The 288,358-nt window shown below is 39.3% G+C and overlaps 9 protein-coding genes, 1 long non-coding RNA gene and 1 pseudogene across 18 annotated transcripts; 6 read left to right on the top strand and 5 right to left on the bottom strand.

Moving 5' to 3' along the window:
* The first annotated feature begins 5,954 nt into the window (after positions 1-5,954).
* Positions 5,955-8,731, top strand: LOC148351015 (uncharacterized). Of its 2 annotated transcripts, none has more exons than XM_088356275.1 (3): positions 5,955-6,043; positions 6,187-6,259; positions 7,163-8,731. In XM_088356275.1, exons 2-3 carry the CDS (start codon positions 6,200-6,202, stop codon positions 8,045-8,047), a joined length of 945 nt encoding a protein of 314 aa, XP_088212401.1. In that variant the 5' UTR covers positions 5,955-6,043; positions 6,187-6,199; the 3' UTR covers positions 8,048-8,731. The 2 variants fall into 2 exon arrangements, with proteins under 2 accessions (XP_088212401.1, XP_088212402.1); XM_088356276.1 differs by having other exon boundaries at positions 5,995-6,043; positions 6,170-6,259.
* Positions 8,732-10,360: 1,629 nt separating this feature from the next.
* On the bottom strand, positions 10,361-32,465 carry spp1 (secreted phosphoprotein 1). 2 transcript variants are annotated; one of them, XM_088356129.1, is made up of 10 exons: positions 32,396-32,465; positions 27,914-28,009; positions 26,862-27,051; positions 23,319-23,404; positions 21,448-21,521; positions 20,973-21,104; positions 20,815-20,871; positions 18,406-18,555; positions 15,425-15,757; positions 10,361-11,808 (listed from the first exon to the last, which is right to left on the bottom strand). In XM_088356129.1, exons 5-10 carry the CDS (start codon positions 21,499-21,501, stop codon positions 11,533-11,535), a joined length of 1,002 nt encoding a protein of 333 aa, XP_088212255.1. In that variant the 5' UTR covers positions 21,502-21,521; positions 23,319-23,404; positions 26,862-27,051; positions 27,914-28,009; positions 32,396-32,465; the 3' UTR covers positions 10,361-11,532. The 2 variants fall into 2 exon arrangements, with proteins under 2 accessions (XP_088212255.1, XP_088212254.1); XM_088356128.1 differs by lacking the exon at positions 23,319-23,404 and having other exon boundaries at positions 32,396-32,464.
* Positions 32,466-62,473: 30,008 nt separating this feature from the next.
* On the top strand, positions 62,474-101,663 carry sh3bp2 (SH3-domain binding protein 2). Of its 4 annotated transcripts, none has more exons than XM_088319728.1 (13): positions 62,474-62,593; positions 82,799-82,938; positions 86,138-86,240; positions 87,172-87,289; positions 87,368-87,435; positions 87,508-87,593; positions 87,667-87,744; positions 96,629-97,331; positions 98,699-98,819; positions 99,203-99,258; positions 99,460-99,535; positions 99,629-99,688; positions 99,772-101,663. In XM_088319728.1, the coding sequence occupies exons 2-13, from the start codon at positions 82,803-82,805 to the stop codon at positions 99,895-99,897; spliced, it is 1,731 nt and encodes a 576-aa protein (XP_088175854.1). In that variant the 5' UTR covers positions 62,474-62,593; positions 82,799-82,802; the 3' UTR covers positions 99,898-101,663. The 4 variants fall into 4 exon arrangements, with proteins under 4 accessions (XP_088175854.1, XP_088175852.1, XP_088175851.1 ...); XM_088319726.1 differs by lacking the exon at positions 62,474-62,593 and adding an exon at positions 67,705-68,004 and having other exon boundaries at positions 98,702-98,819; XM_088319725.1 differs by lacking the exon at positions 62,474-62,593 and adding an exon at positions 67,706-68,004.
* A 138-nt stretch (positions 101,664-101,801) lies between these two features.
* On the bottom strand, positions 101,802-102,706 carry LOC148351012 (uncharacterized). Its single transcript, XR_015847077.1, has 3 exons — positions 102,536-102,706; positions 102,329-102,440; positions 101,802-102,242 (listed from the first exon to the last, which is right to left on the bottom strand). It is a non-coding gene; the product is annotated as an uncharacterized LOC148351012 (long non-coding RNA).
* A 5,056-nt stretch (positions 102,707-107,762) lies between these two features.
* vldlr (very low density lipoprotein receptor) lies at positions 107,763-139,026 on the top strand. 2 transcript variants are annotated; one of them, XM_088319723.1, is made up of 20 exons: positions 107,763-108,100; positions 115,562-115,681; positions 118,042-118,164; positions 119,767-119,889; positions 120,844-121,052; positions 121,730-121,892; positions 122,688-122,810; positions 123,869-123,991; positions 124,406-124,525; positions 124,720-124,845; positions 125,347-125,518; positions 126,088-126,309; positions 126,425-126,543; positions 126,849-126,988; positions 127,180-127,321; positions 127,898-128,047; positions 130,184-130,225; positions 132,920-132,997; positions 133,977-134,146; positions 138,233-139,026. In XM_088319723.1, exons 1-20 carry the CDS (start codon positions 108,025-108,027, stop codon positions 138,266-138,268), a joined length of 2,577 nt encoding a protein of 858 aa, XP_088175849.1. In that variant the 5' UTR covers positions 107,763-108,024; the 3' UTR covers positions 138,269-139,026. The 2 variants fall into 2 exon arrangements, with proteins under 2 accessions (XP_088175849.1, XP_088175850.1); XM_088319724.1 differs by lacking the exon at positions 130,184-130,225 and having other exon boundaries at positions 107,764-108,100.
* Positions 139,027-143,730: 4,704 nt separating this feature from the next.
* On the top strand, positions 143,731-169,266 carry kcnv2a (potassium channel, subfamily V, member 2a). 2 transcript variants are annotated; one of them, XM_088356202.1, is made up of 9 exons: positions 143,731-143,966; positions 149,162-149,287; positions 150,772-150,950; positions 151,042-151,213; positions 158,784-158,984; positions 160,891-161,145; positions 163,383-163,534; positions 163,583-163,708; positions 166,786-169,266. In XM_088356202.1, exons 1-9 carry the CDS (start codon positions 143,823-143,825, stop codon positions 167,390-167,392), a joined length of 1,962 nt encoding a protein of 653 aa, XP_088212328.1. In that variant the 5' UTR covers positions 143,731-143,822; the 3' UTR covers positions 167,393-169,266. The 2 variants fall into 2 exon arrangements, with proteins under 2 accessions (XP_088212328.1, XP_088212329.1); XM_088356203.1 differs by having other exon boundaries at positions 163,383-163,499; positions 166,786-167,269.
* A 1,479-nt stretch (positions 169,267-170,745) lies between these two features.
* On the bottom strand, positions 170,746-186,469 carry pum3 (pumilio RNA-binding family member 3). Its single transcript, XM_088356204.1, has 18 exons — positions 186,311-186,469; positions 185,930-185,997; positions 185,665-185,850; positions 185,401-185,596; positions 185,245-185,320; positions 184,511-184,604; positions 184,349-184,415; positions 180,951-181,125; positions 180,176-180,279; positions 180,021-180,099; positions 179,851-179,949; positions 178,401-178,454; positions 178,225-178,305; positions 175,927-176,069; positions 175,628-175,850; positions 174,294-174,381; positions 173,101-173,191; positions 170,746-171,205 (listed from the first exon to the last, which is right to left on the bottom strand). Exons 2-18 carry the CDS (start codon positions 185,994-185,996, stop codon positions 171,082-171,084), a joined length of 1,947 nt encoding a protein of 648 aa, XP_088212330.1. The 5' UTR covers position 185,997; positions 186,311-186,469; the 3' UTR covers positions 170,746-171,081.
* Positions 186,470-186,671: 202 nt separating this feature from the next.
* On the top strand, positions 186,672-224,235 carry LOC148351008 (cilia- and flagella-associated protein 44-like). The gene is made up of 34 exons (XM_088356265.1): positions 186,672-186,851; positions 189,962-190,097; positions 190,316-190,478; positions 192,814-192,916; positions 192,989-193,205; positions 193,325-193,439; positions 194,906-195,070; positions 195,149-195,304; positions 195,386-195,433; positions 195,508-195,607; positions 201,167-201,261; positions 201,325-201,504; positions 201,574-201,684; positions 201,794-201,946; positions 202,072-202,254; positions 202,378-202,520; positions 203,376-203,655; positions 203,741-203,796; positions 203,922-204,084; positions 204,173-204,303; positions 204,469-204,674; positions 204,756-204,900; positions 204,968-205,145; positions 205,409-205,647; positions 212,261-212,477; positions 212,565-212,768; positions 214,207-214,399; positions 214,470-214,574; positions 214,714-214,844; positions 216,241-216,357; positions 217,528-217,729; positions 219,986-220,146; positions 220,251-220,385; positions 223,334-224,235. Exons 2-34 carry the CDS (start codon positions 189,976-189,978, stop codon positions 223,595-223,597), a joined length of 5,181 nt encoding a protein of 1,726 aa, XP_088212391.1. The 5' UTR covers positions 186,672-186,851; positions 189,962-189,975; the 3' UTR covers positions 223,598-224,235.
* Positions 224,236-227,603: 3,368 nt separating this feature from the next.
* On the top strand, positions 227,604-274,542 carry LOC148351007 (cilia- and flagella-associated protein 44-like). Of its 2 annotated transcripts, XM_088355589.1 has the most exons (34): positions 227,604-227,791; positions 229,189-229,331; positions 229,618-229,780; positions 231,009-231,111; positions 231,185-231,401; positions 232,680-232,794; positions 235,087-235,251; positions 236,301-236,456; positions 236,525-236,572; positions 238,645-238,744; positions 240,414-240,508; positions 240,587-240,790; positions 242,050-242,160; positions 242,244-242,396; positions 244,499-244,687; positions 246,536-246,678; positions 248,878-249,157; positions 252,778-252,833; positions 255,571-255,733; positions 257,184-257,314; positions 257,400-257,596; positions 258,071-258,212; positions 261,079-261,256; positions 261,325-261,566; positions 261,633-261,840; positions 263,665-263,868; positions 265,903-266,098; positions 266,172-266,285; positions 268,219-268,349; positions 270,258-270,374; positions 270,444-270,645; positions 271,292-271,452; positions 271,524-271,658; positions 272,565-274,542. In XM_088355589.1, the coding sequence occupies exons 1-34, from the start codon at positions 227,768-227,770 to the stop codon at positions 272,847-272,849; spliced, it is 5,271 nt and encodes a 1,756-aa protein (XP_088211715.1). In that variant the 5' UTR covers positions 227,604-227,767; the 3' UTR covers positions 272,850-274,542. The 2 variants fall into 2 exon arrangements, with proteins under 2 accessions (XP_088211715.1, XP_088211714.1); XM_088355588.1 differs by having other exon boundaries at positions 270,258-270,645.
* Positions 274,543-277,539: 2,997 nt separating this feature from the next.
* Positions 277,540-278,685, bottom strand: brcc3 (BRCA1/BRCA2-containing complex, subunit 3). The gene has a single exon (XM_088355590.1). It carries the CDS (start codon positions 278,558-278,560, stop codon positions 277,778-277,780), a length of 783 nt encoding a protein of 260 aa, XP_088211716.1. The 5' UTR covers positions 278,561-278,685; the 3' UTR covers positions 277,540-277,777.
* Positions 278,686-279,236: 551 nt separating this feature from the next.
* Positions 279,237-279,322, bottom strand: LOC148351005 (U2 spliceosomal RNA; annotated as a pseudogene).
* Positions 279,323-288,358: the final 9,036 nt, after the last annotated feature.

The raw sequence follows: 288,358 nt of genomic DNA, 5'->3' as shown, positions 1-288,358 counted from the left end.
TTACCCCCTCTCTCAGGACTTTTTATCTTTGTTTCTCCCGCTCTCTCCCTCTCTCTCTTTCTTTGTTCCGCCCTCTCTCCTTTTCCCTCCCTCTTTCTCTTATTTCTTTATCTCTCTTTTTCTTTCTCTTTAATCTACTAGTCCGGCCCCCGACAAAATGTTTGTTCTATCGTGTGGCCCCCGAGTTAAAATGAGTTTGACACCCCTGCTCTAGATCTTTCCTCAGGCAAGTCCGTAAAACATTTTTAACCACAAAACAACAGGACACTCAGAAAATCATCCCCCTAATAAGCACCTACTCAGCATTTAGCCAAACTGCTGATAGGAAAATTAAACAAAATATAACCTAGGCACTACAGAACACAGGCATAATCCAATATTACAAAATCATCTCAGCCTTTAAAAGAAACAAAAACCTCAACGATTACTTAGTAAAAAGTAAATTACCAGAAATCAACATAACACGAACACGGGGCCCCACATTCTACAAACAAGCCACCACAGTTAGGAACACCGCCACCAACACCCTAGTCCTAGCCCTAGCCCTAGCCCTAGCCCTAGCCCTAGCCCTAGCCCTAGCCCTAGCCCTAGTCCTAGCCCTAACCTGCACCCTAACCCTAACCTAAACCCTTAAGCTTACTATTTTATTATTATTATTATTTTTTTTTTTTTATTATGATTGTCCTTTGTAAGATGCGATGTATAAAAGATACAGGAGAAGGAAACTGCCTCTTATTTAAAAAATGGGGAATATTTGTGTATACGGGAAACAAAAACCCCACAAGCAATCACCAAGATTTCAATTTTCTGCTGTTTTCACAGTTGCTACCGACTCATAAGAGACATTTTTAATGGGAAGTGTGACGTTTGTCGCCAAGGTGACTTTTAAGACAAGAGGAAGTGGTTTTATGTCTGTGTTGACATAAGGATTACAAAAGTGTAATGAGGATGACAGTAGTTCTTGTAAATACACTCATTTACATTGTGTTTTGCATGTACTATAAAGTCTTGTGCTGCTTATTAATATACAAAAACATTATTGATTAAAACACAATGTTCATAATAGCCGTGAATGCCATATTAAGGTAATTTATTTTAAACTGTTGCATCCTAAAGGATTTTATACATTTGACTATAAAGGATTTTGTACGATCAAATACAAATTACATTTAAATGCAAAAGATATTCACTGGCTGAGCTGTGGGGTGAGGTCAATGCAACCTTGTGAAGAATGATGTTTACAGAAACAACGGGAACTGGGACAAGGGCTGATATAATAATCAGCACTTCCCTGCGCAAGAGGGGCCTATAGTGACGCAGGAACGCTCAGGGTCCAGACATCGAGACGGTCTTCTCCATGATGGTGGGGCCACGTCGTTTTTTTTTCCCGGCACGCCCATGGAAGGAGCCCGCACACCCGCTTGTGGAAAAAACGTGGGCCGGGAGAACTTCAGAAGATCGAGAGAGAATAGAGAGAAGGCTTGACGGAGACTCAAGCGACACTAATTCGGCTAATTCGGCTAATTAGATGGAGTTCTCCTTTATATTCTTAGTTTCAAACGAGTCCATTGTAGATTTTTCTTTTTTGGGGGGGGTCGCTGTCCTGTTGGAAGGTGAACCCTTGCCCCATTCTCAGCTCTCCTGCTGACTCCAACAGATTATTTTGCCAGAATTGCCCTGTATTTGGCTCTATCTTTTAGGTTCAAAAGGATATCAGAGACTTTTGGGTTACAAACTTATTTATTAAAGAGAATCTAACACAGAAGACGAGGCAAAGACCCCCTTAGATTATTTCCAAAGTCTGAAACGTGAGCGCCTTTTGAATACAGTTTCATCGACTCTGATTGGAGGATAGAATAAACCACATGCATGTAAAATAATTATGATTGGACGACTTCTTTGGTTGGCAGCAAGGCGGTGCAGTGGTTAGCGCATGTGCGGCACAGTTCATGTCTTGGGAACTTCCTGCGTGGGTTCAAATCCAGCTCCAGACTTCCTGTTCTCCCCGTGCTTGCGTGGGTTTCCTCCGGGCACTCCGGTTTCCTCCCACATTCCAAAAACATGCATTTCAGGTGAATTGGCCGGTCCGAATTGTCCCTAGGTGTGAATGAGCGAGTGAGTTGTCTGTCCCCGTGTACCCTGCGATTGGCTGGCAACCAGTTCAGGGTGTCCCCTGCCCACTGCTCGATGATTGCTGGGATGGGCTCCAGCACCCCCGCAACCCTACTGAGGATAAGCGGTGTAGCTAATGAGATGAGATGAGACTTCTTTGGTTACATGGTGTGATATACACTGCTGGCCACTAAAGGGCACTCTAACCTAAAAATAAACATGGAAATAATTTAGTACACTCTTTCACTAGAGGGCAAGCTAACATAACAATATACTTGAAGGCTGTACCTTTACAAAACAAATTCCTTTGAATGATTCATTTGATACATTACAGTTCATTGTTAAAAAATAGATGGCCGTCTTGAGAAAATTGCCAGTGGCCTTCAAGTTGTAGACAGGTTAGCAAAAGGAGTTCTGTGCACCTGTTTGATAACAGATAGGAGTCTACCAGTGAGTTTCCGAATTGTATCTTTTGATAAAAGACAAATTCTTTTGGCTTGGGAAACTTATTGCATACCTGTCAACCTGTACGTTTTTGCCGTACAAAGTACGTTTTAGTGCATTTTAAGACGTGTACGAGGTACAAGAAAATCTGTACGGAAAAACGCAGATTTGTCAATTATGGGTATCAGCCCGTATACACCGACTATTACAAAAAGGCATATCAATCAAGTCCTCTATAGTAGCCACTATCTCGGTATCGTTTTTTTTTTGTTGCAAACGAAGCGAGCGGTTTGATACTACTGTGCGCATGCGTCTGCCGCCTGGGGATTTCCCATCATGCATCATTCCATGGTAGTTGTGTAGTAAAAGGAAGTCCGTCTCTTTTTAGAGAACCGGCTTTTTCGGCTCAACTCATTAAAGAGAGCTGGCTCTTAATCGGCTCACTTGCTTTGATGCATTTTATTACAAAATATTATGTTGTATAAAGAAGTTAAGAAAAAAAGGAAGTATAAAAGGAGAAAATGAAAAAAGACAGGTTTGTGGCTATCCCTTTAATCAGTATATTACCAACAATAATTTAATGCAGAAAATGAATTAATAATTTGAATAAGAAAATTCTATTTAATTATATTTGCATGTATTTTTTCCTTTTACAGTGAACGTCCAAGCTACTTAATTTTTGAACTTTTTTTAATAATAAACCTGATTCATGTCGAGCAACTCAGTATCTCACAACAAAATGTTAATTAACAATATATATGATATAACGAAACACATGTACAATATAACATGTTAAACTACATGAATAAACACGTTTGAAAAAAAAATATGGTGTAACATTATTTTGTATTTTGTAAGGGTAAATACGATTGTTTGTAAGGGCATGGAGCCCTGGAGCTTGACAGGTATGTTATTGTCTTGACCTTGAAGGTGCTTGCTCCTGAAAACAACTTGAAAACGTAACTGGTTCTGAGTACACTATAGAAATATATAAACCTATAAAGATATAAAAGTATAAACTATATATTGGGTGCAAAATATAGAATATAGTATAGAAGGCACACTTAGACCATAATTTCCCCCACACTATCCATTTTCCTATCAACTATTATGATCTTTCCACTCCCTGCTGAAGAAAAGCAACACCAGTGCATGATGCTTCCACCACCATGTTTGACAGTGAGGATGGTGTTTTCTGCTTGTTGTGCAATATTACTCTTACGCCAAACTTAACTCTTTGCATTCAGCCCAAAAAAGTTACATTTTTGTCTTATTTGATCACAGCACCTTATTCTACCTGTTATTTGTCTCTCCCATATGGCTTCCTTTAAACGCCAAATGGGATTTTTTACGGCATTGTTTCAGAAAGGGCTTTCTTCATAACACTCTTCCATAAAGAGCAGATATATGCAGAGAATGGCTAATAGTTGTCCTATGCACAGATTGTTCCTCCTAAACTGTGTATGCCCGCAGGTCATCCAACAAGATCATGGGCCTCTTGTTTGCTTCACTAAGTAGTTTTCCCTTTGTTTCGGACGAAAATTTAGAGGGATGGTTGGGACTTGGTAGGTTTTCAGTGGTTTTATGCTCTTCCCATTTTGATATTCTTGTCGCACGGTGGAGATATGTACATATTTCAAAGTCTTCTTGTATCCCATTTCTGTTTTGATCTTTTCCACAACTTTACCCCGGACCTGCCTTTTGTGTTCTTTGGTCTTCATAATCGATTCTGGTATCCAGTCTGTCCGTTAGTCATTTAGGTCGACAACGGAATTCAAGTCATCAGGGAACTCTTGGGGTCAGTTGACTGTGCTGAGAGAACAGAGGGCCAATGTTTTTGGTGCACCTCCTTTTCAGTTTTTTCGTTGTGAATGAATGAAAAATGCTGAAATAATTGAATTTCACTTCACGATTGCGTCTTAGAAAATCTTTTCTGTTTTTCGCTTAAAATTTGAAGCCTGAAATATGACAGTGCCTGTACTTTTGCGAGTCACTGTACGTGTTTGATGTCTATCCGCAATTTTTAAAAGCGTCTCATCCTCTTGATGAGGTAACAGGAAGACCGCGATTTCAGTCGCGACTTGAGTATTGGAGTAACACGCTTGTGTCACACAGACGTAACACATACACATTTATCAAAGTCGGACTGCCGTGTAAAATTCCACAGGCTGCCACTCAGTCTGCCTAAATGATGAATCAATTCTTGGTTGCACTAAACGACACTTTTTCATAGAGAGCCGCCGGGCTCACGGCGTCGCCATGACAAACTTCACAAGTATCAGATGCGGACTGCCAAAAGTCATAAAGACCCACTGGCTTCCGCTGCCAAACGCCTACTGACAGTTATTTTCTGGATTCGTTCCTCTTGGAATAGCTGAAAGAAGAAGTTGTCGGTTACTTGGTCTATATTTACTACGTTTCTGCAAAGAAAAGAATGGTTTATTTTATTCTTTCTATAAATGGCCAAGTACCGAGACCTGGTGTCAGTATCGGTGCTTCTTTATCACTAATCACTAAAAGAAGTTGTTGGTTACCTGGCCTATGTTTACATTGTTTCTGCAAAGAAAAGATTGGTTTCTTTCTTTCTTTCTTTCTTTCTTTCTTTCTTTTGCTCGTTCGCTCGTTCGCTCGTTCGTTTTTTCGTCCTTTCTTTCGTACTTACTTACTTACTTACTTACTTACTTACTTACTTACTTACTTACTTACTTACTTTATTTATTTAATTTTATTTCTTTTTTTCTTTTAATTTCTTTCTTTTGTTCTTCCTTTCATTTTTTTTAATTTCTTCTTTCTTTGTTTTTTTCTTTGTTTTTGTTTCTCCCTTTCTTTCTTTCTTTCTTTCAATTTGAACAGCTTTTTTCAGAATACTTATCAGCATTGATAAATTGTAAACTAATCTTATATAAAAGTACTTTAGTCTTTTTATTAAAACAAAATTATTGGGATGAGGAAGCAATTACTGTTTATAAAGAATCAAATTGATTCCACTTGAGATTTTCAGAGTATCTGCCTCAGAGGAAAAGGTTTGGACACCTCTAATTACTTCCTGTGCAATCCCCTCTCAAGGTTTCTTCATGTTCCTAATGCTCGGGTTATTTTTAGTTTTTCCTTGCCCTAGTGTAGGTTTCAGATCAGGGGATGTTGTCATGGTGATCTGATTCTGTGATTAAGAGCTTGAAAAATACATGTGACTTGATTCTGTCGTGCACCTCTCTGAATGTTTGCTAGAAGTATTAAAAGGTATTTTAGCTTCTACATTGTTGGGAAAATCTTCTGATGCAATTGTTGCAACTTGTCTATGCTTTGTTGCTCATGCCAGACTTCTCTTTCTCAATCCTCTTCTCAAAGCCTACAAGAGCCCTGCCCATCTTTTTGCACAGCATACTTAAGCATCACATCCTCATACATGAAACTCCCACATCTTCTTTGGCCCAGCACAGAATTTAGGAGACATCTACGTGACTATTCTGGTATCTGACACAAAAAGGTAAATTACGGTTTTATTAAGTATTTCAAACATTTCTCTCCAAATTGTAAGATTTGCCATTTTTATGTTATTAGGTAATTTTTCACTTGGCACTTGTGTTTACTAAAATGTATTCTCTTTTCTAAGTTTGTTTCTGTTTGCAGGAATTAACTAAAGATGGCTTTTGCTGAATTTTCTCTCATCATTTTACTTCTTGCTCCGGTTTCCTCCAAACCAGTAAGGCCCTCTTCTGAATTCTGCATAAAGTCCATTTTAAATGGATGAAGGAAACTTTTTGAAATAATCATCCTTTCAAGTAAATGTTATTATTCTACTGGATACATTTGTTCATTTTAAACATCATATTTATCACTTTAAGATATTCAGAACTTGCTTTTAAGTCAATTAAAGGGACAGTGTGTATTACTTGACCACTATGTCACTGAATGGTGTAGTGCAACTCAAAACAAGTGGTAAAAAGTACAAAGAAAAATAAAAACATTGAAGACCTTAAGTGACCAAAACGTGCCGTTTGACTGTACTTATAATTTTTTCCCTAGCCTTTTTGAGGTATTTGGGTAGCGGTAAGATTGCAGACAATTATGTCAGTTCCCCATTTATTAAGACACAGGTTATGTGAAATAAAGGCTAATTTTGCAACCTACAGGTAATCTAAAAAATGCACATACAGTATATACTGTATGTTCAGATATTTTTATTTTTTTTCAAAAAATTGCATTTTTTCATGACAAGAACACGCAAAATAATACTCACCGTCCCTTAAGAAAGAGAAATAGTATTGATCCTGATTTTACTTTCAGTAAAACAGAAAAACTACTTAAAATGAGAAAAATCATCTACTATAGGCCAGACAGCTGTATTATTTTTCACTATTTTTTTGAATTTTACTGCAATAACATAGTTTAAAAAAATAACCAAAGAATAACCAAAGTAAAATGTAAAAAAAATATTTACTTAAAAGAGAAATATATGCTGCCTATGGGGCAAATGGTTTTTGCAGGGTTGTATTAGAGTAGTGGTAATTTTATTCATTTTTAATTTTTTTTATTAGTATTGTACCACTCACATCACTTTTTAAAAAAAAACATTTCATTCTCTCATTTGACGTTCCTTTTTAAGGTCATTGAAAACTGGCATCCAAATGCTAACATCACTGAAAACCAGCAACACAAATCAAAGGCAACAGAGAGCTTGAGTCTGTCTTCTGAGTCATCTCTGTCACAAGATTCTTGGGAGTACAGAGATGACCCTAAAAGCTCTGTGGAGTTTGTGAAACTGTCGTCCGAGGAGCCGATGTCGAAATCCACCGAGGAATCATCTGAAAAGTCCTTTGGGGAGAAACCTCAAACATTATCCGAGGGGTCCACAATGCTTTCCTCTGAGGACTCTTCCCGAGAATCCTCTGAGGAATCGTTCCAGGTATCATCTGAGGAATCTTCCCGAGAATCCTCTGAGGAGTCGTTTGAGGAATCCTCTCATGAATCTTCAGAGGAATCACCGGATAAATCTTCAGATGAATCTTCAGAGGAATCATCGGATAAATCTTCAGATGAATCTTCAGAGGAATCATCGGATAAATCTTCAGATGAATCTTCAGAAGAATCATCGGATAAATCTTCAGATGAATCTTCAGACGAATCATCGGATAAATCTTCAGATGAGTCTTCAGAGGAATCATCGGATAAATCTTCAGATGAATCTTCTAAGGAGTCTTCAGATGAAACAACCGGGCAGTTTTCTGAGGAATCATCTGAGAAGACATCTGAAGAGTCATCACAAGAATCCTCTCAGGTGTCTTCGGAGGAATCATCCAACGAGTCATCTCAGGAATCCTCCAAGGAAGGTCCTGTGACAAATCCCACCACGACAAGCACAGACGACGGAAAGACCCCGACACCTAAACCTGCCACCACTATCTCCCACCAACCAGACACGACCACATCTGCAGAAGACGCCAGCACCTCCACAGAAGGTCGCATAACGGAAAGAAGAGGCGACAACTAAAACAACGCCAAAAGAAGAAATATCCTGCAAAAATGTAATTATTGTGGATAAAAGTTCAAATCCAGTAAATTGGAACAATCCTTTTTATTTGTATTTATTTAAACACGTGATATTTGTTAGGGCAGCACGGCGGCGCAGTGGTTAGCGCTTGTGCGGCACAGTTCATGTCATGGGAACCTGTCGTGGGTTCAAATCCATCTCCAGACTTCCTGTGCGGAGTTTGTATGTTCTCCCCGTGCTTGCGTGGGTTTCCTCCGGGCACTCCGGTTTCCTCCCACGTTCCAAAAAACATGCATTTCAGGTGAATTGGCTGGTCCAAATTGTCCCTAGGTGTGAATGAGCGAATGAGTTGTCTGTCCCTGTGTGCCCTGCGATTGGCTGGCAACCAGTTCAGGGTGTCCCCTGCCCACTGCCCGGAGATGGCTGGGGTGGGCTCCCGATTGATAAGCGGTACAGATAATGGATGGATGGATAAATTGACAGTAGGGAAGTTATTGTAAAAAAAACAAACCTTTATAAAGTACACATACATGCCAATTTTTAAACATCAAAGGTGCTGTCCGGAATTTCAAAATGTCCTTCTTGCTGACGCCATCTTCAGGCTTCATTGGAGCCTCTGTCAAGCTACTTGTGTGGCACGTACAAGTACGTGCATTTCTCGAATAAAACATTCTTTTTCATCTTTTTTCGGGGATTTGATTGGTGTTTAGACTGTATTTAAAACAGTCCTTTTCTTAGGGGCCTGTCACACAGACATTTGCGGCTGAATCACGGCCAGAAATTTCTGCCTTTGAGGCGGACGCTATTGGACGCATTGACATCGCCATTCAGACGAGATACAGCGGTGCTTAACACGAGGTCGGAAATTCGCGCGCGGGTGGCAGCGCGAAACTGTTTGGCGCTGCTCATTTCTTCAAAGCGCGGGTACACAGCCTTTCACGAGCGTATTAAGGCTGAACCACGGCCAGAAATTTCTGGCCGTGAAGCAGATGCTGTTGGGCGCTGTTGGACGTTTAGAGACCGCCATATAGACGAGATAGAGCAGTGCTTTACTCGCGGTCGGAAATTTTCACGTGGTTGGCCGCGCTCAAAACTTTTGAGCTGCTCAAAAGTTTGAGCACGTGTTAAACCGCGTGCCGCACACGTGGTCAACACGAGGAAATGACGCGGAAATGACGCGGAACGACGTGCTCTGGCCGCGGCCAGGGCGTGCTTACACATGGGTAGGACGGGAAATTTCAGCGGGTAATCGTGGGTGGAGCATGGTAATAGCATGTTCTGCGCCTGTATCGCGGTGTTATTACGTGAAATTAGCGTGTTACGCGTGTGACAGTCAAACGCCTTTCTCCGCGTATAAACAGCGCGAATGCCGAGCACACGTCAGTTGTGCTCGTGACGTCAAGGGGGTGAACATGGATCCCCGTCAGCGTAGTTTCTCTTCATTTCGAATAAATCTTTCGGTGCATTCGCAATGGTCGCAGCAAAGCTTTAATGCCAGGACCTTAGCTTGGCCTTTTGGCTGAGAGTAAGAGTCCCGACTCCTAAGCTTTGTAGCATATTATGAACTGATCGATAATGGATAATGAATAACGAAGATAGATCAATAACCCTTAAACCCCACCACCCCCCCGTCAGCGTAGTGACCTCGTCTTAATCCATTTTTATTTCTTGACATTTCTTTTCAATATAATAAAATAAAAATGATGCCATAGCTTGAAATCTTGATCTTCACGGGACTGTGTCTTGTGCGGTTATGTTTTCTACAGCCCGGTGCCGTGATTTGCATCCCCTCGCTACTACAACCACTATTACCTCGTTTAATCTCACTTTTAGGGAATGTAATGGCGAACATATAACCAAAACCACTTCGTCTTGCATTTGTTGGAATTGTAATACAACTTAAACCATTCCGTCTTTGTTTTTGTTGTGAACGTAATCGAACGGTAAATCCTCCCCCCCCCGCGTGAACGCGCATTCTGCTGCGCTTCCAACGAAAGCGATCGTATTCTATATAAAACGCTTATTAAAACTATAAAGCGAGCTAATTATAACAATTGGGAGATCCTAGTCTATATAACGCGTAACTACCCAATAAATCAACACCTTGTGGTGAAATGTTGTACCATGTTCTTTTAAATATTAAAAAAAAGCATTAGAAACTTTTCCTACAGTATGCTCATAATAAGACATTTATTTAATCTTCATAATTTGCTGCAAATTAAAAAAACAATATACAGGGTGGATTTAAGTAAAATAATTTTATTTATATTTTAGAAATGGTACAAAATAATACATTACGATAAACATGTGGGATCTGCGTGTAGTGTAAAGCAATAAGTAAGGATTTTTGTAAAATAGTAAGAAACAAGCTAAAAACAATACCAGCCAAAATTGTGTTTGAATTTGGATTACATGATGTTGTCTAGAATGCCCAAGCTAGCGTTGTACTTGAGCAAAGATTCAAATAATCTCTTTTTCGTGGGAGATCTTTTTCCCTCCTCACGGATGTTCACAATACCTTAGTGTGGCAAAAAGTACGTTTTGGACAGTGTAGGATCATAATTTTGAATTCAGCATATCTGCTGGCATTAAAAAAAAAAAGAAAAGAAATTACCTATGTGTTCACAAATTGTCTTTAAACTTGATAATAGCGTATTTTTCGGACTAAAATGTGGACCAGATTGTAAGGCACACACCCCAAAAACAGTATTTTATGATTTTTTTTAAGAGCTAGGGTTCCACAACGATAGAAAGTACCGTATTTGTCCATTGATTGATCAGAATATGTCAATGATCACAATTGCATTACATGTAGCGTGAATCAAATCCAGGTTGCGGCAAGGAGCACTCTGGATCTTATTCAACAAAACCAATTGGGATCTAGACAACACAAGTCTTTACGAAGTGCACACAATTCTGAACCGATTGACAAGAAAGGTATCGTGGGAAGTAATTTGGTAGTCCTGAAAGATATGAATAGACGCATGGTCGCTTGTATTCGAAATGTCCTTTACAATGCTGAGAAAAAGTGAAACCAAGTTTAATACCGATTTTTAATCACTTTCTCTTTTCTCATTTCTCTTACATATCTGGTACCTTGACTAAAATGTGATAATGTGATAAGACCTTTTTATGTGTGATCTGTATCCCTGCTGGATCAACCACACATGTCCCTAGCAGCCAGTTGGTTAGGATACGATGCTCTGTACCAATTTGACCCGGTTTGATTCCTGTAGCTATCATTGTTATGTAATTGTAGTCAGCGATAACATCAATTGTCTAAATCAATAATAGCATAAAATAATAGCACATTTCTTATGTTGTCCGCATATAAGGTGCGAGTTCAAATTTGTGTCCAATCTGGGGTTTTTGGTTGTGCCTTATAGTCCGAACAATATTTTATTTGCTTTCTCTGATGGTCACGGAAAACTCCTCTACGATGGACAGCTTGCAGCAGGGCGCCTTACGCCAACCTATGAGCCAATTTATTTGGCGGTGATGACCACCGGCATGTCGGTGACCAATTCGCTTTCGTTCTCTTGCTCGTCCGAGTCGCTTTCGTCGGAATCGCTTTCATCGGAATCGCTATCGGCGGCTCCGGGCGTGGCCGTGGCCTCCTCGCTGCTCTGTTTGTTCTCGGACTCGTCCTCCTCCACGTCAGCAGAGCTTCCGCTGTCGCTGGTGCCTTCGTTCTCCTCTTCCGCCGGGAGAACTTCTTGGTTCTCCTCAGTGCCCACATCCACTGGGTGCTCCTGGTAGGGCTGAAGAAAGCAATTGCGTCATAAATAAAGTAGTACTTATTTATACGTTAAAAGTTCACGAGCAGTCCCAGAGACCGCTCCAGACCCTTTCACTGCTCACTACTAGCATTAGCTCTCCCAGTTTCCGCCAGCAAACTACTACAGGCAAAAAACAGATATAATAAAAATTTTGCTGTGTATCTTTTGTGTGAACCTTCATTTAAAGTTTAATGTATTTTAATTACAGGACTTAATGGTGGAATTTGAAAAACTGAAACATATGTTTAACAATCCCCCTAAAAACTTTTTTTTTTAAAACAACCACTAAAAACTGAAAGCTATTTTACAAGACAGACATCCCTGGTGTTGTCATGATTACTGATGCGAGGCACCTGAGCCTGCTCCTTTGGCGCCAACTGCCTAGGGCGCTGATTGGCTACCTGTCACTTTTTATACCCCATTCTTCCTGTCACCGGTTGTCAGTCTGTCTGCGAACCGCAGCTTACGCTAGGCAAGCTTTTCGATCCTGACTCTCCCCTGTTCTGATTCCCGTCTTTTTCCCAGCTCCGACCTCTTTTTTGATCTCGACTACAATTTTGCTTCCCCGTCTCGGCTACTGTATTTTTTTGCTCTCGACACCGCCATCGCTCGCCACGGAAATACCACTTCTGCGTCTGAGCAACCGCTCCCCGCAACCATCGATCTATGGATCGTGTGTACTATCCTTTCCCTTCTTCCAAATAAAACTAAGAGAAACACACGCAAGTGGTCCTGTCTCCGTTCTGGTCTTGACAAATATACCATAACCATAAAAAATAAATAAGATTTTGTATTCAATTTTGCTTGATTCTTAAAGCAAGTGTTACAACAAAACAAAAAGACACGTCTGTGTTGCACTCTGGGACTATTCTCCACAGTATGGTTGCCTTGGCGCTGTCATCTAGAAATAAAGGGCTCACAGCTTATGTAAAGCAGCCCTCGTTTGTGTATTCTTTCAGAGCAGTACTAAATATGTGCTAGTCTTTGTAATCGCTATCTTGAAAGGCCACATGATACGAAAACGCGTGATGTTAACACAGTACAGACATGAAAAAACACATAGCTGAAAACTTGAGTTTCGCTCCCAAATTTTAGAATGTGGCTTTTATACAGGTGTGCTGTCTAGTCGGCAGTTAACAATACATATATTAATAGTTATTATAAACGTGGTATGTGTATCATTCAAAGTTTCTGTGTGGCCCCCAGAATACAAGTCTGAACACCTCTGACTTAGAGACCTAAGGACACATTTTTGAGAGCAACCAGATGAACCAGGAATCCATTTAGAAGGCAGATTCTTAAATGTCAAGGCACCACTTTGAAACTCTGTAATTACCATTTCTCTAAATTATGCCCCAAAGTATTACAACTACCGTTCTTTTTCTTCCTTTGAAAGTTTGCACCAATGTTATTACTGGTTTTGCAGTGTTGGCTGACTTTTGGGTTTGCAGTCTGTGGGCGAGAACTTTGGTGGTCCCTAGTTAAATGTTTAAATGGATGTTAAATCGCTACGTTCACAGTAACCAAAGCAACTAACTACAAGGGGGAAAGAAATCAAAAAACATTGACACATTTTTGTTCAGTTTTGAAATTTAGTCTACATCTTTGACTGGTTGCCAGTCAAGCAAAATACTAAGCTATGTATATAATGAAGTGCATATATCGACACTATGTGGTGCTACATCTCCTGCCTTTGGGAAATCAGCTGAATTTTCCAAGGTTTGTGTAAAAAGTGCTGTTGTTTATATGGTATTTGTTAAAGCAAGGAGGTACACACTGCCCCTTTAGGTCACACATTGAAAATCCGCATGTGTACAGGCAGAAGTAATAACATACAGTAGGTGTTAATTTGATACCTGTTTGTGGCACAAATTATATAGAGACACTCTTCAACAAGATTTTTTTGTCACCACATACATAAAGTTGGGTCGAGACGGGTACTGAGGTCTTATAATTGTCGCCACAGGGTTACCGAAATAGAACTACCTATAAATTTAATTGATAACAACATAGTGAACATTGTTTACGAGATTATACAGGGCACTTCAGGAACAAACACGTAATTAAGAAATAAACAAGAAGTAGATAACACTTTTTAGGAAAAATGGGCAAAAATATTTTCAATATAGTGCTTGGAGAGTGGCCTGATTTGTAAGTGTAATGTAACATTAGTGTAATGAAAAATTGTGTAATAACATTCACACTAATGTTACCATACTAAAGTTTGGGGTCCCTAAGAAATTTCCTTATTTTTGAGAGAAACTCGTATTTTTTTCAATTAAAACAACATTAAATTAATCAGAGATACATTGTGAATGAGGTTAATGACTAAGCTGCATATGTCTGTATTTAATGCAATATCTGTCATGATTACCGATGCAATTTACCTGTGCCCGCTCATTTGACGCCAACCGCCGCGGGTTCTGATTGGCTCCCTATCAGTATTTGAACCCAGTCCTGTCAGTCCCCTGTTGTCAGTCCGTCTGCGTACCACTGTTTTTCAAGGCAAGCCTTTTTCGACCCCTGACTTTCACCTGTCCCGTTTTTGCTCCCTTTTGTCTCCGGCTACGACCCGTTTTGATCCCGACCACGTCTGCTCCCCCGTCTCAACTTACGTCCCCTGTTTTGACCACGTTTTTTCCTTTTTCCTTCAATAAAACTTGTGGTAAAAGTCACGCAAGTGGGACCTGTTTCCGTTCTGGTCCTGACAATATCTACATAGCTGCATAGAGGCTTGTTTCCAGCAACCGGCACTCCAGTGTTCTAATAGTACATTGTGTTTGCAAATTGCGTTAGAGGGTTAATGGATGATTAGAAAACATTTGTGCAATTATGTTAGCATAGTCTAAAACAGTAAAGCCGGTTAGAGAAGTTAAAAAAAATGACCTTATTTTTAGCTAGTCTAGTATCTGAAGCATCACATGTGTGTGTGATCAAACATTACAGTGTATTTCTATTCTAATAAATAAAGATATTCCATGTGAGAAATTGACAATAAACTGATGATCTCCTTCAACTTGGTGTACTACTCCCTTCAGAGAACTGCACAAAAAGGCTCTAATCAGAGTAGAAAGACAAGTCAACGAACCTCTGCCCCGCAAGACGTGGGTTTTGACTGTGTCCGGTTTCCCGCCTGCGTTTCCTATCCGGTATCGTTCCCGTCTATTTTTTATCCGGTTTATTATTCTCTCCAGTTTTCATTCCCGTCTAGTTTGTCCTGTTTAATTTCGATATCCTGTTTCAATATCAATCCTGTCCCGTCCTGTCCTGTCCGGGATCGACCCCATCTGTCCAATACCTGCTCGGGCAATTGGTATCGATTTCGTCAGCCTCTGGCTTCCTGTCATTCCATGCCAGACTGCTGCCTAATGTGCATGACTCCCCATTTCCCGTAAAATACAAGGCTTGTGTGAGAAACGTCACACATTTGGGTTCTCCTCCTGTTCCGGTTCTTGACAAAGTGTGACTTTTTCATGGAAATCACAAAACTGTTTGGATGAACCCAAACTTTTTAACCGACTTTTTTTGATTAATCACTGAATGTCCCGAAAAAATGGCTTGAAAAATTTACATTGATTCATCACATAACCCAACTGACCTCGCTCTTGTACTCCTCTGGTGACTTCTCCACCTCGTTGTTGTAGGGCATGTCGTAAGCGGATTTTTTCCCTGATTCGACATATTCGTAGGATTTGTACGATGAGGGGGCCTTGTTGTAGGATTTCTCCTCCCCGTAGACGTAGCTTTTGTATTCGCTGGGGTAGCGTCCAATGCTGTCACCGCGGCCAGAGTCGGTGTCGGTGATGATGGTAGGGAAGATAGGCTCCTCGGTCACGATCACAGGGGACACTGTTGTCTCGGGGACAACGGTAGAAGGCTCGCCCGACTCTGAGCTCTCTTCCTCGTCTTCTTCATCTTCCTCTTCACTATCCTGGAAGGAATTTATGGAAATTAAATGGTGAAAAGAAGCTTTTAGTGCGGGATTTCAAACTCAATTGAGTTGGGGGCCACTGAGGGTATGGTTCAGGTGAGGTTGGGCCAAATGGGGTTTTCCACAAAAACAGGGCTGATAAAAACATTCCGCTGCTCTTAAACCGACCGTGTTTTACATCTGTCCACTAGATGGCGCTGTAATGTGTAGTGCAACCAAAAATGAGTCCAAGGAAGATTGCAAACTACGAAGACTTAAAGTGAGCAAAAAGTATCATTCTTCTGCGAAATTATACCCAACCTTTCTCAAAAAAAGACGAATAAGGGATTTTTTTCCTTAAGAAATAAAAAATAGGGAGGAAGAAAGAAAAATGGGCAAAAAGGGAAAATGGGAATAAAGTGAAAAGATGGCGGAAAGAAAGAAAAAGAAAGGCATTAAAGAGAAAAAAAAACAGAAATAAATGCAATTTTTTCTTTCTTTTTTTTCATTTTCAATTTCCTTTTATTCTTGAGTTTTACTTTTTGTTTTCTTTCTTTTTTTTATTTTTATCATCTTTCTTTTTCGTCTTTTTTATTTTCATTTTTAATTATTTTTTTCTATTCTTTTTTTCTTTTCTTATATCTCTTCTTTTTAAGCTCAATAAGGGGGGGTTTGGTCACTTTGAGTCTGTGTATTTTGTCTTCTTTCGTTGTGCATTTAGCACTCGTTATCGAGGGCACTACAGAATACAGCGACATATAGTGGGCAAATACTACACACTGTCCCTTTAACTTTAATATAACGGCAGGGGTCTCAAACTATCATCCTGGGGGTCGCAATTGGCCCCTGGGTCCGCGAATTTGAGACTCCTGTTTTAATGGAAAGATCCAAACCTAAATGCATACCTGTCAACCTCCACGGCTCCATGGCCGTACAAATTGTCGTATTTTCCCGTACAAAATAATTGTACATCATATATATTTATTTTTTCTGGGAAATGATGAGAAATCCCCAGGCGGCAGACGCATGCGCAAATTAGCATCAAACCGCTCGCTACGTTTGCAACAAAAAAAAAACGATACAGAGATAGAGGCTTCCGCGGAAAACTCATTAGACTCGATTGATTTGCCGTTTCGTGGTAGTCGGTGTTTACCAGATGGTACCCATAATTGAAAAATGTGCGTTTTTCCATACAGATTTTCTTGTACGTCGTACACGTCTTAAAATGCATTATAAAGGTAATTTGTACGGCAAAAACGTACAGGTTGACAGGTATGGAAATGATGCCACCAAGTTTATCGCTACCCTACAGAAGTGTTGGGACCAACACGTTCCTTCATGTAACAATTATTTGTTTAGGTAAAAAGTACTTTAACACGTTTTTAATAACATATTGTAAGTTAACAGTTGTTACGACATGTGCATTACTGCTCTATTCCTCTTCTCATTAAATGCGGGTCGCTGAAATCTCCTGTCCCACTCACTTTAACACATTCAACTCTCGATCAAGGCAACAGCATAATAGGGAGGGTGAGCAACTGAGCATGTTTATATTTACCTTCAAAGTACAACTGCATAAGCCTAAGGGTGCTGTCTCAAGCACAGTGTCCGAGGATCTGTATTTCTTTTCATGGAGATATTCACCTTACCTTATATACTCAAATCTTATCTGAATTTATAACTATGGAATGAAATACTAAAACCAGGGGTCAGCTTATAAGCAGTAGCAAAATGGTAGGCAGCAAGTAAGGAGGGGGTGTGGCATATACAGTAACAACAGAACAACAGGAAATCAATGGGGCAACCGTGAGAACATCATTTATGTTAAAAGTTGCGGAGTTTTGGTATTTTCATTTGTAAAATTATTTTTGCAACAGACCACCCGTGAGAAGAAAAGAAAACATATTGGACCGTACCCAGGCATGGAGAAGGAGATCTTGGACTGCTCTGCTCAGACACAAGAATGGGCACAAAAAAAATAGCGGAAGAATGGTGTATTTTGGTCACTTTGAGTTGCCGTAGTTTGTATTCTTCCTCGTGCTTCTTAGCACTCCTTGTCTGTTCCAGTATACAGTAAGGCAACATCTAGTGGTCAAATATTACCCAGGGTCTATTTAAATCTCAACATGATAACCTTAAAAGACACATTGCATATTATAGTGTCTTCTGGTGGTAGAAACAAATTAATTGGTTGAAAACAACCGTATTGATTTCAATAATAAGCAAAAATCCATAAGCTATCAAAAAAATGTTTTTTGAAAATACATGTAGGTTGAGAAATTTGCATTGATTTCTCCACCATCTTGTTGCTATAGGGACCTAATTAACCAAAAACCTTGAAAAGACAGGGCAAAAAAAAGGTCATTTCGAGTCCTCTTGCTTTTTAGCTCTCGTTTTTGATTGCACTAACCAATACAGTGACATCTAGTGGTCAAATATACAAATTGTATGTTTAAAAGAGCAAAAAGATCTACCAAGAGAACAAAAAAGTTTCACTTGGAAAGGTATTTCTATATTTAATTTTTTTGATGTCCCCTTTCGGCCACTTCTATAAAAAAAACCTCAGAGGGGGCCACTTCTCGATCCTAAATAATCTCAACCCCGACTCTAAGGTTAGAGAGTATTTTCTAACCTTGTATTCTGTGAGTTAATTTGTTTCAACTACTTACGCTTTCCTCAGATTCCTCCTCCTCATCATCGTCATCATCATCATCGCTGTCTTTTTTTGTTTCATCTTGGTTGTCCACGGTAGGAGATTCTGTGGGGGCAGGGTCTGGAGTTTCAAAGTTGATTAAAGATGGCGTCTCGACTGCTGCCTGCTACAAAAAATAGAAATGTTCAATCGAATATATTGGTTTGGATTCAGACTGAATTGTACATTAACGTTCAAAAGTTTGGGGATACCTAGACAATTTTGTGTTTCCGGTAAAAAAAGTCACAAATGAGTTGTGCAATATCTGAGTTATTTTACTCATAGTTATCTCTTCTTTTTCTTGGCCAAGTCAGGTATGGCTTCTTCTTTACCCCTCTTCCTTGAAGGCCAGGATCTCGGTTTTGCCTCTTCACAGTAGATGTTGAAGGATTTTATACATTTTAAAATAAAGAATTTTATAATACGTTATATTTAAGTTAGATTTATTGAGTGCAATGAAGATTTTCACTGAGTGGGCTTCAGGTCGCGCCGTTCCAAGTGTTTTGGCTGGGGAATTTTGTTAACAGGGCGCTGACGCAGGACGTCAGGCATTGTTTTGATAAACGCTTGGTGTTGTTTTGAGTTTCTTCAGACATCGAGGAGACGAGGTGGAGCCCACGTGGGTAGTCTCTGGCCCGCCCCATGGGAGGAGCCGACAGGCCAGCTTGGGAGAAAGGCGTGGGCAGAGGAAGACCTGGAGAACTTTAGAAGATCGAACGAGAGGGACTATCGAGACTGGAGGCTCGACACGAATTCGGCTAATTTGGCTAATTCGATGGAGTTCACTTGGTTAAAATTATTTAAGAAAATAAATCTGCCGCCTTGTGGAAATGCCTGTATCTTGTCCGTCTTTTCACAAAAAGAAACGAGCATGCATTGTTAGGTGAATGAAGGTTATGTTTGGTTAATGGAGTCAAATAACTAATTCGGACAATTTGGTAAACGATACATTTTAATATAATTTAATTCCTAACAATGTTGATACCGGTGGTTTGCGGCCAGGTTTTGACATAGCTGCTAATTGAGGACCTGTAGGCTGTCCATTTCTCAAACTACAGAGTAATGTACTTGCCCTATTACTTGGTTGTGCAGCAAGGCCTCCCACTTTTCTTTCTACTCTGTTTGTGCTGTTTTTTGAAGGGAGTAGTACACACCGTTGTAGGACATCTTCAGTTTCTTGGCAATTCCTCGCATGGAATGGGCTATATTTGATACACAAATTTCATAAGAAACTTCTTTTTTTATGGCAATTCTGAAAGTTGAATCACATACGAGCGAACTCCGAACAAGACCCGACCTGAATTTCGCCCAAGCCATAGAATGTCAATCTTTACATTCTGGTCTGGAATGGCTTTTTAAAATAAATACATGTTTATATCAAAATGATTGGTGGACAGAAAAAATGCAATTATTGAAAAAAAAAAACCAACGAATTCTTAAAATTAAAAAATATTTCTCTCTATACTTTGGCTCCAGTTTTAGGAGGGCCCTCAATGTAATTCAAATTAAATCACATGGGTTACAGAATTTATGCAACTCTAAGAGTATTTGATTTCCCCCCAGGTCCACCTAGAAATGGTTTTCTTTGTTCCTTTCTATTTCCTTTAAATAATTAAATCTTCTTAGTATTTGTGTTCTCGTTTCATAAGATTTTGCTGCGTTTGCTCTTAGGGGTTTTGGTGGTTTGTTATTCGTCATATATTTTGAACACAGGGTATGATTTGTTCTTATAAATCAACTCTCCTCCCGAGTCCTCACAAATAAAATGGGAAATTTTACGTGTGCTTCGGACTCGGTTCTGCTAATCAAGTTCATTGGTCTGGCTGAACAGAACTGTACTTAACCACATTTTTTAGTGGAAGTACAATGTTGGCAACAAGATTCACTTGATATAAATGGAAATTATTTCAATGCAACACAAACTTTTTCTTCTTTTTTCTCTACTTTTTTTTAATTCCTTCCAGGTCGTGCTGGGTTTTTCAGGCCCGTTCTTACTTTCTGGCTCCAGATACCCAACTAGCTCAAATGAAGGTCAGTTTTATAGCTTCTCCAAACAGCTAAAATATTTTCAGTTGTGCTAACATATTGTAATTGCACAATGGTTTTCGAATCATTCATTAATCTTCTAGAGCTATTCGCAAAAACAATGTAGTATTAGAATACTGGCTGCTGGAAATGGGCCTCTATGCACCTATGTAGACTTTGCATTAAAAACAGGAATTTGCAGCTAAATTAGTCATTTACCACTTTACCACAAGGCATAGGGCGTATTTTTGATTAGCTTCATGTCATCTTCATTGAAAAAAACAGTGCCATTTCTTGAAAAATAAGGACATTTCTAAATCACCCCAAACGTTTGAATGGTATTCTGATATTCATAACTTACCTCATCAAAGGTTTCATCTGAACTGGCAACAATGGGTGCTAAGAATTTTTGAAATAGCTGCAAGGACAACAGTAGTTTAACATTGTCAGATGGAATAATCCATATTTGTATTTACAGTATTTTGATTTAATTTAGTTTGAAATTCTGTTATATTGTACCCTGAAAGGTGACACGCGGTAGCGAGTCAGCTCTGCCATCTTTTTCCTGAAAAGTGAAGGTCCGGGTCGTCTCATCTGCGGACGCATCACTTCTTCAGAGCTGTCTGCCGAACTGTCGCGAATTTTCTTACCCTGAAAGTAATAAATAGAAATCAATAGAAAAAAAGAAAGAAAGAAAGAAAGAAAGAAAGAATGAAAGAAAGATAGAAAGAAAGATAGAAAGACAGAAAGAAAGAAACTAATATTCTATAATACCTCAATTATTGTGTAGTCATTACTAATGATACCAAAAACTGATATCACTATTCTACTGTATATAAATCCATAATATTCCCTGAAAGAGCATGACTTTAATTTGAAATGCTGCTTAGTAGAAAATTTAGATCTCTTAAATTGCCCCCCAAAAGCAACGTCCTTGATTCAAATCAATAATTTGTTTGGAAAAAAAAATGACAAGAAAGAGAAAATGACTCACCGGTCGGCAGAGGACGGCGGCAAAGAGCAGAACAAAAACAAAAACCGCTTTCATGTTGTCCGTCTGTTTGCTGTCTAGAAGAACAAAAGAGAAAAGAACAGTTCTCAATCTTCAATTGAAATGACGCAATACACTTTTATTCACCACCGTCTTTAATTCTCTAGCTAGCGAATTGAAATCTCAGGTAACAACCAACCACAGAAAAGTTTCATATACAAGGAAAGTAGTAATTGTTTGCTATCTGAGTGTTGTCATTCGTAGTCAATAGCAAGTGGCAAAATGGCTACTCAGTGTGTTCAAAATGTTCCTGCTTAACTCATAAGACAAACGAAAACCATGTTATTGTTAAAATACATTGTAATTATTCATAACAACATATTTCAACTGCCAGGGACAGGGGTGTCAAACTCATCTTAGCTCAGGGGCCACATAGTAAAAATGATCTACATTTTTATTTAGTTTTGATTTGTTTAGCTCTTAATCTTGTACTGTAGTACACTTAACTTTTTATTTCACATGTTTATGTTTCATACTGCAGTTGTCTTATTTCGATTTTTATATTTTAGTGTTTCCTCATTGTGGGCACTGGCTAAAAGTCTTGAGGCCAGATGCCGCCTACCCTATCAGTGTGTAAAAGCCTCCTTCAGATTCCCTTCCTCACATGGTTAGTCTGTGCCTTGCCATAGTCATATTTTATCTCTATTGTATTTTAACAGCATGGCAGATGAGTAGTTAGCGCATCTGCTGCATTGTTCTAAGGTCTTGGGTTCAAAATCCAGCTACCAGCCTTCCTGTGCGGAGTTTGCCTGTTCTCCCAGTTCTTGCATGGGTTTCCTCCGGGCACGGCCGTTCCCTCCCACATTCCAAAAGCATGCATGTCAGGTTAATTGGCCAGTTCGAATTGTCCCTAGGTGTGAATGAGCGAGTAAGTTGTCTCTGTGTGCCCTGCGACTTGGCAACCAGTTCAGGGTGTCTCCTGCCCACTGCCCAAAGTGTCATGGTTGCCATGGCGCCCAATTGGTCCCCGCCGTGCGCCGCCAGGTTCTGTCATGGTTGCCACGGCGCCCAATTGGCCCCGCCCACTGACGCCAGCTGAAACGCGTTAACAGATTGCTGCCGGACTACTTAAACGCGGTCATGGGATTTGCCTGGTGTCAGAGCGCCTGCGAAACTCCTTCTAGACTCTGTGTGATATGCCAAGTCCTGTGAATCTCCGTTTTTGCCTGTGTTTTGATTTTGTTTTATTTTTAGCCCGATCTGTTTGATTTCAATCTACTGCCGCGACCATCGATTCCTAGATCGAGTGTGCGCGCATTCCTCTTCTCCCAAATAAATTGTGAGTAACGTTACGCGATTGGGTTCTTATCCTGTTCCTAACCTGGTACGTAACACAAAGATAGCTGAGATGGGCTCCAGCATGCCCTCGGCCCTACTGAAGATAAGCGGCGCAGAAAATGGATGTGTGTGTTTGTGTGTGTTTAACTTTCACTTTTAAAAAACTAAAGATGTTTTCAGGACGGGACTTTTGGTGTCTTTGATAAATGTTTTAAACCACTTTTTGGGGATATACCTCTCACTCAAATGCCAATATCTGTTTTTGCAGAGTTGGATGGATGGATGGATGGATTTTAACCATTGTGTGTGTCTGTGTATGAGGGGTTTCAAGTTGTTGGGTGTTGGTGGGGATTCTATTGTCTTGTACGCTGAATGCTTTTATACAGCACTTTGAGTGCCAATTTATTGCCTGAGAAGTTCTTTGATTTGACACAATGGTGTGCACTACTCCCCTCAGAAGGCAGGACAGAATATAAAGAGAAGTGGCAAAATAATAAGTACATTAGAGTCTTAAGTTTAAGAAAGAAATGCCTTACAGGCCCTCAACTAGCAGCTTGGTTAAATAGCAGCCACAGGACACCAGTTTCACATCTACAGTGAAGAGGCGACTCAGAGATGCTGGCTTTCATGGCGGAGTGGCAGAGAAAAAAACAGTTTAATATAGGCAAAAGAACACAGACATTTGACAACTCCAGTGATTAAAAAAAAGCATAGAAAACACAAAATTGTCAGGGTGACCCCCAATGTTCCCTCTAATTTTCCACGGGTCTGTGCATTCACACAAAGTCGGTGAGCAACACTTGAAACAACAGTGAGCAACCATAATCCCAAGTGTGGCAAGATAATTAATTATCAAACATGTCCAAAACTTGACATCAAGTTACATTTTGCTGTGTATCCGGCAATGCAAAATTATTTTTCTCTTTTGAATGAATTGACTCATGTACTATTGCAAAGGTTGTACGGCCTACAAACGTCGTTTGTTCTTACAATTCTTTCACAAAATATCCATTTGTTTTTATTTCCTGACATATTTTAATATTGCCCTGCGACTGTCTGGCAACCAGTTCAGGGTGTCCCCTGCCCACTGCCCGGGGATGGCTGGGATGGGCTCCAGCCCCCCCGCGACCCTAATGAGGATAAGCGGTACGGCTAATGAGATGAGATATTTTATTATTAACATTTTTGGGGGCTTATTTAGTCGGTTGTAAGATACAGAACTGTACTTAACCACATTTTTTAGTGGAAGTACAATGTTGGCAACAAGATTCACTTGATATAAATGGAAATTATTTCAATGCAACACAAACTTTTTCTTCTTTTTTCTGTGTTTTTTTTCTACTTTTTTTTAATTCCTTCCAGCAAAAATCTCATTGTGTTTATTTTTTCCGAGCTCTTACTTTTTTTTGTTTGTTCTCTATTTACTTTTTTCCTGCATTTCTTTCTTTTCTATTTTCTGGCTTTTTCCTAAATTTGTCCTTCTTTTTTTCTCTTCCTTTTGTTTCTTTTTTCTCAGCTTTTCACTACTTTTTCATTTTGGTATTTTTTTCTTTTTTGTTCTATTCCCCCATTCCTTTAAGTCGTTTTCTGCATAATTTTACATAATTTTTGGTCATGTTGGGATTAAAGAAGCAAAAACAACCTGAAGAGCCGTTTAGGACCCGAAAGAGTCGCTTCCTTTTAGTGAGCCGAGCCGAAGAAGCCGGTTCTTGACAAACTCTACCGACTTTACTTTTCAACTTCGTTCGACATTGACTTCAAAATACCGCATTTAGGACACAACGTCAGGGGAACCCGTGTATTTTTACCTTCATGCACTGTAACTTTGACTTAAGTCGCTTCTTAATTAGTAATTTGAGCCCTCATTTTTGTGCGCTGACTAGATTTTCTTGTGCGCTGAGAATGTGCGAGCAGTGCGCAATTGCGCGCGCGCGCAGCTTAGAGGAAACACTGGTGACCCCAAACCTTTAAACGGTAGTGTGTATTTCCTTTAAACTGGACTTCGTGCAGTGTACAATTACGATATTTTCAACCACATACAACTGCCCATTTAACCCAACAGCCGTTCTTTGCATAAAACTTCAACATGTTCATTATTTTCATCTTACAAGGGGAAGAACAAAAAATGTTGGACACTGGTTGTGTAATTTTACTTTTTGGGCAGCAGTGTTCAAAAGGCACCAGCATTTCAAATCAGATTGCATTTGCCACAAGTTCCAAAAATACGCAACAAATGCAATACACACTCACAGGCAGACATGCAGCGCAAAAACTAACATCTCATTTTAAAACCGTGCCTAGTAATCTATTGCCGCTCAGCTGCCTCCCATTTCATTTTTTTTTCAAGATTTTTGAGCAAGAACTGGATGAGGGTTAACTTCACTTTTACTTCTACATCAATGTTAAACAATCTTAATCTTTTGGGAAGTATTGGTAAGGAGTTAATCTGTTGGTAAAATTCAATGGGTCCTATTTCAGGGGTGGACAAACTATAGTCAGAATCTATCTATCTATCTATTGAATAAAGAACCACTAATATGAAAACATTGGGTTTTGGGCTGCCAACTTTGTCCCTTTGTATGTCTAAAACAACAACATAAATACTACTAATTACAACAGAACTATTAAATATAGTTCTTAGAAACACACTATAGATAAAAATGTAATATAACTACAGAAAATACTACGAAAATACTACGACAGTTACACAGAAATACTACAACAAAAATATTCAAACAATACAACTATGGAAATACTACAAAAAAATAATTTATTCTGAAAACAAAAAAATACTATGATAAACATGTTAAATATTACTACTCATGTGTGACCCCTTAAGGTTTCTTAATTTCCTCATGATGAAGGTTTTTTTTTTTAGATTTTCCTTGCCCTCATGTAGTTTTAGATCAGGGGGTGGTGTAACAATGGTCTGTCGTCTGTGCAGCCCTTTTTAACTTCTTGTGTTTAAGGGCTACACAAATAAACATGACTTGACCTGAGCATTAACACAAAAATGCTACTACACGAGTAATACTATAGTAATACCTCAAAAATACTTTGAAAACTCTATTTAGATACTACTAAAGAAAACTAAAAAAAAAATCCTACGGCAGAAATACTACAAAAATACATAAATACTACTACAGAAATACTACCGAAAAATCTCACTGCAAAAGTACTATGGAAATGTTACTCCAGGAATACAACAGAAATATTATGAAAATACAACTACAGTAACAATAAAAAACTAAATAAGAAATGTTGAGCTTAAAACAGGGACTTAATGTATTACTTTACTTTCATGATGAAAAGAAAAAAAAAATACTAGCACAGTAATAATATAATACAAAAATACCACAACAGAAATACTTCTACAGTATTACTCCAAAAACACTTCAGAAATACCACCAAAATATAACAGAAATAATCCAAAAATCCTACTACATAAATAATAAAATACTATTATAAAAATACTGTAAAAATCATAACTATAGTAATACTGTACTACAAAACTAAATATCAAATTTAGAGGTTAAAACAGGGACATACAGTAATATATTATTTTGCTTAATTTTTGAAAATAAAATCAATTCTACAGAAAAAAAAAATACTGCAGTCATACTATAATATAGGAAAACCCACATTTGTACAGTAATACTCAAAACATACTACACAATTACTACTCCAAAAATTCTACAGAAATACTACAAAAATCCTATTACAGAAATACTACCAAAAAAATACACCAAAAATAAAACAACCACAGGAAAACTATCAATAAAAATGTTAGAATAAGTCCTTAAAAAAGGGAACACATGCATTATTTTGCTTTTATAATTAGTTTTTAAGACTAATATTATAAGACTAGTTTATCTAAAAACAAATGTATACAATATAATATGTTCTATGTAATTAACTAACAGGATACACTATTCCCAATAATTTGCCTGGCTATAAAATAATAACACTTCATTTAATATGTTATCCACCTTAATTGCAGTATTTTCTCGCAACTCTAAAAAGCACAACATAACAGATGAGTATTACCTTGATCAAATAACACTTCACAATGTACTAACCTTGTTGGTAGTATTAGAAGAAGACGGGTGTCGGGATGTTTCCTGGATGCTGCGTGCCACCCTGTGATGCTCCTGCAGCCTCCTGACTGCCCTTTAAATGTGCAGAAATCCGTAGGCAGCCAATCAGAGTAGAGAAAGTTGTGAGGTTAACCACTCGGGGTCCACCTCTTGTCTGTCTCCCCAACTCTTCCTTTGCGGTGTGGGGATTAACACGTTCACACACAGAGAAAATGAAATTCACCTAAGGCAACATTCTGGCATGATGTTGATTTAAGAAAAATAAAAGAGCTATGAAAATGATTCAACTTCCTTGCAGACGGAAAAACATCTGACAATATGCCTTTAAAAAAGACTGATTCATCCGAAACTGTCATCCAAAGAGAATAACCAGGCTGTTTGTGTTGCCATTTTCCTGTGTGTGGGCTGGCAAAACTACTTATGTCATAAAAGGAAAAACAGCAAATGGCATTAAGTAAAAGATACGTGCTTAGGTAGAGGTTAAGGATTAGGGCAGGGTGCCCCCTAAGGGGATCTGGGGTGCCCACAGAACTGTTTTAAAAAAACGCTCACGAGTGCCGATTCATTATGATCTTTTTGTAAAATTATTTTTTTCGTGGATGACTGAGTCTATTTAACCCTACTTCCAATGATTAACCCCGTAATAACATAGTAACGACATAGTAATAACATGATAAATTGTTATCTTAGAAATACATTTCAAACTTGGCGCCCTTTGCGTTAATTAGTTACAAAAAGTATCTCTCAGAGGGAAAAAAATTCCCTTGGGAAAGAATTAACAAAAATATTATCATGAGAAAAAAGCTTGCACTATTGGGTGAATAACTTGCTAATTAAAAGCACTATTATTTTTTTTTTTTTTTACTGCGATGAATAGTTATGGTTTCCGATTGGCTGGCAACCAGTTTTCTTGTAATCCTGGTTTCGCAGCCCAGAACTCGGAAACCAGGATTACAAGAAAACTGACCTAAGTATTAATTCACTAAGAAAAAGACTTGTGTTAAGCTGAGGTTGGGGGGTAGATAAAAAGGTACCATTCAGGACGGAACAGCCAAAATTATGTCTCTTGATGACCCGATGAAAGGTTCTCACCACAGCAGCACCCAGCCACACCCCAAGCCACACACTACCTGCAGAAATCCAAAGAGATAGAGAGAGAGAGAACACATAGAAAACGAATTCTTAAATGTATTTTCATTGATCTTTTTGTAACTAAACCAAAAAATGATCGGCAAGGTAACACATTTTGCATTTTCCAGCTTTTGTTCTCCAATTGCTTGCTGTGGTAGTATACAAATAAAGAGGCTGCACAAAGGGCATTCAAAATGATGACATTGGTGACAAGACTCCAAAATGACTTAAAATATGTATGCGTGTCGTTATTAATGACAACCTTCCATGATGATTATGAAGGTGGGCGGGCGACTGATGTTATTCTTATGTCTGGCCTGGAAGTCCTGTCGTACTTCTTGTTTCCGTAAAGACACGTTGGGCAACTAGTCATTAATCAGTTTATTTTCAACTCAGGGGAATTTCATGAAATGGAATGGTACAGTTATATTCCTTGGTGGATATGGTACTGTTATCACATATGCAGAGATATACCCAAATGCAGGGAACAAAGGCAGGTGTTCACATCAAAGAAAGATATTCATTAGCACACACAAAAACAAACAATGTCTTAAAACAAGTAGCAAAGTGTCCCAGCATAAACAAATATCAAACCTGACATGGTAACACAAGACATGATAAAAGTGGCATTGAAAGGGCAATGACTCAACGTGGTGTGCTGTACAAGCAGTTATTATAATGTCTTAGGGTAATAAAAGACAGGATTGTGGAGACTGGACTCAGGTGAGTCCAGTTTCAACCCCAGTTGTTGTTTTCTGGGGAAGGTGGTGTACCTGATCTTGACATTACCTTTCCCTCTAAGGAAGGCAGAATGCCAGGCGGAACAAAGTAAATCAAAAGCAAAAGATCAAAGGCTGCAGCAGACTATCCTTCGCTGGAACAGGGGAGGGCTGAAGATCCATGTTCGTCCCTAAATCATGGCTCAAAGAGGCCAATTGACTGTCCCGTCGCCAGGACATAAACTTTTTCTCCACCAGGACAGGGACCAGAAACGTCTGAGGGATTCTTCCCTCGCCACCAGAACAGGGATGTGGAAGCTTCCAGTGGTCGGGTTATCGTGTTGCATTGGCGAAAGTGGACCCAAATGCAGGGATGCCAAAACAGAGGTAAGTGTGATCAACAAAGGATGACATTTATTTACAAACACCAGGAACAACAAACAAAAACACACCAAGTCTTAAAACAAGTAGCAAAATGTTCAAGCATAAACAAAAAAAGAACCTGACAAGGTAACAGAATACAGGATTAAAGTGGCATGGTAATAGTAATGACCCGACCTCATGTGTTGTCCATACAGTCATTATAAAGGGTATGGGTAATCATCGTCCAGTGTGGGGAGATTGGGCAGACGGGTACAGTTCCAAACTTGGTTGGCGTCCTCTGGAGGAAGGTGGCATATCATATTCTGACAATTATCAAAATTGGGAATGTCACCACTAACAACATGCCTTTGACGCCATAAGTATGATAAGTTGATAAGGATTGCTTTTAAAAAGAGCTACACAATTCATTGATACACTAGAAGTATTATTTGTTAAGCTTTTACCTTTAAGGTAAACCTTTATAACACCTTTTTATGAAACCCATTTACAGCCACTACGCAGCTGGCTCGACTAAACGGTGCATTCAGCATTTGTTGTCTGGTTAGGAGAGCTGTTAGCTTTGGAAGGTTCAAAATATGAAACGAGCCGTTTCTTTTGAAATGCAAGTGGAATAAGAAAGCTTGATGCGGTTGAGAAAATGGTTGGATCGCTTATTTTTCATCCACACTTTACTATGGAGGAGGACCTCTTGAAGTCCATCTTCCAAAATTAAGTTAAACTTAACTTTATTTATCTTTATAGAGTACATTATTTTATGAGATGTTTATTTTTTAGTAAAAAAACAATACAGGTAACTTATACAAGCCTTAAACATACTTATATAAACCTTAAACATACAAAATATGGCACTGAAGCAACTTATGAACAAATTCAACTTACGAACGATCGTCCGGAACCGTTTGTTAGGAGGGCAGCGTCTGTATTCTTTATACAATTCACAGCAACTGGTACACTGAGCACAAATGATTCAAAAAATGTATCATTACATTTCACGTACTGTAGTTGAAGATGAGCTACGCTCTCTCCTGTCCCCACACGCACACTGTGATTTAATAAGCCTGATTTAAACAATACAAAGAGACACATGTTCAAAGTTGGTGTTTAACCTCTAGCTGAAAAATACAAGAGGCATTTAATGATAATTTAACTACTCAATATTGAGCAACATAACCATTTTGAAACTCTTTCCTCGGGTTGAATTTAAGGTCATTTGGGTTATGGCGTGTTTAACTGCAGTAGTGAAGACAAATATACTTACTCTCCTCCAACAGCAGCACTAGACATCAGGACTTATTCTCTAAAACTGCTGTGAACATTGACAAACGTCACATCACACAGAGTGACTCACTTAAAAATTTAGGTGTCACATTTGACCCCGATCTGTCCTTTAAAACACATGTGAAGAAAATTATGAGAACCGCTTTCTTCCATCTTCGTAACATTGCTAAAATTCGTCCTATACTGTCTCAGTCGGATGCGGAGATTAAAATTCACGCGTTTGTTACCTCCCGTCTCGATTACTGTAATGCACTACTCTCCGGTCTTCCGATGACCAGACTCAAGAGTCTTCAGCTGGTACAAAATGCCGCAGCGAGGCTTTTAACTAGGACAAAAAAGTCCGATCACATCACCCCAATTTTGGCTAACCTGCATTGGCTCCCTGTTAGCCTAAGATGTGATTTCAAGGTTCTATTATTATTATACAAAATCATACATGTGTAACGGGTGTAGTAATAACTTTTGTTTTATTGAAATTCCTGCTGAAATATGTGTATAGTTTTTGGTAAATGTCCTGCAATGATGAGTCCAACAGTGCCATCTGCTGGTATGGGGTGGGGTTTGGTTTTGGCTTCTGACATGTGACCGGGAGGCGGGGTTTGTTGGCAGTCTTACCAGAGAGAACTGCAATGGTAAGACACATCTTTTGGTGCTCCACAAAAGAAGTTAATTTTAAACATTATAACACCAGCTGACAAATCTCTCAACATGCACAGTAATGTGATTAATATTGTCAAGCTGTTTAGGTTTATTTTCGTTTTGTTTCTGTTTTACTAAATTATGAATTCCCCTTGTAGAGATCAAAGAGATCAAAGCCAGCAGAAAAGCTAATGTTGTGACTCATCCATTTGCAGGTAACTTGTACCCGTTTTTATACTCATTATTGTTTTTATTTCTATTTTCTCATATACATTAAAAAAGGATGATGTTGGTTAAAATTCAGACGAAAGAAAAATATGTTGAATCCATTGTAAACGTTAAAAATCCACTATACGATCTCTTGTTAAAAGTATCTTGTTAAAATGTAAAGATGTAAAAATGTATTGTGATATTCTAAAATGTATTTTCTGTAAAGTGAAAAGAAAGCTCTTTGATATGCTTTGTTGGCAGTCTTACCAGAGAGAACTGCAATGAGATCAAAGAGATCAAAGCCAGCAGAAAAGCTAATGTTGTGACTCATCCATTTGCAGAAACTGTAATAATAAAAACCTCATCAGCCAGTCCAGCGTGAATGTGGATCTTTGGTGGGACACGTACACTGCGGTTACACATGGACTTTCCCCCTCATATCTTTCAGATCTGATTTCCCCCTATGTTCCGGTGTTGTGCCCAAATCTGCACAGGAGTCGGATTTGGGCACAACACCGGTCTTCTGGTGATCCCAAGAGCCAAGAGGTGTTCCGCAGGTTCGAGAGCGTGCTCTTCCCCCTGAGATCCGATCTGCAACCTCAGTGGAAATGTTTAAATCTAAGCTTAAAACTCACTTCTACTCTATAGCATATGAATAACCTCAACTGCTTATGTGTAATAACCTGTAAAGCCCTTTGAGACTCTTTGTGATTAAGGACTATTGAAATAAAAATGACTTGACTTGACTTGACTCTTTGCACCGCTGGAACTCAACCAAACCTTCACTTTGAACACCTTTAGCAAAGCGCAGCGCACATTTTAGCCATATGAAAAAAAGTCATTACAGGCGGACGTAGGCAGAAATTATTTGAGCTCCATTTCCACATATGAGCAAATTGCATATAATGCAAAACTGTAAGTTCTTCACGATAACAAAGATCAAGGCGAAAAGCGCGGTCACCATTTTCTCTGGGTAAAAGGTGAATGTTAGCATATTAGCATGTGGGCTCGCTAAGCGGATTGTATTGCACTTGGCAGGAAAACGCTCATTATTTCACACGCTCAACCTTAATAGCAGACATTATAACGAAACTCACTGCTTCAATTATAATACACAACATCCTGAAAAATATTATAACAAGTTTAAAATCTTACCTTATGATAACACGTGGACAGCGTTCAACCGCAGAGCTCCAAATCGCGTGCATTTCAGAATTTGCGGTTTTCCGTTCACCCGAAAGGTCACGCCCATAGATGAGTAACGGCATTGTTACGGCGGGAAAATTCATTAATTGGATAAACCCGCTTGTGTTGTTACGTAACGTAGTTTTTTTATAACGGTTATTCCGAACACAAAAGAATGAAACTGGTGTAAGTGGAAAAAATTCAAAAAGAGAAAGCAACCTCAGTCACAATCCTGTTCGGACTGGATCTTGCGGGATTTTGCAGGTCGCTTGGTAACATCCAGACTCAAGTTCTCTTCCTACAGCGAAGTTTGAACCATAGAGAGACTGCGACATCAAGTGAATACATTGATTGATTGATTTATTGATTGATTAGTTTGTTGACTGACTGACTGACTGACTGACTGACTGACTGGTTGGTTGGTTGGTTGGTTGGTTGGGTAGTTAGGTGGTTGGTTGGATGGTTGGTTGGTTGGTTGGTTGGTTGGTTGGTTGGTTGGTTGGTTGGTTGGTTGGTTGGTTGGGTAGTTAGGTGGTTGGTTGGATGGTTGGTTGGGTGGTTTGTTGGGTGGTTGGTTGGTTGGTTGGTTGGTTGGTTGATCAATTAATTGATGGGTGGGTTGGTGGATGGATGGATGGATCGATGGATGGATGGATGGATGGATTGATTGATTGTCATTTTTTTTCCACAGGTCATCTTATGCATTGTTACAAAAGTTACAAAACAACAGCTTTGGTAAATAATTGACAGAGCAGAAGGAAAAAAAGTGCAGGCAGGAAAAAGCCGGAGCTTATCGTCCTATCCCCATTAAGAACTAAAACACTTGTCGCGTTATTCATGTTATTTTGGGTATCAGAAATCACACCTAATCACCACACAAGAGAAATAATCATTTATGTAAAATATAGATCAGCATAATCATGTATTTCATAATATGTCGATTTCATGCTCGCCTTTAAGTTCGTCTTGAGATCTCATTCTACTTTTTGATTATTTCTTCTCACTTGTTTTATTCACATTTTTCCCCCCACGTTAAAAGGTATTTAAGTAAATAGTTATTATAATATTTACCTAATGATTGAAATAAATAAAAAGTTCATATAAGAAGGAAGTGCATACACTCGTGACTATATAAAGTGACATCCAAAGAGCAAGTCAAAGGCCAGAATTGGAACAACTCATTGTTCTAATAGGCAGTGCAACCCTCTAAGATAATTACACGGTAAACTGTAAATTCAATTTTTTTATAAATGCAACCAATTGTTTACCCAAAAAAGAAAAAAGAGGGATTTATTTATATAGATAAACTTGACAATAAACATTACCTTTATTTGTTTGCATTTTAAGTCGGTTATGCTATTTTGAAAACTTTTAAAAAAATGAAAAAGATCAGTGCCAAGTGTAAAGTTACAAATTCTGTCCAGCTCCTTTAGGCTTTAAAATTAAAAATTAAAAATGATCATGAGCGAGAGCCAGGGTTTAATTTTTAAACAATTTTGAAGGACGATGTGACTCGAAAATTTTTAATGAAAAAAATGTGCTTTGGTTTAAGAAAGGTTAAGAATCTCAGTAGTATACAGCACTCTCAATAATTATCTAATACAATAAGAAACTTGGGTTACATGAAAAACAAAGCAAAGCAGATGGCTCTTCAAGTCTTAAAGGGTCAACAATTAGAGAAGGACGGCAGTGTGATTATAACATATACATATTTTTTAAGCACTGTGCAATGTTTTATGTGAATACAAATGCACGTGTTCCAGAACTTCACTTACAGCAGAAGTCTCAAATTCTTCTGCACTTGATGGCTCTGGAATTATACCCCATATACAGTCATCAGAATACTCCGCTCTGAGCTGTGTTTGGTTTGGCAAGCGCTTCAGACAAGTCTTGCATTTGTCCCGAAGGTTGTTATTACTCTGAAGAACCTTGTCGTCTCACGACAGGCACAGTCGAATGCTTGACTTATAAGACTTACCCTAAATACCGGACTACAGAGCGCACCTGTTTTTAAAGCTGAATGCTTGTGTTTAAGAACTAAACTCAATTTTTTTTTGTACAAGCCGCACCAGATCTTAAGCCACAGGCTTAAACAGACATACAAAGGAACTATTTTTTAGCCATTTCTTACATTTTAAGCCAGGTGCACACCTTGCACCAACCGCTAGTGAATTTTGGCGTTGACAAAGCCATGACCAAGCACACCTCACATCTGCTCTGTTCATCACGTGTTTTCAGATCATGTCACCCTTCAAGACAGCTTATGCAAAGACAAGCACATATTTACTACGGCGCCTAAAGGAAACGCATTTGATCTTCGCCTGAATTATGAGCCCTATATTTCTCGACAACACCGCCAGGGCATCCATAGTGTGGAGAATAGTGCCAGATTGTAACACAAACATGTCTTTTTGTGTTGTTGTCTTTGGTAGTTGCCGTGGTAATGGACCAAACTGCATTTGATTGTTCTTATTCCGCAAAGGTTAAAAGAGACTTCCACGACCTGACGTTCAGAAAGGTTTGCTGTTAAATTCGGATGTATAAATTGAGGACTTGATTAGTGGGTGAGAAAGGTGAAATATCGTGAGTATGTTGTAAATATTGAATAAAGTACTGTCAACCCTCTGGTTTAGCTTGTGTATTAAAAAAAACATGGAATCATTTCTCTCGAAGTGCGTCATAAATGTTTCCAGAAGTCACCGCGGCATTTTGTATTTATAGCGCACAAGAGCAGCTCGCCCTTTTCCTCGGTGTCTGCACGAAAAAAATAATAAGCTGCACCGTATTTAAAAATGCAGTTTTTAAATGGAGCAAAAACGATTTGCAGTAAAACTACCAAGTATTTTTCTCACAAAATCAACACTTAGTACTTTAACACGGAAAAAAATGTTTCAGTCCCAAGGACTATGGGAAATTAGCGTTAATAATGATCGGGGCCTTATGCACTGGCTGGTTACTTCCCACTGCACCCTTAGAGCAGCATTTCATAACCTTTATTGAGACAGGGCACACTATCCTTAATTAAAAAATATCAATTATAACTTTCTGTCAGAAATGTTTACAATTATTTCTGGCACCAGTTTCATGGTTATTTTTTTGTTTGTTTTTTAGTGGCTTAAATCCTCATGTTGCCCAAGTTGTTCTTTTTTTAATCATCTATAGTCACATGCATTAATTTCTTTCGAAGGATGTCATAAACATTTCCAAACGTCACTGCGTAGGTTTTTCATTTAGAGCACATACGTTGTGGAAAAGAGCAGCTCGCCGTTTTCCTTGATGCCTCCATGAAAAAAAAAAAAAGAATTAGCCCCATTGTATTTAAAGCCACGGGGTTTAAAATGTAGCAAAAAAAAGTAGAGGCTTGTAGTCTGGCATTTACAGTGTATGAAATGAAAATCAGAGAAAATTAGTCAGAAAATTGAAAACACGTTTATGCAGACGATAAAATCTCCATTTGCATACATTCTGGATTGTTTCTAGCATGACTGTTTGATTGGCAACATTCAGTTTTCTTCACTAGGGCGTGTTCTTCATAGTTGCGGCTTCTGTGAGTCCTCGCTCCCAAAAGTAATATTGGGTAAAAAAATTGAGATTTGTTTTTGCAGTGTTTATGACTCAAGCCATGTTTCCTACTCATCTGTGTAAAGAGTATATAGACTGAGGTTCATTTTTAAATTCTTTTGGTCTTGCAAACCAAAGAGTTTGCGATTGTTGACGTAAGGTATGCGGAATTAATTTTTTGGCAGAATATTGTATTTCCCGCAAGTGCCATGCATGTGAAGTCAAGACTATTTTTGTTTAAGGGTGTGGCTGCATGCAGAGTTATTTGTGTCTGTGGTCGTGTTTTGGTCACACTAAAACCAGATTTGCATGCACTCAGGGTAGAGAAAGAGCAATGAGAACTGGAAATAAACGCAAATAAATAGTTTACACAAATCATGTTAAAATTACGTTCACCTGTTTTTTTAGAGCTTGAACTTAAAATCCCCTGATAAACGTTTTTTTTTTTTCAAACCCATTTTGTGTGTTCTTTTTTTTTTAATAATTGAGTTATAGTTTCCAACCACTCAAAATGTTATTATTGTCATCATTTTTATTATTATTATTATCATTACGCAGGCTACCCGACCAGCCTCGAGTAGCCATAAAATTACTCTAATAGTGGTAAATCTGTATAAGTTTGAGTCAGCCTTCACCAACCATTGACAAGATTTTGACTGACACCCACAAAATTATTTCTGTCATTACTAACATATAAAAGTACAAAATTTCCCTTTTGCCATAAAGTCTCCTTATGTCTTATGCCGTCATAAACAGCTGCTATCAGATATAAACTATGGGATGACATCCATATTCATACTCTCACTCTTAAAGGTATATTTGACCACTAAATGTTGCTATATTGTGTAGTGCACCCGAAAACAAGTGCTACAAAGCACGTGGAAGAATACAATCATAACAGCAAGATGGCCGTCAATCATGTCAGCTCCCTCTAGGTCAGGGGTGCCAAACGGGCGGCCCGCGAGCCGGATCCGGCCCGCGAGACAAATGACAAATGTGAGAAAAATGTCCTGCAGGTTGAAATATGTCTACTTGATGTTGCTAAAGCCAGGTGCCTCTCACGAACGCTGTAATGTACTTGTAATTCTTTATCTCTTTCTCTCTCTCTCACTTTTCTCCCACTGTCTTTCTCCCTTTTCCTCTCACTGTCTATCTCTCTTTTTCCCTTTCTTTGTTCTTCTTTGTCTCTTTCTTTTGCGCTCCCTTCCTTTTTTCCTCTTCTCTCTCTTTTCCATTTCTCTCATTCTCTTGTTTTCCCCTCCTCTCTTTCTCTCCTTCTATTTTCTCTCCTTCTCTCTTTCTTTCTATTTTTCTTTGGATTTATTTAAAGTTTTTTCTTTCTTACCCCCTCACTCAATATTTTTCTTTCTCTCTTTTTTTCACGCTTTTTCGCTCTCTCAATCTCACTCACTCTTTTCTCTATCTCTCTCTCTTTCTCCCTTTCTCTTTCTTTGTCCTACCTTCTCTATTCTTCTCTCCCTCTTTGTCTTATTTATTTTTCTCTTTTTTTCTTTCTCTCAAATCTACTAGTCCAGCCCCGAGAGAATGTTTGCTAAATCATGTGGCCCCCGAGTTAAAATGAGTTTGACACCCCTGCTCTAGGAGAACCTCATATTTTGTCAAATGAATGCTAATTTCTTTACCAGAAAGTATTTTAAAATACATGTTTGTTTGATAGTTCATATTTGTCTGCCCATGATTTAAATTAATATTGTTATTCTTAACCACTAGGGGGCAAATAATACACGTTTTGATAAACATAAAAATGTAAATAACATGGAAAATGTATTTTGCTCTTATTGCATTAATCAGTGAGGTTTTTCTTTCCTGACCCACCACCTCAAATCCCAACCTCCCCCATCCCAATTGATTTGAGCTTTTTTTAAGAAGGCTGAGTTGATGAGGATGGTGTCAGGTATCACACTAATACATCTAATGTTCACCTCTGCTGGTTTCCTGACTACTTGAGTCAGTTGGGATTAAAAAATACACGGGAATGGCCAAAGTGCTTGTACACAAAAAAATTAAGCAACAATGTAAGGATAACGGTTCTTGGATCAAATACACCGTGTCACAAACCAGGAACAGAAACGGGACCTAGTAGCGTTCATTTTACTCAGTTTTTATTTAAGAAAGAGAGCAGTGCTTGCACCCACGATCAGATAATCGTCAGTCACGGGTAGCAGATGGCAGGAACGCGGAAGTGGCACTTCCGTGTCGAGCGAGCGTAGTCGTTGACAGCGAGAAATTCAGGTCGATGGCCAGGACGGAGGAGCAAAACAGAAACGGGTCCAGAAACGAGGTCGGCAACAGGTATCAGGCAGGAAACAGGACGAAACAAGTCGATGGCTGGAACGGAGGAGCAAAAGCAGAAATGGGTCCAGCAAAAAGGTGGGCAACAGGTATCAGGCAGGAAAACAGGGCAGGATAGTGTCGGAGAGTGCAAAAGCTTGCCTAGCTGAGAGCATAGCTTCGCAGACGGTCTGGCGGGTTCCTTTCGGAAGACGGGAGTTTAAAAAGAGTCCAACAGCCAATCAGGTCCCAACGGGGCAGTCGCAGGTGCCCCGAATAGGCAAACATGAGACACCGATCTCCTAAGAAGATATAAAAATGAAATGTGGTGTTTTACTAATTTAAAGGTGGTGACAATAAATTCAAAATATTCTACTTGCTGACACCATCTTCTGGCTGAAATCATCATTCATCAGCTTCTTGGTTATGCATGCAAGTATGTGAAATTCTTAGAGGCGCTAGGATAAACTCTCCCTTTTTTTATCTTTTTGGGATCTGGTTTGGTATTTGAATTGTATTTGAAAGAGTCCTTTTCTCACTTGCACCATATTCATCCTGGAACAAACAAAAACCATGACCACACGCTTGATATCACTCCACAACTAAACACAACCTGACTATCTACAACCTACATTATCCTGCAAACTAGGACTTTTACTTAAGGAAATACAGTCAGTTTTTAATTTGGTTTCAAATCTTATACTTGTCATTTGATCTGGTTGGATAAATACAGATGTTTTGTATATTTTACAACATCTGACACAAGATCATTGCGGTGTGTATGTGTTGCTGGTTCATTGTGGTCCCATTGTGGTGCAGGAAAGCATTAAACTGGAAAGTCACTGTGGAAAGGGAGGGGGGTGGGGGTTCTTTGTGGTCCCATATGTTTTAAACAAAAACTGGTAAGGCAGATGGCAGATTTATAAAAAATTGGAGATCAAAAATAGAGAAAAGTTTATAAAGAATGGAATAATTTTGAAATAATACGATCTTCAATGCTCCACGTTTAAATGTCATTTAATTGTGTTTATATATTATGCTACGACAACACTTTTTTTCTAAATTAGAGAACACACTGATGAAAATTAGAGAACAACAATGACTTTGACATAGGGAAAAAAATTATTGGGTGACTTGAATGAGCTTGTAGTTTTATAAAGATTTAATATTCTTGATATCAGAAATTTGGAACAATCAACTTGTCTTGCCATTATTGATAGGGTCTTCCCTTGCGCTTTATCTGGACAACGTGCTGTCGGAGGCTTACAGTCACTTTAGAACTGCCCACCATCTTGCTAAGTCAGTGAAACTGGCTGTTGGAATGCAAGCAAAATAGGGGTTGACAGATAATCGAGGAAATTAGCACGATGTGCCAGATTAGCACTATTAATTGGGAGGCACCTGAAAGTCTTCTCTAATTTCAATCAGTGCTTTTTTAGCTAAATACAGGTTTTCTGTTTGAATGCCTTATCCATTTTGTGAAAAGGTGTAGTAGCAGCATGGTATAGACAAAACAAAATGTCCTTAAAATGTTTCAAAATTTGTAGTTTTAGTTTTTCTCAAAACGAGTGTATATGAGAAACAAAAAAAGAATGTATTCCCAAGGTTGTTGTTTTTGTTTTATTCATCAATCAGTTTGATTAGACTCAGTGTACACCAACCTGTGGAAGCAGTGAAGCCTTCATATTTCTTGTCTTGAGCAAACTTGACTTCTTGCAAAAGAACACTTAGAATAAACGTTCCATATCAATTCTGTCTCTGTACTTCAAACCACTTAACACTCAACACTCTGGGTACTGTCCAAGTCGATCTTTTTTTTTTCTAGGGATGGCGTATTGCAAAAAAATTTTTATAAATAAAAGGACCAAAATTCAGCAGACTTTCACCTTCTGTGCTCATGTTTGCCCCATTGATCTCCCGTTGGTTTGTTGTTTCTGTATAAGCCATGCCTGCCCTCACACGCTGCCTATCGTTCACTAGTAATAGCACAAAACCAAATCTGCGCATATTAGCTGACTCCCTGATTTCACTACTTTATTTCATTGTTGTAAAGTTAAGCTTAAATTTGATTATATACAGTGGAGAGAATATCTCCATAAGGAAAAATTCTGCCCCCTTGCACTCAGTTGAGACAGCACAAGTAAATATAAACATGGCCACCCTTGAGAAATGTTGCTGGTGGTTCGAAGGGTTGTGTGTGTCAATGTGAGTAATGCAGGAGTAGATGACAGGGTCGACTCCTGGCAAACTTGTGATTGCCTAAAATGCTAGCCGACGTTGGGGCTTCTGCTTTAAAGAATCAATTTATTTTATAAAATAATTAATATAAAAATAATAACACCTAAAATAAAGTACTGTATTTTACGCACTATAGGGCGCACCGGGTTATAGGGCGCACCCCCAAAAAATAGTTTTTGGTCCTATATCTTCCATAGATAAGGCGCACCGGATTATAAGGCGCTACAATGGGAACGTCGACAAAACAGTCAGATGATTCAGTCAAACTGATTACCCCCTTAACATTCCCAAAGCTAGCAAAGAAGCAAATACGTGTCGTAGACACGTGCGGATGCGGTGTCCGTATGATGTCACTCAAATGCATCATTTCAAATATAATTCGGAAGGTTAAAGTCTTGGGATTCAAGAAATGCCAACCATTCCTTAGTTTCTATTTTCTTTTTCGCTTGCAACTTTACTGTGCATATGACAATAAACACTTGGAATTGAGTTTAATTCACTCAACTCATCACAGCAACATCAAGATCGTTCTAAAACAAGATACCGGGAAAATATAAAGCCGCATAGCTTACCTAAGTTCTCACGTTCAATAATGATACGCAATCATGGTCTTCTTACAACCGTGAGTGTAGTAAATCCAGGAGAGTAAAATGTTTACAAATACAGACTAATGAAACATGTTTCTTTATGGCGTAGTTTAGCAAGCTTGCTATTCAGTCATCTATTTCGGCCAATTGCAGGGTTTGTTTTGGCCCTCTAGCCTATCCGAGGCTCCGAATAACTTCAGCCAATAGCAATCGATTTAACGGATGATTGACACATCTTTTTCGGCCAATTGCAGGGTTTGTTTTGGCCCTCTAGCCAATCCGAGGCTCCGAATAACTTCAGCCAATAGCGATTGATTTAACGGATGATTGACACATCTTTTTCGGCCAATTGCAGGGTTTGTTTTGGCCCTCTAGCCAATCCGAGGCTCCGAATAACTTCAGCCAATAGCGATCGATTTGACTGATGATTGACACATCTTTTTCGGCCAATTGCAGGGTTTGTTTCGGCCCTCTAGCCTATCCGAGGCTCCGAATAACTTTAGCCAATAGCGATCGATTCAAATGATGATTGACACATTGGTTAGCCAATGAAACGCCGGTATATAAATCCTAGCATACACCGCGGACTACTCCACGTTCGGGGGAAAATCGAGTCGGCGGCTGTGGCGTAAGTTGCGAGACCTTGCGATTTAATGTTGAGCCATATATAAGGCGCACTGTATTATAAGGCGCATGGTCAGCTTTTGAAAAAAATTAAGACTTTTAGGTGCGCTTTATAGTGCGGAAAATACGGGAATAGTATTTTTTTGTCATGACTATCGATGGGAATCACCTGTTCCCGCTCCTTTGGCGCCAACTGCCTCGGACTCTGATTGGCTCCCTGTCCCTATTTTAACCCACTCCTATCCGTCCCCTTTTGTCAGTCCGTCTGCAAACTTCAGTTAACACTAGGCAAGCCTTTTTCGACCCTTACTCCCACCTGTTTTTTGCTCCCGTCTGTCCCCCGGCTTCAACCCGTTTTTGATCCTGACTACGTCTACTCTCCCGTCCAAGCTTTCGGCCTCTTTTTGTCCCTGACCACGTCTACTCGCCTTTCCTGGTTTACGACTGGCTTCCGACCCCGTTTTTCTCTCCTGTTTTTCTCTTGTTTCTCTCTTCTCTAGTGACCCGTTTTGACGTTCATGACACCGCCATAGCTCACCACAGAAGATCCACTTCCGCGTTTGGAGCGACCTGCTTCCCGCGTGCAGCAATCACCTGATCGTGGGCGCAACCCTATCTCTTTCTCCCAATAAAACTTGTGAGAAACGCAACGCAAGTGGGTCCTGTCTCCGTTCTGGTCCTGACATTTTTGAACCAACACTCTCAGTGTGTTTTTAGTTTGGTCTTACCTTTTTTATAGAATGTAAATTGGTCAATGTGTAGATCAACCTGGCACTTTAGGAAATTCCATACTTTCCTGAATGCACTATGTAGTTTATTGTAAGTCCGGATCAAATTATTTTTATTGATTCGTCGTTAAGTGTCTTTTGATATGGAAATTCGAGTTAACGGTTAAACTAAGCATACAATCAGAAGGATTACAAAAAAATTATATTTTGAAAATATAATACTTTGTTGTTAAACATTGCAAAGGACATTGTGTATTATTTAGCACCTCCTAATGCAAAAAAAAGGAACAGGCCATCAATATGTGTTTGAATGATAAGTGCTTTTTTTAATTTGTAGGTCAAGAAACTTGTATTGTGGTCAATGACAGGAATCAGGTTTGCTTCTTTTCTCAGCTTTCTCATTCCGTTTATGAACAAGTGAAAACATTTGAAACCATGGGGCAGTACATTTTCCAGTCTCTGGTTATTTCAAAGTGTCATGGCGGTTTAACAGTTGTTTCCCAGAACAGGTCAACTTGGTTCAGTGCATTCAGCAATCTTAGCTTGGTTGTATATGTGCAATCAAGCGCTATCTTCAACAACAAAAAAATCAAATTTTACCCCATTTGCAGAAAAATGTAATGTCAAAAGTGTCAACTTTTAGTTTGAGGATATTTTAACTTGTTTTTCTTATTAAAGAAAATTGTTAAAGAGCAGCAAGGCTTTTGACTAAGACAAGAAAGTTTGATCACATTACCCCGATTTTAGCTAACCTGCATTGGCTCCCTGTTAGCTTAGGAAGTGATTTTAAGGTTTAATCAGATTTAATTTCCACCTATTTTCCTGCTCAGAGCCTTTGCTCGGGAAATGCTTGTCTGCTAGTGATCCCGAAAGCCAAGAACAGAGCCGCAGGTTCAATTCAGGTGCTGTGAAATGCTCTGCCCTCTGAGATTCGACCTGCAACCTCAGGCTTAAACACACATGCAGCCTCGAGGACTCTGCAGAGTGTGTAGAACTGGTCCACTGTTTCACGGCCCGGACAAAGACCACACTGCTCCTCTTGAATCAGAGACCCTCCTTTCCAGTGCCCCTGAATAGATCTTACCAGGGAGGCTGAGAAGTGTGATTTCCGTGTAGTTGAAACACACTCTTCGGTCCCCCTTCTTGAAAAGGGGAATCACAACTCCAGATTGCCAGTCCAGAGGTACTGTCCCCAATGTCAATGGGATATTGCAGAGGTATGTCAAACAAAACACGCCCACAACATTCAGAGCCTTAATGAACTCTGGGCGGATCTCATCAACCCCTGGGGCCTTGCCACCGAGGAGCTTTTTGACCACCTCATTGACTTCAACCCCAGAGATATGAGAGCCCACCACCTGGCTTTGTTTCCTCAGAAGAAGACATGTTGGTGGTATTGAAGAGGACTTTGATGCATTCTGCCCACCGATTCACAACGTCCCGGATTGAGGTCAGCAGCACCCCATCTCCACTATACACAGTGTTTATGGAACAACGCTTTACCCCCTAAGATGCTGTGGGTGGACCAGAATTTCCTCAAAGCCGTTCGGAAGTTGTCTTCCATCCCCGACATTTTGCCCCGGCAACTGCCAGCTGTTTCCAGAGACCCACGAGGCAGTAGCGCCCGATAAGATTATTCAGCTTGACGTCATCCCCTCCAGTGACCACCAACGGGTCTGAGGGTTGCTGTCACGGCAGGCGACGACTACTTTATGCCCAGCTTCGATCAGCTGCCTCGACGATGGAGGCATGAAACATGGTCCACTCGGACTCAATGTCCCCTGCCTCCCTCGAGACATGGGCAAAGTTCTGAGAGAGGTGTGAATTGAAACTCTTTCTAACAGAAGATTCTGCTAGCCGTTCTGAGAGCAGGTTTAAATTTCTTATCTGAAGGCTTCTCTGTCTGTCCCTGTCCTCATTGCACGTTTAAAATCTATTGTTTTTTTCTCTCCTTATTTTGAATGTCTAGTAAAGTTTATAATCTGGTAGCAGATCTATTTTTTTATCTGATTTTATTACCTTTTTACACTAGTTGGTTTGCACTTTTATTGCGCTTAATGATAAAAAGTATTCGTCTTGATTTTATATTACCTACTTACACACTTCTAGAAGTATGTTTCTCTTTCCTGCACAAGAGGTGTTATGTAAGCTCCTACGGTTTTAAACACAGCCTTCCTTTGCATACACGACCATGTGATTACATGTTTATGCACATGTGTTCCAATTCTAAACTCGAACATTTTAGGAAAAGTAGCAACTGCAGAACTAACACTCATGTGGCTCTCGTTGGAGCAGCCGGCTGTAATTACAGACCTTTAGTGAAGGCCTACACTCCCTACTAAGGGTCAAGGAATCGAAGTTATATGGTCACTTCCTGTGTGCCTCAAGTCCACCGGGTCTATGACTTGCAACAACTTTTGCAAATAAGCTAAAAAGTTTTAGAATAGAACAAAAACCTTCGATTTATGGTACTGGCAGGTTAATGTGGCTTTGGTAAGATGTAGGTAACCAAGCATTTCCTCAAAGTACTGATTTAACAGCAGGAAGTGGCCTGGGACTTCTCAAAAATGGTATGATGACTAACATGTGTTTAGACAACTGATCTACTAGAAAAATAGAGCTGATTCTGCTATTTCGAGAAATCAGTTTCAGGATATGTCAGACATATTTCTGGCGTGCGGAGTCACAATGTGGTTTTCTGTGAGCATGGTCGCAGATCGAAAAACTACACAGAAAGCCATCAGCAGTGTTGGGAAGAACGTGTTAATGAAATTAATTTTCTCAATAATGAGTATTGTAGTGCATTATTAATAAAATGGTGAGTTACTCTGCTACTTTAAAAAGCAATCATGAATTTCAATGTCTTCGACTGTAATGCTTCCTCCTTCAACATTAGAGTAACATATATACTTTCCAATCCGCCAGCAACACAACGCATAATTTGGACCTTTCTGTGCGGAGTTTGTATGTTCTCCCTGTGCTTGCGTGGGTTTCCTCCGGGCACTCCGGTTTCCTCCCACATTCCAAAGACATGCATTTCAGGTGAATTGGCCGGTCCAAATTGTCCCTAGGTTTGAATGAGCGAATGAGTTGTCTGTCCCTGTGTGCCCTGCGATTGGCTGGCAACCAGTTCAGGGTGTCCCCTGCCCACTGCCCGATGATTGCTGGGATGGGCTCCAGCCCCCCGCGACCCTACTGAGGATAAGCGGTACGGCTAATGAGATGAGATGAGAATTTCTCCCCACTGATATTTTGTTCTTCTCCCTACCGTATGTACTTACAGTACATTTAAACCGTATTTACAACTGTAAAATAAAATAGTGAAATTATGAGGTGAGTTTATATAGGCATTTTGGGTTGTGTGTCACCAGTAGTGAATGGGGAGGGAGCGCAACTTATACAGGAACAACGAATCAATGGGAAATCGAAGGGGCAAGTGTTTGTAAATGTAGTTTTGCAATACACCATGCCCGGAGAAATAAAGACATATTGGATATTACCCAGAATTGGAAAAAATATTTGAGCGTTTAAAGACAAGATGGATATGGAGTGTCTCGGCTGCGTTAGTTCGTAAGCTCTCAATTTTGCACAAGCCGCAGGTTGGTGTTAACGTTTTCTCCTATTTCTTTTATTATCTGGCTATTTTTAAACTGTTTTAAGTGGTCTGCTTCAATGTGAATATATATGGTAATTTGCAAGAGTAACTTTGTTTGTATTGTTAAATTATATTGCACTATTTTTCATTCACATAACACCGATTTTGGCTAACCTGCATTGGCTCCCAGTTAGCCATTGATGTGATTTCAAGGTTCTCTTAGTATTAAACAAAATCATACATGGACTTGCTCCCTCTTATCTTTCAGATCTGATTTGCCCCTATGTCCCGGTCCGAAGCCTACGATCTGAGAGTGCCGGTCTTCTGGTGATCCCAAGAGCAAAGAAGTGTTCTGCTGGTTCGAGAGCGTTCTCCATCCGGGCACCGGTGCTGTGGAATGCTCTTCCCCCTGAGATCCGATCTGCAACCTCAGTGGAAATGTTTAAATCTAAACTTAAAACTCACTTCTACTCCATTTTACCTGCCAAAATCTGACTCTTCTGCTAATATGGACCCTGTTTCAGATATAGACTTGTGACCTCTAGGGTAACCTTCTGTGACATAAATATGTCAGCACGGAGATTTTGGGGTTATTTGACTTTTTATTCAGGCGTTATGGGGGTGAGGGGGGGGGGGGTGTCTGGCAGCCATTTTACCTGCCAAAATCTGACTTCCCTGCTAATATGGACCCTGTTTGAGATATAGACTTGTGACTTCTAGGGTAACCTTCTGTGACATAAATATGTCAGCACAATGATTTTGAAGAGCTTCAGAACGTTTCTCATAATATTAATGTGATTATTAATAATAATAGTAGTTATAAAACGAACTAGATTTGTCGAACACCTATTCAGTAACACATCACAAAGTCGAGGTGTTCCTCTATAGTTGGATTCCAAAGCCAAAAAAAACATAATAGGTCTTAAGTGTGTCTTACTTTGCAAACAGTATAGGCAGGGAAGTCCGATTTTAAATGAAAAAAAATAACGAATAACGATTTGTTTACACCGCGGGATCCAATGCAACCAGGGATTCATTCACAATAAAATACATTACATATAGCTATTATAGTACATCAAATAAAGGCTATTTGTGTACAATTAATTGTGATCATGGATATCATAACTTACATTGATTCGTCTCCGGTGTTGGTGACTTTTTCTTCCAAGTTAACAAACGCATTTTGTAGAATACGATTGCGCTTTATTGTTTTAATAAACGCGTTATATAGACTATGATCGCTTAATTGTTTTAATTAGCTCTCTTTATTGTTTTAATAAACTTATTGTATAGAATATGATCGCTTTTGTTGGAAGAGCAGCAGAATGCGCGTTCACGCGAGTGGGCGGAGGATTTTGAAGGGGAGTCGGATTTAGGCACTACGTGCCTTTTAATGTATCTGCCTTTTCAGGCTCGTCCTTGAATTCATGTTCATATTTGGTCTCGTAATGACGTTTAACACTTGACGTGCGAGGTACATCGCTCCTGAGGCATAATGCACAAACAGCACGGTCATTTTTTGCACAAAGCCCAATTCGTCTGTCCACGCTGGCTGGAAAGAACGAGATTTTTCCCCTTGAGGAGCCGTCAGGATTTGGTTGTCATGATTCATTCATTTATCGCGCGCCAGTGTTTCTGTGGGAGGGTTAAAATAGATCTCTCCTCCTATGCGAGGCACCGCGCAGACACATTCTCACCGTAAAGCCGCTCAACAATGAAAGCGCCCAATAAAAATAACTAAATTTCAGGTAAAAATACGCATTAAAAAAAAAAAAAACATTATTACTTTGCTGTGTGCTCTCGTGCCACTGGTTAACCCCTCGCGTGCCACTGCTGGCATGCGTGCCATGGGTTGCCGACCCCTGTCTTATACTAACCTGTCACATGTGTAATAATACCCCTAACACAAAATGATGGTTCAGTGTACTTGGTTGAATAAAATACTGTACTTATGAAAGTTTTAGAACCACTGACATTAAAAAAAAAATCTATTTTAGTTTTATGAAACTTTTTTTCCACCCGTTTTTTTCTCTAAAGCCGCATTGAATCATTTTGTTTGAGAAATGGAAATACAAAAATGGAAATTTATGAAATTAATATTTTCTTGATTTTCTTGTTGTTTTCATTTTTTGCAAGGGACTTTTACTGGAACTCTATGTTTTGTGAACTTTTGTTATATGAGTGGGTATTTCAGCTGTCTCATCTGAGGTTTGGCTCACGCTTTAGGGATGTTCCCTTTAAACGTACTTAAACGTCCTCTGAAACACATCTCCCACCGTCCTGTTTTTGTTTTTTCTTCCATTACACCGCATGACATAATTGCACTAGTTGGCCCACGTGTGTCTGGAATCATTTAGAAGGGTGTAAATCTTTGGGAATTAAATGGGGATTCAAATTGAATAAGCCCGGAATTTGTGAATCCTTGTTTTTTCACGGTTTCCTAAACGTTCACAAACTGTGTCATAAAAACATATATTTACTAGTCTTAAAGAGGCACCTCACTCTAAATTTATGTCTCAGCTGTACATTGAAAACATGTATAGCATATTTCTTTGCATGTCTGTGCAGGAATTTAAGATATATTTAACTTTTGATAGCATGTTTTGGATTTATAAACAGGTCATCAGAATGAGGAAATTTCCTGGAGGTACGACTTGTTTTTTGAGGCAAAACTTGTTGTTGAATTTAGTCTTGAATAGTATGTTACGCTTCATATTATGCTCAGGCATCGGTTTTAATATTTAATGTGTACGTATATAGTTCTTTGTCAAATACAATACTATACATTAAACAAAAGAACAAGCCCTATTTACAGGCTTACACATTTGTAAAAGTACTGCTTTAAAAAAAAAAAAAAAAATGAACGATTCTATTTATATGTTTATTTATGTATTCATTTAACTTATTTATATATTTTTATTTTTTTATTTTTGAAGGATTTTTTTTTTTTAAATCATGTATTGTTTTGTTTTTGATGGAATCATTTTATGTACAGTATTTTTTTGTTTTGTTTTGTTTATTCATTCATGTAATTATATAAATAAAAATAAAATATAGATGAAAAAATATATGAAAGGTCTTTAACCGGATAAAAAGCCTTAAGTATGTCACAAACGCGAGGGACATAATGTCATCGCCACAAATGTAGTTTTTCAAAAAATATATGAAAGCCACAATTGTTGTAAAGCGTATTTTGTACAATGTGATACTGGAAATTCCAGATCATAAGTGTTTTTCCCCTGTGATTTTAGATCTGGTATCATCCCTCAAGATCAGGAAACTTTGCACAGACAACAACGGTTTACCAAATGAGAAGGTGCTGTATTCAAGCCGGATTAGGAAACTTCTCCTGGGCTTCTCGTTTTACTGCTATCCATGGACCTGTACTATCTGTTTTGTGTGGGGGATTAAATCCTTTTCCCAAAAAAACAACGTGACGAGGGTTGGGCTGCCCAAGATACTCCACGGGAAGTGGTGCCCTGACAACCGCTGTGGTAAGGGATTTGTTATTCTTGAATCAAAATGATAATATGCTTTATTTTGAAGGCACTTCATCACAGTAATGTTGGCTAGCAATTTTATGTATCCCTAATTCTTGCTCTGAGTCACTCGTGTTTTAAATGATTGTTTGGCTTATTAATCAAACACGTACAAACACTGATCCGGAAACAAAATAAGTAAGAAAATGGAATATCAATGCAGATGTGAGAACAGCACAGTTTATTTTTAGTTGAGTCGGTTGTAAGTTGTATTTTTCTTCTGTCCCCATTTGATTCAGGGTAGCGAGTAGGTAGGTGAAAAAGGATGAGCAGTTCCTTCATAAGTTTTATTAGAGAATATTCTGGGTATAAAGAAGTTACAGACAATTTTTGTAGTAATCCACAAAAGGCTAGACTGAGGTGTTTTACTATCATTCTTATCCAAAAATAAAAGTCCCAAAGCTGATCGTAAATCTATTACAAAGTTAAATAACAAACATTAAAGTGATCCGATAGTAGAATTGAGCCTTGTTATACGGACAATAGCCTCATCATTCTTGGGGAAATCTTGCTCAAGATGCTTAACCTTTGCCTCAGGAAAGAGAGACGGGCTTTGTTTTATGTGATCTTCAATGCTGGCTTCTTAAACTGACCACATTGCTTCATGACCTGAAATTGATGTTTCCTGTCTCTCATTGTGCATTTAGCTCAAAGATGTAAGGTGATAGCCCTAACAACGGCGCTTAAGGCCACTTCTGACTACCAAGAGAAACACAACTTAAGTTACCCAATTATGACTAAATAAATGAAAAGTTGTAAATGAAGTAATTATACAATGATGACTAAATATGGGCAGTGACATAGTTTCAATATTAAAAGTCCAACGGTATATTTAGCGGCTAGTTGCTATCCGGCTATCCTACTATAAATAATTTGTATTAGTTCAACAATCATTTGTATTAGTTCGAAAATTAATCTTGATGTTTATCAATTTTGTTGGTATTCATTGGGAGTGTCATGATACAAAATCTGGCCAAAGACATTTGCGGAGGCCAAAACTCCCACTATGAATATTTTCACAAAAATTGGTTCTGTAAAAAAAATTCATCAATGCTTCACCCCTATTCCTGGGACATGAATGAAAAATCACACAAATATTTTGAATTATACAGGTCTCGATCTGTAAAAGCAACGTTTAATCGCATTTAATGTGAGATAACAGTTTCTGAATCAAAACATTTATTGCAATGATTAATAAATTGAAATAATTAAAAACAATACAATCTATTTAGAAACCAGGACTAACAATAACTGTAATAAGAAACATTATAATTGGATATTCGTTCATTTGTATTATTGGTTTCCCTGTTTTGTATTACTGTACCTCTGAAGATGGCCACGAAGGGTATTGATGTGAGATGTAGTCCCAAAAGGAAGAAGAAGAAAAAAGCTGCTGACGCAACTCATCCAGGTGTTTAGTAAAAAGTTGCCTAAAGCGAGGCTGAAAGGGAGTCATTTTTAAGGGGAAACAGGTACAAAGAACCAATAATGAAAGCGAAAAAAACAAACATTGTAGTATTGCATTAAGCACTCGTCTAAGATATGCAAAGTACACTTAGTCTTAATTCGTCGTTGTTGTCGTCAAAATGTCATGTATTTTGTGATTAATGTGTTCTTGATTTTTGCTGTGCATTGTGTCATGTTCTTATACAGAACTTTGAGTTGCAATTTGTTGCCTTAAAATTGCTATACAAATCCCTTTTGGTTTACTTATTTATTGAAAGTAAATTTCAAACTGTTGGTCCCCTCCACGCTAATTTCCAAGCAGTACTTTGGCGTCCTCTAGCGGGTATAATGGACATCGCGATTAATTTATAAACGTCCCAGTCAAAAGCAAGTACGGTCAATGTTTTGGATTCAATTTATATCTCTAATTATTGTCATTGGCTATTTGGATCATCATTCTCATCATCATTTTCGTATGTTTCTTCAGACCTTTGTTAATTTTGAAGCAAGATTTGCCCTAGTAAAACCTGATTTTGTTTTAGGAAAATCTGAATGCATGAAACAAAATCTTAAAATAAACGAATTGGATCAACACCCCAACAGTATACGTTTTTTTGTCATGTCAGGTTGAAAGCAGGATTAAGCACACGACACGCAATTACACTACTTTTCATTGCACTATTGTTACGATGCACTTTTTTTCCCATTCGTTATGATTTTAACTTGGGCCAGGCTCCAGTCACTAAGTTGTAAACATGATTACGTATTCATTCTGACGGTCTTTTATCTTTTTTTTTGCTCCTTAAAGTATATTTTAGTGTTTACCCTGGAGTCCAGCATCTAATTTTGTTGCCTACAATGCGGTTCACGACGCTGTAACAATGCCAAAAAAATATTTTATTCTATTTTATAACTCAACATATATACTGTCACACTAAACTGTGGAAATTTGTAGGCCTGCCACACTGAGATAAAAGAATGTGAATCACTCAACTTCTTGCGCCTTAGCTCTGAAAAGACCAAAATGTTAGTTTTTGGTTCATCAAAATACAGTGACTTCTTCTCAAAAACGGCTCCGAACATTATCAAATGTAAAATTACCCAGAGTGACCCGGTAAAAATTTAGGTGTCATATTTGACCCTTATCTGTCCTTTCAAACACACATTAGGAATATTACTAGAACAGCTTTTTTTCAATCTTCGCAACATTGCTAAAAATTGCCCTATGCTGTCTCAGTCGGATGCGGAGATTTTAATTCATGCTTTTGTTACCTCCCGTCTCGATTACTGTAATGCACTACTCTCCAGTCTCCCGAAGTCCAAAATCAAGAGACTTCAGCTGGTACAAAATGCTGCAGCAAGGCTTTTAACTAAGACAAGAAAGTTTGATCACATAACCCCGATTTTAGCTAACCTGCATTGGCTCCCTGTTAGCTTATGATGTAATGTTAAGGTTCTGTTGGTAGTGTACAAAATCATGCGAGGACTTGCTCCCTCATATCTTTCAGATGTAATTTCCCCCTATATTCCGGCCCGGAGCTTTTGCTCTGAAAATGCTGGTCCACTAGTGATCCCAAGAGCCAAGAAGAGATCCGCAGGTTCAAGAGCGCTCTCAATTCGGGGTGCTGTGGAATGCTCTTCCCCCTGAGATTCGATCTGCAACCTCGGCGGAAATGTTTAAATCTAAGCTTAAAACACACTTCTATTCTATAGCACATGAATAACCTATATTTTATGTTGACAATTTCTGTGTATTATTTGCCCTCATGTAGGTTTCAGATCAGGGGATGGTGTCATAATAGTATGTGGTTTGCAATAATACTCTTTGTGATTGAGGGCTATACAAATAAACATGACTTGACTTGACTGTTCAATGGAGGACCAATTCAGGAAAAATGTATGAATAAATAATCAAATACATAAATAAATGTAACCCATTTAATTCCTGTCAACTCATACGTTTTCCGCAGTATTTTTTAAGTTTTTTGATCATTTCAAAATGCGTACACCGAGTAACAACTTTTGTAAGGGAAAATAAATTGCAAGTGGAGAAATACCTAAAAACTGATTAGTAAATAATTATTTGTAGTGTTTATTTAAAAATATGATCAACTTATTTACACCAATTGTCTTTGTTTTTATTTTATGCTAGGGTTCTCAAACGTGTGGCCTGCGGGATGGTATTGTGAAATATTGTAAAATAAGAAAAAAATAAATACATTTTGAAAGTGAGTGGTAGAGTAGTAAAAAAAATGCATCCACAGAAGACAACAACGAATCAATAAAATCGATTAAAATCGATTATTAAAAGCGTTAACGACTAATTACCTCATCGATCCTTCGTGTTGCACAATAATGAGCCACTGAGCTCAATGCAAATAAGTGCTTTGCAATTTATAGCAAAGGTAAAAGTTGTAGTAACACTTTAGATAGATAGATAGATAGATAGATAGATAGATAGATAGATAGATAGATAGATAGATAGATAGATAGATAGATAGATAGATAGATAGATAGATAGATAGATAGATAGATAGATAGATAGATAGATAGATAGATAGATAGATAGATAGATAGATAGATAGATAGATAGATAGATAGATAGATAGATAGATAGATAGATAGATAGATAGATAGATAGATAGATAGATAGATAGATAGATAGATAGATAGATAGATAGATAGATAGATAGATAGATAGATAGATAGATAGATAGATAGATAGATAGATAGATAGATAGATAGATAGATAGATACTTTATTCATCCCCGAAGGGAAATTCACTTTTCCAGCAGCATCCCTAAGCTGAGAACAATCGAAAATAACTGAGAACAATCGAAAATAACACGGGAGCTGCTGGAGTGGCTGCCATTCGTGACGGCGCCGGAGAAACGATTCAATTTGAATCATGTACAAAATAAACAAACAATTTAATGATGTACAAGAAACGATTCAATCTGAATCATGTACAAACAAACAAACAATTGAATCATGTACAACAAACAAACAAAATATTTATGTTTCAATAAGTGGAGTGTTAATAAAATGGGGGGAAAATCATTTCTGATACTAACGAAGATAGAACAATAACCCTTAAAAATCACACCACAGCAGTATCATCAGGAATGATTCAATACCGCTGATATTTTTGCAATCCAGAGATGAAATAATAGCTTGCTCTGTAGTCTGGTAGAGGGCGCTTTAAGACCTTTTTTGTATCACTATCATCCTTTTTTCAATCACTTTTATGAAACATTGTTTCATTAATAAACAAAATTGCCATGAAACATTCTAACACTACAAATTTAACAATCTTCAAGGGAACAGCAAGTGCTGCAGAAATACAGATAACAATATGAAAATGATTTATTCAAAAAACAACTAAAAGGTAAAAATTATAATAATATGTCATGTTTATCCCAACAGAAGAGTTGGATTCTTAAGAATATTCTATATCTTTTGCAGATCGTGGATGTTTACCATATTCAAACATTTAACCCCAAAAAACAAATAAGTCCTCAATATTTTGAAAAGTGGGTTTATATTCTTCCCTGTGACCCTAGTGAGAATAAGCGGCACAGAAAATGGATGGATGGACGGATGGACGAATGGATGATTTACGTTTGTGATGTGTTTGGCGGAAAAAAAATGTTGCGACACATAAAATGTATTTATTACTCCATGATCTTTGGATAAGGTAGTAGGAAAGGGTATCTTAGATATTTGCAGGTGGATAGAATATATTTGTTTTTTCTATCCGTCCAAAACTTCAGTATTTGAATATAGGAAGAAATTAAAAATGTGTTTTTAAAAAATCGGATTCATTGATTAATAGAAAGAATAATCCACTTCTAATAAAATAATCTTTGGTTTTAGTCCTTAGACACGGCACCTGTTTACTCATAGCAAGACAACAAAGATGATTTGTGCGAACAATTTTATTTTCTCTACCAAATAAACAACCATTCTTTCAGCATCTTTCTTACTTCCTCCTTCCCTTGCAGTAAATTTAGAGGTACATATACTATGGACATTCACTTTCTCTTCCATCATAATTGCACACCTATAAGTACAAAATTGTAAATTAGACTCAGTTAGACAATACTGAAGCTTTCTGTTCTTACGGTAAAACATTTCAGAAATGCCCATAAGATGTCACTGCTTAGAGCTTTTTCATACATTCCAAAAATGTCATATAAAACTAACAAATTTACGAAACAATTCAGAAAACCGAAAGAAAAAAAAGAAAAGCCCTGATCTCATCTTTGTCCCGTCCCCTTGACTGTCTAAGCACTTTTCTCTATAATTCATCTTTTGGGATAAACAAGTACCAACACCAGGATGTATCAGTGCAAGCATTTTTTAAAGATATTGATACTCTTAATGGCTGCCATTTCAATACAACATATTGAAGGAGTGGTAAATTACTATACATTCAATGTAATCTTAAAATAACAGTGTGTATTCTTTTGCATTTTCTAGTGGTAAAAACTGTATTCAATCAACAAACAATAACATTGATTTAAATAATAAACGGTAGCACGGCGGAGCATTGGTTAGTGCGTGTGCAGCACAGTTCTGAGGTCATGGGTTCAAATCCAGCTACCAGCCTTCCTGTGTGGAGTTTGCATGTTCTCCCCCTGCTTGCGTGGGTTTCCTCTGGGCACTCCATAGGTGTGAATGAGCAAGAGAATTGTCTGTCTCTATGTACCCTGCGACTGGCTGGCAACCAGTTCAAGGTGTCCCCTACCCACTGCCCGAGGATAGCTCCAGCACCCCCCGCGACCCTACTGAGGGTAAGCGGTACAGATAATGGATGGATGGAATTATAAATAATAAACAAAAATACAGTGATACCTCTACTTACAAATGTCTCTACATACAAGAGTTTCAGGTTATTAAGTACCTGAACGGGAAATTATTGGCTCTAGTTGCAAAGGCGTTTCAGGATACAAAGTCAAAAATACAGTATACTACGCGCTGCCATTCGGCGCTGCTGGAGTTTATCTGGCAACCGGTGCGTATGCGTGAATCCTAGCATACTCTTTATGTAAAAAGAAAGAAAAAGAAAGAAAAAGTGAGAACAGGTCAGGCTATTGCACATTATGATAATGTCTCTTATGTGCCTCTCGTTTTATGTTTATCGAACGGTAAACTAATCTAAACATGTATTTGTTTTGTTTTCCTGGAACGGATTAGTGCATTTACATTCAAAAGGCGTCTTTACTTACAAATGATTCAGGTAGAAAAACTACTCCCAGAATAATTTAAATCTGTAAGAAGAGGTACCACTAGACATACCGTATTTTCCGCACTTTAAGGCGCACCTAAAAGTCTTAATTTTTTTCAAAAGCTGACCATGCGCCTTATAATACAGTGCGCCTTATATATGGCTCAATATTAGATCGCAAGGTCTCGCAACTTACGCCACAGCCGCCGACTCGATTTTCCCCCGAACGCGGAGTAGTCCGCGGTGTATGCTGGGATTTATATACCAGCGTTTTTGAATCGATCGCTATTGGCTAAAGTTATTCGGAGCCTCGGACAGGCTAGAGGGCCGAAACAAACCCTGCAATTGGCCGAAAAAGATGTGTCAATCATCAGTCAAATCGATCGCTATTGGCTGAAGTTATTCGGAGCCTCAGATTGGCTAGAGGGCCGAAACAAACCCTGCACTTGGCCGAAAAAGATGTATCAATCATCCGTTAAATCGATCGCTATTGGCTGAAGTTATTCGGAGCCTCGGATTGGCTAGAGGGCCAAAACAAACCCTGCAATTGGCCGAAAAAGATGACTGAATAGCAAGCTTGCTAAACTACGCCATAAAGAAACATGTTTCATTAGTCTGTATTTGTAAATATATTTGACTCTCCTGGATTTACTTCACTCACGGTTGTAAGAAGACCACGATTGCGTATAATTATTGAACGTGAGAACTTAGGTGAGTTATGCGGCTTTATATTTTCCCGGTATCTTGTTTTAGAACGATCTTGATGTTGCTGTGATGAGTTGAGTGAATTAAACTCAATTCCAAGTGTTTATTGTCATATGCACAGTAAAGTTGCGAGCGGAAATAGAAACTAAGGAATGGTTGGCATTTCTTGAATTCCAAAACTTTAACCTTCCGAATTATATTTGAAATGACGCATTTAAGTGACATGGTACGGACACCGCATCCGCACGTGTCTACGACACGTATTTGCTTCTTTGCAAGCTTTGGGAATGTTAAGGGGGTAATCAGTTGGACTGAACCATCTGACTGTTTTGTCGACGTTCCCATTGTAGCGCCTTATAATCCGGTGCGCCTTATGTATGGAAGATATAGGACCAAAAACTATTTTTTGGGGGTGCGCCCTATAACCCGGTGCGCCCTATAGTGCGGAAAATACGGTAAATCATATAAGCATGTATTTTTATAAATACTCGTAGGTCGAAAATGATTTGTATTTTTTTTTAAATAACATGAGCCTCACTCCGAGGGGCCGACACAAATGTCAGCCATTTTGCTGCTGCTACAGGTTCTCATAAACAAAACGTTAGCTAGGCCAAAACGTTTTTTTAAATGGTGTGGTTTGGGCACTTTGAGTCTCCGTGGTTTGAATACTTCCTTGTGTTTTTAGCTCTTGTTTTCGGCTACACTACATAATACCACAGCATTAAGTGATCAAATAATACTCGATGTCCCTTTAAAGAAAGATATGATGTTGGTAAAAGAAAATATGTGTTTGTGCAAAAGATGTGGGTTCGGGGTTTTTAGTAAATATTGTATGAATAACCCCATTAGGAAAAAAAAATACTTCCTCCAAATATTTCAATCAGTCCAACATTAGGTTATTTCATTTCTTAGCATGTTTTTCTACCCTGGTCACAAATGAGCTGTATTGTTCACATTTAGCTCATTAACCGCAAACCTCTTTGGGCACCTTTACGAGCCTGTGGTTCAAACCACAGTGTCTAAATCTTAATCTTCATGTAATTGGGCAAAATAATTGCCTAAAATAAAAACTCATTCATCTGAACTTTGAATTATGTTAAAGCGGCTGTGGAATTACTTCAAGCTTCTCGGCATGCCTAGGTTTTTGATTTGAACTCATAGCTAGAGATGAGCCAAATGCAGCTTTGAAGCCTGTGTCAAGTAAATCTACCTACCACCCTATCTACCTCCCTACCTGCCTATCTACCTCCCTACCTCCCTATCTACCTCCCTACCTACCTCCCTACCTCCCTACTTCCCTACCTACCTCCCTACTTCCCTACCTACCTCCCTACTTCCCTACCTACCTCCCTACCTCCCTACCTACCCTGGTCATATCCCTCAAGAGGGGTGACCAACAGCAAGACAAACACATGAAAAAACAAAGAAAATAAAAAAGGGAAAAAGGAGCAAAAAAACACATACAAAGATTTTTGGACTGTGGCCAACCCAATTGGCCAAACACCCAAACAAGTTAGGCACCTCGGCACCCAAGTCGGTCATGCTTTCGTCCCTCCAGATGAAACGGGTTACAAGAAAGTGGCCGTGTCACTCGGGTCAGGGTGACACAACACACTCATCTGTTCAACAGCAGGGCCCGACAGCTTTCACTGGTTTACGCCTTCCGCATTATACAGGTGCCCTGCCCATCCCTTAGAACGCGTCTAAACATCCAAATATCCTTTAACAACACCTCTCCACTCATTCCTATCACCAAATAATCAAATCAAATTGATTTGAAAAGCGCTTTTCAGGCAATACATTTCCACTCAAAAATCTGTATAATACAAAGACACACACAATGGTTAAAATACAATAAAAACAAAATAAATAGTTATAGAAATAAAATATGATTATGGAAAGACACAGACTCATCATGTGAGGTAAGAGACCCGAGGGTAGCTTATTCATGGTGATAAAGTTAGCAGTAGATGGCCAACCGGTGTAATAATGAATGGTGACATGATCCGAAAAGACGTGACGCAAACAACTTGGGGAGAGTGGGAAAACTGCGCTGCTGAAAACAGCGTCAAGTGTGGGGGGCCACGGTTGGCTTTCTGCAGGCAAAGTAATGCACCACTTTTGACAGTCGGTAATGGTAACAGCTTTGTAATGGCGAAAAAAATATTATTCCGATTTTCCGGTTACTGAAAACAATAACGTTGTTACGGAACGTAACATTCATTCTTGGCTGCATGTTTTTGGAATTATAAACTAAGGGGGTTTATTTATTCAATGGTTATGCCATTTCCAAGCAAAAATGATCGGATCAGTATCGATCGATACTACCATATATTTTGGATCGAATATATATACCAACATTTCCAGTGTCACCCGCGGCCCACCCCTAGAAGTAATTGTCTTTATGTGGTTATGCTTTTGCAACAGCCATCTTGGTCCATATGGCATCTTCATTCCATTAGAGCCTCAGAGGCTGATTAGTGTGACACGTGTTGATTGCAGCCAGGTGTGGCTGTGGGACTCCGCCCACCAATTAAAGAAGGCAGCAAAAAAAGACGGACACGCGATTATGATTCATACCATTTAACTTGTAAGCAGTGTTCCCTCTAAACTGCGCGCGTGCTCAATTGCGCACTGCTCGCACATTCTCAGCGCACAAGAAAATCTAGCCAGTGCACAAAAATGAGGGCTCAAAATTACTAATTAAGAAGCGACTTAAGTCAAAGTTACAGTGCATGAAGGTAAAAATACACGGGTTTCCCTGACGTTGAGTCCTAAATGCGGTATTTTGAAGTCAATGTCGAACGAAGTTGAAAAGTAAAGTCAGTAGAGTTTGTCGAGAACCGGCTTCTTCGGCTCGGCTCACTAAAAGGAAACGGCTCTTTCGGGTCCTAAACGGCTTTTCAGGTGGTTTTTGCTTCTTTAATCCCAACATGACCAAATATTATGTAAAATTACGCCCAGAATGACTTAAAGGAATGGGGGAATAGAACAAATAAGAAAAAAAATACCAAAATGAAAAAGTAGTGAAAAGCTGAGAAAAAAAAAACAAAAGGAAAAAGAAGGAAAAATTTAGAAAAAAGCCAGAAAAAATAAAAGAAAGAAATGTAGGGAAAAAAGTGTATAGAGAACAAAAAGAAAAAAGTAACAGCTCGGAAAAAATATTCACAATGAGATTTTTTAAAGGAATTTAAAAAAAAAAGTTGAAAAAAAACAGAAAAAAGAAAAAAAAATTGTGTTGCATTCAAATTATTTCCAATTATATAAAGTGAATCTTGTTGCCAACATTGTACTTCCACTCAAAAATGTGGTTAAGTACAGTTCTGTATCTTACAACAGACTAAATAAGCCCTCAAAAATGTTAAGTTTATGTGACAAAATATATCAGGAAACAAAAAGAAATGGATATCTTGTGAAAGAATTGTAAGAACAAACGACGTTTGTAGGCCGTACAACCTTTGCAATAGTACATGAGTCAATTCATTCAAAGGAGAAAAATAATTTTGCATTGCAGGAAACTCAGCAAAATGTAACTTGATGTCAAGTTTTGGACATGTTTGATAATTAATTATCTTGCCACACTTGGGATTATGGTTGCTCACTGTGTGAATGCTCAGACCCGTGGAAAATTAGAGGGAACATTGCTTGTAACCTGCTTGTACTTTATTAAAGGACATTAAACAATTTTTACTTCAAGGCTTTCAGTTTGGTTGGAGATGAATTTTGTTTTAATTTTATCAAATGCCAGTTATCATCCTTTTCACTTTTGTATTTAAGGCAATCACAGGAAGTGACAACATGCTAATCTTGTGAAAAATTATTTTTTTAAGGATAATGTCACAGTCACCTTTCATAGGATCAAAACTATAGAAAAATGCCATATGTTTGACATTTTTATTTCAACTGCCGATTCATGAAAGATCTATAATAAAAAATAAAATATATAAATGAACAGTTCAGTTTAACCTTTGATGTTGTGCAGATCTTTTATTAAGTTTTCTCTACCTTGCTGTAGCAAGAATGATTAAATAGTATAAACAATTTTTATTGTTACTGATAAGTTTCAACTTCAGTAGCCAGTCAAAACAGGAAGAGAAGACATCAATAGATTTTGAACTTGCAAGGAGGACAGGGAGAGAAGCCTTCAGATATAAAAGTCCATCCCGTTCTAAAAGCCCTCCCCTGAGCACTTTCTTCTTAAGAATTATCCTTGGTTACAAAAGCAGATCAGTGCTCGATGAACAGCAACACGTTTGGCCGAGAGCGATAATGACGTAACAGTCAAAACAACAAAACAAAATTGTGCAATAGTTAAAATAACAAACTAGCATCCTATGAAATTTTCGTTGCAGGTATCCCATGTAAAAAAAATAAAGTTAAAAATAAACAAAACGTGAATATATGATCAAAACCATGACAGAAAGGAACAGTGTGTATTATTTAGTGCCTCTAAGTGGTATAAACTTAATTCATAAGCTGACATAATTGTACGCCATCTTGCTGCCACAGGTACCATCCCCAAAAAATCCAAAACCTCGCCAAAGTCTGGCCCAAAAAATTTGAAAAAAAGGGTGCGGAATAGCGAATTTACATTCAAAAGGCGTCTCTACTTACAAATGAGTCAGGTTAAAATACTACTCCCACAACAAATTAAATTCGTAAGTAGAGGTACCACTGTACATGAACTGTCATATGTTAGATAAGCATGCATTTTTTAGAAATACTCTTGGGGCGAAAAAATAAAATCATTTATTCTAAATAACATGTGCCTCACCTAGAAGGAGCCGATACAATTGTCAGCCATTTTGCTGCCACAGGTTCCCATAAACAAAAAAGCTGCTGGGCAAAAAAGTAAAAGAGAATGGTGCGGTTTGGGCGCTTTGACTCTGTGTGGTTTCGTATACTTCCTTGTGACATAATTGTCCGCCATCTTGATGCTCCTGGTACCCCCCTAAAAATGAAAAACCTAGCCAAAGTTTGGCCCCCAAAAAAAAGAAAAAAAAAGAGTGCGGTTTGGTCACTTGAAGTCTTCTGTATTGTATTCTTCCTTGTGCTTTTTAGCACTTGTTTTTAGTTGCACTACACAATCGAGCCACATCAAGTGGCCAAATAATTCACACTGGCCCTTTGAGAGAATTATCAAAACAGTGACTTGAGCAGGCAACTTCCTGTTAATATTTTCTCTTCGAAAGAATACACTTTGCAAAGTAGGACTTTATCCAACTGTTAAAAAATATATTGTTTTTACCCTAAGCTATTTTAATGAGCTGTTGAAATTCCATGTCTGGGGTTATTCGACATGCAGCTCCAGTGTGAGTGTTTACAACATAGTAATTACTGGCCAGACGTCGAGGGAGTTTTCTTTAAAGAGAAATCAAGTTCAGACTTTACTGTCAAACAGTTTTGGTACGGACGTGTGCATTCACTTGAATGATGATTATTTCCGTAGGTGTAATTGTTTAACCATATGCATGAAAACGGTAGCTTTTTGTTCTGGTGGCAGGAGGGAGTCTGCACAGTAGCAGCCCTGAAAAGTCGAGTCAGGAAATGATCTGCACTATAGCTCTGCGGGATTGCAATGACACAAGTAGAGGAGCTACTCAACTGACGCGACACTAGATGGGTGAGATTCTTTCAACATGTTTTGTATTGCTACAAGATTGTCAAAAGATACTTTTTGAAGATATTTTTTTCACCATTTTTTTTCCTTTTCGGAGAGTCATGTAGGCCTGTTTTCATTCTTTGAATTGAATAGAATAGAATAGTCTTTACTGTCACTGATGTCAACCGGGTAAATTATTGTGTGCAATGAAATTAGACATAGCACTCTAGGGTAAACATATTTTAAGAGAAAAATAAATGACTGTCAAAATAAATAGGCAAACATATTTACAACATAGTGTTTAGGGCAGGCGTGTCAAACTCAGTTTGGCTCGGGGCAAAATCCAGACTTTATTTTCTCAGGTGGGCTGTATCAGTAAAATAAATGTCAACGCTGTTTTTAGCACTATACCTACATTTGTAGCATGCCTTACAAATTATAATCACAGATGATAAGGGTTTTTTTTCCAAGCACAACACATGTATTTACAAACAATTAAAACAATTATTTTTGGCATTGAATGTGTAAACAATTTGTCAATGTTAACAGTTGATTAAACAAAGCCTTACTTCCAACCCAAATCATCACAGACATAAGAAACTCAACTGGAATCTATGGAGAGAAAATGCTGATTTTAAATAAGTCAAGGCAAGTCAAGTCATGTTTATTTGTATAGCCCCTATTCACAGAGTCTCGAAGGGCTGCACAGACCACAGATTATTACAAACCACAGACTACTATTACACCATCCCCTGATCTAAAACCTACATGAGGGCAAAGAAAAACTTAAAAACCTCAACATGAGGAAAAATAATAAAAAAGAAATACAAATTAAGATTTTTAGCAGTGAATGTGCAATAATCTCAGGTCAAACTGCTTGGTTGCTTGTATTGTAGCTAAGAATACACGGCAGAATATAGTTTTTAAAATGAAACCAGACTAGACGTTAGCTCTTTCACACCATTGCTGCCCTCAAGCTACAGAAGGAAGCGTTTGATTTGATTTGAATTAATTTTACTAAAAAATAAAAAATAAAAAGCTTGCATTTTTTTAACTTAAATTATGGCGGGCCGGATTAATTCATCCAACAGACCAGACATGGCCCAAGGACTGTCTGTTTGACATGGCTATCTTAGAGAGACTGGCCCAAGCTATGATTAAAAGTAGTGCAATAAGATTACCAGGGGGAAGGTATATATTTTCAGTATTGTGCGCTTGTCTAGGGTGATGATGACCCTTCTTTTAGGCTGTCTGTCCTTGTTTTATGGGATTTGTAGCATCTACCTGAGGACAACAGTTCAAAGAGGTAGTGGCTGGGGGGAGATCCTAATTAATAGTATCATGTATAATGTATAAACATATCTTTTAGCTTAAATAATCTCAAATATATTTAATTTCTGTCAAAACGTGTATTATAAGGATTTTTTTTTCTCCAAAATGGTTAGAAAATCACATTTATTTATGTTTGTTTTATGTAAAAGGTGGGGACAAATGCCAGATAGCAGCAGCATTCCTTAGAAAGTCAAAAAATGTAAACTAACAAATTTAATGAATAATTAAACATGCTTAAAATATACATGTCTAACACACTATAAAATAAAATATGTAAATATAATCACAAATATAAAAAAAAGTAAATACAAGTATTGTAGATAAGGGTCTGGGAGATAGCCTTCAGATCAGGGCAAAAAATAATAATTATGTAATTTCTGGACTATAAAGTGCACTGGATTATGAAACGCACTTTTCAAAACCGTATTTAGCGAGATATTTTTCAATAATTGCGATATAAGAGAAGGATTGCATCACAGGAATGAAGATACGGTAAATAAAAAGTCATTAAAATACTGAAGTAAATATGATTACAATGTATTTGTTAGGAAATGTTTTGTGCCAGTTCAGAATTCTAGAAATGTTTACCCTGTCAAATGTAGAGTTGTCATTTTCAAACTTAAAGGATTGCAGCCGCTTTTACCATAGTTAAAGCAGCTTTTAAACCACGCATGTCATATGTACAGCCTGCGGGCCAGGTCCGACCCGTTGGAGGATTTAATCTGGCCTGCCAGAAATTTCTGATTGTGTCATAAAAACGAAGTGAGTGTCTAGGTCATTCATATCAAAGGTTATGATTTTTTTCAAATAAATGCAAACTAAATGCTCTCTATCTGGCCGCTAGAAGGCATTGTTGAGTTTTTTAGAGTGCTGAGTTGGTTCAGGTCTAAAACTGCATTCACTCAACTGTTAAAATCAAACAGTTTACACAATGCCTTGTCATCCGTGAGTGTAATATGTACGGTACGTCTTCCAAAGTAGGCTGAATGATAAACCATAGTTCTTAAAAACAAAGCTAGAAATTTGGAGTTGACATTATTTTACCGATCCGGCCTCTCTGAGTACAGAGGGTCTGGATCCGTCCCCAGAGCCACACTACGTTTGACATCCCTGTTTTAAATAATAACTCAATAGCTTAATAAGCCTCAAATTGGTCACTCCTTTGGTAAACTGTATAGGTTTAACATTGACAACACTCCTCAAATTACCTTCAATAATGTTGCTGTTAAATGTTGCCATTTTTATTTCTACAATTTTCATTTACTATGCTAATGTTGTTGTCTGTTGCTAATTGACAAATATAAAAAGGTTAAATGCAGCTTTGCATACATTTTGGATTTGATATGTTAGTCTTTCGCCACTGAAAAAGGAAAAAAAAAACACCCCACCGACCAACTTTTCACATTACCAAAATGTGCCACACACATACACACGTAACGGAAAACTCGCGAAAAAAATATGTTTTCACAAGCTAAGATGGTACAGATGTGTGACTACGCAAGGCGACCAAGATGGCCGCATCAGGTGTCATCGAGAGGTTGTCTGAGACGGACCACCCAGAATCATAAGCACAATAATAGACACTGGGTGGTGCTAGCTCAAACAAAGCAAAATTAAAGGAAGTTTCTTTATCTTTTAATAATTGTTTAACAATTAACGGAGGTCAACATTTCACTTGCAGCGGCTTTCCGAAAAGTTAACCTATGTTAACCAGTGAGCACTTGCCCCCACCCTTTCCAAAATAAATATTTCTGTGCATGCTACTGTATTTGTTTCGCATTTTTTATTTTCAATGATTTTGCAACTTAAATCACATCACAAAATGAACAAATAACCCAAAAAGAAAAAAATGAATGACAGGTTAAAGCCAAAAGCTTATAAGAGACCCGTCCCCAAAATAACTTTCGATGCTTCGTCTATCAAAACGTTTTCTTTGAACAATTTCTTATTTTTTCTAACAAACAACAAAAAATCCTAGACATATGTGCACTTTCGGGATTTATTCATAGCACTGATTACCCAAAGAAACATGTTTTATAATTAAGGACCAGAACGTAAACAGGACCCAATTGCGTTACGTTTCTCACAAGTTTTATTGAAGGAAAGAGGAAGGGCTGCGCCCACGATCCGGTTTAGCTGGACGCGGGAAGCAAGTCGCTCTCGTACTCGGATTGTGATCCGAACACGGAAGTGGATCTGCCGTAGCGAGCGATGGCGGTGTCAGGGACGGAAAAACGAGTCGGTAGCCAGGACTGGGAGAGTAAGGCGTGGTCTGGGTCGGAAACGAAGCGTAAGCCAGAACCGGAGCGTAGACGTAGTCAGGGACAAAAAGAGGTCGTAAGCCAGGACAGTAGAGCAGACGTGGTCAGGATCAAAACTGGTCATGGCCAGAGACAGACGGGAACAAAAACGGGACAGGTGGGAGTCAGGGTTGAAAAAGGCTTGCCTAGTATACACTGTGGTTTGCAGACGGACAACAGGGAACTGACAGGACTCAGTTCAAATAGTGACAGGGAGCCAATCAGAACCCGTGTTGTCAAAATGAGCAGGCACAGGTGATTTCCATCATTAATCATGACATTATGGCACATTGTATGCAGAATTTCTTGCAATTTAATGCAATAAATTTTGTCAAATTCAAGAAAACTATTAACTTTGAAAGCATTGTTGCATTATTGTGCAAAATACTGTTTATCTTTTACGGGATTAATAAGTGGTTTAAAAACTGAATTGTCTTTTTTTTTAGTTTGAACATTTGCGGGATTAGATAAGACACTCCAGGATAAACACGTAATGAAGATGTTAAAAAATAATAATGTCAGAATAAATGGGCAAAAATACTCACAAGGTGTTGTTTGGAGACTGGCCCAAGTTGTTATAATAGTGCAATGAAAAAGTAATGCATTTTACCAATAATGAATAGTAGTGCAGTGTTATTTAGCAGCAACAAAAGTTGCCAAAAGGGGCAATAAATATGGTATGAATACTTATTATTCTACACAATAGGCAAGATATATATTTTTCACAGTCTTGTGCGCTTGTTTAGGATGTTGATGGCCTAGGGGGAAACACTCTCTCCAAGCCCTGTAGCCTTTGTTAGTGAGCTGTATCACCTACCAGAGGGCAACAGGTCAAAGTACTGTTGTGGTGGCCGAAATTAGAAGACTCCTTTGTAATCTTGTTTGCTCTGTTGAAGTATTGCAGTGTACTCCAGACTGGGTAGAGAGCAACCAATGTTGATAGCATTGATGAGCATAAACATGATTTATTGCATCATCAAGGATTAACTCAGTGACTGGAACATCAGAACTCAGCACTGCATTGAGAAGAATGATTTCAGACCATCTTCCAGCAATGGAGTGTTGTTGCCCACAGACAGACAAAGGACCATGGTATGGCTACACTGGATCTATCTCATGCTACAAGATCTTGCAAGATTATAGTTCAATTGAATTTTTTGGTCCTGCGAAGCATGACATTCTCTTTTTGTTGTTTTATTTTTTGACTGAGACAGGGCAACATTCAAAATACACTGAGATTACAAAACTAAGAACACATGTGCTTTAGTAGTTGGGTGACAAGGAAAAGGGATATTGTCTTTTTAAATTGGGCCGCAATGGACAGGAAGTCCCCCGTGTTTCACAGGTTCCTTTGTTTCTGGTCAAAGTACGTGTTTGTCGAGAGTTGTGGGTGTTTTCTGTGAACCAATCACATTGTGATTAACCCTAGGCAGGAAGGAAACCACTTCAGGCAGGCGGCCAATCATAAGTAAGGTTCTGCAGGAAACGGCAGACTGACTTTGAAAACTTCAAACCCACACCGATGTATTAGGGAAAGACAACTTTGTGACCTTTGCTTCTTTCATACTGATCATACTTCTCAGCATACGCGTTTTAATCTTGAAATAACCGTCAACCTGGACTCTTTTCTTAAAATGGATTCCACCTACGCAACTCTTGCTTATTAAGCTAGAGAGTTAATCAATATGCTGCACTGGGATACACTACCAACAACATGTACGTTCCATCTGTGAGGAAGGCAACAGTGTGGAGTTCCAAGGACAGAATTGAGATGTGTTTACATGAACAAAGGGATGTTATGTGAGTATAAAGTTCTTCCATTGCTGGATATTAAGATTTTTTAATTTATTTTTAACAGGAGTTTTGCGGGGAGACAGAGTTTTAATTTTATGAACACATAGCAAGCTATGAGTTCAAAAGTTTGGGGTCGCTTAGGAAAGAAAAGCGCTGGTTTTTGTTTTTTTCAATGAAGATAACGTTAAACTAATCAGAAATGCACCCATAATATTGTTAACGTGGTAAATGAATACTTTAATAGAGCTCCATTTCCAGCAACCCCTACTCTAGTGTTCTAATAGTACAATGTGGTTGCTGATTGCATCAGAAGGCTAATGAATGATTGGAAAACCTTTGTACAATGATTTTGGCACAGCTGAAAATAGTTTAGTTGAGAGACGTTATAAAACTGACCTTACTTTGAGCAAGTCACGTATCTAGAGCATTACATTTGTGGGTCTGATTAATCTTTCACAAAAAGAGAACTTTTGCGTGAGCCTCAACAGTCTATTCTTGTTTTATGAATGAAATGCTATTGCAAAGAAACTGAAGATCTCCTACAAAAGTATGTAGTACTCCCTTCAGAGAACAGCACAAACAGGCTCTAACCAGATCAAAAGTTAAAATGGTAGGCCTCACTGCTCAACTAAGCAAGAGGACAGGCATGTTTAAATCATTAGTTTGAGAAATAAACGCCTTACAGGTCTTCAATTTGCAGCTTGGTTAACTAGTACACACAAAACACCAATCTACAGTGAAAACAAAACATTGGAAAACTCGTTTGAGAAGTAAAACACCTTAGTGAGTTTTAGTGGACCGTTCTACATTAAATCTCTAAAAGCCATTGAGGTCAGATGTTACTAATAACTGTTTGAGATAGAACTTCTTGCGAAGGCAGTTGCTATGCTTACTGTTTCTGCTCGGAAACAAGGCATTTCCAGGAAGCCTTTTCATTTAGACCCTTTGTCATGGTTGGGAGGATGGGCGGGAAATCTCGTCTTCCTGCCTGGTGCTCCTGTGATAGTATTTCCTTTTGGTGTCACAGTTGGTCCCCTGTATATTTAGGCCTAAATATATCCATTCATCTATCCGTTATCTGCACCATTTTTCCTCACTAGGGTCGCGGGGGTGGCTAGAACCCAACCGAGCTATCCCCAGCCTTGGACACCATGACTTGCCAGCCACTCACAGGGCACACAAGGACAGACAACCATTCACATGCGCATTCATACCTAGGGACAATTTGGAGTCAGTAAATAAACCTGCCATGCATGTTTTTAAATTGTGAGAGGAAACCAGGGTGCCAGGAGGAAACCCACTGAGCACGGGGAGAACACGCAAACTCCACACAAAAACGCTGGTACCAGAATTTGAACCCATGACCTCAGAACTGTGCCGCACTAACCACTCATCCGCCCTGCCGTGCATAAAGTATATATATTTTTTAAAAACTTGACATTACAGTTGAAGTTAGAACCACATTACTTACACAAAGTAGACATTACGCATGCGTTTGTTTTCAATTATAAGACAAGTAGCTGCAAATCTGAGTGGGATACTGTAGTTACTTTTGTGTACCGTAAATGCTGGACTAAGAGCTGATACTTTTTTTGCTACATATTAAACACTGCAGCTTTAAATACGGTGCAGCTTTTTTTTCATTGTGGCAGCGCCGAACAAAGGAGCGAGCTACTCTATTCCGCAACGCATGCGCTCTAAATACAAAACATCATGGTGACGTCTGGAAATATTTATGACGCCTCTCTAGAGGAGAAATTAGTTGATATTTTTGCAAACAATACTCATTTATTACATCTCAGGGGCAAAACGGGAGGTTTAGCAGGACTTTATTGAATATTTACATCGTACTAACGATATTTAAACTTTTTCACCCACAAATCAAGTCCTGAATTTATACATCTGAATTAAAAAGCAGTGGAAGATATCTATTAAAAACGCCTCATTATTCCTTCCGTATCTTCTGTGTCAATGTCAGGTCGCTGATGTTTCCTTTTATTTTTAAACACTTAAACTATGCACACGGCCATGCATTTTTTGGGGTGACACAATATATTTCAGTGTACATTATTTGGACATGAACTTAAATTTTGTTAACTCAGCCATTTATGAATATTTTTTTACTTCCAACCCTTTAAAAATTGTCATTGCATCAGACCTATCCATACATATATAGTTTTCCATTTATTCGCTCGTCTTGGGATCAAGAGGTCGCAGGTTCGATTCCCGGCTCCTCCGTTTTATATGTCAAAGTTTTCTTGGGCACGACACTGAATCCCTAATGCCCCCGATATCAAGTAGTTGCCTTGCATGGCTGACCATGCTATCGATCGGTGAGTGTGTAAAAGGGAAAAATGTGAAGCACATTGCAAAGTGCTTTGGGAGGTCTTCATTGACTTAAAAAGCACTATATAAATGCAGTCAATTTACATTTACATCTATGCAATAAGACATTACATGTCCTAAAAGTGACTACAAGTATTGAGAAAACGGAACTGTGTATACATATACACAAAATTTCTAGATTAATAATATATATGGCCTACTTATATCTTGGAATCAGTCAAAAAGTGGTGACATTTTAATTCTTTTGACAATAGCAGTTTCCCCCCAAACCTCGCTCAATGCATGTCAGTGTACATTATTTGGACGTGAACTTGAAGTTTGAGATCTCAGTTATCTATGAATATTTGTTTACTTCCAACCACTCAAAATGTTTGGTGGCATGAGACCTATCTATACAAATATGTTTTTTCATGTATTTATTCAACCCCTCGCACCTCAGAGCAGTACATATCCTAAAAGTGTCACGACTAGAACATAAGGAGGACCCAGATGTGTAACGTTACTCACAAGTTTATTGAAATATAGAGGAAAGGCAGCGCAAGCGATCCGGTGCTCGCTGGACGCGGGAAGCAAGCCGCTCACGGGATCGGAGCGTGTTCCGAATGCAGAAGTGGATCTTCCGGAGCGGGAGATCGTAGCGAGTTAGACTGAAAAACAGGTCGTTAGCCGGGACGGGAGATCAAAACTTGGTCGGGGTCCAAAAACGGGTCGTAGCAGGAGACAAACAGGGAAATCAGGAACGGACAAGTGGAAAATCGGTGACAAAACGGGACCGACGGGAGTCAGAGTCAAAAATGCTTGCCTTGTGAAAACAAAGGTTCACTGACGGACTGACAACAGGCGAGTGAAAGGACTGAGCTTAGATAGGACGGGGAACCAATCAGGTAACCAGCAGCAGCTGGCGCCAAACGAGCGGGCGCAGGTGAGTGTAATGAGAAATTATGAGAAAAAGTGACTAGAAAGAAAACTAACTGTATATACGTACAGCATACATAACATTTCTTGATGAATATTTCATATAATATAGTTGAAGATTTTTATTAGTCAAAAAGTGGTGACAATTTATTTTCAATACATTTTTTAAATAACAGCAGTTTCACTAAAAAACCCACACAATTTTTTGAACGTGAACTTTCTATATCTATATATATTTTTTTAACTTTCAATCACTCAATATATTCGATGGCATCAGACCTATTTATTAATATGTAGATTTTAAGTTTATTATTTATTGATCTACTAAACTTGATGACAGACATCGTTGCAGTCAAACTTGGACAACCCACTTAATTGTCCCACAGGCTCTTTGTAGCCTCATCTTTTGACTTGTACATTCCAGTTAAAATGAGAAGTCCTAATTATGCACAAAGTTGCTGTGCGGTGATCTTGGTCCAGCGCATTATTGTTTTCTCCCCTTGTAAATTTCTAGTCTTTACTCCGGGCACTCCGGTTTCCTCACACATTCCAAAAACATGCATGTCAGGTTAATTGGCAGATTTGAAATGTCCCTTGGTGTAAATGAGCGAGTGAGTTGTCTGTCTCTGTGTGCCCTGCAACTGGCTTGCAACCAGTTTAGGGTGTCCCCTGCCCACTGCCCAAAGATGGCTGGAAAGGTCTCCAGCACCCCGGTGACCCTACTTAGGATAAGCAGTGCAGATAATGGATGGATTGATGGAGGGATGGACTTTGTGGTCGATAATTATCTCGGTAAAAAAATCGATTGAGTGTGGTGACGGGGCTACTGATACGCGCAATGGCGTACAAAGATGGCCTGGGGTCCGGCAGTGTCGGAGGCAAAAAAGTGGCCAGCCACTTTGTGTGATGGAGACCACGTGTTTTATTTTATTTTATTTTTCATTTTTGGATCGCCAAATGTTTTGTCGCATCCTCTTCAACAGCATGCTGCGCATTCTCGTCACCCAGATCCTCCTCCTAGTCTTTTTCCACGACATCGTCACCCAGTTCATTGCCATCAGAAGCCATTTGTCCCCCTGCTGCCAAGCAACCAGGTTCAAAATCCTCATCGAGATAGTCCGAGGTGTCAGGGAAAAATAAATATTTACATTCAGATTTTCCCCCATAAACAAATGCAGTGTTTCATTGGCTGAGCATTTCCTTTCCATCCGGCCCAAGTCAGTGTTGGTAGGTAATGGTCAGTGTTGGCCCCCCTATATACATTTTGCCAAAAAGGTCACGGTCCAATCAGAATCAAAGAGCTGACCAATAATAGTTGAGAGTCCAACACATTTTTATTTGAATTGTTTACCTTTCCCACGGGAATCATACAGATGTTTTTCTCCCTTCAATCAATCAGTTAATTATCTTTGAAGCAGCGCAGGGTGAACACACCTACAACTGCTTTGGCTGTGCCAAGAACCTGAGATGCAATTCAAGTTCACGACACTTGATTTTGCAATAACAAGGTAGAAAGCACGACAATTCTTTCTCATTGCTTTTCAGAAGTTTTTGCAAAGCAATACAAAATAATTACCATGTGCGTGATGCACCACGGTGTGCAACACCAGCGTCATGGGGTTGTAGTCTGTAGTTTGCAGGCAAAATTATTATCATTCTCATTATTATTAATATAATCATTATTGTATTGGGATTTTGGCACCACATAAAAACATACCAAAATCCCGGGAAATGAATTAATATACATCAGGTTTAGCCATGCGATTGGCTGGCAACCAGTTCAGGGTGTCCCCTGCCCACTGCCTGATGATTGCTGGGATGGGCTCCAGCACCCCCGCGACCCTACTGAGGATAAGCGGTTTAGCTAATGAGATGAGATGAGACATCAGGTTTATGATAAATCAAAGGTTACGAATTATAATGGATATCTATACGTCCAAGTAATGTGCATAGCATGCTTTTTGTTTAGTATGTGGTTGTCTCCTAAAAGCAATTGCATAAATCACAGCACAATGCCATTTCGAAGATTCTTATGTTCTGACAAACTGTGGAAAATTCGAGCTACCGAGGTTTTACTTTTCAATGCTCTCTCTTTGATTGAAAATACAAAAAGAATGAAAATGCACATAATATGTACCTACATGCCACGGGGGTTAATAATTTAAAAGACTTTTTGCTTTTTCTTCTATTTTTTATTAAACATGTCTACCTATATATATATGATCTTCTCTGTTAAGTGTCATATATTTTATCAAAAGGAGCTAAAGTTTCCTTTAACTTCTTCAAACCTTAATGCTATTTTTTTTCGGATTTAGTATTTTTCGTATTGTCTTATAAAGTGAGTCTGTGACTTTTATTTGAAGTAAAATAACTCCCGGGTAGGTTTCCTCAATGTTCTCTTGTTGATTAATCATAGACAGAAAATACAGCTACAGCAGGTGCCTGGCATTGGCAACGTCAACAGAACATCTTTAATACTGCAAATCATTGTTTGACACGATGCCTCTCTCAGCATTGCCTTGTCACATAAAACGATTTAGCCTGCGAGGAATGAGTTTGACACAATGTGAGTTACAATTAAGTTACCATGATGTGCCAATGGGTCTACTGCTTGATGGTTACATTTTCTCAAGCCAGACTGAGAAGGGGCAGGAAATCCAACCCTCCAGTTGATAAACAAAAGGAGAATCCGGTAGATGATGATGGTGCCGGAGGACAAATCCGACACATCTTTTTCTTGCTGCTGCTCCACCCTGATGATTGACTGGCTTTTAATCTTTTATCTGTATTCCAGTTTAGCCTCCATTCCTACCATTCCCAAAGGGTTGACTCATGGTTTCACTTCTGTCGAAAAACTTTTAATCAATTCAGTGTTCGTGCATACACTTACTATGCTCTGAGTGCATTTTAAAGGTGACTTCTCGTTTTGGATCCAAGTTGGATATGCTCATTAGATTTATTTCAGTAATCACACCGTGTTTGAGCGCTGCTCTCTGTAACAATAATGTGTTATTCTTTTGTGGCTGTTGTAAATAAAGTGCATTTGCTCAGACAAGCATTCAAATGCATAGCAAATCAGCCAAACAAAATAATTGATTTGTTCACTCCTTAAAAACAACCTATATGTATTTGCAGAGTGATAGAGCCACCTAGTGGTACATTATTCTTATAAAAGGAATGACATTTATCATTTACTGTACACCAGTTTAAAATACCAGAACTAATAATAATTACATTACAAATGGTAATTTTTTAAAATCATTATTACAAAATTAACAAAAAAGTAATAATGGAGTTTTAAACCCCAAAAATGCAAGCATTAGTGTTTGAATTTTTGGTGCGTTTTTCAGATTTTTTTTTCTGCTGTTGCAATGTTCTTAAAGAAACACTGCATATTATTTACCATTTCTTATTGGTTAACAATATTGTTTTGTATAATAAGGAAAATAACATAGAATATCATATGAACGTGTATTTTGTTTAATACTCATAGGTCAAGTCAAGCCACATTTATTTGTATAGCCCTTAATCACAAATGTCTCAAAAGACTGCACAGGGAACAGTTACACCATTCCCTGATCTTAAACCAACATGGATGTCAGAACCCGAACAGACGGTGGACCCAGATGCGTAACGTTTTCACGCAAGCTTTATTTTACGAGAACGGGGCAGTCATGCGCGGGAACACAAACGACAGCGCTTCGGAGATCGCTGGGCAGAAGAGATCAAAACCGTACAGGACAGACGGGATCGATACCAGATACTGGATACAACAGCAAGATATGGGACAGGACGGGACAGACAGGATCGATACCGCATACTGGATACACGAGCAAGATACCAGACAGGGCGGGACAGACGGGATTGATACCGGATACTGGAGACTAGAGCAAGATACCGGACAGGACGAGACAGGCGGGATCAATACCGAATACTGGAGACTGGAGCAAGATACTGGACAGGATGAGACCGGCGGGATCGATACCGGATACTGGAATGGAGAGAGTCAAAATGCAAGTCTTGCAAGTGCAGAGGTTCATTGACGGACAGACAGGGAGTGAATGAAAGTACCGAGTTTAAATAGGAGGGAAGCAAATCAGGCAACAAGCAGCTGGCGCCAAACGGCCCAAATGAGGGCAATGGGCAACCGTGACAATGCAATCAAGGAAAAACTCAAAAACTTTAACATAAGGAAAATAGGAAAATAAAAAACCTTGAGTGGTAATCCCCCTGACAGAATGACCAGGATGCAATTGATTTTGCATTGGGTAACAATAGACAAAACATAGTGAACATCAATAAGAAGAACATAGGTAGGATGTAAAACTTTGTCCAGGAAGTGCTTAACTGCATTAACTCCTCAAGCCTGTAAGGCTCATTAGAGGGCGCTGACATGTTTTTTGCCCTCATGCTGCTAAGGGTAGCCCAAAAAACAAAAACCTAGTGAAAGGCTAGGCAAAAAATTGAAACGAAAAAATTGTGTGGTTTGGTCATTTTGAGTCTAGCTCGTTTTGTATCCTTCCTTGTGCTTTGTAACACTCATTTTCGGTTGCACTACACAATACAGCGACATCTAGTAGTCAAACATTACAAAGTGTCTCTTTAACACATTTGTACTTCATTTCATAGCAATTAAATTACTGTTAAAAAGCTTATGCAATAAAAACAGTAGTAACATAGTGAACAACAACGCAATTACAGTCAAACAGAATAGTGAAAGTAGTATTGTTTGCATTTTGGATGACTTTTAATTATTTTTTTCTTTTTACTGAGCTTAGAGAAAGAGGAATGTTATTGCGTATTATTTAGCAGCTTCTAACGGTAAAAAAGTAATAAAAATCAATATTGCTTTAAATAAAGGATCTACAGAGCAGAAGTCAATGGAAGGAGACCAAGAGGAAGGCCGCAATTGACGTGGATGAATGGTGTTATGAGTGCACTGCAGAAAAGAGGTCGAAATATAATGGAAGCTAGAGCTCTTTTTAGTGATAGAAAGGAGTGAAAAGGTGTTGTGAAAGGATAGTGGGATTGTGGACGCGTTCTTAAGGATGGGCTGGGCACCCGTATGATGCGGCAGGGGTAAACCAGTGAAAGCTGTCGGGCCCTGCTGTTGAACAAAAGAGTGTGTTGTGTCACCCTGACCCGAGTGACATGGCCGCTTTCTGGTGTCCCGTTTCATCTGGAGGGACGAAAGCATGAACAACATAGGTGCCGAGGTGCCTAACTTGTTTGGGTGTTTGGGCAATTGGGTTGGCCATGGTCCAAAAAATGTTGTGTGTTTTTTTGCTATTTATTTCCCTTTTATTTTCTTTGTTATTGTATGTGTTTGTCTTGCTGTCGGTCACCCCTCTTGAGGGATATGACCATGGTAGATAGATAGCTTTAAATAATAAACTAAAACCCATGAACTGTCATTTAATCAGGCTTTTTTAAATACGTGCATTTATTTTGCATAACACGAGCCTCACCTAGACAGGCTGATATGATGATATGATGATCCGCCATCTTGCTGCTACAGACATGGTTGGGTAGTTGGAACCCTTAACGACTTTGATCGTAAAGGCACCATTTCCTGTGGTGTGTCTTGGGGAAGTAGAACCCGGTGGCGACCATCCCTCTACAGGCCAACATATGTTTCCACCCAGTCTGGAACAGGGGACCTTTCGCGTGTTAGGTGAATCTGCTAACCACTGCACTACGGAAACATACAAAAAAAATAAAGAAAAAAGAAAACCTCATGAAATGCTCGGCCAAAAATATGAAGAAAAATACTTAAAAATACTTTGGTCATAGTTTGCATTCCCTCTCATGTCCTTTAATAACACTTTTGTACTTTTTTATTTTTAACCTATTATTATTATTATCTCATCTCTCATCTCATTAGCTGCACCGCCTATCCTCAGTAGGGTGCTGGAGCCCATCCCAGTAATCATCGGGCAGTGGGCAGGGTACACTCTGAACTGGTTGCCAGCCAATCGCAGGGCACACAGGGACAGACAACTTGTTCGCTCATTCACACCTAGGGACAATTTGGACCAGTCAATCCACCTGAAATGCATGTCTTTTGAATGTGGGAGGAAACCGGAGTGCCCGGAGGAAACCCACGCAAGCACGGGGAGAACATACAAACTCTGCACAGGAAGCCCGGTAGCTGGATTTGAACCCACACAGGAGGTTCCCAAGACCTTAGAACTGTGCCTGCATATGCGATAACCACTGCGCCGCTGTGCTGCCTTATCATTATTATTACTATTATTATTATCACTTTTACTATTATTTTTTTACTATTATGAATATTATTGGTATGGTATTGCAATACTTTTATTGTACAATACTTCTCTATCTAATACAATAGCACGTAAAACATTACAAACAGTTGCGAAACAAAAAAAATTACCATATTTATATCAAAATATTAAATAACAATGCAACAAGATAAAAATAGTGTTCAATGTTTTGTTTCGGTTTTTGATGGATTTTACTGAATTGTTTTACAAAGCTGGTAGCAATAGCGATGTTTTTCCCACACACCGTAGCAGCATAATTGAGGACAATCATATCAGCCCCCTCAAGGTGAGCCTGATGTTATATCAAATTAATATAATTTCTTTTACCTACCAGTATTGCAGTGTTTGTACGTTGTTATGTATTTTGTTTTTAATTTTTCAATACAATATTATTTTTTTCTTACCACCAGTAGTCCCTAAATAATACACAATGTCCCTTTTATATTGAATATGTCACGGTTGCCATGGTGCCCAATTGGCCCCGCCCATGTGGCGCCAGCTGCGGCTCATTGACAGATTGGATTCCCTTCTACTTAAGCTCAGTGCTCTCACTCACCCTTTGTCAACAAACCTCTGCACCTACAAGACATGGGTTTTTACATGGGTTTCCTGCCTGTGTTTCCTGTCCGATATCGTTCCCGTCTACTTTGTCCTGTTTAATATCTATCTAAAGTTTTGTTCCCGGCTATTGTTTGTTAACGATCTCCAGTGTCTGGTATCAATCATGTCTGTCCCGCCCTGTCCGGTATCGACCCCATCTGTCCGATATCTGCTCGTGCAATTGGTACCATTCTCATCGGCCTCAGGCTTCCTGTCATTCCACGCCAGACTGCTGCCTTACGTCTTCTGCCTAACGATCGCCGAATCACTGGCGTTTTGGGTTAACGTTCATGACTGCCCCTTGACCCGTAAAATAAAGCTTGTATGAGAAACGTCACGAATCTGGGTCCTCCTTCTTTTCCGGTTCTTGACAGTGCAGACTGACCACCGGAGAGTGACAGGACTGGGCTTAAAAAAGGACAGGAAACCAATCAGGTAGCCCGCAGCGGCTTGCGCCAAATGAGCGGGCAGAGGTGAAATTAATGAGTAATCATAAGAGAATAGTTATAAATTGTTAAGTAGTACATAGAAACAGACCACTGTTATTTGAAAAACAAATACTTTTTTAATACTATATAACTGAAAACATGTCATTTCAACTAATTCTTTAGCTCTGGGGAAACAACGAAAACTCTCTTAAGGTACCTTTGGTTCAGTGCCATAATATCACACCAGTTAAGAATGCAGTACAGAATGCAGCGCATCTAGTCAAATGTTTACGCAGTCCTGTAATGTGGCGGTTAGAGGAAGTAAATGCATTCATTTTTAGGCTGAACAACCACCCTTCATCTCTTGGGGGCTGCTGATAAACTAGAAGGAAAACTTATTTAGGGATCAAGGGCCGAGCACGGCGTGTTTATTTCGACCGTCTCGCCAGACTCTCACACCAAACCTCAGCTGAAAGAATCAGTGCATAGATATTTCCTGTTTCAACTGTTTGCAAGTCAGGATGTTATCTTGAATGTGTGAGGGAGGGTATGCATGAGAACAGTTCTGCAGAAAGAGCAAAAAAGTTGGACTCCCTCAAGAGAGGAAGGCAAAAGCAGTCGAGTGGACTTCATTTGGATCCATGGAATGCTTCTTCCATTAGCGACACACCGAAAAGCATTTAAATAAAGCTTGTCCGGAGGTAAGCGGCAAACTCAATTCAAGTTAATGTTTGATGCTCCATCTAAGTGTTAAGCTAAACTTTAGAACAAATAGTATTGACAGTGGAATGTGGTGTTTGTCATTTTTTAGGGTACGAGGCTCATTTGCTTAAACAGAAATCAACAGACAGATAAGACTAAAATTAAATTAAGATCTCCACCTTTTGCATCATCACCAGCGGCATTGGATGATTGTTACATGCAGTCACTTGGAAACTGACTTGTTTGTAAATGTTTTATTTTGAAATAAGGTGATTTTTTTTTTTTTGCATGTTAAATTACTTCTACTAAATGAGAAGAAAAAATTATGATAATGCTGTATGTATGGAACTATTGATAATATACTTTTAGTTTATGTATGTATGTATGTATGTATGTATGTATGTATGTATGTATGTATGTATAAATCCATTATCCATCCATCCGTTATCTGTGCCGCTTATCCTCAGTAGGGTCGTGGGGGTACTGGAGCCCATCCCAGCTATCTTCGGGCAGTGGACAGGGGACACCCCTAAGTGGTTGCCAACTAGTTGCAGGGCACACAGGGACAGATAATTCGCTTGTTCATTCACACCTAGGGACCATTTGGACTGGTCAATTAACCTGACATGCATGTTTTTGGAATGTGGGAGGAAACCGGAGTGCCCGGAGGAAACCCACAAACTCTACACAGGAGGTTCGATCCCATGACCTCAGAATTGTGCCACACAAACGCTAACCACTGCGCCGGCGTGCATGTGTATAAATATATATATATATATATATATATATATATATATATGTATATATATATATATATATATATATATATATATATATATATATATATATATATATATATATATATATATATATATAAACGGGGGGAACAAGCGTGGGGCCCAGATGCGTAACGTTTCACACAATGCCTTATTAAAGAATCGGAGAAGTTACGGCGAGAGGAAAAGGACAGCAATCTGGTGCTGAATGGGCATGAGGAGCGGGAAGCCCTCGCGAACGAAACATGGTCTGGCAGCCAGGAGACGAAGCGTGGTCAGAGATCGAAAAATGTTGGGTAGCTGGGACAAGCAGGAGGCCAGGGATTGGGGATCAATACAGGAAACAGAATTGGGCAGGATATGGGTAGCTGAGTCGTTAGCATGTTAGCATTAGAATAATTTTTCAGCATGAAGAATTTAGCATTTAGCCTTTAGCATTTCTTTTTAGCTTGTATCCATTAACATAACTCATTAACATGAGGCTATTAGCATAATTTGTAAATATACAGTCGTTAAAATATTGCCATTACCAAAATTTCTAAGCATTAAGAGGTTAGCATTTAGCCGTTAGCATCACTTTTTAGCATGAACCATTAGCATAACTCATCAACATGTACCGATTAGCATAGTTTGTAAATATGAAGTTGTTGAAATGTAGCCATTATCCAAAAATGTTAGCATGAAAAAGTTAGCATTTAGCCGTTAGCATCATTTTTTAGCATGCAGCCATTAGCACAACTCATCAACATGTACTATTAACATAATTTGTAAATATGAAGTTGTTAATATATTGCTATTACCAAACTTTTTTAGCATGAAGAAGTTAGCATTTAGCCGTTAGCATCATTTTTTTGTATTTATCCATTAGCATAACTCATTAACATGAGGTCATTAGCATAATTTTTATATATAAAGTCGTAAAATATAGCCATTACCAACATTTTTTAGCATGAAGCAGTTAGCATTCAGCCGTTAGCATCACTTTTTAGCATGTATACTTTAGCATAACTCATTAAGATGTAGCCATTAGCATAATTTGCAAATATGAAGTCATTAAATAATTGCCATTACCACAATTTTTTAGCATGAAGAAGTTAGCATTTAGCCGTTAGCATCACTTTTTAGCATTTATCGATTAGCATTACTCATTAACATGTACCCATTAGCATAATTTGTAAATATGAAGTCGTTAAAATATAGCCATTATCCAAACATTTTAGCATGAAGCAGTTAGCATTTAGGCGTTAGCATCACTTTATAGCATGAACCCATTAGCATAACTCATTAAAATGTACCCATTAGCATAATTTGTAAATATGAAGTCGTTTACAAATAGTCATTAGCAACATTTTTCAGCATGAATCAATTAGCATTGAATCATTAGCATCACTTTTTAGGTTGTATCCATTAGCATAACTCATTAACATGTAACCGTTAGCATAATTTGTAAATATGAAGTTGTTAGCATGTAGACGTTAGCAAAAAAATTAGCACAAAGCAGTTCGCATTTTGACGTTCATCAAATTTTAGCCTTTATCCATTACCATAATTCATTAACATGTAGCCATTAGAATAATTTGTAAACATGAAATTGTTGGCAACTAGCCATTATCATAATTTTTAAGACAGTAGCAGTTAGCATGTGGCCGTTGGCATTATTTGTTAGCATGGAGCGGTTAGCATGTAGCAGTTAGTATGAAGCAAGAACAATTAGACATTATCATAATTATTCAGCATATAGCTGTAAGCATGAATTGTCAATATTTAACTGTTAGCAAGTAGCTGTTTTGATTAGATTTTTGATTTGTATGCAAGAAGCAGTTAGCATTGACTAATCAGTGTTTACAGCTAGCATGAGTAAGCATAGCATCAGACATTCCCAGCAAATATTTGGGCTGGCTATGCCAGCCCAACCCATTGCTGACAGTGTTTACAGCTAGCATGAGTAAGCATAGCATCAACCTCTCATCGCTAATAATTGGGCTGGCGTAGCCAGCCGAACACTTTGCTAGCTGCGCACATAGCTGTTAGCATCCTCTCACTAGCATCCACTCTTTGGAATTCACCATTTACCCATGGTTAAAGGAAATGTGGGTTGGGCCCCCTCAAGCCCCCTCTGGACAGTCCCGGGTTACTATGACTACCCTCTGGAAAAGCCCTCGTTACCATGACTATCCATAGAAATGAATGGGCCCATGTATTCCGGCTGGGGAAATCTCAAACCCCATTCATGTCTATGTGGGAAAAAATCGTCTTTGATTGGCTCCTGTGGTGTCATGGTGATCGCCATCCCTTACCAAAATCATAACACACGATTTCCGGGCCGGAATTTTTGGTATATAAATCGTTGGGGTACTCCAAAAGCTCTGGGAGTAGAAGCGAGCCAAAGTTTTACGGAAGAAGATATAATAATTTTTATAATAAGATCCTGGAAGAGATTAATAGTTGTGTGGCCATGCCACTGACAACACATTACAACTGTGCTTTCAGCTCAGTTAGTAATTAGTGTTGTGAGGGGCTAGGCCATCACAACTAATAAAATAATATTTTTCCATCTATCTGTCCATTTTTTTGTCAAATCAGGAATTCCTGTTGGCATGAAGTTAAGCTAGTTACTTTATTTAATTTACCTATAGGCCTTTGCAGAACGATGCACCTACTGACTTAAAAGTGTGATAAGCCTTAAGATTTTGTAAGATTCTAGTCATTGTTATTCATCCTCAATTTTGCATTTCTTGTCATGTAGAAGCATGTCATCCCTGGAGGTGTGTTGGCCAGTACCAATGCGAGCCATCGGAGCCCAAAACCTCCTCACAATGCCTGGCGGAGTTTCTATGGCAGGATACCTCCACAAGAAGGGCTTCAACCAGTTTAGTATGATGGGATGTGAGTAAATAGAGGCAATACCCAACTTGACACCTAGATGGAGTCAATACTGCTATTGACCACCGTCACACTCACAGATACAATATAACAACTGGTATCAGCACTGACACAGACAGCCAGTGGTGGGTGTTCCAAACAGTAATTTAGTAACAGTTATCAGTTACTATATTGAAAATTTTACTTCATTCCCAACCACACTCCCCCCCTCCTGTCCCCGATAACTGACAAAATTTCTTTGCAAGCTACTCCGTATATACTTGCAAACATGCCAATGCCTAAAATGTTTAAAAATAGCCTCCAAATCAAAGAAATGGAGGAAAACATGTACACCAAACTGCTAAAAAGTCCAAGATGGCGGCGCGTCCAAACGCAGTGGCTTCACGGACTCCAGTTCGTCTTTTGTTTTTCAATGTCCCTTTATCCCTCATATTTTCCCTTCGACTCCCTTTGCAAATACAATAACATCCAAAACATCCCGAGGGATATACAGAGACCACCGGATCTCCCTGGGTGATCTGCCTGCCGACAACGATGGAGCAAAAGAAAAAGGCTGCCAGTCGGGTCTGAGCTAAGAAGGCGACCACACGGACCAGCGCTCCCAAGCATGTTCCTAACCAACGCCAGATCCATCGTCCACAAAATGAGTGAATTTGAGGTGTGGATCGCCACCAACAGCGTCCGGAATTGGAGTATTTATCACGGAGTCTTGGCTTTCCCGACGCCGCATTACAACTAGCAGGACGCACGCTTCACTGGCATGAACGAAACAAAGACTCCGGTAAAAACGGGTTGGAGACTATGCGCTACAATAACAGCCGAATCATTGACACACACTGCTCACTCGATATAGTTTCTAGCAGTATCGTGTAGACCCTTCTATCTACCGAGAGAGCTAACTGTGGTCATTGTGCTTGCTGTTAGGTTCCACCAGATGCTAACGTTTCACCGAATGCTAACGTTAGCATAGCGCTAAATCTCCTGCCCGCTGCTATCAATAAACAGCAGCTTGCACACCCCAACGGAGCTTTTATCGTCGCCGGCGACTTTAATCGGGCATGTTTATGGACTGTACTTCCCAAATCCATTCATTACGTGGACTGAGCAATTAGGGAATAAAACACTGGACCGTGTGTACAATAAGATCAAACATCCAGTTGGATCCCCCATCTCTGTTTGTCCCTCACCACCTTCATTGTTCATTTCGTTGTCACAATATATCCCATGTTGTAACAATGACAATAAAGGCATATTCTATTCTATTCTATTCTATTCTAAATTAATGAAGCCTTCATTATTCTTGATTAATGCCTTCTTGAGAGTTTTCAAATGAACACTCCATATTAATTTTTTCTCTGGGCTTTAAACCACTCAAAGATCACCTTCTCCATTTCTGGGTGCTGTCCAACCTGTTTTTTTTTCTCAAGCCATGGTGTAATGCAATATTTAACCCATATTCATTTTGCCTCTCCTGTATAAGCCACGCCCCCCTCCACACGCCCAGCATTCCATTCGCCACTGGTGAAACACAACAAATATGGGCATATAAATCGATCGCCTAATTTGAGTGTTTATTTTACAAATGTAAATTTAGTTTAGATGCAAGTATATACGGTGGAAAAACTTTTGTAGCTCGAGTAGATAGTATGTGGGAATATCACATTTTTTTATTGCATATTTTATTTGTGTAGTTACTTTTTTCTAGGTGCAACTGTAATATTGGTGACTTGAATAATTAACAAATTCAGAGTTACTTAACAGGAAGGAGCAGTTACATTTATTTTACATACCATTCAGTGACATTTAGTTCCATTTATAAGTGACATCGGGCCCTTTGAAGAATGCCATTACGCTGATGTGGCCCTCGGTAAATGTGAGTTTAACACCCCTGCACTACACAATACAGTGACATCTAGTGGTTAAATATAACAGTGTCACTTTAAGCAAATAGACTGATCAAAAACTAAAAAAAAAACATTCTGTACTCTTTGACATAAATACATTATGTATCAAACTAGAGGTCACTTGATTATCAGGCGGGCCAGTTATCAGCACCAATATTTGGAAATTTGACCAATATCGGAATCGGCATTTTTATTCAATCGACCGGCCGATCAAATATATTTAAAACTGGATTTGACAATGACAGAGCTATGCTTTAAAGCCAAGCCATTCTCTCACCCTCTTCTCCACTCAGCTCCTCCTCCCTCTTGTCCCCTCCTCCTTTTTACCCACCCCGCACCTTCTGATTGGAGAAGTGACCGGGGGCAGAGACACTAAAACAAAAGCTTTCCAGACTCCACACACCTCAGAGCGGAATCAAGCTGCTGGTAATATTGAGAGTTAAAAAGTCCGTGCCTTGGTAGAAAAGACTGTTATGATTAAGAGATTGCATAAAAAGTGTGGTTTACTTGTTTTAGAAAGGCACGTTTAGCAGGAGACTGATATATTAGCTCTTATCATAACATTACTTCATCAATCAAGCGTGTGTGTGTGTGTGTGTGTGTGTGTGTGCGTGCGTGCGTGCGTGCGTGCGTGCGTGTGTGTGTGTGTGTGTGTGTGTGTGTGTGTGTGTGTGTGTGTGTGTGTGTGTGTGTGTGTGTGTGTGTGTGTGTGTGTGCGTGCGATATGTGATTGATAGTGAGTATACAAAGCACACTAAAGTGAAAAACTGAGTGATGAGTGATAACATTAGTTCGTAAATCTGGCTCTCAAACAGAAGTGCCCACACTTTTCAATTCGCCAGCTCCATTAAATTTCCTTGCATTTTTTTTTAAAGTTAATCAAATTCACGATTGTTGTATTGACATTTTTGTGAAAAAAAGATATCAGGGAGCTATTTACGTTTTCATGTACCTTTATACGAGTTGCTGCTAAAGCTAATTGTATTTCCTGCACTGTTAATTTTTTGTTTCAGTGAAAGATTAGTCATGTTAGTTTACTGTGAAATGTTTCAGAGAGCTATTAAAAGTTGTATTTGAATTCATAACAAATATTTTTTGTTTCTTTTTGCATTATCATACATTTTTTATTTAAAAGCTTTTACAGCAAATGAATATTGGCTCCAAATATATAGGTTACCTGCCTGCTATTATTACTAATAATCTGTGTCGGCCCTTAAAAACCTATATTGGCCAATCCCTATATCACACATCAGCGTGAAAGAGAAGTAGTAAGTAAAATTTGTTTTCTTTTCTTTCAGGGCCACTAAGATACATCATCGTCCACAAGGGCTGCGTGTACTACTTTAAATGTAGTACGTCTCCGGCACCACAGGGAGCATTCTCTCTAAACGGTTACAATAGGTCAGCAGCAGAGTTCTGTTGTTTGTTATTGCCATTAAAAAAGGACCCTATTTATTTGTGTATAATGCACTTTTTTAATTTAAAATAAAACTACTAATAGTCTGGATGCACAGTATAGAAAAAGGTATACTACCATATTTGTGCAATGTTTGATCAGTGAAATAATACATTGGATGCAACGGGAATCGAATATGGGTCACAGCGGTGAAAGCACTGAATCCTAAAGGCTACACCACCATTGGTGTAGATCATATATGAAAAGGCATACGATTTTTGTCTCATTACAAGCACAAGGGCCCGGCATTGCCAGGCCACTAGAAAATTGAATTTAGCGGCTTGGAGTGGTCGGGAGCCACAGTACTAAATTTGGCCGCCAGGGGGTGTTAATGACCATACAAAAGTGGATGTTTATTGATTTTATTGGTATTTATTGGGGGTAACTTGACATTAAATGTAGCCTATGAAAATCTACAAAACTACAACAGTGTACATTTTCACTATAATCACTTAAGCTCTTTCCAGTATATGTGTCACATACAAACACACTTACGGGATTTATAAATAATAGTTAAGATTAGACTATTTTTATTCACGGTACTAGAGACGAATGTTGAAAATTGATCCTGAAACATATAAATAAACGCAAAAAAGCACAACGAGGAAAACAACTCTTTAGTGTATTTGATGATGAATCGGACTTTGAAAGACACTAAATAAGTACATTGTAAATTTTATGTTGGTTTTGTTTTCTTAGTTTAGATTGTCAAGAATTTTAATCATGGCAGTCCTTACAATGCTTAGTTTGAGCTGAGAAAAAGCGAAACAAAACTTTCTACGATTTGTAATCAAAAATTAGGGGTGCACGTTATACACAAGTGTGCGTTATACAGGAATAAATACGGTAATTAATACTACACAACCCCTCCCACAGAGTGATGAGAGCAGCAGAGGAGACAACATCTAATCATGTATTTCCGTTCAAGATGATTCACTTCAGTAAAAAACACAGGACATGGTTTTTCTCTGCAGCAAGTGAAGATGAAAGGAGGGTAGGAACGGCAGGAATTAATGAACAATTGTGGGCAGGTCAAACCCTACAACATAATGCGATATTTTTTATAAAACAGAAATGGATGCGAGCATTGAGGCAGGAGATCGATAATTATAACAACAGGAAAGAGTCCCAGATTCCAAGGTAAATCAGTTACAGTAAACGAATTCTGTTTCTGCATGTGATCAATTGATAACAGTGCCTTTGTTGCCATAGTGACTCCGATTCAGATGCCGACAGTTTCTATGGGACGGTGGAGAGGCCTTTGGATATCAAACATCCAATCAATAATGCAGACGCTGGTATGGCTTGCAGAAGAAAATCTTTTTGCATCAAATTTGCCACTGAGCTAGCCAATCCTCTTTCTCCATCTAGATTATAGTGAGGATGATGATGATGAGCAAGACTATCTGAAGCCAGACGGGGACAGTTCGCCAACATGTACAAGTGAAGGTAAGACCAAATTGGCCGTTAGGGCTTTGAACACCTTTCTAATATTGCAACTTTGCAGACATTGCTGTGTTCATACAGATTTCATTACAATTGAAAGGGTGAACTGTAATAAAAGAATGCAGATAATTCGTAGATAACATGCACAGTATATTTTTATTCAAAATAATAACATTAAAGCAGCTTGATCTTGTCACGGTTGCCCATTGCCCTCACTTGGCCCTGCCCGTTCGGCGCCAGCTGACGCTCGTTGACTGATTGGCTTCCCTCCTATTTAAACTCAGTGCTCTCATTCACTCCTTGTCAGTTCGTCAACGAACCTCTGCACTTGCAAGACTTGTGTTTTGACTCTGCCCGGTTTCCTGTTGTGTATCCAGTATCCGATATCAATCCCGTCTGTCTCCTCCTGTCCGGTATCTTGCTCCAGTCTCCAGTATCCGATGTCAATCTCGTCTGTCTCCTCCTGCTCGGTATCTTGCTCCAGTCTCCTGTATCCGATATCGATCCCGCCTGTCTCGTCCTGTCCGGTATCTTGCTCCAGTCTCCAGTATCGATCCCGTCGGTCGCGTTCTGTCCGGTATCTTGCTCCAGTCTTCGATATCCGGTATCGATACCGTACCTTGCCCCAGTATCCGGTATCGACCCCGTCCGTCCCGTCCGGTATCTACCCCTGTGGCCTGTATTGATCCCATCTGTTCTGTCCGGCCTCGATCTCTTCTGCCTCTGACTTCTCTGTCTCACTTCTTCTGCCCAGCGATCATCACATCCCTGGTGTTTGTGTTCACGTGTATCACTGCCCCATTCCCATGAAATAAAGCTTGTGTGAAAACGTTACACGTGTGGGTCCTCCGTCGTTGTGGGTTCTCACAGATCCAGACTTTTGGTACAATAGATTCAGATTCAGATCTACTTTATTGTCATTCTACTACACGTGTATACAGAACAAAATGTCGATACATCTGACCCGCACAGTTTCCTTGAATGTACAGATATAAGTAAAAGTTGTATTGTATTATGGCTACGTATAGTATTTTACCATAGTGCCGATAGTGCAAGAGGAGTAGCTAAACAGATGTGCAAAATGGGCAGTCAGGTTAACAAGTCAGGTAAACAGTAACATTAACACTGTAACAATAACGCTGTAAGTACAATAGTGCAGAGAGCAAATGTGCAAGGAGTGGCAAGCTATAAAGAACTGCCAGTAGTGCAAAAAGTCAGATTAGCAGCCGTTTAGATTTAGGTTAACTATATGTTAGATTGACCATTTAACAGTCTAATGGCCAGGGGGACTAGACTACTGCGGAACCTGGTGGTCCTGCACCGCACACTGCAGTACCTCTTCCCAGAGGCTAGCAGAGTGAACAGTCCATGATGGGGGTGAGAGGGGTCCCCGATAATGTTCTTAGCATGGGATAGGCGGCGCTTCTCAACACCGATGATACTAAACTATCTGCAGTCCTGATTAAAGAGTGTTTCATCCATTCTAGCAATGATGTGCAGTGTGAGGCTCAAGCAATTTTTTTAACAAAAAAGTACTGTGTTTTTCAAACTTTTTTTACAAAAAGATTCTGTGGTTTCAAATTATAATTTAAAAGAAAAAGATTTCCTCTTTATTGCACTACTGTATTGATTAAAGACACAATTCACTTGACCCTTAGATAATGTTTTTTCGCCATCATGTAGATCAGGGGTGGCCAACCCGGTCCTCAAGAGCCGCATGTCCTGCATGTTTTTGGAGTTTCTTTGTTCAAATACAGGTGATCCCAATCACCTGGGTCATTATCAAGCTCCCGCACTGCTTGCAAACAATCTTAAAATTTGCATCACCTGAGAAACCTCCAAAACATGCAGGACATGCGGCTCTTGAGGACCGGGTTGGCCACCCCTGATGTAGATGACAAAAATGTGGTATGAAAAGAACATTCCAAACAACAAATAAAAATACTTTACTTTCTCAAAGTTTATTTTACAAAAAACGTCTTTACTGTCAAATTATAATTTTAAAAATTATCTTGCTACTATAATGCACTAATAATTGGTTACGTGAAATATGGTTGGTTGGCTGACTTGGGTACTTGTGCAGATAAAGAAGCTTTCCATGGAATCCTGATTCAAGCAAAAATCTCAACTTGGCCCCCAAAAGTGAATTATGCATCTATGACATTAATGTCACAATATATTCTCATTATTTTTCTCCCATTTTTGTTTGGCAGTCTGTATTAAAACATAGTTAAATATTAAATCAATGTATCCACTTTACTTCAGACAGGTATGAAAATCGGTTGCTGGAGGATATATTTTCTGGTTCAATGTACAACCCAAAACAATATTGATAAGTTTATCATATTGGCTGACTTTAGTCCCAAGTCACATGCAGGTTCAAATTTGCTCGGCTTAGTTACAGTGGTGATTTATTCTCTACAGCTAACTTGTTCCTGAACAGGCCAACAACTAGGCTAAGATATATTTTTTTTTAAACCCTCAGAACATTTTCTCCTTGGATCTACACAATTCACATAAGTCACGGTGAATTTCTCCAACAGAGGATTTTCACGCTTGCTCAGAGGATGTTTTGTCGCCATTATGTGGACTATATGTAAAAATACTTAGGCCTTCCTTAAACATGTGAAGAAGTCCAACTCTGTCGGTGAAAATAAACTTCTTCCTCTACATTTTGGTGCTTTGGTGGATCGACAACATCTTGATGACAGAAAGGCTTTTAAAGAAACTGGAAATTGCGCATGCATAATGAAAGTTCGTCAAGCTTTTATACGCAGCTTAGACAGCAAAGTTATTGACACACAGGCAGACACAGGCAGAAAAGTAGTATAACCATGAAAAGTAAACCGTGTTACAGTTTACTTTATACCTAAGACTAACACTTGGTGCATCGAAGAACACTCAAGTTGATGATTTTTTTAAGGGCCTAAACTCACCTACAGGCAGACAAAGACAAAGGATGGTGACTGTTTAGCCAATCAGAATGTAGAACACAATGCATGATGAAAATCAGCGAAGAAGCTTAACCGTGAACAGTAATCCCCAAGGGATTGCTGTATATCTAGAACAAACACTTGGCGCATAGCATAACACTAAAGTTGATTTTTTTTTTTTTTTTTTTTTTTTAACTTTTTATTTCTCACACCAACTTTGACAGAGGTTTGATTCCACCATCTTACATCAACACAAAATATATACACTTGACACACTCATAAATAACAGAAGGAACAATAAAGAAGAAAAAATACTACTAATAGAAAAGAAGAATAAATGTTCATACAATACATCCATACCAAAAGAAATATATAAAAACATAATAAATAAAAATATACACCCAAAAAAAATAATAATAATAATAATAATAAATAGGGGGAGGTGTTTAGACATCAAGTAAAATTTGTGTGATAGGCTTCCATCTTTTCTCGAATTGGTCAAGTTTCAGTTGAAGTCTTGCAGTGATTTTTTCCATAATGTACATTTGCTTTAATTTGTCTCTCCATTGTTTTATGTCAGGAGGTTGTGGTTTCAGCCAGGACACTGTGATCATTTTCTTTGCTACCAGAAGCATTACCCTTAGTATATATTTCTGTTGACCAGATAGTAATTCTTCTGGCAAAATTCCTATTATGTAAGCCTTTGGGTCCAACCGCAACTCCCAGCCAGTAATTAATTTTATTTCTCTCTGGATACTTCTCCAAAAATTTAATATTACAGGGCAATTCCAGAAAATATGCGTAAAGTCTCCGACCCCCCCACAGTTACGCCAACATAGATTTGAGGTATTTTTATATTTTGAAGTGATAGAGGGTGTATAGAAGAATCGCATTTTTACTTTCCATTCAAACTCCCTCCATGTCGGGCTGTTGGTTATTTTGTGTCCCTCTTTCAATGTTTTTTCCCATTCGTTGTCTTTTATCGCTACATTAGTTTCTTGTTCCCATTTTTCCTTAACTGCCATGTCCTCATTACTGAGATCCATTCTCAGGGCTTTATATAGTTTTGATATAACCCCCTTTATTGATTGTCCTTTTGTATATGATATTAATAATTCCTCTACCTTAGTTGGCTCCTTACATATTTTCCCCCATTCCTCGTGTTTCTGGAGGTAATGCCTTAGTTGCAAATATTTGTAAAAATCATTTCTGGGTAGGTCAAATTCTTGTTGGAGTTGTTCGAATGATTTCATTGCCTGTGCTTCCAATACTTGGGTAATCAACATCAGTCCTTTTTGGGCCCATTTTTGAAACCCTACCTCCATAGCCCCAGGTTTAAAGTCTGGGTTTTTTGCTATTTTGGTAGCCCTATTCACAGATCTTGATATTTTTAATTTTTTTTGTATTGTTGACCAAGTTTTAATAGTTCCTTTAATCCATTAATTCTGGATTTTTAGTTTCTTCCACCTCGTGACTGATATGTATGGTAACGATTCCACAGGCATATTTGGACATGATCGCTGCTCTATGTCCACCCATATCGTATCTTTGTCTGTAGTAATCCACAAGATGCGTGCTTTAATTTGAGCCGACCAATAGTAATATTTAATATTGGGTAGGTCTAGGCCCCCTTTTTCTTTAGGAGCTAACAGGGTTTTGTATTTTATTCTAGGTTTCTTGTTTTGCCAAAGGAATTTTGTTATCAATTTATTTAACATTTTAAATGTGGATGCCGGAATCAGAATTGGAAGGGATTGAAACAGAAATAATAGTCTTGGTAATATGTTCATTCTAATTGTTTCTATCCTTCCGATAAGACTTAAGGGCAAAATTTCCCATTTTTCCAAATCTTTCCTTATTTCTTTTATCAACATTCCATAATTTGCATCAAACAGCTGCGTGGAATGTGGTGTAATGGTCACCCCCAAATATTTAAACCCTTTATTTGTCCATTTAAAATCAAATCTTTCAATCACCTCTGTTGGACATTTTCCTGATATCATCATTGCTATTGATTTGCTCTCATTTGAATACCCAGCTACTTCTCCATATATTTTAAGGCTCTCCAACAGTGGTGGTATTGATAACGAAGGTTCCTTCAGCATTACCAACAGGTCGTCTGCAAACAATGATATTTTATGTTCTGTTCCTCCTTCATCAAATATCCCCCTTATTTGCTCATTTTGTCTAATTGATTCTGCGAGTGGTTCTATGCTTATTGCAAACAAGAGTGGGCTTAAACAATCCCCTTGCCGGACTCCTCTTTTGATATCAAAGAAATCTGAACAGTGACCATTTACTCTAAGACGAGATTTAGGGTTTTTATAGATTATTTTCACCCATTCAACAAATATTTGAGGGAAGCCAAAAGCTATAAGTGATTGATGTAAGAAGCTCCATTTCACCCCATCGAAAGCTTTTTGTGCATCCAAGCTCAGTAACATCGAGGGTTGGGTCTTAGATTTTGTGCTCGTAATTATGTTTAGTATCCTCCTAATATTGTTTGCACCCTGCCTTCCCGGAATAAACCCTGTTTGATCATTTCTAATTAATTTCGCTATAAATTTCTGCATTCTTTTTGCCAGTATGCTTGTAAGAATTTTTAGGTCATTACAAAGTAAACTAACTGGTCTATAGCTTTCACACAATATTGGGTCTTTTCCTTCTTTGTGCAAGACTGTTATGATGGCTTCCGACCATGATTTGGGGGGATCTCCTTTTGTTAGAGCATAGTTAAATACTTTATGCAGTACTGGTGTTAATTCTTCCTTGAAGCTTTTGTAGAACACCCCCGGGAATCCATCCGTTCCTGGTGATTTATTTATTTTTAAGTTATTTATTGTATCTTGTATTTCCTGTTTTGTAATGGGGCGAATAATTTCTAATGTATCCCCCCCTGTTAGTGTTGGTAAATGTAGTTTTCCTAAAAAGTTTTGTGCAGTGTAGTTATCTAAGTCATTTTCTGAGTCCTTGTATAATTCTTTATAATAATCTGCAAATGCTTCTGCTATACCTTTGGGTTTTACTAAACATTGTTTAGAGATAGGATGTTTTATTTGTGATATAATTCTATCTGTTTGGGCCTTTTTAAGTTGGAAGGCTAGCAGTCGACTGGCTCTATTGCCCATTTCATAGTATCTCTGGTTCACAAAGCGCAGAGCCCCTTCTGCTTTATTTGTCAAAAGTTCATCTAATTTGCTTCTGGTTGTTTTTAATACCTGTAATCTGGATTCATTTGGTGTTTTTTTATGTTTTTCTTCTAGTTCCTTAATCTTATCCTCCAATTCCTTCTGATTCTTTAAGCGTATTCGTTTCAGTCGGGACGATATTTCAATTAATTTCCCCCTTATTACAGCTTTCCCTCCTTCCCATAGTATTGATGGAGAAACCTCATTGTTGTCATTGATTTGGAAATATTCTTTTATACACCGTTTTATTTCCTGTACTACGTTTTTATCTGAGAGGAGAGATACATTCATCCTCCAATACCTAAAATGGGGTTCATTGTCTAAATTTAGTTTCAAAGTAATTGGAGAATGGTCACTTATAGTAATATTCTCTATACCACACTCTACTACTGTATGCATATGTTGTCTTGAAATGTAAAAGTAATCAATTCTCGAATAGCTGCCATGCGGGTTTGAATAGAAAGTATAATCTTTAGTTTGGGGATTCTTCTCTCTCCATGGATCTATCAATCCCAATTCTTTAGTTATGTTATTCAACATCCTCGACCTCTTTGTATTTGTTCCATGTACTGAAGGATACTTGTCCACTTTGCAATTCTGTACAGTGTTAAAGTCACCTCCTATAAGTAACATTCCCTTCGCACAGTTGGTTATTACTTTAGCTAATACTTGAAAAAATGTCCCCTTTTCCTCAATTGGTGCATAAACATTCATTATTGATATTTCCCAACCGGCCACTGACCCTATAATCATTATATATCGCCCCAGATTGTCCTTCACTTCTTTTTCGACTTTAAACGCCACCCCTTTTCCAAGTAAAATTGCTACTCCCCTCCTTTTACCATAGGATGCGTAGAACACCTGGTTCACCCATTCTCTTTTTAGCTTCTTATGTTCAATCTCTGTCAAATGTGTCTCTTGTAATAAGGCTATTGAGCTCTGCAATGTCTTGAGTTGATTCAATATCTTCTTTCTCTTGATGGGGTGGTTTAGCCCATGTACATTATATGAAACAATATTTAGATTGCTCATGATTTGTATTGAGTCTCACTGATTTTTGAAGCATACAAAAACACTACATTACTTACTAACACCTCCATTGAAAAAACAAACCAAATTACTAACAAACATATTGACAAGCACACATAATTCCCCACCGAAAAGAAAAAAAACACACCCAAAAAACAAAAACCCATGTCTTCCAAGAGTCCAATCGGAGAGTTGTGGCTACCCTCCTGGAAATATGCACTCAGTGCGTGAACAACTTTTGTACCGTCGTCCATAGTTATAACTAACTGAATATTTTAGCGTAGCTCTATGCCAATATATATATATATATATATATATATATATATATATATATATATATATATATATATATATATATATATATATATATATATATATATATATATATATATATATATATATATATATATATATATACACATATATTGTTTTAATTTAAAGATAACAATTTTACTTGGTATTTTACTTACTTCTAACTTGTTGAATTTATAATAGAAAGGGCAGATATGGTCCTTACTCTTTCACCCCAAATCCGAATTTGGCTTCGTTTTGCTCCATGAGAGCTTGTAAGTCACCTTCTATGATGGGGGTGTTGCTTTGTCTTCCTCTCAATTCCGGTCACTGTGGTCCAAATGTTCTTTGACACCATCTTTTGCAGTGTCTTCGTGTTGTCCTCTTCCACTTCGATCCCCATTTCTTTTAGCAATGTTGCTGCCTCCATCAGTGTAGAGAATGTTCTTATTCCTGAGTCCAAAAACATCTTCAGCTGGGCGGGATATGGGGATTGTGCCTTTACGTTCTTTTCCTTTAACTTTTTGATAACGTCCCTTACTTGTTTCCTCTTTTTTTGAATTTCTGTGGTGTAATCTTGGTTGAAGTAAACGGTCTTGCCTTCGTACGTTGTCTTCCGCTTCCATGCTTCTTTCATTACGGATTCTTTCACGATGTAGTCGGTGAAACGTACGATAATTGCCCGTGGCAGTGCTTTACCTTGAGACTTGTTCACCAGTGAGCGGTGTGCCCTCTCAATGCGCAAATCCATATGTCCTGTTGTCGGAATGTTCGATTTAATAAAGTTTGTTATAAAGTCGATTGTGTCGTTCCTCTCGGCACCCTCCGGAATGCCATGTATTCTAATGTTGTTCCGTCGTGATCTCGACTCCAAGTCCTCACACTTTGATGCTAGTTTGGCGGTTTGTTGGAGCAAGGAGACTGTTAATTGTTCTAGTCTTGACGTTCGCTCTTCCGTGTTAGCATGTAGCTCCTCCATGCTTTCCACCCTCCGCTCCAGCAACACAGTGCGCTCCAGAAGCTCTTCGATGCTTTTTTCCAGTCTTGCCATAGAAATCTTGTTCTCACCGGCTGCTTCAGTGTGTTCTTGCCGTAATTTACGGATTTCATGGAGGATGGCCGAGTCACGTCCCTCGTCGACCGATGACATTCCTTCTGCTCCCTCGATCTTTTTCTCCTTAGCGCCCTTTTCCTCAACAAGTTTCCCCTTCTTGACCATGTTTTGTTGAAGAATTTCTCTTTAATATCAGTCACAATTTGTACCCTTTCTGTCTTTCTCCAAGTAAGTATTACATTACTCTTTAGTGATTTTTGTCAGAGCTACTTTCCTTGCTGCCGTCTACCTCATTGCGCCACCGGAAGTCTGATTTGATTGTTAGACTTAAAGTTGATTTTTCAAAGGCAAAAACAGATTAAAATACAGGTATATGGGTTTTACTTCCACAGGTCGACCCGCTGGACCTCCTCCTTCTTACCCACCTCCCCCTGTTCCAGGGATGCCCCATCTTGCATCTTGTTTAGACAACCATAAAGGCTTACCACCTCCTGTCCCATCACACAACAGGAGCCAAAACGATGTGAACCGCAAAAAAAATATATCCTTGATAGGCCCACCCATTCTGAAGGATCTAAACAAAGGTCCGCCTCCTCCCTCTTTTAACACCCGCCCATCTATCCCGCCACCCCTTCCTCCTCCCAACCCACGGAGGCTTCAGAAAAGTAGGGCGCAGTCTGTGGTTGCGCCAGGGACGGACAGAAGAACTGGGAGGCCTTCATCGGCCGTCTTGGTACAAACCCCTGCCACTCTGCCCATCTGTGACCAGCTTCAAACCAGGATGATGGTCAGTGATTCAGCCTGCAGAAGCAACCACCAAACTCACTCCAGCAACTTCCATGGCAGGCCGCCAATCCGACCCGTGAAGAAATCTTCACGATTTGAAGCCCCAACCCCAAAACCCCGAATGGCAAACCCTCTGTTGCTGACTGAAACCCCTGCTAACCACCCGTCGCTACCCTGTAATCCACCCAGATCTCCTCATCTTCAAAGCGGACTGCAGAACAAGAGTTCAACGGAACCAAAGCCACCACCACCACCAGTCAAGCCTCCACTGCCTTTAACGAAAACCAGACAGCCAGGCCAGCCCCTCCAGTAAGTTTGATGAGCGGTAATGTTTAACCCTAAAACTTCTATCAAGCCATGTATTTAAAGGTATTCCTGAACAGATTTTTTTTGCCACACAACGTGGTGGGTTCCTCCCCAAAATTATGAAAATGTATTGCAAAATATTCCACGCACTGTTTCTTGTAGAGCTGGGACGTCATTGAAGTAAGGCAGCACTTTCAAAATGGCAAATCCCATTACGCAACATGTGAGGCGAGTTCCAAAAAAGACAGCGATTGTAGTAGAGAGCAATGGCATGCCGCTAATTTCTGCTTGGGGGAGGTTGATTGTGGCTTTTGGTTTGTGTTTTTTGCCATGTGTGTCGAGATAGGTAAAATTTTGTCCGTCTGACTCCTCGTTAGCGTCGGGACTCCTGATGGCTTTCCTGTTTTGTTTGCTCTTGGTTCTCGTCTGCCCACCGTGAGTTCTCAGACCGGCTAGCCTGGATCTGCCATGTCCCATGGTTTTTCCCGGTCTGCTTTGTGTTTATTACCGTAGCTGTCGCCGCTGACGCTTTTCGTCATCCATTTCCTGTTAGCCTGGCTGCTCACTGCATGTTTTTTGGTTGGCCTCTTTTCGCCTGAGGCCACGGCCGCCTTTCGTTAATTGTCCTGGTTAGCCCCCGTTAGCTCTCCGTGTGTTATCTTTGCCCCTTTTTGTCTGCTCGCTCATTGTTGTGCCATTACTGCATCCACCTGCGACACAACACCTAGGCATTTTCTGCAAAAACTACCAAGCTTCCTGAACCTCTTCAACTAATTAACACGTGAAACAATATAGCGACTGACTTGCTAGGGTGCAGGTGTGCCTCCGATGACATCACAGCTCTGGATGACGAAGATTAGACATGCTGTCTTCGAAATGCATTATTTCAGAAAGTAATTGGAACATACAGATTTTATATGTATAGATTTTATGCATTAACCACGTACTATTTCCTCATATTTCTCATGTTTAAAAATTTGGGAATAAATTTAAGCAACAAAACAGCCTCATTGATTCACCACTAATTGGTATCCACTATCTTGCTGCGAAGGATACCCCAAAAACCAAAAACATTGTGAAAGGCTTGGCAGACATATGAGAAGAAAATTTTGCAGTTTGGTCTTTTATATACCATATTTTTCTTCATTGTATTCTTCTTTGTGCTTTGAAGCACTCATTCATAGTTAAATTACACAAAACAGCAACATCTAGTGGTCAAATCATACCTGGGTGCGGTTAAATTGAAATAGTAGTAATAATAAAGATTATTAGTATTTGTTATTTCCTTTTAAATAGAATGCTGTCCTTTTTGAAACATCGTGTAATCTAGTAGAAGCTTTCCTGTTATCTTTAACGTGTTTTCCCACCAGAAGAGCAGCCCCAGAAGGTCAAAGTTTCCGTTCGTCAGGGGACAAGACTGCAAAGGAGCTCCAAAAGAATCAAGACTCGACCAAGTGTACTGAAGATGTTTTAGACGGGGATTACGATAACGTAAGAACCATTGCAATCAAGTTACATCATCAGTCTAAAAGGACTACGGACTCCTCAGTACTTTTAGTGAAGGTTTGATGGATGATAGTTAAATTATAATTAGAATTTGAATTATTTTTTTATTGTCAACATAGTGAACTTTGTTTGAGATTAGACATGGCATTTCAGGGTAAACACGACTTAAAAGAGAAAAGAATAAAGAAGAGAAAAGATAAATAGAATGTCAGGATAAATAGGCAAAAATATTTACTAGGCAGTGCTTGGAGACTGGCCTAAGTTGTAAGTGCATCAGAACCAATAGTGCAATATTTTACTGTCAACATGAACAAAACATTCCATCAAATAGAACTCACTTGCTCATGCTTTTTTTCTTTTCTTTGCAGATGCATCTACCAGAATCTGTTTTTATTGACTCAACAGAAACCAGCTTTGTCGAAAAGTATGACCATGACATTTATATTTAGAATACTTGTGCTGTTATGGTTAAACTTGTAATATTAAGAACGATTTGTAGAGGTGTATTTTCCCACTAGTGGCTGAATATACTTTTCTGATACATCCTTTACATTGATGTAAACTTAATGAAAAGGTAATGGCATGGACATATACTTCTTAAACATCTTCACATCTGCTATTTTAGATTATTTAACGACAGTTCTGGCTTACCGCAAGATGGACTTTATGGCATTAGAAACTCTGGAACAAAAACCTCAAAGGTAAAGTGAGAAATAGATAACACTAGTACAATTAGCGTGTTTGTCATCAGAACATTTTTCTAAGAGTGGATCCTAATAAATCAATTTATTCAGGTGCTGGTGGTATGGGATGTTAGAGTGGGCAAAGCCAGAAACTACCGCTTGTTTGAAGAGGTATACAAAATTAACCAAGTCAACATTTCGGATTTAACAATGAAACATTAAACTTTGAATGTAATCTGATCTTTGCAACTCAGGGTGACCAAGTGTTTCTGGACCGAAACGTGACCTTCCCGACTCTGTCATCCCTCATCGAACACTACTACAGTCATCCCCTCCCTCACCAAGGCTCCTTTTACCTACGAAAACCTTACTCTAAATAAGCACGGGAAGATTCGTTCATTTTCCAAACCGCTTAGCCTCACTAAGATCCCGGGAGTGCTGAAGCCCATCCCAGCTGACTTCGGGCATAGGGCAGGGACAATCTGGACTGATCTCCAGCCAATCACAGGACACAGAGGCATAAAAACATTCATCCACACAGCCATTCCTAGGGACACTTGTGAATTGCCAATTAATCTGCCATGTTTTTTTATATGTGGCAGGGGAGTTCCCAGAGAAAACTGACAAAGGCACAGGGAAAACATACAAACTATGCACAGGGAGGCCAGCAGTGTTGGGCGTGTTACCAGAAAAAAAAGTGATTAGTTACACTTACTGGTCACTTCATTTAATAGGTAGTTGTGTTAATTGTAATCCATGATCTTGTCATGACAAGAACGGAAACAGGACCCAATTGCATTACGTTTCTCACAAGTTTCATTAAAGGAAAGAGGAAGGGCTGCGCCCACGATCCGGTGTTCACTAGGCGCGGGAAGCAAGTCGCTCTCGTACTCAGATTGTGATCCAAACACGGAAGTGGATCTTCTGTAGCGAGCGATGGCGGTGTCTAGGACGGAAAAACAGGTCGATAGCCGGGACAGGAGAGCAGACGTGGTCAGGATCAAAACGGGTCGTAGCTGGAGACAGACAGGAGCAAAAATGGGCCAGGTGGGAGTCAGGGTCGGAAAAGGCTTGCCTAGTATACACTGAGGTTCGCAGACAGACTGACAACAGGGGACTGATAGGACTAGGTTCAAATAGTGACAGGGAGCTAATCAGAACATGCGGCGGTTGCCGCCAAATGAGCGGGCACAGCTGAGTCACATCAGTATTCATGACAGATCTGCTTTTAAAAAGTAGTGGCGTGAAGTAAGTTATGTTGTAACAGCTGTTGAGTTACTATATTGTATCGATGACGCGTTACAGTACTCGATACTAACACGTTCCTTTGTAACGCATTACTCCCAACACTGGAGGCCAGTTGCTGGAATATAACCCAGGACCTCTTAAGTGTAAGGCAGACGAGATAACAAGTCTTGGGTAGAAACCTGCATTAACTTCAGAATCAAATCATATAAAGTCACAGTGTTAAAAGTCACTTGTCCAACTTGAGGTCAGCTGAGCGTGAATCATTGTTGAATTGTGAAGAATATTTAGGGCAAGCACTTTAAAATGATATTTTCAAACTATTTTATGACTGACGTGTTTTTGTTTGGTTTTGCTCATTTAATATTCTGTCAGATAAAGAAAAACAAAATGAAAAAGAAAATTTGAAGCCGACTCTAAAGAGCGACAGTAAATATAATATCGGGCAAGTGAGAGATTGTGTCTTATTTTCATATTTAGTTTTTTAGTGAGTACTCCTGCAGAAAACTATATTGTTAAAGGAACAGTGCATATTATTTGACCAAAATTTGTCTCTGTATTGTGTAGTGCAATTAAAAAGGAGTGCAAAAAAAGCACATGGAAGGGTACAACCTACCGTGACTCAAAGTCACCATAAAGTTATTGTTCTTATTTGTTTCTTGCCAAGGCTTTACCAAGGTTTGGGGGTTTTGGGGTATCACAAGATGTAGGACAATTATGTAAGCTTTGTTTTAAACTTAGTAACCAGGCAATGACTGGCTTCAAATGTCATAAAATATCCTGTTCTATTTTTTTCTATATCCGATATTTATATTTTTTGGTGTCCATGATGTATGTTAAAATGTGAAACAGTACATGTAAATATGACGGTAATTTTCTAATACAAATGAAATGAGACTTTTATGGTTATGTTTTTTGTTGTTGTTGTTGTCTTTTTTCAAAACAAGTTGCAAATACAAGGAACATTTCATAGACTTAAAGAGACATTGTATATTAACTAGCGCCTCCTAGTGGTAAAAAAAACCGTTATTCATTTAAAAAACAATTTTGATTTTAATAACAGACAAAAACACATGAAGAATTATATAAATGTGCATTATTTATAAAAATATAAACAGTATTGTTAACTTGAAAAAAATGTAGGGAGCTGACATGACTGCAAAATATCAAAAAAAGCTGTGCAAAAATACAAATAGTGTGGTTTGGTCACTTTGAGTTTCTGTAGTTTTTAATCTTCTTTGTGCATTGTAGCACTCATTTTCACATCTAGTAGTTAAATATTACTCACTGTCTCTTCAAGCTTTCCATATTCTTAATATAAACAAAATGTCCATCCATCCATTATCTGCACCGCTGATCTTCAGTAGGAACGCAGGGGTGCTGCAGCCCATCCCAGCTATCTTCGGGCAGTGGGCAGGGGACAACCTTCCAGTCCGTCGCAGGGCACACAGGGACAGACAACTTACTCGCTCATTCACACCTAGGGACAGTTTGGACCAGCCAATTAACCTGACATGCATGTTTTTGGAATGTGGGAGGTAACCGGAGTGCCTGGAGGAAACTCACGCAAGCACTGGGAGAACATGCAAAATCTGCACAGGAAGGCTTGTAGCTGGATTTGTTCCCATGACCTCAGAACCATGCCGCACACGCGCTAAACACTCAGCCGCCGTGCCGCCTAAACAAAAATGTTAAAAGCACACATAGAAATCGACTCATACATGGTGAGGTGAAAATAGTGTAGTTGTAGTTATTGAATAAAGTCAAACCCACCACATTGTTCTATAACCATGAAGGCTTGCACCAATGATAGTCTTCCCAGGTGTGGACTTTAATAGAACACAAAATTGTCAAACTTAAGTTGAATGAAGCAAATGTCTTCCGCTGACAAAAAAAATTCCAAAAGAATTGTGACCTCTAATAATTTGTGATTTTAAATATCCATCCATCCATTTTCTGTACCGCTTATCCTCAGTAGGGTCGCGGGGGGTGCTGGAGCCCATCCCAGCTATCTTCAGGCAGTGGGCAGGGGACACCCTGAACTGGTTGCCAGCCAGTCGCAGGGCACGCAGGGACAGACAATTTGCTCACTCAGTCACACCTAGGGACAATTTGGAACGGCCAATTAACCTGACATGCATGTTTTTTGGAATGTGGGAGGAAACCGGAGTGCCTAGACGCAAACACGGGGAGAACATGCAAACCCTACACAGGAGGTTTGATCTCACGACCTCAGAAATTTCCTGCACACGTGCTAACCACTGCGCCGCCGTGCTGCCCTGATTTTAAATAGTTTACCATAAATATTAACTGAAACTATTTTTATGGTTTTTTAATTTAGTAAACCAAAATATATTCATATAAAGTCTTGGAGATCATTTTAAAAGCAAAGAAGGGAAATTAATCAAAAATGATTTTAGCCTATTTATTGAACTGGTTGTAGGTTGGTTGTGGATGTGCCACCAAACTAGTGTGTAGAGAAAATTGCTTTAAATTATATTTATTCATTTACTTAGAATTCGGTGGTCAACGCGTCAGCCCATGGGTTGGGCTGACGACTTACCATCAGAGATAGTATAGAATAGCCTCTTTTGTCTCTGTTGTATCAAGAAGGAAGCAATTCTAGCAACATATTGTACTTTTAGCTTTAAACTATCGATCTTTTAGTTTTTTATATTTATAATGTTTGATCAGTCTAAAAGAAAAATATATAGACACACAAATAAACAATGCAACAATGTTTGATTCTAACTCACTATGATTTATTTACATGGAAAGAAAAATCAAAAGAAAGAACAAAGGACATTGTTAGCACTGAAACTCACAGTGTTAGCAAGGGGAGGAGGTAGAAATAATGTAGCAGGAATGAAACTACTGCTAATAAACCGGTTTTAAGGTTATCCCCGCGACCCTACTAAGGACAAGCGGCACAGATAATGGATGGATGACATCGATACATTTATTTAGTGTTTAACTTTTGGGTTCCCTATTTAAAAATTGCTGAATTGTAACAATATATGAGAATATTATCAATAGAATTGGCATGTAATGTATTACTGTGCTGAGTGTCTGCGGATGCAGAGTGAGGCACGCAATTCTCTTGCCTCAAGGCTGAGGGCAATAGTAAGACCAATGTTTCTGATTTGGCGCCCGCCTCAGCCGCAAACAATAGCATTATTGATAATGCTAGTAAACTAACAGCAAGTCAAGCCATGTAGTTTGTTTTTCTCTCATACTAGAGAATTACTTATTTATCGATGCTTCTATCTAAAAGGACAATAAAACGTTTTTTAAATATGCTCCAGTTGATATATTGCTTGTTTGCTCTGTCAATCAAATGATGAATAAGATGTAGGTTCATTTATTTGTGAATCTGCCTCACTAGAATCGAAACTCACATATGTCACTGGTTATATGTAACCATTGGGATTTTGGTGGTCATCCTGTGTATAACATATTCTATTTTATTATTTAGATTTTATTTTACCTTTTTGTCATAAGGGTTCACCAATGAGGGTATGAGTAATGAATGTGCCAAAAAACATCCTGTATGTTTGTTCTTCATCCTTACTTGGTGCACTGCGATGCAGTGGAGAGAAATAAAAGATCGGAATTATTGATTGATAATACATAAAATTAACCCTCCCATTTGGTTCATACATCTTTGGAGCGTTTCTGTCCTTTCCAGTGTTGTCACTGTTTTTAAAGAAATGCCCACAAATGCTGTGTTGTCTATGTTAAAACTCTCATGTACAAATATGCAAATACCTAAACAGTAACAACTAGAAACAAGATGAACCCTTTCGGGCAGGAAATGTTTGATATGATTCCTCAAAGAGCCTTTTTAAATTATGCAACAGTAAAATAATGAATAATACAATTCCATGCCGTGTTCAGTCATCTACATTGTTCCATACCCACAAATGGTCTATTTCTTTAAACACGAAGGCAGTACATTCCGTGAGAAATAAACATTACATTTGCAAGGTTGAACAATGTTGACAGCCAGCAAATGCCGATAGGATTGTTCAGTGGCTCGTGTTTTTTTTTTTTCTTTCACACCGAACGAACTCAATAATCTAGGGCAAAATCAGCTTTAGGGGCTATCTGCTGCTATCAGACATCATGAAGGATGAGGTTCAGTTCCCTGATAGTAACGAATCGAAGAACTGAAAAATATCAAGAAATTACGTGAATAATTTATTTGGATATGATTTGAGCTTATACATTATATAATTGAGGATGCGTTTTTATCTCCTCAACTGTGAGGTTAATATGGCAACCACTTTTTGCATCGCGTTTGCCACGTGTGATTTATAATAAAATGGCTGTGCGATTTACTGTGGAATTATAATCATATACAGTAAATTGCCCCTTCCTGAAGAAATTAGTATGGCTCTTTACACCAATTAGCCATTTTGTATATTTAATAAGCACCATGCACTCAATGCCCAGAATAAGTAGTGAGTCGCGATAATGAAGATCTAGTTGTGCGTGGGCCTCCTCTAGTGGCGAGAACATATTTTGTTTTCCAAGTGTTCCATTTTCATTAGTTTACACTACACGTTTTACAGCAAAACTTTTACTTATACTTTGGTATTATTGGACAGGGGTGAGCTGTCAGGGCCTACAAGGCCTTCTCCGATGGCCTAAATAATACCTGAATCATGTGAGGTTTGTTATATTTTGTAGATTTATTAAATAACTACAAATTGTCTGGTAGTTTCCTTTCATTGTGTCTTCCTGGTTTTGCTATTTCCAGATGCATGCTTTCATGTTTGAGCATGTAACCAGTCACATTTAAGCCATTAATTGTTGCCATTTTGACTTCCCAATTGTCAATTTTAAAGCCATTGCTAAGAGACACGGAAAACATTGTACTGATACTGTATTTCTTCTTACCAGCCTTAAAGAAAGAAAATATCTAAAGTGTTCTGCCGCTAGTGGTAGAAACATGGTATTGTGAATTTCCCTTCTATCTCAATGTATTAAAAGTGTTATTTCTGAGCCAGATGTACTTATGAAAAGAGCCATACATACCTGACTCGCGAGCAATACATTCCCAACCCTATAGCTACAGAATGCAGCGACATCTAGTGGTGAAATAATACACACTGTTCATTAAATAAATTACATCAATTAATTTTGTCAAATGTATAGCTATCTTTAAACACGTCCAACCAAGAAATGTTGGTCTGTTTAAGGGTACCAGGACTTGGTTGAAAAAGAAAAAAAAAATCACTATGACACTAAAGGAGGTAAAGAACTACAAGTCAATAGCATATCTGTCAAATTATGTTTTCCCCATATTCTATACACTTAGGATCATTTTAAATTGTGTAAGCCGAACGACAATTTAGTATGGGGAACAAAGTACTATGTATAATAAGTGACACTAAATTTACTGCAAGTGGGGAAAGAACTAAGAAAGATGCTGACAGAATAGTTTGTGTGGTTTACTTGGTAAATTAACTTGTTTACACAAATTACATTTGTTTGAATTCTACATTGTCCGTCTTGCTGTGAGTAAATAGGTACCGCGTTGTGTTTGTTAGGTTTATTATCGCTTACTAAGGCGAACTGCAAACTTCAATAAAGAGAGCAATTGGCTGAGGTTGACAGGTATGCGATGCCTGTCCAAAAAAACTGTGAAAAATATAAAGAGCTCCATGTTTTTGTGTCTAGTTTCCTAAAAATGCAATTTGAGATTAAACAAAATGCACACTTTTAATTGACTCTGAACGTCAACAAAGCAAATGTGGTTGTCTTATTTATTTTAAAGAGTGTAATATTTTACTATTAGATGGCTCTGATGTGCAAAGCGGAAAAAAACAGTGCCACCGATCTCAGTGTAGCACAGGGGTCTCCAACCTTTTTCAAGCGTCAAGCTACTTTTTGAACCCACTTGATACGTATCTTGTACTGTTTACTATGTGGTCCCAAGTTATTAACCTGTTAGTTATTGCAAAAAGAAATAAGAAAGAGAGATGAAAAAGACAGACAGGCAGACAAAGTGAAATAATAGAGAAGGAGAGAAAATGTAAGAAAGACAAAGGTAGAAAGAAAGAGAAACAAAGGTATAAAGAAAGAGAAAAGAGAGCAAGAGAGAGACGCATAGAGTGAGAGAAAGGACGTCAGCAAGGATTGGCTCGCACTCTTTTTCTTTCACTCCGTCTTTCTCTTTTTTTCTTTCTTTCCATCTCCCTGACTTTTTCATTTTCCCTTCTTTCTATATTTCTCTATCTCTCTCTGTCTTTTTTTATCTTTCTTATTTCTAAGCAGGTAGGTGCCTTGCATGGCTGCATGGCCACTATTGGTGTGTGAGTGAGTGTGTGAATGGGTAAGTGTGAAGCACATTATAAAGCGCTTTGAGAGGTCTTCATTGACTTGAAAAGCGCTATATAAATGCAGATCATTTACCATTTACTTGCAACAGAGAGAGTAAGTGAGAGAAAGGATGTTAAAAAGCAAGAGAAAGAAATATAAAGAGAAATGGAAGAAGAGAGATAAGTAGGAAGTAAGCATTAATTTAACCCAGTCAACCACAGCAAAAATCATTTTACTGTACTAGAAAATCACAATGACCTAACACTGGTTAGCTATTTCTAGAACAGGTCCGCAGGCACCACAGCTATCCTCAGGGGGCACTCGGGTGCCCGCGGGCACCAGTTTGGAGACCCAATTTTCCAGACAAAAAAAGGTAGGGATTTCACTATGTAAACATTGGCACCAGTGTTCTTGTATTTTTGCCTGGTTTTCAAATCAAGGTATTGGTTTGTTTTCCTCTTTCTGAATGAAAGTTTTTTGTGCCACTAAGAGACACTACATATTACACACTGTCCCTTAAGAAAATGCTAGGCAATTGAAATCGGATCACAAAGAGTTAACAAACCGTCGAGAAGGAGGGGAGGAAAATCCACCTTGCTCGTGACGTTAGCGAAAAAATCACCTGGGATGTTCCTGAACGTCTCATTTATGGATTCAACGCAGAATCGTGTCAAGTCGTCCACGGGCGAACAGTGAGGCGCGTGACCGCGCTGTCAATTTCGCGGCGCGCGTGCTCGCCCCTCTACGTTTGCGTCCCCGCGTACGTGAGTGGGCGCGTGTATGTTCGAGAGCGCGCACGTAGACGTGCGTATATGTGGTGGGCGCTCAAAACGCCACAGACCCCTCAAAGGAGCAAGGCACCACGGAGCTGAGCTAAAGGAAACCCCGCGAGCGAGCGCTCGGCTAGCAACCCACCGCACGTTCCACGGCGAGACATGTTCGCTCCAAGCCCCGGGATCCTTCTCCTTCTGTCGCTGCTGATATCGCTCCAACGCCACGACACCGTCCTCGGTAAGTCTCGACCCCTGCCCGGAGACGACGCTTTCCGGTAATGTTAGCTTAATGCCGCCGAGCTTCAACACCTGTCCTAGCGCTGCTCCCTCATTGAGCGACGCTGTTCGTACGCAGTCTTGACCCATTTCCTTGATTTTACCAGATTTACATCAAGCATTCGCTCTGTTTATTTCAGACTCCTCTTGAAAAGGGGGGCTTATTATCCGTGTCGTTTTGTTCCATCTTCCGATCAACAAAAACATAGGATAACCTAAATAAAAATGCTTTTGATTTTGATGAGAATCGGACCTGGATCTGACGCTATTGGCGATAGTTTAATCCATATTCGAAGTGTACAGTACCGAAGTGGTTTGTTAACAGTATGGACAATCTTCTCTGAAGAGTGACAGCTGAGGTGACCTGCTGCACGTGGTTCCAATCTAGCTCTGATTAATATGGCCCCAACCGGTCAATTCAGAAGTGTCAAACTCTTTATCTCAAAGTCCAGACTAGTAAAATGGCATAAAAAGCGTGCCTTAGTTGGAGGGGTGGGGGGGTCTTTTTGGAGGCTCACATTCAAAGTTTAATTCATGGATGTAAGATTTGATTATATCACGATTGAGTCCCTCCCCCCCTTTCAATAAAATAATCACTTTAGTGTTTATCGACTGTCCTTTTGTTAAAAAAGTAATACGGTTCTAGTACCGTATTTAATTCTGAAAGGCATGCGCACTGTATATTGAATATTGGAAGTTTTCTGTTGGCTTTCATATCTACCGTATTTTCCGCACTATAAGGCGCACCGGGTTATCGGGCGCACCCCTAAAAAATGTTTTTTGGTCCTATATTTTCCATACATAAGGCGCACCGGATTATAAGGCGCTACAATGTGAACGTCGACAAAACAGTCAGATAGTTCAGTCAAACTTATTACCCCCTTAACATTCCGAAAGCTTGCAAAGAAGCAAATGCGTGTCTCAGACATGTACAGAAACTGTGTCTGTACGATGTCACCAATCACTCAAATGCATCGTTCTAAATATCATTCGGAAGGTTAAAGTCTTGGGATTCAAGAAATGCCCAACATTTCTTAGTTTCCATTTTATTTTTTGCTGGCAACTGTGGACAGCAAAGTAAGAATTTTATTGTCCAGGGAAACGGGGTTCTTTACTGTGCATATGACAATAAACACTTTGAATTGAATTTGGTTTAAAAATAGATCATCACAGAAACATCAAGATCGTTCTAAACCAAGATACCGGGAACATATAAAGCCGCATAGCTCACCTAAGTTCTCTTGCAGCCATCACGTTCAATAATGATGCGTAACCATGGTCTTCCTACAACCGTGAGTGTAGTAAATCCAGGAGAGTAAAATATTTACAAACACAGAATAGTAAAAAATGTTTTCTCTATGCCGCGGTGCAACCCAACGTGTGATTCACATTCATCTCTTTCGGCCAATTGCAGGCTTTGTTTCGCCCCTTTAGCCTGTGCGAGCCTGTAAATGATAAAAAGGATCCGCCCCCTTTACCTCCGAATAACTTTAGCCAATAGTGACTGCTTCAAATGATGATTGGCACATTGGTTGGGAAATGAAACGCCGGTATATAAATCCCAGCATACACCGCGGACTACTTCGCCTTCGGGGGAAAATCTAGTCGGCGGCTGCTTGCCTTAGTTGCAAGACTGTGCGACTTAATATTGATCCTTATATAAGGCGCATGGTCAGCTTTTGAAAAAAATAAAGGCTTTTAGGATACCAATACAATCTAGATGGCAGACAATGATATCAGTTCCCTCTAGGTGAGCTAGAAAGCGCTTAATAATGCACACTATCCCTTTGAAATTTCATATGAAGGCGGACTGCAATTGGTCCACGGGCTGCCAGTTTGAGACCCGTGGTTTACATAAAGTAATGCAGATAAAAACCCTGACCGCCCCAAAAAAAACGACTTATGACTGGTGGACGAAAAAGTGAAGTGGTGGTGTTTTAGATGATACATGGTCGGCTGTATCCAAGGCCATTATATTTTGTAGTGATGTTTGATACCACATTTTTCGAATACCCAAATATATAAATACAAATACCAATGGGATTCTCCATTCTGACTGGTATTCCTAAAGGAGTTATTTGAAATCCCTACACTTCACATTGAATTGGTGTAAAGAGTAACTGTTATGCTGTATTTGTTCACCAGCTGTATTGACACTGGTTGTGTAGTGCTACAAAACACAATTCAGAATACTCACTACAGACTCAAAGTGAGCAGACCACACCATTTTAAAGTCTTATCTCCTAGCAAGACTTTTGGTTTAGAACTATGTGCCAATATACTGCTAATGTTATTAATGTGATGGTTTAGTGGACTCTCAAAATAAGGAAAGACATCAAGGATTTTGAACTTGCAAGGAGCACCGGGGTGGCACCCATATCTCCATAAGTGATTCCAACCTGTTTTAAAGTTCCTCCCCAGAGCACTTTATCTTTAAGTCTCTTAGGTTACAGAAGTAGATCCGCACTAAATGATGTAAAAAATCAAACAACAGCATCATGACTGGTCGATGTTGACAATGATGTAAACAGTTCTTAACGGTCTACAACAAACAGTGTGCAATAATGAACTAAATAACAAACTGGTATCTTGTGAATTCTCCTTTGCAGGTATCCAATATTACAAACCGTATAAACATTTTATAAAGAGGCTACCAGTAGCAACAAAATGGCAGATACTCATGTCAGATGCCTGATATGTTAACCAATACAAATTTCTCGACCAATAAGTATTTTAAAGTGGTTGTTCATTTGATCATCTATCTATTTATTAAGATCAATATATATTGTACAGCTAAAAGGCAATAAATACAGAATGTCCCTTTAATGGCAATTCAATATTTCTATAATTTCAGGTTCCTGATTTTTCTCTTTAATGGCCATGAATAACGTAGCCAATACTGGTATCTGCTACATCCCAAGTACCTTTTCATGAATACGGTTATCGATGATATTGATGATCTATCTGGACATATCTATTGTATGTAGTTAGTTTTTATTTTTGTATAGGTTGACACACACACAAGGGCCATTTCTTCCATTCTGTGCTGAAGCCTGGCTGTCCTAAACTTGCATTACTTTACCAAACCAGGCCCAGTTGCCTCGTAAATGTTAATTAATGCAAGAATGAACTGTCACTATAGGTGACCATATGTCCTATAAAGAGCAAACTTGACAGCACAAAAGCAAACCTTATTTCATTTCTGGTGTCTTGCAATACATGTTGAGTGTACTTGAAGTCATGGTTCTTGCATGCTGTTTTTTTTCTTTTCCCCCCTTTTTCTGTATTTGATATATATTCATTCAGTGAATAATTTTATATTATCTGCATTAGGACTGGTGGTATACTTCTTGTTTCTTCCTACAATTTAACTTGTAAACAAGGCTTGACATTAACAATTTTTTTTTTAAATATTACTGTGTTCATTTATTCCAGAAGGTGCCAATATTAAAGAGCTACAAAAAAATCATCTTTCGATGTATCTTAAACATAAAAAAGGGAGTGAGCTTTACTTGGACCCTGGTTCACGGTCCAAAGTGGTAATAAAGTAAAACTGAAATGTTGATCTTAACGATGAAGGAAAGGGAAGTCTCTGTACAATATTTGTGATTCACTTGCCTTCCTTCTGTTTATTTTTATTTGAGTCATGTTTTCATTTTGACGAGCATTATGTATACTTAGCAATTTGCACCATGTTATTTTAAAGGGTCATTTTGGAGGATTGACCGAAAATGAGGTAAAAAAAAAAGTGGTGTTGCTGATCTATTGAAGCATTTTTCATGTTTATTCATTGACCTTAGATGAGAAACATTTTAAGGGCAACGATTTAAAATGAAAGCATGGATGGAGCTTGTCCTTAAAGACTATTAATAATTCAAAATTTAATGTGCAAGCTTAATTGACTACGCTCACATTTTCATCATTAAGATAGTGATGCATCTTTGCAGATTTTTGCCAAGCGTGGGGAGGTATTCACTAGGCTGTTCTCCAGCCAACAACCATTCACACCAAAGGATAATTTAAAGCATTGCTGTTTAAACCTTTTCCTCCAAGGCCATCAGACAAATAAATTAAAGGTACCAAACGCTTTTACGTTTTTCACCCGAGTTAGTTTACATCAATGAAAAGAAAAACCCCAACCCATTGTGTAGTGAATGCTTAACAAATACGGCAGTCAGTCTTCACACAATTCTCTCATCTTCCAGATGAGAATATTCCTTCAGTGCAGCAAATCAGCAGTAAATTAGCGATTTATAGCAAGAAAACTCGTGCAATACTGACAACACATTCTTTTTATAATGTGAAAGTTTGATCACGATATCTTTACAAGCACCTCAGCCAAACCAATGGACTGTATGGTGTTATTGCTTCCGCATTTACGACAGGTGAACGCTCATCTACGGTTGCTGTTGTAAAATGGTACGTTCCTATCAAAGACTTTTCAAATATACCGTAATTTCCGCTGTATAAGGCGCACCTTCAATGAATGATATATTTTAAAACTTTGTCCATACACAAGGCGCTACAGTAGAGGCTGTAGTTACGCTATGCAACCATTAGATGGTGCCGTGCTAAAGGGAATGTCAACAAAACAGATAGGTCAGTCAAACTTAATAATAGATAACAAACAAGCTTTTCACAACTCCATTCACTCCCAAAATGAATAAACAGCTGTTTTATTATTTTCTCTGAGGTAAAGCATTTTCGTTAACATCTTTGAACAACAGCAAGGCATAACATTTTACTTTCCTCCATTTAGTCAACACGCAAAAAAACGTCTGATACTGTTATGGTTAATTAAACGTTAGTGCAATCGCAATATAGTGACACTCGTAATGTGTAAAAACAATAACAAGTGCAAAACTATAACAATAAAGCAATAACATTATAACTGTAAAATGTAAAACGTAAACACACAAGAAAAACATAAAGCTCACTCTAGCAGCTCCTCATCTACGAATCCCTCGAATTCTTCTTCTGCACTGTTCGAATTGACCATCTCAGTGAATGGGCCATCCAACACGTCCGGCTCCGTCTCATCAAGGTCGTCATTAATCGAGTCTGTGTCGCTGTTGTTGTCTGGCAGTTCGGGGACAATTCAACAACCCACTGTTTAAGTGTGTCCTCTAACTGTGGCCATCTTGCTTTTTTGCCACGGAAACTTTGTTTAGTCTTCTCTACTTGGCGCAGCTCATCCTCATGCTTCCTCCACTTCCGCACCATCGATTCATTAATGTTAAACTCTCTTGCTGCTGCTTTATTTCCGTGTTCTACTGCGTGACTGATCATCTTGAGTTTAAACTTTGCGTTGAAAGCGTGTCCCTTAATAGGAGCCATTTCAGGGTCTTTATACAAACGCACAAATAAAAGAATCGTTGTTTAATATTTCCCAGTATGCACAGCGCACTTCTTCTTCTACGCAAAAAATGGAGTCGGTGGCTGCTTACCGTAAGTTGCGAGACCTGTCGCGGCTCAATATTGATCCATTTATAAGGCGCATAGTCAGCTTTAAAAAAAAAAATAAATAAATAAATAAAAACAGATTTTAGGTGCGCCTTATAGTGCGGAAAATAGGGTACTCACTCTGAGCAAAAAATCAGTCAAGTCGTGTGACTTGAATTGTTTATTTGTTCCTCGTTCTTTAAATGTAACGAGTTGCTAAAGTTAGGAGCGGGCGTCTTTGTTCTGGTGGACAGTTGTACACTCGGCTCCTTGACTCGAGCACCTACATCGGTCTTTTAAAGTCGTGCACACACGTCTTGCAAACTTTGCCTCACCTTTAATGGCTAGTGCCATTAAAACCTGCTTCTGTTTGGCTGGCGCTGTTGAACCTTGATACTTGAGGATTCTTGATGGCAAAAAACTCCATTCAAATAACAAACTGGAACTATATGCACAGATCAGACTATTGCAAACTATGGACTGTTCTTACACCATTCCCTGATATTGTCAACATAAAATATAGGTTATTCGTATGCCATAGAAGTCTGTTTTAAGCTTAGATTTAAACATTTCCACTGAGGTTGCAGATCGAATCTCAGGGGGAAGAGCATTCCACAGCACCAGGGCCTGGATGGAGAACGCTCTCGAACCTGCGTATCTCTTCTTGGCTCTAGGGATCACTAGTAGACCAGCATTTTATTTATTTAGGCTTATTGAATACTTCCAATTGGAGCAAAACACTTTTATATTCTTTAGTCCCACATTTAGATAAAAATATTTAAGTGTCAATTGTGAAAAACGGTTTTAAACAAGCACATGTTCAATCTAAAATAAGAATCTCCAAGCAAGGCTCCTGGCAAATTAGATCAACGGCAGCAGTGTGTGCCCTGATTAAAATGGATGTATCCTCCCTCCACAGTCCATATGATGGCATGCTTGGCTACTGTAAATTTGCACAGGCAGCGTGGGGGTGTGCTTGCCTTCTAAGTGGAGGAGGGGAATACACTGCAACAGTTTGCGTTACTGGGGGAAACTGCGTGACTGCATTTATATAAAGCACAGTGACAACCTATTTTTAGGAGAACAAGTGCAACCTTGACTTTGTTGGCCTGGAAAGGGTTGGGCGCCACCAGGCTGTACTTGCCCAAGTCACACCACAGGAAATGGTGTAACTACAACCCTAGTAGTACTAAGGAATCCAACTAACCATATTCATCATATGTTGCCTTTTTATTTTGGGTTTTCTTTAAATAGTTTCGATCCAATAAGTCACTGTAGTTCACAAATCCCGCCAGGGTTGTCGGGGCACAATTTACTGTCGTGTGTTTTGGGCAAGTACAGCCTGGCTGCACCCATTCCTCTAGTTCAGGGTTGGAAACCTATTTGACTCAGACATGAGTGCAAGTTTTTTAAAAAAAAAAAAATTATTAGATCCACACCACATGGCACCAAGCCCACTCTATAGGCAAAAAGCTCATTCTTCAGCACATTTTATTGAAGGTGAAGTGTGATGATTAAATAAAATGTATGGGTCTGTTAGTGTCACATAGTAACTGTAAACTGTAGTTGGGACTCTGCCCTATATATTCTGGACCAAACCATGAAATTACTGGGTTTCCTCGCATCTATCGAAATTGGAATGATATAGAGAAGGTGACATGTCTGTATTTTGTCTCTGAGCCAGATGTACTCATGAAAAGAGCCATATCTGTCTTGCGAGCCCATACATCCCTGACCCTTACTCTTGTTCTTGCCATTTATCATTAGGTCAACATTTTCTGTTAGGAGTATTACAATATGAGCTATGGATAATGTTTTGTTCTAGTCTGCATAATTCGGTCTATATCTGGCCCATTTTTCATGTAAATCATTTGCTGATTAAACTAGGGATGGAGGATACTTTGCAAAGCCATACAACAACTCCAAGGGCAAACTAACACCTTTTCTATCCTTGGTAAAGGCCTTGATCTTTGTTCTCCAGGAACCAAAACAGAATGTGAGGCAAACCAGTTTCAGTGTGAAAATGGTCGCTGTATCCAATCTGTTTGGAAGTGTGACGGCGATGAGGACTGCAGTGATGGCAGTGACGAACTCTCATGCGGTATGAAACAGTTGTCGTTTTCAGTTAATCTTGAACATTTTAATAAGTGGTGTTTTAACATGAAAAACACTGATCAAAATAAAGTACTCAAGTGCTCATTCTGACCACTTTGTAATTTAAATACATTTTCCTTCAGAGGTCACACTGCAGAAGGTATTTAATCCCCTAATAGTTGACCTGATCTATGGAGGCATCTGAGCAGTCCTAATGTTGTCCTTTACCTCAATCAATAATCAATACGTATACATACAGGATTTTTTTCTTTCATAACCCACAGCCTGAGCTTCACCTCCCCTTTTGTATGTAGGCCATGTGAGCCTCAGAGTGAATTGGCTGTGGAAGGTAGCAAGCCTACCATAACGTGCTTTGTAGGTACTCACACATGTTTATCAACAATTCAATTTTTTTTTTTTTTCGCTTTTATCATAGGACATTAGTGGTGGGGATACAAGTCTCTTAAGTGATCAATTTACAGACTCATGGATATTATGGTTGAGTAAAGGGGTAATCGATTTTTGTTTTTGTTTCTAACAAGGGGAGGGCGATGTGCCTTTAAAAGTATCTTGTACGTTTAGAAAAGGTAGATTTTTCACCTGTTTTGACATTGTATTCAGTCATCCGTTTTGTTTTTTCAAATAGCTGGTGCCTTTTCACTACTCTGAGCACTAGTATCACAATTTCAATATTTAAATTATTTGGTTCAGATTGTAGGATTGTACATTTTCAAAACTGCATTTTTTTTTTGCACTGCCCTAAATCCCATCCACTATGATTAAGGTTAGATGGCAGATTTAGATTCCTTATCAAGTCATGTTTATTTGTATAGCCCTTAATCACAAAGACTATTGCAAAGTACAGATTATTATGACACATCCCCCGATCTAAAACCTACATGGTGCAAATAATACACAGATATTGTCAACATAAAATATAGGTTATTCATATGCTATAGAATAGGAGTCTGTTTTAAGCTTTGATTTAAACATTTCCACTGAGGTTGCAGATCGAATCTCGGGGGGGGAAGAGCATTCCACAGCACCGGGGCCTGAATTGAGAACGCTCTTGAACCTGCGGATCTCTTCTTGGCTTTTGGGATCACTAGTAGACCAGCGTTTTCAGAGCGAAGGCTCCAGACCGTAACATATAAGGGAAATTAAATCTGAAAGATACGAGGGAGCAAGTCCATGCATTATTTTGTATACTACCCAAAGAACCTTAAAATCCCATTTTAAGCTAACAGGGAGCCAATGCAGGTTAGCTAAAATCATGGTAATGTGATCATCATGTCGTCGTTAAAAGCCTCGCTGCAGCATTATGTACCAGCTAAAGGCTCTTGATTTTGAACTTCGCGAGACCGGAGAGTGTGCATTACATTAATCGAGATGGGAGGTAACAAACACGTGAATTATAATCTCCGCATCCGACTGAGACAGCATAGGCGAATTTAGTAATGTTGCAAAGATGGAAGAAAGACATTTTAGTAATATTCTTCAAGTGTGTTTGAAGGGACAGATCGGGGTCAAATATGACGCCTTAATTTTTTTCATTCTTGGTGATATTAAATTTGTCATTGTTCAGAGCAGTTTTTGCATTTAGATGGACCAATGACCAATATTTCTGTCTTTTCAGAGTTGAGGCGCAAGAAGTTTAGTGACATCCATTATTTTATCTCGGTGAGGCAGGTCTCCAAATTTCCACAGTTTAGTGTGGCAGATTCCTCCATTGGAGGATATAGTTGAGTGTCATCTGCATAGCAATGGAAACTATTATACTTGCGAATAATATCACCTAATGAAAGCATGTAAATGCTGAAAAGGGGCCCCCAGTACTGAACCCTGCGGAACACCACAGCACAAAAAAATAAAAATAAATAAATAAATAAAAAAGTCAATTTGCGCCTGCACAAAACAAGGACTGTAAAAATAAGGTTTAAAAACAGTCAGCAAATTAATATGAGATGGGAAAAAACCTTAATACAACAATGTACATCAGATATTCTGGTAAGAAAGTTCAGAAGTATTAGTGAAAAATACTGTAGAATCTTTTATCGCTTGTTATTCAATTGATTGACTCATTTTTAAACTTCTCCCATTCCAGATCAACTATTTTAAGTCTGTATATAGCCACATAGTTGTATACTGAACATTCAGTCCCTGTGAGAATTGATTAAATATGATTTAGCCATTTTTTTGTTTTTTTTTCACTTTTTTGGTAAACATTACATTTATTAAAAAAAAAAAAACATAAAATTGGCGATAATTCTATTTGGTATAGCAGCGAGTATGTACAAAAACTAGTTTACAAACCTAGATCGTCATATTTCCATTTAATATAACTTTATCTGTGTCTCTCCTGAACAGTCAAAAAGGGTTGTGCTGACACAGACCTGGTGTGTCGTAATGGCCAGTGTGTTCCAAAAAGATGGCAATGCGATGGGGAGGCAGACTGTGAGGACGGCTCAGATGAAAGCGTAGATGTTTGCCGTAAGTAGAGATCTCCCGGTTTTCGGTTGGATGTTGTCACGTTGCTCTAAATTATTACTCTCCATCAATGTTCCCTCTAATTTTCCACGGGTCTGAGCCTTCACACAAAGTCGGTGAGCAACGCTTGAAACAACAGTGAGCAACACAATCCCAAGTGTGGCAAATAAGTCATTATCAAACATGTCCAAAACTTGACATCACTGTACATGGTTTTCCGGCAATGCAAACATTTTTTTCACTTTTGAATGATTTGACTAATGTACGATTGCAAAAGTTGTACAGCCTACAAACGTCATTTGTTTTTACAACAATTCTTTCACAAGATTTCCATTTTTTTTTTCCTGATATCTTTTGTCGCATAATACTAACATTTTTGGGGGCTTATTTAGTCGGTTACACGATACACAACTGTATTTAATCACATTTTTTAGTGGAAGTACAATGTTGGCAACAAGATTAACTTGGTATAATTGGAAATTATTTGAATGCAACACAAACTTTTTCTCCTTTTTCCCAGTTTTTTTCAAAAAAAATGTTTACCCTTTTGAAAAAATATTTTTTTTTCCTGGCTGTTACTTTTTTCTTTGTTCTATGTTTACTTTTTTCCCTTTATTTCTTTTCCTTTTTTTCTGGCTTCTGAATTTTTCCTTTTTTCTTTTTGTTTCTTTTTTTTCTCAGCTTTTCACTACTTTTTCATTTTGGTATTTTTTTCTTTTTTGTTCTATTCCCCCTTCAAGTCATTTTGTGCATAATTGTACATAATATTTGGTCATATAGGGATAAAAGAAGCAAAAACAACCTGAAGAGTCGTTTAGGACCTGAAAGAGCCGGTTCCTTTTAGCGAGCCGAGCCTAAGAAGCCGGTTCTCGAAAACTCTAAAAACTCACACACGCAGCTTGGAGGGAACATTGCGCTGGAATGATTTTCTTGTGCGCTGAGAATGTGCAGGCAGTGCGCGGTTGCGCACGCGCGCAGTTTAGAGGGAACACTGCTCTCCATACTTCATAACTGTACTTGTAATTAAACACTCTAGTAGCCATTACTTCTCTTTTCTGTGATTTCGCCTCTTGACAAATATTTTAGAAGGCAACTAACTACTGTACAGATTTCTAAAGGTTTTGAACTTTTATTTATTTATTTATTTATTTATTTTTTCCCCCCCTCCATGTGCACCAGATTAGGTTACAAACATACTCACTACAGTGTACATGGACTGAGCCGCACGTGCAACAGTTTCTATCACTGTTTGTCCAGCTGTTTTTATTCTTGGTAATGGAAAATGCTGCACTCGCATGTTTGTCTTAACTGACTTTTACTTGTTGTTAGTGGCCATTTCTTAAATCATTAGCATTCTGTACATTTTACATTTTAATATTGGAATGTAAGTTAAACAGAAGGAATTGTTGACCTTTAAATTCTTGTTTTCCTACCATTACCATTTTCTCTGAGCATGTGCTAAAAACTTTTTTTTTTTTAATTTAGATCTATTCAAAACGTATTTAATAAAAAAAAAACTTCCATATGGCTGTAATTTCTGTATAACATTACACTGCTGCAGTATTACATGTTGACATGTGGCCTGTGTTTCAAATACTTGTGCAGACATGCGGACTTGCCGTTTGAATGAGTTTAGTTGTGGGGCTGGTTCTACTCAGTGTATCCCCAACTTCTGGAAGTGTGATGGCGAAAAAGATTGTAACAATGGAGAAGATGAGGTCAACTGTGGTAAGTTGTCACACAGTAAATTAACGTAAGCAATTTTGTACTGCATTTTTAAGACCACGTCCCTCCGGAGAATAAGTTGCACTAGCCCAAATAAAATACCTAATTAAGAGGGTAAAACCATATATGTCGCATTAGAGTACAAGGTGCCTTTTTGAGGGAAATTTATTCGACTAAACCTATGTCATCTTGAAAGGTAAGTTAAAATAAAAGTAAATATTTTCAGCTTGCTCCAAAGTGATTTCTATACGACGTGCAAATTTTCTGTTTTTTACTGCTCTACTACATTTAACCCGAAAATGAGATCCAAAGTCGTTTTAGTTATGTTTACGCAAGTGATGCATGTTGTGACAGGGGAGGGGGCATTTTCGTCACAACACTGGCAATATTGAAATTATCAACACTTGCGGTTTGGTGGGAAAATAACGTGTGAAATGATATACCTGATAAGTGTGGCAATAATTTCTCAAAGTCTTGCCCCTGACCAAACTAGGAATAAAGCTGCGACTTGTAGTCCGGAAAGTATGGTACACTGTTTTGAGGACCTTTGCGTTAGCTTATGTGGTGCCCTTTCAGTTCCACACAATTCACACGCGTCGGTGAACTTAAACTTTGAGCACTTCTGTGAAAACTAGCACTTGCAACCTGAATGTGGAGTCTGCAAACTTTTTTAGGTCTAACTAAAACATTAAATGTACACTGTTTTTAATTTGTTGTGCATCCGTGGCAGAGAAGGAGCAAAAAAAATTGGCTTCACGTTTGGTAAATAAGGGACTAGTTGATGTAGGGCCTTAATACTCAATGATGCAGTTTAAAACCGCAGGACCTGTATGCATCAGTTTCTGTTGTGAACATTTAAAGTTGTGACTGAGAAGTGGTTGTGAAAACATCAACAAATATTCTAAACTACATTCAAATTACTTTGTACAATTTTTGTTTTATATCTGTACCTTTCAGGTAATGTAACCTGCACTCCAAATGAATTTACCTGTGCAAGTGAGCGCTGTATATCCCGAAACTTTGTCTGCAATGGCAAGGATGACTGTGGTGACGGTTCAGACGAGGTGGAGTGTATGCCTTCTACCTGTGGCCCAAATAAATTCCAGTGTGGAAATTTATCTTGCATCCCAAATAGCTGGGTGTGTGACGAGGATGTTGACTGCCAGGTAAGGGAGTCGCAATAAAGACCATCTCAAACATGCACATGAGGTGCGACAAGATTTTTGACCATGTGAAACCGTGCCATTTAACAAGTTTAAGTGTTCTCAATGGTCACTTATGTTTTAATTGAAACACAGCATCGCAAAGGCCTGCAGTTGGTGTTTACATTGTATGATTTCTGCCTAGTGCTCTGAATGTCAAAGAAAAGAAATTAAAGTGTGGGTTAACGATAAGAGTAAATGACTTTTGGCCAATGTATGATAAAACTCCACGGAGTAGAAAAATTGGATGTAGCACGGGATTAATTACTGTACTTAGATCTTTTCCCCCCTCCAGTTTTGACAATGACAAACATATGATTTTGTGTTTATTTAAGAAAAGATATAATTTATTTAAACATGAGAACAAAAGCATATACATTACATTGATTGAAATATTTACGACAACGTCTTCACTTGGTAACTTGGCTAGTGCGGAACAGAATCTTTGTCATTATTGAAGTTGTGGTCATACTCCTTATAGAAGCACACTATGGACAGTACAATTAAAAATAATTTAACGGGAAGTCAACAAGTTATGGTCAGTATACGTCATAGACGCAATAGCCAGTTTTCACCCTAAACTGGTTTTCAGTAACAATTCACAGAAAATTACCCACTGTTAAACCTTTGTTCTTCTTCAGGATCAATCTGACGAGTCACCAACACGCTGCGGCCATCACCCAACCCCACCAGCCAAATGTTTAACGAATGAGATGCAATGCCTTTCAGGAGAGTGTATTCACAAAACGTGGCGATGTGACGGCGACCATGACTGCAAAGATGGGAGTGATGAAGCTAACTGTCGTATGTACATACTTATAGACTTGCTTTTTTCCGAATATATTGTATCCATGCAAACTGTTCAGATCCTCCACATTTTTACTGATGTAATCTTAATGTAGGAAAACCCAGATTTATTTTACTGCTCACATGTGGTGCGTGTCAATCTTAATTTTTTGGGGATATCAGTCAAATAATTCTCCGGCAGTAAAAGCACTTTTAGTGTCTAATGCAGGTAAGCCCGGGCCGGGGGCCCCAATTTTAACTCATGATCAAATTTGTACAGGCCCGTGGCCTCTGTCATTAAATTAATGTTGACTGCTGTATAAAATAAATTTGTTCCCACAAAATTCACCATTTCACCAGGTGATTGCAACAGCCCTTTCGCCACCATGCCCAGGCTTTCTGTGAGAAAAAAAGGAAGTTGCCTGAGGGCTGCCTCTACTGAAATCCAACAAAACTAGGTCTGCCTAATTTGCTAAGAGACTGTCTTCAAATAATATAACACAAAGAGGAACTGCAAGATTAAAAATGTTAACTGGAAACCAATGCTGTGAAAACATAAATTAACTTGTTGCTGTTTAAACTGCACAGCTGCGAGTTTTCACAAGACTCCGCAAGTCAAGCAAAATGCTATGAGGTCTGGACAGTGTTGGTCAAGCACTGCAAACCTTTCATGGCGGGTGAATTACTGTTCAAAGATTGTCAAGCTTAATAGTCATACCTCGAACATTTTTAGGTTACGTAATCGTCCCGCTTTCTAAAGTTTGGACACCCATGGTCTAATGTTATTTGGAAATTGTTGTACGGTTTTGACAGCTGTGCGCACCTGTGGAGCCGAACAGTTCATGTGTGATGATGGAAACTGTATCCTGGGCAACAGACAATGTAATGGCATAAGGGAGTGCGCTGATGGATCAGATGAGGCTAACTGCAAAAACCGTGAGTTCTGATCACTTCAGTAATGGCTTTACTTTTTTTCTCTGTTTGACTGTTACACAAATAAGAAGCATGTTTAACTTTCGACTTCCTTTTACACTGAAACCTGTTTGAAAACTTGGCAGACGTGTCATCATAAACTATTTAATTTTGTCAAATGAGAATTGAACACTTTTCACAAAGCGTCAAGAGAACCTAATGTAGTCGTTCTGATTGTGTCGAATTTCTATACAGACGCTGCCCAACCTATGTACCATCCGGACAATTGTTCATAACTTGAATTTGTTCGTAAGTTGCTTCAGTGCTATATTTTGTATGTTTAAGGTTTATTAAAGTAAAGTATAAGTAACCTGTATTGTTTTTGTACTAAAAATAAACATTTCATTAAACGGTATTCTCTATAAAGATAACTAAAGTTTAGTTTAACTTACTTTTGGAAGATGCGCTTTAAAGAGGTCTTCCTCTGTGGTAAAAAGCGTTCAGACCATTTTCTGAACTGCATCAAGCTTTCTTATTCCACTTTAATTTCAGATGAAACTGCTTGCCACTTTACACCAACCATTTTGAATGGATGTGCGCAATGTTGACCAATTAAAATGTCAAAGTTCTTGGTGCGCTGGAGATGGTATAGACAGTATAGAATGTTTACACACGAACTAGGAAGAGGAAGCACATTTTTCTTCCGGGTGGATGCTGGGTGACCTCTCACAGCGCCATGTGTTGGAAAGAAGCACTACAGTAATGTCCTCTGAAAAAGGTGCACACAATTCCAAATCTAACTTGCAGCTATGTCCGGATATTTTTTGACATCCCAGAAAAAATGTTGGTATCTGCCATTTTACGTGAGTTCAATGGTCAAGTAGGGGAGCGTCTTATCATTTTGGAATTTGTTTAAACTCAATTTTAAGTCCTCTATTGCCTAGTTAATGTTGTCTTCTTCTGGCAGCCGTAATTTCAACCAAATATTACCTTTTCAATATTTTCCAAAATCCTTTTAGATTATAATGATTGGTATCAATATTTGTATAGCACCTATTGTATCAGTTCCTCCCTCTTAACAGAGACTCTGTGCCATGGACCTGAGCGGTTCAAATGCCGCAGTGGAGATTGTATTGAGATGAGCAAAGTGTGCAACAAGAACAGGGACTGTCCAGACTGGAGTGATGAACCCATCAAAGAATGCGGTAGGTATTTCAAAACCAACCTGTAAGAAAATACATGTAGAAGTACTGCAACATTGATCATCTTATCTGCGCAACTAATGCAATTGATCAAATGGGTAATCCATTTTTGGTAAATGTTATGCAGTTGAAGCAATGGAAGTCACATTTGTAAATGGAACAGTGTTTCCTTTTACAAAATTTCACAATGTGTAGCCCGGAAGAAGTGTGATTTTAATGTGCTTACCAACTTGGGAATATTGGTCATAATGCGTTCTTCACAATCGTCAGTCTTTTACTTTTTGGTAGTGTTGTTTGAATCTTTTTTTAGTTTATAGCCAATCGAAGTTTTGCAAGATAATCCAGTTAAAAATACTTTGCCAAAAGAACAGTATTCTTTCTGTAATGCCTTAATTGCTAAACTATCACATTCTGCAGATGTCAACGAGTGCTTACTGAATAATGGGGGCTGTTCACATTTCTGCAAAGACATGGCAATTGGCTTTGAATGTGACTGCACACCTGGGCTCCAACTTATCGATCACAAGACTTGTGGAGGTTTGACTGTTTTAATCACCAACAGTGCTTGTTTAATCTAAAAACTGAATATTTTTTTAAAATGTAAAATTGTGTTCTGAGGAATTGAGTGTTTTGAAATGAAGGGTAATTCTATGAACACTAGCAGCTTGTTTAAAAAAATGTACCTTTTGCAGCCTTGAATATGCATGTTTTTTGTCATTATTTTTTTTCAGACATCAATGAATGCCTGAACCCAGGCATCTGCAGTCAGATTTGCATTAACTTGAAAGGGGGATATAAATGTGAATGTCACAATGGTTATCAAATGGATCCAAATACATCAGTGTGCAAAGCTGTAGGTGAGTGCAGCCTGATGTAAACAAATCTACCCTTGTCTTGTCAAAGGCCGTACCAATTATCTGATGTATAGAAATGGAGAACCCCGGACTAATCAACAGCACTATTATAATTTGCGTGTTGCTTAATTATTCAATCTAATGCAATATTTTTGTACTTTAATGCATAGTTTCATATAAAACCTTACTAGTTCATTATTTTGCATTGGATTATACAGTCATTTTTGTGAGTTATACATCTACATCTATCCTTAAACATGACACAAGCACTTCCACCTGTTCCCAACAGCGTATTTTACAAATCTTTAATGTGCTAAACCTTTTTAACCCTCCAAACTAATTGTACATCTAATACAATGTTTCCCAAAAATGATCAAAGGTATTCCAAACGTGACATATTTTAGACCTTTTAAGCAATGCATTATCCTTGCCTTTCGTTCTACTGTTGAGGCCAGGGTGATGCATTACAGGCGGATGTAGCAACAAGTCCTTCTTTATTCTCAGGTAAAGAGCCCAGTCTGATTTTCACAAATCGCCATGATGTCCGCCGCCTGGGTCTGGAGAGGAAGGAGTACACACAGATTGTGGAGCAACAGAGAAACACTGTGGCTTTGGATGCAGATTTTGATCAGCAAATTATATTTTGGGCTGACCTGGGACAGAAGGCCATATTAAGGTTTGAAACCTTGTTTTTTATTTTTAAGTATAGTTGTGCAAGTACTCCTTGCATCGTGATTTGCAACAAACACTGATGCACGTAGGTTTAATTCATACCTTTATCCCTTGCAATGAATGATATTTAAAAAAACAATTTCTGTGTCTACTTTTTAAATAAAGGTCTTAAGTTTACAACTTTTTTTCCTTCACTATAAAGTTTCACTTCTCTATGCACACCTCGTTTTTGTGTAAATGCTGTAATGTGACACATTGCCTACAGCTGAATTTGTTTGACCTAAATTAAGTTTTGCGCATTTCTAAGAGGATTAAGCAGTTGTAAATTGTGCTAACATGACCATAAGCACCCTCCTCATTATTCTGTATGCAAGATTCATTTTATCCGTTGGATCTGCATGGTCAGCAAAAATGGGTTTAAAGTAGTGTGACAGTTGTATTATTTTTAAAGAGTAGAACTGTTGTATAACTGTAACATAATGCTTTGCGAAGAACATGTTGATTTAACAAAATACTTTTTGTGAAATGATCATTTTTTTGTATTGGTCTTCCTTGTGTATGCAATTTTTACAGTACTCTGCTGGACAATCGAGATGTGAGCATGCACAACAAAGTGATTGAAAATGTAAAGTCGCCTGTCGGAATTGCTGTGGACTGGATATACGACAACCTGTACTGGTCTGATCTTGGAACCAAAACCATTTCTGTTTCAAACTTCAATGGGACAAAGCAAAAAATTATTTTTAGTCAAGGCCTGAAAGAACCAGCTTCCATTGCTGTGGATCCTCTTTCTGGGTAGGAGAACTTTGTACAATAAACTTTTTGATACCTTCAATCTTTCTAAGAGATTTTCCAACTTTGGCTCTGTTTTTTTTTTTTTTTTTTTTTTTTTGCACATGAACAATTGTAGTTTTCTGTACTGGTCTGACTGGGGTGTGCCGGCCAAGATTGAAAAGTCTGGTATGAATGGAGTCAATAGGCAGATTCTGGTGGCAACTGACATCCAGTGGCCAAATGGAATAACACTTGGTAAGAATAAAGATGTGCAGACACAGGTCCTTGGCAGTATTATTTAAGACTGCAATTGGCAATTGGCCAATGTTTTAGCCTTTCAGTGTTTACGACTCATCCATAACTGTTGATGACTAGTGGAAAAGTTTTACTTTTATTTCTAACATTTAGATTTTTGACTGCATCTCTCGTTAGCTTTTTGGTCCTGTTGTAATTTGTATTTAACCACATATTGGTTGTTCACATTAAGTTACTTGTTAAAATTATCTACATTTCACCAGACTTGATCACTTTCTAATATTCTGTGTATTCTGTATTTTTAGATCTAATAAAAGGCAGGTTGTACTGGGTTGATTCAAAGCTCCATACACTCTGCAGTGTTGACGTGAATGGTGACAATAGGAAGAAAGTGCTACAGTCTCGAGACCATCTAGCTCATCCATTTGCTCTCACTGTTTTTGAGGTAAGAGACAAAGCACATTAACTTTATTCCTGTGTCTCATTGTTGGAGTTGTCAAATATTTTAAAGTATGAAATGTGTGCTATAATTTAAGATTAAAATATTGGCAAAAGGGATAAGAATATATGTCAAGGAATCAGGTGGCACGCTTTGTGCCCTCCAATGACGAGCCATATTTATTTTTTGCATGCAAGGATCGTGTCTTCTGGACTGATGGTGAGAAGAAAGCCATATATGGTGCAAACAAATTCACTGGGTCGAATGTTGTGACACTAGCAAACAACTTGAATGATCCACAGGACATCATTGTGTATCATGAACTCATTCAGCTTTCTGGTAGGTGTAGTTCAAAAATATTTTCTATTCTTTATTCAATTACTGCTATGATGGAGGATGAGTTATAATATCAGGTCAAATGTGTGTTTGAGTTTAACTTGACCAGGAGTCTCCAGTGTGGAACCCAGACACCAGGTTTTCCCCTGCCCTAAAAGCCCTTGAGTAGCATGCGGACTGTTTCTGAAAATAAGTCACCACTGATGGGCTATAGTGATTTTATTGGTAATTTGATTTCTAACTGGCATGAAAAGGTATTGACTATAATTAGTTTCTTTAAAAACAATGTATTAGTGGTTGACTGGGCTTATTTCAACCCTACTTCTAACAATTACAAGGTGGTGATAACATTGTAACAGTAAGTTGCTGTTTAGAAATTATTTTTTACTGGTAGCTATTCAGTAACAAAGAAGCTTGTTTTGAAAAGGTTGGTGACCCCCTAAACTATTCTGTCGAATTTCTAAAAGCTTTTTTTTGTTTCTGGTCAACCTATTGTTTTGAGGTATAAAGATTTTTAATTGAGTGACTAAACTGCAAAATTTGCACATGAACTCCGCTGAAACCTACACTTGCTTACAGGAACTAATTGGTGTGCAGAGAACGGTTTGAATGGAGGCTGCAGCTACATGTGTCTGCCTGCACCACAGATCAACAAACACTCCCCAAAATTCACTTGTTTGTGTCCTGAAGGACAGGAATTGGCTGCGGATGGTTTACGCTGCAGGTCTGGTAAGTTGAAACTAATAAGAGCAGTCAGTAAAACATTGGGCATACTTTAATCATCAACTGTTTTTTCGTGAATTTGTTATAGTTGATTGTAAAGTGCTCTCTATGCACTTTTTTTATCTATATAAAACTCAAGATGGGGTTGGATTGTCAAGTAATGTGTGAATAATTCTGTATCTTGTTTATATCTAGACTACCTTCACTTATTTGTGACTGACTTTTCTATTGTTCCATCTTTTTTTTCTTACCATAGAAAGACTGTGAGAAAGGGATGCGGGAAAGGAATTTGGTGCATATAACTCCTAATTAGGCTCTGCTGCAGACCACGCAACAGGAGCAAACAAAGCATTAGAACATCTCCCAGACAACTCTGAGCTGCCATGCTCCTCAAAAGCGAAATGCCTTGTTAGCCAAGGTTGCCTTGAAACTGAATTGTGAATTGTGTGTATAATTGCGTTAACACGCCCTTCAGCAACTTTAGTGTGCTCGATTAATGGCGTGGGACAAGGATGCTTTTCACAGTCTCCAGTTGGGTTTTAGCCAAAAGCCTTTATACGCTGCTAAATCTTAAGCAAATGGATTTGTCTCATTCGTTCAGCAATTGCAGCTGCATGAAATGGAACTGTTGGGTCATTGTATTTATTTTTTTATTTTATTATTATTTTTTTTAAAACTTTGTCTCAAATGGTGGGTGGTAAACTGCCCCATACATTTTGATAATGAACCAAATATGTGGGGCTTAAACGAGTTAACATTGTTTTTTTAGTCACGAGATGAGTTTTAAAAAACCTTTTAAAATCCCATGTGTTTTGGCTACAAATTTAGAAAGGTTGTCACACTTAACAGCAGTAAAACATTTAGTTTTGTGTGTGTGCATGTATATAAGTAGGAAATTGCTCTATTTAAATTGTTTGAATAAACCCTTAAATAAAATTATATTTTAAACGTCAGCACTAACGATTCAACACCTGGCTGCAATTCATATTTCCACCACAGAGTGGCGGTTGTGCTAGAATCGTTTGTTATAAACAGGGTTGGGCAGGGTTACTTTAACTTAACTACTTTCAATTACTTTTGGATTACTCCAATACCAAATATGCTAATAAAAGACAAAATAAATATGAATAAAATGATGACTCACAACTTGTGGTAAGCTTTCTCTCCTGGCTTTGATCTCTCTGATGTCCGGCAAAATTAACATAAATGCGACAGAAACGAAGAAAATAAATCCAAACCGCTTGCCAACATTTTTGCCGTTCCATGTATTCCGTTACTCCCCAAGCCTGCACAAAATGTAGTCATTTTATTCATATTTAGTTTATTTTGTCTTTTATTAGCACATTTGGTATTGGAGTAATCCAAAAGTAATTGAAACTAATCCAGTTAAAGTATCACTACTCAACCCTGGTTATAAACCGCGCTCAGCCAGCTTTTGGAAGTTTTGAAAGGAACTATAAATAATGCAGTGCACTCCCTGAAAGTGAATGGTTGGGAAAGAAGCGGGGAGAGTGACCATAAAATGCTAAACATCCATTCAGATCACTTTTTTTTCCGACAAAATGACAATGCAGTCTCCGCACCCATTCAAGTTGTTTTACTATCAGATTGCCAGCAAATTGTTGTTTTGGACCTGGAACAGGCAATGGTACAAATGATTAGAACTAAAGTCTCAAGACTGATTCACGTACAGGAGATGTCCTCGTGATACACATCACAGCAGGATGTGTCATCTGACCTGGAAGTGCATTGCCATCAAATAGTAGTTATGCAAGCCCTGGGAAGTATTTCTGCTTTTTCTTGTGCTCGTTGTTATACTTCTATAGAACAATCTTTTGGAAAGATTTGATATATTTTTCACCAGAAGAATATTCATTTTGACTCTATTCGCATTGGTCAATTTATTTTTTGTGGGCCTACTAATATTTAATTTAAAACTTGATGTGGCCTACCTCTCATAAGTGTGAGAAATGTTACCATTCAGATTCCAAAAAACAGCTGGCTTGTGATTGTTGGCTCGCCTAACAGTGACCATAAATTTTCTCCCTGAACCTCCATTTAAGTTTTATTAGCCTCTTTAATTCATCCCCGCCTCCACAAAAATTGAATCTTTATTGTCTGTGTCAGACGCTTCTACCAAAGGTCCCTCAACGGAGAATGCGAAACCTTTGCTGCCCTCCCCAGGTAATAGCAAATACTTTCTTCACTTCCTGACGCTGGGCTGCTCGCAACTCTCCTTTATGCTTGCTTTAAAAGCGCTTTGTCTTTGGCTGCAAAACTCCAATTTGTGCAACCTGTCTGCATGTCGCTCTAGATGCTATGCCTGTGCCATGCTGGATCATAGCCTCTTGCTTGATGAATATTGAAGCGAGTGGCGTTTCTTGTATCTGCAATGCTTGCAACATTCTGGATTGATTGCTTTGTTTGTCACATGTTAATATTTGTCTCGAAGGGACGCTATAATATTTTAGTGGTACTAAACATTGATTTAAATACTGGGCAAAAATATGTGAACTCGTATAGCAATTATATTTTTTATTTACAAAAAAAAAAAATCATAGGTCGGGAAATTGTTTTTCTTTTACGTAAGTGGAATCCCTACGTAAGTGGCACGTTGCTTGCTCCTGCACTGGCTTTTGTACGCATTAGATAATGGTGTTATTTAATGGTTAAATATTACACACTAGGGCTTTAAAGATGTTTTTGTTTTTAAATGTGACTACCTAATTGATGAAGTGCAGAGCGCTTGTGAATTTGAACTGGTTCACACTGGTTCTATCCTTATCGCTCTCTGCACTGAGGTGCATAGGATTATACTCCTAAATTGGAGCCTTTTTGTTTTTCATATGTAGTACAAGGCACAATAAATCAACTACAACAAGAGGTACTAATTTAAGAACCGTTGCGTGTTTTGCACACTTGTGTGTGTGGGGCGGGGGGGTCATTTTAGTGCAACGATATGATCACTCAAAAATATTGCTGACCTAAAGTGCGAACCATTGCATACCACGGGAATCAAATCCAGGTCGGTGAGAGGACCAAAACCAAGCCATGTAATGGTACAGGTGATATAAAGCAGATTTAATCTATATTCACCGTTTTTACTCACTGTGCTAGAAAAAATGTTGGAGGATAGAGAAAATTAAAAGCGAAAGATATAACTCAAAATGTATCTAAATCACTCAGGGATGACCTTTTTATTTTTTCCTTTCAGACACATTGAATAAAAATAGTGTAAAAATGTGTCTGCCTTTTTCTATGTCGTCTGTATCACTGGTGCGCTAGTGGTAATTTTTGGGCACTTTTGCAGCCGCAACTTGCATTTAGTTCTGTTGCATGCAATGTTTTTCAAATGATTCTTATAGTAGTGTATTGTAAAACCTCTCATAGTAACGCACACTAACAAATTACAATTGTATCCACCAATATTTGGACGTGTATATAAGGTGCACTAAATTATAAGGCATGCTTTTACATTTCTGGCCACATTTGGGTTATTGGGGCTTTATAGTCCGGAAAATACGCTGAGAATTTGCAAGTCTACACTGCTGAATTGATGCTCTGTATTCCCCTTTGTGTATACTAAGTTGGCTTGCTGTAATGACTATTTAGCACACGGCAAACAGGAAAGGCCCGTGAGTTAAAAGCAACTTTGGGCAAAAGTCTTTTCATTTTGTTTTTTTACAAGGCTGGTAAAAACCCTTAAAACAGCTGAAGCATCTTTTAAGAGTAACACCAGTTTTGATGAAAGAAGGCATTTTCAGATTGGGAGGTTCTTAGAGTTAAATAAATGACAACTTCGTTAGTGGCAACAGTTCAGTGCCATAGCAAAAATGGTTAAAATATTGAAAAACAGTTTGTGTTACTAAGTTAATGTTTTTTTTTTTTTTTTTTTTTTTTTTTTTATGTCTGCACATTCCGTTATTAGTAATGTGATATTTTATTTGTATTTAATTTTAAATTTGTTTTTGTTCCTACACAATTTAGCAATTGTTAAAACATGGTGCAGAGTTCATGAAACTGACAATAGGTTTTGTTTTTTTTTTTTTTTACATGATTTCCTGCAAAATGTTGTACCTTGTTGAATCATTTAGAATAATTATCATTAAAAATCATTTTTTACGTAAAATATCAGTAAGATAAAATAAATTAATTTAGTTAAAATTTCGGAAGTGGGTTATCAAGGTTGCCCTCTGTTACTCAGTCCCCTTGAAGTTGCTTTGCCTCAAAAAGGTTGGAGACCCCTGATCTATACAGTACGTTGCCACTTTTCTCTACCAGTTGCAAAACTCAAATGTGTAATTTGTCATTCTGATCAAAACATATTGTGATAGTCAATTTTAATAGGACGGTAAAAGTTTAGTTGGCACCAGCTTGTTAAGTTTGTGACTGGTTGAAAGCTGAGAACAAAAAACCTCACAAATACCTTTTTGGGGTTGATCAAAGATTAGTTTTTAGCTTTAGGTGTCTAGAAGCAAACAATTAATGCATGAAAAGTACTTCTAACATGAGGGGGAAGAGCGATTTGTTCTCGTGGCAGAGCCTTTGGGGTTTCACCACAAAGGAATGGTTTAGTCCTCTGAAGATGAGGGCTAGTACTGTATTTGGTGTGGCGCCCCCCTGCTAAGGTAAAGTAAGAACTTTGGAATTGGGGTGTTTCAGACTTCCTGCTCTGCGCTTCCATCAATTTGTCTCTGCTTAATCGACCATCAATCCTATGCATATAAATCTTAACAGCTGCCATTTTTTTTAAATGACTGTATGATTGTGTCAAACAAGATGACAGTTTACTGTCCAACACTGCAATAATCATGTTGTTGTAATGTATTGAAAGGAACTATTTTTTTTTTTTTTTTTTTTTTGTTCTGTTTTTTGCAGAAGCCAATGTGAACACCTCAATTCAGGTCAACACCACAGCCAGAGGTTCTGTTGCAGCTTGGGCCGTATTACCAGTTTGTAAGTGACAATCATCAAGTGCACTTTTAGTTTTTTGATATTACCAAGTCATATTACGTATACTGTTAAAGGGTTTAAACTTTAGTAGACTGTCAAAAAAGGGAGAAGACATGGAGTTTGGATTTGCTTCTCTGACGGCTTCTCCCGGTTCTCTTTGCAAGTTCAACCTGTTTTGTAGCTCACCTAGCACTTATTACAAATCCTAGGTACCAAAAGAAGATGCGCTCAAGTGTATGGAAATTAAACGGCAACGTAATTGGCCAATGGCAACAACGATGCGAAAAAAATCATGAATACGCTGGCATCACGAAATCATCTTTGCAGTAGTCAAATTATAAACAAATGAAACGTATCGACTGCTTATTAGTAAATGATTTAAATCCACATTGTAGAGCTTCACAAAATAACCAAAAAAATCTGATTTTAAAATTGAAATATTTTTCAAATTAAAAACATGTGTAGGACTTCTGGAAGATTTTTGCAACTCAAAGTTCTTTATGACAATATTAAATGAACATAAAGAAAGAAAATATTGTTTCCCCACCCAACAACCTGAAATGCCAAACACAGAAACAATGAAGAATAAATCAATAAAATAAAAACTGATCAAATAATGATTGCATGGCACAGACCATGTAAGGACCTGTGGTAGGCTCATCCACACTGATGGGATATCAGCAGACCGCCAAAAGATTCTCGGCTAGCTAACCACACCAGACTACATCAGAGTGGGTCTCTGCTTTAAAATATCAATGATCCCCGTGGAAAGATGGGTCAGTTATTCCTGACCCAGATTTGCCTGAACTGCTTGGCAAAATGAAATGTTCTGTACTCTCAAATGTATATATTGCAGTTTTATTGGATTCTGGCTTCCAAAAGATTGTTGTGTAGTCATTTTGTAAATGATTGGCAGATTGTTCTAGGTCTTTTTGTCTTACTGACTTCCACAAAATCTGAAGAGAAAAAAATTCGCACACAGTACTGCTTGCCATGGCTGCGGCCGGTGGATATCTGATGTGGAGGAACTGGACCTTGAAGACCCAGAAAAGCATGAACTTTGACAACCCGGTATACCTCAAGACAACCGAGGAGGACCTCAACATTGACATCACACGGCACGGCGCCAGTGTGGGGCACACGTACCCGGCGGTAAATAATTTCCATGTGACAATTTATCACACTGACCTGAAATTTCTGTATTTTTGGGACTAAGGCTCACCTAAAAACCCCAACTTGGCAAAAAATTGATCAGATATTTTAAAGTGCGCCTTATAATCTGGTCCCCCTTTTTATAAAGCGGAAAATACGGTGGCTAAAATTCAAAATGCATAGTTACAATTAAATGATGCTGTATATAACTGTTTTGCCTTTGAGAAACGGTGGTCGAGTGCCCTTTTGTGGTTTACATGTCAATTGTACAAACATGATTATTACATTTCAACTAATGATGTATGGGGTTCTTATTCTAACGAGAATGCAATTTCTTTTTGTCTTAAATAATTAAAAGTGCTTAAAATGTGATAGCTTTCTATCCAATAGTTAGCATTTAATTGTTCACCGTTCTGCCTTAAGTAAAAATGTGTTTTTGAAGCGCCCTCTTTTGGTCAACATGTTAATTGTTCCAAAAAGCAAATAAATGCAGCAAAAACGCCAACTTTTGAGGGCTCGTTACAAATCCTTATTTGCATGTCGTTCACTAGCTGTCTAGCTTGTGAAAAGGGGGATACTTTGGCGTGAGGACAGCACGTTAACCATTAATAAATTAGTGTTGAAACCAGATGTTATATCTGTTTTGTTAAACCCTAGCTTTCACTGTCGTTTTTATTCCATGCTGTGTTAAACAAACGAAAGAATCTGGTGGGTCGCCAGGGCTTAATTGGTCCTGCCAGTCTCATAAAGTTGTATTAAAAAAATATCATTAAATTAAAATCACTTTTGGGTATCTTTATTACAGTATATAAATGCTAGGGTATGTATTTATACCATCTCTTGTAGCCAGAAGGAATCTTGGTCACCCCTCTCCCATGTTGACACTCAGTTGTAGTTTTGTACCGCCCTGCCTGCACTGTAATTAGACGGCTGGAAAAAAAACTAGTACATTGATGAGCGTTGCGTTTTTCCCAAAGTTTAACATTTCTTCAACCCTTGGTGACCAGAAAAAAAGGTTTAGCGCCGAGCGTTCCGCACAGAAAACGTGCCCATCTCCCCGTCGCACTGTTGGCGTTTTTAACGGAGCGTAGAAATGCGGCACTGCCATTGAAAGAATTTAGAAATTTGTGCTCAGAACAGGAAAATGCTATGTCTGACACGGGGCCCCAACTGTGTGACATATTGCGTGTTATAGTATAATCTCTTGTAAACCACTGATGGACTGGCATTCTGTCATATGCAGCAATTTCAAAAGCGGCAATACTGATAAGTATTGCATATAAAACTCATTGGAGATTTGGTCTGTTTACTTGCTGATGCAATACACTAAAATAGTGCAGCATTGGATCAATTTAAGATGTTCTCAGTCTAAGATAACAAGCAGATTTGTTGTTTTTGTTTTTATGAACTAGTATCTCTTTTACCATGGTTTGTGGGTGTGAATAGATTGCTGTGTCATTGCCTTTCATAACTAGGGTTTTTAGGATTGTAGATTGCTTGAATTTAAAATGTAAAACTTTTTTCTTCCGGGCAACATGCCTCCAAATCCCCCTAGTGTCTACCCACCAGTGTCTCATAAAATATTATGGGAAATACTGCCATGTGCATTATAGTCCAGTGCGCTTTTATATATGAAATATCACAAGACTATTTAGGGGATGCGTCTTATAGTGCGGTAATATACTGTAGAAGTTGTTTGCTTCAGATAAACTTTGATGCAATCATTTCTTAGCAGTGGATGCAGACTGCTTGTTAATGATCAGCACTCTCTCCTGTAATCTTGAGCGCATTGTTGGCCAACACTAATCCCCATGTGCGCAGATTAACCTTGGAGCAATCAATGCTCCAAGGCACTACGCCTCTAACCTTGGCTGTTATCCTCACAGCTGTTACCACAAGAGTCAGCAAGTTCTTTGAGCGACAGGAAATGGCTTTCCCAAAAGGATAGTGTGTATAGGCGCCACCTAGTGGTAAAAAATACAACTTTAAAAAATGTATTAAAATTACCAACAATTTATTAACATGTAAACATTCTTATTTTAAATATTCGTAGGTAGAGAAATTTGCACATATTTGACATTAGATGTAGCTCTCCTTGATGATTGGCCACCATGCTGCTAAGGCTACCACCAAATATGGAAACATTTTCCATTTTTTCTAGCCTTTTTCTTCCACTTTTTCTCATTTTCCCTTCTACTTTTCAGTTATTTTTCCCCCTTTTCTATCCCCCCCAATTCTTTTTCTTTACCTCCAGTCGTTCTACTTTTCTTTTTCCCCCCTTTCTCGTTAGTTTCATCTGTTTTACTTCTATTAAAGTTTTTCCCTGTTTTCTTCTGTTCTTGTTGTTTTGTCTCGTTTTTCTGCCTTCATCTTCCTACTGATTATTGATTACTGCTCCAGCGAAGGTCGGGGGGGTCCTGTCCCTGTGCGTTGAGCCGACCAGATGAACCAGGTTTTTCCAATGCTGGCGGTCTTGTGCCAGCTGTTCTGCATCCTCTACAGCAACTCCGTGTTGTTGGAGGTCGCCCGCAACGACATCGAGTGCGGGGTTTCCCTCATGGTTGTGTCCAGCCTGCGGCCTTTGGGTCAAACTGGAGAATGGCTCGTGTCTGGTGGTAGACGAAAGACATGGCCAAACCAGCGGGTGTGGCATCGCGCGACCAAGGAAGATGCTCTGGGCTGGCACATGCGGGCTCTGAGCTCTTTATTGGAGACTCGCTGGGGCCACCTGATGTTCTTGATGGTTCTGAGAGCCCTGCTATCAAAACCTTCGATTCTTGTGGCTAGGGTGTCGTTCAGGGGCCATGTTTCTGAGCCATAAAGCGGGATAGAGAATACGGCGAGGTTGTAAATGCGGAGCTTCGTCTTGTTCTGGTGCTGCCAGAGAGACTGCAGAGCAGATGCTGCCAGGGCTCTTCTGGGGAGAATCTCTGGTTTTAGGTCCCAATTGTCTGTCACCATGGACAAAGCTCTTGACAGGCTCTATAATGTCGCTACCAATTTGGATGGGAGATGGATCTGGTCCATCACAGACATACATGAACTTGGTTTTCGTCCAACTCACTTGCAGGCCAAGCCGCGCTGCCTCTTTGCCGTAAATGCCCAGAGCGTAGCTCAGCTGGCTGTAGGAAGTGCTGAGCATGATGGTGTCGTCAGCATACTCCAGGTCAGTCAGGTGGTAGTTGCTGAAAGACACTCCGGGGATGCGCTCACTAACCCTGAACATCAGCTGGTCGATGATGGAATTAAAAAGGTCGGGAGCAGCCACGCAACCTTGACGAACGCCGCTGGAGATGGTAAACCAGTCGGAGTCAATGCCGTTGATACGGACACAGCTCTGTGTTGCTGTAGAGCAGCTTGAACAGGGCTATGATCTTGGGTGGCGCTTCGAGAGCTTGGAGGAATCCGATATACAGATGGCGATCTTTACGGAATTCACGGTTCTTCTCTATCAGCAAACGGATGGCAGAGATGTGGTCCGTTGTGGAGCGGTTGGGCATAAAGCCAGCCTGCAGGGGACGGCGGCAGCTTCTGATTGCTGGAAGGGCACGGCTGAGCAAGATCCTGGTAAAGACCTTGCCCGGGATGGAGAGTAAGGTTATACTTCTCTGGTTTCCACGGACAAGCCTGTCACCCTTGCATTTCCAGAAGCTCCCGACGGTATCGCTCTCCAGGGTCTTCCTACTGCCTTCCTCTATTTCCATGTTTTTCTTTTTTTTTTTTTTTTTTTTTTTTTTTTTTTTAATTTCTCCTTTTCTGTTGCCCTGTTTCTTTTTTTCTTATTTTTTCCCTGGTTTCTTTTGGCTGCTTTTCCTCTTTTAATCTAATTTGGTCCCTTTTTTTTCCTTGTTTTTTTTCTATTTTCCTGGGCAAAAAAAGGCACATTGATTTTCCGTAGTTTGTATTCTTTGAGTCAAATATCACCAGTTTTCGGTTGCATGACTCAATACATCAACATTTAATGGTCAAATATTACGCACAGTCTCTTAAAGTGTTATAATGCTCGTACTTTATTTTTTTTTCCTTATGATTTTTAGGTGATGCAAAATAATTTGAGTGATAATATTAATTGTTCTCCCTTTTCAGATTTCAATCGTGAGCACAGAGGAAGATCTATCATGACCAAGTTGGGATTTAATTGTGTGTGTTTCTGAAGCTAATGGCAGAGCATGCGGTTCCCATACTAGTGGTTGCCTCATCAGCATAGCCCACATTATGACAAAATGCCTCCTGAAGTGCATTAAACCATTGAGTTGTTACAGTAACTGAAAGAAATGTTATTTATTTTGTAAATACTTTGGATTGTGTTTCTTTGTTTTCCATGGGCCTGGTATTCAAGCTTCTATGGCCTGCCTCGCTCAGATGTCTTTTGTCTTGGAATCTCTTTCCTGTCACCTAAATCATCAAGTCTGCTGGACAGGTTTTGCAACTCCTTCATGCTCTGTTATTTATGAATCACATATTGGGTAAATTATTTGACTTTTGCAATACTTAGCAGAGTAAGTAATTTCTAATGTTATCGTAGACGGCAGGTTTTCAGCATTTGTAAGCATTGTACATATTTTGACATGATCTCTTAGTCGATCAGGATTCGAGTCAATGCACTTTGATCAAACTGTTGTGTAAATAAGATTGTATACATTTGACATGAGATCCCTTTTGCTATGTTTGGCCCTTGTACCAGGGTTGAATGATAGATATACCAAACATAAAGCTCAAGAAAAAAAGTGGTAACACAATTTCGTAAAACTATTTTGTATGTTTTGGTGTGGCTGTGAATCTTTTTCTAGCCTTGTACAGTTACTTGAATACTTGAATCAATCTGTATCTGTGGGGTGGGTGGGATTTGCAAACAAATTAAAGACTAATCCAGAACATAATTCCAATAGTACTGTGTCATTTTTAATCCTATCTGTTGAAGCCCTTGAGTTGCCAGTTAAGCGGCTGCTTTTTTGACATGCGTCCGTAAAACGCATTGGAATTTTGTTTGCAGAACATTCTCAAGATTGTTTAAATTGTGGCCTAATCAGTTTGTTGGCGAAAATAACAAAGGTCTAAAAGCTGTAGGGACCACTGACTCAATTCATTAGCTACAAATCAAGCAGCATGTGGTCGTTGATCTAATAATCAGATGGATTTGCACATAAGGTTCTAATTACTGGCTAAAGTTCATCTGCACTTAAGATGCCCAGTATCAAACGTTCTTGATGTTTTTTAGGTTTGTTTGTGGCTTCTCATGACACAACCTAAAACAATTCTACCATTAATTAACTAAAGGGAACTACAAAATATTTGCACAAAAACTAATGTACATTAAAATGACAACATGCATCACGGAGTAGGGTGAAGCAAAAGCTTAACTGCATTTTCTTTTTTCTTGCAGAAAAAAAAATTAAAAAAAAAAAAATATATATATATATATAAACAAGAAAACAAAACCCTATCCTACAAAAGGGAGATTCAGGGAAAGACATTTCAGACCTCTAACTTTACTGCTAATTACCGGTACGTATTCCTATAACATGCACCTTTATCAATCCTCCTTGGCATATTTGGAATATGTAGAGTATGCATTTTTAACAGTTTTAATTTGGTGGCATTTTAAGGTTGTTTAAATCAGTGTTTTTCAACCCTTTTTGAACTGAGGTACACTTTTATTTATAAAAAAGCCCTGAGGTACACCGTTTGTCAAATGTTTGAAAATGAAGTTATGTCAAGTATTTCACTTGGTATAATTGGTATATAAAAAGAAGAAAATACTCAGATACTTTATTCATCTCCGTAGGGGAATTCACACTTCCAGCAGTATCCTTGTGTTGATTTGTAAAAGGATGGTCTCAGGGTGCTGTGCTCTAGTTTAGCAACAGCGGAGTGGATGACGTCACACGCTAGGCCAAAAGTTCGACGTCCCTGCAGCAGATGGAAATCTTTGCCCAGGATTACACTACCTCGTGTTCACGTAGATAGCGAGTCCACCTCCTCTCCGATTCCTGCAGGCTTTTGTGCGTCTGTCTGCCCTAGCAGCGCTGAAGCCGGGTAGCTCCAAGTTAGCGTCCGGGATGCTAGACGTGAGCCACGTTTCCGTTAAACACAGCAAACTGCACTGTATGCTTTGTTTTTCACCAGCACACCCAGTTTGTCGATCTCATTTGGTAGAGAGCACATTTCTTTTCTTTTATTTTCATTTTTTTCACAGTGCAATCTAAAACCGCTCTGTTAAACAAATTAAGTTATTAAATTTACGGTGCCACCTCATGAGCAGATAATTGGAATATAAAAAGTATATTTTAAAAAAAAAAAAAAAACTGCCACCCACTGATGTGATTGACTATTACAGTTCCTCTTATGAAGATAACAAAAATCCTGAATAATGGCCTGATTTTTTTTTTTGAAAGATTGGGCAAACTCCAGCGGCACTCTAAAGGTCTCACGGCACACTAGTGTGCCCCTGCACACTGGTTGAAAGACATTGGTCTAAATCATTCCATAAATGACTACCTTTTCAGATTACACAATGGCTTTTCAATGTAGTATAACGCTATTTAATGAGTGTTCGCTGTTTAAGAAACTGAATGTTGGGAGTTGATGCTTGTTTGCGTTGTTTATTAAGTGATCCAAGTTTACATCTGAAATATAAAATTTGGTTTGCCAATTCGAACTGTGCTGTTTATATTGGGTATCCAGCTAATATCATGGCTAAAACTTTTACTTAAGTTTTTCTGTTTGAACATTACTTATCTTTGTATTTCAAAGTATTTTATGGGATTTCCTAAATGGTAAAGTTTGTTTTATGCATTCAGTGATTGCTTGATTTGTACTTGAGCCTAATGTGTCAGTAGAAATAATATACTTTAGTTTTAATGATGCACAGGTCATTGATGTACAAAAAACGATGGTTTAATACAAACCCTTTAAGGAACTCTTAACCTATATATTTAGATCTTTTTGACAGATATGACTTTACCCAGAAATTAGCATTCCCTTTTTCTGTGAAATTTGGAGAAGTAAATGTGATAATATAGCTTGACTATTTTATAGTTTAAAACTGGTTAAGTGTTGTATACACAGTATGCCTAGAGCAGGGTTGTGCAAACCATGGCCCGCGAGCTGACCCAATATATTTTTGCCTTCATTCTGGAAAAAAAATCCAACTGTAATACAATTGCAGTAATGTTAAAAATTAAGACAAAAATGCTGATACATAACTCATAGTTATACTATAATACAACATTCTAATAGCAATATATTGACATTTGAGCTATTATGCAAATACAAAAAAACTACCGCAGAAATGCAAAATACCACAAAACTAAATGTGCACCAATACAGAAATATGACTGCAGACATGGTACCAAAATACCACAAAAATATAACTAGAATAATACTACAACAAATAATACATAATGCTAATATGGAAATACTACAAAAAATATAACCACAGTAATCCTACAAAATGTATAGAAATGCTACAAAAATGTGCAAAAATTCTACAAAAATTGTAATGTAAAATAATGTTTGGTCAGAATTCGGTTTTGCAATGTCAGAAAATGATCAAACGATGTCAAGACATGTGAAGTGAATATTGTCAATCACATAAATCCTCTGTTATCTGAGTGATACTGGAGGAAGGGGACGTTATCTTGCATGGGTGCATCAAAGGTTGCTCTGACAACTCCATCACAGGGGGTCCGCCCCTCCCGGGAGCTTGTAGATGTTTCACCTCGCAAGGGCAGTCTGAAATTTTTGGCCAGCAAGAAGAAAGAGAGCATTTCATAAAAGGAGGAACTGGACCAAGGCTGCCCTGACCAAGTCTCAGCTGAACAGGCACCCAGAGAGCCTTCCCAAGTCAGCAGCCAAGTTTGATCAAGCTAACAGCCAAACCTTTGCAGAACATCTCCTGGTTGATAGGTATTTGAATTGGCTTATTACATTATTGTATTTTGATTGAGTTCCCCCTCTACATGACACTGACGTTGTTGTCTATCCAAATGGTGCCAGTTTAAGTTCTCAACTTCTAGTTCTTTGTTTTTTATTATTATTGATTTGTGTTCTATTCAAGCTTCTTCAGTAGATGATTGTAAAAGTCCATAAATGAGTGTGTGTCTCTTGACTAAAGTATATTGAACTATCAAAACAGTTAAAAATAATTTACCTTAAGTGTGTGTAGCCACCCTTCAGACATACTGAACAAGGTTTTTTTCATCCGTTTTCCCGACATAATGATCTAAAAATGTATGTGGTGCTCCAAAAAAGCAAGACTAGTTTTGAATAGAATAGATTTGGCTCGTTAATATAATTGGTCAATAAATTGCTTCTTAGTATAATCTATTTACCATCCACAATATTACTATTATACTAAATATCAAATTTTGTGCTACACATTGGTGCGTTTTTCCATCTTCGCAACACTGCTAAAATTAGCCCTATGCTGTCTCAGTTGGATGCGGAGCTTACCTCCTGTCTCAATTACTGTAATGCACTACTCTCTGGTCTCCCGAAGTCCAAAATCAAGGGCCTTCAGCTGGTACAAAATGCTACCGGGAGGCTTTTAACTAAGACGCGAGAAAGTTTGATCACATAAACCAGATTTTAGCTGACCTGGATTGGCTCAGTTAGCTTAAAATGTGATTTAAAGGTTCTGTTGGTATTATAAAAAAATCATGCATGGACTTGCTTACCCATATCTTTCAGATTTAATTTCACCCTATGTTCTGGTCCGAAAATGCTGGTGTACTAGTGATTTCAAGAGCCAAAAAGAGTTCCTCAGGTTCGAGAGCGTTCTCCATTCGGGCCCCGATATTGTGGAATGCTCTTCCCCCTGAGATTCGATCTGCAACCTCAGTGAAATTATTTAAATCTAAGCTTAAAACACACTTCTATTCTATAGCATATGAATAACCTAGAGTTTATGTTGACAATATCTGTATTCTTTTTTTATTGCAACATCCATTGCAGCCTGGTCATCCTGGAAGGGGGATTACCTCATGTGCAGTACCTTCTCAAGGATATCTTCATTTTCCTCATGTTGAGGTTTTTGAGTTTTTCCTTGCCCTCGTGTAGGTATTAGATCAGGGGATGGTGTAATAATAGTCTGTGGTTTGCAATAATCTTTGGTCAGTGCAGCCCTTTGAGACTTCCGGTGATTAAGGGCTATACAAATTGACTTCACTTGACCTGATTTATTATTTTGATTAAATTGTGAACATTTTCAAAACTAATTTGATGAAACTAATCTATTTAGAAATAACTATAAAGGGGAAAAAAACGTGAATATTAATTATACATGAATTTGTTTCCAGGATCGAATAGTTTTACTCAATGCGGCCCACGACTCAAAATAGCTGCCCACCTGGCCAACAGAATTTTACACCCAAATATCCTAATGTGGCCGTTCCAACTTGGACCTACTGAAATTTATGGCATTGGTATTGAAATTTAACGCTTTTCAGTCAAAGGCGTCCTCTGCTCATCAACCTGATTGGTCAAGTTATGATGACTTGAGTGGGAGTAAAGGGATCAAGATGTGGATAATACCACGCAAAACACTTGAGATCTTCAAACCTAAATCGGGTTTATGTGCCATTGCGCTCCTTTCCTGAGTCTCAACGATTTGTTGTGGATCTGTTAAACCTATCCCTATTCTTTTTGATGATTATTTTGTGCTAATGTGACTTTCATGGATGAGAGTTGCAGCATGTTGAGACGTCTCAGATCCCGCAGCAGGAGTTTGTTCCCCGGCAGCCGGATTGCAACCTCAAGAGAGCCTGACCATTTTGTGGAGCTTACCCGGATCTTTGTCAAGCCATGGAATTCAATGCAGGTGGGATGTTTGTGTTGTTTTGACATTTAAAGTAATTTTTCATGATTATTTTTGAATATTTTGCTAAACAGAAATGTTGAAAAATTGACACCTGCAAAAGAACATTTACAGAGGAGTGCTGTGTTGATTCTATATATTGGGATCGTTTGATACCACATTTTTTCGGAGAGATACTATGACCCAAAATTGGGGTACATAATATTTTCTATCTGCAAATAAATAAAATTTTTAAGTTCTGGTAAAAACGTTTAAATACTGTTATTCAGTGCCTCCTAGTCGTAAACATTGTATTTATTTTAAAAAAAAAACAAACTATTGATTTGAATAATAAGCAAAAATACATGTACTTTCACACAAACGTGCATTTTTTTAATAATAGGTGGAGAAATTTGTAGTAATTTTACATGACCCTCACCTAGAGGGATCTGACATTTTTATATCACCCGTATATATACTAGGGTAACATTGTGCAGAATATCAAGGAAAATTTTAATCTATTAAAAAGAAATGCATACAAATGTTGAAAGGGAAAACAATTGTTCGTTTTATACCAAAAATGGGTTACCTTGTCAAAAATAAACCTCCCAAAAATGGACATAGAAAACATTAATTGCAATACTCCATTGCTTTTCTTGTAACCTATTTACCATAAATTCCGGACTAAAGAGCGCACCTAATAAGGGCGGCAGTGGCTCAGGAGGTAGAGCGCTCGTCTTGGGATCAAGAGATCGCAGTTCGAATCCCGGCTCCTCGGTGTTACATGTCGAAGTGTCCTTGGGTAAGACACTGAACCCCTAATACCCCCAATAAGCAGGTTAGCGCCTCACATGGCTGCACGGCCGCTATTGGGAAATGTGAAGCACACTGTAAAGCGCTTTGGGAAGTCTTGACTTGAAAAGCGCTATATAAATGCAGATCATTTCATTTCATTTCATTTCAATTATAAGCCGCACCCACCACATTTTAAGAGGAAAGCCGATTTTGTACTTACACAAGCCGCACCTGTATATAAGCCGCATGCGCCCACATTAAAACATGTAACACAATCACAAAATTAGCCCAGGCTTTGAGTCCCGCGATTGTAACTGAATATAAAGTACACAGTCCAAAAACCACAGCCGGCAAAATGAACGGAAAATTATACTAGTACTTAAGGTTTGATGCAGACCTGCACAGTCCGGGTACCAGTTGTAACTAATCCAAGGAAAAAAAGTCTATATTTCCATAGGTAAGGGTGGGAAAAATATATATCCACTATTGTCCGCCACGACAACAGGTCTCACTCATCTTTACCCCACTTCCCGTCAGCCCGCGTTTGCTCCACCCCTCTTTTTTAATTCGCAAAACATATCAGAATCCATCCATCCATCCATTGTCTTCTGCTTATCCGAGGTCGGGTCGCGGGGGCAGCAGCGTTAAAAGGGAAGCCCAGACGTCCCTATCCCCAGCCACTTCCTCCAGCTCATCCGACGGGAACCCGAGGCGTTCCCAAGCCAGCCGAGAGACATAGTCTATCCAACGTGTCCTGGGCCGCCCCCGGGGCCTCCTGCCGGTGGGACATGCCCGAGGGAGGCGTCCAGGAGGCATCCTTATTAGATGCCCGAGCCACCTCAACTGGCTCCTCTCAACGCGGAGGAGCAGTGGCTCTACTCCGAGTCCCTCCCGGATGACTGAGCTTCTCACCCTATCTCTAAGGGAGAACCCAGCCACCCTGCGGAGGAAACTCATTTCGGCCGCTTGTATCCGGGATCGAGTTCTTTCGGTCATGACCCAAAGTTCATGACCATAGGTGAGGGTAGGAACGTAGATCGACCAGTAGATCGAGAGCTTTGCCTTTCGGCTCAGCTCCCTCTTCACCACGACAGACCGGTACAGGGTCCGAATGACGGCAGACGCTGCACCGACCCGTCTGTCGATCTCCCGTTCCATCCTACCCTCACTCGTGAACAAGACCCCAAGATACTTGAACTCCTCCACTTGGGGCAAGACCTCCTCCCCGACACGGAGGGAGCATACCACCCTTTTCCGACTGAGAACCATGGCCTCGGACTTGGAGGTGCTGATCCCCATCCCGGCCGCTTCACACTCGGTTGCGAATCGCTCCAGCGAGAGCTGAGGAAGCCAACAGCACCACGTCATCTGCAAAAAGCAGTGACGCAATGCTGAGGCCCCCAAACCGGACTCCATCCCCGCCAAGGCTGCGCCTGGAAATTCTGTCCATAAAAGTTATGAACAGAATCGGTGACAAAGGGCAGCCCTGGCGGAGCCCAACCCTCACCGGGAACGAATCCGACTTATTGCCGGCAATGCGGACCAGACTCTGGCACCAGGCATACAGGGACCGCACAGCCCGGATAAGACTGTGCGGTACCCCATACTCCCGAAGCACCCCCCACAGGGCCTCCCGAGGAACACGGTCGAATGCCTTCTCCAAGTCCACAAAACACATGTAGACCGGACAGGCAAACTCCCATGCACCCTCGAAAATCCCTGAAGAGTGTATAGAGCTGATCCAGTGTTCCACGGCCAGGACGAAAACCACACTGTTCCTCCTGAATCCGAGATTCGACTTCCTGGCGGACCCTCCTCTCCAGTACCCCTGAATAGACCTTACCAGGGAGGCTGAGAAGTGATTCCCCTGTAGTTGGAACACACTCTCCGGTCCCCCTTCTTAAAGACGGGAACCACCACCCCAGTCTGCCAGTCCAGAGGCACTGTCCCCGATGTCCACGCGATGTTGCAGAGGCGCGTCAACCATGACACGCCCACAACATCCAGAGCCTTAATGAAGTCTGGGCGGATCTCATCGACCCCCGGGGCCCTGCCACCGAGAAGTTTTTTTGACAACCTCGGTGACTTCAACCCCAGTGATACGAGAGCCCAACCCAGAGTCCTCAGGCTCTGCTTCCCCAGAGGAAGACGTGCCGGTGGAATTGAGGAGGTCTTCGAAGTACTCCGCCCACCGATTCACAACGTCCCGGGTCGAGGTCAGCAGCGCCCCATCGGCACTATACACAGTGTCGATGGCACACCGCTTCCTCCCCCTAAGACGTCGGATGGTGGACCAGAATTTCCTCGAAGCCGTTCGGAAGTCGGATTCCATGGCCTCGCCAAACTCCTCCCATGCCCGAGTTTTTGCCTCGGCAACCGCCAAAGCCGCATTCCGCTTGGCCAGCCGATACCTGCCAGCTGCTTCCAGAGTCCCACAGGCCAGGAAGGCCCGATAAGACTCCTTCTTCAGCTTGACGGCATCCCTCACCGCCGGTGACCACCAACGGGTCTGAGGGTTGCCACCGCGGCAGGCACCGACAACCTTGCGGCCACAGCTCCGATCAGCCGCCTCGACAATGGAGGCGCGGAACATGGTCCACTCGGACTCAATGTCCCCCGCCTCCCTCGGGACATGGGCGAAGTTCTGCCGGAGGTGTGAATTGAAACTTCTTCTGACAGGAGATTCTGCCAGCCGTTCCCAACAGACCCTCACAACACGCTTGGGTCTGCCGGGTCAGGCCGGCATCTTCCCCCACCATCGAAGCCAACTCACCACCAGGTGGTGATCAGTTGACCGCTCCGCCCCTCTCTTCACCCGAGTGTCCAGAACATGCGGCCGCAGGTCCGACGAAACGATGACAAAGTCGATCATCGAACTACGGCCTATGGTGCCCTGGTGCCAAGTGCACATATGGACACCCTTATGTCTGAAAATGGTGTTCATTATGGACAGACCATGACGAGCACAGAAGTCCAATAACGAAACACCACTCGGGTTCAGGTCAGGGGGGCCGTTCTTCCCAATCACGCCCTTCCAGGTCTCACTGTCATTGCCCACGTGAGCGTTGGAGTCTCCCAGCAGTACGAGGGAGTCCCCAGGGGGCGCGCTCTCAAGCACACCCTCTAAGGACCCCAAGAAGGGTGGGTACTCCGAACTGCTATTTGGTGCATAAGCACAAATCATATGAGAATAAGTGTCTCAAATAAATACATTACAAAAATATACAGGTGCAAATACATATTATACATCGGTTACACATATTTACGAAGACGGTACACCAAGAGTTTTCAAAGCTTTAATTATAATATAACTTTCATCCCAAACCGTGCCTGTGAAGGGTAGTAAAATGCTGCTCGCAACACAGTAAACAGGTCGGTTAAAAAAAACATAACGTACTTGTAGAAACCACGGTAAACCGTCCTCATCTTCCTCCTTATAACTGACGTCATCAAAGTCGTCTTCCCCAGTATGGGAAAGAGACTTTGTCATATCAACGTCGCTCCCTTATGCAAAAACACACTCGCAAAGTGAAGTTTACGTGCAGTAGCTCTGTTTCCTTCTTTATCGGACTGCTCGTTTGCTTTTAGCTTGAAAGCTACGTCATGTGCCTTTCTTTTTGCAATTGCATAATGAGGATATGTCTACGCTAATTTAATATGAGCACAAGCTAAGAAGTTGCAGTCTTCCTTGGCGCATATATTCCACCGGTCTAAATCTTTCCTTTTGTATTCAAGCGCCGCTGGCGGCTGTTAGAAAAATTACATAAATTGGCCGCATCACTGAAATAGCCGCAGGGTTGAAGGTTTGGGAAAAAAGTAGCGGCTTATAGTCCGGAATTTCCGGTGTGTATATATATATATATATATATATATATATATATATATATATATATATATATATATTCGATGAATTGATCAGTGTTTTTAGATAGTAGAAAACGATATTGATGGGTTTTTTTGTTTTTTTTTGAACAAAAATCAAATGTGTTAATTTTGATGACTCCTTATTGTGTTGTGCAATCTAAAACGAATACTACAACGTACAACGAATCATACAAACTGCGGAGACTCAAAGTGAGCAAAATGCACCATTTTACACCTAATTTTTGCCCGGGGGGGGTGTACCCTTAGCAAGAAAATGGTGGACAATGTCAGATAGAAATGTTTCGACCTAAAAGTATTTTTTTAAATGCCTGTTTGTCAGTTTTTTTTCCTTTGCTTTTTATCTAAATTCTTTTCACCACTAGGAGGCGCTGAATCATGCCTCTTTTAAAGGTGGCCCAAGTATCTTTGTAATTTTCTGTACATAGCCTTTGAAGAATATACTTTTGAAGAACTCTGATGTACTGCAAGTTTTTAAAACAGTGTTTTGTGTCAATTGTTTTTGATTTTTTTTTCTCTTGTTCCCATTTCATTTTGTGAAGGATCTCAGCAAAGACGTCTACGATCTTTATGCTGAAGACGAAGATGAAGAGGAGGACGCATCCCCACCTCGAATGATGCTTTCTCCCGCAAAGCATTTTACCCTCAACATCAATGTTGGTGGAACTGTAAGTTTTAAATATATCTTTGTCTGACTTGAAAATTAGCAATTTTAGTTGACCTAACTGTCGTATGGAATTTACAGTAATTAGGTTACTACGTGTGTGTGTGGGTAAGCGTGTGTGGGTAAGTGTGTGTGTGTGTGTGTGTGGGGGGGGGGTAAGTGTGTGTGTGTGAGTGGGTAAGTGTGAAGCACATTGTAAAGCGCTTTGGGAGGTCTTCAGTGACTTTAAAAGCGCTATATAAATGCAAACCATTTACCATCTATTAACAAAACTCAATTATGTCTTTGTACAAGCCGCACCAGGATTTTTGCCACACGCTTAAACGGCCACAAAAATGAAATAATTCCCATCCAATTCTTACATTTTAAGCCCGGTGCAGACCTGAAGCAGTTTTCAGTTCTACTGCAAGTTGTTTTCATCACGTGTTTTTGGTCATGTGACCATTGAAGATGGCGATCACACTGACGAACGAACACATACAGTTTTAACTAATGTGGCAAAAGAAAACGCATATGAGGGCTGCATCATGTAAATTGTGAGACCTATGATTCCAAATCACAGCACAAGTGCAACCATACGATGAATAGTGCCATATTGAGACAGAGACGTGTCTCTTTGTGTTGTTCTCATTGGTGGTTGCCACGGGAATAGAGCAAATTGCATTTAGTGATTATTGTTCCTAGAGAATTAAAGGAAACTTCCTGATTTTGGTGGATGATACAGAAAGAGAGGTGTAGCGTTTTTGATAACTTCTACTCCTGTTATATTCAGATGTATAAATTGAGGACCTAATTTTGGGTGAAAAAAAAATAAAGAAATATAGTATGTTGTAACTATTTAATAAAGGACTCTCAAACATTTTGTTTTGCTCCTGTTATGTGTAATATGAATATTGTTCGCAAAACCATGGACTAATTTCTTTCCTGGGGTGTCATAAATGATTCAAGACGTCACCGCAGTGTGTTGGAAAAGAGCAGCTCATTGTTTCCCTTGGAACCACCACGAAAACAAGAATAAGCCGCAATGTTTAAAATGTAGCAAAAAAAATAGCGGCTTGCAGTCTGGTGTAAGTCTCTGCCTAAATCTCAGCCTTTTTTTAATCTTAAACTCTCGCTATACAATAAATATGCCATCCCCTGGTTCTTATTCACATTCAACTATTTACTGGATCCTAAAAAGATTGAATACACAGCTTTGGAGCCTTTTTAGCGTGACGGGAAAGTCTGTCTTATCTAAAATATTCTCTATTCTTAGCCACACCAATGTGCTAATGAATGACTTATAGTTTTAATTGCTTCAAAGTGGATAATGTGTGCAAGACTGCTTTTGGAAAGTAAGGCACCCGATAAAAGTCAAAGCAAGTCTTCTGGGGCCTATCCTAACACTGCAATTTACGGTAGTCTGTTTTCTTTGGGAGGTTTACTTTTGTGTATGGACTGCCACCTGCATCTTTTTCTATGACTTTTTTTTTTTTTCCAATTTGGCAGGTGTACCGCCTTCCCTACGGGCTAGCTGTCAGGTATCCAAAAACACGAATCGGCCGCCTGGCGACATACACAGACCATAACAAGAAGTTGGAACTCTGCGATGACTACATTGTGCACAGCAAGGAGTTCTTCTTCGACCGTGATCCCACCATTTTTCAAAACATCTTCAACTTTTATAGGTAACGAAATGAGAATTCAGTGGGACTGTTTGGACAAATATGGAAAAAAAGACAATCAAACTTAATCTTCTGCTTTGTTCCTTCTGCCAAGGACCGGCGTTCTTTGGATTAAAGATGAACTTTGCCCCCGTAACTTCCTGGAGGAGATCAACTACTGGGGCGTCCGGATCAAGAACAGCAATCGCTGCTGCCGCATCTCGTTCGAGGAGAGGCAAGATGAGCTCAATGAGCAGCTGAAAATACAGAAGCAGCTTATGGCTGAGGTGGGTCATCCTTATTGTCTTTGAGAATTCAGTTTACTGTTTCTAAGAGCAGAAATCGCCACATTGCAAATCCAAATGTGGATGTGAAATACATTAAGTTCCGGACAGCAAGCCGCTACTTTTAAAAGACTGCGGCTTTAAATACGGTGCGGCTTATTCTTTTCGCGGCAGAAAATACATTTTGCCTATCAACTGTAGACCAATAAACTCAATGAGTAGTTTACACAGGTCACTTTTTGGATTTCCTAAAGTGTGCGCAGTACAGAGGAAAACTTCAAACGGCTCTTTTCCATAAGGCATGCCGTCGAAATACGAAACCTTGTGGTAACGTCTGGAAACATTTATGTCAAGTCAAGTCATTTATTTATATAGCCCTTAATCACAAAAATGTCTCAAAGGACTGCACAGGATTACAATGACACAATTTCCTGATCTTAAACCAACATGCGGGCAAGGAACAACTCAAAACCTCAGCGTGAGGAAAAAGAGAAACCTTGAGAAGGGACCACACAAGTGGTAATCCCCCTTTCAGGATGACCAGGGTGAATTACATTTAGCATTACAATAAACAAACATAATAAACACTAGGTAACATGTTGAAAATTTGTCCGGAAAGTGCATGACAGCAACGATGCCCCCACCCTGCAAACTAGTCCAGAAAGTCTATGACGGCCACGACGCAGCTTCCCATCTCTGCCAGCTAGTCCATGCAGGAGTTGACGTGCTTTAGGTCAAACGCTGGTCCGCTGACTCATCTCAAATCGTTCTTCTCCTTCGTATCACCACTAGGCAGGCAGTCGGAAAAAGACAGGACAATACAGAATATGAGGTGGGCATCAATCTAAGCTTTGGAATAGAATGGTGTCTTAACCTTGATTTAAAAATTTACATTGAGGCTGCAGATCTTCTCTCTGGAGGCAGGGCATACCATAGGACCCGGATGGAGAACGCTCTCAAGCCTGCAGACTTCTTGGCTCTCAGAGTCACAAGTACACCGGCATTTTCCGAGCGCAGACTCCGTGCAGGAACATAGGGGGAAATCAAATCAGAGAAATAAGAGGGTGCAAGTCCATGCAAACATTTGTATGTTAATAAGAGAACCTTAAAGTCACATCTTAAGTGGACTGGGAGCCAGTGCAAGTTGGCCAATACAGGAGTAGTATGCTCAAACTTTTTGGTTTTGGTCAAAAGTCTAGCTGCCGCATTCTGAACCAGCTGCAAACTTTTTATGCTAGACATCGGGAGACCAGAAAGCAATACATTACAGTAATCAAGCCGAGAAGTATTAAACACATGAATTAAAACCTCTGCATCTGATTGGGACAGCATCGAGCGAATCTTCACAATATTATGGAGGTGGTAGAAAGCTATTCTAGTAATATTTTTCACGTGTGACTGAAACAACAGATTAGGATCAAATATAACACCTAGATTTTTGACCGAGTCACTATGGGTGATATTACATTTGTCTAGGTTCAGGGCAGTGTTTGAAAACAACTCACGACAGTGAGCTGGACCAATAATAAACATTTCAGTTTTCCTGGGTTAAGGCGCAAAAAATTAAGTGACATCCATCTTTGAATCTCAGTAAGGCAAGATTTCTACAACTTAACTGTCCAGTTGACGCCAGTGGCACATAAAGTTGAGTGTGATCTGCATAGCAATGGAAACTAATATTATACTTGCAGATAATGTCACCAAGCGGAATCATATAAATACTAAAAAGAAGGGGGCCAGGTACGGAGCACCACAGGGGACATTAGAGTGTTTAGAGGTCAGATTGCCATAGTTAACACAGTGCATCCTGTCTGACAGGTAGGACCTAAACCACGAGAGTACAGTTCCTGAGATACCAATGCATTCCAGAAGAACAAGTAATATGTTGTGGTCGACGGTATCAAAAGCAGCACTGAGATCCAGCAGCAGTAACATTGATGAGGCACCGGAATCTATTGCTAAGGGGAGATCATTGGTTACTTTAATCAGGGCTGTCTCAGTAGAATGATGTACCCTAAATGCTGACTGGACAGTTTCAAAGAGGTTATTTTCTGACATTAGGTCATTTAGCTGCTGTGCAACGACCTTTTTAAGTAATTTTGCAAAAAATGGTAGATTTGACACTGGCCTATAATTACCTAGGCTTTCTGGGTCAAGGTTAGATCGCTTAAGCGTGGGTTTCATGACGGCAGACATGAAGGCTACAGGAACAATACCCGAGGATAGCGATATATTAATATTTAAAATTGATGGTCCTAAGATCCCAAACAGATCCTTTACCAGTGAAGCTGGAAACGGATCAAGCAGGTAAGTAGTTTGTTTGGCCCTACTGACCATCTGTGTTAGACTATCAAGGGACAAATAATTGAAACTGAAGAATGTTTCTGAACAACCACCGACACGGTCCTTACCGAACACCTCAACACCTTTGAGGTAGGAAGAGGTTATGACGTCCTTCAAGAGTATTTTGTCCATGTTTTTGCAGGAGACGGGACATTTGAGATTGCTTTATTCAATATTTACCACATACTCACAATATTTCAGATTTTTTGCCCACAAATAAAGTCCTCAATTTATACATCCAAACTGAACAGCAATGAAAGTTGTTTATTGGAAAAAAAAACTACACTTTCCTTTACGAATCATCGTGTCAATGTCACGTCCCTTAAGTTTCCTTTAATCCCTGAGTAATGATAACAAGCGAAGGCAATTGAGTCCATTACTGCGGAAACCAACAATGACAACAACACAAAAAGACAGGTCTGTGTTGCAATTTGACACTACTCTTCACAGCATGATTGTCCTGTGAATCACTTGTGAATAAATATGACCTACATTTTATGTGTAATCACCATCTTGAATGGTCACGTGATCCAAAAACTGTCAACGTAAACAACTCGGAGCAGTACTGAAAACGGCTTAGGTATGCAGGTGCACGGCACCATTGGCGTTTTGCACCTAATGACGTAGACGGCAAAATCCCATCGCGGCTGGCTCCAGGCGTGAATCTTTCAATCTTCGGAGAAGAAGCGAAGGCAATTTGGTCCATTACCGTGGCAACCACCAATGACGGCGACACAAAAAGACACGTGTGAGTTGCAATCTGACACTATTCTCCACAGTATGATTGCCCTGGCAATGTCCTCTAGAAATATGGGGCTCACATTTTACATGAAGCGACCCTCATTTGTGTTTTATTTTGTCACAATTGTAAGTATCTGGTCGTAATTGTAATTACCATCTTGAATAGTCACATGATCCACACATGTGACGTAAACAACTCCAAGCAGAACTGAAAACGGCGTCAAGTATGCAGAGGCACGTTGCCATTTGGATTGTGCAGCCAAAGGCGTTGACACCAAATTCCCCCAGTTGGTCCCAGGTGTACGCCGGGCTTAAATAGTAAGAAATGACATTTTTTATGAGTTGCACTCTGTAGTCCGGAATTTACGGTAATCAATTTTAAAAATGGCAAGACATCAACACAAATTAGCATTCGTATAAGTGAATGCAGATAACAAACTTTAAAGGAAATTTCCAATGCGCTACGCATTAGCTTTACTTCATTGGCCTCACAAAGTCATCTTAAACCTTTCCCCACCAGCATTTCTGCAGTTTGTTTTTTGTACCTAATCTCCACGTTGACCCAAATCAGTGGACAGATGGTGTGAGGAGAAAGGATTCCTTCTTGGCACACTTGCCGTCCTAATTAAAAAGTCCTTTTCTAATGGTTTTTGTTATGGCATCCTTTCCTGTGACCTTTTTGATTAGATATTAATCCTTGCTTTTTTGTTTTGTATTGTTTTTACCAGTTATAACTTGTATAGATCTGTTTACTTGGAGAGGAATTTACTGTATATACAGTGCCTTGTAAAAAAGTGTGCATTGCAAAATTATTCAGCCCCCTTGCATTAATACTTTGAGGTGCCACATTTTGCTACAGTTACATCTTCAGGTCCTTGAAGTGTGTCTTGAAGGAGAATCAACGCCCGGGTTGCGAGACTAGATAAGCGAAAACGGCCGTTGGAGCGAAGCATTTGGGTTATTTTTTTGTTACAATACATGTACAGAACAACATGTATGTCCTTTACAATAACTATTGACAAAATGGATGAATTATGTTCTCATAAGAAGTGGGTTTGGTTTGAGAGAACAAAGCATTGGGGGTTCAGTGGAAAATCCCCCAAACTATTTCCTCACCCCAAACCTGTTCAGACTGGATTTTGCTGGAATTTATCGGCGGTCTTGCAAGATTCAAAGCCTATCCCCTCAACTGTACACTACTTTGATCAAAATTGAGATATAATGATGGAATGAATGGGTATATCAAGTAAAAACATCGACATATTGTCAGGTTCATCCAAAAAGATATTTTGTAAAATTCACCAAAAAAGGAGACTGAGACACAAATTTAGATATTCTCGAGGGGGAAATACAGTCAGCCTTTTTCTTTGGATGGCAATGCAGCATTTCTCCTAGTGGTTTATTTGTACAGACATTTTAGGATTCCAGTCAGGAAGCACCCCACAGTACAGGAGACCTCTCTGCATCTGCGATACCCCTCGACCATAGGGTCCTCCCTCACACTTCCCCAGGCGCCCAACCCCCTAAAGAGAGAGTGAAGTTTCCTCCAGCAAACAACAACCTTGCTTGGAACCAACTTGACCAGGACCTTGATAGAGTCGTAGAGGCCACTTTGGCAGGATCGGCCATGGAGCGTTTCGGTACAGAGGAGAAGAAAGGCAGCAAAACAGTCCAACAGAAGGGAAAAAGAGATCAAAAAGTTGAAGGGAAATCAAGGCTCTTAACTTGCAGTACAAACATGCCAGTCCCAGAGAGAAGGAGGGAATAGAAGACTTGACCACTGGACTTCGGGGACAATTGTGCAGACTAAGAAGGGCAGAGAGGTCTCGGAGACTGAGAAAGGAAAAGGAGGTCAAACGTGCTCAGTTCACTAAGAACCCGTACAAGTTCACCCAAACCTTGTTGGGGGGAGCAAGATCTGGGTGACTGACCAGCCCTAAAGAAACAGTAGAAAGTTTCCTTAAAGAAAGTCACAGCGATACCTTTTGAAGCCAAGCCTTGGACATCCACCCAATGATTGGAAGCAGCAAAACCCCAGAAGAGAAGCTTAACACTAAGGAGCCATCATGGAGAGAGTTCAGGACGTTGTGAAAAAAGCCCAGTCATCATCTGCCCCAGGACCCAGCGGTATGCCTTACAAAGTGTACAAGAGATGTCCATTACTTCTACAGAGGCTGTGGAAGCTACTGCGGAGAATTTGGATAAAGGGCATAATCCCAACATCTTGGAAGAGAGCGGATGGGTGCTTTGTGCCCAAGGAAAAGGACTCATCTGACATAAGCCAATTACAAACCATTTCTCTACTAAGTGTTGAATGTAAGATGTGATGGAGCATAACCATATCCCACAGCACATAAGGGGAATGATCACCTCCTTCTTCAGTAGATTCAAGTTTCGGTTCCAAACCACCCAGTTTACCACCCAGTGGCAAGACTTGGAGAATGGGATCTCACGGGGTGCACCATCTCCCCCATCCTGTTTGTTATGGGCATGAATCTACTCATCTCTGCCGCGGTGAAGGAGACCAAAGGGCCGATGACGAGGTCTGGCATATGTCAACCTCCATTGAGATGCTTTATGGACAACCTCACTATTACAACAGTAACCCTCGTGCAAGCAAGATGGATCCTGAAGGCACTAGACGAGGTAGCAACCTGGACTCGGATGAAATAAAAGTCTAGAAAGTCAAGAAGCATGGTGATCAGGAGTGGGAAGGTCACAAGCAGGTTTCAACTTCGAATCCAATTTACAGGTGTGGGTTGAGGGACGACCCAACGTGCAGGCTATGTGGTGGGACACTGGCGCATATTCTGGCTGCATGCCAGATTGCTCTTAGCTAGGGTAGATACCGCTGGCGCTATGACAAGGTCCTCGGTGCACTGGCTTACATCTTGGAGCAGGAAAGGCGGAAGAAGCACCAACCTCAACCCAGTCCAATACATTCCATCCAGTTCGCCAGTGAAGGGGAGAAACCAGCATCCTCCAAGAAGACCAAAAATAGCCTCCTGCAAACGGCACCAGTGTGGGAGATGAAGGTAGACCTGGGAAGGAAATTACACTTTCCCCAGGTAGTCCAAACTTCCTTGAGGCCAGACATCGTGATTTGGTCAGAAGAGGCTCAAAAAAATCATCCTGATTGAGCTAACTGTACCATGGGAAGAATGATGCAGCAAAGCCAATGAAAGGAAAAACACCAAATATCAAGAGCTGGTCCAACAGTGCAGGGACAAGGGATGGCAGACCTGGCTTTTCCCAGTGGAGGTCGGGTGCAGGGGCTTCCCAGCACAGTCTGTATGGGACACATTAACAGCTCTGGGAATAAGTGGAAGGGAGAGGAAGGCAGCTGCCAAAAGGGTGGGGGAAGCCGCGGAGAGAGCCTCTTGCTGGCTCTGGAGTAGGGGAGAGGAGTTTAGCTGGGGCCCAGGAGAATATGGAGCCCATCCCAGCCATCTCCGGGCAGTGGGCAGGGGACACCCTGAACTGGTTGCCGGCCAATCGCAGGGCTATATATATATATATATAAAGTAAATAGTTATTAGAATATGTCAAGAACAGGAGGAGGACCCAGATGTGTGACGTTGCTCACACAAGCTTTATTTTACCGGAAATGGGGCAGTCATGCATGTTGACCCAAATGCCAGTGATTCGGCGATCGTTGGGAGGAAGATGTAAGGCATCAGCCTGGCGTGTAATGACAGGAAGCCAGAGGCCGACGAGATCGACACCAATTGCAAGAGCAGATACCGGACTGATGGGGTCGATACCGGACAGGACAGACAGGATTGATATCAGGCACTGGAGTCTGATAACAAGCAGGACAAGATAAACGGAATCAATACCAGACACTGGAGATCGGAATTAAACAGGACAAACTAGACTGGAACGCTACCAGACACTGAAGATGGATATCAATCAGAACAAAATAGCCGGGAACGATACAGGAGATTGATATTAAACAGGACCAAATTGGCGGGAACGATACCAGACAGGAAACACAAGCAGGAGACCGGACAGAGTCAAAACCCACGTCTTGCGGGTGCAGAGGTTCGTTGACGGACTGACAAAGGTTGAGTGAGAGCACTGAGCTCAAATAGGAGGGAAGCCAATTAGTCTTAGAGCTGCAGCTGGCGCCAAACGGGCGGGGCCAATTCGGAGCCACGGGCAACCTTGACAGAATTATGATGTGATGATTAAACAAAGAAAGCTAGAGATAGAAACTCATACTGGCATGACGTCATGTGTATTGACACATTTCAAAATGTTAGCAGTTAATCTTGCACATCGAGAGACTTCCTTGCAGAACAGCTGGAATTCAGTGAGGTCGGATGGAGAGCATTTGAAATGACATCCTTGATTAGATTCATGACAAGAAATTCTAGATTCTAGCTCAATATGGGGAAAAAATGAATCTCGTTTGAAGAGGGGTCACTGTACTGTAATTGACTGGAAAATTTTGGCTCATAGTGCACGAAAATTCCATGTTGTTCAGGTGGACCTGGTGGCGATAGTGGAAGACGAGGCCTTGTATGAAAACATGATCTTTGGACGCACCCGCTGGAAGATCTGGAACATGATGGAAAAGCCTTTCTCCTCCGTTTGCGCCAAGCTGATGGCTGTCGCGTCCTCCATGTTTGTCCTCATCTCATTGGTTGCCATGACGCTGAACACCGTCGAGGAGATGCAGTACAAGGTTTGGAGTGACGAAAAATTGTTTCTTTTTTTTGTAACACTCATATTTTTTTTAATGACTCATTCAGTGTTGGACACGTTACTAAAAACAGTAATAAGTTACTAGTTACTTCATTAAAAAGTAATTATATTACACTTCAGATTACTGACACCCAAAAGTAGCACATTTCTCAGAAAGGAACAATCTAGTCACAGATCACTTTATTGGTCAAATAGAAGTAGAACCCTTAAAACTGCTTTAAAATAGCCTCACTTCATATTTCTTGGCTTTGGAGATCTTGAACTTACAAACTAACGCTTAGCCGAAACACTTCGGTTTCATTGTCTTTGAGCTTCAAACGACTTCAAGATCTCCTCCGTTTCTGGGTGCTGTAAAAAAAAAATTTTTCTCAAGCATATTTTAAAAAGAAGAATAAAAATACCATAAGTCGGCACACTTTTACCGTCAATTATTTCCTCACTTTTGCCCCATTGATTTCCGGCTAGTTGATCGTTTCTGTATAAGCCACATCCCGGTCCCCATGAGCGGACTACCAGTCGCTACTAGTGACACACAGCCAAATATGCTCATATGAACTGACCCCTGATTTCATTATTTTATAATTTTAACTACGGCTTGGATGTGAGTATGTATGTATGGTAGGGAGAATATCTCCAAGAGGAGAAATTTAGCGTTCTTGTACTCTGTGCTTGGAACTGCCCCATAACTGTATTCAGTTGTACTTTGTATGTAAATATGAACTTTTCCACCCTTCCTTAATGTTGCAAGTCGAGTGAGGGTTATACTGTATGTTAAGGAGGAATATTTGGTAGAGTACGTTGTAATTCATAATCTGCTTTTGATAAGAAGCGGGGGTAACATACCATGTTGTAACAAGATTCTCATCTCATCTCATTAGCTACACTGCTTATCCTCAGTAGGGTCGCGGGGGTGCTGGAGCCCATCCCAGCAATCATCGGGCAGTGGGCAGGGGACACCCTGAACTGGTTGCCAGCCAATCGCAGGTCACACAGGGACGGACAACTCATTCGCTCATCATTCACACCTAGGGACAATTTGAACCGACCAATTCACCTGACATGCATGTTTTTGGAATGTGGGAGGAAACCAAAGTGCCCGGAGGAAACCCACGCAAGCACGGGGAGAACATACAAACTCCACACAGGAAGTCTGGAGCTGGATTTGAACCCACGCAGGAGGTTCTCAAGACATGAACTGTGCCGCACAAGCGCTAACTACTGTGCCGCCGTGCTGCCCGTAACAAGATTTAAGTTACAAATATTTTATTAATAACGCGCGACAGTACTCATTACCAAGAAAGGTAATTGCGTTCCAGAAACTAGTTCCTTTGTAACATGTTTGTCCCAACACTGCTCAAAACACAGCCGCTGTAAAATGTGAGATAAAAAAAATATTGTCCTTTAAAGTTACCGTATTTATTCGTAACAGGCCTACTCAAATTTGTGGAACAAAAGAGATTTTCCCCAGTGATTTAGAACCCGAATCGCGGGTATGAGATAAGGCTTTTGTTTTATCCCATTATCACACTATTTTGAGTCATGGTACCAGAGACGCATGTAAGAGAATAGAGAAAACAGAAGAGGGAGATAGCAAGATTAAGGAAACAACTCTTTCGTGTATCTAATGAATCTGAATTTGAAGGAAATTAAATAAATACATTGTAAATTTTATGTTGGTATTGTGTTAAAAGTTTACGTTGTCACTAAATGATTTTAATTCTGGCCACTCGTATTCAACAGCGTTTACTTACAATGTTTAGTTTGAGCTTGGAAAAAATAAACCCTTTTCAATAAAAAATTAGGAATTCACGTTATTGCCCAAAAAATACGGAATGTGTTTTTCTGACTTAAAAAAAAAACAAAAAGAGTCTGATTTTGCGTTCCAGACAGCATCAGGGCAGCTGAGCGGCAGGTTCTACGGCGAACAAGTGGAGACGTTCTGCATCGCCTTCTTCACCCTGGAGTACGTCCTTCGCTTGCTGTGCACAGCCAGCATCCGAAGTTTCGTACGCAGCGTCCTTAATTCCGTCGACCTGATCGCCATCTTGCCGCACTATTTGCAAATGGTCCTGGAGTGTTTTGATGAAGGGGACGCCCATGTCCACGCTGGGGACATAGAGGCCATGTCACGTGTTGGAAAGGTTAAATGTATAGCATTTTTATCTTTTATTTAGAGGTAAATACAATTTAGGATTTATTGGTACCGATTGCAAAACCTCATCCATGAAGCAACACTAAGTAGTGGGGGCTCCCTCGATGTGTGAACAAATCTATGATCAAAGCGACTCCTGACATCTAATGGTGATTTTTCAAACTGAAATTATGCCAAAAGGCTTGATACTTACTGATGAGCTGCGCCAAACCCTTAATTTATTTTTACGTTTTGGCTCTCAGGGACGATGCTGCTGGCACTGAATGAGTTAACATCAGAATTCTCATTTGGACACTATAACAAATCACTCAGAATTAATGCATCTTACAATTACAACTCACACCAATGTAGGTATGAATCATGAATCTTTTGATTACTTGCTAACACTTCAGCGATTTGAATCCTTATTACTAATACTGTATGGACATCTACATTGGCTTGCAAAACTATTTGGCCCCCTTGAACTTTGTGACCTTTGGCCACATTTCAGATTTCAAACATCAAGATATAAAACTGTAAATTCTTGTGAAGAATCAACAATAAGTGGGACACAATCATGAAGTAGAACACACTTTATTGGATATTTTAAACTTTTTTTAACAAATAAAAAAATGAAAAAGTGGGTGCTCAAAATTACTCAGCCCCTTTACTTTCAGTGCAGTAAACTCTGTCCAGAAGTTCAGTGAGGATCTTTGAATGATTCAATGTTGATCAAAATGACTAATGACTAGATGATAAATGGAATCCACCTGTGTGTAATCAAGTCTCTGTATAAATGCACCTTCACTGTGATAGTCTCAGAGGTCTGTTTAAAGCGCAGAGAGCATCATGAAGAATGAGCAACACACCAGGCAGGTCCAAGATACTGTTGTGGAGATGTTCAAAGCTGGATTTGGATACAAAATGATTTTGCAAGCTTTAAACATCTCAGGGAGCACTGTGCAAGCAATAATATTGAAATGGAAGGAGTATCAGACCACTGCATATCTACCAAGATCGGGCCGTTCCCCTAAACTTTCAGCTCATACAAGGAGAAAATTGATCAGGAATGCAGCCAAGAGGCCCATGATCACTCTGGATGAACTGCAGAGGTCTACAGCTGAGGTGGGAGATTCTGTCCATAGGACAACAATCAGTCGTATACTGCACAAATCCAGTCTTTATGGAAGAATGGCAAGAGGGAAGCCATTTCTTAAAGATATCCATAAAAAGTGTTGTTTAAAGTTTGCCACAAGCCACCTCGGAGACACACCAAACATGTGGAAGAAGGTACTCTGGTCAGATGAGACCAAAACTTTTTGGCAACAATGCAAGACGTTATGTTTGACGTAAAAGCAGGACAGCTCATCACCCTCAACATACCATCCCCAGAGTCAAACATGGTGGTTGTAGCATCATGGTTTGGGCCTGATTTTCTTCAGCAGGGACAGGGAAGATTGTAAAATTGATGGGAAGATGGATGGAGCCCTATATAGGACCATTCTGGAAGAAAGGTGATGTTTAAAGGACGGAGATTTGTCTTCCAACAAGACAATGATCCAAAACATAAAGCAAAAGCTTTGGGATGGTTCACCCAAAAAACAGATCAAGGTGTTAGAATGACCAAGTCAAAGTCCAGACCTCAATCCAATTGAGAATCTGTGGTAAGAACTGAAAACTGCTGTTCACTAACGCTTTCCAACCAACCTCACTGAGCTAGAGCTGTATTGCAAGGAGGAATGGACAAAAATATTAGTTTCTCTATGTGCAAAACTGATGGAGACATATCCCGAGCTGTAATCGCATCAAAAGGTGGCGCTACAAAGTATTAACACAATGGGGCTGAATAATTTTGCACACCCACTTTTTCGTTTTTTTGGGGGGTAAAAAAGTTTAAAATATCCAATAAAGTGTGTTCCACTTCATGATCGTGTCCCACTTATTGTTGATGCTTCACAAGAAATTAGTTTTACATCTTTATGTTTGAAGTCTGAAATGTGGCAAAAGGTCGCAAAGTTCAAGGGGACCAAATAGTTTGGCAAGTCACTGTATCTAGGTACGTCAGTTTTCTCTCTAGGTAGCTTTGGCACCGCTCTTCAATAATTGCTGTATTTACTATGTTTTCTGGCCTTTAAGGCGCACAAGTGAATTTCTGGCAGATTTGTGGTATTTAGGTGCGCCATGTATTCTGCAAAATACAGTATATTTAAATAATTTTGCTATAGTTTTTCACTTTCTTCTCTGTAGTTGGGCCAAGTTCTGAAAATCATGCGATTAATGCGGATTTTCCGCATCCTGAAGTTGGCACGTCACTCAACAGGCCTCAGAGCCTTTGGCTTCACGCTAAGACAGTGCTACCAGCAGGTCAGGTTCCTTGAAGTGCTTTCCTGCTCCATCAGGTAATATATATATATATATATATATATATATATATTTTTTTTTTTTAGGTGGGCTGTTTGCTGCTTTTCATCGGCATGGGGATATTTGTGTTCTCGGCAATGGTGTACACCGTCGAGAGGGACGTTCCAAACACAAACTTCACCTCCATGCCCCTTGCGTGGTGGTGGGCCGCTGTGAGTCAATATTCTTCCATTTCTTAACACAATTTTAATATTCCTTTTTGGGGCTCATGCCAATATGCAGATTTAACTCTACTAGTCACATGATAGCTCAACAACAGTAAATCCCTTGTTTTTCACAGTTTCCAAAAAGGTCCAGCGATTGTTAAAACGAGCAGATTAGAAACCTTTTTGTATTTATTAAATGCCCTATTTTACATTGAAACCAAAGAACAAACCCTATTTGCAGGCTCAAGCATGTGTTTAACAAATAAAATTATTCTATTTTTAACATTTTTTCACATTAACTTTTGTTGATATTTTTCTAGAACAGAAATGTGGCATAAAAAGAGAATTACAAATACAAATACTGTACTTAATAAACGTTTTTTTAACCGTCAAAAAAAAAGATCTTGCTTCTATACTGCATTATTGATTTAGGGCTCTACCCCCTTTTATACTTTAGATCAGGGATGTCAAACTCTTTCACCGGGGGCCACATCAGTTTAAAGGCTGCTGGCGAGGGTCTTATGTAACTTTTAAATATCTTTGAATTTATTACATATTCATGTCATAAACATTAATGACACATCAGAGGGATATGACTGTGTGTATAAAAAAATCTTCCTGGACATTTGAGAACTTTTTTCAATTCCACTCGTTGGCTTTGATATGGAAACACTGTACAGTATTTCAGTGCTGCTGAGAAATCAGTCAGCAGATATCAATGTTAACAGGCATTGTGGGAATTGTAGTTTTTGGTCAAAACAGGCTTGAAGCGTTTATTCCTAGTTTCTCCCATTTTAAGCCCCTGCAGGCTACATTTGACGTGCGTGTCATGTGTTTGACACTCGTGCTTTCAGATGATAATTTGTCGCCATCTTGTGGGCGTTGTTGGAGAACAAAATGTGGCGTAAAAAAACGCTTTTACCTTCTTTGAGCATGTAGAAGTCCAACTTTGTAAGCAAAAGAAAGCCTCTTCCTCTTTAGCCTTTAGCTGCTATTGTGGGCCCAGAGCGTTTTTCCTGACGTGATGGCTTTTAGAGAAACTCAAAATAAAAATGTGTGCGTACATAATGCAGGTTCATTACGCGTTTTTACGTACGTGTACAACTAAGACCGCGTACAGGCAGAAACGGGGCATGGTGACAGTTAGGCCAATCAGAATGAACAACCGAATGCAGGATTAAACTCTGCAAAACCACGATACAGCAAATTACCTTGTTATTAGGGCTGCAACTAACAATTGTTTTCATAATCAATAAATCGATTATTGTTTTCAAGATATTTTTTCCTTGTTCTAATTCAAACATTGAAGTTTATGATGGAGAGAAAAATATAGCATAAAACAGTAAAAAATAAATCCAAGTGTTTGTCAATTAACTTGACAACAAAAATACCATAAAATTGGGACTATAAGCCACGACTTTTCACCTAAGCTTTCAACCCTGCGGTTTATGCAATGATGCAGCTAATGTATGCATTTTTTCTAACGGCTGCACGAGCGGTAAGAGTATCACACGTGGAATATATGTGTAGAGGAAGATGCAAGTTTAATATAACTTTAACAAGTCAAGTCGTTTATTCGTATAGCCCTTAATCACAAACAGTCTCAAAGGACTGCACAGATCAAAGACTATTGCAAACCACAGACTATTATGACACCATCCCCTCATCTAAAACCTACTTGAGGGCAAATAATACACATATTATCAACATAAACTATAGATTTTTTATATGCTATAGAGTAGAAGTGTGTTTTAAGCTTAGATTTAAACATTTCCACTGAGGTTGCAGATCGAATCACAGGGGGAAGAGAATTCCACAGAACCGAGGCCCGGATGGAGAACGCTCTCGAACCTGCGGATCTCTTCTTGGCTCTTGGGATTACTAGTAGACCAGAGCGAAGACTCCGATAGGGGGAAATTAAAATCTGAAAGATATGAGGGAGCAAGTCCATGCATGATTTCGTATACTACCAACAGAACCTTAAAATCACATTTTAAGCTAACAGGTAGCAAATGCAGGTTAGCTAAAATCAGGGTACTGTGGTCAAACCTTCTTGTCTTAGTTAAAAGCCTTGCTGCAGCATTTTGTACAAGCTGAAGGTTCTTGATTTTGGACTTCGGGAGACCGCAGAGTAGTGCATTACAGTAATCGAGACGGAAAGTAACAAACGCGTGTATTATGATCTCTGCATCTGACTGAGACAGCATAGGACGAATTTTAGCAATGTTGCGAAGATGGAAGAAAGCGGTTCTAGTAATATTCTTCACGTGTGTTTGAAAGGACAGATCGGGTTCACTCTGGGTGATATTACATTTGTCAATGTTCAGAGCAGTTTTTGAGAACAAGTGACGGCATTTAGATGGACCAATAACTAACGTTCTGGTCTTTTCAGAGTTAACGCGCAAGGAGTTGAGCGACATCCACTCTTATCTCAGTGAGCCAGGCCTCCAAATATCCACAATTTAGTGTGGCAGATTCCTCCATTGGAAGATATAGTTGAATGTCATCTGCGTAGCAATGGAAACTGATATTATACTTGCGAATAATATCACCTAATGGAAGCATATGCTTCGTGCAGGAGTTTTTTCTCTCCACTTCTGCAGCACTTTATGTTGAAAATTGTTAACTTTGTTTCATGATGAAACAGCCAAATCCTACAAAGTTTAAACTTTCAGGCCCATTTTGTTTGTAATGATGCAATCTTCAATAAAGAATTCAAAAAAATTGTAAAAACGTTTTTTAAAAAAACGGTCTTGGCGTCATCTGCCAGACCAAACAGGTACTACTACTACTCGCTGACTCAACGGTATGGTGTGAACTCTTATTTGCATTAAATTAACGTACTTAGTGGCTCATAAACGACATTAAACAAAGAAACGTTGAGTTCATTATTTGCCAAGGCTTTTAATAACAGATTATAATCGATTAGTTGCTGCAGCCCTGTGTATCATGTTTAAATGTTTTTGTTTGGCGCCCGGAATAAATAGCTTGTCCCCTGAGCTGTAGTTTGCTCACCCGCGATAGTGTGTGGATTCCTTAACATTAAAGTAAAACATCTTGTCTTTTTGTGTCCAACGGCACAGGTCAGCATTTCCACAGTGGGTTACGGTGACATACTGCCTGAGACCAACCTGGGTCGCATCCTGGCCTTTGCCTGCATCGCCTTCGGTATCATTCTCAACGGCATGCCCATTTCAGTCCTCTACAACAAGTTCTCCGACTATTACGGCAAGCTCAAGTCGCAGGAATACGCTGCCGTCACCAAAGCCCGCGGAGATTTGCGCTTTGCACGACGGGCGGCAAAAAAGTTTGTCGAATGCTATCAGGATGCCGTCCAGTCCAAAGCGCCCCCACAGCAGCGTCAACCAATCGGCACAGCAGGAGAAACTTACCTCAGTCATGGCCACCCTGGCCGGTGTTGGGACTAACACATTACACAAAGGCTCGCGCTCCTGGAACTTGCTTTTCCCGGTAAAGCATACCTATCAACCTCCACGGCCCCATGCCCGTACAAACTGTCGTATTTCCCCTTACAAAATAATCTTAAACCATATTTTTTTCCCCAGAATGATGCATGATGGGAAATCCCAAGGCGGCAGACACATGTGCAGAGTAGCATCAAACCGCTCGCTTCCTTTGCGACGAAAAAAAAACGATAGAGATGGAGGCTACCGCGGCGAACTCGTTTGACTTGATTTGTCGTTTCGTTAGAGTCGGTGTATACCGGATGGTACCCATAATTGACAAATGTGTTTTTCCGTACAGATTTCTTTGTACGTCGTACCCGTCTTAAAATGCATACGAAATCTACTTTGTACGGGAAAATCGCACAGGTTGACAGGTATGGTAATGAGTACTGAAACACGTTATTGATCAAATTTGGTAACCCAACTGCCGTAACATACCAAGAATTACAACAGTTTCTGATTACTAACTATTACTCTTCTGCTTACAATGAAATGTACAACACCCACCTGCTCAGTGTTGTTTATATTTACCTATAAAGTACAACTGAATACAGTTTCTGTGGCACCATCATGTTTATTTGTATAGCTCTTATTTAGAGTACGAGGACAATGAATTTCTCCTCATATTCTCCCTACCACAAATACATTTTTTATATATATATATATATATATATATATATATATAATATGCTCTCATTCAAGCCATATTTACAACTTAAAAAGTAAATAGAGGGTCAAGTTTATGTGCACATATTTGGTTGTGTGTCACCAGTAGCAAATGGTGGTAAGAGTGCGAAGAAGGGGGGCCCGGCTTATAAAGGAACAGTAGTAGTAGGGCAAACATGAGCTTAGAATTTGCGGTAAAAGTGTGTGGAATTGGTCTTTTTATTTGTAATATTACTGTTGCAATACACCAGGCCTGGAGAAAAAAAAAAACTTATTGTACAGCCCCCAGAAATGGAGATTTTAAATTACCGTTAGTTTAAAGCACAAAGACAAAATGGAGAGTGTTTCAGCTAAATGTTCATTTGCAGGCTGTCAAGATTGCACAGGGCAAGAAATATGAAGGCTTCACTGTTTCAGCAGGTTGCTGTACAGGGCATTTATTTTAGGTGGCAATTTTACTAAGAGGTTAGGAGGTCATGTATAGAGTAATTTGTAACTAGATAGTTTCATAGTAACGCACTAAATTTGGGGTCAGTAATCTGGGGATAACGGAATTACTCTTTAAATGAAGTGACTAAAAATTGTTTTTCCGTAAAAAGCCCAACACTGACATCCCATGGTCCTGATTTTCCATTTTCTACTTGAACTTCTAAGGCACACGGGTCAAACTCCCGGCCCGCGGGCCACATCCGGCCCGCCGTGTAATCATATATGGCCCGCAAGACCATTTTACATTGTTATTAATGACCCGGCAATATGAGCTACGTCGTCTCATCCCTGGACATCATATTCTGACGTTTTAGTCACTGTACCTATTCCTTCATATATGACGTATATACCAGGGGTCGGAAACCTATGGCTCTTTCTATTAGTACCTATGGCATAGAGAAATTTAATTGCATGCAAATTTTCTCCATCTCATTCAAAACGTGAACCTTGTATCCTGTTTGGATACACGCAAAGCCAAACTAAAGCTGAATAATAAAAGGGTACTCCTGCAGAATATATAGGACACATTTTCACTACGATTTACAGTCAAAGTGTCATACAACTGTCTGTACAACGCTTAAGAATCCTTTATATAAAAGCTCACTATATAATCTGTGTTCAGTGTTCAGATACTTTTTGATGAATCCACGGAACGAATTGTAAATACACCAAAACACCGGAAGAGAACTTAGTTATTTGATTGGCTGAGTGGAGCTATGCAAAAAGTGCAAGCACTCCCTCCAGTCTCTCGCCCTACTCCGTCTGCGCCAAAGGTAAGCACATCAGGCTCCCTGTTCTCAGAATGTGACGTTTTTACAAAATAACTGCTTTCATCTGGTTTTGAAACCAATATGTATAAAAAAAAGGGTCAAAATGAGTTTAACCGATCTTGAGTAATAATTAAGTTAATATATACATTGACATAGGAGCAAAGGAATTTGAATGTTATTTTAATGTTAAGTTGTTTAAGTTAAGTTCTAAGTTGTATAATTTAACAACATATTTAGAGCAAAATAATAAATACTGTATAAGTGATTTAAGGTTTAAATTTAATATTGTCTTTTTATTCATATTTGTGTTCCAACAACATTCAGTTTAAGTGTGTTCAATAAATGTTTATCCTGATTGGCCCGACACCTTAAGTGTGTTTTGAATTTTGGCCCCTTGTGCAATTGAGTTTGACATCCCTGTTTTAAGGGATTGGCAGGGCACTCGTATGATGCGGCAGGGGTAAACCAGTGAAAGCTGTCGGGCCCTGCTGTTGAACAGATGTGTGTTGTCACCCTGACCCGAGTAAAATGGCCGCTTTCTTGTGTCCCGTTTTATCTGGAGGTGAAAGCATGATCAACTTGGGTGCCGAGGTGCTTGGGCATTTGAGTTGGCCACGGTCCAAAAATTTTTGTATTTTTGCTACTTTTTCCTTTTCTTTGTTTTTATGTATGTGTTTGTCTTGCTGTTGGTCACATCTCTCAAGGGATATTACCAGGGTAGATAGATACTGGGAGTTGTGATTTTCTATTTTACCACTGTATTTTACATCCTGTAAACTATGATGACATGAAAGGGAAGAGGTTTATTCACTGTTAAGTCAAATTACAAATATATAGTAAAATAACTACTTTTTTGTTAAAGGGACAGTGTTATCCCACACCCCCTCGTGGTATAAGACTTCATTAAGTAAACCTATATGATATAAGAAACAAATGAACTATTTAGAGATTCATTTTTCTCTACTCAGTTTGATAAATAAGCATTCATTTGACATATGGGCATCACCTATTCACGGAGACCTGGCTCATTTCGAGGACACCCAATGCTTGCAGGGGGGTAGCCAGACGCTCTCGAAATTGCGTTCTTACACTCGTAACGGAATCCTGCCAATTTAGTCATACTTTAGTCTAATGACAATAAACAGTTAAACAGCAATTCTATGTGTATATTAGTAAATTTATAGCTGTTTTGTCACAGCTGTATACTCTGGCAGTAAGGACGTGATCTTGAGGCAAGTTTAACCCTTGGGGCTTCTATGAAGGGGCCTCACAACTTCTTGTGCTTGATTCTCACCCGCATTAACAGAGATAATCCTGTAAACCTAACTACTAACAAAGTTTCGACAGCCTATTTCTTTTGTAGAATCTCACTTAGTATACCTCTAACCGCAACTAATGTAAATTGTAGTTTCTCTGAAAGTTTCAAAATTGTTTTCATTTAATTTTAACTGTCTCATGATTTTGGATGAATTATACAAACTTCAACTAGGCAATTGAGATTCAAATCACAAAACATTTTCTGGGAGGCTAATGAGAGTGAAGCACATAGCCAACTGGGTTGGTCATTTTGTGGCTCTATAAAAATGATGGTGATAGTTATATAACGATTGTGCTAAATCGGACTAGAAGAATTCACTATGCAAGACAGCCAGCTAGTGTACACTTTTATAATCAAATAATGACATCATTAAAATATTCACAATTGCTTAGAAGGTTACAAGAATTAAAATCGAGCTTTAACAGCTACCAGCTGTTAGTGAAAGAATAATGTTACTTAAACAGCATAATAACATTCTAGGTGACAAATTCCTATTGCTACTTTGACTGGCTTGGTTTCAAATGTCAACCATCTGACGGTACCAGCTCCGAAAAGGATTTTTAATTATCCCAAAGTGAGAGAATTCTCTACAAAAAAATGGACTTATTTTGGTATTCAAAATCTCTTTGTAGCTCAAATGATTGGACAGCATTACATTGCGTGTTACTTCTATTTTCTCAACTTTTCCAGCAGGATTTCAGCTCCCTTGTTGCTGTTGGTGCTGTCCAACTCAAAGTCCTGTAAAGCAGTCTTGACGTCCGCTACCACCGACTTGTCGCAGCTGTTCAGGAGACTGCAGAAATAAATCAGAAACTTTGAATGTGCACAGTAGTCGAGTCATGTTTATTTGTATAGCCCTTAATCACAAAGAATCTCAAAGGGCTGCACAGACCACAGACTATTATTACACCATCCTCTGATCTAAAACCTTCATGAGCGCAAGGAAAAACTCAAAAACCTCAACATGAGGAAAATGAAGAACCTCACCTATTTGATAATTACCGTAATTTCCGAAAAACAAGGCGCTACTTTTTTCATTTTAAAAATCGCGGCGTTAAACAGCAAGCTGCCCAGTAACTGCATGCAGTCTAAATGAAATGATCTGCATTTCTATAGCGCTTTTCAAGTCAATTAAGATTTTCCAAAGCGCTTTACAATGCGATTCACATTTAACCATACACACACACACACCAATAGCAGCCGTGCAGTCATGCAAGGCGCCAACCTGCTTATTGGGGGCATTAGGGGTTCAGTGTCTTACCCAAGGACACTTCGACATGTAATATGGAGGAGCCGGGATTCGAACTGCAATCTCTTGATCCCAAGACGAGTGCTCTACCTCCTGTGCTACTGCCACCCCTAGCTGTCCTGCTTAATGAGACCTTGAAATCACACCAAGACCGATTCTATTGAACAGCAAATAAGCTTAGCTCTTCCTTGGAAATACAAAACCCACATTTCCTTGATGTGGGGCAGGAGCCTGTAAATAAAACATTGTCAAACTTATTTGACGCACTAACCCACAGGTACTTTATGACTAAAGACCAACCATTACAGTGACATCTGCAAACATTTATGAACCCTCCTAGAGGAGAAAATAGTCAATGTTTTTGCCAACCTTGTTGATATAATACAAAACTCTAGCCAAACAGGAAGTTTGACAGTACTTTAGTCAATATTTACTACCAACTCGCGATATTTAAACTTTTTTCACCCACAAATGAAGTCCTTAATTTAAAAATTCGATTTATACAGCATTTGAAGTTATCAAAATCGCTACACTTCCTTTTCCATATCAGCATTAATGTCAGGTCCCTGAAATTTCCTTTAATCCTCAAGGAACGATAACAAGCGAAATCAATTTGGTCCGTTACTGCGGCAACCACCAATGACAAAAGCGAAAAAATACACATGTGTTTGTCACAATCTGGCACTATTCTTCACAGTATGGTTGCCCTGGCGCTGTTGTCTACAACAGTGATTTTCAACCACTGTGCCGCGACACTAGTGTGCCGTGAGAGATCGTCAGGTGTGCCGGGAGAAATTATCCAAAGTCACTTTTTAAAATTAAAATTTTTACAAAACATTTATGAATCATTTTCTGTAAATATAATGTCATCATCAAGTGTCTCTGCTGTAAAAGCTGGGGGTATTATAAATTATATGGTAATTAAACATACTGTTCAGTGTCATTTTAGGTTAGTGCTGTAAAATGTTTCCAATGTAAAAAACTTGCCCTGGTCTAGAAGTATAGTGCTCGTCTTTTATACGACACAGCCCTCATTCGCATTTTCTAGGTATAGTAGTAAACAGGTTCTCATCACTTGAAAGGTCACATGATCCGAAAACATGTGATGTAAACAACTCGAACCAGAATTAAAAATGGCGCAGCTGAAAATGGCATATAGTTTGCGGGGCACGGCCCCCGTTGCTGTCCTGCAGCCAAAGGGGTCGACAACACATTTTTCACGCGGTTAGCACTGTGTGCTATATGCTTAAAATGTAAGACATGAATGATAACTAGTTAGTTTATATGGCCGTTTAAGCCTGCACCTTGAAATCCAGATCGGCTTGTACAATGACAAAATTGCAGTCCAGAATTTATGGTATTTTGCAATTCAACATTCCTTTATGTCAACGATCCGTCAAAGACATTGCATCAATATCAACAGACAAATGCTTACAAACCTGCAAAGGACCATGGCTCCTCTGTTGACTTTGCTCCAACTCCTAAGATTTTCCAGACCAACTGTGTCCACCAAGATCCTGCCAAAGAGCTCTGGTGGGAGGACAAAGGAAATTAACCGTAAGGAATTAAAAGAGGAAAAAAAACCATTCTTGGCTGGGAACTCGACAAATAGCAGTATCATCAGACCCTCCTCCCACCCCCGTTAAAATTGAAAACATCTTCTGAAAATTAAACATTTCAGAGTGCTAAGGTAAGACTCATCTCTAAAGAGCAGGAAGACATGCTACACAGACAAAAACAGCAATCAGATGACAAAATTAGATCAGGAGGTTTTAGCTGCTATTTTCCATGCAAATCAGTACAATCCGTACAGCCCAAGATACTGTGGAGTATATAAACTTTGGACAACATTTGGTTTTGCAGGGGGGGAACTTCATTAAATACATGAACTGTATTGGGTCGAAAGTTACCGTAGTAGCGCTAACTACTGCGGGCAGAAAGTGCTCCTCGGGACAAAAGCCAACCACAGCTTCAACACAATGTATCAAAGAGCACAAACACTCTGAAGTGGCCTTGACCATCAGCACTTAAACGCACTGAACCGTTAAGTCATCACAATGGTTTATGGAATCAATTGGTATGATTAAAGGGGAATCACAAGAGTTAAAGTAAAAATTAAACTAAATATTTAGTTTTTCTATGCTAATGGTGCCAAGCAAAGATTTCAACCCCTTTTTCCTGTCTTTTTCTCATTTTCACATTTTGATCTATTCTAGCTTCTGCTATAGATGATTATTAATGAAAATTCCATTAAATCTGAGAGTGAGTCTTGAATAAAGTATTCTGAACTTTCAAAAACGCTGACAAATAATTCACTTTAAATTGTTGTGAGCAACTTTCATTGATCAACTACAATGTTTCTGATTAGTCTGCCTGATAACTTTACCTAAAACAACATATGCGGGGCTCCTAAAAGATGAGACGAGTTTAATTAGATTTAAAATCACCTGTTCAATTTAATTTGTCAATCGGAAATCGTTAAAATAAAATATTGACCCCCTTAATTCACTACACAGCACACCAAGGTGTGGTGAATGCCAAAACTATTTTCCTAAATTGTTTAGAAACTCAAAACGCATAACGCTTATATCTGTTATGGTGAAAGAAAAGCAATCGAGTCTTGTGATTTCACCTTCTTTGCCAGCCTCCAGGAGAGCGACATCTTGCTCAATGAGCCATTTGAGCACTAGATGCCCTGCGGGATGTTCTGCCATGTGGAGCTAGAAATCACAAATTCAAATAAGAGTCAATCTTACAGAGAATGGCTGTCAACTTGTTAAATGTTACAAAGAATCCACTATCCTACTCAATTACACTACATTATTTAGAAAGTATGCAGAATTATGGGCAGCACGGTGGATGAGTGGTTGACATGTCTGTGGCACACTTCTGAGGTCATGAGATAGAACCTTCCTCTGTGGAGTTTGCATGTTCTCCCCGTGCTTTCGTGGGTTTCCTCCCACATTCCAAAAACATGCATGTCAGGTTAATTGGCCGGTCCAAATTGTCCCTCGGTGTGAATGAGCGAGTGACTTGTCTGTCTCTGTGTGCCCTGCGACTGGCTGGCAACCAGTTCAAGGTGTCCCCCGCCCAAAGACGGCTGGGATGGGCTCCAGCACCCCCGCGACCCTACTGAAGATAAGCGGTGCAGATAATGGATGGATGGGCAAGATATTTATTGGCCCGGTTGTTATGGAACTGATAGAAACCAAATATGATGTTATAGTTATTGGGCCGATAGAAAGATTTAAACAATTTATGATAATTTCCTATAAGATTTTCTGCCGTAGTAACAGCACAAGATGGTTGTTATTGCATGTGCACCATATTACTACTCTGTTGTATGATACAGGCTTCAAGTTTAACTTCATTACAATATTTTTAATAAGAGTACGTTTCATAGCAATTCTTGATTTCATTTTGAGGATTCGAAATTACAACAAAATGGAACGTGCATAAAAAGAGCAATAAAACACGGCAGCCTATTGAAAAGGAATAATAAAAAATAAAAAAATACAGTTTAAGTTCAATTTCTGTAAACTGCAGTGCATTCACTTCTATCTACTGAAATTAAGGGTGTAACGAGAGGCTGTTACATTGTGACACTCAAAACACAAGGGACAGGAAAGAGGAAAACAAGCTAAGGAGAGATGACCTGGAGTTTCGCATTGCAGCGAAGTTCTCCGAGCTGGAGCTAAAGCCTGAGAGCCACGATATCACGTCACAATATATGACTGCTGCGTTCAAGGCGACAACCTGTATCTCATGATTTCACAAACAGATACCAGTTGCCGCGCAAAACCAAAAAATATAGTTCCCTCCCTGATCTTTTTCAATTTAAATTTTAGGGGGGAAGGGAGACACTAGGTAGCAAAACCGCGGGTTGTCGAACCTCAGAATAACCCGTATCAAAATAAGCATTTTTTACGGCCCTATTCAATGAGAGTTCAAATCTGTAATACTGACCTCTCCTTTGATGCCTCCTGGCACCAGCTCCTGATTGGCCAGCTGAGCCACAGCCTTCATGGCCGGTCTCAGATCACCGCAGGCAGATGCCAGGATGTCGCTTACAGTCACACTAGTGGCTTTGTCCATGACCATAGCAGCAGCGTGGTCATGGAGATAATCCAGAAGTACCGGCGAGACCGCCTCCAGGAGCTCCTTCCGTCGAAGCGCCATGTCCTTTTTACTAGCCAAGAGATAAAAACGGGGATGCTCACTTTTCCATCAGGTGTAAAGATCAACATTTAAAGATTATGTCCAACCTGTGCTTATTGCCGTCTCCTTTTTCCAGAAGCTTAACGATCTCGGGCAAAAGGTGAGCAGGGTCTCGGGGACTCAGCAGGTATAACAGAACCTTTTTGCCGTACTTGTTACTGATGAGCTCATCCAAAGACGACATAAGCTCCTGCATGAATTGAGAAGCATGCAAAATCCCAACATTAAGAACTTCTGTGGTTGGCATGTCAAACAACGCTTTGTTTTACATTACTATGCATTATTATTTAGCCTACATATAAATATATATATATATATATATATATACATAGGCTAACCAACAAATTATAATCCCGGATGAATCGGGATCCGTTCCAAGCACAACACTTTAATCCACAAACAATGTAAAAAAAAACATTTTTACGTTTGAAATTGGATGTGTTACTTATTTTAACAGAGCGCAATACGTAATATTTGACTACAAGATGGCACTGCGTTGTCTGGTACGAGTGAGGGCCAGTGATAAACAGCACAGCGTGGCGGCAGGATGCTTAGTATTCAAATCAGTGTTTGTTTTTACTAAATGGGAGTTTTTATGTACTACTAGGAAGCACTAAATATTACACTCTGTCCTTTAAAATAAATTCAACTTTATATCGGAACTACCTCACCACAATAAACATACTTAAGTGGGAGCTACATTATGAATACAAATATGCTGGTCTCAATTGTCATACTGAATGGAAATAAATAAAAAGGAAACACAAAATATGAGTTTTACCAGAGACTGGGCAATAACATAAGATACAACTACCAGGCTAGGCTTACAAAACCTGAGAAAATACTACACAATGGGGGTGGCACAATTATCAAAAATCGCAACGTGACATATTGTGATAGTGGAAACGCAAAACACTGCGTTTCTTTTTAAGGATTCATCATTTCAGTTTGTTATTTCAGTGATGGGGTGTTAGGCCAATAAGAATGGCAGGCGCCGTTAAACTACGAAATGAGACCAATCAAAAGCAGGTTTTAATGGCACCAATCAATAAAGGCAGGGTAAAGATTGCAAGACGAGTGTGCACGACTTTGAGCTGTAAGCTGCCGGTGAGTCAAACAGCCCTTTCAAAAACGGCCACCAAAACAAACGCAACAGCTCCTTGCTTTAGTGGCAAGTTGTTACATTCAAAAAGGATTCATCAATTAAATCGGACTATGGGGAAAGTCAGAAAAGCGCAAAGAAAAGCTCATCACCAGTGGCTGCCGCCTGTATTTTTATCCGGGCATTGACCGAGGTTGCGTTGAAAGAGAAAGCTAACAGCTAGGATAACAAGTCTTAAGTCACCTCTGCCTAATGTGGCTAGTCACCAACACCCGATCCATTAACCATGAAACGGACGATTTGGAGCTACTACTCGTAGAAAACCGCAACATTTGTGACTCTTGAATTTAAATCATCACAAAGACCTTGCAGAAGTTATGGTTACCCGATGCTAGCATGTAATTAGGCAGCCTTTTTCTAAATTGTGTTCTTACACTGAAAGGAGTAGCCCTATACTTTTGTATGAAGACAGTAAAGACTATTCATTCAACTGCAATTCTGGTTGTATTTGTAGATCTATAGTTATTTTCCACAGTCATATACTCACAGTCTCTAAAGACACCATCTTGAGGAAAGTTTGAATGTCACTATGTTTAAGTTCTCCAAAAAATAAAACAAGCACAAAAATATACTTTTCTTGTCAAATCGAAAATCGCATTGAAATTGCTACATAGGTCTGAAAAAAAAAAATCACAATTATTTTTTTTTCCAAAATCTTGCAGCCCTAATTAACAATACTGTATTGGTTTTTAACATGAAGCCAGATAAATCAAATGTTTAATGATCTGTGCAAACATATGTGCCATCACACTGTCTGCTCTCTATCATTGGCTCCTGAAACATGGCATATTTTTGCCTTTACAAGTAAAGCAATATCAGGTGTCAAATCCTGAGAAGCAGCACATTTAAGAACATCATTTAAGTATTTGTTCATTAACATTGAGTGCTACCTTGTTTTGAAGATGTTCATCACAGAGAACTACTGTTCACAAATATTAGTAGTCCCAAACATGGATAGAACCTTAGCTGGATATCAGCACTTTTACACCTTTACTGTCTTCTGGTGGTGAGCAGGCGCATTTGTTTGTATTTATTGAAAAAAAAAAAGAAAATTACTTTTATAGAAATGAGCAAGATTCGGATTAAAACTTGCCTCGTATCTTGCATATCCGGCCCACGGCTTGTATGTTAGAGATGGTTATTATAAGGAGAAAAATAAAATAAAATAAGAGGTCCCACTTACAGACAACACGGCCTGTCGAACAAGTCTGGTGTCGTCCACGCAGTCGAAAATGGCCAAAAGAACCAGATGACCGAACTCCCCCTAGAGACACAACACAGCCAATCGTTTAAATTATGGTCCAATTAATATAAAACTTTGTCAATATGAAATTGATGTGCTCGTTTCTTAAAACTCACCGTAGCAAATTTCACCATGTATGTCTTCATTGTTTTAATTATTGTTTTCCTGTCCTGGAACAAACAAAAAACCCAACAATTTCAGAATTCTATTTAACAAATCGAGTTCTGCATGATGAGCAAGTTCCTTGTCACCAAAACACCACTAGATGACGCCAAAGAAAACCGGACATATTTTTGTTTAAACTAAGTTTAGCGATTCTCTTTTTGAAAAACTTTAACCAGGGCAAAGCATCTTGGGTTAAGGATATTAAAAACATGCAGGTAAATTCAATCATCAATAATCATTATTTACACTCTATGGAAACATGGGTAAAAATAACCCAAATTGGGTAAATCAAGAGACAGAACCACTGCGTGGATCACTTTGATCAAAAGTTGAAGGTTGTTTAGTAAAACTGGCCTTATTCATTGTTTTTTCCCCCCAAAAATTACAATTTTTTGTTGAGGGGGATGGAGAGGGGGGTGATTTTTATAAATATTGATCTTTAAAAAAAAGGTAAAATCATTTGGGTTTGAATCAAAATGGCCCTATTTTTTGTTCGTTTGAACCCATTAAAGACAAAACACCCTGGTGGGAATGTGCATTTAATGTCATCAATTTTGATTTTGATCAATATTTGCTCACTAAAAAAAATACATTTTGACAAAGCCTCAGCCTGGTTAAATTATTTGCAAGGACATTTGTTGCTGTATCATTTTTTTCCATCATTCAAGCAAATTTTGGCCACATAATGGCTCAAACATCCAGGAAAGTCACTTCTGTACAGTCAAATTATAATTTGCTGTATGCATTGCACTAAGGGGCGCAAATTATTTCACGACACCAAGTCTTTAATCGATATCATGTGCAGGGGTCAGTAATCCAAAGGGTTGACAATTTTACTTTGGAATTTTACTTGGTGATAAATACTTAATAAACGGCAATTAAATCCAGTTTTGTTTTCAGTGCTTATTTTTGTTGATTCACACACTTGTTGTGGTTTCACAAAGGTTGTCGCGTGAAACGTATACTAGACCAGTGCACCATATGAGCCGACAAAAAAATTATTTGAATCAAGGAGAGTGCTCTCTTTAAAACAGTGCGCAGGTTTAATGGGTGGCGAAAGCAAAGCATCTTCCTCTGCCTTTTGGCTCTGTGGTCTGTGCTTGTTGGCCCAAAGCAGTTGGCTGACATGATGGCTTTTAGAGAAACTTGAAATTGAAAAACATTCAACCTCGCGTGATAAATATCAAGCCGTTTTAACATTTGTGTGTAACTCAGACCGCAATGTCATTGACACACAGGCAAAAGAGGGCGGGGCGACTGTATAGCCAATCAGACCGCAGAACACAATGCGCGATGAAGGTCCGCAAAGAAGCAAAAACCGCAATAAGTAAACCGCAATGCAGCAAAAGATTACTGTTAAAGTACCCATCAACGCCCATCCCTGGTCTGGATTGCATTTACCTTGGTAGTCCCGTGCCATAGACACTGCATGGCTACACGAGCGCCGTCGTGGGTGTGAGCCATGTACACCACTGCCTCTCTTATCGACTCAATCATCTCCTGTAAGTCAAATAAATACTTTGAGGATAGCGCTTATGAAAGGTCACACACAAGACTGATGGTATACTCACCGCTCTTTCTTTGTCAGGACTTAACAAGAAGAAGTCCAGGAAGACTTTGTGCACCAGAGAATGTTTGATGACCTGCTCTCTGAAACAAAAATCAGCCCGTGACGAGAAGACATTTTCACAACTTAGCTTGAGGGAATTTTATAACACGCCCTTACTTCTGCGCCATTGGTGTAAGAATTTGCTTCATATCAATGATGATTTGGTCCAGCCTCAGAGGGTTGGCCTCTGCAACCTTTTCAATGGTGTTGCAAAATGGTGACTGCAAACATTGAAAATCATCCATAGAATGTGACGCATTCAGATGAAAGCACATGATTTCTAGAGACGTTGATTTGGTCTTAACACTAATAAAACATATTACCTTATTTCCGGACCATAAGGCGCACCTAAAAACCCCAAATTGGCCAGAAATTTGATCGTGCGCCTTATAATCCATTGCATGTTTTATTAACACTGGAGTTTGGGTAGATTTCTTTTAGTATGTGGCTATTTGAGGTTGTCGGCTTATATGGGACGTAGGCTTATATGTAGTATCTTAACCAAAATTCTCTGATGTTTCAGCCACAGTTATTAAATTAGGTGAACAACTGTAAAAATATGAAAAGGACTGTGCATGACAACTAAAAAACAGGAGTTATATTGTTTTTTATTATTCAGTGCATTTGTTTTTTTGGTGCAATTTCTCCTGCTTTCGAGAATATTCGTTCACGAGAAAAGGGGGATACTAGCGTGCTAATAACTGTTTCGCTAATTGAATCAGATGAGGGAAGGTGGACTACATTTTTAAAATAATGAAAAGGGTCATCAGTAAGTTGATGTGACTATCTCAAAGCGGTACCCACAACAAGGGGATAGGCGCACGCATCAGTGATTCTGTGTTGCTGGACCAATCATTATTAAGATTTCATTTTGACAGATGTGTTTGCATACCTTGCAGAAGGTGAATGTATTTCCGTACAGTTCCTCTGTGAACATTAGCCTTTGCGCAAGCACAGCTTTGTCATTGTAGGCGTACTCGATGATTGAGGAAGAGGCAGTGTGGCGGAGCAACTGACGCACATGCCCTTTAAACGTTTGCATCACGCCAGCCACCACGGCTTTATTCCTGTATATCCCGCCAAAAAAGGTCACATTTTATTTAAAAACTTGACGCTCATTGAGATCCAGAATTTACACAGCAGGATGGATAGTGAAAGAATCTTATACGTTAAAGTAGTCACTGCAGAGAAGTGACAATGTTTACATGCATGCGATAATCCGATTGGGAATGCAATATTGGATTTCTAGCGCAGTCCAAATGAACCGCTTAAGTACCTCGAGAAAAATGAATGACGTTAGCAAGTATTCCAATGAAAAGGACAAAGCGGGAGCGAAGTCAATACACAAATGGACGATGTTTCCAAATTTAACTTTTGACATGTAATAAAGAACAATTTCATTTATGTCACTCACCAAAATAAACCAAGTAAAGTGCTTGTTTCCTTACAAGATGGTGGTTTGCTATAGACATGGACTTACACAATGAATAAAGGTACAGCTGATGTATCCAGTATATAAATAGATAGATGGTTACACCTGTGGCATTTTTTAAATTTCCCATGCAAATCAAGCAGTGCACATGAGGCTTTTTAGCGAGTAAGATGGAGTTTGCGTGTATTATTTGTTTCACTACAACAATCCTACACCAAAGACATATATGTCATCTTGAAAGGCAATTTAAAATAAAAATAAAATGTCCGCCCGATCATACGTCACTCGCACAAACATTAAAACGACTGTATCTCATTTTTGGGGAACACATTAAAACAGTAGAACACAGAGTATTTCCACCTTGTATAGAAATTACTTTCGAATATGTCGAAAATATTTACTCGGGCGAAATTACACCTCAGCTACAGAACATCCGTCCCCCGTTTTATCTTGATATTTTGAAGGTTCATTTCAGCGTAATGGGCTTTACTGTAGAACACATAACAGTTTTCTGTGCATGAGATATCCAGACGATTACGGTTTTGAATCGCATGTTGATCGCAATAAAAGCAAGGGGGGGACATATCTTAGCACAAAAAACACAGGCTTAGAGCGCCCTCTTGCGGTTTAAAGTGAAAATAATACGTGAAATAGTACACCAGGAATAAATACAGTAAAGAAGAAAAGTATCACCCTGCTATTTTGCTATTTCTCCCACTTAAAAATCATGAAGGGGTCTGAAATGTTCACCCCGGGTGCATGTCCACTGTGAGAGATAAACTACAAAGAAAATCCAGAAATCACAACGCGTGATTTTTTTTTACCAATTTATTTGTGTAATACAGCTGCAAGTATTTGAACACCTGTGTATCATCTAGAATTATGACCCTGAAAGACCTGTTAGTCAGCACATTGAAAGTCCACCTACACTCAATGTATCATTACAGTAATTGCTCAATGACCTGAAAAGAGCTGGGACCACCGTTACCAAGGTTACTGTAAGTAATATACTAAGACATCATGATTGAAGGGGTCATCAGGATTTGATGCATGGCACGAGAGGTTCCCCTGCTTAAACCAGAACATGTCAAGGCCCGTCTTAAGTCAGATGAGACCAAAATAGTACTTTTTGGTCATAATCCCACTAAAGGTGTTTGGAGGATGAAGAATGAAGAGTTCAATCCGAAGAACACCATCGCTACTGTGAATCATGGAGGTAGTAGCATCACGCTTTGGGAATGTTTTCTGTGCATGGGACAGGACGAGTGCACAGCCTTAAAGAAAAAGTTGACTGGGGCCGTGTATTGTGAAATTTTGGGGAACAACCTCCTTCCCTCAGTCAGAGCATTGAAGATGGGTCGTGACTGGGTTTTCCAACACGACAACGACCCGAAGCACACAGCCATGGAAACCAAGGAGTGGCTGCGTAAGAATCATATCAAGGTTCAAGCATGGCCAGCATGGCCCAGCCAGTCTCCAGATCTTAACCCAATTGAAAATCTTTGGAGGGAGCTCAAACTGCGTTTCTCAGCGACAGCCCAGTAACCCGACTGATCTAGAGAAGATATGTGTGGAAGAATGGGCCAAGGTCCCTCCTGCAGTGTGTGCCAACCTGATGAAAAATTACACGTTTGACCTCTGTAGTAGCAAACAAAGGCTACTGTACCAAATATTAACATTCATTCTCTCAGGTGTTCTGCATCACACAAACAAATCGTTAAAAAAATCATGCATTGTGATTTCTGGATTTTTCTTTTTAGTTTATCTCTCTCACAGTGGACATGCACCTACGATGAAAATTTCAGACCCCTCGATGATTGCTAAGTGGGAGAAATAGCAAAATAGCAGGGTGTTCAAATACTTATTTTCTTCACTGTATATGCCGTTTAATAATGTGTTTAAGATTTCACACATAAGTCTCACCGCAACCCTGTCCAAACTATGAAAAAAAACTTGCTACTTATAATCCTAAAAATATAGTTAGTATTTTTCCAAGAGGGGCTGACAAATCGCAATAATTTGATTAATTTGTCATTTAAAAAATTGTAAGATCTGAAAAACGGGGGGAATAATTTTTAGATTTAAATTTCAATAACCCAAAGTCTTTCCTGATCATAAAATCGAAAGTGATACTAACAAATGACTCAGTTTATTGTAGATATTCGTATCAACTTGAGCTATTAGTGTTAACTTTGCATTAAAACTTAAATCAGTCATTCTAGTTTAAAGAGTGATTTTTTTGCACAGGATGTGTTGTTCTAATTAATGAAATGTTCTTTATATAAATCTCTTTACCCTTCAAATGTTTCACGTGAGGTCAATTGGTCAAATTCAATTTAAATTATAACCGTACAGACCGACATATGAAATCGCGACTTTTTTGTCTTGTCCATTTTAAACAACCCCGTTTCGAAGAAAAATATTTTGTAAAATAAGTAATAAAACATGATCTTCTTTTTTTAAAAATGTATCTTTTTATTATTTTTCATACTGTTCAACAACAAAAAATTATAATAAAAATATCTACCAGTGCAACAAACTCGTTTATGTTTTACAGTGTAAACTCAAGCGTAACCTTCATATAAAATGAGCTATTAAAACTAACCCGAACTACATCCTGAGCCAAGGCAGCCTGTTCGGGACACTTTAATGAGAACTTTTCGTTGTCAACTTAGGATACATTGTAGTCATCCTAACAATTTAATTATTAGTAACAAAATTGCAGTTGAGCATTTATGATTATAACATTTTCTTCAACGTTTTGCCTTGGGATTTTAAAAAAAGTGGAACAATTAAGATAGTGTGCTCAAAAAGTCTAAAAAATGAATTAAAATGTCCAGATAGACAATGCAACTCACCCATACATCAGCAGCTTTTTCACTACGTTCCTGCCATACTGCGACTTACACAGAGTAACTATCTCATCTGCAGGAAAAAAGGCAACAACATACATGCAGTAAGTAAAGCTTAAAATGAAAATAAAAAAACTAATGCGACAAAAACATACTGTATACCCTTACCTTTAAGTCCATCAAAGACTTCCTGCCTTTGCTCGTGGCTACCCCACTGGATAAAACACTGTAGAACTCGCACAGAATCGTGCGCATAGGCCATCTAGTGAAAAGAGTTGGTGCATCTTAGCAGGTACACAGAGAGCATGTAACCTACGTAGATCAGTTTGGACTAGATGTCGACCGATTATCAGCACAGATTTTTGTGAATGTGACAGATATCGGTATATGTGTTTTTAGTGATTTGACTTGTCGATTATTTATGCTCAGTAAAGCAGCTGAGCTCTCCATCGCTCCTATTCCTCCATTCGCTCTTTTTGTTTTAAGATAATTCAAGTCATGCACGTTGTATTGAGATTTTTATTTATTTATAAGTAAAAAAAAAAAACAGGGAACTATTGAAGCTTGTATTTATCCTTAAAAGAGTTGCTGCTAAACATAATTTTATTTCCTGCACTGTTAGTTTTTGGTTTAAGTGAAAGATTATTCATGTTAGATGTGTTAAAATCCCATTTTATTTACAGTACTGTAATAGGTTACAGAGAGCCATTAAAGTTTTAGTTGAATTTTGAACAAATATTCTGTTTCTTTTTGCTTTACAGAAAAATTTCCTACGCCAATTTTTAAGCTTTAACAGCAAATAAATATCGGCTTCAAATATTGGTTATCGGCCTCCTCTTAATACTAATAATCGGTATCAGCCCTGAAAAATACATACAAGTTAATCCCTAGTTTGGACATACCTGTTTGTACTTCCCCCCAATCAACTCATGAAGATCCTTCATCAGCTTCCTCTTCGTATCGCCCTTACAGTCCTTCCTATGGACATGCACAAAGGAAAAAAACAAATTGTTTCCAGTGTACCTGAAAAATCCATTTAAAACGTTGCTTTGACTTACTTCCTTAGGTCCCCCCACGTTTGTTTGGCCTGATTGATGATGTGGTACATGTCCTTGAGTTCTGTTTGCTGTCTACTCTTCTTCAAATCTTTCTTCCTCTGCAGCCTCTTCTTGAAATCTCCATCAGTCTGGTCTGCTCCCTTTTTCTCTGTTTTTGGATTGGACTCGCCTTTTTGAAACTTCTTCGCTTGCTGACCTATTAAAACAGACATGAAAAATCATCTGAAAGGCTTCAAATAGTTTGCAATATTTTAATTTTCTTACCCCCATCGTCTCCGTCGCCTTTGTCAACAGGTAATTTTCTCTTGAGCCCTTTTCCTCCTTTAAAAACATTTTGTGTTTTTTGGGCGTTATCGGCATTTTTACCCACTGTGCCCTTCATATCCTTCTTGTAAGGTTTGAAGGGCTTTTTACCAGGTGGTCTACTACCAGGTGGTTTCCCATGTGAATCTTAAGGGGGAAACATGCACACTTTTAGGTTAAGACGTATAACATATGTATTTGCTTGCTTAAAGTGCATTTAGCTTACCTTTCCCTTTTTGTTTCAATTTCTTTCCTCCTTTGGGGGAAAATTGGGTTTTGGGTTTTACGTCCATTCTGTAAAAGTGATGGAAACTTGATAATTCAGAATTATAACTGTCGCATACGTTGACTTAAAAAAGTTCTGGAGTATTGTTATAAGTAATTCGACGGCAAATACCAAAAGTGATATAAATAAAAGCAGCAAAACAAGGCGGTAACTTTTAATAAGAAATTCATCTGTCACCGCAGGAACATTGTAGCCATTTTTATTACAGCTCGGATATAATCTATGCTTTAAACCAATATAACCAATAATTCTAGGATAACCGATATTCAACATATATATTCAAGTGCAGGGACTGAAAATATTCAATTTTCAACAACTTACATGAGGCGCAGATAAAGACACGCCGTCAGGAAATATCCACGCGTGTTTTACCTCTGCACTTTACGACAATGAACAGTCCAATCAAACTTGATATCTACTGCCGTAAAATGTCGATATTGTTGCGACAGAGGCGTTAAACAACACAGAAGGTGCAGAAGGAAATGATGTGAATAAACTTGGTTCGCAAACGCAGCTCCGGCAGATTTTTTTTAAACATAATTATTGGTATTTTTAATTTCTTGTTCCTGCAATATAAAAGTGAAGACACATTTTGAGGAGGGAAAATAAATTGTGTTTAAATGTGGCAAAGTTACATTAGAAATTACTTTTAAAATTCACAATAGTACCGGTATTTATTTTTATCAAATAAAAAAATATCCCGATTTCATTGTTTTTAGAAAAGGAATATCTCGCGATAGACTATAGTAAACAAAATTAAGGGGGTGTCTTCCCGTTGCCTGGCTACAGACGCAACTGAACAGGACAGAAAAGTTTCCACGAGACGGACAATCGAGCAAAAAACTAAAACAAAAATAAAAATGTAAGTGCAACTTACCATATTTTTTCCTAGAATTAATATGTTGCATATTGACAAACAATGTGATTGCTCAATTTTCTTATATTGTGTTACATTCAGTTTTTTTTTAATTATTGTTGTTTTTGTCGTTAACACTCGCGCACAAGAAAGCGCAAAAGAAGAGAGACATGTAAGCAAAACTTTCCATATTTTCCCAAGATCACGATGATGTTATTTGCCAAACATTGTAGTTTCTGATTCGCTTTTGATTGTGTCCTCTGTTGGTTTGTTTGTTAGTTTGTTTTTCTTTATTATGTTTTGTTTTGTCGTTGTATTAAGTTACCTCAAGGAGAAAACATTTCTGCAACTCCTAATTTACGTGCTAAGTGAAAATGGGAATAAAATTCAATTTATGCCAGAGCAACATTTCTCCAAATGAAACAATATGAGGCAGTACCTTTAATTGCTTTTGAAATACTGTATTTAATGTTAATGAGTAAAACAAATAAATAATTTTTCAATCACACTCACAGCATTTGCACATACAGGTACTTTCCAAAAAACAATAATTACCACGTTGATTGTTAGTCTTTTTGTTCGTGCTGTAAAATGTTAATTAAATCATTCAATGCCAGACATTTCTCTCAAATGGGTAGTGCGGGTTCCAGACATTTTGACTCATTTTTAAAAGCCTACCGAAAATTTAGTTCTGTAACTAAATAGGTTGGCCTGAAGATGGCTGGGCACCACCAGGCTGTACTTGCCCAAAACACACCACAGGAAATGGTGCCCCTACAACCCCAGTGGTCAATCGATTTGACCAACCAACCAACCATTATATTAGTGTGTCAGTAGTGCAGTGGTTAGCACATTTGCCTCACACATGAAAGGTCCACGGTTTGAGACCGGGTGGTAACACTTGTTGGACTGCGGAGGGATGGGTGCCACCAGGCTGTACTTTTCTAAGACACACCACAGAAAATGGTGCGACTGAAACAATAGTGGTTAAAGGATACACCCACCAGGTTTATAGGCATAAAACATATCAAAAAAAGCTTGAACCCTCATCTTTCATTAGAAAAAAATAATAGTTTTTACCATCTTTTTAGTAAACAACAGTTGTATATTGCAAAGTTTTTTGGAATACCCGTTTCGAAAAACTGCTAAGAAAATTGTGAAATTAAGCATTTGAAGCAGAACTTTCACTTTAGTGCTTTTTTTTTGTTTTTTACATTTGTGATACCTCCACGACCCAAGTGGAGAAGGCTGTCCAGAGTTGTGTCCTCATTGGTGCCCTGATGGCCCATGTGGTTAAGGGATCCGTGAACTGTGATACCTCCAATATCTAAACAATGCTTTACATAAACACTATGTTACTTTGCTTGCAAAATAATATTTTATTGCAAGAACACAGAACATATCCATAAACGATCCATGAACTTTGCAAGAACTTTTCAGCGCCTGATATTTCCAGTGACGTGATCATATGATTACGGTCACACGGAGCCGCCCATCACAGGTGGGTAGAGTAGCAAAAAACCTTACTCAAGTAAAAGTACTGTTACTTCAGAATAATATTATTCAACTAAAAGTAAAAGTAGTCATCCAAATACTTACTTGAGTAAAAGTAAAGAAGAACTCAAGTACTGGTTAACTGTAGCAATGTCGTATTAATTGACCAATTAGATCATCATATTTTTAAAGTTCATCCATCCATCATCTGCACCGCTTATCCTCAGTAGGGTCGTGGGGGTGCTGGAGCCCATCCCAGCAGTCTTCAGGCAGTGGGCAGGGGACACCTTGAACTAATTGGCAGCCAGTCGCATGGCACTCAGGGACAGACAACTCACTTCCTCATTCACAACTTGGGATAATTTGGACTGGCCAATTAACCTTACATGCATGTTTTTAGAATGTAAGGGGAAACTGGAGAGCCCGGAGGAAACCTACGCAAGCATGGGGAGAACATGCAAACTCCGCACAGGAATGCTGGTAGCTGGAATTGATCCCATGACCTGAGAACTGTGCTGCGGACGCGCTAACCACTCACCCGTCGTATTGCCCTCTGTCGCAACATATTTATTGATTTCTTTTTTTGAAACAAGCAATCAATCAGATCATCAAATTATCAAAATCCATCTAATCAACAAAAAAACACATTTAATGGAAAAGTACAGTAGATTAAAATAAGCAACATAAATTCAAGCGCTTTAATAAACAATACGATTAAAATAGTATGAATCAAATAAATAAATTAAGCACGTGTACCACAAAGTAGCACATTTAAACTCCTAATATGTATCTTAACAGGCTCAGCTAGTAGAACAACAAGCTAGCCCATGAACTCCAACAAAGGAGACATTGCATATTGTAGCTGGTGTTTTGCACCCTTTTTAGGGGAACATGCTTTTTTGAAGTGAGGCCAGGGGTGCTCTTCCACTTCTGTGTTTTCATAGTCAGTATTGCTAAGCGACATTTTATATCTGTTTTATCCGTAAACAACTTTACCCGCGCTGAAGTTCAATATGGTCACCTGACGAGGCTGCTACGTTTGATTGGTTGAACTTGCTTTTTGCGTCAAAATGAATGCGTCTTAGTGGAGACAGACAGACACGTACTTACGTGGGGGGATTTATTAAGTAACAAAGTAACGACTTTAATGTTGCCCAATGTAGCGGAGTAAAAGCACTGTTTTTTTCTTCACAAATATACTATAGTAAAAGTATAGGGATTTAAAAAATACTCCTTGAAGTACAAAATGTCACAATACTTACTTAAATATATAAAACGGAGTAAATGGACTCCGTTACTACCCACCTCTGCCGCCCACACACTTTCAATCGCTGGATGGAGCAAAGCTGCACGAAGAAGTGGGGGCTCCTCGATGTGTGGACAAAGATCTGCCTTTCCTCCCATGTAGTGGTGGTTCAACATATAGAAACAGTTTGCAGATGCTTGAAACTGAACAGCAGTGCCACAGCTTTTAGAATATATATTTTTTGTTTTAATAAAAAAATATATATATATTTTTTATGTTTTGGCACACTGGGACAATGCTTCTGAAAATGTATTTATACGTTATGGCACTGAGTGAGTTGATGAGTGACTTTATGCTTTTTTTCCTCCCCCTAAAGTGGCAGGTAGTCACATGATGATATCGGCTACGGGGAAACAGCTCCCCGCAGACATGTACTACGAATATGATCAGCTGTATTCAAGACCATTCATCACACCAGGCTCTGACTTCCCGGAGACCCTTCTCACGCTGTTGTATCCTGCCTGAATCGAATGATTATTCAATTTACAGGATATCCTTTTGATCTTTTGGAAGTAAACACTCAACACACAAATAAGGCAAAAGTCACTTTGAGATGGGCCTTAGATCCTTCACAGAAACTTTCATTGTGATAATAACGCTGCCTTTAATGTCCTCTTCGTTCAAGAGTTTCCAAAATGTAACTATGAAACTTAATTCCTTCCTCTCTAAGTCATTCCTTTGGCTACGACTGTAGGCGCAGGGCAAACCTACAGCTCTTGGAAGACCGAACTCTGATCTTTATTGCCGGTCAGCTGCTAATCTTGCTTGACGTTTCTACCAAGCAGCAGACATTCATCCGCTCCAGTAGTGGCGGTGGGATTGGTTCGATCGGGGTAAGAAAAAGGGAATACGATGTACACAAAAGGAATTATAAGTACACAAATAGCACCAAGTTGTAGTCCCCAACTGAGACATCCCAGCTTAAAGTCAGCAACAAGCTAAGGATTGGAGCACAATACTCACTATTGAGCTACTATTTGCAGATTTGCAATCTCATCGCTGTTGTCCGGAAAAGTATTATTGTTTTTTATTCACTTGGATATCTAGTCCTAAAAGGCTTAGCAGGTCAATAACCACCCAGCACCAAACGCCTTTTTAATTTTCTAAAACTATTTTGTGTGTATCCCAATGTGCTCCCAATTTATCCTCAAAAGGTAGGCATTTGATCATCTTGAATTTTTTATTTCAACTTTCGCTTTTTAATAAAACAGATGTCTATTAAATAGCACTCTACCATTGTTTGAGGGCTTTTCAACATATTTTCAACCAGTTGTTGTTGGGTAATCTCACCCAGCAAATTTTGTTGAAAAATGGTTTGAAAAGCTGTTTAAAGGGAATTTAAAGGACCCTAATGTTGTATCTAAAAGGCATCTTTGTTTGGTTATTAAGGGAACCTTCATTTTAATGTCTTTAATGAGTTAAGACTGTATTTTGCCAAGAGGGTGTTTTCCGCAGAGATCTTTGGTTGAAAAGTGAAAGTTGAAAAGAATATCTTTTCAAAGGTACAGTGTGTAATAATTTGTGCCTCCTAGTGGTACAAACCTTCATTCAGTAAAAAACAACAACATTGATTTGAATATTAAGCAAAAATACAAAAAACAGCCCGGTGGCCTTGGGGGTATGGCGCCCAACCCGGGACTGAGAGGTTGTGGTTCAAGCCTCGGCCGAGTCATACCTAAGACTTAAACATTGGTACCCGTTGCCTGCTTGGCGTTCAGCATTGTGGGTTGGAATTGGGGGGTATGGTCACCAAATGACTTCCAACACCTCAGTTGGGTTGAGCGAGGGGGCTGGGAATCCCCTCCTCTGAATCAATCTCCCAAAAAGAGTCAGAAATGTGAATGTGTTCTTGACTCTAGCCACCCTACACTAGGGCAGGGGTGTCAAACTCAATTACACAGAGGGCCAGAACTCTAGCCACCTCCCACTAGGGGGGTATGGCTGTGGAATATATATGGATATAGATATAGATATAGATATAGATATAGATATAGATATAGATATAGATATAGATATAGATATATAACAAAAACTATTATCTATCTATCCATTATCTGCACCGCTTATCCCCACTAGGGTAGCGGGTGCTAGAGCCCATCAGTGGCATCTTCGAGCAGTGGGCAGGGGACACCCTGAACTGGTTGCCAGCCAGTCGCAGGGCACATAGAGACAGACATCTCACTCGCTTATTCTCACCGAGGGATAATTTGGACCGGCCAATTAATCTGCCATGCATATTTTTGGAATGTGGGAGGAAACCAGAGAGCCCGGAAGAGCCACGCAAGCATTGGGAGAACATGCAAACTCTGCACAGGAAGGCTGGTAGCTACCACTCAGCTGCCGTGTCACATGAACTATATTCATATTTAGGGGTCGAAAAATGTATATTTCTTTTACAAAGCGAAAATCCAAACATTGTCGTCACTGCAATGTTTGTCTGGCATCTTGCTACTATGCTGTGCCTATTTGGCAATGTTTTTTGTTAGCATTAGACAAGACAGTGCTATTTAGTTGTCAAATATTAAACAATGTACTGTACCTCTAAAGTTGTTGAAAAGACTACTTTTTAGTATATAAGTGAAAGTTGAAAAGATAACGTCCATTGAAAGACTTTAAAAAGACCATTTGTTGGGGGACTATATTTGGACCACATTAAACAAAATAACGTCTATGATTTAACAAAATTTGATCCATGTTCGATGGGCTGAACTCAACCCATTCTTGAACATTTAGTTTTTGAATAAATCATGGTTAGAACAGACCACAATAGATTTAGGCCATACTCCAATGTCCAAAAGACTTTTGGTCCTGGGTGGGCTCCCTTCAGTTTTGCTATCATAGCAGGTTGGACCTCAACAGCTCCAGTCAGCCACAATTGGTAAACTCAGATTTCATTTCTCCCAGGTCCTGGAAGGTTTGAATGAAATTCTGCTGAAGCAATTTGCGCAGACCTTACAAATTGTATTGTACTGTGCTTTTTTTGTTGCTTGATAGAATCAAGCAAAAGAGATGGAAACAGCAGAGGTCCCAGAGTGTAACTCTTTGGAACACAATGCAGGACTCGTAGCAAAAAAAGCCAAAACAAAATTCCAGTTGGAATCACCCCCCCTTAATATTTATATGCAAAATGTGACCCATGTGTTTAATATTATATATGTTTATTCCTAGGTGCACCCTTGCCAAAAGTACTTTGTTGTGGCAGAAAAGGGAGAAAACCCCATCATGGTAATTTATGAGTATCCTTCATTGCGACCATACCGAATTCTTAAAGGTAATGTGAAACCGTATTCGTCGCTGTTTTTCCATAATATGTGGTATTGTGATCATATGTGTGCGTCTGCAGACGGCACATCACGTGCATTTTGCTCAGTGGACTTTAACAGTGATGGGAGTCTTCTAGCCAGCCTAGGCAGTGCACCAGACTACATGCTGACTGTATGGAAGTGGATGCAGGAGGAAGTAATGCTCAGGTGCAAGGCCATTTCTCAGGAAGTTTACCGAGTGAGTTTCTCTCCATACAATCCTGGACTACTGACAACATCAGGAGCCGGACATATAAAGTAAAGGATGCATGGCCCACTCTTCTTGAAATGTGTTTTCTTCTTGATGACTTTATTTTAGTGATATAATATACAACCTATCCTTCACTATTGATAAAACAAACATCTTGTCGGACCAGGTTCTGGAGAATGGCCAGCACATTTACTGGTCTTAAATTGGAAGGATTTATGGGACATTTTGGAAAAGCTGCAGCTACAGATATAGAAGGCTACGTGGAACTTCCTGACGGAAAGGTTTGTCTCAAATGGTAGTACGTAAAAATACGCTAAAGAAATTTTAAATAAACATTCATATTAAAATTATTGCAGCACGGCGGCGCAGTGGTTAGCGCTTGTGCGGCACAGTTCATGTCATGGGAACCTGTCGTGGGTTCAAATCCAGCTCCAGACTTCCTGTGCGGAGTTTGTATGTTCTCCCCGTGCCTGCGTGGGTTTCCTCCGGGCACTCCGGTTTCCTCCCACGTTCCAAAAACATGCATTTCAGGTGAATTGGCCGGTCCAAATTGTCCCTAGGTGTGAATGAGCGAATGAGTTGTCTGTCCCTGTGTGCCCTGCGATTGGCTGGCAACCAGTTCAGGGTGTCCCCTGCCCACTGCCCGGAGATGGCTGGGATGGGCTCCAGCCCCCCCGCGACCCCAATGAGGATAAGCGGTACGGCTAATGAGATGAGATGAGATGAGATGAGATTAAAATTATTTCAAAATAACTCATGAATTATGACATTCTTTAAAAGTACTGCACATATATTGTAGTAAAATACAATTAAATTTGTGGTTTTCACATTTACTTATATTTTCTTTTCAGGAATGCTTTTAACATCACATCACAAAACTAACAAACTACCGTACACAAAATAAAAAGGGCTGACTGGTTAAATTGGAAGCTTATTAGAGATTGTCATTATTACTCATTGCCCTCACCTGTGCCCGGTCGTTTGGCGCCAGCTGCTGATCATTTGGCGCCAGCTGCTGCTCGTTGCCTGATTGATTCCCCTCCTATTTAAACTCAGTACTCCAGTCACTCCTGGTCAGTCCGTCAGCGATTCCAGAGTTTAGCTGCATGGAACTGAAACGGTGCTTCACCCTGTATAGTCCTGGCTCTGAGTACCAGCAGAAGGCCTGTCCCTGAGGTTCTCAGGGTCCGAGATGGTTCAGAAACATCCTCTCATGAGAATCCGAAAGTGACCCAATTGTTATGATTATGATTATATTTATTATACATGAAACAACATTTTAAAATGAGAAAAAGAAAAACCAGAACTTTAAGACTTTCAATTACCATTGCTATCATTACCATTACTTGTTATACTTTATACTTTTTTTGTTAAAAAAAGGAAAAAACAATACTTAAACTGTACTAATTTAAAAAAAAAATACATATTTACTATTTATTATTTTAGTGTATTTCTTCTCAAGTTTCTCTTTCGACTTTTCACAGTGTACAAAATGTTTAGTCATACTTAATCTTAAGTCATCTTTCAAATACCAAACTGGTAAAGAAACTACTATATCAATAAATCTACAAAGCTTAAATCTGTCAGATTTGTTTTTCAAATTACCGGTATATTTCTCTGGTTTGAGCCGGTTAAGGGTAATTGGCCTAAGAAGGTGCTCTACATAATAGCTTGTTGGATTTGACTATCTAGAAAAAAGGATGTCCCTAACAATAATGTAAATTTTGAGCTTTGCTTATGTTGTAAGGTGGTGTCCGGCTCAAATTGGGGTAACCTGCTGCTGTGGGAGGCAAATTCCATTAAAGCAGAACTTTGCCGCAAGGGAGGACAGTGTTGTCACACAGAAGTTATCCAGCCTTTTGCTTTGGAGGACGGGCAACTGATGACCATCGGCTCTGACGGATTTATTCGGGTAAAACATAAATTACTATAATAAAAAATCGATTAAGTGCGTTCTATATGAAATTGTAGTATCGCTTTGAACCTGCAGAGCTGGGACTTGGAGACAATCGACAATGCAGACTGTAGCAGTGCAAGTGGCAAGTTCGAGTTAGAGCCCACAAATGAGATGATGGTTGGGCGCCATGTACGTCTCTCCTCAATAGTGAAAAGCTCCCAGCCTGATTCTACTGTTTGGTTTGCTCAGGTCACTGCAGTCATCCCACACAAAAATTTTCATAATGATACCTCAGTGAATAATTCCAACCAAATCGCTTTTATTTTGTAGGATTCCAATGGAGCTATTTGGAAACTGGATCTTTCGTTCACATACACTGTGAGCCTTGTTTACATTACACAAGTAGCTCCTCTGCAGCAACTTGAATGACTGACAGGAATTTCTTTGAGCAGACTCCGGATCCTGAGTGCCTGTTTTCCTTCCATGCTGGACCAGTCAAGGGTCTTGATGTTTCCAAAAAAAGTCATCTGATGGCCACAACTGCTCTAGACTGTGAGTCAATTTTTTTACATACAAACTACCGTTCAAACCTTTCGGTTCATCCAGACAATTTTTAGTTTTCCATCAAAAGTTACACTTTTAGTTATCAAATGAGTGGTCCAATGTCTGTGCTGTTTTGCCTATATTAATCTCTTCCTTTTGTTGGCCAGTCTCAGATGTAGCGTTTTCTTTGCCACTGCCTTGAAGGCCAATATCTCGGAGTCACCTTTTTACTGTTGATGTTTAGCGGGTAATATTTACCCAAACTGCTGGTTGAGGACCTCTGTAAGATGTCTTTTTCTCAAACTAAAGACAGCAAGGCCTCCCACTTCTCTATCTACTCGGGTCAAAGTGAGTTTGTGCTGTTCTCTGAAGGGAGTAGTACACACCACTGTAGGAGATCTTCAGTTTGGAAAATTCTCGCATGGAATAGCTTTAATTTGTAAGAACAAGAAGAGACTGTCGAGTTTCAAATGAAAGTTCTCTTTTTATGGCAATTCTGAAAGTTTAAGCACACCCACAAAGATGATGCTCCATTTACTCAATTAGGTCAAAGGAAGCTCAGTTATATATCTTCTGTAATCTGTTAAACTGTTTTCATCTGTGCTGCAATTCCCCACATGGAATAGCCTTCATTTTCTAGAACAAGAATAGATTGTCAAGTTTCACATGAAAGTTTTATTTTTCTGGCCATTCTGAAAGTTTAATCACAACCACAAATGTGATGCTTCGGATACCCGACTATCTCAAAACAAATAATTTCATAGCTTATCTAACCGGATAAACTTTTTTCAACTATGCTAACATCATTGCACAAGGGTTTTCTAATCATCCACAAGCCTTCTAACGCAATAAGCAGACACAATGTACTATTAGAACGCTGGAGTGCGGGTTGATGGGAATGAGCTTTAATTCACCTATGTAAATATTGCAATAAAATACTAACATTTGCAGCTGAAATAGTCAATTACCATGTTAACAATATTATTTTGTATTTTTGATTAGTAGTGTTGGAGAAACCGAAGCTTTCATCCTGAGAATTGTGTCAAAATGGTTCAGTGTTACGAAGCATTTGCCACAATTCAGTGTGCTACGTCCCTACACCACCTTACCAATGCTTTATGTATCTTGAAGCAAATGTGTTGAAATGGTTCAGTGCTTAGAGACATTTGACATTTCAGTGTGACCTCTGCTAGAGACAAACATATTCAATTTACAGTACATCCAAGTGTCATCATCCAATTATTGCCTATGGCTGGCAAAATGGTTACCTAGTTTGCCTAAGATTCAGGAAATGACGGGTTGGACTTCAGGCGTGGTATGAATTGATACTCCCCCCGATTTGAACAAACAACTAAAACTGTTGTGTTACTTTTAAATGAAAAACAGAAATGCTTTTGTGTAATGTGAACTGATGAAGATAGGAGTATAGAATTCTAGTGACACTGGGATAGGGATTTGGGTGTTTCACACATTTTGATTCCAAAGAATTTGGTTTTATTCAGTTCCTCTTTTGCAAAAGACCTGTCCAGCTTTTGAAAATTATCTTTCACGTGGAGCAGAGGTGACAGATGGCATATGGGAATAAATCCTGGACAACTCTGCAAGATGGAAATCAATGACTGCTTTCGAGTTCCAATATTTTAAAGGAACAGTGTGTATTATTTAGTTCCTCCTATAGGTTAAAAGCAAACTTTTATTAATTGTAAGGAAAAATATTGACTTTTTTCCCTTTCTTTTTTCTTTTCCCTTTTTTCCAAGCTTTTTCTCATATTTCTTTCCATATTACTCCATTTTATATTTCATTTCTTTTAAAAATTATTTCTTGCTGTACATATAATGGATTCATTATTTTCTTTTTTTTCCCTTCCCCGTTACCTTTTTCATTATTTTTTTCTTATTTCCTTTTTTTTCTTGTTTTTTTTCTTGTTTTGTCTTTTTCTTTCCTTGTGTCTCCTCTTTTTTCCATTCTTTTTTCAAACTTTACAAAAAGCTAGGACAAAAATACTACAGTTTGGTCTCTTTGAGTCTCCAATTTTCTTGCTCGTCATTGCTTGCACGACACAATACAATGACATCTAGTGCTGAAATATTCCACACTGTCCCTTTAAAGGAATACAAAAACTGGTAGACGGATAAACAAAGAGGAAACTCACAAACTGACTGACAGACAGACAGAAAAACTAACTTGTATGAGTCCTAAATAGATGTGTGTGTGTGTGTGTGTGCATATTATATAAATCAGTGTGTAGTGTGTCAATGAATGCCCATTTTCTTGTGCAATTGCAAATTAACCTAAGGTCTAATCTGATTAAACTTCACCTCACTCTCCGTGGTTCTAAACATGACATCCTGCGCGCAGAAGTTCTGCTTCTCACAAGCCACAACATTTTGAGGGATATTATCCCTTTTTTATCAGCATTGTGAGTTTTAATCATGGGCGTAACAAGCCCGTTTTTAAGGGTTCTAAAGCAAATTCAACCTAGCACACCCAAAAATTAAGGCATTTTAAAACTCTATTTAGGATAGGCTAAAACATGATGAAAAACGATACATACGTCTTTTAAAAAATCAAAACAAAACAAAAATGTGAGCAAGGCAGCTTCGGAAATACTCCACTGATATCTAGAGCCCCTTATTTTGTATTTTCTCCTTATCAGTTAACCACATTATCATAACATTTTGATGGATTATCTATGAACCATTTATTATTTAAAAAAGTAATGAATTTATACTGATTATGCTATGATATGATATTACATAATACTACATAATATTATATTTACGGTTCACATTCCACTGATCCCTTAACAGCATGGGTCGCTTGATGGAATTCATGCATTCAGTCCTACTTCTCACCATTTTTTTCTCCGTGCCTCAGTTGTCAACAGTGGCTGTACAATATGGCATTGAATTTGAGTCACTTGAAAGAAACATCTCCTGGATGCAACTGGGACGCATCGTCAGTGATGTATCCTGAGCTCATTGACTGTTTCGGGTCTCGCAACATCAGACACTCTCGCCCAGGTGACCCAGCCGAGGTTGATTAGGCCTCAACTCGCGTCCCAGTAGCAGTCCACGGATCTGCCCTTTTGAGCCAAAGCCACCTGGTGGATTTTTCTGCAGCTTCACTAGCGGATTTAATGGCTTTCTTCTTGGCTGCCCGTGTCACACCCAACCGTCCTAGACTTTGCAATTGGATCGTCCAGCAAAACCCCTACAGCCGACCTCTATTGGCTCAAAGAAAACTTTCCAGCCCCTGCCCCTGCACTCCTCCACCAGCTCCTGGTACTTTGCACGATTCCTTTCATTGGCTTCCTCAATGCGCTCTTCCCACGGGACTGTGAGCTCCAGCATGATCAGGTGTTTCGAAGTCTCGGAGGTAATTATCATGTCTGGTCGGAGCGATGTTGCTGATATATGCTGGGGGAACCTTAGTTGTTTCTCAAGGTCGACATGCAACTGCCAATCAGAGGCAATGTGGAGGAGTCCGGATGTTGTTTGTGCACAAGCCATGGGTTTCTCCCCTGCCTTGATGAAATTGATTGCCTTGCTTGTGGCTTGATGGTGTTTGCCCCTGTTGACTGCTAGGGCAATGCACTCAGCAACTGCTTTCAGAACCTGGTCATGGCGCCAGCGATAGCGACCATCAGCCAGGGCTTTTGGGCAGCTGCTGAGGAGGTGTTCCAATGAGCCTCCTCCAGAACAAAGGGGGCAGGAGGGTGTTTCGCTCTTTCCCCACACATGAAGGTTCGCTGGGCTTGGTAGGACATCGTAAACTGCCTGCACAAGGAACCGGACACAGTGGAAGTCTGCTTGCATTATGTTAACATAATAAGTGGTTGCAAAAAACTTATTGAAGAGCAAGAGGGAGTCTGGTGCCATTGCAAACACATTATCGGTGAACTGTCTCCTGGATATTGCACTGAAGGAAGTTATTCAGATTTGCCTAATAATCCCAACAAGCATCTGCAACTGCGAAAGGTAACGGCTTAGGGTTAGGGTTGTCTTCGAAGGACAACTCATTAAAACTCCAAAAATTGATCAAGTGCACAACCAAAAGGTTATTGAGAGGTTTGCAACCTTTAAAATCAGGCGACACAACTTAATCTCAAAAGTGTAGGGCGGAATTATAAAGTGTTGAATAGAATGCATTATTGTCTAATAGTTTACATGCTTCTCTTTCTGTGTGTGTGTGTGTGTGTGTGTGTGTGTGTGTGTGTGTGTGTGTGTGTGTGTGTATGTGTGTGTGTGTGTGTGTGTGTGTGTGTACTCTATCAGAAAAACATGAGTAAAAACTGGGCATGGCGTAGTAATAGTGTTTCTGATAGCTTTCCATCAATCAACAGCTGGCTCCTCCCGAGACACCTTTCTTCTCTTATCGGTCAATATGCATTTTTTGGGGATTCTGGGTTTTTGACATTAAATTTGTTAAACATAAATTGCATTGTATTTTCTCTTTTTTTTCTGGTAGATTTATACATATTTTGATTAATTCCCTGTATTTTCAGTGATAATGTGTTTATGTAAAAATGTAAGTTTTTTTTTTCTTCTTTTATCTTTTTCCGTTGTTATTGTATTTTTCCTTTTGTGTCTTTTTCAATTTATTTTCCACCCTTCTAATGTCATTCCATGCATAATATTACATAATAATTGGTAATGTATGGATTAAAGCAACAAAAACAACATCAAGAGCCATTTGGAAACCCAAAAGAGTCAACTCTTTTTAGTGAGCCTAGCCAAAAAAGCCGGTTCTTTAAAAATAGTCAGAATTCCCATTACTACAAGTAATAGCCGTGTTTCGTATTTGCTTAGAAAATTTCAAATTCTTTGACATACAACAACTTCTCTTTAAAATAACGGAAATAGTTACTTTCCCTGGTAACTACTTACTTTTACAATAGAGTAATACATTACTAACTTTGTTACTTTTTGAAAGGAGTAATTAACTGTAACTAATTACTGTACTTCTACCGCGAGCGCTTGACACTTGTCTCGAGCATCTTCTTTGGGCGTAACATCACTATTATTTAGTTCCATGTTATCTTCATTGGAAAAAAAAATCAACTGTGTTTTTCCTTCAAAAACAAGAACATTGTTAGGCAACCCCAAACCTTTGAACGATAGTGTATGTATCTGGCCATACCATTGTAGATTCAAGCTTCCTTGTGCCTGATTAAAAGTAAACCGTCCTCAAACTCACTCTGAGTGCCAGGTTCTTTTAAAGGAGGCGCCACCAACATTTTTGAAGCTGAGAGTTACTTCTTTGTTACTGATAAAAGCAAATGTCTACCAGTTTAATTTTGATTGATTGTTTTTTTTTCTTTAAATGGTAAATGTTCTGCATGTATATAGCGCTTTTCAAGTCAATGAAGACCTCCCAAAGCACTTTACAATGTGCTTCACTTCCCTTTCGCACACACACTCACACACCGATATGGAGTCAGCCATGCAAGGCGCCAACTGCTTATTGGGGGCATTAGGGTTTCAGTGTCTTGCCCAAGGACACTTCAACATTAAACCACTGTTACAAGTTCCTAATGCTATGCTTCTGAATATTCCCCCTTCCAGATTCAGTCAGAGTTTTTGACTTTCTGGCAAAGGGAGAACTCATGTGTATTCGATTTAATCAAGGTGGAACTGCTCTTTGCTGGGCCCCGCCTTCTGTAAGTATGACCTCTTGATTTCCATATAACTTCAGTCACGTAATAATCAGTATTTGTTTGCAGGTGAGTCACAGTGGGGGTTTATTGGTGACTGGATTTGAAGATGGGGTGGTCCGTTTATTGGAGCTTTATGACCACAAGAAAGGAAAGGCCCAAATTCGACTCCAAGAAGCCGTCAAGCCTCATACTGCCTCTGTCACCTCTATTGTGTTTGATCGGGATGGAAAAATATTAGCAACTGGGGTGAGCACCTTGGGAATTTTAAGTATTTTTATTCTCATTTGAATTTCTGCCTTTACTATTTATCCTCAGAGTTCAGATTGCACTGTGTTTTTCTTTAATGTGGGCACAAAATATGAGCCCATTGGTTTTGTCCATGTTCCTGGACCTGTACAGTTACTGGAATGGTCACCAGATACCCATGTAAGTCTCTCTTTTTTAGGGAACTGTATTTTAAATATGCAAAATGTACCAAGATAATAAAATGTGCACAACATCAAACCTGTTTTTACCATTTCCTATTCTTGTACAGGATGCAAACAGGTTACTGATACTGTGCCAGAACGGTTATATTGTGGAGGTGCCATGTCCTGACCAGAGTATTCTGAAGCAAAACACATCCTACCAATTACTAGAACTGCCAAGAAGATCATTCCGCTTCAAGAGCATCAAGCCTCAAATCAAGGTCTTGCATACTGTCTGTTGGGCTTTTGATATTGCTTGCTATCCAATATATGCTACAAATTTCTTACATTTGATTTAAAAAATAAAATAAAAAATGAACGACTTGCATGTGTCTGTGCCTTATAGAGAGAAAAAGAGATAGCAAGACAGCAAGTTTTAAATATTAAGCAACAGAAAAATCAAGAGAATAACCAAGTCTTGGAAGAAGAAATGCTTGATGAGGAACTACCCCCCATTTTGACCAACAACTCTCTTAGTCCTCTTCATTGTGGTTTCTACTCAAAGCCTGGACAATTCTGGCTCTCTATGGTGCGCACAAATATTGAATTATGAGTATTTGTCAAACCATCCACTTTTAAATACATATCTTACAAAAAACTGTTACACTTGTTGATCAGTATTTTACCTAATTTATAATACTTCCTTTTCCAGGGAGGGTATGACTCAGGTTTCTTGTACCATTGCAAGTTTTCTGAAAGTCAGGATGAGCATCCAGACAAACGTGAAGATGAGCCTTTTGACTTCTTGCCTGTCCTGAACGCAGAGCACGATGCTATTTGCTCAATCACCTTCAAGTATAACGATTGAAGAAATATAATTCAAAATCAATTATTTACACAGCAACAGCTAAATTCTTACCCCATGGAAAAGAAAATATGTTAATTCTAAGTAGATTTGTTTCCTCTGTTGAGATATTTCATCCTGTTAGTCTAAAAAAACAGAAATATCATTTTTAGCTTAAGAAAAATTATTTCATACAGCGAGCGAGTGGACGTATATATATATATATATATATATATATATATATATATATATATATATATATATATATATATATATATATATAATTTTTTTCATTTTTTTTGTAAGTAGTTTCTACCAAAATCTGGGGAAAATTATTTATTTATTATTATTTCTTATGTGTACTTTTTGTATTTTCATGGGAGGGAATATAATATATTAGAATAAAAAACAACAAAGTATCTTATTTTTTTTGCAACAAACCATAAAAACAGAAATAATAATCCTACCCCCTCACGAATTTGAGGGTGTATGGTAAGCTTCGAATTTGAATATACTTTTACTTTTTTTCCCCGCCAAAATATGCAAAATGACATTGAAATAAACAAAATGTTCTTGTCAAGCAGATTGGGGATTCTTCTGCTCATTTGACTGTTTTTGTAATCTTGGAGGGAAATATGTATACATCGGACAAAAAATACCTTTCATCTGTTATCTAAGATAATTTTGAATTATTTAAAGAATATTTTTGTTATTTTACTAGGGAATCAAGTTACAATTCATTGAAATAAAAAAAAATCTATTTATCTACTCACTTTAAACTATTAACATTTTCTTTCAATGGGATAAGAATGTACTTTTTGCAATACCATAATAATCTTAAGCTTATGTTTTGTTTTCTGGCACAGTTCCAACAGGCAACTGATGCTTTGTGGCATGCACTCTGGCTCCCTCCGGGTTTACTCCCTTGATCCGGACAACCACAGCCTAACCTTAATGCGGGCATATTGGGAACTAAGCATCCACGACAGCCAATACGGGCACCTGCGCCATATATGCTGCAGCTATGATGACCAATTTGTGTTGACAGCAGGGGATGATGGGAATATATTCTCCTTCAATCTGCTTACTCATGAAGAGATGCAGAAAAGCCTGGAGAGGAAAAGAGCCATTGTTCCTTCCCCATGGGTTAGCAATTGGTTTCTACAAATGAGCAGATTTACAACTTGATATACTATCATTGGAAAATAATATATTGTGATCCTTCAACTAGGTTGGTCTTGAGAATGAGGAGTTGGCTCATGACATTGATGATCCATCTGCCGACAGGTAGAGTATGTCTCACTTGTTAGTGGACATCAGCTTTTTTGATATTGTAGATCTTAAATTTTCCGACTGAAAAAGTGAGTTGTGCTTTCAGATAATACTAAAAGTGATTTTATCCACCAACACAGCATAGAGATGGTCAAACAGAAGTTGGAAGAGGACCGTCAACGTCGGGAAGCTGAGAAGAAGAAATCTGACAAGCGGAGAAGGCTAGCCGAGATTAAGGATGACTTCAAAACCCTTCTCAAGGACAACATTGACCTGCCAGAACTCTACCGACTCACACCTACGGTATACACACACACAGTTAAATATTGTCCAATAAATGGAAGTAAAATTTTAAACTGGTTCACATATCTTTGTTTTTGTCTGCAAACAGGAGTTGCAACTGAACAAGTGTTTTGAAGAGCAGGCTTTGAGGGACAAGACACAGAAATTAAAAGAGATACAAGAGCAGATGAGTTGGAAGGAGCAACATTCAATCATAGCACTTAATAAACTACAACAATGGTTCTTATTAATCCTGTATATTGACTGTTGGGGGATTTGGGTTAACTGACATTTTGGATAACTTGCTTTGTGAACTTGTGTTTTTCTCAAATATGCATACATTATTTGAATACACTGACAACAGTTTTTTTTTTTTTTAAAACGTTTGCCTTTTCTCACTTTCAGGATCAATGGTTCTTTGGAGTCTACCATTGTCACTGTGTTTGCTATCCAGACTGACCAGAAAGTCTCCACTTACCATATTCCAGCAATTAACTCAGTGCAAGCCCAACAGCAGAATACAAACATTGAGACGAGCAGAAATGACACTGCTTCAGATGAACGCAGAAAATCCAAAGATCAAACTATAAAGGACAGTCATGTGACGGATGGTAAGATCTTTTACTTTACCCCTCTCATTGTGGACATTAATACAGTTAAAAAATGCTGATGCGCGCTGTGTGCTCAACCAGAGGAAGATGTGCCACACCTTGTGGTCACTCGATCTTCAGGGGTAATACTGGCAGATAGACAAATAGAGAGGCTCAGGAAAGCAGCAGAGAAAGCTGAACAGGCCCGGGCCAAGATTGAAAAGAGGAAGCAGGAGTGGGACAAACTGTGAGCCGTTGCAGACAATTTTTGCACTGTCTTGTGATTTATTGAGATGTTTCTTTTCACTCTACAGTTATACAGAGAAACCAAAGAAGAACTTTGAAGATCCATGTGATGTGCAGGCTATCTGTGATGCTAAAGAGAATATTGGGGACTTGAAACTCAAAACAGACAAAAACTTTACTGTGCCAAAACACTTACGAATGAATCCAGACAAAAAGAAAGAAGAAATAAAAGCATTGGAGAGCAACGTAAAGTAACTTTGCTCAAGTTCTTTTTCAAGGATGGGCAATCAATTTATTTAGAATTTTAGGTATGGTTTTAGATGTTTCCCTTCCTTCATCCTACCTCATCATCAAGGTCTTACGAAGCCTGATAATTATCCCAATCATTAAAATCAGGTGTGTTTGGGGAAGGGAAAAATCGAAAACTTGCAGGACTGCAAGCTCTAGAGGATTAAGATTGTCCATCTCTGATCTAAATAGAAAATAAAAAACTGTATCTATCCCATCAGATACGGGAGAAACAGATTGAAATGAACAGAGAGATCATGGCCTTGCGAGACTCCAAACTGCGTCTTTTATCAAAACTGCGAGCTGATAGTAAGCGGTTTGAAAAAGTCCAGAGTCTTCTGCCATCCCATCTTCAACGCCGATCACCCCCGCTACCGATCATCCGGCCAGAGGAAATTAAAGACAAGATACGATGCACCCAAACGGTCCTAGAGAAATACAGAGTGCTTACGGAACAGAGGTGTTTGAGCCACATTTCTCTTATCCAGCAAACTCTATCTGCTGAAGAAATTATTCTGCCCTCTAAAAACACTTGGGTCAAAAATAACAAATCGAAAAGTGACCAATTTCCTACTTTATCAATTTGACCATTATTCCTTGTTATTATTTATGTATTAGTTGTTTGGGTTGTTCCAATCAACACGACAAGGACTGTCCAGTATAACACATATCAATTTAGCGGGTGGTTATTTTAAACAATAACAAAAACAAAAAATATTGGATTTTAACAATGATTTACAAAACCATTTGGGGGTGACTTTTTAAAGAAACTGGTCTGTTTTTGTCCTGTAAATTAAACACAAAATGAACCAATTTAAAAACATGAAACAATACAATAAAGACTATCTAAAAGAAAATAGCCCATTTCTTGTTGATACTTAAAATAAAATGGGCCATTTTGTTGTGTGTTTCAGACAAAAAGAAAAAAAAGAAAAAAATACAGGAGAAGGATCAACTTGATAATACATACATACAGTGAAGAAAATAAGTATTTGAACACCCTGCTATTTTGCTATGTCTCCCTCTTAGAAATCATGAAGGGGTCTGAAATTATAATCAGGGTTGGGTAGGGTTACTTTAACTTGATTACTTTCAATTTGCGTGATGAGGATGTGTCTACGCTAATTTAATTTGTGCACAAGCTAAGAAGTTGCAGTCTAAATTTTACCTTTTGTACTTGAGCGCCGCTGGCGGCCGTTAGAAAAATTACATAAATTGGCTGCATCACTGAATAAGTCGCAGGGTTGAAAGTTTGGGGAAAAAAGTTAATTTTTTTTTTTTAATTTTCGATTTTGTTTTGGAGTAAGAATGGTAAACAATGGGTTTACGGTTATGAAAAAAAAAGTTGTTATGAAAAAAATTGCAGCTATATCACATACATATTTTGTTAAAAAAATCATGCGGTGTGATTTCTGGATTTTTCTTTTTAGTTTATCCCTCTCACAGTGGACATGATGAAAATTTCAGACCCCTCCATGATTTCTAAGTGGGAGGAATAACAAAATAGCAAGATGTTTAAATATTTATTTTATTTACTATAATACACACACACACACACACACACATACATATACTGGACTGTCTCAGAAAATTAGAATATTGTGATAAAGTTCTTTATTTTCTGTAATGCAATTAAAAAAACAAAAATGTCATACAGGGAGTGCAGAATTATTAGGCAAATGAGTATTTTGACCACATCATCCTCTTTATGCATGTTGTCTTACTCCAAGCTGTATAGGCTCGAAAGCCTACTACCAATTAAGCATATCAGGTGATGTGCATCTCTGTAATGAGAAGGGGTGTGGTCTAATGACATCAACACCCTATATCAGGTGTGCATAATTATTAGGCAACTTCCTTTCCTTTGGCAAAATGGGTCAGAAGAGCGACTTGACAGGCTCTGAAAAGTCAAAAATAGTGAGATATCTTGCAGAGGGATGCAGCACTCTTAAAATTGCCAAGCTTCTGAAGCGTGATCATCGAACAATCAAGCGTTACATTCAAAATAGTCAACAGGGTCGCAAGAAGCGTGTAGAAAAACCAAGGCGCAAAATAACTGCCCGTGAACTGAGAAAAGTCAAGCGTACAGCTGCCAAGATGCCACTTGCCACCAGTTTTGCCATATTTCAGAGCTGCAACATCACTGGAGTGCCCAAAAGCACAAGGTGTGCAATACTCAGAGACATGGCCAAGGTAAGAAAGGCTGAAAAACGACCACCACTGAACAAGACACACAAGCTGAAACGTCAAGACTGGGCCAAGAAAAATCTCAAGAAGGATTTTTCTAAGGTTTTATGGACTGATGAAATGAGAGTGAGTCTTGATGGGCCAGATGGATGGGCCCGTGGCTGGATCGGTAAAGGGCAGAGAGCTCCAGTCCGCCTCAGACGCCAGCAAGGTGGAGGTGGGGTACTGGTATGGGCTGGTATCATCAAAGATGAGCTTGTGGGGCCTTTTCGGGTTGAGGATGGACTCAAGCTCAACTCCCAGTCCTACTGCCAGTTTCTGGAAGACACCTTCTTCAAGCAGTGGTACAGGAAGAAGTCCGCATCCTTCAAGAAAAACATGATTTTCATGCAGGACAACGCTCCATCACACGCATCCAAGTACTCCACAGCGTGGCTGGCAAGAAAGGGTCTAAAAGAAGAAAAACTAATGACATGGCCTCCTTGTTCACCTGATCTGAACCCCATAGAGAACCTGTGGTCCCTCATCAAATGTGAGATTTACAAGGAGGGAAAACAGTACACCTCTCTGAACAGTGTCTGGGAGGCTGTGGTTGCTGCTGCACGCAATGTTGATCGTGGACAGATCAAAGCACTGACAGAATCCATGGATGGCAGGCTTTTGAGTGTCCTTGCAAAGAAAGGTGGCTATATTGGTCACTGATTTGTTTTTGTTTTGTTTTTGAATGTCAGAAATGTATTTTTGTGAATGTTGAGCTGTTATATTGGTATCCCTGATGAAAATAAATAATTGAAATGGGTATACATTTGTTTTTTGTTAAGTTGCCTAATAATTATGCACAGTAATAGTCACCTGCACACACAGATATCCTCCTAAAATAGCTAAAACTAAAAAAGCCCCACTCCAACTTCCAAAATATTCAGCTTTGATATTAATGAGACTTTTGGGTTCATTAAGAACATGGTTGTTGTTCAATAATAAAATTAATCCTCAAAAATACAACTTGCCTAATAATTCTGCACTCCCTGTACATTCTGGATTCATTACACATCAACTGAACTATTTCAAGCCTTTTATTATTTTAATATTGCTGAATTTGGCTTACAGCTTAAGAAAACTCAAAAATCCTATCTCAAAATATTAGAATATCATGAAAAAGTATACAAGTAGGCTATTCAACTAATCACCTGAATCATCTAATTAACTCGAAACACCTTGCGGGGTTTCCTGAGCCTTAAAAACACTCAGCTTGGTTCAGTAAACTAAATCACTGCTGATCTGACTGCTGTCCAGAGGACCATCATTGATACCCTCCATCAGGAGGGTAAGACACAAAAAGAAATTTCTCAAAGAGCAGGCTGTTCCCAGAGTGCAGTTTCAAAGCATATCCACAAAAAGTCTGTTGGAAGGGAAAAATGTGGCCGGAAACGCTGCACAACCAAGAGAGATGACCGCAGCCTTAACAAAATTGTGAAGAAGAGCCGCTTCCAGAATTTGAGGGAGCTTCAAAGACAGTGGGCTGAAGCTGGAGTCCAGGTATCAAAAGCCACAGTTCACAGACGTGTCCGGGAAATGGGCTACAATAGCCGTATTCCCATGGTCAAGCCACTTCTGAACTCAAGACAACGGAAGAAGCGTCTGACTTGGGCTATGGAGAAGAAGCACTGGACAGTTGCAGAGTGGTCCAAAGTCCTCTTTTCAGACGAAAGCAAGTTTTGCATTTCATTTGGAAGTCAAGACGCCAGAGTCTGGAGAAAGGCTGGAGAAGAGCAAAATCCAAGTTGCTTGAAATCCAGTGTGAAGTTCCCACAGTCAGCAATGGTTTGGGGAGCCATGTCAGCTGCTGGTGTTGGTCCACTGTGTTTCATCAAGTCCAGAGTAAATGCAACTGCGTAGCAAGAGATTTTAGAGCACTACATGCTTCCATCTGCTGAAAAGCTCTATGGAGATGAGTATTTCATTTTCCAGCATGATCTGGCACCTGCCCACAGTGCCAAAACCACCAGTAACTGGTGCACTGACCATGGCATCACTGTCCTTGATTGGCCCGCTAATTCCCCTGACCTGAACCCCATCGAGAATTTGTGGGGTATAGTTAAGAAGAAGATGAAAGACACCAGACCTACAAATGCAAATGAGCTGAAGGCCGCTATCGAAGCATCCTGGGCATCAATAACACCTCAGCAATGCCACAGGCTGATTGCTTCCATGCCACGCCGGATTGATGCAGTAATCCGTGCAAAAGGATTCCCAACCAAGTACTGAGTGCATCAATGGACATTTTCAAATGTTTGATTTAGTTTTGCTGTTATAAAATTATTTTTTTTACTTGGTCTGAGGAAGTATTCTAATATTTTGAGATAGGATTTTTGAGTTTTTTTCAGCTGTAAGCCAAAATCAGCAATATTCAAATAATAAAAGGCTTGAAATAGTTCAGTTGATGTGTAATGAATCCAGAATGTATGACATTTTTGTTTTTTTAATTGCATTACAGAAAATAAAGAACTTTATCACAATATTCTAATTTTCTGAGACAGTCCAGTATATATATATATATAATATATATACTACTATTACATACACCTCTAATCAGTGCAACTTCTGCAGTCACTCGAACAGTGACTGTAGCCTTCAACTAGGAGAAGATGTCGTCAGGTGGTGTCCAACAGTCACTGGGCTGGCAGTGATAGCTAGTCACTGCCCATCTTCCCCTGGTCCCCAGCTAAACTCCTCTCTCCTACTCCAGAGCCAACAAGAGGCTCTCTCCGCGGCTTCCCCCACCCTTTTGGCAGCTGCCTTCCTCTCCCTTCCACTTATTTCCAGAGATGTTAATGTGTCCCATACAGACTGTGCTGGGAAGCCCCTGCACCCGACCTCCACTGGGAAAAGCCAGGTCTGCCATCCCTTGTCCCTGCACTGTTGGACCAGCTCTTGATATTTGGTGTTTTTCCTTTCATGGGCTTCGCTCCATCCTTCTTCCCATGGTACAGTTAGCTCAATCAGGATGATTTTCTTAGCCTCTTCTGACCAAATCACAATGTCTGGCCTCGAGGAAGTTTGGACTACCTGGGGAAAGTGTAATTTCCTTCCCAGGTCTACCCTCATCTCCCACGCTGGTGCTGTTTTCAGGAGGCTCTTTTTGGTCTTCTTGGAGGATGCTGGTTTCTCCCCTTCCCTGACAAACTGGATGGAATGTGTTGGACCGGGTTGAGGTTGGTGCTTCTACCGCCTTTCCTGTTCCAAGATGTAAGCCAGTGCACCGAGGACCTTGTCATGGCGCCAGCGGTATCTGCCCTGGCTAAGAGCAATCTGGCATCCTGCCAGAATATGTGCCAGTGTCCCTCTCCCACCACATAGCCTGCACGTTGGGTCCTCTCTCAACCCCCACCTGTACAGGTTGGTTGGTGTTGGAAGAGTATCGTACACTGACCGGAGCAAGAAAGAGATCCGAAACGATTCCAACCTCCAGAGTTCTGGCCAGGTGATCCTTCGCTTTGGAAGGTCCCACTTTGTCAAGGCATCTTGGACTCCAAGCTCCACCGCCCTGGACCACCTGCCTTCCTCCTCCAGTTGACGTCCTCGACCTGCACCATGTCTCTCCTCTGCCTTGGATCAGCTTTTGACCATTGCTGGAAATGAGTAGGCCCTAATCCCTGACGCCCTACGCATGCATTTCCGATGAGATCTTTCAACCTCAGCCTGCCTTCTGCCTGATGTACTTGGCTGTCTGCTCCCCATTTACACCCCGATATTGTAATCACGCCCGCGCCCCTAACCATCTCATCGCTAGAATCTTTGAGCATCAAGACCGCCCTACACTTGGCCACCTTGAACTCTTCCACTACCGAAGACAGGGGAACTGCAGCTGCCCCGCCCTGATGTAAAGCCCTAATGATGTGAAGCTTGGTGGAACACCAAGCCACCTGCGGAGATGTTTATTTGCCCTCCTCTCTATTCCTTCGACCGCCGTCATAGAGATTTCGTAGATCGTTAGCATTCACAGAAGTCTTGGTAGCAGACCATACTGGAACTACCAAGTCTTGAACTTGCCTGGTAGTCCTGATCAATCAATCCTCTGCAGCCACTCATTAGCCTGCTCCACTGTCCTGAAAACGCTGCCCCTCTCGCCCAGAGATGAATCGTACCACTTTCCGAGGCATTTTATTGGGTTATCTTTGATTGATGGTATGTTTTCTCCTTGGATTCGAAGTTGAAACCTGCTTATGACCTTCCCGCTCCTGATCACCATGCTTCTTGACTTTCCAGACTTGTATCTCATCCGAGCCCAGGTTGCTACCTCGTCAAGTGCCTTCAGGATCCATCTTGCTTGCACATGGGTCACTGTTGTAATAGTGAGGTCGTCCATAAAGCATCTTAACGGAGGTTGGCATATGCCAGACCTCGTCATTTGCCCTCTGGTCTCCTCCACCGCGGCAGTGATGAGTAGATTCATGCCCATAACAAACAGGATGAGGGAGATGGTGCACCTGTTTGGGTATATGTGTGTGGAACCCTTTGCACTTCAGCTTAATTTTTTTGAATGTTTTCAGAAGATTTATTTTTAAGTGTAAGCCAAGTACCCGAAAAAATTATCCCAAATCAAGACTTAAATAAAAGAAAGAAAAAAAATTAATTGCCTTTTTAATATCCAAGTGTGTAAGCTTTTGGGACACCCTGTGCGAATTGCAGATGGATTTAAACTACTGAGGTTGTTCGTAAAAAACTATGAAGGAAGCGGGGCCAGCATAACACATTTTGTAAATTGTACATTTTTTGACCCCACACTTGGGTATTTTTGACTCAACTATGTTTCAAATGAGGGCTTGTTCATCTTACATTCTTACAATTTATTTTGTTCAAAGTTCCTAAAATGTACCGAACAACAGGTTGCAGTTCACAGAGATCGAGGATCAGCAGGGGAGCACATGTCTCTTAAAGGAATTGGAGAATGAAATGAAAGGAATGGAAGAAGAGGAAGATGCGTCAGTATCATCTGCTCCCATTGAAGAACAAGAAGATGAAGCACCTCAAGGAGACGAAGCAAAAGAGCTAAGTAGGGATGAGAGCAAATTGTTGAGCTTGCAGGAATCTCTGCTAGAAAAGGTTTGTGTATACTGTGACTTTCGATCACTGTTTTTAATTACGCAATTTACACATAAAAAGTAAATATGAATTCGTTTTTTGGACTAGATGGAGAGAATGGTGAATCAATTTGATAAAGAGCACATGATGTGTCTCGAAAAGCTAAAAATGATTGACTGCAAGCTGAAAGTTGGCAACCTTCGTCAGCTGACACTCCACCAAGAACTGCTCCTCCTTAAAGAAGTGGACATGAGCGAGAAGATTCTGCAAGATAAGCTGGACATACGTGTGAAGGAGGAGAACACCATAATGGTGATATAATTGTTAGATCTCATCTTTTTTGAATTTTCACGATTAAACCTTAAACTAATGACTGTTTTTGATTTTGCGTGCTAAATTAGCTTTATCATTTGTTTCATTGACGATTTGACATTGAACACTGCGCTAAAAACAAAAACATCTTGTCCCATTGGCAGGTAGTGTTGCTGATTGTTTTTGTTAATGTATCATTTGTAACTTGCATTTTTGGTATTTTAGTAGTTTTGTACTTTAATATGTTCTGCGGTATCTTATTTTCCTAGTAAAAAAACACTCATTTTAAGTACTTTTTTTGTTTTACTCGTAAATGTTCACGTTTACTTTTAATAATATTGATATTTTACTGTAGCAACTACCTTTTGTAGTAAATAAGGAAAAGTAATCTTTTAAATGGGGCTTTTTTTACAAAAAAATAAATAAGAAAAAATAGATATGAAGAGAGCGTTATTTTGTCACGGTTGCCATGGCGCCAAATTGGCCCCACCTGGCTTCCCTTCTATTTAAGCTCAGTGCTCTCATTCACCCTTGGTCAGTCCGTCAACGAACCTTTGTACCTGCAAGACGTGGGTTCTGACTCTGTCCGGTATCCCGTTTGTGTATCATGTCCGGTATCGATCCTGTCTGTTTTGTCCTGTTTATAATTCGGTCTACGGTATTGTGCCCGTCTATCTCTTTCTGTCTGATATCTGTCTCCAGTCTCCTAGATCTGTTATCAATCCTTTCAATCCCGTTCGGTCCGATATCAACATCCTCTGTCCAGTATCGGCTCGTGTAACTGGTATCAATCTCGTTGGTCTCTTGCTTTCTGTTGTTCCACGCCAAACTTCTGTCTTTCTTCTTTTGCCCAGTGATCACTGAATCACTGGCATTTTGTGTTAACGTGCATGACTGCCCCATTTCCCGTAAAATAAAAGCTTGTGTGAGAAACGTCACACACTTGGGTTCTCCTACTGTTCCAATTTTTGACATATTTTACTCAAAGATGTGTTTAAGGTATTGCAAAATATCAAAATTAATACTTAAAATGAGCAAGAATACTGACATTTGCTCAATTCAAGAATTCTTTCTTTCGGTAAACAAATACATTTAAACTGTTCCTGTGTGCCCTATGACTGGCTGGCAACCAGTTCAGGGTGTCCCCTGCCCACTGCCCAAAGTTAGCTGGGAAGAAATCCAGCACCCCCACGACCCTACTGAGGATAATCAGTGCAGATAATGGATGGATGGACAAAATAATCTGTCAATGGGACATGATTTTTTTATGTAGTGTAAGAAGAAAATAAGAAAATACTGTAATTTACAATAAATTCTATATTTTTAAGCTAAGATCTTAAGTAATCTTCAAAGTGCCTCAAGTATAACCAGGCAGAGTGTATCCCAGTGGTTATGATGATGCGCAATTCCAATTTTTGTCTGATACTTGTTTTTTAAGTATAAGTTGGAAGAGTCCAAGGAAGAGCTGGAACTGAAGTATAAAGCCATAACAAAGTTGCAAGAAAAGGAGAAGGCTATAACAAAAGCTTTTCATGCCTCATTGCGTGACGACAAGAGCCATGAAGAGTATCTCACAAAAGTTTTCAGAAGAAAAATAAAACGCATAAAAAAACTGGAGACCCCAAGTGAAGGTAAGGGAAGAATTCACAGAATGGAACAACAATTCTCTTATTCGTTTTATCTTGTCAATTTACTTTCCAGAAGAAGACGAGGACGACTTTGACAATTATGAAAACTGGGATGACGACGATGATGATGATTGGGAGGCTTTGGAGGGAGAAGCTGCTATTGAGCAATGCCCTCTAGGTGAGTCTGGCCAAGTATCAATATTTAAATTAATCTCCAAAGCGGCCTTAGAGGGCGATTAATTATAAGACTTAAGTTATTTTCACAAAACAGCACAAGCGCAACTGAGCATATCTTCTGGGTGTATTTTTGGGCACAGGCTGTGAGCAAAAGTTGTTTGAGCACATACTTCATCTACGCGAACGTCGACTAGATCTGGAAGAACTGCTGGCAGATGACAAAAAAAGTGCGGACCTTCTAGAAAAGGAGTGTGACTCCCTTGCTAAAAAGGTTAGTGATTCATCAAATGCAACGTCCCAGAAATGGGGACATTTGCATCGCTTTGGCAGAAATGTTTTTGACACAGGAAAACAAGTGAAAAAAGCACAGGAGCAAGAAGGTCTAAGTAATATTTCAGTCACCATAAATATAACCCATGCACCATATATACATTTATACAGGTCAGTTGAGAGGATGGATAAAGTCCATTGGAAATCTGAAGGGCTCATATAGAATATAATTTGAATAGAATAGAGTAGAATAGAACAATTTGTTGTGTCACTTTTAACAACATAGTTAACATTGTTTGCAACGAGATTAGACATGGCACTCCAGGATAATTACGATAAACACTTAGTAACGATTGAAGAGAGAAAAATGAGATACAAGAATTGTCAGAACCCGAACAGATGGTGGACCCAAACGTGTAACCTGTTCACTCCAAAACTTTATTCTACAAAAGCCGGGCAGTCATGCACGGGAACACAAACGCCAGCGATTCGGCGATCACTGGGCAGAAGAAGTGGGGCAAAGAAGTCAGGCGCAGGAAAACAGGAAGCCAGGGGCAGACGAGCAGGATACCGGACAAGACAGGACAGATGGGGTTCAATACTGGGTACACGAGCAGGATACCGGACAGGACGGGACCGATACAGGATGCAGGATACCGGACCGACAGGATCAATACCGGATACAGGATGCACGAGCAGGATACCAGACAGGACAGGATAGACGGGATTGATACCGGATGCAGGATACCTGACAGATGGGTATCGATACCGGATAAAAGATGCACAAGCAAGATACCGGACATGACGGCACAGACGGGATCGATACCGGATACACGAGCAGGATATATAACTATATATCATTTAGATATTCCTTGATATTACTAACGACTCAGAAATTAGGACAGATGGGATTGATACCAGATGCAGGATACACGAGCAGGTTACCTGACAGGACGGGACAGACGGGATCGATACTGGATACAGGATGCACGAGCAAGATACAGGACAGGACAGGACAGACAGGATCGATACCGGATACTAGATACATGAGCAAGATACAGGACGGAATCGATACCAGATACTGAATACACGAGCAGGATACTGGACAAAGTCAAAATGCTAGCCTTGCAAGTGCAGAGGTCCGTTGACGAACTGACAAGGAGTGAATAAGAGCACTGTGTTTAAATAAGAGGGGAGCCAATCAGGCAAGGAGCAGCAGCTGGCGTCAAACGGGCGAGCACAGGTGATGGCAATGGGTTATCGTGACAAGAATGTCAGGATAAATAGGCAAAAATGTGTATCTCTCTATTTCCAGTGTTTATGGGCATGAATGAGGACATATGCACACATACATAATTCAGATGTTTTTATTTTATTTTATGCTTTTCACCCCTTAGCTAAAATCAGCAAAAATCAGCCGTCAAGTGACAGAGAACGATTTGGAGCAAGCCAACAAGGAGAAACAGCAGAAAATGAACCAACTAGATGTTGTGGTTCCACTTAGACTGCATCAGGTAATAGCAACTGAGTAAAAGTACAAACTGTACTAATATTTACTAATATTAGTACACACGTGTACTAGAATGACAATAAAGTAGATCTGAATCTGAATTTATGGTATAAAAATAGAGATGATCATAGTGATGGCAAAATAAAGCAGATAGAAAAACGTACAACACGCTTGTGTAGAATATGCTCTGAAGACAAAAAAAATATGTTTGAAGAGGGTATTAAGAAAGTATTGTGAATTGTTTGGGGAAAAAATGAGGTAAAACAATGAGTCCATTCATTTTTATCTAAAAACAAATTTTTTTTCAAAGGATTTGGACCCAGGCAGTTTCTTTTTTTCGAGAGAGAGAATTTCACCTGCTTTTGAAAACAGATGAAACGGGTGCATAGATGTGTGATAGCAAATTTGTAAAGAATTGGAAGTGCATATTTCTGTGATTCCCAGTACTGAAGGGGACATTCAATTCTGGAAAGGTTTCTCTGTCGCTTTTATTTCAAACCACTCTCGAACCAAGCGAATCATTTCCTGAATCTGTCACGTAGTACACCCGCTTTACGGGCTTTTAAGTCACCACTTACCTCATTACCGCACAACTCGACTCGCGGTTCATGAACCACTTATCTAAAATAGATGCTAGATGCTATAGTTCCTCTGATGGTTCGATGAAAAGTGCTTCTCCGCCCCCCAAAATAATTTCTCTCAGCTCGGAACACTGCATTGTAAATAACATGGGACATGATGCTTTGCACCGCTCAGCCACAAGGGAGACATGCTTTTGAGATAGTTTGAGCTGGCCGTGATCAGTAGATGTATTGACGTTTATTGTAAATAAGTAATAATAGGTCAAGGTTGTTCTGATGTAAAGTTCCGGAAATAACCCGCCCAGGAAAGCTTCTTAAAAATATGTTAAAAAGACACGAAGGTTAAAAAGTGAATGTTTAAAATGAACGCCTTTGTCAAGAAATAAAAAAGACGAAATTGGGGATTCTAACTTTGCTTAGCTGTGTGCCTAAGATTTTTTCATTAGAAATAAGCGTAACTTGGCTCCTAAATCATCAAGACACACTGCTCTAGAACTGAAAGTTTTCTAATAGATTAAAAAACAAAATTTTAAAAAAACTTAACACACTTCTTCTGATTTGACTTTTCATCTGTGCTTTTCTTTTTCCTCAAGATTGAATTTGACATTACAGTCCAGGGGCCTTCAGACCTGAGCCGGGCATTAGTTCTCAACAGAAAGGAGTTGAAACGTCTCCAGGAGCGAGTGAAACAACTAGAAGTTGAAAAGCAGCAGCAGACAGAAATCTACACTCAAGCCAGGCTGCAACATATCAGGCTCATTCAAGAACGCAAGGACATGAACACTCAGATCCAGAGTAAGAATATTTTAGCCCACCAACAAACGCAGTGGTACTCCAATGGGGGTATGTGTACCCCTATGGGGTGCATAAACGCACTCCTGGGTGTTAAAAATCAAACTTATAAAAAGCATGAGAATGTCAGAGCCAGATCAGATGGTAGACCCAAACGCGTAACGTTTCACACAAAAGTTTATTGGGATATCGAGGAAGTCAGGTGCGACGACACAAACGCCAGCGATCTGGCGCTCGCTGGACAGGAGGAGCAAGCAGCTCACGGGATTGGAGCGTAATCGGATTGCTGAAGTAAGCGGATTTGCCGGGGAGGGAGATCGGAGCGTGGTCAATGGGCAAAACGGGTCAATAGCCGGAGACAAACGGGAAATCGGGAACAGACGAGTTGGTTACGGATGAAGACGGGACAGACGGGAGCCAGAGTCAAAGTGCTTGCCTTACGTACGTGGAGGTTCGCTGACAGACTGACAAGTAATGACTGGAGTACTGAGTTTAAATAGGAAGTGAATCAATCAGGCAAAACGGGTCGATAGCCGGAGCGGGAGATTAGAGCGTGGTCGGTGGGGAAAAACGGTTCGATAGCCGGAGCAGGAGATCAGAGCGTGGATGGTGGGCAAAAACGGGTCGATAGCCGGAGCGGGAGATCAGAGCATGTCAAAGGAAGGGAAAAATCAGGGAGCTGGAGACGATCAGGAAATCAGGAGCAGACGAGCAGGGTACGGATGAGGACAGTACAGACAGGAGCCAGAGTCAGAGTGCTTGCCTTGCGCTTGCGGAGGTTCGCTGACGGACTGACCAGGAGTGACTGGAGTACTGAGTTTAAATAGGAGGGGAATCAATCAGGCAACGAGCAGCAGCTGGCGCCAAACGAGCGGGCGTTGAGGGCAAGGAGTAATCATGACAAAGAAAGAATTTATGCCTGTGTTTGCAGTCTTTAACCAGTGAAGCATTAAAATAGTAAAAAAAGGTGTGTTTCAAATACAGTTCCAACCGAAATCTCAAAAAAAGAAAAAAGAAGAGTTAATCTGAGCGCTTCGAAGAAATGCACATACTTGCATGCGCAACAAAAGCTTATTAGAGGCTGCAATGATGACACAAGCCTGAAAATGGGGTCAGCGAGTAGAACAGTTCCAAATTCCGTTACATTTAAATAACTACAGTCTAAAAAACAGTAGAGTCACAGTTATCCGTTACCCAATTTGGGCAAAGAGTCCTCTACTAATCCTCTACTTAAGATTAGGGTTAGGGTTAGGGTTAGGGTATAAAAGATATTTTTTTAATTGTATTGTACAAAACATGGGAAATTAGATTGAATTGAGCCAAGTAATTTCCACTAATTGATTATTATATTTTTCCAAGTTTTTTTTTAAAGTGTAGTAAATATTTTGGCTTTTGAGTGTTGTTGTTTTTGTGTGTGTTTTTTATATTGTTGGTTAATAAATGAGCCTCCAGCACAGCATCAATTGTATGAACAAGAACATGTGTTAATTTTTCTATGCATACCTTTCAACCTCAGACAATTGCTTGCCTTATTATTGATTGCAATTCCCCTAATTTAGTGATAATAAACCTTACGCAGCATCGATTTACTTACAGCAAGAATAAAAACCAAGAATTTGTGTAACAATAAAAGCAAAGAATAAATGGGGGTTTTTAAGGGTTATTGATCTATCTCCGTTATTCATTATCCATTATCCGTTATCGGTCAGTTCATAATACGCTACAAAGCCTAGGAGTCGGGACACTTACTCTCAGCCAAAAGGCCAAGCTAAGGTCCTAGCCCTAAAGCCTTGCTGCGATCAGCCGTCCCGTAACTATGAGAGTAAACGTATGAGCTTGCTCTGTCCACTCCACGCATCGGCCCGGTATTGCAGTACCTCCGGGAACGGTGCATTCGCAATGATCGCAGCAAGGCTTTAGGGCTAGGACTTAAATGTTTGATGAAGGATAACATTTGCTGGTGTGCTACGAAAATATTAGCAATCTATGATGACGTTGTTGTCTGCTGACAGTGACAGAGACAGTTCGGGTTGGAGACTAAATGGGCAAGACAAGATCGATCTAAGAAAAAAGATTTAAATTAAGCAAATAAAATCCTGTACAAAAGCTATATATGGTGTACACAATTTGAAATGAAAATTCAGGAAAAACATAAGTTGACAAGTATATAAGTGCTGGTGATGCGCTTTGTAAAGGTTGAGAACCATCGTACAAGCAGAACCAACGTGCACTAATCAAGTCTTTGTGTTTTTGCTTTAGCGCTTGAAAAGCTTTGTAACCAGCTAATGATGAGAAGGTTTGGGAGAGAGGTAGATCTGGAAGTCCTGCAGACACTCTCTGGTAACAGAACAGTGGAAGAGCTAAAACAGGAAAAACTCCTTCAGGAAGCCGCATGTGCCAAGGAAATCCAAAAGTGGGACGTACGCAGATCTTTGGATTTCTTTGTTTGGGAATATGCATGTTAGTGCTTAACATTGGTTTGACATTCACCTCTCATTGACATTTATGTACATGCTTTTCACAGGTAAAAGTAGAAAAAGCTCGTCAAGCTCTGATGGAGATGACAAGGAACAACACAGAGCGACTTCTCTGCTTGGATAGTCTCTTGGGACAGAAGAGGGAGCTGGAACAAAAACTTGACGCAAGACAAAAGAAAATTGTAATTTATTTTTCAAATTACTACAAGCCCTTTGACCTTAGTGAGGATAAGTGGTTCGGAAGATGAATGTTTCTACAAGGAATAATGTGATTATTCTTCAATAATATATAACTATTTATCATTTAGATATTCCTTGATATTTACTAACGACTCAGAAATTAGGAGAGACAGGTGATAATTGGTTTTCATTCCCATGTAACCAATTACTCAATAGGCAGCACAGCAGCGCAATGGTTAGCGTGTGTGCGGCACAGTTTTGAGGTCATAATATCGAACCTTTCCGTGTGGAGTTTGCATGTTCTCCCTGTGCTTGCGTGGGTTTCCTCCGGGCACTCCCACAATCTAAAAAACTTGCATGTCAGGTTAAATGGCCGGTCCAAAATTGTCCCTAGGTGTGAATGTGCGAGCGAGTTGTCTGTCCCTGTGTGCCCTGCGACTGGCTGGCAACCAGTTCAGGGTGTCCCCTGCCCACTGCCCGAAGACAGCTGGGATGGGCTCCAGCACCCCCGCAACCCAACTGAGGATAAGCGGTGCAGATAATGGATGGATGGATGGATGGATGGATAATTACTCAATTTAATTTGGTTGCAGTGGATTTTTTGAAACATCATGTTTTGATGACCAAAATATGAAAACACAGAGACTTTTTAGAATTAAGATTTAAAGAAGACAAAAAGGAGAACATCTGGGCATATTATGTTTTTGGTTGATTAAAATGTCCTAAAATATAAACTTTTGTATTTTGGCCATAAAACAAAACTTATACAACTAGTGGTTTTTGATGAAAGTTATTTTTTCAAACATTACAAATACTCCGTTCTTAAGAGGTAATCAATACCAGATAGCAATACAAATGGTAAAATTCCTTCCCACTCATAAAATCGGACATTATTTGAAAAACATACACCGTAACACTAAACATTATAATATTCAAACAAATTGTTTGAAATGAATAGCTAATTTGTAGTATTAGTCTAATTTATAGTCGCTGGTGGTAAAACAAGTCATGTTTATTTGTATAGCCCTTAAACGCAAGGAGTCTCAAAGGGCTGCACAGACCATAGAATATTGCAAACCACTTTTAGTATGCAGAATTATCACAAAGTGGAACAAAAAATATACATTTTTTACAATACATTTCAACTATCTTTTTGTTGTCTTTTTTCAAATGTTTTCAAACTAAATTAGTCACCAAAAATTGTTCATCCGTACCACCCCCTGAACAGGTTACAAGTTACTGCCACCTACTGAAAAGAAAGAATATTAAAGTTACTCTACTAATAACTGGAAGATAGAACAGATACTTTGACAATAGAGTGCTTTTTTAAGAATTTATGGTCTTAATTTGTTGTCTCAGATTAAATGAAATCATACAATTTCCTCCGGCACACCAAGCAAAGTCACACAGCGCATTTGTTGATACACATTGCCCTAAAACAACTATTACAGTCACACACTTAGGATACCAATCATGATGCTTATTTTAAGTCAGATGGGCGAGTACCAATATCTGGTATCGAATCAGCACAATTGAACCCTTAGGTTGTGTTAGGGGCTCCAGTGACCTGTTTCAAGGTTACAAATTGTAATAACTGATGTGTCTCAGGGGCCATTAAATCAAATTACAATGGGAATATATGTTTTGGGATTATTATAATGTTTGTTAGAATGTTAAATTAACCATATTGAGCAGTAATCCTTCTCTTTTTCTAGTCAGACATGAGATAGACCCCGGGTCAAAATTGACCTGTAAACAACAGTTCGTCGTTTCAATTCCTTAAACAACTTGAGGGTTAAGGTGCTTTCTGGTGGCCATTTTATAGGCAAAAACGCTGAAACTAAATGAATGGTGAATTACCATTGAAAAGAACAACATTAGGGAAAAATATTATGTTTTGCTGAGGTAAGGGACTTTATGTACTATTGCTATAGTATGGTAAGTGCAGTGTCAAGAATAGCGCCCGGGGCGTGCTTTTTTTTTTACGTCGGGCGTACAACTTACAAAAGTCTCCGCCCGGGTGGCCGACAACTTTTTTTTTTTTTTTTTTTTTGGAATGTATTTATTTTTTAAATCATACATTTGCTTCATCCCGATTTCGAAATCTTTGTTCGGTTTGGAAATTTTGTAATTTCAATTTCGGTTCGTTTGGTAATTTGTATACTCTGCAGCCAATCAGAAGCCTCCATCGAATAACTTCGTGCTTCCGGACTTTCCCGAGGTCGTGCATTGGCATATAATTTTCCAAAGTAGCACAGAAAACACAAAAAAAATGGATAAGTGGTTAAGAATCAAGCCAAAACCTCAGCCCCAGAAGAAATATTCAAAAGAACCTAATAAAATTTATGACGCTACAAAACGTAAACGTACATGAAAAGCATCGTGGAAAGAGGGGTTCTCGTGGCTTGTAGCAAACAACGCAACGCAAACATTGCATGAATGAAGATTAGCAAATACGGGTACAGATGGAAAACAACGATGTCGTAAACTTGCAATGAATGTTATAAGTACATTTATAATAAATTGATTTTAAAGTGGTTTATATTCTGATTATCAATTCTTAATACTTTGCATCAATGGTTTTTTTGTGATAAGTCGTCCTATTGTGTTTCAAGTTGTGAAAAATAGGGCAGGAAACTTTATGGCTGGGCAGGCAACTTTTTAGAGTTGTCTGCCCTGGTGTCTCCGGTAACATTTTTGTCATGAGTTTCAGACATTGGTAAGTGGTTTTGGTTTCTATGACTACTCAAAACTTGAATATATTTATCCTTATGAAAAGAAAATGCAATTTAGCACATTCCTAAAATATAATGAATAAAAAACTACAACGTACAAATATCTCACTGATTATCGCGGTTTTAGAAGGTTTTGGAAAGGTGTATTCTTGTCCACCGCGAATTAGACAAAAAAAATATCTCCTTTTTTTATGATTTGATTTTTGTGTTGCCAGGGCAAACAGCTTCAAGACTACAACAGGCGAGCCGAGGGAAATGAAATCTTGGATCTCCAAGAGCTAGTGAGAAAGCAGTCGGAGCAAGTGGAAAATCTCAGTCGAGAAATTAACCTCCTGTCTCACAAAGGTTCTTGTGTCCTATCAAGCAACCCGGCAAAGCTACCTCCACTTACTCGATTATCAAGATCAACAGTTAAAAATGACAATAGAAAACTAGGTCAACGAAACAGTGACAGTAGGGACAGGCAGGCACCCAACTGAATTGTTAATAAGTTATGAATTCCTCAAGAGTAGTACTGTGTTTACTTACATGTTCTCAGAATTATTACTGTTATTCACAGTCTCAAATTTATTCTAATACACTGTGAATTCAACAACCAAGTCATTATATCATTTTCTCAAAACAATATGTTGACAATAATGTATAACTCCATTAGAATGGAATATAGTAGGATTTATTGTCATTATAAAAAGTTAAATGCATTAAAGGTACAGAGTGCATTACTTGACCACTCTTTGTCGCCGTAGTGTGTCGTGCAACCAAAAACGAGTCTCAAAAAGCACAAGGAAGAATACAAACTAAGAAGACACTAAGTGACCAATCCGCAACACTTTTCTTCTAATTTCTTTGCCCAGATTTTCACAAGGTTTGTGTTTTAGGGTGGCCATAGCAGTAAGATGGCTGACCATTATGTCAGGCCTCTCTAGGTGAGGCTCATGATATCTAAATCTAAACTTCTGAACTGCTTTACAAGTCCTGATTTGTGTTTGTGTCTGTGTGTGTTTGTATGTAAATTATAGTCTCCGAAATGGCTGAACCAATTTTTGTGAAGATCTATACAGTTGTACTCTATGCCTTTGTGAGTGTCTGTTGTTTGGTTTTGTGTCAAGGCACTCGAATAAATACGAACAAAATGGATAAACATCTGCTTTGTGTGGTCCACTTTCATGGGGTCTCTAACACTCTGTGGTGGCTAAATTGGGTACAGCAGCTACTGACCACCAACCACTCCAAGCAGCCGAATCCAATGGAACTGGCAACGCTGGGCTATTTTGCTTGTATGTAATAAATGTAAATTTCGAAACCTAAGAGTATTTTAAAAAAACAGACTTTAATAAAGTTCGCTTATAATGGATAGAATGTTTTTTTTTAATTGACTTAAGTTTTTTTTTACCAGTGGAGGCATTAAATAATAATAAATAAATGAATTGAAGGGCAGCACGGTGAAGCAGTGGTTAGCGCGTGTGCGGCACAGCCCTAGGGTCATGAGATCGAACCTCCTGTGTGGATTTTGCATGTTCTCCTCATGCTTGCGTGGGTTTCCTCCGGGCACTCCGGTTGCCTTCCACATTCCAAAAACATGCGTGTCAGGTTAATTGGCCGGTTCAAATTGTCCCTAGGTGTGAATGAGCGAGCGAATTGTCTGTCCCTGTGTGCCTTGCGACTGGCTGGCAACCAGTTGAGGGTTGGTATGTGGCTGCAGTTGGTGGAATGGAGTGCAAGGTATTGCACAGAGTGAATCAAGGAAGCAAGGTTTTGGGTGCTCTGAGGATGGTGATGAGCAACAAGAGTATGAGTATGGATGTTAAGAGGGGATTGTATGAGAGTGTGATTTTGCCGACTGTGTTGTATAGTGCAGAGAGTTGGGGCCTGAATGCAGATTTGAGAAGGAAAATAATTTTTTTTAGAAGAAGTGTTTGAGGAGTATGTTAGGAGTGACAAGATTGGATGGATTGACGAATGAAATTGTGAGAGACGGAACTAGAGTAGTAGTGGAACTAAGAAAGCGTGTGGATAAGGGAGTACTCGGTTGGTTTGGACAAATGGAGAGGATGGATGAGGAGCGGATGTTAAAGAGGATCTACAGAGCATAAGTAAATGGAAGGAGACCCAGAGGAAGGCCGCGATTGACATGGATGGATAGTGTTATGAGTGCACTGCAGGAAAGAGGTCTAAATATAGTGGAAGCTCGAGCTCTTGGTGTTGATAGTGTTGGAATTTCTTGTTAAACAAACTTCAATTAATCATCTGACACCAATTTGTGACCTTTCCCAATCACCACTCATCCAAACAATTTGCGCGCTCTTTTCTGCATAGAAAGTTCTCAGAAGCCGGCATTTTCACTCACGAGTGGATTTATGTCTAACACACAAATCAATACAGCTCTGCACGCCTCTCCTTCCAAAAGCCGACTCTTCGTATCCCATTGGTCTCCCGTTCCTGGAAGAATGGCGCGTCGACTCCGCCTGGTCGCGACGCAGCCTGCTCCCATTGATCTCCCGTTCCCGGAAGAATGGCGCGTCGACTCCGCCTCGGCCACCAGACAGCTGGTCACCTCCCACTGCCTGAGAGCTGCCCCACGTGATCTACTTCACAAAACTTTTGCACAAAACACAGAGAGTCCAACAGACAAAACCCAAATTCAAACTTCCATATCCTTTAATAGGAAGGAGTGGAGAGGTGTTGTAAGAGGATAGTTTGATGTTTAGACGCGTTGTAAGGGATGGGCAGGGCACCCGTATGATGCGGCAGGGGTTAACCAGTGAAAGCTGTCAGGCCCTGCTGTTGAAGAGAAGATTTTGTTATGTCACCCTGACCCGAGTGATATGGCCGCTTTCTTGTGTCCCGTTTCATCTGGAGGGACGAAAGCATGACCAACTTCGATGCCGAGGTGTTTAACTTGTTTGGGTGTTTGGGCATTTGGGTTGGCTATGGTCCCCAAAAATTTGGCTGTGTTTTTTGCTGCTTTTTCCCTTTTTTTTCCATTTTCTTTGTGTTTGTATGCGTTTGTCTTGCTGTCGGTCACCCCTCTCGAGGGATATGACCAGTGTGGATAGATAGATAGAATGCTGGCCGTAGTGTTTTTCCGATGCTTATTCATTGATGATAATTCATCAAGACCATCAAAAAGTCATAATGTGTAAAATACCTCCCAAGGGTTACATTTGTTAAGTATATAAAAAGGTTAAACTTGTTTTCTATTTTATATTTTTGGTCTTGTAAATATTTGAATGTATGTTTCTTGTGGTTTGAGGGGATATTGTGTTTTGCATAAAAACATGTAAAGTTGATTTCAAAGTTTGTTTTTGTACTAATAGGTCAATCTTTTTGTTGTATATTTTTCAGATTCTGAGTTGCCTTACTTAGCTTAAGATTAAAGAAATGAACAAGTTAAAAGTTCACTATAGAGCGAAATTGATATATGGTACAATACTATAATTTAGTGGGATAATAGATTTCAAAATATATTATTTTTTGCACAATACTACGTGCAGGGTTGGGTAGGGTTACTTTAACTTGATTACTTTCAATTACTTTTGGATTACTCCAATACCAAATATGCTAATAAAAGACAAAAGAGACTAAATATGAATAAAATTACTAAATTTTGTGCAGGCTTGGGGAGTAACGGAATACATGGAACAGCAAAAATGATGTTGGCAAGCTGTTTGGATTCATTTTCATTTTGTTTCTGTCGCATTTTATGTTAGTTTTGCTGGAGATCAAAGACATCAAAGCCAGGAGAGAAAGCTTACCACGTGTTGTGAGTCATAATTTTATTCATATTTAGTTTATTTTGTCTTTTATTAGCATATTTGGTACTGGAGTAATCCAAAAGTAATTGAAAGTACCCAACCTTGGTTACGTGACTGTTTTTTATTCTTTTTTTCTAGCTTTATATTCCTTTTTTGTTTCATCCTGTTTTTGTTTATTTTTCCTCCTTCTTTTGTTTCATTTCCCCTGGCTTTTAACTATTTCCTTGCTTTTTTCCTCTTCCGTTTAATTGTTTCCTTTTTGCTTCTTTTCCCCAGTATTTTTTAACTTATTTTTTCTTGCTTTTTTCTTTGTTCCCCCCTCTATCTATTCTCTTACTTTTTTCTTCTTTTTGTTGTTTTTTTTCCCCCCTAACTTTTCACTTATTTTTTCTTTTCGCTTTATAAACAACCTGAAGACCCCTTTGGGAGTCCAAAGAGCCGGCTCTTTTGATTGAGTCGAAAAAGAGCCGACATTTTCATCACTATTAAATAGCGACCTCAAATGGACAATACAAGAAACTCAGACACGCCTACGGATAAGAACAGTAAAAGAAAAAAATCTTGCCTGTACTCTTACTTTTTGCTGGGCGCAACTGAATATATTTCTTGTATCTTGGCATTGTTTTTTGGTCGGTTGTTTCCCCCAACTCGACCACCTCATGTTTGATTATGACGCTAATGATGACGTCATTGACGTAGGACTCTTCCTATGTGTGCAGCAATACGTTTATACTTAATTCACCGTGTTGTAAATTCTGGGAAAACTAAACTAATCCGAACTAATAAGTAAAAAATGTAATTAAACAAATAATTGAATTTAAAAAAATGTAAAACATCTTTCTTTTTGTATCTTTGTTCTTCCTTTCCCCCCTTTCGGCGTTACTTTTATACTAAATGGCTGAGGATAACCCCAATCAGGTTAGTTTTATCTTCTTCTTTACCTTTATTATTGAACTTACTTGTAATTTTGAGAATAAATATGGAACAACAATGCATGCATAATGTTACATATTAGATTAAAATAATGTGATTGATTAAAAAAAGAATAAAAAGAAGTCAGAAACGGCTTGCACAAAATTTGTCTTAATTCAACCCGATGATGACGTTACTGGAGAAGGATTAATTAATGTGCATACTCTGTGCAGTAGTGATTTCTAACCTTGTGTATTTTGTATGAACGAATAAGTAATGGATAATAGCACAATGTAATTGTGATTGAACAAATTCATGATGTAATGCATGCTGTGTCCCTCTACAGTACATAAACGTAGTCAAGTCATGTTTATTTGTATAGTCCTTAATCACAAGGAGTCTCAAAGGGCTGTACAGACCACAGATTATTGCAAACCACATACTGTTATGACACCATCCCCTGATCTAAAACCTTCGTGAGGGCAAGGAAAAACTCAAAAACCTCAACATGAGGAAAATGAAGAAACCTTGAGAAGGGACCACACAGGAGGTAATCCCCCTTCCAAGATAACTTGACTGCAACGGATGTTACAATAACAAACAATACACAGATATCGTTAACAGGAAATATAGGTAATTCATAAGGTATAGAATATAAGTGTGTGTTTTAAGCTGGGATTTAAGTAAATAAATGGTTGCAGTATTTCCCAGCCAATATTCTTTCGATTGTTATTTGTATCAATTTCATACATGTCAACCTCAGCCAATCGCTCCCCTTAATTATTGCAATTCCCCTTATTAAGCAAGAATAGACACACAAAACGCGACCTCAATTTACTTACAGCAATAGATAGACTGTAGAATTAAAACACGGATACTTTCTTCAAACAAGTTTAATTTACGTACCAAATAAACAACACAATCTATTCTTTCAGCATCTTTCAGTTATTTCCCCACTTGCAGTAAAGTCAGTGCTGCTTATTATCAGCAGCAGTGTATTTAGGAGAAAATAGATTATCGTGCAGAAAATAAAACACGGAAAACGTCAAGTTGACAGGTGTGCAGTGTAGCAAAATAAGGCAGACAAAATTACCTCTGTGCATTATCTTACATTTAAAGCCAGTGGGAGTTTTTTTGTTTTTTGTGTAAATCAGACTTGTTGAGCAATATTTGAGTATGGGCAACAACGTGTTTTATACAGTATCGTTGTATTTATAATACCACAAATACATGGGTCTGGTGCACATAACCATTGAGAAGACATCTTATGACTCTTGTCAAGCCACTGTGTGTCTGTAGTCTTTTTCTTTGATAGCTCTGATTTATGAGAAGTGTTTGCCCGAATTCCCTGCTTTATGCCATAACATGCTGATTTAGTGAAGAATAATTTTTCTCATACACAGGAGGGCACAGACATTCAGGATGAGGAGGACCCTGACAAAAAACCGTCAATACCCATTGACATGTGTTACAGTTATGAGGAGCTTCAATCCAAGCCTTTCGTCACACCGGAATCTGAAATTCCAGAGAACCTCCTGTTCCTCTCGTAATTATTTTTCTCATGTCATTGCACTATTTTATCATTACACTCTTGCTCTGATGCACATAAAACTTAGGCCAGTCACCAAGCACTATCATGTAAATGTTTTCCTATTTATCCTATCATTTATTTTTCCTCTTATTTTTCTTTTTTGTGTCCTTTACGACATGTTTATCAGGGAGTTCAACATCTAATCTTATTGCAAAAACATTCACTACGTTATTCATTATAACAATAAAGACAATTCTAAACATAACAATTCTACTTTTAATTTAATTTATTCCCTTTGAAGTCATTCATTTGGCTATGACTGTGGCCGGAGAGCAAACCTGCAGCTGCTGGATGACAAGACTCTGGTGTACATAGCAGGTCAACTTCTAGTCCTGTTTGATGTGTGCAGCAAGCAGCAAAGATACCTGCGTTCGTTTAGCGGTGGTGGAATTGGCGCCATTGGGGTAAGCAACTAAAATGTTCCACATGAAAAAAAAAAACCCTTCCTATGATAACAAACTCAGTCAACGTATATAACAGTAATACATGGTGTCCATAAAGTCTCTTTACAATTTCAAAAACGAACTATAATGCAATTGGTTGGATATTTCATTCAAGTTTATTCTATTGTATTCAGTGTTTATTAATGTATTTTTTAACCTATATTAATTCACTTCTACATGGTCACCATTTGTTGCACGAAGCACATCAAGAGGGCACTGGATTTCTTGCCATGTTCCTTGTCGCATAACCTCTTCAATTGTGGCAACGGCATCAGTCATCCTTTGCTTTAGGTCAGCGTTGCAGGCTTACCTAGTGGTGTATAGACAACAATCTCCACCTGAAAGTAGAGAAGACCAAGGAGGGCGCACACCGAGCATGCCCAACTCCAACCATTGGTGCTGCAGTGGGAAGGGCTTGCAGGATTAAGTTACTTGGTGTACATATCTGTACGAACCTTTCCTGGAGTCCTAATCACATCTTTGGCAAAGAAAAACGACCACATCTTTGGCAAAAAACACACCAATGCCCGTACTTTCTCCACAAACTCAGGGGAGCTAGTGCCCCAGGCCCCATCATGCTCTTATTCTACAGAGACATCATCGAGAGCCTTCTGACCAGCCGTATCACCGTGTGGTATGGTGCCTCTACCTCGTCCTGACGAAAGACTCGCATCATGAGAATAGCAGAAAGGGTCATTGATGTCCCCCTCACCACCCCTTGACATCCATAACTCTCACCTCACCTGTCAAGCCACCAGGATTGCAGGTGACCCCACTTACCCTTTTCACAGCCCCTCAAATCTGCTGCCGTCAGGGAAAAGACTGCAGTCTCTCAGAGCCAAAACCAGCAGGCTCAAGGACAGCTTCTTTCTTCAGGCTGTCAGGACTGAACTTTTTTCCTACCCGCTTCCAGTCGTCCGCCCTCTGCCAAATAAATGCAAAACTGCTTTTTAGATTCCATGATATACTTTGCACATTTTTTTATTCTAACCCTTGTATATATATATTTTTTTTTAAATGGATACTGTTTTTTTACTTTGTTGACATTTAATGCATTTTTTAAATAATACAAATCTTTATAGACACCCTGTATATTTGAGGTTTTGTCAAAAAAGGCAACAATTTGATTGATTGCAACCTTTCTCAATGAAATGTAGCTTGTACCAGCTCATGATTTGTGTTTCTACAGGTAAGCCATGACAAAAAGCATATGGTTGTGGCCGAAAAGGGAAGAAAACCCTTCCTTATAGTATATAAATATCCTTCATTACAAGCATACCGCATCCTGAGAGGTGAATAGATCCACAGTCTATCTTTGTTGCACTTATTCCCTTTGAGAGCTTATGTTTGTGTTCTTGTGCATAGAGGGTACAGAACTTGCATTCTGCTCCGTGAACTTTAACAGTGATGGCACCCTCCTGGCCAGCTTGGGCAGTGCACCTGACTACATGCTGACTGTGTGGAACTGGATTCAGGAGGAAGTGGTGCTCAGGTGCAAGGCTATTTCTCAGGAGGTTTACAGAGTCACCTTCTCTCCATACAACCCTGGCCTATTGACATCATCAGGATCAGGACATATCAAGTAAAAATTGCAATATTTCATTGGGTCATAAAAACATGCTGAGTAACTTCTGAATTACTTTTTTGAGTGGGGGATATTAAACTACCACTTAAATGACAGTATTTCCGGACTAAAGGGTGCACTAAAAAAACCTAATTTGGCCAGAAATTTGAATGTTCGACTTATAGTGCGGCACGCCTTATAGACAGGCTAAATTGTAAATGCGTTGCCATGTTTGTGCAATCATTGATTGAGTCGCTAAATTATACAGTACCACTGACCACATATGCATATCTTCGGTTGCAATGGGGATCATACCCAATAGCATTGGTAAGCGCACCGAATCCTAGCCACCAGGGACATGGATGATTGTTCTCGATTAAACAATACTGGATGCAGCCGAAATCAAACCCAGATTGCAGAAGGGAGCGCCGTGGATCCTATCCACTAGACCACTAGGGACAACAAATGCAACATCTACAATTTGGTACCGAGGCTGAAAATAGTGTGATGTTATAAAACCCAACGCCCTTTCGCCTTGGGTTCTATTTCCGTTCTGATCAATCAATGCACAAATAAGGTTATTTTTTCTTTTACTTTTTTTTGTGCAACCCTAGTCCTTACTTCAGATTTAATTCCATGCACCTCATAGTCCGGTGCACCTTATAAATGAAGAAAAGACTATTTTTTGGGGGGGATGCGCCTTATAATCTGGTGCACCAGTTCTAACAGCTATTGGCGTGATCGCTTTGGTGGATTACGTCTGCCTAGCCAGTCAAGTTTGTGAAACCAGTAATGTTATTCAAGGCCCTCTAAAGGCCTTTCAGACACCGAATTGCAATCTGACTGGCTAAACAGACAGGTTTCAAAGACTGATTTTACAGGGCAGGGCCATCAGATTTTTTTGCAAAGGCCCCTGGGTAGATTTCTAAGCCTAACAACTGATGGCCGAAATGTGATTATTTTTGGTTGTTTTTTTCCTCTCGTTTCATTTTTTTCTTTGAACATTTAATCTTCTGATCTGGAGTGCATCTGGCACTACTGTTGCGCCACAGAGTCTTTGCTTGGTATAAATTCAAATCATGCTTCAGAAAGTGGGGGAAACCTGATGTTTTTAAAGATACGCTAACTTGTAGCAACAATCCCACGTGACAAGCACTATATTTTTTTCAGGGGTGGATGTCTTAAGATGAGACATAATACAAAGTACCTAGTGGGATTCTGTTGCAGATAAAACTAAATGTAATTTGTAGTCCAAAATCCCATGTTTGATTACATTCAAATTCATCCTTTCCCCAGGTTCTGGAAAATGGCCAGCACATTCACTGGTCTGAAATTGGAGGGCCTTATTGGCCATTTTGGAAAGACTGCTGCTACAGATATTGAAGGCTACATTGAACTTCCTGATGGAAAGGTCTTTGTCCTGTGTCCTGCTTATTAGTTGTTTTATTCGGTTGTTTTTCTCAGAACATTACATGTGACTGGAATAGTGAAAGCAGCATGGCTGTTGAGTTGTTAGCGTGTCTGTGGCACAGTTCTGAGGTCATGGGTTCAAATCCAGCTTACTTTGCAGAGTTTGCATGTTCTTCCTCTGCTTGCGTGGGTTCCTCTGGGCACTCCAGACATGCGTAGCAGGTTATTTGGTGACTCGGAATTGTCCTAAGGGGCCGGTCACACAGACATTTGCGGCTGAATCACGGCCAGAAATTTCTGCCTTTGAGGCGGACGCCATTGGATGCACTAAGATCGCCATTCAGACGAGATACAGCGGTGCTTAACACGCAGTCGAAAATTCGCGCGCAGGTGGCAGCGCGAATTAATTTGGCACTGCTCAAACTTTCAGAGCGCGGGCACACAGTCTTTCACGAGCGTACTGAGGCTGAACCACGTCCAGAAATTCCTGGCCGTGAAGCAGATGCTGTTGAGCGCTGTTGGACGTTAAGGGACCGCGATATAGACGAGATAGAGCAGTGCTTTACTCGCGGTCGGAAATTTTCACGTGGTTGGCCGCGTTCAAAACTTTTGAGCTGCTCAAAAGTTTGAGCACGTGTTAAACCGCGTGCCGCACACGTGGTCAACACGAGGAAATGACGCGGAAATGACGCGCAAACGACGTGCTCTGGCCGCGGCCAGGGCGTGCTTACACATGGGTAGGACGGGAAATTTCAGCGGGTAATCGTGGGTGGAGCATGGTAATAGCATGTTTTGCGCCTGTATCGCGGTGTTATTACGTGAAATTAGCGTGTTACGCGTGTGACAGTCAAACGCCTTTCTCCGCGTATAAACAGCGCGAATGCCGAGCATCAGTTGTGCTCGTGACGTCAAGGGGGTGAACATGGATCCCCGTCAGCGTAGTTTCTCTTCATTTCGAATAAACCTTTCGGTGCATTCGCATTGGTCGCAACAAGGCTTTAAAGCCAGGACCTTAACTTGGCCTTTTGGCCGAGAGTAAGAATCCCGGCTCCTAAGCTTTATAGCGTATTATGAAATGATCGATAATAGATAGTGACTAAAGAAGATAGACCAACAACACTTAAACTCCTTGTCTATAAAACGCTTTTATTTAAACAATAAAGTGCGATCGTATTCTACAAAATGCGTTTGTCAACGCGGATGAAAAAGTCACCAACGTCAATGCACGCTTCCAACAGAAGCGATCGCAGCAGAATGCGCGTTCACGCGGGGGGGTGGGGGGGTGGATGTGTTGCGTAGGAGTCGAATTTGGGCACACCACCGGCTCCACACGAGAAAATGACGCAGAAACGACGCGATGAGGAAGCGGAACAGTCGCCGGCGTCTTTTTTCCGGCCATACCACAGATGAACGGCGGGTTGGCCAAATTTGCGCATTTTCCATCCCGGGCAACCACGGGCAAAAAAAAAACGCAAAATTTTAGCCGTGATTCAGCCGCAAATGTCTGTGTGACCGGCCCCTTAGGTTTGAGTGTTACTGTTTGTCTGTCACTGTGTGCCCTGCGACTGGCTGGAAACCAGTTTTTAGGGTGTCCCCGCCCGCTGCCCGGAGGGAGCTGGGATGACCTCGTTTAGAAACAAAATAATGCAACTTGTCGAATCAAAGATACAGTGTGTATGATTAAGCGCCTCCACTTAGTAAAAAACAGCAATATTCATAATTTGTAAAAAAAACGCCCTATTTTGTTTTAAATAATAAACAAAACACATGAACATCATATATATATATATATATATATATATATATATATACACACATATATATATCTATATACATTTCATAAAATACTCAAAGGGCGAGAAATTTAACATACTATGAGCTTCGCCTAAAAGGAGCTGACATTATTGTCTACATTTTTACTGCTATGGGTGCTCAACAACCTCAAAAAGGCTGGGGTAAATAAAGAGAAATAAAATTGTGCATTTTAGTCAATTTTAGTTAAAAAATTTTAGTTAATTTTAGTTTTTTCAAACAAACAGTACACTATACAGACATCTACAGGTTAAATATTACACACTGTCCTTTTAAACAAATATTATTTTTTTTGTTATCAAATAAAATAACAAATTTTGAGGTGGATTTTTTTTCTTTTAACAACCTAAAGGGTAGGGTCAAATTAACCCAAGTGATGAATTTGTTTGGACCCAACCGTTTTTCGAGTGTGGCTTACAAGGGCATACATAATAACAAAACACTAGGAATTTTGTTATCAGACCATTGTCCTTCCCAACAGGTCCTGTCTGGCTCAAATTGGGGGAATCTGCTGCTGTGGGACGGAAATGCTATTAAAGTGGAGCTCTGCGCAAAAGGAGGACATAATTGTCATGCAGGAGTTGCGCAGCCTTTTTCCTTGGAGGATGGACAGCTTATGACCTTTGGCGCTGATGGAATGATTCGGGTAAATGCATAGATCGCATGTGTCAAACTCATGGCCCGCAACATCATTTGATGTGGCCTGCGAGACAATGCTGAGAGAAGCACAAAAGAAAAATGAGCTAAACATTGATTTGACGTTATAAATATGTCCACTGGATGTTGCCAAAGCCAGACACCACTCACAAAGCACCCACTGTAGCTGTATTTGCTGACTACCCATATTCAACCAGGGAACATTGGGGAAAATGATGTTATGTATCTAATGTAAATCTAAACCTAGATCTAAATTTATCAAATCTAAATATAAATCTATACTACTATATAAATCCCAATTTCTGTGCATGTGTTTGTATGTGATTTATAGGCTCCAAAAATGCCTGAATTGATTTCTATAAAAAATTACAAAGTTGGACTTAAGGCATCTATGAGTGTCTTTACCTAGGATTTGTGTCAAGGCACCCCTAACAAATAATATCAAAATTGATAAATATCTGCCTCTGTGTACAAGCGGCTCTGGAGCCCGGTCATTACGCTTGTTTTACTTAGGTTCAAAGTCACAGATGAGCTGTTTAAGGCAATATGAAAAATACTGAATTAAAAAAATAGCAACTTCGTGCCTTTGCAGAAGTTTAATGAAGCTTTGGCTCCTTTTTATAATCGAGATGAAATCTTAACAGCTTAGTTTCCATATTCAGATCAACATCTTCATTTAAATAAAAAATAAAAAGCAGGCAGCCTTTTAAATAATTAAAAAAGTCAATAGTTGTTTTATTATAAAGTCCTACATTTATGAATCATAATTTAAATGTGAGCCTCAGAAAAGACTCTCCAGCTATGGCACACTTTTTATGCCATTAATTTACTAGTCTAGCCACTGTAAAACGTTTTTTTCCCTACCATGTGGCCCCTGAGCTAAAATGAGTTTGACACCCCTGACTAGATACATGACATTTTGTCATTGTGTCCAATTTGGATCAATGAGTAGCGATCCAAAAGATCAGAGTTAAAAAAAAGTATCGTCATTTTGCTTTATCCATCTATTGAGGGCTTGTGTTTCTTTTAACTGTGCAGGGCTGGGATTTTGAGACCATCGATGCTGCAGACACTACCACCGAGAACAGCAAGTTTGAGTTAGAGCCCATGAATGAGCTCATGGTGGGACGCCATGTTAGCATCTTTTCAGTTGTGAAAAGCTCACAGGCAGAGTCTACTGTTTGGTTTGTTCAGGTCAGAGATAACCTGATGTTTGTCTGCTGGGACATTTTAAGTGAATGTTTTTTTCTTTGGTTTGGCAGGATTCTAATGGAGCCATTTGGAAGGTGGACCTTTCGTTTACGTACTCAGTAAGGTTCACTTTATGCTTGATGATTTTGAAACATAACAATGGTGGCGACAAATTTGGGACATTCAGAATTTTTTTGAGCATTCTCATAACATGGTTGCACACGTTTCAAGTCATGTTTAATTGTGACACCCTTCATCACAAAGAGTCTCAAAGGGCTGCACAGACCACAGTTTATTGCAAACCACAGACTATTATTACACATTCCCCTGATCTAAAACCTACATGAGGGCAAGGAAAAACTCAAAAACCTGAAGTAATCCCCCTTCCAGGATGACCAGGCTGCAATGGATGTTGCAATAACAAATAATACACAGATTTTGTCAACATAAAATATAGGCTATTCATATGCTATAGAATAGAAGTGTGTTTTAAGCTTAGATTTAAACATTTCCACTGAGGTTTCAGATCAAATTTCAGGGGGAAGAGCATTCCACAGCACCAGGGCCCAAATGGAGAACGCTCTCGAACCTGCGGATCATCTTATTTTTATTAATTAAGTGGTTTATCCCTTAACAAGAGAAACATACATTTATGAGAAATAAGTAAACACATTTTGACTTTTTCAAGTAACACATTTAGTTGATTATTTCTCACACATTTGTGATTCTTTTTCTTGCAAATAAAGTAGTACATTTGTAAAATTATTAATAATTTTTTTAGTTTTTCTTAAAAATTAATCTTTTTACAAAGTCACACATTTTCACATGTATTTTGGGTAAATGCGTGAGTTTTGTTTGTTTGCAAATTTTCCACTTTGCAACAAATTTGGGGCATATATGTATTTTTTTACATCCTCGTCAACACGTAGGCTGCTTACAACAATGATTATGGCCATTATTATCAGATGGGATATTTGTTTTAAGAAAAGAAACACACATTTATAAGAGTTAAAGTAAAAAATAAATTCTTAAAATAGCAAATTTATTAGCTTATTTCCCATATCTGCAATTTCTTTCATGCAGACAAAGTTGTAAATTTGTGAGATTGTTAATAATAATTTTGAGGGGCTTTGTTCTTGAAAATCTTCCGCTTTACATCGTCACAAATCTTTACATGTATTTCCTGTAATTTTGTGAGTTTGTTTTTTTCCAGGGTGACAATTTCTTGACTCTCAAATTGATACTATAGCTTTAGCAAAGTTGCCTCTTTGCTACAAATTTGGGACATTTGTGTATTTTTCAACATCCTCATCAACATGTGGGCTGCGTAAAACTGCGATTACGGCTACTTAATCTAAATATATTTTTCACATGGTGGAACATTTTTTTAAGAAAGGAGACACTGATTTATGAGAAATACATTTTAAAAATGTCACTTGTTAAAGTAGCAAATATATTAGCTTATTTCTAATACATTTTTGATTTTATCCTTGCAAATAAAGTTGTAAATTTTTTAGATGATTCATTGAAGTTTTGTGAGTTTTTTTTTTAATTTTCCCATCTACAAAGTCACAAAATTCAATGTGTATTTCTTGTTAAATAACGAAGATGTTTTTTACAATGACCCTAGCTCCAGAGCAATGCTATCAAATCAAATGGACTGAACCATTTCAAGACAGTGGAATATTTCTGATGCTGTGTTGTTAACATTTTTGTTTAGTTCTATTTTATTTTTAGTCATGTAGCGTAGGGCTGCATGATTTAGGGAAAAAAAACGAATTGCAATTTTTTTTTCAGACCAGTATTGCGATTTCGATGTTTTCTTTAAAGTGCATTTTCTGTGCTAGTTTTTTTTTGTCAGTACCTAAATCATATTGACATGCTTAACCTTGAGAAAAGTGTTCTCTTCTGTGTGAAGCACGTTGTAAAGCGCTTTTGGGAGGTCTTCATTGACTTGAAAAGCAGACCATTCACATTCATTCATTCATTCAACGTGCCAATCACTCAAGTCTCAAATTTATAGTTCTTGCGAAGTTGTCAATTTATATAATGAAAATATTTTAAACATTTTTTTTTGTTTTTTGTTTTTTAGTTGTCTACTGTTTTTAAGTTCACCTTTTTTTTTACCACTAGAAGGTGATAAATAATACACAATGTCCCTTCAAGTTGTAACATGGTATCTCCGAAACAGACTCCTGATCCCGCCTGCCTGTGTTCTTTCCACGCTGGACCAATCAACGGCCTTGATGTATCAAAGATGAGCTATCTCATGGCTACGACTGCTTCCGATCGTAAGTTGCGTACTGTATTTTTATCACACGCTCTTAAAAATAGATAGAAAAAGAAAGAACAAAACAGATTTATCCAGTTCTACGATCCATTTGATCTAACCTTGCTGAACAGAAATTTTCGCTAGCTTGAAAGAAAATGACTTAGTTTTAGTGGTGGGTAAACAATGGGTGGTTGGGTGGGTGGATCTCTTTTAACCACTGGTCCGTTGGTGTTTGGACTATACTTGAAACAGGCCTAATATTGCTTTCCCTATTTTCATGCTACACGAACAAAAAACTGCGGTTTTGAATATAAAGCCAATCTCCAACACCCCTCGACCTCCTTTCCTCCTACTTGATGTGTTCCACTGCCTTGACAGCTTTGCTAAAAGTAAAAGTAAGATTAAAGCAGATAGACCCGGTGGGAATAAAAAGTTAAAAGGCTATTTGACTTGAGTTGAACATTGTTAACACATACCTTATAAAGTAAAATTCCTACTTTTAATTGTTTAAAGCTGGAGAACCTAATAACCCTTTTCTTCTTTTGAAAATTATGACCCATGGGTTCTTGAGGGTTAAGAACACCTCAAACGACAGACTGGATTCAAATCTAAGGAGATTTTTGTTCAGGAATAAATATGAAATAAAAAATATATTATTGAGCTGGAATTGTGTATTCAAATCCCCTATGAAGACATCAGCACCAGCTCAGGATTTATTCATTCCTTTTTCCTCAAAAATAAATGTTTTTTAGTCTATTTTCTTATCAGATGGAACAATTTATTATCTGCTGACAAATAATAAAAACATTTTCATGCTGACTGAGAGTACAGTAAAATGTTGAGTTTTACTTTAAAATAGTCAAGTAAAAGTTGACTACATAGAAATTAATAGAAATTACATAAAAATTAAAATGTTACTCTTAGAATTATTATTATTAAATATTGTTAATTTCTTATGTATTTCCCATATGTAAGGCACGCTGGACTTGAAGGCGCATGCAAATAAAACTACGAAAGGCCTACTTATTTCACTTATCTCACGGTGCCAGAAACAAAAGTAAAGAATAGAGAAAACAGAAAGTCATCCTGAAAGATAAAAAACGCAAAAAAAGCACAACGAGGAAAACAACTCTTTGGTGTATCTGATGATGAATTGGACTTTGTGTTTATATTTACCTTTCACGGACGAATCTTCTCTTTTTTCCATTCTCTAACATCCGTTTCTGGCACTGTGAGTACACATGGTGTGACAATGCCTTATTGTATGTTATCTGTATCACGGGTGGTCTAGTGGATACATTTTGTCACTCTCACCTCCACGATCTGGGTTTGATTCCCATTGCATACAATGCTTTGCAATAACGTCAACAATAATTTTTGATTGATCAATCATTGCACAATAATGATAATACACAGTAAAACCATCAATTTTCTGCACCATTTATCCTCACTAGGGTCGCAGGGTGCGCTGGAGCCAATGCCAGCCATCTTTAGTCACTAGGAAGGGGACTCTCTCAATTGGTTGCGAGCCAGTCCTTGTGTAATAATGCACATGTAAACATACTGTATGCATTTTGTGGTATATAACGGGCACCTTCAATTTCTGGCCAATTTGTTTTTTTTAATTCCCCCTATACCGGTAGTCTGGAAAATACGGTACTTTTTCAACCACCCTAATTTTTGTCCAGGTTCAGTCCGAGTCTTTGACTTTCTTGCAAAAAAAGAGCTTACCTGCAGCCACTTTACTCGAGGCGGAACTGCTCTGCATTGGGCCCCACCGTCGGTAAGTTTTACGGTAAAGGGAAATGTGTTATTTGTGATGAAAAACAGCAAACATCTTACTATGTTTGTGTATTTCCAGGTGATCCAGAGTGGAAGTTTATTGGTGACTGGTTTTGAAGATGGAGTGGTGCGCTTACTGGAACTTTATGACCCCTCGGGCCTTCAAGTGGTCACTAGACAAAATGTCGAAGCCCAGCTCCGTCTTAAACAAGCCTTCAAGCCCCATAACGCTCCTGTAACTGCTGTTGCGTATGATTGCGATGGAACGGTCCTGGCCACTGGGGTAAGAAGGCAGATGTCCTAGAGCTAATCATCACTACAGGATGTTAAACTGACTCATCAGTTCAAATATGATAGTGTAGCACCTATGCTGTTAGGCAGAGAAGAATTACATTACTGGACTATTTCTAGGTACTATAAGTGGTAACATTAGTAGAGGAAAACACTACCCGACAATTTGATAAACAATGGACAAGACATAAATTATAGTAAAGGAACACTTACTTGGTTCAAGGTCTGAATGCGAAGTCCACGTTTGGTTAATCTTGGTTTACTAATTGTGTTTTATTTCTACAGTATTTAATTTTACTGCAAGGTTATCCGCTATAATTTCAGTTGACAAACCTATTATTTGTCACAAAAAAGGAACTTTTATGTGCACAGATAGGATTTTAGAATCAACCTTGTTCTGTTTTCATTTCAGAATATAAATCCCACAATAATACACTTTAAAGAAAATAATTTTCCAATTTAGGGAATCCCGAATCCACGGTCATCGCTGGTTTTCTTAAAATTCAGAAGTCCTCAGTCAAGATCAAAGGAATAATTCAATTCCTACTGCAACCTTGATGTGAAGGTCCATGAGAAATCAGATCCGGTTTGGATTTTTGGTCAGTGTATGTCACCACCTGAGATTTCCAATCGTCAAGGTTTTGGTCCGAGTTTTCCGTCCATTTTGAATCACACTGTCACTGGGTGAAGTCAAATGCAAGAAAAGGAGAGATTTAATTTTACAAGCTCTGTCTTTCCACCAATTATTCTTGATAATAATACGTCCTCTCTGTCATCTACGCTGATGTGCATGTAATGCCTGCAGCGAGCAATGACAAAAGATGTGCTATCGGTTCTTGCTATGATATCCATGATGTCTTTGATTTTTTTTTTCTCAAAGATCGTTGAAACAGTGAATAACAAATCATAATTTATTTCATTTCATCATTTAGTTATGTTGGTTGGGTGTATCCCTTAACCACTAGGATTGTAGAGGCACCATTTCCTGTGGTGTGTTTTGGGCAAGTACAGCCTGGTGGCGCCCATCCCTCACTAGACACCCGGTCTCAAAAACGGGGACCTATTGCGTGATAGGCGCATGTGCTATCCAACCACTAATTGAATATTTACTACAATGTATGTCCTATTAAATTTTGTATATTTTTTAAAACGTTGATTTACCCTTTATTTATTTCTAACTCATTTTTTAACAGGGGTTTTAATAGTGTTAAAATTGTCACACTCATCTTTTACCTCTGCCTTAATCCTAAGAGCTCAGACTGCACTGTGTTTTTCTTCACCGTTGGAGAAACATACGAGCCTATTGGTTTTGTCAGTGTTCCCGGACCTGTCCAACTGCTCCAGTGGTCTCCTGAATCCCATGTAAGTCTGTCTGTATCCCATCTTTGAACTCATTGCTTTTATTTCAGGAATATGTAACAAATGAAATCCTTACTTCCACCTAGGCTGAGAACAGTCTGCTAATCCTGTGTCTAAGTGGTCATGTTGTGGAGGTCCCGTGCCCTGAACCTGAAACTGAACAGACATCTAAATCCTACCAACTGCTTGATTTACCCAGAAAAACCTTCCGCTTCAAAAGTATCAAATCTCGAATCAGGGTAAGGCATACATAATTTTTAAAGCAAATTTAATAATGCTGTTGGAATACAAGCCTTAAATCATATATTCTTTTCTCTACATCTCCAGTTTTTCTGTAATATAATCCCTATATTCTTAACTACCAGACATATTTCTGGTGATTTTTAATCTTTTCGTGTTCTACATCAGGGATATCGAACCCATTTTAGCTAATGGGCCACATGGTTGGAGAACCACAGTTTCGGGCACCAGACTAGTCAATTTATGGCCTAAATAGTCATGACCAGCACACAGGGTAGACCCAATCATGTAACGTTTTCTCACAATTTTATTGAGAGAAAGAGGGAGGGCAGCGCTCGCGATCCGATGCTCCCTGTAAGCGGGAAGCAAGTCGCTCTTGCAATCGGATTGTGATCCAAATACGGAAGTGGATCTTCCGTAGCGAGCGATGGCGGTGTCAGGGACTGAAAAAAAGGTTGATAGCCAGGACAGGAGAGCAAAAACGTGGTCAGGGTCAGAAACGGGTCATAAGCCGGGACGGGAGAGCAGACGTGGTCGGGATCAAAAACGGGTCATCAGTTGGGACGGGAGAGCAGACGTGGTCGGGATCCAAACGGGTCGTAGCCGGAGACAAACAGGATCAAAATTGGGACAGGCAAGAGTCAGGGTAAAAATAAGGCTTGCCTTGTATCAACAGAGGTTCGCAGACGGACTGACAACAGGGAATTGACAGGACTGGGTGTAAATAGGGACAGGGAGCCAATCAGGGCCCGCAGCGGTTGGCGCCAAATGAGGGGGCACAGGTGGAATTAATGAGTCATCGTAACAGTGCCTTAGCTTTCGGGCTGAGGATCTTTGGGATGCTCACAATTAAATCACACTTATGATTTAATGGTTTAAGATTTGATTGTACAACAATTAGTAAGGTTTTTTTTCCTCAATATTTTTTTTATTGATGTCATGTCGTGTTAAAAAATCAAAACAACAAAGGAATTCCTTTCCTTTAAAGTTTATTTAATTTAGGAAAACTCATGCAAACTACAAAGTGTCAAAAAATAGCACACAATCAAAATGTAAGTACAAATTATTTGATTGATTTAATCATTTGAAGGTTATTTTTTAATGAAAATGTGTCATTGAATTTCGGAACTTTGCTGTCTATTGTAGAAGAGCTAAACTTCTTTAAACTTTTGCAAAGACACCCAAGTGCGATGTTTTATGTTTGTATTTCTTAATGCAGGCGCTTACTGATAATTTCCAATCACTGGGGATAAAAAGCTTAGTTTAACAGCAAGTTTTGTGGTTAAGGGAGACATCCCGCGCCACACGCAAGTGCAATCATACTGCCTTAAACAACAAGTCTTTGACTTTTATTTGAAGGAAAATAACCTCCAGATGAGTGTTTCCTCAAATGTTCTCTGTTGGATAAATGTTATTCCGCAGATACAGATTTGGTGAAATCCAGTGGACATATTTACCACTGCAGGTTATTGTTTTTGATCATTCTATGGGATATCACCTTTGTAGATGTCCTTTTAAAAAGCACAATAAACTTAGCAGGCACCAAGCTCTAATTTCCAGGTTATTGGCAATCAATTCAGAGATTTACTATTGGTATACGTAAAAATATGAAATTTTGTCCAAAGTGACCCTTATTATGATACCCGCTGTGTTATGAATGCATTCTTGAGCTTGACCTCAACTTGATTGTGTGTTGAGACCTCTGAACCACCAGGTAGTATCTTTCAAAATGTTACACTAACATCAATGGGTCTTATTTCAAGCAGTGTTAAACCAGTTTTGTGCAAAACAACATTTATTTCTATTTCAGCTTTCGAAATTGTAAAGCAAGTCACTTAGGTTGTTAGTACTATACTTTTTTGCTGTGTCCTTTAGATTAAAATCAATTGCAACAACACTAACAAAAACTATGGACCTTATGTCTAGCTCTAATAAATGCAACTAAACAATTTGAATACAGGTAGTTGAAAAATATTATTTTTTACAAAATGACTTGGATATCACATTTCAAAAATGAGGTTTATTATTTCCAAACTTAAACATATTTCATAACACTTCTGCCTATTCCCACTGAAATTTGATCTGCTTGTGTGATTTTCAGAGAGAAAAGGAAATAGCGAGAAGACTAGAAATTAAGGAACAGAAAAGGAAGGAACGAGAAGCCAATGAACTCGATGATGACGAAGAAGAAGAGGAAGAAGAGGAGCTGCCTCGTATTTACATACCGGAGCCTCCAAGTCCTCTCTATTGGGGTTGCTTCTCCCAACCTGGACAGTTCTGGCTCTCAGTGGTTTGTAAACAGAAACACCCGAATCTTTAAAGCCAGTATAGTCTGGGGGGCATTTGTGGTCCACAATCCACACTTTTGTAGTCCATGACATGGAAAAAGTTTGACAGATTTTATGATAAATGGTTTTGATTAATGTAGGATTAGGGTTTGGGTAAGGTGGTTCACTTTGTTAATTAAAAAAGAAAACATAATAATATCTTGTTCTGTTGGCAGATAATTTTGCTCATTTTAAATACAACCTATTTATTTTACTATAATTTTCTTCCTATTTCCAATCAAACTTTATCACTTTGGTGCTGCAGGGAAAGCTATAGTAGAGGTAAGATCTTGGGCCTGGGCCCGACTCGACACGAACCCGGCCCGAGTTGGGATTAAAATGTCAATGATTAAGTCGGGCCGGGCGGGCTTCTCTCTCGCCACAGTGTACACTTGATTTGAGGGACTTGGCCCCAAGTAAACCCAAAGCGGCGCAATTCAGCTGATACGCACAGTTTGACGCTCAAAACGGCACGGCCGAAGTAAAGTGTGACTTTGGCAGCAAATTAAACCTTCGGGGTTTTTTTTGGGCTCAGTCATCAAATCAAGTTAATCTTTCGGGTTTGGGCGGGTTCAGGTTTATATACCCCCCGACTCGGGTCTGGTCGAGCTGAATTGATAAGGCCCGATCTTACCTCTAAGATATAGGGAAACAAGGAGGGAATTAAAATACAAACAATTGTGCTTAAAATGAGCTAAATGATCTTCGATTGGATAAGACATTTTTTACTTGGAAAGATAAACACAATTACCTTGCCAAAAACAAGAACACATTAATTGAAGTTGAAAGTATTTGAATCATTCTACAGTATTGTCACCCCCTCAATCTGTAATCAACTTTTATGCAGTTCAGAAATTAGAAGACCAGAATATTTCCAACATCTTTGCCACTTTTAAGGGCAATGCAATGTTAGCCTACTTAGACCAGTCTTTAAAATCACTTTTTTTCTTAAAGGGACAGTGTGTATTATTAAGAACCTCCTAGTGGTAAAACAACTTAATTCATGAAAAAAAACAATGTTGATTCAGATAATAAATTGATACCTGAACTACCACATAAGTGTGCATTTCTAAAAATACTTGTAGGATGCAAAATTCCCCCTCTACCAATACACAAGCCTTATCTAAAGGGAGCAGACATAATTGTGGATAAGGGTACCCAAAAACCTCAAAAGGCTGGGCAAAAAAAAAAATCCAAAGTAAAATAGTGCAGTTTGGTCATTTTGAGTGTCTGTAGTTTTATTCTTTCTTGTGCTTTTTAGCACTCGTTTTTGAATTCACTACACCAGGGATCTGCAACCTTTTTAAAGCTGGGAGCTACTTTATAAGCTGCCAGTTTGATATGCATTTCTAAAAGAACAACTTATCATGTTGTTTCTATGTTACACTGCGATTACCAGGTTCATTATTGGAAGTGGGGTTAGATAGACTCAGCTGACCACTTACAAATATTTTACTTGAAAATAACAATGAACCAACACTGGTGAGTAATTTTTACAACTGATCCCCGGGCTACTCAGCTGTCCTTAAGAAGACCACATTGGAGGCCCCTGCACTACACCACACAGGTCGTAGTCAAATAATACACACTATCCCTTTAAGTACTGGAAGTATCATTATTTGCAACTAGTCAAGGGATGATTGTGTGGATTGATGTCGGGCCCCAAAAAGTTTTTTTACCACTGGTCGTTGCTAAAAAGTACACACTATTTCTTCTAAGAGGGCAGCCTTTTTAGGACCTGTTTTGTGAGGCATTGTTTCTAAGCTAGACTTTATGCTGCAAAATAAATGTACTATTTTATATGTTTTTAGGGTGGATATGACTCTGGTTTCTTATACCACTGTAAGTTTTCGGAGATTCAGAACGAGAGTTCCGAAAAATGTCCTGCTGAGCCGTTTGAATTCCTTGCTATTGATAATGCTGACGTCGACCCGATTCGTTCAGTCACCTTCAGGTAATTGATATTTTGCATAGGACGTCACATACATAATGGATGGGTCCCTCAGATTTGGTTTGATGTTATCATGGGTCTACACTAAATTTGTTGGCTTTTCAGTTTAAAGCATTTCACCACCTGAGAGTTCAAATAGTGACAGGGAGCCAATCAGTGTAAGGCATTGTTTTTTGTGACTTTAGAGTTAATTTCTAAGTATTTATTAAAATTGATCCACTATAGTGGCGCGCACGGATGCAGCGGCTTTTGGCTCTCCCATTTAGTACTTTTTTTGTTCACCAACTATGTTTTTTTGGACTCTACTCACACATGCATCGGCGTTAAAACACACCAGCCGACAGGAACTTCTGGGCATCGGCTACCGAAATTGATACAACATCCCTGATAAATAGGCAAAACCACGAGGTGCTCCTTGGACTGTTATCGGGTCTGGGAAAATACAGAGGTGACGTCGGGAGAGGAAACAAGAGCTACCTCTGTGGCCACGGAACAACTCTCACAACTACAAGCAGTAAAGTCTGTATTTCACCAACTCTGGATCCATTACCCATGATGCGGATGACTTGGAGACACATCTCGTGGAAAACCAACTGTTTTTTATTCATCACTGAGACCTGGCTCAACCCTTTACTCGCGTGCAACTTGCTGACCGCTCTCTACATTGCTGAGAGGATAAGCCCTTCAATTTTGTTGTACTATTTTATAATAACAATAAAGACCATTCATTCACTCATACTGTTACTTGGTGAGTGGAGGACAGAGCGAGAACTTCACTTGAAATGCGCCCTTCGGTAATAGTGGACGCATGCCATAAACCCTCGGCGAAAATAGGCGCCATTTCCCGGATGAAATCCTCTCCAAAGAAGGCCACGAGTGTCCCTAAAAGCTGAGAAGAGTGCATCCTTATCCGATGAGTGGAGGGCAAATTAAGGCAATGTAACGCCGAGGGATGGACTGGGCACGCTAAAACTCCTTGCTGAGGATATTGCATCATTCGACGGCTGAGACGAGTCCCAGAGATCGCTATTCCTCAGTGTATAGGGGTTTTAGAATAGAATATACCTTTATTGTCACTGTTACAAAATGGGTTGTACATATTGTGACAACGAAATTGGACGTTGCACTCCAGGCTTACATTTTACAGTGAGGATAAAAGAAAACAAAGAAGACCAAGGAACAAAGAAGATGTTTGTATTGTCCTTGTTGCAGGCTTTGTTTTTCTCCGGAGGGGGGTGTATGAGGGGGGGTGAGGGACAGACAGAGATGGCCGGATCCTACTAGGTGTTTGATATTACTGTACACACGGTCCAGTGTTTTTTCCCCTGGTTGCTCAGTCCACGTATTGAATGAATTTGCGAAGTACAGTCCTTAAGCATGCTTGATTAAATTCGCCGGCGACGATAAAAGCTCCGTCGGGTTTGTTTGTACATCAGTGAACATTTGTTGTTGTAACTTAGGCGGGAATGTTTAACGACAGCCAAACTAGAGCTTTGAACGCCAGATTACGAATTTTAATCAAAATAATCGCGGTTCACAGCTTCCTAAACCATCGGGATTGTAGGGGTGCCACTTCTTGTTGTGTGTCTTGGGCAAGTATAGCCTACTGGCTCCCATCCCTCTACAGGATGTTTTTTGGGAAGATGTTTGCTCCCCCACATGAAACAGATAGTCCTGGTTTCCATGGTTACAAGTAGTAGGAGAAGCCTCCTGGTCTGACTCGGATAAAGCACCTTTATCATTTGGTCGCTGTTGATTTTCATGTACTGAGTCATCCCGCTCTTCCAAAATGAGGTTTGACAGGTAGCGGCGTCTGACAGTACTGATACTGGGGATAAACTATTTTGTTCCCTAATAATGAGTATCACATTGTACAATGCGCATTGCATCACTTGTGGCTTTCATATGGTTGGTTGTTTAGTTGGATCCATTATCCACTAGGGCCGTAGGAGCACCATTTCCTGTCGTGTGTCTTGGACAAGTGGCACCCATTCATCTCCAGGCCAACATATGTTTTCACCCAGTCTCAAACCGGAGACCTTTTGCGTTTTAGGCGAACATGTTAACCACTTCACTACTCACTACTTGGGTTGCCCACATGTTGTCACGTCATTAAGAACTATTAATATGAGTGTTTGTTGTAAAGATTCAGTTTGCATAATAGTTTCCGTATTTGTAATTCTTTGATTGTTTCTACCACAGCTCCAATGGGCAACTGATGCTGTGCGGCATGCACTCAGGCTCGGTCAGAGCTTATCCTTTGGAAGCCGATGATTACGCACTGAAATCCATGGAAGCGTACTGGGAACTGAGCATTCACGACAGCAATTACGGACACTTGCGCCATATTTGCTGCAGCTATGACGATCAGTTTGTGCTAACAGCAGGAGATGACGGCAACGTATTCTCCTTTTGCATGCTTCCTCCTGAGGAGCTGCAAAAATCCTTGCAGAAAAATAAGGCAAAGGTTCCTTCACCAAGGGTGAGTTAACACTTTTTTGCAAGAACTTTTAAAACTACCGTATTGATCCGTGTATGATGCGCACTCATAGGTAGCACGTATTCTTAATTTTTTATTTAAAATTCTTTTCACTTTTTCTTGGCTTAAACATTGCAGTTGGATGCAAAGGGAATCAAACACAGGTTGTTGCGGTGAGTGCGACGAATCCTAACCACTTGATCACCAGTGATGCAAATGAAACGTGAAATGGCATTCGATTTCCTCTCACACAATGACTGTGCTACTATACTTTTACTATAAAAGTATATCTTATATCACACTATTTTTACAGCACCAGAGAAGAATGGCATGGTAATTGCAGCGTGATAATAACATAACGTCTTTTACCTTTTCATTTGTTATCTGTATCACTGGTGGTCCAGTGTTTAGGGTTCAATTCCCATTGCAACCAATATCTTGCAATTTGGGTTAGCCATGTTTTTCGACGAATAAATCATTGCACAAATACGGTACAACTTTGTGTATAAGTTCAACAAAACTTTGTTTTTTTGGGGGGGTGTTAAAAAAAAGGATGTTATACATTAATAAATAGGATATAATTGTTGCCAATGGTCAATCATGTTGCTGCTCTTTTATTACCAGACACTTTAGAGCTGGTCTGTTTTTTTTAACCCTGAATATGTAATAAAAAGAATGGACTCGGAGGAGGGATTTTGCAAGGGATGGGATTTTCTTTTTTAAGAGCGCTTCTGCCGCTCCTCCATGCAAATTCAAAATCCATTGATGTCTTCTCGCTTTCTTTTGTGTGTTGACTCAACAGTGAATAATTTTGCTTTTGCCTAATACTATTGAATATACCCAAATTTTAAGAATAATATTTCTTGTTACCCATAGTAATTACAGCCATATGTATTCAAACAGCACTTTACAGAGCCTTTTTCATTGATCTTACAGGGACATTGTGTATTATACAGTGATTCGGAGTGGTTGAAAAAAAATGTAATTTATCAAAAACACACTATTGATTTGAATAAAAAGAAAAAAAACATTAACTATCAATTAATGTATACATGCATTTTTTCAAAATACCCATTGACAGACTTGGGAGTAACAGAGTAAATATAACTGTCAGGACCAGAACGGAAACAGGACCCACTTGCGTGACGTTCACCACAACTTTTGTTGAAAGAGAGAGGAAGGGCTGTGCCCATGTTTCGGTGTTCTCTGGGCACGGGAAGCAAGTCGCTCTTGTACTCAGATTGTGATCCGAACACGGAAGTGGATCTTCCGTAGCAAGCGATGGCGGTGTCAGTGGCGGAAAACTGGTCGGTAGCCGGGACTGGGAGAGCAAGACGTGGTCGGTGTTGGAAACGAGTTGTAAGCCGGGAAGGGAGAGCAGACGTGGTCGGGATCAAAAACAGGTCGTAAGTCGGGACGGGAGAGCAGACGTGGTCGGGATCAAAACAGATCGTAGCGGGAGACAAACAGGAGCAAAAAACGGGAGAGGCGTGAGTCAGGGTCAAAAAAGGCTTGCACGGAGATTCACAGACGGACTGTCACCAGGGGATTGACAGGACTGAGTTCAAATAGTGACAGGGAGCCAATCAGAAATCGCGACGGGTGGCGCCAAATGAGCGGGCACAGCTGAGTCACATCAGTAATCATGACAATAACGGCATTTCGTAATTTGGACACAAAAAAATGTAATTGTATTCCTCTACATTAACTGGAAAAAAGACATGATCAAATTACAGGTATATTTAAGAAAAATAAGGATTGTTTTGAGGGCAGCACGGCGGCGCAGTGGTTAGCGTGTGTACGGCACAGTTCTAAGGTCTCGGGAACCTCCTGTGTGGGTTCAAATACAGCCGCCGGACTACCTGTGCGGAGTTTGTATGTTCTCCCCGTGCTTGCGTGGGTTTCCTCCGAGCACTCCGGTTTCCTCCCACATTCCAAAGACATGCATTTCAGGTGGATTGGCCAGTCCAGATTGTCCCTAGGTGTGAATGAGCGAGCGAGTTGTCTGTCCCTGTGTGCCCTGCGATTGGCTGGCTACCAGTTCAGGGTGTCCCCTGCCCACTGCCCGATGATTGCTGGGATGGGCTCCAGCACCCCCGCGACCCTACTGAGGATAAGCGGTGCAGCTAATGATATGAGATGAGGATTGTTTTGCATGATTACAATTTTATGTAAACGTACATTACATATACATAATTCAATAGACCAATTGAGTCCAACATAATTTCAAACACTGACATCGGAGGGAAAGAGAGAGGAGGCTTATATACACGATGTATCTTATTAAACTATACTAAGTGGATAAGATGTAAGCACCTTCTTTATAGGACCAGAAGCAACTACCATGCCTTGATTTCCTCTATTTCTTATTCAAGGTTACATTGTTCATTTGTCTTAAACAAAAGTTTTTGTATTTATATTTAGATTATTTTGTCCTTTAATAGCATATTGAGTATTAAAGTCATCCAAATATTATTAAATGAATCAAGTTACCTTACTTTGAAATTATCGCACTTTGATTAAATGTTTAAACTTATTTTAAACAGTTTTCAAAGTAACCTTCCCAACTATGCTCTTAGTTCAAAACATTTGTATTTATTTTGCATAACATGAGGCCCGCTTTGAGAGAACTGACATGTTTCACAACCAGAACGGAAGTAGGACCCAATTGCGTAACCTTTGCCACTAGTTTTATTGAAAGAAAGAGGAAGGGCGGCGCCCACGAGCCGATGTTCGCTGGACGCGGGAAGCAAGTCGCTCTTGCACTTGTGATCCGAATACGGAAGTGGATCTTCCGTAGCGGGCAATGGCGGTTTCAGAGACAGAAAAACTGGTCGGTAGCCAGGACAGGAAAGCAAAAACGTGGTCGGGGTCGGAAACGAGTTGTAAGCCAGCACGGGAGAGTGGACGTAGTCGGGATCAAAAATAGGTCGTAAGCCGGGACGGGGGAGCCGACATGGTCAGGATCAAAACAGGTCGTAGCCGGAGACAAACGGGAGCAAAAACGGGACAGGCGGGAGTCAGGGTCATAATAGTCTTGCTTTGTATCAATAGAGGTTTGCAGACGGACTGACAACAGGGGATTGACAGGACTGGGTGCAAATAGGGACAGGGAGGCAATCAGAGCCCGCAGCGGTTGGCGCCAAATGAGCGGGTAAAGCTGAGTCACATCAGTAATCATGACAGTAACTGTTTTTTTAACCCTGCTTTTTGTTCAAAACATTTGTATTTATTTTGCATAACACGAGGCCCGCTTTGAGAGAACTGACATGATTGTCTGGCATCATTCTGCTAAGGGTAAAAAAAAAAAAAACCTTGTAAAAGGCTAAATTAATGTGAAGAATAGTTATTTTTCCTTGTGGTCTGTAGCACTTGTTTTCGGTTGCACTTCACGATACAGCAACATCCTGTGGTCAAATACTACACCCTGTCCCTTTAAGTGTTGAAACGCACAGTTAATATATTTTCATATTCATTTTTGAATGCCTGTATTAAATTGAATTGTTGTCATTGTCATTGATATTAACGTTGTGATACTCAGATGGAGTATAAAAAAATGTTTGAGTGGTGATAGATGATTACTTGTGGAATTATATTAAAGATCACATTTTGGTTATTCTCAGGTGGGTTTGGAGAGTGAAGTGTTGGCCAAAGACATTGATGATCCAACAGCATACAGGTTGAGTATCAATAACTACTTAAAATTGAATTTGACCCAAATCATTTCTAGAATAGAATCTGGTATGGGCGTACTGTGACCTAGTCTAAAAAACGGCATTTTGTGTTTGTTGAATATGGTTCAATTAGCAACATTCCATGTTTGGGGGCAGCCATTTTTAGATGTATTTTTGAGTAAAGATGACAAAAACGTTTAGGTGTAAGCTAAGGTACAATCATGGGTCTGCTTCAGGAAGGAAGTGATTAATGACCAGTGTTCTCATTTGCCCGCGTCCCTGCGTCCTAGACGCGTCATTTTTGCTGGGGACGCACCGTCTCAAACCAACGTGCGTCCACGGGACGCAACTTTTTTGACACAAAATTGTCATTATTACCAGATTACCTTTTTTTTTTTAACAAAGATTTACCGCACTCCAAACCTTTCGTCAGGCATACCTGCCATTGTTGTTTTGGTCTCGCGGTTCGAGTTTTTGTCTGCACGTCGATCTCGGCAAACGAGATCTCGTTGGTCCGTGGCTTTTTCGGCTCAACTCATTAAAGAGAGCCGGCTCTCAAACGGCTCACTTGCTTTGATGCATTATGTTACAAATTACAGTGGAACTTCGGTTTTAAAACGCATCTCAGTTCGAACGCCGGTACGCTAGGGGCGATGCTGAGCGCGTACTTCTTTTTGCTTTCATTTTTAAAATCGGTGAACGGAGTGTTTTAACCCCAAATTATGCCTCTCAAGAAGGTCGGTGCAAGCAGCAAAGTTGCTACAGGTGAAAAAAAGAAGGGTAGTGCGTACAACTATTACATTTAAGAAAGAAATAATTTACGGATTAAAACGATTTTACATTACTTTTAATGGGAAAAACGATTTTCGGTGATCGACCAAATCGGTTTTCGAACAGGGTTCTGGAACGGATTATGGTCGAGAACCGAGGTTCCACTGTATTATGTTGTATAGAGAAGTTAAGAAAAAATATAAAAGGAAAAATAAAAAAAGACAGGTTTGTGGTTATCCCTTTAATCAGTATATTACCAAAAATAATTTAATGCAGAAAATGAATTAATAATTTGAATAAGAAACTGTATTATTCTACTTAATTATATTTGCATGTATTTTTTCCTTCTACAGTGAATGTCCAAGCTACTTAGTTTTTGAAGTTTTTTTTATAATAAACCTCATTCATGTCGAGCAAGACAGTTAGTATAAAATTGGTCATTTCTTCAGTGTCAGTAATAAGTCGAAGCATAATACAGAAAGTGATAACAACGGCAATAATTCCGGCACGAAAAAACAGCGAAGAAATTCTTCGGAAGATCGCGGAGGCAAAGAAAACACGTGTGTTGAAGCGAACAATTCGACGAAAGATAATAAACAAAAGAATACTCCTAGCAAGAAAAGGACTTTTCTGCCAAAATGGACTAAATTATATTCCTAGTGACGCTATGAGGAGGATGATAATGGATTGGACCTTGAGAAGGCATTACAACTGTGGCGGGACAGCAAACCACGAAGAATATATGAACTGAAAAATCTGAATATATAAATGCTTTGTATTGCCAATTAACTGTGATGATTAAAACTAATGAAAATATAGATTAACATAATTATTTCACCAATATTATTTTGTATAATGTACAATATTGTTGTGAACTGAGAAATCTTGAAGTGATAACTGACTTGTATAGCCAATAAACTGTGATGATTAAAACTGAATTAATATATAAATTTATATTATATATTTGTCGCTGAATTACAATTTCAACCTCGAACACTAAATTCTGGGGACCCATAGATCTCTGTTGGGACCCATAGATTTTTGAGCATGCGAGTCCCCGGGACCCATCACTTTTCAGAGGTAAAATGAACACTGCATGACTGGTCTTTTGTGTGTTGGTGGGGGTAAGGGTGGGCAAGATACTTGCAAATAAGAACAATAGCTTGATCCTCCACCTCTAAGATACAAATGATTACCGTAAAATCCGGACTATAGAGCGCACCTGATTATAAGGCGCACGCACCACATTTTGCGGACATTATTGGTTTTGTCCTACCAACCTTGGTCTCAGCTGAGTTTGCATGTTCTCCCTGTGCCAACTTGGGTTTTCTCCCCACCACTATTAGATGTAAAAAATCCACGTGTCCCCTCCAATGCCTGGACCAAACCTACGCCCTTGGTTTGGAGACCAGTCTGCCGCGCCCCCGAACTCAAGCTGTAGCAGATCAGCTGATTGCTGGTCTGCTACTTAAGGCTGAGTTGTGGGTTTGGCGGGCGCTGGCTCATTACACATTCCCCGGTCTGTTATGCCTTGTCCTGTTTTAGTTTTAAACATTGTCCGTTCTGTTATGCCTTGTCCTGTTTAGTTGAGTTGGAAGAAACAACTGTTTGTTTTGTCATGTCCCAGAGTTTTGGACAACTTTTATTTTGGTGAATAAAAGTTTTGGATCGTTACGCAATTGAGTTCCCCCTTCCTGCCTCCTGCCTCCGTTCCGGTCCGATCACTCCTTCCACTCCACCACGCCTCGTGACATTAAAACGTGAAATTGGATGCAAACATTGTTCTTCTGATGTAGGAGAATCACTAGTGCTGCCTATATTAATGTTCTGGAACACAGTTTATTACTGGCACAACCACAGAAATTCCCCCCCCAAATCTGCCCTGGAACATAATTCTATTGCATTTCACATTATACAGTACATACTCGACATACCTCAGTGCTCTTAAACTAAGATTATTATTCTTTCCAGCATAGAAACAGCCAAACAGAAGCTTGAGAATGATCGCCAGCGTCGGGAAGCAGACAAGAAGATATTAGCCAAACGTAAAAGACTTGCGAAGCTCCAGGAGAAGTTTAGAATTCTTCTGAAAGACAACCTTGCCCTGCCAGAACATGTTCAACTCACTCCAATGGTAAGTTCCAATTTGTTATATCCAGTGCCGTGCCCCCTTAAACTTTTCAATGTTTCTCCACACTCTGGGCTTCTAACATAAAGAGTTAAAATGTATTTTTTTTGAGGGGGGTCAAGAATCAAAAACAAGTAGGACGCAATAATGAAATGGAATAACATTTAATGGATATACATTTTTTAAAAACAAAAACAAAAGAAAAAAATGGGGTGTGGTATTTAACTCGGTCCCTTTACTTCCAGTGCCGCAAACTCACTCCAGAAGTTCGTAAATAGAATCCACTTGTGTGTAATCTTGTCTCCGTATATATGTGCCTGCTCAGTGATAGTCTCAGGGTTCTTCTGTTCTGGATCTAGAAAGCATCATGAAGACTAAGGGAAACACCTTGAAAGTCCAAAATACTGTTGTATAGAAGTTTTAAACTGGATTAAAAAAATGATTTTCCAAGCTTTAAATGCCTCGGTGAATACTGTGCAAGCAATCATATTATAAGTGTGTATCAGACCACTGAAAATCTACCAAGAACCTGGCCATACCTCAAACTTTCACCTAAAACATCAACAAGACTGACCATAAAAGCAGCTAAGAGGCCCATATTCATTCTGGATGAACTGCAGAGAATTATAGCTGAGGTGAGAGAGTCTGTCCATAGGACAAAAAACAGTCGTACACTTCACAAATGTGGCCTTTATGGAAGAGGTGCACGAAGAAAGCCATAAACATTCTTGTCTAAAGTGTGCCACACACCACTTAGAGACATACCAAATGTATGGAAGAAGGTGATTTGGAAGCTGGTTTGGATTGTGAAGGCAACCTCATGGTTTGGGCCTGCTTTTCTTCAGCATGGACAGTGAAGATGATTAAAATTGAGAGAAGATGAATGGAGCCTATAATAGAGCCATTCTGGAAGAAAACCTGTTTGGGAGTCTGCAAAAGACCTAAGATTGGGACAGAGACTGATCAAAAGAATAAAGGAGAATGTTACAAAGAATTAAGCCAAATCCACGAGGCAATGGTTTACAAATAATGACCAAGTCAAAGTCCAGGCCTGAATCCAATCAGAATCTGCGGGCAGAGCTTAAGACTGCTATTCACAATCACTCTCCATCCAATCTCACTAAGATTGAGCTGTTTTGCAAGGAATAATGGCCAAGAATTTCAGTGGCTCGATGTTCAAAACTGATAAAGACACACCCCAAGCAACTTTCAGCCAAAGTTGCAGGAAAAAGTGGCATTACAAAGAATGAATTGGGCCGAATGATATTGTACACACCACTTTTATTTGTTAAAAATGTATAAATTACCCCAAAAATGACATATCACAGTTGTTTATTGACCTTTATTTTCGAAGACTGAAATGCAACGAAAGACAGAAAAGCATACGGGGGCTGAATACTTTTGCAATGCACTGTATATGATGATGGTCGCAGAGTTTTTTTATGTGTGTAAGTAGGAACTGCTGCTGGACCAACGCTTTGAAGAGCAAGCTGCGCGGGAAAAAACCCGCCGATTAGAGGAAGTCCAATACCAGATGAGCTGGCGGGAAGAGCATTCCCATTTAGCCCTCCAAAAACTACAAGACTGGTACTGTACTAAAGACTATGAGTGAAGTTTGGCTCGCAATTATCTTATTTAAATCCAGATTCAAGTTGCTGTTTGTTGCTTCCAGGTTTAAAGGTTCTACAGACTCCAGCATTGTCACCGTGTTTGCCATCCGCACTGACCACAGCGTCTCCACCTATCGAATTTCCTCAAGTCAGCTCCAAGAGGATAGCAGCTCCGGCACATCTAATGTTGACGAATCCTCTTCAATTGACCGCCAAAAACATGCAGAGGAAACTGAAAATGACAGCAGTGAAACAGATGGTGAGATCAATGTCATTTGTTTGTGTACTGTGTCTGACACGCTAAATCAATGGTGTCAAACATGCCGAAGCAGGGTTTTAATTCGGCCTGCGAGACCAAGCTTAGGGAAGCAATTTTTTTTCTCTCCGTCTCTCTCTTTCTCTCTTTCTGACAGTGTATCTTCCTCTCTCTCCTTTTCTCTATTGTTCTTTCTCTTTCTCCCTTTTTTTCTCTCTCCTTTTCTCTCTCTCTCGCTCCCGCTCTCTCTCCTGTCCACTAGTGACCAAATAGAAAAGCTGCACTTTCTCACAACTTAACTCTCTCTCTCGCTCTCTCTCTCTCTCTCTCTCTCTCTCTCTCTCTCTCTCTCTCTCTCTCTCTCTTTCTCTCTCTCTCTCTCCTGGTCCAGTCCCTGTTAGAATGGTTTTCCATCTTAAATGAGTCTGACATCGCTGCCCTATATACTGATTGTTATCGCTTATTTGGGTCCGACAGAGGAAGACACACCTCCCACTCCTGTTGCCAGGGCTTCAATTCAGGCGACGGATCGTCATGTGGAAAGGCTCCAGAAGGCTGCAGAGAAAGCTGAACAAGCGCGAGCCAAGATTGAAAAGAGAAAAGAAGAATGGGACAAATTGTAAGTGGAATCCAACAAAATGACTGCTCTCGGCTGGAAGATTTTACTATAAGGTCGTGGTCCTTAAGCTGGGTAGGGGTTCTGAAATCCCACACGTTTTCCATTTTCACTGAGTCCTTTTTTATCTAAAAGTATACATAACACTGTCTAATATCTGACCACTAGATGTCGCTGTATTGTGTCTTGCAACTGAACGTGAGTGCTAAAAAGCACAACAATAGGGTATTTTCTTAAAGGTCCAGTGTGCACTAAATAGTGACCCCAAAGTTGTTGTTTTCTTAGTGGGTTAGCTTTCCAGTGGTTCACTGATGCATGCTTAGCTTTTATGGACGATAGTTCTAGGATTTAACTCCTTTACATGATTAAAAGGACAGTGTGTATTATTCAAATGCCTCTCAACAATTAAAAAAACATCTTTATTCATTGAAGAACGAACTGCATTTGAAAAATAGTCAAAAATACATGAACTACCATAAAAACGTGCATTTTTAAAAATACTCATTGGCCAAAAACCTTGAATTTATTTTACATAACATGCACCTTACCTAGAGGTAGCTGACATAATCGTCCACCATCTTACTACTACGGGGACCCCCGAAAATCACATAAAACCTCATGAAAGGCTGTACAAAAAAAAGAAGAAAATTGTGCAATTTGGTCACTTTGAGTCAGTTGCACCACACAATAGAGAGACGTCTAGTGGTCAAATACTACACAATGTCCCTTTTAGTAAATTTTGTAAGTTTTTTGTAAACATTTATTAATTTCAAGCCTTTTTTATATCTCTTATTTTATGTTCGTCTTATGTCAAGTATGTGTCAAAACCCGAACAGACAGTGGTCCCAGACGCGTGACGTTTTCACACAAGCTTTATTTTCCGGGAACGAGGCACTCATGGGCGGAAACACAAACGCCAGCGATTCGGCAATAGCTGGGCAGAAGAAGTGAGACAGAAAAGTCAGGCACGGGAAAACAGGAAGCCAGGGGCAGACGAGATCGAAACCGGACAAGACAGACGGGATCCATACCGGATACTGGTTACACGAGCAAGATACAGGACAGGACAGGACTGATACCGGATACTGGATTCCGGAGAAAGACACCGTACAGGACGGGACAGACGGGATCGATACTGGCTACACGAGCAAGACACCGGACAGGACGGGACAGACGGAATCGATACACGAGCAAGATACCGGACAGGCGGGATCGACACCGAAAAGTGGAGACTGTAGCAAGATACCGGGCATGACGAGACAGACGGGATCGATACCGGATACTGGAACAAGATACTGGACAGGACGAGACAGGCGCGATCAATACCGGATACTGGATACACAAGCAGGATACCGGACAGAGTAAAAATACAAGTCTTACAAGTGCAGAGGTTCATTGACGGACTGACAAGGAGTAAATGAGAGCACTGAGTTCAGATAGGAGGGGAGACTATCAGGCAACGAGCAACAGCTGGCGCCAAACGAGCGGGCCCAAGTGAGGGCAAAGGGCCATTGTGACAATATGAGCTTCTTAAACGTTTCATTTTGAAGCATAATGTATAAACCTCACATTCTGATGTGTGCCATTTCAGTACAGTCTCTAGCTACATCTGTGCTGTGTAATGTTAAAGAATGAAATATATAAAATATATTTGATATTTCACATGACAGTGGGTTGACTGGACTTGAATACTTCCTGTAGCATTAAATTAGATAAAGCCAGAAGTTCACTTCCGTACTTAAATTGCAGCAGAATACGACTTGAGCTCCGGGGCATAGAGTCTATCGAATACCATCTTGTAAACCAGAGAAAATTCATTCATTGGCCGGATCCGTCTCGCAACCTTTGAATTCGACACGTGGTATAAAGACGCTGAATAAAAAAAATATGAGATACTGTCACAAACATACCAAAAAAATCACTAGAATAATTTAACATATTTTTTCCTTTTTTATAGTAAAGTCAGACTCACTATAAGTAAACCGTTTTAACTTTGGTAAATGCTAGATTTTTCCAATACAATAATAAAGTAAAATTGAAGAAAGTTATCTAAAATGTTAGATAAATGGAACTATTTTAAGTATCAATTTTCTTTAAGGGACTTTGTGTATTGTTTAATCATTAGATGTTACTGAGGGCAGCACGGCGGCACAGTGATTAGAACGTGTGCGGTACAGGTCTGAGGTCCTGAGATCAAACCTTCCTGTGCGGAGTTTGCAAGTTCTCCCCGTGCTTGCTTGGGTTTCCTCCGGGCACCCCGGTTTCCTCCCACATTCCAAAATCTGCATGTCAGGTTACTTGGCCGGTCCAAATTGTCCCTAGGTGTGAATAAGCGAGTGAGTTGTCCGTCTCCGTGTGCCGTGCAACTGGCTGGTAACCAGTTCAGGTTGTCCCCTGCCCACTGCCCGAAGATAGCTGAGATGGGCTCAAGCACCCCCGTGACCCTACTGAGGATAAGCGGTGCAGATAATGGATGGATGGATAGATGTCACTGTGTGGTGTAGAGTTACAGAAAACGAGCATGAGAAAGAATACAAACTTTTTGAAGTTCTGGGTACCCGTAGCAGCAAGATCAACTCCCTTAGATGAGGCTCATGTTGTGTAAAATAAATGCTAATTCATCAACCTACGAGTATTTTTAAAAAGGCATGTTTATGATTGTTCATGTATTTGTGCTTATTGTTTTAGTAATTCGAAGTTTAACATATTTTAAAAACAGATAAACGAAAACAATTGCAGTGTCATGGTCACACGTTGTCCACTTGGCGAAACAAGTTATTTCCTGTTGAACAACTGAAAGCAACTTGGGTTCGATTAAACTCAGGTTAAGAAACCAAATATACCTGATCAATTTGCATTGGTGTCTTAGATATGCAGAGAAGCCACACAAGGACTGTGAAGATCCGCGAGACGTGCAGGCGATCTGCGAAGCCAAAGAGGGCATCGGAGACTTGAAACTCAAAACGGACAAAAACTTTACCGTGCCAAAACATCTACGAATGAGTGCAGTCAGAAAGAAAGCCGAGATGATCAGCCTCGAGAACAATGTGAGTCCCAAGCAAGGATTGATTAACAACGTACAGTATTACGTTCACGATTGAATGCATTCCACCAGATATGTGAAAAACAGACTGAGATGAACAAAGAGATTATGGCCTTGCGGGACGGAAAACTTCTCCTGGTAGCAAAACTGGAAGCCCTGACAAAACAGCTCCAGAGCATCCAGAGTTGTTTACCGTCAGAGCTGCACAGCCAACCTCCACCTGTACCCACCATTCGATGTGAGGAGGTACCAGAAAAGACCCTACAATGCACCAGAGCCATCCTAGAGCGATACCGGGATCTTCGGGAGCGAAGGTGCCTTTGACATACATGTCAGTAATTTGAAAGAATAGTTTGAATAGCTGAATATCATTCAAACAGGTTGAAAAATAAAGAGGCGGAGGATGAAGAAGGTGGAATGACTGTGGTGGATGAGCTAGAGAAGGAGCTGGAAGGATTAGCCAACTTGGGAGATTTATTAGGTTCTTCAGAGGAGGAGAAAGCAGTGGAAGAAGAACTGAGCAAGGAGGAGCTGCATAATATGGACCAGGATGGGTTGCTCGATATGCAGAATGTTCTCCTGGAGCAGGTCTGTTAAAGCACATGTTTACCCCAAAACTGTGCTATAACAATAATATGCTGTATATACCCCGCTTGTCTAAAAACAGCAGTCTGAATAATATTTATTTGGAATCACTATGATCCTAATTTAATCTGTCTCTGGGGGCAGCCATTTTGAAAATGATGCTGATTAAAGAAGTGATAAGTTTATAGTTTAGTAAACCCCTCAAATAAAGGAGAGAATACATCAATAACATTCGTGCTTGAAAGAACAACAGGATAAGACTGTATACATTCCTTTAAGATGTAAAAATACTGGTGACACACAACCAAATATGCACATATAAGCTGACCCCCTGATTTCAGTATTTTATTTTATAGTTTTTTTCAAGTTATGGTTGTAAATTCGCCTTAGATGGGAGTATATCCTGTAGGGAGAACATCTACATAAGGAGAAATTCTGTCACAAACCAGAACAGGAAACGGGAAGCAGAACCCAATCGCGTGACGTTACTCACAGTTTATTGGGGAGAAGAGGAATGAGCGCAGACTCGATCCAGTGATCGTTGGTCGCGGAAGTAGATTGCTCGGTACGAGGAAGTGGTCAAAATCAAATAGATCGGGCCGAGAACAAAAAGGGTTAGGCAAAACAAGAGCAAAAGAACAGGCAAAAACGGGGATTCACGGGCTTGACATATCACAACAGAGTTTAGCTGGAGTTTTGCAGACGCTCCGACACCAGGTGACTCACAGCCAGCGGTTAAGTAGTCAGGGACCAATCTGTCAACGCGTTTCAGCTGGTGTCCATGGGCGGGGCCAATTGGGAACCGTGGCAACCGTGACAGAACCTGGCGCCACACAGCGGGGACCAATTAGGCGCCATGGCTACTGTGACAAATTCATTTTTTATGTACTCTATGCTTAAAAAGGTGCCGCCAAACCTGTACTCAGTAGTTCTTTTTAAGGACATATAAATATGCCCGCCTTTTTGGCAATATTGCTGGCCAAACGCGGGTTGCATGTGAGAACATGAATGACACAGGAGTATTCAGCATTCAGAGAACACTGTAAACCATGATCGTCTTTTATAACAAAAAACACAGTAATGCAATATGTAATGACAACTGTAGAGTTACAAAGTTTTATTAATTATGCGTTGCAGTAATCATTACTGGGAAAGGTGTCAGGTTTCAGACCCAAATGTCGGGAAGCCGGAAGGTGTGCTAAACAAACGATGGCTTTATTGACAAAAACAGGAACAACAAACAACAACATACCAGGTCCCAAAACAACTACTAGAGTGTCTAAACCAGAACCAGGGAACAAACACCAGATCAGGTGTAGCAAAGACGATGAAATTAAATGCTTCCCTGCTGAGTCCATTGCCAGTCAGGTCATTGCATTTGCCATTTCCTTGCTATTTTTGTCTGGTCTTCTGTTATTATGTCAGGTTTGTTTTTGTTTCTGGTTGGGACCTTTTGTTGTTTTGCGCCCACTTGTTTTTTGTTTGTTACTTTGTTCCTTGCAATTTCCATATAATTATGCTGTCTTCCACTATCATGTCAGGTTTTGTTTTGTTTGGACATTTCATTGTTTTGTGACCAGTCGTGTACCTCCTTGATTAATAAATAGCATCCCTCTTTTTGAGCACACCTGCCTTTGTTCCTGCTTCCCTGCATTTAGGTCCACTTGCTAATCATGAAAAAAGTAATTGCGTTACAGGTAGATGTTCCTTTTTAACACCTTAGTCCCAACACTGCGAGGACCCACCCATACAACATATTATTGTCAGGAAATCCCTCCAATTGTCTTAGGTTTCCTTCATCCTGCTGAACATCTCAAAATTTGTTAGATGATGAGCTCAGTGGATCAATTTGATAAGGAGCACATGAAGTGTCTGGAGAAGGTACAGATGCTGGATTGGAAACTAAAACTCGGAAATCTGCGTCAGCTGACTCTCTATCAGGAGCAGCTGCTCCTCAAGGAGGTGGACAAAAGTGAAAAAGTCCTGCAGGACAAGTTTGACAAGCGTTTGAAAGATGAAGATGAGTTGCTGGTGAGGAACCTTTTAAGTATGTATTTCAGGTGTGGGCAAACTTTTTAGTCTCAGGGCCGGGAGGGAAAAAAAATCGTTATTTCATTGTTTTTGTATTTACCGATAGTCTGGAATCCGATATCTCAGCAATGCATGAGGAAATAAGAATGTGGGCTCGTCCAATATTTCACATATCTTCTCTGCCATTTCAAAAATACGTATCTTTATTCATTAAATAAAAGATGTCAAGGAAATTGACATAAGTCGTTTTAAAATAGCAGACAATACGCATTTATGTAGGTAGAGTGTGGTTTGATGGCTGAAAATCCTTTCCGGCGGCCATCTTCTGCCATCTTTCACAGTGTTGATGAACCTCCCTCAGGTCCTTTTCCTCACATGTTAGTCTGTGCCATACCATAATTTATTTATTTTAAAATTTTATCTGAATTATTATTTATTTTATTCCTATTTTATTTTTTTGTGTGTCCGTGGATTTAGTGTTCCAGCTTGTTGGGTTTAGAAAAGGAAGGGGATTCAATTTTCTTATTGTATACAGACACTGCCCTACTTACGAACAAGATCGTTTGTTCGTTGAATTTGTTCTATATTTCGTATGTTTAAGGTTTATATAAGTATGTTTAGACTTGTATAAGTAACCTGTATTGTTTTGAAACTGAAAAATAAACATTACATAAAATAATATGGTCTATAAAGATAAATAAAGTGAAGTTTAACTTACTCGTGGAAGATGGGCTTCAAGAGTTATGTGACTTCCTACCAGACATGGGACCAAGTCACACATGTGCAAGTCTCAAGTAAGTCTCAAGTCTTCACCTTCAAGTCCCAAGTAAGTCCCAAGTATTTTTTTCTTGGGCAAGTCAAGTCACAAGTCAAGTCCCGAGTCTTAGATTGCCAAGTCCAAGTCAAGTCACAAGTCATAAAAACAGCGACTCGAGTCGACTCGAGTCCAAGTCACTAAGTCTCAAGTCCCCATGTCTGCTTCCTACTCCGTGGTAGAAAGTGGGCGAAAAAAAGCGAACCATTTTCTCAACCGCATCAAGCTTTCTTATCCCATTTTCATTTCAAAAGAAACGGCTCGCCTCTTCTTTACACTTTACACCAACCATATTGAATGGATGCACGGGATATTAAACAATAAAAATTTCAAAGTTCTTAGCGCGCTGGAGATAGTATAGACATAGACAAAAGAGAATGTTTACACATGAACTAAGAGAGGAAACTGATTTTTTTTTCTTCCGGGTGGATGCTGGGTGACCTCTCACAGCGCCACACGCCGGTAGCGGCGGAAAGAAGCACTACAGGACTGTTCTTTACTCGGAAAAAGGTGCACTCAATACAAAATCTAACCTACAGCAATGTCCGGATATTTTTCGACATCCAAGAAAAAATGTTCATATTTACCGTTTTACGTAAGTCGAATGTTCATAAGTAGGGGAGCTGTACTGAATGTTTTCACACAGCACTTTGAGTGATGATTCCTTGGCTAAAAAGTATTTTGCAAATTAATAATGATGTTATCTTTAATATAAATAAATATAAATGCAGTCATTTACAAGCACTGGTCCATGATATATTTCCTTTTTTTTCTATAAAGCAGCTCAGAATTAAAGCAAAGTAATGAATGATGTCCCTTCTTAAAACACTTAAAGCACATTTTTATTGTTAGCATTTAAAAACTCAAAATGCAATGGTTTTATTTCTTGCATGACATTTGATAAATATCTTGCAAAATAAAATAAGCACATGAAAAAAATAGCAACTAAAGAAAATGTCATCAGCTATTTCAATGTTGGGGACACTGGGGAAAAGAAATAGCATCTTATCAACAGATTTTCATTTGTAGTACAAAAAAAATAGTAAAAAATAATTCTCTCCATATTATAATAATATTTTTAACATTTCAGTTTGGCAGGCAGGATAAAAAAGCCTGACAGGTGGCCCGCTTGCTGTAGTTTGCCCACACCCAGTGTAGTTGGTATGGTTTGTTTTATTTTTCTTGTAGTTACAGAAAGTAATTTTTCCCCTTTGTAACAGTCCGATCTGGAGAAGTGTAGGAAGGCGCTAGAACTGAAACGTAAAGACATTGCAAAACGTCAGGAGAAAGAAAAAGCGAATACCGCCGCCTTCCACTCCTTGCTTGGCGATGACAACAACCATGAAGAGTATTTGACCAAAGTTTATAAGAAGAAGATAAAACGTACCAAGAAAAAGGAGGACGGGAGTGAAGATGGTAGAATGGCTTTGGACTCAAGAGTGAGACACGTTTTTGTGTTCTAAGTCAAAACTCTGAATTTGTTTTGCAGACGAGGACGAAGACAGCAATGATGATTTTGACGATTACGAAAACTGGGATGATGACGACGATGATGATTGGGATGGATTAGATGGTGATGCTGCTGTGGAGGAATGCCCCATAGGTCAGTTTATCTTTGTAAATGCAGCCATACGGTTTAAGAATAAAGGTTGTTTCAAATTAAATGGAGTGTTAGCGTTTCTTAAATTTCGCTCTTTAATCCAAAAATAATTTTTTGGTGTGTATCTTTTGGTTTGGTGTGCCTTTCATGTTTGTGTCCGTGGTTGTTATTCACTATGTGGGATTATTGCACTGTTTAGAACAGTAGGTAAATTCTGATACCATTTATTGGTATTGAGCTGATTTGTGGCATTATTTATGATAAACTAGAAGTCAGAGTATGTGCAGGTGCTTGAATCTTGTAATTGCTTGAAATTGTTGCCATGTTTCTCAACAAGTCTGATTAAAAATCACACCAACACTGCTCTCTGGTGCTTCACTTCGCCACTGCGTTCTTCCCTCGAAATTAACGGCAGGTGCTATTAGTTTGCATGGCATTGTTCAACGAAGCGTCACGATCCCCTACAGGTCACGCCCGAGAGGACAGGTGCATCCTACACCTATACAGAGCACTTTTACTGTGTATTAGTGCAAGGATTATGTATACATTTTGGACATTTAACCCTCGTGGCATGCATTTTGATTGGTGACACAATGTATTTCAGTTTACATTATTTGGGCGTGAACTTAAAGTGTGATAACTCGGGCATTTCTAAGTATTTCTTACTTCCAATCCTTCTAAATATTCAGTGACATCAGACCTATCAAAACACATATAGTTTTTCAGTTGTTTATTCTTCCCCTGCCCTTTAGGACAATACAAGTCTTTAAAGTGTCTGTAAAGAAAACTAACTAAACTGTATGTGCACATAGCCTATTTAGAGCTTCGTATTATTTAGAAAGGAGTGACATATTTTCCCACAATAGCAGTTTCACCAAAAACATTGCACAATACATGTCAGAATATATTTTTTGGCGTGACCTTGAGGTGTGATAAATCAGTCATTTTTTAATATCTTTTTACTTCTACCCACTCTAAATGTTTGGTGGCATCAGACCTATCTATACTGTACATATGTAGATTTTAAGTTAATTATTTATTGATCTGCTAAACTCAATGACAGACGTCGTTGCAGTCAAAATTGGACAACCCAGTTCATTGTCCCACAGACTCTTTGTAGGGTCATCTTTTTACTTGTGCATTCCAACTAAAATGAGAAGTCCTAATTATGCACAGTTGCTGGGCAGTGATCGTGGTCTCTAACCTTGTAAATTAGTCATTGCGACTATGTGGTCAATAATTTCTGGTAAACAATATATTGAGTGCGGTAACGGGCTACTGAGGCGGGCAATGGCGTACAAAGTTGGCTCGGGGTCCGGGAGTGTCGAGGCACAAAGTAGCAAACCACTTTGTGTGATGGAGACCACATCATTCTTTCATTTTTGGATCTCCAAATATTTTGTCCACTCACGTCTTCTTCCACATCATCCTGCACATTCTCGTCACCTAGATCCTCCTCCATGTCTTCTTCCTTCAAATCACCGCTTGATTCATCGTTGTAAGGAACCTCTTCCATTTGTCCCCTTACTGCCAATAAATCCGGTTTAATATACTCATCGGAATAGTCTGAGGTGTCAGAGAAAAATAAATCTTCCAGTTGAGATTTTGCCTCTGTAACCAAATGCAGTGTTTCATCAGATGAGCATTTCCTATCCATCCTTCCCAAGACAGTGTTGGTAGGTAATGGTCGCTGGAGAGTTGGCCCCCCCCTATATACATTTAGCCAAAAAACGTCACGGTCCAATCAGATTTAAAGAGCTGACTAATAATAGTTGAGAGTCCAACACATTTTTATTTGTATTGTTTACCTTTCCCACAGTAATCATTCAGATGTTTCTTTCCTATCAATCAAACAGTTGATTCAAACAATATTAAGCTCACCAGGAGGGTAAGAAAGTGTATCAATAATTATACTGAAATATTTGGTGCGCCACAGGGTGTGACCAAAAACTGTTTGATGACATACTGGAACTGCGCGAACGTCGCCTGGATCTGGAAGAGCTTCTGGCAGAAGAAAAAAAGAGTGCCGAACAGCTGGAGAAAGAGTGCGACGCCCTCGTCAAAAAGGTCAGAACCAGGGTGTGAAGTGGTATAGTCCAACCGGGCGTTCACTTTCAGGCGGCAAAAGTTGTGAAAACAATACTCGGCATTGTCCTTAAAAAGACTATATACTTTTGTCATTTTCAGCTTGTATTAGTTAGCCCAAAAACAAATGAATGAGGTAGTTCACAGGTTTGTATTACAGCAATAATCATTTTACACAACAGTATTTAAGAATTATTCATTTAGATTTAAAAAAAATCATATGTCATCTGCTAGATTTGATTATTTTATAAAGATTTTTTCTTTCAATTCAATTTAGAAGTAACTTAAATTCTAGTAACATTAAAGAGACAGTAATTATTACTTAATCGTATAAAAATTCTTGAAAGTTGATTTAAAACAAGCAATTTTTAAAATACTTGTATGTTGAGAAATGTGCACTTATTTTACAAAATTTGAGCCTCGTCTATAGGGAGCTGACAAAATTGCCAGCCATCTTCCTGCTATGGGTATCCAAAATTCAAATACCTCACAAACGGGTGGGAAAAAAAAGAAGAAATTGGTGCGGTTCGGTCACTTTTAGTCGCCATATTTTTTATTCCTTCTTGTGCTTTTAGGACTCATTTTTAGTTGCAAGACATCTAGTGGTCAAAGAATACACACGGGACCTTTAAAAAAGAGTACACTATCATTTGGCAGAACACAATTGCTAATTTAAAATATTATGTTTATTACATTCAAAAATGTGTTAATACTGAAAAGAAAACATTTAAAGATGTGGCAGATCATTTTGCTGATATGTTCTAATGTTGGTTAAATAAAAAAAGGAAAGAAAAAAAAGAACACAATCTGACATCTGCCACACCAAACAATTTTGCTCAAAATGTTATTTTCTGATTTTGAAAAATACATTTCAAATATAAAAATATAAAAATATACTCATTCATACCATATTATCATACTTGAACATTTTTGTGAGGTTCAAAACGATGTCAAGACGAAATAAAAGACTCTTTTGAGTTACAAACAAACGTATTTATTAAAAGCTTCGGACAATGCAAAAATTCTCTTTGATTGCTATGAAATATTTTCCACGGACTAAAGCGTGATTGTCTTTTTTATACAGTTTCATGGATTTTGATTGGAGGATAGAATAAACCACGTGCACGTTAAATGATTCTGATTGGACCATTTCTTTGGTTACATGGTGTGATAGACACTGCTGGCCACTAACAATAAACATGGAAATAATTCAGTACACTCGTCCACTGGAGGGCAAGCTAACCTAATATCCTTCAAGGTTGTCCCTTTTTCTAACAAATTTCTTTGAATGATTCGTGTCATACATTACAGCAGTTCATTGTTAGAAAATAGATGAGTCTTGAGAAAATTGTCAGTGGCCTAAAAGGGGTCCCATGTACCTGTTTGATAACAGATAGGAGTCTACCAGGGAGTTTCCAAATTGTATATTTTAATTAAAGACAAATTATTTTGGCTTGGGAAACCTATTGTCTTGACTTTGAAGGTGCTTGCTCCTGAAAACAACTTGAAGACGTAACTGGTTTTGAGTACGCTTCATAAATATACAAACATAGAAAGATATATAAGTATAAAGTATATATTGGGTGTAAAATATAGAACATAGTATAAAAGGCACAACTAGACCATAATTTCCCCCACAATTATCTGTCATCTACTATTTTAGATCATTATCATACTATTTTCTCCAAATTGCTGGAGGTAAATGTTAAAAATCCAAACAATGACAATTAAACTTCAAATGGACAACATTTTTTGCTAAAATAGTAAGAATTCATTTTTGTCAGTGTCACCTCAATAACAAGATCTGATATAGTCTCATGCAGAATTTCAACTCTAGTTTTCTTCTTTTTCCAAAATGTACTTACTCATTTTTGAACCATGGATTTCCAGATGAAATCAGTGAAAATCAGTCTTAAGGCAGCAGAGGATGACTTGGAGGAAGTCAACAGAGAGAAACAACAAAAGATGAACCAACTGGACGTTGTGGTTCCTCTTCGCCTGCACCAGGTTATTTTTAAAAAAAATCAGCTTTTAAAAGTTTTGTCCTACTTCTCTGCATCTTCGGGCGGTTTTCAGATCGATATTGACATAAATGACCAGGAGACTTCGGATCTAAGCTTGACGTTGGTGCTCACTCGGATGGAGCTCCAAAGGCTGCAGGAGCGCGTCAAAGAATTGGACGTAGAGAAACATCAGCAGACAGAAGTGTACCGGCAGGCCCGGCAGCAGCACATCAGACTCATCAAGGAACGCAAGGAAATGAACAACGAGATTGAAGGTGGGGAAAAAGAAAACTGAAGTCTATTCTATAGCATATGAATAACCTATATTTTATGTTGATAATATGTGTATTATTTGCCCTCGTGTGGGTTTTAGATGAGGGGATGGTGTCATAATAGTCTGTAGTTTGCAATAGTCTTTGACCTGTGCAGCCCTTTGAGATTCTTTGTGATTAAGGGCTATATAAATAAACATGACTTGACTTCACTCAAGTACTCCGCTCCAATTCTGTGGGAAAAAAATAGAATCGAACAGAATAGACATCTGTCTTTTGGAGTCATAAGGTGACTAAACCCCACAATTCAAACCCCTAATACCGTGTGTATATATATATATGTATATGTGTGTGTGTGTGTGTGTGTGTGTGTGTGTGTGTCGCCCTGGGCAATAGCCTGTTAGTCCTTTCTTCAAGGGACCTGTAGCCAGCATGTCCAAAAAGTGGTAGCTGGGGTGAGAGGTTGTCTTCCAGACTGGGAAAGGGGCAGCCACTGACTTTCTGAGCTGTGTTGATATGTTGATGGGTCTCTGTATGTTTTTCTGTCCGCTGCCGTGCTCCCAGCATACCACACCACGACACCATATCACAAAATGCTCTCTACTGTTGATTTGTAGACGTACACTTTACTTGATATTGTAATTTGCAGCGCTGGAGAAGTTGTGTCACCAGCTGATGATGACGAGGTTTGGTAGGGAAGTCGATATGGAAGTTCTGCAGACCTTGTGCGTCAACAAGACAGCTACGGAACAGAAGCAAGAGCGAATGTTGCGAGAAATCGCAAACGCCAAAGACATCGAGCAATGGGATGTAAGCTTAATTTTGCTTGTGACTGTGAGTCTTTTCAGAATTTCATTTTTTGATTTTTTTTGTCCCCATAGAGAAAAGTACAAAAGGCACGTGAGGCTATGATGGGAATGACAAGAAGCAATTCTCAACGTCTCCAAAGCTTGAACAGCCTCTACGAACAGAAAAAAGAGCTGGAGATGAAGCTTTATGCAAGACAGAAGAAAATAGTAATGACTTTTTTTCTCATGATCATTCGTACAGGTATCCCTCATTTATCACAGGGGTAAAGTTCCAAAATGAACACATGATAGGCGAAATCCGCAAACTACAAACCTTTATTTTCTTACAAATATTATACAATCAAATATTCTGTTATACACTGAAAACAAAGAGCAACCCCGTTTTAAAAGCTCAAGCATTTGTTTAACAAATAAAGATACGATATAAACGTTTTTTTTTGTGTGTTTTTTTTTAAGTAAATAAGTAGTGTGCTGTCAAACAATGATAAACGGAGCGACTGCTTAGCCCAGGGTTGTCAAACTCAATTTGGCCTGAATCCAGAATTTCAGTAACACTATGTAAACTCAACAATTTTAGCTTGCAGTCGTTTTTCTGTATTATGCTTTATCATGCAGCCTACTTAAATAGCCTACCCTACATATTATAATTATGGATCACAAGGGACTTTTTTCTAAGCATAGCTAATTTATTCAAAAACAATAGACAAAAAAAAACATTTTCAGGATTGGGATTTTCTCGTGTTACCAGGTTTATTTTACCGGTTAGGAAAATGCAGTTTTACACCTGAATCAACTCAAAATAAGGATGATATTTATGAAAAAAAAAGAAAAAAAACAGGAATAACATAACAAACAAACTAGGGGGCACAAAACAAATGACATGTCCATACAAAATCAAACCTAGGTGGCAGTGGAAATGCAAACTGTGGGCTCATTTGACACGCTAAGCATTTTTGAAGGGAGAAAGCGGTAGTCTTGGCAGGTACGCTCTACCTCTGTTTTTAGCAGAATTTTTGCTATCATTTAGTAAATCTTTATCGAATCTGTGCGTTTTTGTGGTTGTCATGATTCTGTACGTGAGGCCAAACCAAATCATTGTGTATATGCGTTTAGGGCAAACATCTTCAGGCCTGCAGCGTGCGAGCCGATAGAGGTCAGATTTGGTGTCTGGAGGAACTCGTCAAAAAGCAAGCCGAGCAGATCGAGCAACTAACCAAAGAGATCAGCGAGTTTGGACCTAAAGGAGGACACATGATGGCTGCGGGCAACATTCATCTTCCGCCGTTGCCTTCCAGAGCCGCTCCCACGGTCTACAAACGCAGCAAGAGAGGCGGAAAACTTAAACCTGCCATGAAGGATGACACAACTGAGAGTGAGTCGAATGACGAAAGAAATTGAATTTTTCAAAATGGGCCAAGGACTGTCGCAGTTTTAGATGCAATTATGTAAGAAGTAGTTACAGTTATCAGTTACTTCATTTAAAAAGTAATTCAGTTGCTCCCCAGATTACAAACACCAAAAGGTACCGCATTACTCTCAAATGAACTATTTGGCTGCAAACTACTGTATATACTAGCATAGAGGCCGACCCTTTAAAACTGCAAAAAATAGCCACATGAAAAAAGAAATAGAAGAAAACGTTGAGACAGACCCTTGGAAGCTGTGAAGCCTTCATATTTCTCGGCTTGTGCAATATTGAGAGCCTGCAAACAAACACTTGGCAGAGTCACTCCATATTCATTTTGTCTCTTGGCTTTGAACTACTGCAAGATCTCCTTCTCCATTTCTGCCAACTGTCCAAGATGTTTCCTTTTTTTTCTTCACGCATGATGTATTGTAAAAATAATTTTACAATTTAAAAGACCAAAATTCTGCACACTTGTAAAGTAAATTGATTTCTACATACGAATTCAGTTTTTATTATCCAGTTTTGAGTTATTGGTGACAATATGTGCAACATTCTTCTTGTCCTGTAATGTGCTTGTCTAATCTTATGTCACTTGGGATTTTAACGCTAGGGTGCAACCCTTATGAACATGTGTTTCTAGAAAGAGATCAATATCTGATATAAGAAAAATAATAAATGGTTACAAGCCTACCGTACAATGCTGGAGTTATTCAATATATTCAAACACAATGTTGTAGTTTTTTCAACTTGAGCAGGAAAATGTCGTTGGCCAAGCTCAAATGAGAATGTTCTCATCTCATCTCATTAGCTGCACCGCTTATCCTCAGTAGGGTTGCGGGAAATGAGAATGTTGATTAATGTAAAAATATATTTTCTGTGTAGGATGTCTTAAAAGCGTGTACGATGTCTATTGATAAACACGACTGAAGAGTCCTCATCAGAAATGACCTGCCGTATGAGACACATGAGCCTTTTTTTTTAAAGAGGAAGCGGGAATTTTAGTGTGTCATTCATCTGTGTACAATAAGTCCCACAGTATTTTGGGCAATAAAAATATCCTGGATGAGACCCTACTCGGATTATTGTGCACCGTTACATGGCTTTACATGATTGGAATTCTGGTCGGATTCATATCGGATTAATGCCTGCATGTAAACGTACCCTATGAAAGATGTTTCTTTAAGATTGCTGTCACGGTTACCATGGCGCCCAATTGGCCCCGCCCGTGTGGCGCCAGCTGCGGCTCGTTGACAGAATGGCTTCCCTTCTATTTAAGCTCAGTGCTCTCACTCACCTTTTGTCAGTCCGTCAACGAACCTCTGCGCCCGCAAGACGTGAGTTTTGACTCTGTCCGGTTTCCTCCTTGCATTTCCTGTCCAGTATTATTCCCGTCTATTTTGTCCTGTTTAATATCGATCTCCAGTTTCGTTCCCATCTAGTTTGTCCTGTTTCATTTTGATATCCAGTTTTGATATCAATCCTGTCTGTCCAGTATCGACCCCATCTGTCCGAAATCTGCTCGGGCAATTGGTATCGATCTCGTCGGCCTCTGGCTTCCTGTTTTTCCACGCCAGACTGCTGCCTTACTTCTTCCGCCCAACGATCGCCGAATCACTGGCGTTTGGGTTAACGTGTATGACTGCCCCATTTCCCGTAAAATAAAAGATTTTGTGAGAAACGTCACGCATTTGTTCTCCTATTCCGGTGCATGACAGTTGCACACAGAAACAATTACGAATGCAAGTGCTATTTTTTGTTTTAATTAAAACTTACTAAGCACTTTTTTTTAAATTGTGTTGCTTTGTACTTAAAACAAAACCATTACGTTCGATGAAGACATTTTTTCAGTGGGTACTTTCAATTTTGTACACAATCGAATTGCATCAGACCATATTTTAAAAAGCTGTGAATCAGGGATCTCCAACATTCTAAAAATAGCTCACCAGTGACGGGTCATTGTGATTTTCCAAGAAATGTTATTTCTATCTGGTATGATGTTTTGGCTGTTGAATGAGGCTAATTTAACTCAACTTCTGAAAATTCAACCTGGTAATAATACAGTACCAACATGACGAGTTATCATTTTAGAAATGCGTATAGAACTTGTAGCCATTTGTGCCAATATGTAACAAAAATAAGCTCTCAGCTTCAAAATGGTTGGTGACCACTGCTATAAATGATATAAAAAAACATTTTCAGGAGCAAGTGGCATTTTTAGTCTGTGCTGAAGGGAGCTAAAACATTTTGACACCACAATAAATTCTACAATGGTACAATCTGACTGATCAGTGTTGAATATAAAATACCTGAGACAAGATGCTATGTTGTGTTCACACCTCACAAGATTCCCACCATTTTCAAAGAAAAAAACAAACAAAAAAAACAAAACAACAACAGGTGTCTAAAATTTGCGGCCTGGGGGCCAATTGTGGCTTACACGATGATCGTTCGGGGGCCAATTGTGGCTTACACAATGATCGTTTGGGGGCCCTGCCTTAATATGAAAGTTAAGGGACAGTGTGTATTATTTGCCCTCTAAGTGTTGCTTTATTGTCACACAAATGAGTGCAAAAAGCACAACGTAAGAAGACAAAATACACAGAATCAAAGTGACTGAAACGCACCTTATTCTTTTTGTAAAACAAGGGATATAAGAAAAGAAAAAGAAATAAAAAAAGAAAACAAAACTGTAAAATGAAGAAAAAAAGGCAAAAAGTGAAACTTAAGAAAAGAAAATTGTCAAGGAGAAAAACAAAAAAAAAGAAAAAGAAAAATTTGCATTTTATTTTTCCCTCTTTAATTCCTTCTTTTCTTTAATTCTTACGTTTTTGCTTTCATTCCCCCTACTTTTATTTTCATTCCAGTTTTTCTTTTTTTGCCTGTTTTCAATATTCTCTATATTTTATTCCTTTGAAAAAAAGATAGTTTTCCCTTCTTTTTGTCTTTGTGAAAAGCTGGCATTTAATCAAGAAAAACGGGCTTTTTGTGAAAATGAAAGGTTCAACACAGGCAATTTAGGTTAACAACACGAATTTTGCTGAAGTTCAATAGTTTGATTTCAAACAAAGGCAGCACGGTTCACAGTGGTTAGAGCGTGTGCGGCACAGTTATGAGGTCATGAGATTGAACCTCCTGTGTGGAGTTTGCTTGTTCTCCCCGTGCTTGCACGGATTTCCTTCCGGGCACTCTGGTCTCCACCCACATTGTCTGGTCCAAATTATTCTTAGGTGTGAATGAGCGAGTGAGTTGTCGGTCTCTGTGTGCCCTGCGACTGGCTGGAAACCAGTTTAGAGTGCCCCCTGCCCACTGCCAAAAGTTAGCTGGGATGGGCTCCAGCACCCCCGTGACCCTACTGAGGATAAGCGGTGCAGATAATGGATGGATGGAGTTGGTTGGTTTCCTTAACCACTAGGGTCACCATTTCCTGTGGTGTATCTTGGGCAAGTACAGCCTGGTGGCGCCCAACCCTCTACTAGCACACATATGGTTCCACTTGCACTCGCACAAGGGACCTTTCACGTGTTAGATGAATGTTCTGCACACTGCACAATGGAAATAAAAAAAATCATTGAAAATAAAATGTTTAGATTACAGTACAGTGGAACCTCGGTTTTCGAACACCTCTCAGTTCGAACAAATCGGTGTTCGACCAAAAATTTTGAGAAATTCTTGCTTCGCTGTTCGGTCAAAAATTCGGAGTTCAAACGCCGGTAATGCGGAGTGCGTACGCTAGAGTGCGATGCTGAGCAGCGTACGAGTGTAGATGGTGTAGATCGCCCCCACCCCTCGTGACCAACTGTTATCACGTGCGCACTTGCCTCTTTTTGCTTTTGCTTTTAATATCGGTGAACGGAGTGTTTTAGCCCCTAACTATGCCTCCGAAGAAGGTCGGTGCAAGCAGGACAGGTGAAAAAAGAAAAGTTGTTCGTACAACTATTGCCTTTAAGAAAGACATAATATTTAAATATGAAAGAGGTGTGCGAGTTTCCGATCTTGCTAGGGAATACAGCATGCGCCTTCTGCTGACCACCACAAAGGTCAGAAATCCTATTCATTATTCTCTTCTTTCTTTTTTTTTTTACACGTTCGTGTTAGCGTGATCTTTCGTACGGAAGATTTCGATAACGCTAACGTACGATTAGCGTGGGTTAGCTTTATGATTCGAGGTAAACATTCAGGGTGTTGGAACTGAGCCCAAAATTCAGGGTGTTGGAACAGAGCCCTCTTTCCAATGAAGCGCTAGCCACTTGTGGTGCTAAATGACTTGTAAACAACCTGATTTTTTAAGTTTTACACGTTCATGTAAGCGTAATCTTTCGTACAGAAGATTACGATAACGCGAATGTACGATTAACCTGGGTTAGCTTCATGTTTACGTTAAACATTCATGGTAAACATTCAGGGTGTTGGAACGGATTAAAACGATTTACATTATTTTTAATGGGAAAAATGATTTTGGTGATTGAACAAATCAGTTCTCGAACAGGGTTCTGGAACGGATTATGGTCGAGAACAGAGGTTCCACTGTACTTGTATTTGTTAAATACGTGCTAGAGCCTGTAAATATTCTTAGATTTCATTGAGTATTTGATGAATAAAGGATTCTACTTAGCGGGTTATAAATATCGCAGGCCATTTTGAAACACAACCAAGCCTATGGAAAACAAGGGATTACTGTAGTGACATTTTTCAATGCAAGTGTATGTTTCTGATTTCAATAATTCATAAATTCGGAGTTACTTTACATGAAAGTGCAGATAAGTTTATTGTAGAGATCAATTAAAAATTAGTTCCACACCCCCTTCCCTAGTCCAAAGGCACATTGATTTCAGTGCCATGTCAATCGATCGCTTGTTTAACAAACAAGAACAACAAAAACAGTAATCCAGTCCCCAAGTCCCCTTTTCCTCCACCCCACTCAGAGAGTACTCAGCTCCCGGGTCAGTCTCTCCTTCTCCCGCTGCAATTCTGCGATGCTCTGCTTGTTCTGCTCCAAACGATCCTCCAACCACTGCAGTAGCGGCCCGCTCACCGCCGACATCTGGCTGCACAGGTTCTTGGTAAAAACGGATCCGTTATGGATCTTGGTGACCGGATCCAAGTGGGCCAGTCCGTGGATTTTACGATACGTATCCTGCTCCTCCTGACACAAAATCCGCGGGAGCTCCACGGCCGACTCGAGGCAAACTTTCCCAATAGCCTCACGAGGGACTACGTGAATCGGGATCTCCACTCTCTCGTACTCAGAACCCTTTTGGACCTGCACGGACTGGAAGCAGGTGTACAAGACGCGGCCCGTTTTGGTGTTTTTGTCCTCGATGAAGCAGGAGAAGATGAGGCCCACGAAGCCTTGATCCAGCATTTGGTACATGGCTTGAGTACGGACGTCGACGTGCGAGGGCCACACGGTGATGTGAGGATGCGAGTGGTACCAGCCGACCACCCGCATCGGTTTACCGGTCATGTCGGCGAGCCTCTCCGCCTCCGTGGAAGCGGCGGAGAGCTGCTCCGGTGAGATCTCCACCCTGTCTTTCCTCTTATCCGAGCGGCGAAGGATGATAACTGAGTGAATGTGGACGATCCGGGTTGCTTCGACCTCTCCGATACACAAACCCATCACTTCTTCTTTTTCCGTGCTTAAAGCATGATTCATACACACCAAGAAGGCGTCGGATTCCAGATGAACCGCAGTGACAGCCATTCTTGTCTTTGATTTCCAATTTGAACAGCAATTGAAAACAACCGCAAAAAGACAGTAAGCGGTTTACTTCCGTGTTTAATTGAACAGCAGTAGAAGAAGTCCGAGTTATGCAACGACCAGTGAAAGGTTCCGCACAACAAATAAATGTTAAAAAGAAAGCCGTCCAGTGACAGCCCAAACATTTTCCACTTTTAAAATCTCCTTTTATGAATAGTGTTAAAAAAACTATTAAAATGTACTGTTTACCAATTTGTTTGAATTAGTTATCTGACTCCATTAACCAAACACAACATACATTCTGTCCTAAGAATGCGTGCTCGTTTCTTTTTGTGAAAAGACAAACAAGAGACTGGCATTTCCACACGGGGGCAGATTTAATTTCTTGAACAAATTAACTAAGTGAACTCCATCAAATTAGTGTCGCTCGAGTTTTCGTCGAGCCTTCCCTCTCCATCTTCCTCGATCTTTTGGAGTTCTTCTCTCGACCCTCGTCTCTCCGCCAGCTGGTGGGGGGATTTTGTAACGTTTATTGTTCTATATTCTTTATCAATTATCCATTATCTGTTATCGGTCAAATCATAATACGCTACAAAGCCAAGGGGCCGAGACACTTGCTCTCAGCTAAGAGGCCGAGTCAAGGTCCTAGCCACAGAGCCATGCAGCGATCAGTCCGAATGCACCGTTCCCGGAGGTACTGCAATACCGGGCCGATGCGTGGAGTGGACAGCAAGCTCTTATTCCATCTCCGGTTTGCAAAAATCATACATCATGATTGCGGCACAGCTTCATGCCGACACTTCTAGAACTTCTACAATATAGCAATTTCATATTTGCGGCACAGCTTGTGTGCCGGCTCCTCCCATGGGCGGGCCAGGAGCGCCCCCTCCCCTCGATGTCTGAAATGGTCAAAACATCCCCGAGCGTTTCCACGTCATCAGGGCTTTGTTCTCCAAACATCTCCTGCCGTCAACCCGTCATCAGGGCCCCTCTGCGTAGTCAGATGTGCTGATTATCTTATCAGCCCTTGTCCCAGTTCCCGTTGTTTCTGTAAACATCATTCTTCAAAATGTTGCATTGACCTCGCCCCAGAGCTCAGCCAGTGAATATCTTTTGCATTTAAATGTAATTTGTATTTGATCGTACAAAATCCCTTATAGTCAAATGTATAAAATCCTTCACTAGCTAAAAATATTATTGGCCACACAAAAAGCATTCTCAATAATGCTAACCTACTTTTCAAAATGTTGTCAATTAATTGTTATTTTGTGTTAAATTCAAATTCAAAGTGGTTATTGTCATATGCACAGTAAAGAACCACGTTTCCCTGCACAATGCAATTCTTACTTTGCTGTCCACTCAGTTGGCAGCGTAAAAAAACGAGGAAACTATACACATCTATACATAAAAGAATACTAATTAACTGTGATAAACATTTCCAATGTCCAAATGATTTATAATATGCTTATTGGTACATTGTGTAATACTTGACCACTAGATGGCACTGGATTGGCTAATGCAAATGAAAACCAATGTCAAATGAACAGCAAGGTGCCAAATAACCATGGTGGCAACGACTAGGTATGGATTTCGCTTTGTAAAAGAAATGTCAATTTCTCAACCTATGCATATTTATAAAAAATAACATTGGTCTGATAGTTCATTGTTTAGCTAATTGTTCAAATCAATGTTTTAATTTTTTTACTGAATGAAGGTTTTTTTGTACCAATGGGAGGCACACTGTCCCTTTAAGAATCTGCCCTATGTATTGAGTTAAACATGTCATACTTATTATTTGTTGTTTTTACTTTATTTATTTTCTTTTCTGTCTATTTTTGCAGCACTTTCTTTTCCCTCAAAAATGTTAACTTTGTTTTGCTGTCTGACCGTTTCACGCCAATTCTGTTTGTAATGATGCAATGATAATAAAAAAAAAAACGTTAGAACAAAACCAAATAGCTCCACATTAATCAAATAATGAAACCAGTAATTATGACAAGGTTTTATATGTAAAATTAATCGTATGTTTTTATCATTCTTATAAAATAATATAATAATATAACTTAATCCAGGCATCACGGCAGCGCAGTGGTTAGCGCGTGTGCGGCAGAGTTCTGAGGTCATGAGATTCTCTCCAAGTGTGCGCGGGTTTCCTCCGGGCATTCCGGTTTCCTCCCACATTCCAAAAACATGCATGTCAGGTTAATTGGCCGGTCTGAATTGTCCCTAGGTATGAATGAGCAAGTGAGTTGTCTGTCTCTGTGTGCCCTGCGACTGGCTGGCAACCAGTTCAGGGTGTTCCCTGCCCACTGCCCGAATAAGGCTGGGATGGGCTCCAGCACCCCCGCGACCCTACTTAGGATAAGCGGTGCAGATAATGGGTGGATGGATGGATATAACTTAATCCACATGAGTCAAAATTATGGCCCACAGCCAAATGTGGCCCGCGAAAGGTTTAGTGAGTGTCGAAAAATAAACGGGTCAAAACAGTGTTATGAAAAAAACAACAACTCAATTTCCTTCCATGCCTGCCAACTACGATATCTGCAGTGTGATGGCTCAGCGCCACTTCACACAGGTATTTCCATATCGATGCCAATTGAGAATCGAGAAAATAACGATCCTAAAAATTTCGGAAAATATTTGGTTATTTTGTAATACAGCGATACTTTTACATACGAGGTTAATTTATTCCTGAGTCATGCTTGTATCTAGAATTGCTTGTATCTTGAGCACATTTTTCAGAATAACTGAAAATAACTGAAAACCAATTAATTTGTTCTTGTAGATAGCATCAAGGTAATCCTAATTTCTTAAAACACATCTTTTTGATCATTAAAAACACATTCAAATAATAATGAAAAATTAAAATACAATAAGATAAAAAAGATGACGAGACTTTATAGCTGGTGGTAATGTCTACGTAGCTTCTAGTTTGTAGTCCTCCTACACAATACAGCGACATCTAGGAGTCAAATAAAACACTTCCTTTAATGTTGAAATAATGAACATTATTTGAACCTTTTGTGACATTGTTAAGTGTAGTGTCTTTTTTTCAATGGGTCCACTAGAAAAATCCTGAAGCACTGTTTTTAAATCCACAGGAGGATGTCAAAGAATATAAACAAACAAAATACAAGGGATTCTAGTAAACTAATTATGCCAGGTTGCCAGTTCTTTTTAGAATTAATGAAAATGGGAGTTACCTTGACTTACCAATTTAGTTTATACAAGGGATTGGGAAACTTTTTGAGTTGCGGGCTTAATTGGTTTGAAACATTTCGCACAGAGGCCGGGCCATAGGGAAAAAGATGTAATATTTTGTATTTGCCGATAAAGTCTTAAATCTGATACCTTGGCAATACACAAAGAAGATAGATAACCTGAGCCAATCAATTTTTTTTCTGGTATGCATTTACCTGCACATGTTGTGGTTCATTGTCTATTTGTTTATAAAAAGACCATTTAATCCAATTTGTTTTGAAACACACAAAATAAGCAAGTAAACATATTTACATAATTTGATATATATATATATATATACAGTGTCAAACTCGTTTTAGCTCGAAGCCACATAGTAGAAAACAACTCACGGGGCCAGATGAGTAGATTAAAGCAAAAAGAAAGACAGAGAAAGAGTGTCAAAAGAATGAAAAAAAAGAGAGAGAGAGAGAAAGACAGAGAGAGGGGGAGAGAGAGAGAGAGAAAGAGAGAGAGAGAGAAAGCAATAAAGAAAAAGAAAGAAAGACAGAGAAAAAGAGAGACAGAGACAGGAAGAAAGGGAGAGAAAGAGAAAGAATAAAAGAGAAATGAAGACAGAAGAGAAGGAGAATAAGATAATAGAAAGATGAAGAATTACATAGAGAGAAGGGAAACGAGGAGATAAAAGGAGATAAGAAAAGAAAGAAAGAGAGATTGAGAAATACATTTTGTATGAAATTACATTTCACATCTTGGTAAATACAATTCATTAAAAAAGAAAGAAAAAGTATAAACAGAAAATATAGCCAGCGATTTGAATGTTGGCAACGAGCGCAATAAAATAATCTAGTTTTTATGAGGTACACAAATGCATACAGGCCAGGAAATCCAGGTGAGTGCAAATTGTATTGCTTTAAACCACTACTTCTATTTTAAATAAAATAAAATGGAATGGGTGTTTTCACAAATGTTCTCTGTTTGATAAACGGTATTCAGTATATACAGCTACAGAGAGAGTGTGGCACGTGGCTTTTAGCGACATCAAGTGGACCTATTCAAAACCGTAGATCATTGTTTGATGAGTAGCGGCTCATTTTTTCTCCTATACCTCTCTCTGCATCGTTTCGTGGGCTGAATTAAATCCGTTAATGGGCCTTGTTGACCCCTGATTTATGCAATGACATTTTCCAAAGTGTTGAAATTATCTTTATACAACCTTAATCGGACAAATTATTTTTCACAGCACTGTTTGCCTCCTTGGATTGACCTTACTTCTTGACCAAATTCAGCTAGATTAGACTTTTGTTCATACGTAATACGTGTTGGTTGTTTGGATGTATGGTTGGATCCGTTAAAAAAGGGTCGTAGGGGCACCATTTCCTGTGGTGTGTCTTGGGCAAGTACAGCCTAGTGGTACCCTTCCCTCTCCAAAAGACAAAACAGATCACAGCTCACAAATTCATTAACCTCCAAGATCTTAGGGGCACCACTTCCTATGGTGTGTCTTTGGTAACTACAGCCTGGTGGCACCCATCCCTCTCCAGGTAGGAGTTTGCTCCTGCACACTGAACAGATAGTACTGTAACAGTAGCAGGGAAAGCCTCCTGTTCCGAGTCAGATACAGCACCTTCATCACCTGGTCTCTGTGTTTTTTTTTAATGTACTGTGTCATCCTGCCACTCAGGGATGAACCGGACGGGCAGCGGGGTTTAAGTGACAATACTAATACTAGATCCGATCCACTGGGGGATTTTTTTGTTTTTTTTGTTCAGAGTATCACATTGTATAATAGGCAATGCATTATTTGTGTCTTTCATATTTCTGTTGAAAAATAAACCTTGTGGCAATGACATTACGTCCATTACTTTTGCGACATATTAAAGGCACAGCTACATGTCTTTAATTCCTGCACTTTATTTAACGTAATTTATTCCAATAAATTCATCATCTTAAATTTTTTAAGTCACAGCGAGTAGTATAGTATGGATTAGTAGGATTAAGTCTGCAATATCCACACACGTAGTACAATTATTGCAGCAAATAAATAAAACACAACCTGTAAAAGCTGCTTTCATGTCTCCACGGCAACAGGCCAGTCTCATTTTAACCAGGGCTTGGCATCAGCGTGTTCTGCTCACATGGACACTCAAAGGTGAATTCAGTGGAACACTTTGTCTTTTGCACCAACGTGCACAATTGCATACACATTCATGCCTTGGACACACTCTGCAAGGAAGTGTGGTATCCATGGTATCCATGACAACTGAAATGCAACTAATACAATTAGACATGACAATATTAAACGAGAAGTCAAAGGCTGGTTTCTCAGTATTGAAAGAATACTGTATGTTTCGCACTATAAAGTGCACTGGATTATAAGGCGCACCCAAAAAATTGTTTTTGTGATATATTTTTATTATAAAAGGTGGATAGAATTAAGACTACAGTAAGATCTAGGGTAGCATAAAAAATACATTTCATCAAAATCATTTATTTCATACAACATAAATCAACATTATGACACCTCGATTCACCACTTAAATTGGCTAATTCACAAATGGCTACTGGACTAACCAGCACTTTGAAGTGTCCCTGTTTTTGCCAGCGAGTGAACGACTTGCATAAACAAAAAGGGATTTACAACTAGCATTCAGAAATCGATCTATGCTGCCATTGAAGTTCTCTGTTTTACTTTTTATTTTCCTTTGAGCAACAAACAACATGCTTACCAAAAGAGGACACTCCAAGACGACTTCATATGTTTCTCAAAGGCAGAACAGTGATCTGACGCTGGCACGTATTATTGTTGACAAACATTATTTATATCTATTTGATTAAACATATCCAACTAAAAAAAGGTGCGCCTTGCAGTCGGGGAAATAGGTTACTTATATTTGCCACTGTAGAATTATCACTTGTAAACATTTTTCATAAGATTCTTAAAATATCAGTACTGCTATTGTTACACGTCCAGTTGAATGGTATGCAGGCTATACTTATTGGGATAGTCTGTCTCAGTAAAGTTTAGGGTTATAAAGAAAATTCGGAAAACGGGATTTGCCTAAAAATACCTGGAATAACACACATGCACACACAAAGCATCTGTTCATTCTTTATGATTTTTCCCCCTTTCCCTCACATTCTTACTTAGCCCTGCATCCAGATACAAACGATAAACATTTAATAGTTGAAAGAATATCAACTACATTAATTCCTAAGTAACGTTGATTTTAAGGTAATGTGTTTAAACAGGAAAACGACACTAATGTTCTGTTTCCATGCCTTGTCAATGCAAATATTTAGATAATATCACACACACAAAGTGGTATTTTTAAAGGGACACTGTGTAACATTTGACCAGACTGGATGTCGCTGTATTGTGTGGTGCAACTGAAAAACGAAAGGAAGGATACAAACTACGAAGACTGAAAGTGACCGAAGCAATAAAAAATAATAATTTTTGCACAGCCTTTTTTGTGGGTACCCTCAGCAGCATGGCGGACAATCGTGTAAAGTCCCTCGGGGTGAAACTCATGTTATGTGAAATAAATGCTAATCTTTTGACATACAAGTATTTAAAAAAAAATGCTGGTTCATAAAATTGTTCATTTATTTTTGCCTATGATTTAAATCGATACTGCTTTTTACATGAATGAAGAGGTTTTTGCCACTAGGGGGCGCTAAATAATGCACAACATCACTTTAAGGCAGTGTTTTTTAACCATTTTGAACCGAGGTACACTTTTATTTCTAAAAATGTTCCGAGGCACACCGTCCGTCGAAAATGTTTGAAAATGAAGTTATGTCAAATATTTCAATGAACTACATCATAAGCAGATAATTAGGATCTAAAAAGTCAAGTCAAGTCAAGTCATTTTTATTTGTATAGCCCTTAATCACAATTAGTCTCTAAGGGCTTCACAAGTTATTACATATAAGAAGTTTAGGTTATTCGTATGCTATAGAGTAGAAGTGAGTCGAAGAAGAAGAAGAATATGATACTTAAAATAAAAAAGAATGATGAAGAATGAAAGAATGATGTGCTTTATGTTTTTATTTTTTACAGTGCAATCTTAAACTGTTTGGTTAAACAAATTAAGTTAGTAAATGTACTGTGCTACCTCATGTGCTGATAATTAGTATATAAAAAGCCCAGTATATAAAAATCTACTGCCACCTACTGATATGGATGACTATTACAGTTCCTCGTCTGAAGATTGCAAAATACTGAATAATGGCCTGATTTTTTTGGAAAGATAAATTTGGGCATATTCCAGCGGTACACTAACCAGTGTTTTTAAACCTTTTTTGAGCCAGGGCACGTTTTTTACATTGGAAAAACCTTGCGGCACACTATTAACCAAAAATGTTATAAAATGACCCTGAACAGTATGTTTAATTATAATATAATTTATAATACCCCCAGTTTTTACAGCAGAGACACTTGACAATTACATCATATTTGCAGAAAATGATTCATAAATGTTTTATAAAATTTTCCTTTTTAAAAAGTGACTTTGGATCATTTCTCACGGCACACCTGACGATCGCTCATTGCACACTAGTGTGTGCCCCGGCTCACCGGTTGAAAAACACTGCTTTAAGGATATGTTTAACTTGTTGTCCGGGTTCAATACGTAAAGCGCTACTTGTAAGTCCATTTGTCTAACACTTTATATATTTTCTTTAGTTTGACTTTCTGAAAAAATGCTACCTAAACAGTGTTCTCGAGTGCCCGCATCCCTGCGTCCTAGACGCATCATTTTTGCTGGGGACATATTGTGTCAAATCAACTTGCATCCCCGGGGCGCAACTTTTTTGACACAAAAGTGTCATTATTCTCCGATTACTTTTTTTTAACAAAATTTACCGCACTCCAAACTTTTTGTCAGGCAGATCCGCCATTGTTGTTTTGGTCTCGTGGTTTGAGTTTTCGTCTGCACGCCGATCTTGGCAAACGAGATCTCGTTGCTTCGAGATTACGTCGTTGTTGTGGTGGTTGTCGTCGAGTGAAGGTGAAGGTTAAGTAAAATCAACACAAAATTGGTAATTTCTTCAGTGTCAGTAATAAGTCGAAACATAATGCAGAAAGTGATAACAACGGCAATAATTTCGGCACGAAAAAACGGCAGAGAAATTCTTCGGAAGATCGCGAAGGCCGGAAAACACGTGTGTTGAAGCAAACGATTTGACGAAAGAAAACAAACAAAATGGACTAAATTATATTCCTGGTTACGCTATGAGGAGAACGATAATGGATTGGACCATGAGAAGGCATTACAACTGTGGCGGAACAGAAAACCACGAAGAATATATGAACTGAAAAATCAGAAGTAATAACTTGCTTTGTATCACCAATTAACTGTGATGATTAAAACTGCATGAATATATAGATTAATATTTCAGCAATATTATTTAGTATAATGTACAATATTGTGAACTGAAAAATCTGAAGTGATAACTGCTTTGTATTACCAACTGTGATGATTAAAACTGAATGAAAATATAGATTAATATAATTATTTCAGCCATAATATTTTGCATAATGTACAATACTGTTGTGAACTGAAAAATATAAAGTGATAACTGATTTGTATTACCAATAAACTGAGATGATTAAAACTGAATGAATCTATAGATTTATATTATATATTTGTCGCCGATTTAAAATTTCAACCCCGATAACACAAAATTTTGGGGACCCATAGATTTTTGTTAGGACCCATAGATTTTTGAGTATGCAAGTGCGATTGGTTCAGGGTGTCCCATGCTCACTGCCCGATGATTGATGGGATGGGCTCCAGCAACCCCGCGACCCTACTGAGGATAAGCGGTGTAGCTAATGAGATGAGAGATGAGATGATTCCCCGGGAACGATCACTTTTCAGAGGTAAAATGAACATTGCCTGAAATAAGCAAAACAATCTGGGATTTGTCATAGCAAAACTTTTTATTAATCTTGTCTGATTTCACAATTAAAAAGGAAAAGATTATGTTATTATATTTTGTACTTTCAAAAACAAAAATAAAAGTTATCGCCTTAATCCACGTTAAAAAGTATCACGAAGGTACTGACACACCTGTTGATCATAGCAGAAATAAATATTTTCGTGGTGTGCACTAGGATCCGTGGGTTGTTGACAAATGATAATTTCGTTGAAAACGGGGTAAACATATTTTTTCTCATATATTTCGTCATATTTTAAATAAAATACCAAACGATGCCACGATAGATTTAAGATAGAATGTTTATATAATATTAGGTACCCAAAAATAATTCAATCTTCGTTAAAAAATTAGAGCTCATTTTGGAGTGACACTGCCAAAGATGAATTGTGACTTATTTACAAATGATTTACGATAGACCACTTCGCTTGTTAAATTAGAATGACAATACATATTTTACAATTATCTACCGTGGCAGAAACTATTTGATATTTTCCAAGCCACCAAGACGCGCAGACATAACGTTCAACTTTCCAGGATGTCTTTGAATGCGTCAACCCTCCACCCCAGGAAAACTAACCGAGCTTCCTCCTAGTGATGGGATTTCCGGCTGTACATAGAGAACCGGCTTTTTCAGCTCGACACAGGAAAATG

The sequence above is a fragment of the Urocampus carinirostris genome, chromosome 16 (genome assembly GCF_059441175.1).
Source record: "Urocampus carinirostris isolate Australia breed hairy pipefish chromosome 16, RoL_Ucar_1.0, whole genome shotgun sequence".
NCBI lineage: Eukaryota > Metazoa > Chordata > Actinopteri > Syngnathiformes > Syngnathidae > Urocampus > Urocampus carinirostris.
The sequence above is the reverse complement of the archived record's forward strand: the minus strand, read 5'-3'. Positions and strand labels throughout refer to the sequence as shown.

Bases quoted from the DNA above. Each gene is read 5' to 3' on its own strand.
- LOC148351015 (XM_088356275.1), top strand. From the start codon at position 6,200: ATGGCTTTTGCTGAATTTTCTCTCATCATTTTACTTCTTGCTCCGGTT. The intron at 6,260-7,162 runs GTAAGGCCCTCT...TTCCTTTTTAAG, and splicing joins CTCCGGTTTCCTCCAAACCA to GTCATTGAAAACTGGCATCC.
- LOC148351007 (XM_088355588.1), top strand. From the start codon at position 227,768: ATGGCTGAGGATAACCCCAATCAG. The intron at 266,099-266,171 runs GTAGAATGGCTT...TTTGTTTTGCAG, and splicing joins GGAGGACGGGAGTGAAGATG to ACGAGGACGAAGACAGCAAT. The intron at 266,286-268,218 runs GTCAGTTTATCT...GGTGCGCCACAG, and splicing joins TGTGGAGGAATGCCCCATAG to GGTGTGACCAAAAACTGTTT.
- pum3 (XM_088356204.1), bottom strand. From the start codon at position 185,996: ATGGACGTAAAACCCAAAACCCAATTTTCCCCCAAAGGAGGAAAGAAA. The intron at 178,306-178,400 runs GTGAGTTTTAAG...TTGTGTCTCTAG, and splicing joins ACATGGTGAAATTTGCTACG to GGGGAGTTCGGTCATCTGGT. The intron at 175,851-175,926 runs GTTGGACATAAT...TCTCTTGGCTAG, and splicing joins GGAGACGGCAATAAGCACAG to TAAAAAGGACATGGCGCTTC.
- brcc3 (XM_088355590.1), bottom strand. From the start codon at position 278,560: ATGGCTGTCACTGCGGTTCATCTGGAATCCGACGCCTTCTTGGTGTGT.
- spp1 (XM_088356129.1), bottom strand. From the start codon at position 21,501: ATGAAAGCGGTTTTTGTTTTTGTTCTGCTCTTTGCCGCCGTCCTCTGC. The intron at 20,872-20,972 runs GTACAATATAAC...TTGTCCTTGCAG, and splicing joins ACCGCGTGTCACCTTTCAGG to CTATTTCAAAAATTCTTAGC. The intron at 11,809-15,424 runs GTCAGTTGGGTT...TGCTTTCTTCAG, and splicing joins CAGAGGAGTACAAGAGCGAG to CCCTACCAGGAGCACCCAGT.
- vldlr (XM_088319723.1), top strand. From the start codon at position 108,025: ATGTTCGCTCCAAGCCCCGGGATCCTTCTCCTTCTGTCGCTGCTGATA. The intron at 108,101-115,561 runs GTAAGTCTCGAC...TTTGTTCTCCAG, and splicing joins ACGCCACGACACCGTCCTCG to GAACCAAAACAGAATGTGAG. The intron at 122,811-123,868 runs GTGAGTTCTGAT...CCCTCTTAACAG, and splicing joins TGAGGCTAACTGCAAAAACC to AGACTCTGTGCCATGGACCT.
- kcnv2a (XM_088356202.1), top strand. From the start codon at position 143,823: ATGGATGAGAGTTGCAGCATGTTGAGACGTCTCAGATCCCGCAGCAGG. The intron at 143,967-149,161 runs GTGGGATGTTTG...CATTTTGTGAAG, and splicing joins AGCCATGGAATTCAATGCAG to GATCTCAGCAAAGACGTCTA. The intron at 158,985-160,890 runs GTTTGGAGTGAC...TTTGCGTTCCAG, and splicing joins TCGAGGAGATGCAGTACAAG to ACAGCATCAGGGCAGCTGAG.
- LOC148351008 (XM_088356265.1), top strand. From the start codon at position 189,976: ATGATGATATCGGCTACGGGGAAACAGCTCCCCGCAGACATGTACTAC. The intron at 202,255-202,377 runs GTGCGCACAAAT...TTCCTTTTCCAG, and splicing joins GACAATTCTGGCTCTCTATG to GGAGGGTATGACTCAGGTTT. The intron at 214,400-214,469 runs GTAAGGGAAGAA...TTTACTTTCCAG, and splicing joins ACTGGAGACCCCAAGTGAAG to AAGAAGACGAGGACGACTTT.
- sh3bp2 (XM_088319725.1), top strand. From the start codon at position 67,919: ATGTACGTTCCATCTGTGAGGAAGGCAACAGTGTGGAGTTCCAAGGAC. The intron at 87,290-87,367 runs GTAGGAACGGCA...TTTATAAAACAG, and splicing joins CAAGTGAAGATGAAAGGAGG to AAATGGATGCGAGCATTGAG. The intron at 87,745-96,628 runs GTAAGACCAAAT...TTACTTCCACAG, and splicing joins GCCAACATGTACAAGTGAAG to GTCGACCCGCTGGACCTCCT.